Raw genomic sequence first — 278,061 nt, 5'->3', positions numbered from 1 at the left:
ATAAGTCAAATTCCAAAAACTGGTTATTAAACATATAAAAAGCCAATAAACACATTGCTGCAAAAAGCATCACGTTCATGCCCAACTCTCTCTCTCACCTGTCAAAAATGCACCATTTTGTTATTTTTTTTTACCTTGTTGCTATGGTGCTCATTTCACAAACAGGCCTTCAACTGTAACTCGCCTTTTATTAACACAAATGTGGTGAGATACAGGAAGGCAGTAAAACGGCACATTACCTCAAAGACAGGCATTCAATCTAGCCAAAAAACGTATTTACACAATGCTCATGAAGCCAGAATCATACATGCTAAATGAACGCCATCATTTACCACAACTCAACAGGTCTTCGAACACACACGTCATCAACAGAAGCAGCAAGACAACCAACGGTTCTCAAAGAAAATGTGATTGTTGACTATTGCAGAGTTAAAAACTAAGAGGCAAGATTAGCGCTAGCTTGCTAAACAAGCTAACGTGAGCACAAGGAACCACACAACCCAGGGAAGAATATCAAAAATGTCTACATTCAAAAACACAAGCTTTTCACCTTTTAAAATGTTGTGAAGTTTAGTATTTTGAAACTGTCTTTTAAATGTTTGTACATCTGTGTGTCACCACTGTTATCTGATCTCATGGTGAGGCGCCAAAGCTTCCGTAGACCGTCCACCAGAGCCTCAATAAGTGGGGACTGTGAGCTCCAAAGTTTAGACAACTTTTGGACAGTCTAGCTTCTGCTATCAGGGAACTAAACTATGGAATGCGCTCCCCGCTGAACTTAAATTGGAGAAGAATAAAAGTGTCTTCAACTAAAAACTGAAACAGTGGCTGAAGTCGGGATGAAACTGCTCTCATTGAATGAGAGAGATTAGTTAGCGCTATTAGCTGTACAGGAGATTGATTTGTGATTTTAATGACTCTCATTTTAGGCTGCCCAAGGGACTACCAATGAAAATGAGCTTAGCTAACTTAGCTAACTAACTAACTGCATTGTCCCTTTCAAATAAATAAATTGAAAATCTTGCTTTTGCTGCTAATGTGATTTCATCCCCATGATCAACACAACACCCCAAACATATAACGATATCCCCATCAATAATCACAAGTCTGCTTCCAAAACAGATTTCGGCTGTACCAAGACTGACCCGTGACAGGCAGCATGATGCCACAAGGCAAAAGTCTAAGGTTGTGCAAGGAGACAATTTTAATATCACACTTGATGGGTGGGCAGGCACTCTAAAGACCTAATTATTTGAATATATATAGGAAAAAAATGGTCTGAACTATATTCCCTTTAAAAGCTCTAACATGAACAGACAGTTACAAAATTGGGGGGGGGGGGGGGATCAATATTTAACGGTAAGAGTTCTAAGGCTAACGAAGGGTGATGACCCACCATTGCACTGCTAAACGCATCAACATTCATTGAATGTATTAAAAATGAGAGCAGTTACAAAATAACAGTGAGGTTAAGCAGTTTGAATGTGAAATATATTTGTACTCAATTGAACATGTCGTGTCCCAACCTTTTAGTAATCAACGTGTTTATATGACATGTAATGCAATCTGCTTTCTTTTCACAACCTTCCCCAACAAGCTTTGTATTCAACCTCCATGGAGACGTCACTGTGCATCATGAACTAATAATTTAGGAATTGCTTAAAGGGAGCTTTAATTGGCAAATGTGAGGTTTAATCCGCTGCACCTGAATTCGGGTCACGACGCGGACAACGTGTTTTCCTTTGCTGTGCACCCTACCTCCTACGTACGACTATTTCAGCAAATATACAGTTCGTCGACACAAGGAAGTCATCATGAATCAATCCAAGTGACATCCATTCGATACACGTCCAAACATCACAACAGCGGCGCCAAACCGTCAACCGAGCAGGACTTTGAGCCAAACGAAGCCTCCGAGAACGGCGGAGCGCTACGATGACGTTAAACAGAAACTTTTGCAATCACGTTGAAAGTATCCAAACTCAGCAGTTGGAGTTTCTCCTGGTGAGCTTTCAATTCCAATGTTCTTTACATTTTCTAAACATTGAATGTTATTCCACTGGCAGAGGCTGTTGTATTCCCACATAGGCCTTTGGGCTTGCAAGAGGTCTGTGCACGTATGAAAGGCCCTCAGGCGTGATTCTTTTAATTCATGTATGTGCGAGAGGCCACATGTTGACGTCTCTTTTCATTATGTCGTCTCAGTCGTATTTGTCGTATTTCAGTGGAACGTGTTAAAGTCGGAATATTCATACAAGGAGACTGTAGATGTGGCGCAATATCATGCAACCCGAGAACAGACTTCATGAGAGATTTGGTCAGCCATAGGGGATGAACCACTAAAGACTTTTCGTAGACTATAATGTGAGGAAAATAGAGTTAATTACTCGATGACTTCACTAATATTTTTCACCAAAGTTGTTCCCAACCTTTTTTGTCCTATGGAACGATTTTACATACAGACATATTTAGACGAACGGCGCTGCTGTCCTTGTTCCTCGCTTCCAGTCCTGTTGTCCTGCTGGTGTGAAGATTTTAAGGCTAAGAGTGATCGGAATACATTTTCTAATAACCGATATTCTCGTCTACCATCAACTTATTTTCATACTCTCAAACCCACGCAGAAGCACGAAGACTGCCGAGTTGAAAGTCCTTTGTAAATTGTCGAATTGTGATTCGTGATTCGTCAACTACAAGCTTTAAACGTCAATGCGAAGTCGTAAAGTCGACACATCAACTAGTTGACTAGTCATTCAACTGAAATGTAGCCGCCAGAAATTGAATTTGAATCATATGTATTCAAATGTGAATCCATAAACTTAAACATTTTATTGAAGAACTGAATCTGAATTGTACAGGTTGAGTTTTTATTTATCAGTTTCATGATCTGTGTTTTTGTTGATTTTCGTTGTCATGTTTTCCTTGAGTCCCTTGTCAATGTCTGTATGCTTGTTAGCACGGCCCCTTGTGTCATCCAATCAATTTCCACAGCCACAAGTTTTGTCCAGGTGTCTCTCGTCTTGTCTGCATTTAGTTCCTTACTTCCACTCAATCCTCATCAGTTCATTGTCTTGATGTCATGTGTCTCGTTTGCTGTTTGTGTTCGTTTTCTGACTTGAGTGAAGTCCAACGAACGTAAAAAAAAAAAAAAATGGGTGGGTTGTATCAGGAAGGGCATCGGGTGTAAAAAATTGTGAACAACTATTCATGCAAGTGACTTGCATAATGTCACAACAGCATAATTTTTTCTCAATTGAGTTTGTTAGAAATTGCTAACTTGTAATCATTTCTGAAAACCATTTTAATCACTTTTAGAAGGTAAAGGATGTTACGACAAAAATGTTTGTCATTTCAAACAAATCCGAGGTCAGGAGGTGTTCCAATGAATGTTTTTGGGTGGTAGCACTCAGTCGTCTGAGATCTTGTTTATGTACACTTCCATTATGTCACAGAAGATTAGTTCTACTTGGTCGTCGTATGCTAATCCCGCTCTCTTTTCTCGGCACGGGGCCAATATTTAGCCAAGGCTCCTTTTTTTTTCTCCCAACTGTGTGGGCCAACTCTGTTTCGCTCTCTTTTCAGCGCTGTCACGTAGTTACCGAATAGCACGGCCCTCAAGTGTGAAAAGCTCAAAACAAAAAGCCTGCTTTGAGGCTTGTTGCAAGACGTCCAAGTCTCAGAAGTTGTAAAAGAAAGAGGAGGAGGAGGGTGTTTGTGGTGATGGTGGGGGGGGGGGGATGCAACAACTCCATAATAGGTCAGCGAATACAAACGCTTTTGTGTGCGATGTTACCAGGTCTTATTCACTTTGCAGAACATTGCATTCCTATTGGACGAGTCAAGGCAGGGCTTTTGAAATTAAATACATATTGCGGGATTATTTATTTGGCTCGTTGCCGGCCGCGCACATCCATCTATTCCGCTTGATTCATAAAGAGAACAGAGGCAGTTCTTTCAGTGGCGTTGAACAAAGGTACGCTGTTTCTCCCACACGACACACAAACACACACTCCAGCAGCCATTTCTGCAGATTAGCATTGCAATGAACCGTGTATCGCCGTTAGCCAAACACGAGCCACCCTATAGCGCACTGTGACTGAAACGCTACTCCTCAAAAGGAAGTCCAACAAATCAAACAGTGTCTTGTTGCGCTCATAAGTATTTTTGCACCATATATATATATATATATATATATATACACAATTAATTATATATAATTATAATTTTTTTATCGTAATTAATCGCATTACTTCAATAGTTACCTCACAATTAATCGCAAATTTTATATCTGTTCTAAATTTTCAAGTTTTCATACTTTGTTCAAATAAAAGTGTTCAACTAATAGAAATATGGCTGCATCTTTTAGTCATTGATACAGCAAATTCATAATAACTCATCAAATTAAGTTAAAATTAAAAAGATGTATTGTACTCGATCAAAACAAGTGTGATATTGATTTGTGTTGAGGTAATTTTTCTGCCACCAGATGGCACAATTGTAAGACATTGGTGACAGCTCAGTGCATTTTCCTTTTCATATTAACAGCTATCTAATCTGTAACATGAAGAAACTCATTTAGATATATATAAATTAAGGTTACAGTTATATATAGTGAAATACAATTATTTTATAGTAGTATAACTTTTATATGGTGATAACATTTTTCTAATTTAATGCACAGCCATTCATTCAAATCTGATTAAATATGTAATTTCATGAAAGTATTTCGATGAGGGTTACTTCCAAAGTACAACAATAGGATCACAAGTGGGTGCTAATCCAAATTAGGTTTGTTTAGCCTTGGCGGAGGTCTGTTTTTTCTTTCTTGACACTGATCGTAACCTGAATGATTTGGAACGCTGGTGTGACTCTCAGGTCATAAAGCAGAGCCAGACGTTCCCCGCAGATTACAACCACATGGACTCCATCCATTTACCATCTACTCTGAGTGTGATGAGATGGAATATATTGTCTGTGAGATTGATGAAAAATAACCGCAATGTTTTCCCCTCCTCCTCTTCCTCCCCTGCCACCATTAGGGAAAGCAATGTACCTTTAATGCTGTGGTTGGGTGAGAAATCTGACCTTGCTCGGGGCGGCGGCGTGTTTCTGCTTAGGCTCTGCTGAGTGGGACCAGGCGGGGGGACAACATGAAAGGCGCTCTGTGTCGGGCTGCAAAGATGTTCGGTGCGAGTCTAATCAAGACCAGAGAGAGTGCGGACTGACCTGAGAATGCGCTTGACACGTCATTCTGCGATGCATTATCGACAAAAAAGATTACTGCTCTGTTTTGTTCCTTTATGATGGACTAAACTATTATTATCTCTTGGATTGATATTAAGCTAGTTGTGAGTATTTCTTGCCTGTCTACCGCAATGCAAGAAAATGGAATGTAACACCACATTACACACAAAATAACGTGTATGTTTTGTTTTAATAAACAACTCCAGGATAACATAATCTAACATGACATAAGGTAACACAATTTTGATAAGAAAGAAGTCAATGTAATAATGTACGCACATAAGGATAAGCATGAGTTGTTTTATCTGTTTACAGATAAAACACATGAATGTAAAAAAAATCTGGAACTTTATACATCCCACCGCAGTTCACACACATAAAGATTTTCTTCCACTACTGATCTCGAATCAAGTCCTTAAAGACAAATCTTTCATGATCAAATGTGATCTAACAAAAAACGAAGAAGAACCAAACAAAAAATGGGGAACACAAGACGCAACATGGAAGAAGACACAATAGAGGAGGGAATGTAAAAATGAAAGAAATTTTCTTAATTTGCTACATTCCATTTTACCTTAAAATTAACGCAGTCATGATTTGCGAGTCGTCAGGGTTCCCCACTTGGATGAAGATTTGTACTGGATTTGTAAACATTGAACGCGTTAAAATTGTCCGCCCGACACATTTTGGATCAAATTGGGACAAATTCAAATCTTTACAGAACCGGAAAATATTATACTATCATCTTATTAGGGCTATGACCAGAGGTGGGAAGATTAGCCTAAAATTGTACTCAAGTAAGAGTAAAAAGTAGTCATAAAAAAATCACTCAAGTACAGGTAAAAAAGTATTCGCTGAAAAGAATACTCAAGTACTGAGCAACTGCTTGAACATAAAGTCTGATTATTTTTGTCATCAGACAAAAATATAAAATTATGTGCAAATTCAAGCATCTTCAAATCATAAAATAACATTTAAAAAAAAACTTTTGAGCTCGAACAGTGCAAGCAGACACGTTAGCCCAAGCATTCACAACCCATTCACAAATTGTGGCATAACTCGCTCGCGAAAGCACCACGACGTCATCTTTTAGTTGACTCTTTCGGATTCTCATCATGCCTGCCAGTCCTCAACCAGGGCCGCATTTCCTGTATTTAAGCAATGTGTCCACGAAAATGCTCCCACACAGTCAGTCAAGCGGAATGCTCATCGAAGTCGCACAGCAACATTTACAGATTTTGGAACTCGCTGCACACAAAAGGCGCATTTCGATTATTGCGAAAATTTAACACTTTTAAGTGTGTCTTATGGCTGTAAAAATATGGTAAATCGAATGTAAAAAAAAATATGGGGGTAACGACTCTTGTGTAGCCCAATATAGCGGAGTAAGAGTAGTGTTTCTTCTTCACACATCTACTCAAGTAAAAGTAAAAAGTATTGTGTGGTAAAACTACTTTCAAAAAGTTACTCAAGTAAATGTAACGGAGTAAATGTAACCCGTAACTACACACCTCTGGCTATCACTGATGAATCTTTTTTTTAGAATGGATTATCATTTGGATTGTTGCATCAAATACTCAGGTAATGTCAAAATGTAAGGTAAGTAACCTAATGCAATTTAACGTAACGTATAGCAAGGTTATAAAATGCAATTTAAGATGATGTAACAAAGTATAAAGCAACATAACGTAATGAGGTGCAATGCAACACAAGATCGTTTTTTTTTTTTTTTTTTTTGTTTCATAAAACAGCTTCTCGATACTCCAGCCTTAGAAGTTCCACTGTATCGCTGTTGCAGCTGAGAAGAAACACCTGGCTAATAAAGAACATTTGTAAGGCTGTCAAGCCCATGCCAATGTGCAGTAGCAGGTGTGCCCAACAGCTTATTACATGTGAGCCCAATAACAACAAAGGGGTTTCGAAGAAATTGGGTATTACACGTGTGGGCTGATGATACTGACGTGGCGTTAATCTTGAACGTCTCTCTTGAATACGAATATTAACTGGACAAAAAACGGATCCCCTAAAACACACTATTTCTTCTTCGTTTTTTCCAGTGGATAAAACTCCCAAACACTGGCAACAAATACACAGCACCCACTTTACGCAATCATTTTTCTATTGAATCGGACTGTGATGTAACCAAATGCAGTATTTTTTTCCAGCACAAGTGTTCTTTTCCAGAGACAGCTTGTAGGAGGTGTTGATTCTTGGCAGTCAAGATCATGTTGGACTGCGTTGCAGGAAAAGAGGTGTTTTTCTGTTACGTGGGAGGCAGAATATCACAACATCACGCTTCTCGTGTGCGGGAATTATACTGTTGGAAAGGTGATGGTCAATTGAAACAAAAATGCTCTTAAAATGGATGCAATTTTAATTATTTTGTTATACATCACCAGATGCACAGTCAAATAAGACCCGATTTAGGATTACATGATCAGTTTTGAGTTATAGTAATCTTGTATATGTCTCATGTAGCTGAGTAATAAACCTTTTGAACATATTTTAGTTTGAGTAGTACAAAGTTTATTAGTATACTCCTAATATTTTGACAATGTAGTGAAGATAGTGAATCAGAGTAAAAAATGAAGCCTTTCACAATGTGTGAATGATCACAAATATAAATTACTTTCCACTGACAAGCAGAAGGGTAAAATACAACATTAAATTGTTGAATGTTAATTATGTAATTTATAATAATCATTTAGGGATTAAAATGACAATTCAAAAAACCGCAGCCTTGAAAAAGTGTCCTATAAAAGCGGTTTCACAAATCTGTGGTGAAAGAGTCAACCGCACAATCCATCAACATGCAACGCGGGTTGGAATCCTGTGACCCGTGGGCCATGGAGCATTTCATCCAGCATGCCGTGCAATTTTAAAAAGCAATAAAACCTCAGAGAAAAGAATTCGGAGTAAAAGATGCTCATGATAATAAAAAAAAAAAATCGTTTGATCATATTTTTTCTCTAAATGCATTACGGCCCTCTGAGGACTTTACACAAACCGATAGACAAAAAGTTTCCTCACTTGTGGTTTAAGAGCTCAGGTCAAAGGTAAGCAAGAGGTCCGCCGTGTTTGTGTTTACAAAGAAAGCGACACAAGAGGAGCCGTTATCCAAATCCTTGATTCCAAAGCAAACATCCTCACCACAGGCGTACAAAGTGAGGTGATCCTCAAGGAGAATACCATCCATCTGCCTGATAAACGTTTATAATCCCCTCGGATTAGTGATAATCCACTTAATGGGCTTTTCCTGAGAAAAAACACACTCATGACCCATGTGACCTGCCCCTAATTAATGAAGTTTGGACTTTTGCAGCCATGTGCTTCTCATTCCTACTCCTTGTGCTGCATGAAGCGTTACTTATATATCCCATAATTCAGCAAGTGTAACGTCAAGCATGGCGTCATTCATAAATTCAACCACAACAAAGCTTCTCGCTAAGTAACTAAACATAGCCTCTAACTAGAGTAGCTAACTGAACTATAATACTAACTCGATAACTCACTCACTCTTGACTCACGTAACCTCTAGCCAATTTACTAACTAGCGAAGTAACTCATATTTACTTTAACACAAGTTACAAAATGTAGTCTCTAACTAACTTGGAACACAAGCATAGCATCTAATTCAGTGTTTCTCAAACTTTTGCCAACAAGTACCACCTAAACAATTACTTAGCTCTCCAAGTAGCGCCATAGACTTAAATGCGTTTTGAGCACCTGAATGAACATTACAAGTGATTTTGTCAAAATCTTCAAAATGAACGTGTGCATAATAAAATTCATGCTAGATTCATCTTCAGGATGCTAACTACGATGCTAACTAAACTAAATACAGCAAGATTTTTTCATGTTTAGGTTTGAGAGTCAATATTACTTTTTGACTTTTTTTTTAAGTGTAGTTTTTACTAATAAAACAACAACTTATGGGCTACTGTATTTTTCGGACTATATGGTCTCACAACTGAATCTCGTGCGACTAAACTGAGTTTGTAGAACTGACACCCAAAATCTCTGTTCCATAATACTTTTGGTGTATTACCGCCAGTGTCCACCTTGTTTGGCATGTAAAAGATAATGCACCAAAAGTATTTGCTAACCGACAAAAGAAAGTTGAAGGAATGGAAGAAGAAGTAGCTAGTCATAGAAACTAATGTGTGACGTATTGCTAGTTTAGCATGCGGCTTCCGTACGCCACAACAAGGATTTACAGAAATAAAAGGTGCAATAACCAACCAGGAGAACAGTTAAAGGAAGCCATTTTAAACTAAAAGAACAACATTTATTTCCATAGATCAAAGCGGAAATTTCGAATGCAACCGGAACAAAATTTCGAACGCAGCCTGTGCTTTAACTGTCTCATCTGTACTGCCTGACACATTTGAACACCACTCGAGCTTCGGAATGAAGACCGTATTTCCGAATGAAAATTTTGGTTACAGTGGCTTACATCAGTTTTTTGTCTTTCTTCATAATATATTTTTTGACTAAAATTATTGTCAGAAAAATACAATAAATGCAAATGTACACATTGTAAACATGAAATACAACCAGTGATTCCCGTCCCACTACAAGGACGCCTGCATACCACTAGAGGTACTCATACCACACTTTGAGAATAAGGCAAGACGTGATCTAAGGCAAGACAAAGTTCACAGTTCAACCTGCACAGCACGGGGGGTGGGGGGGGGGGGGGTGCAAGGGGCCAGCTCGAGGCCTTAGGGACGAGGGAAAGGTCAAGCGGTTGAGTTCACTTTGAATCCACGGTAAACATTTTCATCAGCAACATTTCCTGCCAGTTAAAGGGACAGTGTAGACATCTGCAAGTGTAAAAGTTCATAAAAAAGCACACACACACAAACACCTGCTATCCTAAGGGACTGTAAAAACAGCAAGTTATGACTATTTGATGCCGATTGCGTTTCAGTATCACGCCTTCTGGTGTCGCTCCTAAGAAACTTGCATGACAGTAAAAACAAAAATTCTCCGGAGGCCTGGTTAGAAGTTCACAGATAAAAGTCTTGCATACATTCGTTTGATCTCTACAACAGAACACAGTTGTCTCCATCTTGAAGTTTTTTTCTTTAAAGGTTCAAAGGCTCAAAAACTGCAATGGAGTTTTACACATTATATTCATTTGATGATGGAAAACATTTTGGCATTTGTTGTCTGGTCTTATTTACTATATTACAAAAATCTGGCATTTGAACAAGGTTGTGGGGACTTTTTATAGCCACTGTATATTGAAATAATGACACACAAATTGGCGTGACTTGTAGCCGAACACATATAAAAAATGCACACAGCCCGGAATTCACAATATACAATACATTGAGTTCTTAACTCATTCACTACCATTGACGGCAATAGACGTCAAAAATTCATTCGAACTATTGCTATTAGTTTCACATTTTCCACTTTTGTTAACAAGAGTATGAAAACCTAGAAATGTTTTTATTGTACATTTAGAACAGATATAACATTTGTGATTAATCGTGAGTTAACTATTAAAGTCATGCGATTGATTACAATTAAAAATTTTAATCGCCTGATGCCCCTAATTTAAAAAAAAAAGAAGAAAAGATTATTAAAAATGAGGGGCCTCAGGCAATTAAAAATTGTAATTAATCGCATGACTTCAATAGTTAACTCACGATTAATCACAAATTTTATATCTGTTCTAAATGTACAATTAAAAAAAAATCTAGGTTTTCATACACTTGTTAACAAAAGTGGAAAAAAAGGAGAAAATAATAGAAATAGTTCAAATTAATTTTTGACGTCAATGGCAGTGAATGAGTTAAGTTGTAATATTTAGGTGATCCTTTTCACTTTCATGAAAGGAGCAACGTTTTATAACCATGTCTTAGTATGATACACCACTACAAACTGCAAACCACAATAATAAATTGTGAAATTGAATACCTCTTAATAATATTGGCTTCATAAACCGGTATGTAATAGGATACAACTTGTATTCAGTTGTGCAGGGGTTCCTAATGTTGTGTCTGGTGAATAAATATTATATAATAATGCATGTGTGTGTGTGTGTGTGTGTGTGTGTGTGTGTGTGTGTGTGTATCGTAGAAGGCTAAGAGCTCATTTCCAGGCCTGATGATCACAGGCCCCATTGATTGTAACATTGACGAGCAGGCCCGTTCTGCCCGTGGCATTCAAAGGCGTCTGGACATGTTTAAAGCTAACTAACTTTCAAGTATTTTTTTTTTTTAATGCCGGTATGAAGATGAATGCTGATGCAGTGGGCATGTGGTTCTCATTAAAAACAAACATGATGTCAAATGCAGTGAGAGCGTGGACGTCTCTGGTGTTTGCCAGCGACAGCTCGCTGCACTCCATCATTTTTGAAGATTTCAGCAAAAAGAGTCCAAAATAAAAGTGCGTGAGTCATTCAACAGTTAAATTTCGCACACTTAACCCCCAAAACCATAAATAGTAACCTTTGCGGATTGAGAGTTCACCTCGTTTCATTTACACATTTGTGAGTCATTCCGCTTTAAACTTCTTACTCGCATCCAAAAATGGATGTGAACAAGTGATTGTAGTCCCCGCAAAGTGACTACATAGGATTTGGTTTCTTGTTAGTGCTGCGCTTTCCAATCTTTAAACATTATTCTAATTTGTCAAAGCAAAGGCCCGATTCATTTAGAATGATTCTGACAGTGTATATGTTTGAGCTGAGATCAAAGTACTATTTACAGAATGTGCCTTTACCAGTTTTAATTTTAACACTAACTAAAGCATCCAAGGACCATTGTGTATTTTAAAGCAAACATGTTGTTCATTTTAAAGAATTGGGTGACTGGATGGATAGATGCATGGTGGCTAAAGTAGCTGAGATCAAAAGGTTAAACGAGATGTGCTCCTACCACTAATTTTAAAACTAACATTCATCCAAATTTCAGTTGATCATTCCATATCAAAGTAAGAATTCTGTTTGTTTTAAAAAAATGGGATGGATGAATGGACGGATACTCGCGGCCAATGGCTGATCCATCCCTTTATTATATCGCTTACGCTCACGCGGGTCGCGTGTGAGCTGGAGTCTATCCAAGTTGGATTGATTTTAGGATTTTATTGGTTACTTTTAAAGCATGTTTGGACATAGCTAAGGGCTATATGACCAAATGTTTAACCTCATATGAGCTAGCCCGCAGCTATCCTCGGGTGGTTGCTGCAAAGTTGCTGTTTAAATCTAAAGGTGATAGAACATCCGTTTGCCCGAATTGGCAAGACACCAAGAGTATGTAAACCTAGGGAAAAAAAAAAAGATTGTACATTTAGAACAGATATAAAATTTGTGATTAGCTCGTGAAGTCAATTGAATTACAATTAAAAAAATTCTAATCGCCTAATGCCCCTAATAAAAAAAAAAAAAAGAGAAAATATTATAAAAAATTAGGGCCGTCAGACGATTACATTTCTTAAATTGTAATTAATTGATTAATCACAAATTTTATATCTGTTATAAATGCACAATAAAAAAATTCTAGGTTTTCATACTCTCAACAAAAATGGACAAAAATGTGAAATTAATATAGTTCAAATGGATTTTGATGCTGTCTTATTTATTCAAATAATTGTATTATCACTATATACATTATATACTTTCAAATGTATTTATTTTTGTATACACGTTTATTTAAAATCTATTGAAGTACTCACATATTTATTTTTACATTAGCTGGGTCTGTTGGGTTCTGGGTTCCTCATTTAGTTTATTTATTTGTCTTATTTTGTCTAATTTTCTGTAAGGATGGGTGAATACAGATACCAGGTATCGGTATTGGGCTGATACCTGACCTTATTTCAAGGTAATGGTACTCACGACAGCCTCTTGTGGCCATTTTATGACCAAAAACTAGAAATTAGACATTTTAAGGATAGAAAAATTGCCATTAATTTCATTTATTTTTAAATGGAAAAAAATGCTATATTTGGAGTTATAGGACTTTTTTTCTTCTTTTTTTTTTTTACATTATCTGTCATTGTTTTTTTGGGGAAATGTTATGTATTAAAGCAGAACAAAGCAGCATTTGGCTTTCGTTGATTATGGCGGCACCTTTGGACAAAAGCGGTATTGTTTCCCCTTGAATTTCCCTTGAAAGAACCACATTTCCCATGAGGTCAAGCGCATATCATTGTGAAAAGGCATCTGCAGTTGGACTGAATTACATTCTTTCCAGTGGCTATTTTCTACTTTTTTCTTTATACTGCACTGTAACAATTCTCAAGCATGTTAACGGCAGACGGTGGTTGTGATCTTACCTTCTTTATTGTACACTCAAATGACTGCGCTTCCACCATCCCTCCCTTCCCGCGATGCATTCATAAGCATTCGTAAAGAAGAAAGAACACAATTGCTACCACGCAATTTTCCAATAGCTAACATTAGCATAGTTTTTTTTTTTTTGAGCATGGAAAGCCAACCTTCTAAAAAAGAGCTCGCAAAGTCAGCGTCGTTTGGAAATCCCCCCGTCTTCCGTTGTAATGATACTTGGTATCAGTGATTACTGGAGCTATCGTTATTGGTCTGGAATAGAAGTGGTATTGAACATCCCTAATTATTATCATGAATGTACCGCTACTACTTGTGCGACTTAAAATCGCTTCTAAAGCCAAACAAATCAGAGGCCAAACTTCCATCAGATGTTCCACTGCACTTCTTCCCAAGGAGTCTTCAACCCGTTGTCCCTTAAAGGTGTTTTTAAGGTGTGGTTGCTGAAACTCATTAAAATGAACACTCTTTTGTCTAAAACCCCTAGGCCTTAAATCCAACTATTGCAAAACATTTTGTTTTATTTTCCAACTTCACAACTGTTTAAGACTCTCTATGTTTGATTTAGTGCATCAATATTGCGATAAGTTCATACTTATGAAGACATCTTGCGTTGAGGAGGGATAAATCTTGTAACTTGAAGTGAGCAGTGACGCTTCCCGGGACGACGAGGATACTTTTATGTTCCGTGAGGGAGTCTGAACACATGTAAAGGCATTTAGTGTTCCACCTGCACAGCATGAACACACAAACACAAAGCAGAGTGGGGGAAACATCCCATCATAAATTCTGTTGCACCATTGCAAGTGTGGCTTCTTTTTTTTTTTTTTATCCAGTTTTATAAACATAAACGGTTCCGTTTGCGCGGAGGTGTTGAGTGCTTCTGAGATTTAGGTGAGACGGGGGACGGCCCTGGCGATTCCCGGGGTCCCTGTGACCGCGCATGCCCCGTAATACCGTTTACGGCACTCAGGAGGTGCAAAAACATGTGGCGTGCGTGCAAAAAGTGGGGACGATCCTCTTCTTTTAGCCAACTTTGAGGGCCAGAGGCTGTTAAGCGCCACCCGGTCGTCGGGATGAACGACATTATCAGTTAATTATCTGATACTTTTGGAGGACGGTCTGCTTTTCATCATGTGTGACACAAACGTGGCTCATACTTTGAAGGCTCCTTGTTTCACTCAGTACCTTACAATGCACACATGAATCCAGTTACAGACATAGATCATAGTTAGGTTTGGCTATGTGCTACTGTTATGCATGTGAAGGCTATTATTTGAAATACATCGATTACGGATCTCGTAGCACTGCCTAATTGTCATGGGTTACATATAATAAAAACAGGTTATTTTCAGTCTATAGTGGGGGTCCACAAAGTTGAAGGCCACAAAAGTGGTACAATTTGCGTAAAAACCTCTGAAAAAGTCAAACAAAAGATTGTAAACCATCATCATGCATGACGTCAGCAAATGTGACAAGAATCAGTGTTGTGAAGTCCTAAATCAGGGAATAAACAAACTAACCTGCACGTACAACTTTAATGAGACTTTATTGATTTTTAGGGGCCAATCAGATTTCAGCTTCTGTGTCAAGGCCTTCAGGAGTGCGGCCCCATGACACACTATTTGCAACAGCTGTTTAAAAAAAAAATATATATGTATATTTTTTGTACTAATCAGATTTCCGATTCACCAAACAAGAACTGCAACATGGTTTAGTGTGTCATTATCATCATCATTATCATCATCATTTTCCCACCCTCTGATTGGTTGAGCTAAATAGTCTTGCGATGTGCACCAAAGGTCGATTTACAGAGGAGGACGAATGTCAGACATGATTAAAAATTCATTTTCAAGGAGGACTTGACAAGAAAAAGTTGACATTATGAGGTCAAGTCAGCCAACGCCATTTGTGGTTTCTCTTGTTTCAAAGAAGCACGAATGAGCGCTACAGCTAGCTTACAGGCAGGAGCAACGAAAAAAAGGAGGATTTCATCTCTAAATAATCTGCATGTCTGGTGAGTATTTTTTTAATCATTCAGATTTGGCAGAATTGTTAATAATACTCTGTAGTGTGTCACATTTAGAGCACATATTATTTGTTCTTTACAGGGTCCTTGGGTTCAAACTGATGAATGACGTCAGCAAACCTCCTGAGACCCTTAGCTCAATGAGCATTTAATGGGTTGACTTAACCGTTAGCCCCCCCCCCCCCCCCGCTTTTTTTTTGTGCTAAATAATTTCTCCCACAGGAATTCATTAATCAATTCCAGGGTCGAACAATGGCCATTCCGCAATGGCGTTGTTAGGCCGATTTTAGTTTTTTTTTTCCTTCCTAAGCCCTCGCCTATATAAATTGGTAGCTCAGTCACCATTTCCTTAACATTTCCAACAACCATAACCAAGAGCGCCAACGCTTTACTACGCCTGTAAGTAAAAAGTAGTGGGTGGAATATAGCTAAATGGAACAAGTAAAAGTAAAAAGTGAACTAAACTAACAACTCTGACAAGTACAATTTAACCAAAAAGTTACTTGAGTAAATGAAGCTCTTTACTACCCCGCCACTGCTGGCAGGAAGCCGGAGACTCAGACTTAGAAAACCCATGCAAGCAAGGAACGAATGGGTAAACTTTTGGTTTTCCAATCAAATAGTCTGGGTGTCATGATCAAAATGAAGTGTTGACATGCACTTAAAAAGTCTGGTTTTAATAGCTTGGATGTATTTTTCTCTGGTGTCGGTGTAGTTAAATGTACTGACTCTGACTGCACTACACAACTGTGTGTGTTTTTTTGGGGGGAGGGGGGGAGGGGGGTATTGATCGATGTTTGATGACTCCCCACAAGAGAATTTGAGAAAGTGCAATCATTTCTGCGAAACCACACCATTCCTTTCAGAAAGACGTAGCTCATCAAGGGGAAATGACTGCTTAATTAATTTAATTAGCGCTGAGCTACATGCGTTTCCTCTCTAATTATTTGACGTGCCAACTGCCCCCCCCCCTTCCCCTCCCCACAATGCATCCAAGCGTTGCGTTCACAGTAAATAAAGGGACGGTACAAAGACAATGAGATTCCGCGTAGATTGAAACCAGCCCTCATAGCGCGGGAAGAAGCTATCCCTCAGATTTATGTCATCTACTTTTTTTTTTTTTAAATAGATCACAGTAATTTGATTAAAAGGGATTGACGGCCTGGTGAGTTACTGTCAGCGTGCCAGAGGCCAAAGACTGGTTTTGATTTCTCCCGAGAAGAATCCTTCACCTCGCTGGCAGTTCTTTCAATATGAGGCCAGCGCCTTTCATCTGCGCCTCCGAGCGAGCCGGGGCGCCTTAATGCTTTGCAGATTCCTTTGCAGCTTCGACAATATTTTACCGTCATCGTTTTAGTGGCTCGCCGGATTGGCTTTCAAATGCTTTTACGTGGTGATTTATGCCTTTGGGAGACCGACTGCAAAAAAAGCCGTGTAAGAGAGAGAGCAACAGGACGACCCTGTGCATGGGAACACAAAGCCTCATTAATGCTAATGTTACACAAGGCTGCAGGTGCCTGAAGAAGCAGATCACAGTGTGCCAAGCAATGTTATTTATTGTGAGAAGGAGAAGAAAAAGTCAGGGAAGACAAAACAAAGCCTTATTTCAGGCAAAGGTGACAAACCACAAGTGCAGTCCAGACACTTAAGACGGCTCAATGGTCAGGACCCTCCATTTGCTGACAGACTGCCTTTGACTTGAAGTTCCTGACACAAAACTATTTGTAGATTTGCAGATCATTGCCCCAAAAATGTGGAATTCACTCACTTCGTTTGAGCTTAGCCTCTTATATTGAAAAGGCGTTTTAGGCATGCATTTCAGGAAGACTACATTGTTTTGATGTTTTGTTTTTTAAGTTTTAATTTGAGTTCATTTTAATCTTATTTTGATTTGTATTTTTGTTGTATTAACTGAAAAATGTTGTGATTTTGTATGACTGTATTCTATGTGAAGCACCTTTGAGTCCTCCCTGAAAAGTGCGATACAGATCAAATGTATTTACTTACACAGAGAGTCCTATGTATGCTCGCCCACCCTCTCTCTACAGTCAATGCAAACTAAGGCTGTGCAGATCGACCCAAGTATCGATAGAAACGATACTATTGTGTGTATCGATATCGGATCGATACCAGAACGCTAGTATCGATATTTTACATTCACTTATTTATTTTGGTTGCTCATGGGTCGCTCGCGCAATCCTTTTGTAGCACATAACGGTGGGCGGCACTGGCGGTAACAAATAATTATTTTTTACAGTAAATGATAATGAGTCATATTATACTTCGTTTGAGCTATTCCAACAAGAATATGAAGATTATTACTAAATTCCTAATTTAAATAACAGCCCAGGTATGTTTCCGTTAAGGATATTATATTATGGCTGTTTAAGAATCTGACAAGAAAGTCTAATTTGCACAAACAAATAGTTATTTAACAGGACAAATGATCTAAAATGCCATAATATTTTATTAACCTAAAAGTACTTGGTATCGGCATCGGTATCAGCGATATTGGCACCAGTATTTAGTTGGTATCGGTCGATACCAAAATCTCAAGTATCGCACAGCTCTAATGCAAACAATCACTAAACCAGTTCAATAAGTCAGATTGCAAATTCTGATGTGTGTGATGAACACCAAGTTTGTTCTCGCCTCGGTCATTGTGATTGTGACGTGAAACGGAACGATAGCCAATCAGGAAGTGGCATAAAGCTAACTAATAATGATAATCAACTAGTTGTGTTGAATATATAACATCTTTCACGTCATTCAACTAAATTAAATGAGAGTTTGCAATTACGAGGTAGTCTCCAGATATGCTAAGAGTTAGCTTAGCTTCTTCCATCTCTCCTCTACACATAGAAAGAATAAGCGTGCTTTTCATCATGTAGATGTTAAAACTTTAATGCTATTACATGTAAATCTTTGCTCAGAAGCTAGCTAGTTGTAAACTAATCTTAAGTATAGCCATTAATATAGAATATAGTGCAAGAGTACAGTTTTTTTTTTTAAATAACCTGACCTTCATTTTATTTTTTTTAAAGTTCTTATCAGTTCGTCATTTATGAGACGATTATAAACTTGTAAATTTAACAGAAATTCAGGGCTTTATTGCAGACAAGCATACGCTAAAGGAGTTGCGAGTGTATCAGTGTAAGCCAATTAAAATATTTCGTCTGACTTTTTCATTCAACAAAACACTACTTCCATTTGGAGATATTTGCTTTTCAATCTCGAGTGATATGTTAATTCCCCCTACACTCATGAAATAACATTTTATTTCGAATAATATCCATTGCCTTTTTACTTGATATTATTGCTCTCTCTTTTATTGCACTCATGCTCATCGTTCTCATAATTAATGCAGTAAAAAAGTTAAAGTAACATGAGGTAGTGAACAAAACACTTTTTGATCATTGCGCCAAGTTGTACATGAATTTTTGATCACTGTCAAATTAAGTGTCATCAGGAGGCGTATGACGCATTGAAACATAACAGATGTGCGGCATCATAAATGCATTTTTATAACTTTATGCAATAATTATACTTTACCACAGCTAAGAAACCACATTAACATTAATGTGCTTGGAGATAATTGATCGGCGGATTTGATTACGTAAGGCTCTCGTTGACAGGTTCTAGCTGATCTGTTTATCCACTTTTGGAACAGGCCTGATTCCAATCCGAGAATATCCGATTCTATGTGGGTTTATTTATTTTATTTTCCCCCCCACTTGCCGCTGCTGCCCCCCGATCTGAATTTGGCCACATGGGAGAAAACAAAGTTGGAATTCTAACAGTGTAAATCCAGCCTTAATGACTCAGAATCCCACAAAATAAAATGGGGAAACCACCAAATGTTCACATTAATCCAGATTATCATTGGTAAGACTCACCGAGTGTAGACATGTAGGCTAATTATTGTTATGAGTAAAGCACCTTTTGCATGTGAAATAACTATTGTCTGTCAACATATGAACAGGAATCTGTGGCCCATAATTCAAAAAGCAATCATTGCCGTGACTAAGAACTGCTGCTTGATTTGTTCTTCAGCGCTGACCTGCATGGACCGCCAAGAATAGCACTCGGATGTCTGATGCGTCTGGTTTGTGTTCGCGGCAGATAGGTCAGCGTCTAACACTTTCTCGCTCTCTGCCTCTTGATCCTGTGGTGGTGAAAAAAAAATGATTGTCCAAATAACGCACCTCAAAAGAGTTGAGGTTTACCGTTAGGGTTTTGGGTTAGGGACTAGGTTTAGGGGTTAAGGGTTAGGGTAAGATTAGAGTTTGGGTTTAGGGGCTAAATTGAAGGTGTATGGTGACAGATTAGGTTATGGGCTTCGTGTTTTGGGTTAGCAACAAATTTTAGGGGTTATGTCTTAGGGTGGGGGGGGGGGGATAATGTTATATTAGATTTGGGGTTTAAAATAAAATTGGGATGGATTCAGGGTCAGAATTAGTGGTTTGTTTTTAGCTTTTAAAAAGTATCCCTGTCACACACTCTGAAAGAGAGAGGCTCCAAATGTGGTCTGAAATATTGAATTAGAGTCTCATTCTTCAAAAAGGCAGCAGGATTTGATTTATTCACTAGGAATTGTGCGGTGTATTTATCATCTTTCTTTCATGTATTAATCACCTCATTGTCCATGTTGGAATATTCGCGCAGGGTGAACTTCTCAGAATGCTAGGTAAAACATCTCCACTAATTGAACAGGTAGGGGTGGTTGATTAATGGAGAGGAAGTTCCGTCCCTATTTACATATTCATGTTGCCTGCAGGGGTTGAGACGAGGAACTAGTGGAAAACAATGGCGGCTAAGAGTTCCTCCTGTCTGCTTCTCATTACAGTAAGTATGCTCTTGCAGCTACCATGCCTCCCTCGCATTCCAAGCTCCACCTCACACAGCGTGTTTGGCTTGTGAGGACAAGCTTACACGCACGGAATGAAAAGACACATTTCACATCAGATCACTCTTTTGGTAAATAAATACCTGACTGACAGCATGTGGAAGTATGACTTTATTTCCTATGGATTTTACCTCACCGCCGTGGAGAGAAAATCACGGTAATGCTACCTCATTTGAAACATGCAACCCATGTTGCGGTGTTGCCTTTGGCACCACGTCTCCTTGTCTTCGTTGAAATCCCACTTGAAAAGTGTCAATCACAGCAGGACTGTCAATTTCACAGCACAGCAAACCTTGAACAATAATGCATCATCCGTCCATTTTCTAGACCATTTATCCGTGCAAGGTCACTGCTATCCCAGCTCACTTTTGTGCAAAAGACGTGGTAATCCCTGGACTGTTCACCTTTCAATCACGGGACTAACACTACAGACGGACAACCATCCAAATTGGCACATTAGCGACACAACAGTACTTTTTGCTACAGGCCTGATTTCGATCTGAGGATATCCGATCCTGTTCCAGCCCTAATAACTCCAAATCCCACAAAATAAAAAGAAGAAACCAACACATTCTAACATGGATTCAGATCAGAGATGTAAAAATAGAGCCATCAGTTATTCGACTGGGCTTTTCAGACAGAACTCACCAAAATGTAAGTGCCAGTGTCTGGTCGGGGATATAAAATACTTGTACAGACTTGGACAACGACGATCACTTTCAGTCAAGGGGAGAGGAGAGATGAGATCAGCTGTTAAATTTCACAGTTAGGTCCAAATTTTCAGTAATCCCGTCACTCAGCTGCTGTCCCACTTCTGTTACACATCTGATACTACCTAAAAAGCTGGAAAAATACCAGTTGACTTAAATCCACCAATATGTATAGGTACCTCTAGGTAACTTTTCTGGCGTCCAAAGTTAGTGACAAGGGGGGAGGAGTGTCTGCTGGTTTTTGTTCTATAGCGCCGATTCAGTGGGAAGGAGCTGGAAAAGATGGTGTCCACGTGGGATGACTCCAAGAGAATTTTGCCTGTCCTCAAGAGTGGGTATGTGAATCAATGATCTTCTCGGCAGTCGTTGGATTTTGTCCTTATTTGTAGCAACACCACACCGAAAATGGCTATTTTTGCCAAAATAAAATGAAAGCCGAAAGAATATGACCGAAATATGATGTTGTGGTGACGCAAGCAAAAAACCGCTGCAAGCAAGCGTCTGTTTGAATTGAACAACGAACGCGGGGGTGTCCGCCTCGCTTCTCGCTGGCTTTTCACCGTGAGAGTTTGCACCGGTTGGTCGCATCAGCTCCCGGGGTCATTGCGCACACCGGAGGAGAGGAGCGTCGCTTGGTGTACAACATTTAAGCGAGTCGAAAAAAAGACAGAACTGCCGTGTACTGCAGTACAGGTGAGCCACTCTTTCTCTTGCAGCGCCTTCCCTTTTTTCTTTTTTTTTATAAGAGCCCCTCGAACGCTTCCACTTTTTCACCGGCATCCCGGTGGCCGTGCTAAATACTTTAGCTAATGCTAGCACTATTGCTATCAACAGTTTTAAACATGGAAACATTTAAAATTGTCCAAATTCTCAGATTTCTGCATATCAACAGTAATTGTTCACTGATTTCTGTAGTCCTTCATGAAAGAAGACTAATTATCTTCCGTGTTCAATCAAAATAAGACGTTTGCAAAAATCTGTTTTTACTTTGGAAAACAATGACCGAACCGGTAGTAACATAGTACAACATCAATCCCCCTTTGTTTTTTTAAATCTGTATAGAGAACCAGTATAGAGAACCAGTTCTCAAAAGAACCAGTTTTCGATTCTAATCCCAGAATGGGAATACAGTGAATAACCTGGGGGCACATAACATAAATAATTGTGCGTTCTGCTCACTAGAAAACCATTTGGATATAAAGGGTCCACCGTACTTCTAAACTGGTTTGCAATTGTGGTACTCTAACCTGACCTTAAACTCTGGTAGGAAATACTTGATGATTTATTTAGCATTTTAGTAGCTGGTATAAACCGGGTCACTGCCTAAATTGGCACTGGTAAGTGTGAATAAAACCCACTGGAGCCTCTTTGCAGGAAAGAAAAACTGCATTGTTGGACACCAAACCCACCCTCCTTTAACGCCAAACAACACCAACGCAATCTGGGTTGCGGCCCACGCTGGGAAAATAAAGGTCCATGAATTGTCTGCTAAAGTGAGTTTTCCTGCACGGGATATCTCATCTTTCTTTCCACAAACACTTACTGGATGATGGATCTCACTGAGCAAGTGTGTGAGTTTGTTCGAGGAGTCCTAGAGACGGCAGAACAATCAAATAAAACCTCTGGCATGTTCGTAGTCCCATCGTTGGACTTTTTTCTTTTTTTTTTTTTTTTTTTTACCGCTGCAAGTGATTTGTCATGTTTTAACTCATGAGGTCTGTAGCCATGAAGCCAGGGCATTCCTCCCCAAAGCTGACAGGAGAGGATCGTGGAAGGATCCCAAAAATAGAATGAAGATAAATGTTTTGCTGTGCTTGTTGCAACGCCTGTGTAAAATGTACAGACATTTGTTTCGATGCAATATGGTGATGTATACGTGCATTCAAACAGCGTGTGCTAAAACTGCTGCACACTCCGGTATCTCTTTGATTCATTATCTCTTATCCCTTAAAGACTGTGTAAAGTGACATCAGGGCTTTGTTTCTGTCGACATGAGTAGTTGTGGAAATACATCATTAAACTGTTTAGCGACATTTCCCTTGTGATGATTTTTTTGTGTGTGTAATTTGCCAGAGGATATTCATTGTTAAAACAGCTTGAAATTGTCACCTCTCATCCTTTAATCATTCTAAATATGCCTTTTAAGATTTCAATTTGAACTGCAGTGACTTTGAGTTTTCTAGTTTTGGAGTTGGCCCATTCAAAGCATGCAGGTAAATTTCACTCCTTTCCTACAGTTCTCTGCAAGGGTCCCTTGGCACTGAAATTTGAAGTGTGTTGCTATTGATGTTAAATACCGCTGTTTGCAAACTTAGCCATCCATCAATTTTCTTAACTGCTTATTCCTCACTAGGGTTGCGGTCGTTTGCTAATTTATGTGGGAGTTAATTCTTTCATTACGATTGACAGCTGTAGAGGTCAAATATCCATTTGAACTGAGGACGCTACAGAGATCAAAGCTATTTTATCTTAGTAATATTAGCACAGTTTCAATGGTTCTTGCTATTGTCAAAGCAAGAATTTTCCCACTAAATATCCGACGTCCAATTTGTAAATTTTTTGTTAATCCGATGGACACGTAGCAAAGCACACATATGGCTCTAAAACAATAAACCAATTTTAACAAACTGGATTAGTACGCTATATTTTTATTCCTTTATTGGACATTTTCATGCATGTTTTCACACCATTATTTTAGTCATTTTAAATGATGAATATAGGCCTACAAATTGGTCTATATAAAGCGCCAAAAGGTCGTCCGCGCGACTTGTTTTGAATCCGATTTCAACTTTGCACAGACATTTTATATATGTCACTAACCAACGTAGAAATTTTGTTGACGAAATTACGTAACATGTTATTGCAATCTGCACCCAAATGTGACGTCTTTTCCACTTCGTATGCCCATCATGTAGAAACGATGTTGTTTCTACGTCGGCTTGCTCAGTGGGTTGATTAATAAACTCTATGTTGATTGGGGAAACAGGTTATGGATCAAACCAGTGCATGTTGCCTCTTTGTAATCTAAGCCAATTTATTTTTCTTCGTCTACACAATCTTTTGCACTTTACCTAACCAAGAGTCAATTTAAAATTTTAAAATACTATACAACAAAAGACAATTGAGGTAGCAGAGTTTAAAGAGCCAAAATCCGATTTATTTTTTTTAGCACTCTGCCGGATAGGATTTTCCCAAAATGTTGTCATCATATCAGGAATGACTAAATGATTGTTATGCTGTCAAAGCCTGTTGATTTTGAGTGATATCAAAGATGGTCACTGCTGCTCAGGACAAAGATCCAGTCATTACATGCTTGTGGCTATTTTTATACCATTTCCCCCCTAATGTTTCTGAAATGATTTCTCCATGGACCAAGAACCCTGTGAAATGTCATGAGGCCAGAAAGCTGTTAGTTCCCATCCTCTTTGTGATTTTGATTAACTTCTCCTTGCTCTACTAAATACTTTTTTTTAAATATTCATGTGAGAATCTCTCTTCATGTTGAACTCCTGATTCCATGCCAAAGTCGTAATGATCAGAACAATGCTTCAGGTAGGAGTTGAGCAATGGCTAAGGTCTGCTTGGACGTAGCTTAATTGCCCAGCCGCTGATTTTACTTGACTTCTTTCGACAACAAACTAGTCAAGAAGGAATTAACAGTGCCTTTGAGAGTACAGCCAAGCAGTGCGTTCACACAATTCATCCACAATCCATTCCACACAAACGACTGAATTCTCAATGACCAATTAATGGATTACTACGCCCGTCCTTATAGTCAGAGCCAGAAACCAATTGATTTTGAATGGCATCCACTGAGAGATTTGTGGTCGTCGAGTCAAAAAGACAAACTGGTGCAACGTTTTCAAACTCAGTGATAACTGGAATGACTTAAATAGAAATTCATCGAGTCGTTGGACGTCTGTCAAGTTCCATGTATGGCTTTTTAAAAAAATGCTAATTTATTCTTACTCCCTGCAGCTGTACACATCATAAATGTCCATTGTTGTAATGTTGAATCTTTACCATACTTTATGAGCAGGTTGGATGCGGTACAACAGATACAGCACCAAGATAAGACTGAAATATTCATTGGTGACTGCCTTTGCGGCTTTCTTGAGCCATAGAACAAATCACTTGAGTCATGTGTCTGATTTTTAATGAAAACCTGCATCTTGGACCGTTTCTTTTTTTCCAGAGGATATGACCACAAAATAGAAAATAAAACTATTTCTTATGATTGACCTCATAAATCTTTTTTAAAATCCTTTCCCAAAAGCCCACGCTTCATACCGCTAATAATATCAGCGCAAAAATGTCCTGATTTATTAGATCCTCGACGTTTCACAATCCGAGGACAAATTGGCTTGCTGAAAAATGCACGAACGCAGCGAAAACGCTCCCATGTTGGACCAAAATGCATTCCTGATGATACATTCCTGATGTTGCTACATGCGGGAACGTGGGCATGCCCATCTCACCGCTATTTATGAGTGTGCGGGTGGGACCTGATACTAAATGGAGCGTTTTGGGGGTGCACCAGCAGGATGCTTCAAGCTGATGGAGATGGCTCACAACATTGAGAGAACTGTGAGACAGAGCAGTCATGCTTCTAAAAAAAAAAAATAGCATCTCCACATCTTGAGAAGTAATCATTCCCTTCTGGATGTATTTATGAGGGCGGACGAGCTGCGGCTGTGACGCCTGTGCAATATAAAGAGGAAGAAGACTCTTAAATACCAGCGTGACCGAAATGACACGGCGCCTTCGTCATTACATAAAAGACTTTTACTTTTGTTTGTTTGTTGTTGAATATCGGGAGAATCAACCCGAGTGGAATGTCTGCCTGTGACATCTTTTAAATTGCCGCATATCGCTATCTCTATTCTCAGATGTACCTTAGACGAAAATAAAAGTCAAGCAGTCATCCATCCATTTTCTAAAGCACTCCCCTTATTAGGGTTATGGGTAAGCTTGAACATATCCCGGTGGGGTATATTCACACATTCATTCACGCTCATAATCACAGTTTTGGACCAACAATGAAATTGGCATGCATGTTTTTTGAAAGTGAGGGAAAGTCGGAGGAAGGCCGGAACTGAAATTCAAACCCAGAATCTCAAAAGTGTGATGCTGAGGCGCTGACCATTATTCCACCAAGCTGCTATGCAGAAAAACCATGGAATTGAAATGCTTCAAATATAATATCATATGGAAATGTCAAGAATTGAGTGAGACATAAAAGCGAGGCATCTGTGCACCTCACTACAGCTTAATCCAGCTAACTTCAAAGGACTAACTTTTTCTTTGTTTTTTTTTGCAACTGATTTAGCACTAGCTAGCTCATTGTCAAATGGGCAGTTGCTTTAATGTACCAGTCAAAACGGTTCTTATATTTACACTTGGTAATTTATTTTTTAAACTTTTATGATTTGGTCATTTATTTTTAAATTTATATGACCCTGCATAATGTTAAACCTTTACTACTGTTAATGCGAGTCGTGCACTGGATAGCTGCGATGTCTCACTTAACATTGGCTACGTAGTATAATTTGTCTTGTACTGTACATGGTGCTACTTACCAAAAGTAGTGTTTTGTATTTGTGTGTGCGAGATTAACACATTTGTATGCTCGTATGACCGTTAAGAAAGTTACCACAAACATTGCCTGTACAATTAAAAGTTTGACGACAGTGAAGTTTGACCCTGGAAATGATTATTTCTCTTTCTATTGTTATTTATTTTAGGGGGTTGGGTTAAACCTTTAAACCCGACCTCCTCCTATTAAGCACGAAACTCATTCATAATTCAAATGCAAGGAGTAAAGGTGCGAGCCAGGCTGTCTGGACAACCCACACGCATGAAATCATCTCTAAAAGCGGCACTCAACACGTGCAAATCACCGTGCAGGGAAAGAAAAATAATCTACGGACATTTTAGGATTATAGGGAAGAATCTTTTTTAAAGGAGTTTACAAGACAGGTCATCTGAGAGGTAGACTGTTTACAAAGTCATCACAGGATTAGAATGGGCTTGGATTTATGTCCTATGCCGAGGGTTAAGTAATTCCATGTCCAAATGCTGGGAAATGGGTATTTTATGCACCGATTCCAAGTCTGTGGATCTGGTTTGAGCACATGACACGCTCTTTGATTTGTTATTCTCTTTCATGAAGGCTGAAGCATTGTCTCCGTCGGAGCTCTGCGAGCCTCCAAGGACGTCTGGGTAAGTCTGCCATGTGTTTGTTTGTCTGATGTACATTTATAATGGATCTGGATTTCCAAACAGAAACCAAAAACATCAAAGTGCCGATCGGCGATCGTTATGTCTTGGAAGTCCGGAATCACGTTACGTGTATGAAATGAGCTAGACAACATGAAAGGACGGCAGGATTTAGCAATAAAGCAGATGGATATGAATGAGCATGCATTCACAGGAAAACAAGTCTCACTAGGCTATTTATTTCATTTTATTGCATTCAGAGAGAGAGGAAAGTTGAAACAACCTTCGGATAAATTATTGTTGTGTCTCAGAATGCTTGTTAAAAAGATAAACACTCGAAATGAGAATGGGCTCCAGTGGAAGGGCCACAATCCAAATATTTTATGTATTATTGAACGTGTATCTTTTCCTCATGAGAAAATAAGAGTCTTTTTGCCACCAATTATTTTCCAACATACTGTAAATACAACAAGTTCAATCATGTCAGGAGTCGCGGACCACAAACCCGGCATCATTTAAATATGCATCTTTCGGCCGCAATTTTCATGTAAATTCACTTCTCATAATTGCACAAGCACACGGAGGAAACGGAACAGACATACAACAGGAAATAGAACTTATCATAACGTGGGAAAGAGGAAAACAGGTTGTTATCCTCTTTGATCAGTAAAATTAGTAAAAGAGGATGTGTATGTGTAAAGACTCACCTCCCAGTAATTGATCTGCACATTTCTTCCTATTTGCATCACTAACCATACTCAATGGAAAGTAAGCAATTGTTACTCTTTACAGCATTTGTCTTCTTTTACACTACAGTTAAGAATGTTCAAACAGGTTGACCATGTCATGGAATGGATTTTGTTCAACATGAAAGGTTCTACTCCATTTCTGACACAAAAACACAAAAATCTCCAAAAGAGCAATAACAAAACTAAAGTGAAGGTGATAAATAGCTTGCTAATGGCCGTAATACTGCGCATTCAAGAGCTGTTGAGAGACAACGTGTGTTCATATCCACAGAACACCATATCCCACTTGCTGATGCGTGAGGCGACACTCTGGGTTACAACCTATTTTTGCTTGGATTCACCTCGGCGAACGTCTCAAGGAGTTCCTGCCTTGACATTTACAAGGCCCGTGATGAATGCGGACGGCTGCTGCAGGTTTTATCTTCTCGCACGCCGGGTGCCGCGGAGGCCACAGTGTCAGCCCGTCCGGCGTCTTGCGCCCCGCCCCTCAAGCGTCAGCAACAAGAAAGACATCTGGACCTTGAGCTCGAGTGGCCTTGTAGCGCCACAGGACTATTTCCCCCTATCATTTTCCTCATTTATCAGTTACACTTCCAACACACACCATTGATGTGCACTGATCCTAAAGCCAAGGCCTCTCTTTTGATATGGAAACAACGCAATCCATCAGTCGCTCCCCTTGAGCTCAAAGCCGACAAAATGACATTGAATGTAATTGTTTGCCATGTGAGCGTGCTCCGTCCAGTTACTCCTGCTTTGAGTGTAATCCGACTTTAAAGTGGTGCTCAAAAAGAGAACAGAATGAGCAGGAGCATTTCACGTGGCCTATCTCTGGAAATCATTTGGCTCAGTGCATCCGGACCTCGCCGGGAGATAACGCAACAGACGGCACGCGGGAGATAGTGGTCGTGAGTAACGTAGTGGCGGTTAACTGAAAGTAGATCTATTACTCAAGCAACCTGTCCTGTTTCCGCCCCGCTACGAGCTCCGGTGAGAGCTTAACCCTGAGGGCGAGGCAGCGCTCGACATGTGCAAGTAATTTGTATAGAATAAATAACGGTATGATCTTATGATTGTCAGCTGCTCTGGGCTCGGCTGTTGGCTCTGAAGAGATGTCGAGGTAACCGTGCCAAGCTGTTAGGCATCAAATGTGAGGTCCACGAGCGGCACATTAGAAGTTCAGATTGTGCCTGGTTATATCTTAACTTAATCATTATTCGTCACTGATCATTAACACCTGCTAGCCATCAGGTGTAACAGTTATGACTCACTAAGTGATTGGAATAAAGTAGGAATTTAGTAGGGCAAGGAACAAACGAAACTGTAATGACTAGAAACCTGATATTTTTCCATGTGTTACATTTTAAAAATAATTGTTGTAGTACAATATGGCTAAAATAGACAAATCTGTGTTTAATGTGGACAAAATGAAAAAATATTTCGGATATCCTTCATTTCAATGACCATAGATTTTGTCTTGGCATAGACATAAGTGGTTTGGAAAATGAATAAAGTGCTTTAAAAAAAATATCTAATGATCTAATAATATAGTAAACAAAGTACCGGTTTATCTATCCATCCATTTTATTCTGTTAAGGGTTGCTAAAGCTGACTTGAAAGGCAGACTATACCCTGAACTAAATCAATTAATCTAGTAACTGCTCTCATATTTGTGTGATTACTCTAAGCCTTCTCTTACTAAGACTTTGGACAAAACTTAATCGTTTTAAACTGAGTAGAACGTCAAGACTTGGCAATAAACTGTGCGGTTATATATACACAAAACACAGTTGATTTCAGCCATTCACCTTCATCTTAACTTAATGTACACTGGTTTAGATTTAATAAATGGCTTGTTTGGGGTTAAAGCAAATGTCAGTCCAGAATAGACTGAGTTGCCTCAATGGAAAAGCATTATGACAATCTCAAAAGATTAATTCCAGAGCCTGTATATACTGCAACATGGAGGATGGCAAGCACCTTCAAAGTGCAGCCAAACAGATAAGACCTTGGCAATGCTACCTTGTGTCACCATGGAGACCTTAGAAGAAAGACAGAATAGGTCCTTTTGCAGAGAAGCCTGATACACAGCGACAAGGACGCGGAGGAATGAAAAGCGGGAGGAAGACAAAAAAGAGGTGCTCACATCTTGGAAGCACATGTGCTGGCGGGACCACAAGCAGAGTTAAAGTTAGGAAGATACATTTGTTATTGAAGGGAAAAAAAAAAAACAGGTCTGCTTTATTCCCAGAAAGCCTGCAGATGACAGTAAACGCGGCCTTGTTTTCATCAGAGGCACCTTACAAAGACCCAATGCGAGGACGCTAACAAGGCGAATGAAGACATGTCAAGCGGTGACGGGTGCAAAAAGCGTGTTAACAATCTAATCGCGGCAGAACAAAGACGAGGACTGAAGTCTTTGCAGCCGTCACAGACAGCACAGTTTAAACATGTCGAAAAAGATTCCCAACAAACAGAACACGGTATTGAAACGGTTTAATAATGAAGGTACTGCACTGTTGTTTGCTGCACAACTGAACAAATAAATGGCACACCTCAAAGAGAGACCTTTGTTCCCTTCAGGAAAAAAAAGGACAGGTGGTGGTGGCACGAGGAGCCTACGAGGCAATTACGTTTATGTGTTAACACCGATAGACATGAGCCCGAAACTAATGCAACATGTATGTCCTGTTCATTGTCACAGGTGATCTAGCATCCCGGGCGAGAGTCTTTGTACTTCCTGAACTGGTGGCCAGTCAACCACAAGGCAAATAGAGAAACCATTTACCAATTACCAGTCATTTAGAGCCTCAAATTAACCAACCATGCATGATTTTGAAAGCTGGAGTACTGCAATCAAGAAGTACAGGAAATGTTAATCAAGGGAAGCAACTTGAGTTCTGGTAAATAAAAACATCTGAATATACCGTGTCATATGTGTATGAATAGAATGAGATGTTGTGAAGCACTTAATGATGGATGAAAACATCTGGTTGGAGACAGGAATTGTTCGGGTCAAACTGAGACTTGGAGGTGAAACAAGGACAGATGCTACGAATGCATTGAGCTATATTGTCTGAAGTTTGAAAACAGACAGACACAATGTACCATTTGAGACAAGAATGCTCCTAGGGATGGACTCGGCCCATGTCCAGAGAATCATGAACAAATGAGTGAGCTGTTGTAATAAATTTCATTGGATAGTTTGACCCGATGAAGTGAGTCAATAACAGACTGTCAACTCCTGGCTAGCTACAAGAATTATTACGCTAACATAAACCCCTCATTGCCCTTTTATAATCTATCAATATCGGTAAGTCAGCAAATGAAAGCAGTTAGTTGTGAATGTCCAAGTAAAACAGAAGAGACAATCCATAAATAGAACAGTAGGTCTATATTTGATGAAAGAACTAACTTCTCGTATGGACATGCACCTTTGCACTGTCAGCATTCCATTTGTTATTATTACCAGGCTTGGGGAGTAACGGAATACATGTACTACCGTTACGTAATCAGATTACAATTTTTTATTTTTTTGTATTTCATTACAGTTACAGGAAAAAAACATGTAATCAGATTACAGGTACATTTATTAAAAATGGGGATTACTTTGAGGGATTACAATTTCTATGATGAGAGAGAGTGGGAAAGAGGGTGAGAGAGAAAGAGAGAGAGAGAGACCGTTGCTACATGTCGGGTAGGTGGGGACGAAAGATCTATCTATCTATCTATCTATTAAACTGTGAGAACGGAATACATGTACTACCGTTACGTAATCAGATTACAATTTTTTATTTTTTTGTATTTCATTACAGTTACAGGAAAAAAACATGTAATCAGATTACAGGTACATTTATTAAAAATGGGGATTACTTTGAGGGATTACAATTTCTACGATGAGAGAGAGTGGGAAAGAGGGTGAGAGAGAGAGAGAAAGAGAGAGAGAGAGAGACCGTTGCTACATGTCGGGTAGGTGGGGACGAAAGATCTATCTATCTATCTATCTATTAAACTGTGAGGTGTGGTTGCTTTCAATGACAGTTCGAAAACAGCATATGGCCTTCAATCAATCAATCAATCAATCAATCAATCAATCAATCAATCAATCAATCAATCAATCAATCAATCAATCAATCAATCAGTAGCCTACATGCTTTTTAATTACACAAGGATTTTTACTATTTGTAGGCTGCCCGGGTCCTTATCACCCGCAAATAGCAGGGGAACATTGTATAGAATATATATTGTGGTGATATTTATTTTTATTTTGTCTTCATTAGCATACTCAATATTGGAGTAATCCCAAAGTAATCCAGTTACATTACTTTAATATTATGGTACTTGGATTACCTTACTAACTACATTTTTTAGCAGGTAACTTGTAACTGTAACGGATTACATTTGAAAAGTAACCCTCCCAACCCTGATTATTTCATTCATGTCTTGTTTTAGTACAACTGCTAACAAGTAATGAAATGCTTTGATTGATGATGTGTGATGGCGGTTGCCTTGATTGTTGCAGTCACAATGATGGCAGTTTTAGTGCTTCACACAATAGTTTCACACAATGGCTTGGAGTCAGTTTGACCAGAAAAATAAGGCAAAGTATTATTTTGCAAAACACTTTTACTCATGCAACTTTTCAACTTCCTGAAAGCCACAGATTTAGTCAAGTTTTTCTTTGGTGTTTGTTCCAAATTCTCGGTATTGGTTCGCTATCGTTGCAAGCAACCATTGTGGTTCACACTTGGGTTATGCGGCGCAGAAATCTCGCATTCAAAAATCTGCAGTTTCACACGCAAGCAACTGTGCGTCATTCCCGAGAGTCGTTCAAACTTCTTTTTGTGTTACCTTCTTCGATTTGCTACGGTCCACGTTCAATTTGCATGTGTTGAAAACGTTGGTGGCTCACAGCCCGGCTAATATGAGCCACAAACGCGTATCGTTTGCATATCAGGAGCTAAGCCTGATCGCTGCCATGTGCCTCTGAAACGGCTGCCTAAAAGTTGTTATTGAGTCTTCCCGTGAGTTCAAAACCCTCCGGCAAGTCTTCGAGTTTCCATATTGATGAAGAAAGAGCAACATATGACCTCATTTCTATCTCCTAGCTTGTACTACATGTAATTTATCATCACTCTTACAGCCGTCATGAAACTCGATTACCTCGCGCCATTATTGAACTATACCATGTCCTTAAAGTGTCCGCTACCCAACCCCTTAAAACCACACGCCAATGGGTCACACTTTCATGCATGCATCATCGGAATATGGAAAATGATTTTCAGCACTGACCATGCCCATCTTTCAACACAGCAGGCATCATAAATGTTGCATTTTCTTTGCACCGTTTTATGATGGAAGAAGCAAGCTTCTCCAGCTCTTTAGAGAAGACTTTGTTCTTTGGTGTGACAGCTAACAAATTGACAAAGATGCTAGCAAGTGCCTTGATAATACACACACACAGAAAAAAATTGTTGAACATAAGGAATTATTTATGTTGAATTTTAGTTTGAGAAGTGTTCTTTAAGACAAAGGGAACTGCAGCCTAATCCCAGTTAACTTTGGATGAAAGGAAGATTACACCCTCGACTGATCGCCGGTCAATTACAGGGCAACCCTGAGGACAAAGACTGAATTCATCGAGATCCAGTATCAGGCATGAAAACGGGTCAGGGGTGAAAAAGGTGAAAAGCTCTTAGACCAAAATTTTGCCCGTTAACCTGTTCACTGCCATTGACGGCTATAGGCGTCAAAAATTCATTTGAACTATTTCTATTAGTTTAACATATTTTCCACTTTTGTTAACAAGAGTATGAAAACCTAGAATTTGTTTTTATTGTACATTTAGAACAGATATTACATTTGTGATTAATCGTGAGTTAACTATTAAATTAAACATTTTAAAATTACAAAAAAAATTAGGGGTGTCAGGCGATTACAATTTTTAATCGTAATCAATCGCATGACTTCACTAGTTAACTCATGATTAATCACAAATTTTATATCTGTTCTAAATGTACAATATTTGTTTTTAGGTTTTCATACTCTTGTTAACAAAAGTGGAGAAAATGTTAAACTAATAGAAATAGTTAAAATTATTTTTTATGTCTAAAGCCGTCAATGGCAGTGAATGAGTTAATATTCGTCGGGCACTCGTCAAACAGGTTGGGGGCACGCAGTGGATGAAGGGATGGCGAATTTAAATGTTTTTGAAATTTTTTACGGCTTCAAGAAAACGGCCGTGGCTGAGGGTGTAGAGAGGGTCGTTCGGTAACCAAAAGGTCGGATGTTCCATCCCCACTTTCCCCATTTCATGTGTCGTTGTGTCCTTGGGCAAGGCACTTCACACGCATTGCCTCCAGTGCTACTCACACTGGTGTATGGAAGGTGCGAATGTTTGGCGGTGGTCGGAGGGGCTGTAGGCGCACACTGGCAGCCACGCTTCCGTCAGCCTGCCACAGGGCAGCTGTGGCTACTTAAGTAGCTTACCGCCACCACAGTGCGAATGTGTGAGTGCATGAATAATGTACCCATTCCATTGTAAAGCGTCTTTGAGTATCTAGAAAAGCGCATGATGCATTATTATGATAAAAACAGTTTGCGAATGTGAACATCTTTGCTACATTTATTGGACCATGGATGGATGTTGAAAAAACAGCATTCGCTGCGTTCAAGTAGGGATGGGTACCTTTTGTATTTGAACCGGTTCGGGGTATTGATACAAATACTGAACAGTAACAATTTTCGGTACTTTAGTTCTGCTGTTAGTGGTTATAAATGTTAATTTATTTATAAATAATAATTTTATAAAAGAACATTCACTTTAACAGTTATATTCCTTAAATAAAACCTGACAAATTGTCTCCTTAAATTATGTTTTGTTGTTGTTGTTTTTGTTTCGTTTGCTATTATAAAAGGGCATACTCACATTACATGTCGTACCCCCCCCCCCCCCCATACACACACACACCTTCATGCTTTTTGAGAATTCTTGAAACCCTGTTAATAGATATTCCTTCCAACTTCAGCGTTGTTTTTTTTAACCCACAGTGGATATAAGTCATTAAACCCCCAGACAAAGATGAGTGCATGAAGATACATTACATAATGTTGGCAAAGCAAAGTAAACAAGGCATTTAATGCAACAACAACCTATGTGGGTGGCTGAAAACCAAGCCAGACAACTTGCTAATGTCTGAAAAAGTTATAAATCTAAAAAAAAGTAATTAAAAATAACGGGTGGAGTTGTTTGTAGAAGATTTTGGAGGAAGCAAATAAGTGCAGACAAGAAGTTTCTAATTTTGGAAAAGAAGGTTCCTGAAATGGTGTTGAAGTGGATCACGAAGGTTCGGGGCTGGTTGTCATAACAGCCACACTGTTAAACAGGGCTTCCAATTCACACACAATCACATGTGAAGGGCGGGGAGCTATTTGGGGAAAAGTGCGAGCGACGTCTCGTAAACTTTAGTGTCTCTCAAAGCCCCCCCCCCCCCCCACACACACTCACACACACATTTTTACGATCCTCGATGATTCATAAAATTGTGGGTGTGTGTGTAATAAAAGCACCGGCTGATATCCTTTCACCCCCAAAACTCCACTCAACCACACGCATAAAGCTGCTGAACGAAAGACTGATCAATCGTGTCACCATGACAGTGCAGGTAAAGATTAGTAATAGGCTCACTTCCTTTTATGTGAACCAAAGAGCAGATGGATTGCACATTAGGTGACTTCAGGTCTGATCATGGCAACATCTTTTCCAAAAAGTGAGAGCGATTCAAAATATGCTTGATTTCCCAAAGGTGGCAAGAGGCCAGATGGAGACTTGACTTTTGATTCCTGCAAATGGATTCATGCTATTTTAGATAATGAGGGCTTTTTACGCTAAAAGCTCTATACAGCTGAAGGTTAAAATGCTCACTTCCTGGCACAGCTAAGGCAGATCAGCTTGTTGAGCAATGTAGTTATCAGGAAAAACACCATCCGTTGGTGCTTGTGGATAAAAGTAGAACAGTTACTACAGTGTATATCGCCTCACTGCATCACCATAGGCCTCAATACTTTTGATTAAGGCATGACCTATTAATTAGCCGGCTGTTATATCGGCTGGTATTAGGCCTTTTCTGGATTTGTGTCGACTAATCACATTCAAGGCTGACAGAACATGTAGTTTACATCCTTCTCCATCCTCTAATATGCCCATTAAACTGCAATATCTGTAAGTCCAAATCCTGAAGGACAAAGTATTGCAAAACTAAAATATTACTATTATTATTACTATAATTATTACTATTATTATTACTATTATTATTACTATTATTATTACTATTATTATTATTTAATAATAATAATAAATAATAATAATTATTATAATAATATAATCATAAAATAAAATAATTAAAAATAAAAATAGAGAAAGTAAAGTAAAAAATAAAATGTTCTGCTTGTAATTCACATTTTTTGTTGTTGTAAGCATTATGGGACCAGCAAAATAAGCTGTTTTATTAATAATAATTAGGTGATTAATTAGTTATCGGAATTAATTTTGACCAATAAAAAATATATATAATCCATCTTGCCCTAATTTTAATTACCTGCACTGTAGATATGTCCACCAAGCAGTACAGTTTAGTATATTGCACCCTGATTTGGGTGAATTGGACGGCCACGTCAGCGCAACATTTTTTTATTTGAGTGGTGAGTTTGAGTTTTAATATTTTTTTTTGTACTGTTGTGCAACCGGTCTTCAAGTAGGGGCCCCCATTAGGAGATTTCTGTCTCACGACTTGTCATTGCAGTATCTGGTTCCATTTGTGTCCATGATATGGTCCTATCATTGGTTACTCTCTGCAGTTGAGTAAATGCTCTATGCTAAGTGAATATTTGAGCAAATATACGGTAGGTTCTCTGTGAGACCTCATTCTGCCTTGGCAATTGGACAGAGTCCAATGGCTGATGTAGTAAAGAGATTAACAACCTTGGTCACACAGTACATTCACACTAGATGGATGACAGCATTTTCTCAGAACATCTGTTCAGCCCGCAGTCGGACAGTTGGAACTGCGCTCCGTTTGCGCGACCAAATAAAGCCATGAACTGTTTCTAACACTGCACAGTGACTGTCATCCAAAAATACCACATAAAACAAAATCATTCTAATAAAGCTCTGCTGTCCCCAAGGCTTGTGTTTGGGCTTCAGCTCTTATAAAGGGAATACTTAAAAAGCCCTTTAAGACACCCGTGGCCTTCGGGTTAGGGTGACAGCTAATTGTTCCGTGTGAGTCCTAGATAAAGTCACGGTGATCTCATGAATCAAGCATGTAACCTGTGCATCCAGCCTCATTTTCTTCATGCAGCACGTGCACTATGATTTATGGCTGGACACTGGCCTGAAAAAGGTGGTGTTGGATTCAATCAAATACATGGAAGAACATCTGGAAAGCCTATTAGTTACAAATCCCAGCGTGGACTAGTTTGATAGCAACGGCTGACTCAAACCCACGTTCGGGCGCGCTCACAATCTGATGTTTGAAGCTGTGTTTTGTGCATTTTGAATAGATCAATACTAACGATCCTCCCTTAAAGTGCTAGGTGAGCAAGCAAAAGCCTTAAAACAAATCTCCCAGTGTCCTAATGTTTCCCAGATGTAGGCTACGTTTGGGTGCGAGAGTAACTCCTAATTAGGAAAATGAAAAAAACGCCTCGATGAGACCAAACATCTATTCCTAACCTGTGTGATGCCGCTGATGTGACACAAGTCATTCCCATCCAAGATAATTGGGGGTGAGGGAGCATCGGCGGGTTGCGTCTGAACAAGGTACCGGCGACGCTACTTTTCGGCGGCGTAATAAGAACACGGGAAGGCGCGTTGAAATATAACCCTGTCACTATTCATACTCAACCCGTTGATGCAACAATGACTGGCGCGCGGTCTGCTTTTCATTTAATGGAATTACCTTCGGGACACGGCAGACATCTCCCGAGTCGCTCTGTGTGTGTTCCCCCTCATCCCCGCAGAGCTGTCTCATTAACATGGAGTCCAGCGGCCTTGCGAAGACATAGCCACATCTCCGTCCGGGCTGAAGGATTCAGCTTCCTGCAAGGGAGGTGAAACTAATGACTCACCGTGCACAACCCAGAGTTGCTGCACCTCAGGTTAATGCAGAAACAGAACCTCTCTAATCCATTTACGACAAAGAGCCAGAGAACAAGCAACAAGGTAGTGGAGTGTTAAGTGAAACAAGAAGCACTGGTCTAATTTATGACTTTCACAAGAGAGCTTGTTAAAAGATTTGTTTTTGATATGACACAAAATGCTCTTTTTTTTTTCCTTTTTTTTTTACACTATAACATTCCCGTAATTATTCACTCATCGGTAGGGTGGCTACTTCTTTAAGCACACTTCTGAGTTCAGGCATCATCCCACCAGGGTGTGGCTCATAATATCATTTACATTTCATTTCATCCCCCAAGGAGTTTCTGTGATGCAAGCTCATGGGTGTGGTTTTTCGGGGGAGGGGGGGGGGGGCAGTAGATGTGTCACCCATCAGGAGCTGTCAGGAGCTGTCAGAAGACAGGATCCAGACCCTCGGCCAGGGGAGGCCGGGCCAGCCAGCTGTCACCTCTCTGACACATGGCTGAGACCATCCATCTGGCTGAGAGAGGCCCACCAAGGGTGAGAAAGCTAGATCCTAAAGTACATGCAGACACAAATGTTCTGGCCCGCACGTAGACTTTGCAATGTAAATATTCAAGCGTGTATAACATCGGTGGCCCAATCTGCATCGCTGTTAACGTGAATCCCTTCCTCGCCACCAGAGAGTGGAAACAGAAAGGACAACGCTGTCAATCTGAGCAGACGTAAACCATTTGGGGGTGGTAACGCGATACCAATTTTCAACTGAAAACCAATTAAAACAATGTTTTTGAAGCAGGGCGATGCTTACAATTCAAAACTAAGTCTGCCCACGTTATTAATGCTTCTAATTTGACAAAACCAGCCAAGTGAGCAGATATCATAAGGGTAACACAAACCACAACTGCTCATTCTTGAGTTGAGCATGTTGTCCCATCATTTTAACGTTTGAGCAGACGCTGCGAGATTTGCTGACTGACAAGCAATTGGAGTGGCTTTTCAAAGTGGCATCGCCACCTACTGGCGTAGTATGCATATTACAGTGTTTCTGTCTCTGCAGGTGCATGTGAAGGGGGAAGGTCTTGACAACAGTCGTCCATACGATCGTCTGACCGTTTTTGTTGTTGTCAATCTCTCACAGAAGAACTCTTAACAGCAGGAGTGCTTTCCTCATTCATAATAAGCATTCTAAGTATAATACATCAACAAGTCTTATATTTGGCAGTAGCCCCAAAGTCTTCCAAGATGCTCATCTCTCTTCGTTTCGGTTTCACAAGTGGCCTTCCTGTTGTGATACTCTAAATAAAACGCTCTATCTAGCCCAGCCTGTTGAAAGAAAAGGGGTCAGGGTATATGCCAGACATATGGAGAGCATTTGGTGGTTCTAACTGCACCACCCACACAACAGAGTACATCTTGTTTTGGTAAAATTTCACTTTTAATGTAATTGGTGTATATTGGGTTTTGGCAACATTGGAATGCAATGAAAATCCTAAGCAGCTGCATCTGCGAACTGACATTAGGGATCTTTTTTTTGTTTTTGTGGAAAGTATCTTCATTAACTTGTTGGCTGAAGACCCTGTTTAATGTTTGTACATGTGCTCTTCGACATGATTAGGAATTAAAATATCCTTTAAGACAAGTTCCTAATAGTTTCATTCCATTTGGTTCCACAACATGGCAGTTTCAACTTAAGATATCGTACTATTGCTGCTATCTCGTTAACTTGACGAATAGCCAGCTAGGAGGAGAATGAACATACTCTCCATCAAGAAAAGTCTTAAGTGTTACTACCCACCTCTACATAATAATCTGTTTTTCACTGAATACTTACTCTGCCTCAAGTAATTATTTGGAGGGAATATAGTACTTTATTTTTTATTTTTATTCAAAACCCTCTTAAAGTTAGCCATAGATGTAATCACTGATTATATAATTGCTATCTATGGTCAAAGAATACCCTCTTGGGGCCCCAATGAATGTGACTTACATTCTTGCTTGGATTGGCTTTCATCTTCTTATCAGGCATTGCGAGGCAGGTGATATCTTCCATTTCGCCACAAGAGAATAGTGCATGTCAGAGAGACATGTTGACAGGCAGCTCGTTTGAAAAAAAGAACTGACAAGCCTCTAAAGTGTGCAGGTCGACTTCTGAGAGAGGCATGCAGAGACACAAGAACAGAAATAAGAAAACAAACAGAATCCCACTGCTTCTCAGAAACGGTCTGCCCATGGTGCTGAACTTCTGCAGAAAATACCAAATCGTTTGTTTTTATATAAACTATCCAAAGGGGAAACAATATTATACATGTAGTCTTGTCACAAATACTTTCCCCCCCTTTCAAAGCATGAGCTATATTTGCTCTTGAAAAACTTTGTATGGTTCAGTGAGGTGTTCAAAGTTCAAATTTCAGCTAAAGTTGGGAAAACTTTCTTCAAACACAAATCAGGAAACAGCATACCATCTTACAGAAATCCACACATCCAGCCATTTACTATAATACTTCATTAGACTCTTGGGTGAGCTAGAGTCGAACCACCAGCTGACTGTCGACAGTCAAGACAAATCATTCAAACTCACATAAAACTCTGCATTTACTTTCTTGAATTAAATCTGAAAGTCTCAATTCTAATTCATTATGCCCTGTTTAATATTTCTTGTCCATACAGTATAAACAAGGATAGTGCAAGCCTAAACACATGATTCAAATGGAACAAACAACTCTGTTTTTAAACAGAAAGTAGACTCCACTACATCAATTAAATATAACAACAAAAAAGACTTACACGCAAGAGAGTCAAGAAAACTCCGACAGACGTCAAGATTGCATACAAAATGCCAACACAAGGAGCCAATAGAAGAGCAGATTAAAAAAAAAAGCTATGTAAATAAAGTAACAACAATGGGTAGATGCCACGGACTTTTGACTTCCGGGTTTCGCACATCAGGGGCGTTTCCGGCTACTGTTGAGGGGCACAAAAGGGGAAGCACAAGTACTGGTCACGTGGCCCACACGACACAAACCGGAAATGGAAAGAAAGCTGATGTGTGAAAACACGGAAGTTGGAAGTCCCGCCTCCTCCGTGGCATCTGCCCCATTGGTGTTACTTTATTTACATATAATAGAAGGCATAAAGTCCTTCTTGCTAGCCATGTGAGGCAGAGCTTCAAGATTAAGAATTTAAGTGTAATGCTAGTATTTCTCAAAGAGCTAACATAGCTAAATGCTAACATAGCTTCATGTTCGCCTACTGCAACGCTAGCTAGCTAATGCTACAGCAAAAATCGTTGCTTCCCACGACACAAAGTATTAATTTTACTTCTATAATATTGGTTTCCCAAAATACTATATATAATGTATATTATTAATGTCTGTTTTTTTGGCATTTGTCCATAGATTAGCTTTTTGTTTTTAAACTATATACTCATATTCACACGTAAGGACCATTTCGAGTCTTCAATTAGCCTAAAAAGTAGGTTTTTTTTAAGTGGGGGTGGAGCATTCAAGTTTCATACAGGAAGCCGAACGCCCAACCTTCGAACCGTGAGGTGGATGCACTAACCACTAGGCTACCATAGCGTCCTAAAATGTAAGTAATGTTTATTTAAAAAAATAAAACAATAATCAATTGTCTAAATTTTATTTTGGATGAATAATTATAATCAGTGAACCAATTATTCAATAAAATAAATGTGTATGTAACACTGTCGATGGGAACTATTAACACAATTGATCTGATATAACATTTCATTTTTTCCTCAACATTGTATTTGTTTCATTGCTTTTTAAATTGTCTTCTTAAGAGATACTAACCTGGGTTTTTCAATACTTTTGCGTCTATATGTAAATAAGTAAGTAAGTGAACTATGACCTGAGGTGTAATTTTCTGTAAATCTCAACAAAACTAAACAAAAATACAGAATTTTAATTAACCAATTTTAGGAAAAAAATGGCTAAACTAATGCAACAAACATTACAAGCATCGCATTGGCTGTTGTTCATCTTACTCAGTTTCAGTCAAACCATTTTACCTCCTACTGGCCATTATATTCACCCTGCCGTCTCCACTTCAGTGCATATGGGCAGTGCATGAATGTAATTCGTCTGATGACCCGGTATAAGAGGAAACTGTACACAATGAGCTGGGTCATAAAAAGTCAACAGCCAGGAGGGTAATGCAGTTTTATAATGATGAAAATGACAAACATTGGTCTGCAATTACTCCTGCAGCCCGGAGACATAATGTGTTTTAACAGAGGACCTTTATTGACACAGAAAGGGATATATTATTCTGTTATATAGTTTCTCCACCACACTAGTTCGTCAACATAATTACAGTGGGCGCCTTGCGTGCCGTGTCGCACGTTAGTGGGGCCTCGCGGAAGAACAGTATTTGGTTGTTATTCATTGATTTGTCCCGACTAACGCAGGTCTGGCCTCCCGAGGCTTCCTCGGTGGAGCAGTGCCAAGGCTCTGCCCGAACGCCGCATAAAAATAAATGAGAAGTTAGGCCGAGCATATTGTCGATTTCACGTTAGCACCCCTGGGGAGGCAATTTAAACAAGCCAGGATGCTAATCAAAATGGTATAAAATAGGTATGGGGGGTGGCCCATTTTTCTTCATTTCCTTCCTCTACATTTGTGCAACAAGGCCATTAAAGATCTCAACTATCAGAGGGGGAAACTTGTAATTGGACCCACAACATGAAGACTTATTACACTATACTGCTATTATATAGCCATGTGACGATGAGAGGCTAATAACCCTACTTATATTAACTATAGCCTATGTCTTTGATCAATTGTATGTCAGTACAGTAGTTGAGTTCTGGCTGTGTTGTTTTAATGGCCTTTTTGAAAGTAGTCATTTTGATTTGTAAACCAGTGAGTAGATGACAAAGATAAACAAACACGCTTATGTTAGGTTACTGATGCGTTGCCTTAGCATTAGCTCTTCAATTCCTATTTGTTTTGGTCTTAAAGGTGCATTGTGCCGTTTAAAAAGGTAAGAGTACGCTTTTTCTACATCATGCATGCTCCACCAATGCCCAGAATAGTACGAAGGCACCTGACTGTTTTACTCTGACTGCACCAATCAGCTTTTATCTTCCCTTTATAGTAGAGTGCGCGGACCCTCACACTCCACAATTTCTTTGGGGAGGGTAGGGGTGACGTGGTGGAGGGTGACGTAATGCGCGTCCCCGCGGAGTAGCGGACATGTGGCGTGCACTTAAGATCGTGCACGTACTCGCACGCGCACCATGAACGAGCCTGACACAGATGCTGCAGTTACGCTTTGGGCCAGAGGTGGCAGTGGCGAGAAAAAAAAGTGACAAACTGCACAAAGATCCTTTCAATTCCTGTGTAATTTGTCCTGTTTTCCTCGCGGAGAGGTGGAAAGCCGACAGCTTGTTTTGCGCATGCGCAATGAGAAATCAAGTTTTGTTAGTTCCGAGAGGTTGTTTATGTAGGTGCGCCTTTTAAATGCAAAAAAAGCTGTCAGTAAAGCAGCATTGACAACGCGCATTCGCATAATTGGCTTATTATCCGGTAAACAGTCAGTGGTTGAGAAGAGGGCCGGCAAACGCCGGATTTGTGAAAATCCTTGGTGTCCTGGAGGTCTTTGGGCGGCCGTATCTCAAACCCTACGTCCTATAGGGGACATACGGGCACCCCAGGATTCGTCTCGACGAGACCTTTCCAACAGTGTATACTTGCGTCCCGGAGATAGAGGGCCGGCAAATGCCAGATTTTATGCCCAAGGAGGCTCCAGCGTTCTCGGCCATGCTTCGTGGGACCACGGCCCGCTCCGCGGTTCTAAGGCCATTCCAAGGAATGCTCCAGCGAGAATATAATTTCAAGTGGTGATCCTACTGAAGTAACCTAATCATCACAAAAACGGGGAAGAATTTCGTCCGTCGCTTTCAAGCAAGGACGTGTGAGAAACATAAATGGCTGGCTGGCTGTCCACAGGTTAGCAAACCTTATTTTTATTTGAAACCTCTTGCAGCTCTGCAAGGTCATTTTTTTCCTCTCCCGGGTTGAGCCCACTTCATGGGCATGAGCCAGTTCCGAATACTGTAAATTCCAATGTATGGGCAAATTTGTGGGCATGTGATTTTGTCAAAATGCTGCAAACTGCAAACTGCAAAAATACTACTAGCATAAATAAGATCTCAACATTGGCAAATTTTGTTTTGAGGACCTTGTTAAGTACCGGTACTCACACACCCCAAAATAAATAAATAAATAAATAAATAAATAAGTCTATCTATCTATCTATCTATCTATCTATCTATCTATCTATCTATCTATCTATCTATCTATCTATCTATCTATCTATCTATCTATCTATCTATCTATCTATCTATCTATCTATCTATCTTTTTTTTATAATTAACTTGAAATTTGAAAAGGTCTTCTCTGCTTGAGCCAGTGACAGAAAGAGTGAGGGCATTTTTAAGGGCAGTACAAAAGGCCACCACCACAAGAGGGCGCAAATTCCCCATATAATTGTATTTTGGAGTTGTTAATTTAAATATGTACATCCTATATGGCCACATATATTGCTTATGCCAGAAACTGGCATGGCCTATGGCCAGGCTAACTCTACTCATTAGCCAACACACTGATCCTTAATTATGGTACAACACTGAAGTAAATCAAATTGCAATGAAAATCCTAACCACTTATTTTTTGGAACGCTTTTACTTAAAGTTCTAATACAGTAGTTTTGATAGCTAAGTACAGCAAATGACAGATTCTAAAAGGCTTTTTAAGGTAACTTTAACTACTCAAATATCACTTTTGTCTTCTTTTTTTTTTTACTCTAGACAATATAGTGTGGTAATGTGTTTTCTGTTTTGCGAAATGAACACTGGGTGGCAGCACTAACCTGCAGTGTCACAGGGGGGCACGTATTGTACAGCGGAGAAGGGTGGCTCATAATCCGAGTGCATGGACAAAAGCAATAAGTGTCCAGTGTCGCTGATTTACGTGGTGTATTTCTAATACTTACAGGTTCATCTATATATCTGCCAGCGGGCACCAAACCGGGACCCGCTACAAAAACAGGGTTCTGCTGAGCGGCCTTCCTGTTAGGTCTCAGCGGAACCACATTGCGACCCTCAATTGAAGAGCCGCAAATAATTCAACCCTCGAATATCCCCTTGGTATTTGTTATGACCACCGAAACATGATAATATTCATTCCGCGCTCCTGCCTTGAACCCTCAGGTCAGGTGGTAGCAGATCACAGACTCGGTGACTCAAAGGTTAAGCTAATCATGCGTGACTTTTCCACACGGGGTGGGCTTGTCCTCCAGAATCTGCAGCGGCCTGTGAGAAGCAGTGTGTGCAACCCAACTGCTTCTTTATTTACAGATCAAGGCGTTACGTTGTTGATCTGACTTGCACTTACAGTTGAGAAGTGCCGGTAAACTCAACTCCCTTTTAATTAGGGCATGATGAAACATGCCATGTCATGTCAGTGGCACCAGCATCTGTGAGCCTGGTTGCTCTGTATCACTGCTGACTAGATATCACACTTTCAAGGCCACTTGAATAAGAGACATTCATTAAAAAAAAAAAAAAAAATCCAATAGTGTTCTTTAACCAACACTTGTTCATAACTAAAATTTGACAAAAGACTGCCATCTAACGACCAAAGAATGTTATTACAGTTTGCTGGCCCTATGGACTATATGCCACTGAGGAGGCGGGACTTCCGACTTCCGGGGTTTTACCCATCAACTTTGTTTCCGTTTCCGGTTTGCGATGTGTGGGCCGCTTCCCAGTACTTGCGCTTCCGCCTTTGTGCCCCTCGGTTGCGTGTTCCCGTCGACGGGTGCGAGGCTGCGAGTGTGCAGTGTCTGTCCAGTGTCCGAAGCATTTCAGATAGCCGAGACGCTCTCCCGCCGTAAAATGTTAATGATTAAGCCCCATTTTGTGAGTAAATGGGGCTTAATCATTAACATATTGTTTATATTGTTTTTAAAAAATCAAGATAATCTGATTTCATTCCCTCAGATGTGAACATGTTTTGATGTTCATAGTCCTCTGTGAAGAAAGTCAAAATTAAAAGAGACCAGTTCCCAATTTAAATCTGAAAATCCTTACATACGCCTCGGGTCAATAATTCCCAATGATATAGTTTTAATTGCCACAATGTAAGTGTCTGTAAAATTTAAGTAAATTAATAATAAGTCCTATTCACTCTTTAATGTAAACTTTTTAGACATCAACATATATAATAATTAACCTATTGAAACAGTATGAACAAGAATATATGAGCATTAAAACACACTTACCACACACACACATGTAAAAACATGAATTTTATGTATTGCAATTTGAAATCAATCACAACTTTATGATTCCTAGATAAGAAAAACATAAGTGCTCTTAATGTTGAAGTATGTAAGTTTAGAAGGAACATGCATAAACTAAGGCAATAAAATGCAAGCACGCTAACATAGTTGGTCAGTCGGTAACAATACTGTGCTATATAAGTCTTAGCTTCAGGGCTTTGATTCACACTAAGCGGGGGGGGGGGGGGGGGCAAGCATAGCAGCCTTGCAGATTGCTATTTATTTTATGACACATTTTGTGTATTATAATTTTTTATCTGTAAGTGCTGTGGGTAATAATAATTAAAAACGGACCTACTTTACGTCCAATTATTTGTATGCATGTAGCTACTCTACTTAAGGAAGAATACTCCTTATTGTTGATTTGATTAAAAAAATCAGTGGTTGTTGTTTTTAGTTTTTTTATTATTTAGATTTTGTCTTGTTACACTACAACGGTATACTGCATATTAACACTATATTTGATTTTCATATTCATATTCATTTCATTCAAGTTTGCAGTATCCGATGCATCAGGTCCTGGCTGGCCAATGACAAGACATTACACGAGACAGAAATAATTTCCATTTAGTCCACTTGCCAGATATTTTGTAGAAAAATAAGTATTTACAATGTAAGAGCAGTGTCTGCATTAATAAGAATATTAAAGTGTTATGTATTTCTTATATATATTATATAACATTAGCATTATTTTTTGTGTGGTCAATTGCAACATTAATATTATACATTCATTTAATTTATAAAATAACTTTCTTTTGTTTTTCTTTGTTATTTTACAAATACAAACTTTAAAAAAAAAAAATGGTTATGAGCCCTGAGTTTGAGTTGTACTTGTGTTCATGTGGTTTGGTGTGTCAGTCAGAGAATGTCGGGGTTCAGTCTCACTCTGTTCGTCATCTGTGATGGCCTCATCATCTTCACTATTTGACTGCGATTCACCCTCAGAGGCCGACGTGCTCGTTTCCCGATGGTCTTCACCTCCAGTTGCCGATGCTCCTTGTGCAATGTCTGAAAGTGGCTCCTGCCCAACTACTCCTTCTTCTTCTTCTTTTGGATCTTTCTCCTCCGTAGAGGTAGGGGACGGCTTATCAATTTCAGGTGAATCAACTTCATTCGCAAGTTCCCCAGAAGCGTCTCCAGAGACCTTCTGAGACTTGTTATCCTCGTGTTCAGTTGTAGTGTTCAGGTCTGAAGAGGTCAAAGGGGAATTAGGTGGATTGCAGGAAGAGGTGAGGCCAGTGGCTGCATCAGACTCTACTCCCTCATCCCCTGTCGTCTCCTTGTTAGACCCTAAAAAATAAAATAAAAATCAGTTTAAAACAGGAACACAAGCCAGATCGTAAAGCACAACAAGGTCGACTTTACCATCTAATGCGTCATGCTTATCTTCGTTGCTGTAAACAGGATCAATCCAATCGCTTAGAAGCAAAGGGCGCAGCCTCTGATTGGACGGAAGTGTAGGGAATAAGGTCAGGATGTATGTGGCCTCGTCCCCCTGACTGGACCCTGAAACTTGGAAGCACAACATCAACTTAAATGGAGCCCAACAGGAAGACATCTAAAGTGGGGTACATACGCACCAACAATCGGGACAAATGTAAACATTTTCCACCTTTAAGAATCAAAAAAGGCAAGAACCGGATTCTCTGATTTCAAATAAATATTATTCTGAGTGGCAATCCTGTGGTGTGGGGTGTTAAAGGAGACGTGAACCTTAAACAATAATATGTTATATATGACCTTACTAGTCTAAGACATTCTAATTAATATTACATTTGTGGAATATGAGTTATGAAGCAAAATCAAATCATTTTTATCCCTCTCAGTGGGCAGCCATTTTGCTACTTGCTGTCGACTGAAGATGACATCACAGTTGCTCGGGGCTTAGGCAATGGCCAATCACAGCTCACCTGTTTTCTGAAGCTGAGATGTGATTGGTTGTTACCTGAGAGCCGACCAACTCTGATGTCATCTTCAGTCGATAGCAAGTAGCAAAATGGCCGCCTTCTGATATTGATAAAAACTGCTGGATTTTGCTGCTTAACTCATTTTCGACTTCTACGCAAAATGGTTTCCTACTTCTCAGTAGTCTCGATTGCAGCAATTATGTCACTCCAAACCAAACGAATCAACCGAATATGAAGTCAATGCATGCATCTCAGTGATGATGAATCATACCTTCTGATGTACTCCGTCGTCTTTTAAAAATCCTTTTCTTTGTATTTTCAAAACATGCTGCAAGAACATAAGAGAAAATGACCTATTTTTGTCACAAAAACAGGAACAACAGCAAAGTGTGTGTCAAGTTATGCACACAACAACTCACAAAAAAAACTTTGAATATAAAACGAGTTCTCATGGGATAAAAATTTCAAGCACTTTCAACATTTTGTGTTTTCTTTCTACCTGTACCTCGAAGTTTCCTGCGGAACACACAGCCCAACATGACGAGTAAAATGAAGGCAACAGCAAAAATGACAGGAAGGATGATGCCAAGTAGAGCAACAGATTTTTTGTCTGCACACAAATACAACCCTCATACAAACATCTCATTTTTGCAATCGTCAAAATAGCACTCAAATTTGTGAATATTTCAGTTGGATAATTGGTTAGAATTACCTAGGAAGCAGCCCTTGGCGGTAAACGTAGCCGTTTCTTTGGTCAGCGGGTTGCTCACGTCACAACGGTAAACTCGATCATCATGTTCATCCGTGAGGGTTATTGTTAAATTGGGACCCGGATGCCTCTTTCCACCTGAGCTCCACTTGAACTTTACTAAGCGAGGATGTTTGGAATCTGTTGAGCACACAAGCGTCGCCTGGTTTGCGTCGGCCATTTCGCAGGATATGCTGGGTTTGGATACTTTGTCTGGAAACAAAATGCACACAACGTAAAGTGAATGAATACAAAGTAAGACGCAGGAGGAGTCAGAAGTTAAACAAATGTGCTGCATCCTATTATTAGGGATGTAAAATATGACGTGTCGTTGAATAGATTTTTAGAATCGCGTATTCTACTGACTATCCCATTGGATGAAAAGCTATAAGCTACTTATTCACCAAGATCAAATCAAAACGTGTAGTGCTAATCGTCCATCCATCCATCCATTTTCTGTACCGCTTGTCCTCACAAGGGTCGCGGGGTTGCTGGAGCCTATCCCAGCTGGCTTCGGGCAGTAGGCGGGGTACACCCTGTACTGGTTGCCAGCCAATCGTAGGGCAAAGTGCTAATCGTTTGTGTTAAAATGCACATGTGTATTGAACTGACCTATAACCTCCCATTTATACTTTGAACGATGCACCTCCTTGTATACGTCAACTTCCAGTTCATAGTCTCCACTGTCTTCATATTTGGCGTCTTTGATTACGAGTTCTGCTGAGGCCCAGTCCAGAGTGAGCCTGTTCTCGTATGGAGGGAACACAAACTCCTCCATGCCGTTAAACAAAACCACTTTCTTGCTGTCGTGTGTCCAGAGAATTTCATCAGGTTGCCCAAAAATGGACGGCACCAAGTGTATCTCTTGATCTTTGAGTGCATAATTTAGATCCTGTGCACAAACTGTGAAAAGACCCGGATGTTTAATTGGGCAAGTATGCACATAAAAAAATCTTTTCACTTTATTACACACGTTTACTCCTGATATCTTTTGCTTCCAGACTTTCTTCTTTGCTTCCCTCAGTTGCTTTTTATTGTTGAATCCTTCAAACATAAATTGCTAAAAACCTTCTTTTCTGCCTTCGAGCGTTCGTTTTTACACTCCCTCAATCACTTATCTATTTCCATCCTTCTCCCAATTTAATTTCATACACTTATATATCCTTTACCTGAAAGTACTTTTCTCCATCACACCTGTTTTTGTTCATGTATCCTTACATCCCATCGCTTAAAACTTAAAAAATATTTGTTTGCCTCCTTTAAGCATTCTGTTATCAAATATCTGCTTATTTTTTCATTCCTCCCTTAACCATATCTGGCACCCATTTTATATGTTGCCTTATTTTGCTTAAAACAGCTGTTCTACCTTCCTTCCTATGGTACCTGTCCAACGCTGCTTTAGATTCCACTTTCTTTGTTCTTGACCGAAATTATTTGCCATTAATCACAATACTCCCTCCTGTCCCCCTGCTAAAATAATGGGCCGAGTCTTCTCCCCCCCCCCCCCCCCAGAAAATATAAAGATGAAAAAAAAAAGAAGAAGAACCAATTACCCTCTCTATTACATGCATGAATAATTTCATTTCAGGGGTAGGATGATAAGAAAGAAGAAGAAAAAAGTCAAACTATGACTTAGTCCATGATAATAAGAGGGTGACGAATCCGATGTTAGTTATAAGTGTATACAAAACCCACTTTGGAGCACTATTTAAAACGGAATGGACAATCTTGAGCATGCAGTGAAGCCTTGATATTCGGTCATAAACAGTGGCGGTGAACAAGTGTCCTATTACTTTGGACCCCTTACGTATTACAGATTAATGGAGAGAGTCACCATTTTGCAAACACTGAACAGTTAAAACACTTCACTTGTTTTGCTGTTTGCACTCAAAAAAAGTTCAGCACACTACATAATTAAAAATATCGTGTTAATTTTCCAAATCGAATCACGGCACGGCAGAACTTACCTAAACTGTAAGTACTCAATAAATACACCAGGAGACTTTGGTGGGCCATGACGCGATGAACTTTAACCGTTCTAGTTCATTGTAATTCGTTGTTTACTTTTCTTTATTGACACGAACTAATCCATTAAGTTTGAGTTCAAAACAGAAAAGGTGTAAAATGTTGTATTTAAAAAAAAAAGAAAGAAAGTCCAACCCAGGTAATGCGACACCTGAATTTCAGGCGCAGTCAATTTTCACTATAAGAGCAACAATCGGAGCGTTAAAGACTAAAAAAACAAGCCAAATATAGTGCACAGGTGAGATAAACATTTTTGCATAAAAATGATGGCTAACGCATACTTAGTTCACCCCACTCCAGTTGTTTGTGTTTTAGCGTTTAGAGATCTAGATATTAATTTGAAGATTCAGTAAGGAAGTGACGTCATAGTGCATGCCAGGTAGTACAGTATGGTACATTTCACTCTTTTGTGTGTGCTTGTTTGAGTGAGTGAGTGAGTGAGTGAGAGTATTTGCAGGGTATTCTCTGGCACCTATCAATGGCAAAACGCGGATCAACACTGCTCCCTACTGACAAAAGAATATCATAGCAGTTTGGTCCTTCAAGGGGATTTTGTCAAACGGAAAATTGTGTTGATTTTATTCTTTTATTATACTCAATTACAAATGTAATAGTAATTTAGGTGTGTTAAGTTAAAGTCACTTCAGTTAAAACAAAAACAAAAAATACTCATCATTTGAAAGCAACAGGCAGATATTTTGTTCAAAACATTTGAAATGCCTTTTTCCTGATAGGTCAGTTGAAAAATTGTGTCGTGGTTCTAATGTAGTCAAGGTTGTGTACACCAGCATTTGGATTAATTTTATGAACAATGTTCCCTAGAATAATATTCTAATAATTGTAAAAAAATTAATGTAATGTATTAAACTACTGTACAATAATGAATCACTACTACAATACTATGTACACTGTACAGAACAGCAGTGTACTACTACGTACACTATAAAAAAAGAAAAAGATAAACTAGGTCTAGATTATCAATAAGCATGATCAAAAAATAAATTTAGGAAATGTTTGAAGTATTGCAAAAGCAACATGATTAATGGATGACACATTTCATGTTCACAGCTTGAGCTTCTCCAACTCACCGGAACAATAACTGCTGAAGGTTCTTCCCAGTACAAAAATACATTTGTATCGTCATCAAAAACCACATAAGTCACAATACTGGAAACATCACATATGCCATTTATATATTATATACAAACTGCTTATATTATATAAATTGATGAAACACACACACATGCAATAAACAATCAGGTTTTGATTTTGTGCACGTTTATTTTCTAATCTATTTGGGAAAATCTACTTGGAACTTAAACGAAGCAAATAACTACTGTGATAGGAAATAAAACAAGAACTAAAATGATAAAATAATCAAAGAAAACCAAAAAATAGGAAAGGAGGAACGGTCTTCATTGCGATGGTTACTGTTTGCAAAATTGCACTTACAGATGGTCTGGTGTTGGTCCGAGACGCGGAGAGCCTGGATTGGAGGGTCGCCAAGCCGTTGTTTGAAGAAGAAGATGAAGAGAGAGCGAGAGAGAGAGAGAGAGAGAGAGAGAGAGAGAGAGAGAGAGAGAGAGAGAGAGAGAGAGAGAGAGAGAGAGAGAGAGAGAGAGAGAGAGAGAGAGAGAGAGAGAGAGAGAGAGAGAGACGTTCCTCAAGGTGTTGCTCGTTACCTGTGTGTTTGTGTGTCTGCCAGATGAAAATTCTAGCGTTTGATGTTTTGTCTGCAAAAAAAACGTTGAACTCACATCTCAGTGCAGAGCCGTGTCAAAATTGTTTTCCAATTATGTGCAACAACATCACCTTAAATATTACAATTGCAGTGTTGAAATAAACCGCAGGTTTACATTAATTGCAAAGTTTAATGGACTACGGAGGAGGCGGGACTTCCGACTTTCGGGTTTTTACCCATCCACTTTGTTTCCGTTTCCCTGAGAGCGGCATGTAAACTTTAATAAATGAGAACAATTTGCATTCTGTTGAGCAGTTCTTTTGTTGACATTATTCTCAAAATAAGAGTTGCTTCAAGCTGCTATTTTTTCACTCTGTTTACAGTAAAACCGGCATGTTTAAATGTTGTACTGAACTCCCGTTTCCACGCATGCTGGTGTGAAGACAAGCACAAATTCCACAATCACAATTCAACAGATTTTTTTTAAACTGGTGATTCTGCCCATCCCAGTTCTCGATGTTTTCTATTTAAAATGCTCCACACAGGACTGATACATATTCCCCATGACACACGGGATTATAAACAAAAAATATAGTGAAAAATATCGCCAGGCACCCCATTCCCACATCTGGACAGAGCTAGGGAAGCCTCACCATCTCACCACCTCATGCACCATCAAAAAAGTCAAAACAAAAGCACATGAGAAAATCATATTTTATTATGCAATTATGATCAAAACAGGTGACAAAATAATGCAAATATGCACTCACAACTGTGAGTAAAATATACATTTGTATTCCAAACAATTCAGTGAGTAAAGCTTTCATTGGCAGACAACATTATGCGTCTGGGACATTGCACATTATGTTCAGTTAAAAATAAATGGAGACAATTCAACAAAGTGCAAAAGGGCAAAATAGCAGTCATCTGATTTGGCTTACCTGTGAATCATTGACCAATATTTACGGTTTCTGAGTTCAAAGCGGCGTTCCCGTGCATATACTTCCTGGTATAAAGTTGGAAAAGTCTAACTTCCCACCTTCCTCGAATGCAGCATTAGGCAACACGACCTTGTCATGTACTCAAACACATCCATGATTCCTGATAGGCCATAAATTGGACCAACACCATGACTAACATATCATGGCGCTTCATATTGTACCGTGGCTTCATTTCAGTAGTTGGGGATCGTCTACAATTTGAATAGCAGGTCACCACTCTTAAGAGATTGTAAAATTTTGTATTGTTGTGCCTTCCATCTCTCTTTTTTGATCATGCTTCTTGCCAGGTTCCTTTTTTTCTGATTTCTTCTGCTTGGTGAAGGACATTCCTCGAAAACGAAAAAAAACACCTTTGCCTTCATTTTTTCCAGACATTAGAGCTTCTTCAAAACCTTGCTGAGCGAAGTCATCCCCACATTTGGCAATGTCCGTAGCTGTGGATTAAGCACATCAGGAAGCAGTGAGGGTTATGGATTCATCCGTTTCGAGCCTCTCATCACCCTTTAACTTCTTGCTACATCCCACAGACAGGCACACAATCAGAAATTAGAATTTAAATTACCTGAGAAAAGCTTTTGCTTTTCTGTCAGTGTCTGATCAGAGGCGACTGTTGAGAGTTGATTGCTGGCATCTGAAACTTAAACCCGCAACACAAGAAACTTAAAGAAGAATACAATAAGAATACTTGGGTGCAACAAAAGTCTGGAGTCCATTGAGATCCCCAAGTTGTGATTTGCCCTCCCGAGAGATGGCGCTATGCCAGGGCCTTCACTGCAGCCACAAAATCATGTCGTACTGGCAAATGATGTGGCAATTAAAAAAAAATCTAAGTCTTTAAAAAAATATATATATATATTACTCTTTTAAAAAAATGGCTTCAGTTGGAAGATATTACAATTACATATGTTGGACTGAATTATTGTTTAATATTAGATTACTAATACAATTTTGTACTAATAATCAACAATTACCGTTTGGTTAACTGGATCTATGAAAAATAAAATGTCATTTTAAAAACAGTGTTGATGACTCATACCTTCTGCAAGAGTTATTTGTCGTCTACTAGAAATCCTTTTCTTTATTTCTTGCAAACATACTGCAAAAGTGGGAGAAAATGTTCACACAATTTAGAAGAAAAAAACTGCTTAATTTCAAGCATGCTCATCATCATGGCTTATTATCGGTGTGTGTGTGTGTTTTTTTTACCTGAACATCGATATTTTTTGCTGGACATGTACCCGGAAATGAAGCTTATCAAGCCCAGGGCAGCAAATAACAAAAATAATATTATGTGAGGCCAGATAGAAATTCTAGCAACGGATGTTTTGTCTGCAAACAAAAGTTGAACTCATCTCAGTGCAAAATCGTGTTAAAATTGCAATTCCAATTATATGCAAGCACAGCTTTAATGTTACAATATTGCATTAAGTCGATTAATCTTACCAGGGAAGCAGTCCTTCGCACTGAATGTGGCTGTTTCGTTGCTGAGAGGGTTGCTCACATCACATTGATAAACTTGATCGTTATTGTCATTGCTGAGAGTTATGTTTAAGTTTGGGCCAGTTCGCTCCTTTCCCTGTGAGCGCCACTTAAACTTTAATAAATGCGGACATTTGCACTCTGTTGTGCACACAAGCATCGCCTGGCTTATGTTGATCATCTCACAGGATATGATGGGTTTGGTTACTTTGTCTGCAAATAAACAGAAAAATGGCAAAACCTGACTGAATACACGACACACATACGTTAGAAAACGCAGCGTTCAAAGGTCACATTTCAAGTCACCAAAGTACATTACAAGTCGTTTTTGGATGAGATGCTAGTCGACTACTGGTGACCTGCCATTGAGCAAGGCAATAAAAGTAAATCTTTCTATTCATTCATGAACTCAGATGAAACAAAAGCAATATTTCACAGTATTAATAAAACAAGTATGGCTGATAAGATAAACTTACCTATAACCTCAATCGTATACTTCAAACGATCATACTTGTCGCCTGTCTTCAATTTTAAGTCATAGTTTCCACTGTCTTCATATTTGGCATTTTTGATAGTCAGTTCTGCAGTGTTCTGATCCAGAAAAGTTCTTTTCTCATATGTTGGGTACACATACAGACGTTCCTCCATGACATTAAACGATACCACGTTTCTTCCTTCATGTACCCAGATAATCGAGTCTGGTTTTTTTGAGAGGTCTGGCACCAACGTAATGTCCTGACCCTTGAGTGCATATATCAGAACCTGCGCAGAAACTGGGAAGGAGATAGATGAGGGAGATGGGGAGAGAGTTGTGTGAAAATTAATCACTCAAATATGTCCGTGAGTTTGTTAATGTTGTGTTGTATGCATTTATCATGACATAGCAATTGTAAAAGCTCAATTCAACTTGTGAGTTGTCGAATGTGAGGTTGTGAATCGGCAGGCATTTTTGTTTGCAAAACTCTTTATTTGAACAATGTAGTCCAATATGCAAAAATGCCAACGATCAAACTATCAGTTTTCAACACAAATCAACATAACTGTTACGGGAACAGTAGTCAACCTATAAATATAAATTCAAACTTAAAAAAATACACATATAATTGTTAATTAAACAAAACATATTAAAATAACATGACAGGGGAAAAAAGGCAGGACATATTCAACTCAATGAAAGGGGAAATTCCTTCCGGATGTTAGATAAGGTTTGTACTTTTGGTCTTTTAATCAAATTAAATAACCTAAAGTACATACCGAATTTGTTTATAACATTTCGAAAAAAGGGGTTAGATTTTTGAGACTTTGAAGAATTTTATTAAAAATTTCCATACATTAAATGACACTTATAGAAGGTTTGTCATTCTTTTTTTGAAGGACAAATCCATATGTTTAATGATCTCTTGATTAAGAGTCTGGAAACAAAGCGATCAAAGGAGTGATCCAAAGATGCACATCCTTCCAGAATAATTGAAAAAAGGACCTTGTGTGAGTAAATATCTTGAAACTACGGAAGAGGATTAGGCCGGTGAAGAGAAAAAAAACAAGTTTGGCAAGATTCTCACTTTATTCTCATAATTCTGACTTTAAAGTCAGAATTCTACCTTTAATCTCAGAATTCTGACTTTAAAGCGAGAATTCTCACTAATATCAGAATTATGACTTTAAAGTCAGAATTCTGAGAATAAAGTGAGAATCCTGCCAAACGTGTTTTTTTTCTTCTCTTTACTGGGCCTAATCCTCTTCCGTATGAAACTTTTTGAAAATTAGCTGATAAATGCATACACAGGATAAACAAACACATGAAAATCGTGGATATATTTGTGAATCTGAAAAACATGAACAATGCGAAAATGTGCGTGCCTCTGAAAAACACATAAAACTGACAAATATGTTTGTGTGAACAATTTCGAGACAAAGCTACATGCTATGAAACATATAAACATGACAGTCTATAAGTGTTAAGGTAATAATCTTCATGGTTTTCATCCAACGCATAAAGACTTTTTAAACTTACCGATCCCGGCAGTAAGTATGAAATAGACCAGGCCAAGTTGGCAGACCATCATCAAAAATTCACAAAAGTAAATCGCCAGTACTCTAAAGCGATGAGCTTCTTCGCTGAATACATTAGATGAGCTAGGGTGCGGCCAAGCAGGTAGAAATTCTTTCACTTTCAACTTCACCCCCGCACCGCCGCTCCTTTTACTGTATTCAGTGACGACGCTCTTCGTTTGTATCACATCCTTCAAAGTACAACATAAGAGTTGATCAGCCATTCACTTTTGAATATTTGACATCTTGGAGTTCCGAGGGGGTCTGCATGAGACCTCATGTGAGAAGAAGCAGAACTGAGATCAGTGCGAGCTCCTGTTAAAGTTACTTACCTGTGACTTACTTGACAATGTCAAGTTACTTATAGTCGGACCCACAAAATTATGACTTTTGGCTACTTTTAACTATGTTGGCTGGCTGCTTCATAAATGAGAAAAAAAACAGCATATAAAATCATAATGTATTTTTCATTTGCACTTGCACCGTTAATCTTCAATGTGTCCACAATTACCACTGCTTCCAATGAATGCATTATGTTGGAGCATTAAGTAAATGGCTGAATATAAAAAAGGCAAGAACCAGGACTTGGAAAAACGCATACAGGGGGGAAAAAAACATTCAAAATACAGGCAGGAAATAAAGAACATGCAGAGCAGTGAAGGCAGCAGAGGTGGCGGAGTCAAACCTGAAACAAAAGGCACGGATGGGCATGGCAGCTGGTAGAGCAGGTTTGGGATACTTCCAGAGGGAGGTCAGCAAACTGGAAAAATGAGTCACATAAGGTTCTCTAGGTCTTTGTCGTTATTATTATTATTATTATTATTATTATTACTGTTATTGTTGTTGTTGTTGTTGTTGTTGTTGTTGTTGTTGTTGTTACGACCAGTTACTTGACTGGGTGATTTGTGTTCTGTGACACGAATATTAACTCATTCACTGCCATAAATTCATTTGGACTATTTCTATTAGTTTAAAATGTTTTCCCACTTTTGTTAACAAGATGAAATGAAAACCTAGAAAAAAATTGTATTGTACATTTAGAACAAATTTGTGATTAATCGTGAGTTAACTAGTGAAGTCATGCGATTAATTACGATTACAAAATTTAATTGCTTGATGCCCCTAATTTTTAACAATCTTTTTTTTAAATCACGTCAGGCGATTAAAATTGTAATTAATCGCATGACTTCACTAGTTAACTCACAAATTTTATATCTGTTCTAAATGTACAATAAAAAAATTATAGGTTTTCATACTCTTGTAAAAAAAAAATTTAAACTGAGAGAAATAGTTCAAAAGAATTTTTAACATCTATAACCGTCAATGGCAGTGAATGAGTTAACATCACCCGATTGACATCTAGTGAATAATACATCAATACATTCACCCATGGCAAACCGGTTCTAGGTGAGGAGCCAGACAAAGCACAGCTCAAAGACACAACAGCAGTGTACTACTACGTACACTATAAAAAAAAAAAAGAAAGAAGACAAACTAGGTCTAGATTATCAATAAGCATCATCAAAAAATAAACTTAGGAAATGTTTGAAGTATTGCAAAAGCAACATGATAGTATAAATAAGTAGTAGTAAATAAGAGTTGCTTCAAACTGCTATTTTTTCACTCTGTTTACAGTAAAACCGGCATGTTTAAATGTTGTACTGAACTCCCGTTTCCACGCATGCTGGTGTGAAGACCGAATAATGCTGAGGCCTGTTTGGACTTTGCATCTCATGGCTAACATCATGTTGTTCTACTGTACCTGTAGACAGCAAAGCAGTTGAGCTAAGTAGTGCAAGCACAAATTCCACAATCACAATTCCACAGATTTTTTTAAACTGGTGATTCTGCCCATCCCAGTTCTTGATGGTTTTTATTTAAAATGCTCCACATAGGACGGATACATATTCCCCATGACACACGGGATTATAAACAAAAAATATAGTGAAAAATATCGCCAGGCACCCCATTCCCACATCTGGACAGAGCTAGGGAAGCCTCACAAAATATTGTTGTTGTTTTTTCAAAATGCAAATATGCACACACATCTGTGAGTAAAATATACATTTGTATTCCAAACAATTCAGTGAGTAAAGCTTTCATTGGCAGACAATATTATGCGTCTGGGACATTGCACATTATGTTCAGTTAAAAATAAATGAAGACAATTCAACAAAGTGCAAAAGGGCAAAATAGCAAAATACCTGTGAATCATTGACCAATATTTACAGTTTCTGAGTTCAAAGCGGCGTTCCCGTGCATATACTTCCTGGTATAAAGTTGGAAAAGTCTAACTTCCCACCTTCCTCGAATGCAGCATTAGGCAACACGACCTTGTCATGTACTCAAACACATCCATGATCCCTGGTAGGCCATAAATTGGACCAACACCATGACTAACATATCATGGCGCTTCATATTGTACCGTGGCTTCATTTCAGTAGTTGGGGATCGTCTACAATTTGAATAGCAGGTCACCACTCTTAAGAGATTGTAAAATTTTGTATTGTTGTGCCTTCCATCTCTCTTATTTGATAGTGCTTCTTGCCAGGTACCTTTTTTTCTGATTTCTTCTGCTTGGGGAAGGACGTTCCTCGATCAAACAAAAAAAACCCACCTTTGCCTTCATTTTTTCCAGACATTAGAGCTTCTTCAAAACCTTGCTGAGCGAAGTCATCCCCACATTTGGCAATGTCCGTAGCTGTGGATTAAGCACATCAGGAAGCAGTGAGGGTTATGGATCCATCCGTTTCGAGCCTCTCATCACCCATTAACTTCTTGCTACATCCCACAGACAGGCACACAATCAGAAATTAGAATTTAAATTACCTGAGCTAAGCTTTTGCTTTTCTGGCAGTGTCTGATCAGAGGCGACTGTTGAGAGTTGATTGCTGGCATCTGAAACTTAAACCCGGAACACAAGAAACTTAAAGAAGAATACAATAAGAATACTTGGGTGCAACAAAAGTCTGGAGTCCATTGAGATCCTTAAGTTGTGATTTGCCCTCCCTAGAGATGGCGCTATGCCAGGGCCTTCACTGCAGCCACAAAATCATGTCGTACTGGCAAATGATGTGGCAATTAAAAAAAATCTAATTCTTTAAAAAAATATATATATATATTTTTTTTTATATTACATTTTTTAGCCCTGAAAAAGCAGTTACTCTTTTAAAAAATGGCTTCAGTTGGAAGATATTACAATTACATATGTTGGACTGAATTATAGTTTAATATTAGATTACTAATACAATTTTGTACTAATAATCAACAACTAGAACAATTTCCGCGGAAATTTTGAATGGGCCTGCTGACTCACGTGGAAACACGCAATAAAAATAAAATTTAAACCGATGAAATCGGTCAAGAAATGTGGAAGTTAACCATAATCAACATCAACTAAAAGTATCTCACTGTCCCTTTAAGAAACATGCACATTCACGCACACACATTTGATTTTAAGTTGTTAGGAGACGTCACGCACCAACATTCCATTGATTTTGTATAGGATTACGCTCACCTCAAACAAAAGCCTGTCACGACTTAACGGTTGAAGATGCAGATTCCAGAAATGGCTCGTTAGAACGGCAAGGGTTTGGGGAACGCGAGCATGTTCTCAGTTTTTTAATCGGATGAAAAATGACCAAATGAGAGCAGGTTGAAAACTTATGATTGATCGAAAATGAAGAGGGAAAAACGGCGAAATTAACATGGAGGAGATAGGCGCGAAAGTCTGACTTCTCCTCGCCTAAAGTGAAAATAAAGGTACTAAATGACACCTTAGCCAAATAAAACTTAGTTTTTCAGAAAGCAGACCCTTGTCACTACAAAATGTGTGAATTTGATGTCTAGTGAGCAAAGATTGTGGCCATGGTGACGAGTTGAAGTGAAACTTTTGGAAATAGATTTTTTGGTTCCCATCACTGAAGCCTTAATTAGTCACGCTCTAAAAAGGCTACTTTCACCCCTTCGCTCACTGTCTTTGAACCCGCACAGGGGGGAGAGCTTTCATTCCTTAATTTTTTTTTGGACACTGAGCTAAAGATGGGAACAATTCCAACAAAATGAGCTAAAATTCATAGTTTCGGTCGGTTAACGTATGCGCGTGCAGCGTGTCTTGGAAAAAGGTGCTTGTTTGGTGTTGATCTCTTTCGGTTTCCCATTCATTCCTATGGGACTTTTTTTGGGAGTTTTTTGGGAATAGCGTCGCCATGGTAACTGGGAATTCCTAGAAAAATAATGCCGCACCGAGTCAGATCGAGCCGCATCGTTTGATACTTCATTTGTCCCGGTGCGATGTACGGTATGGGCTGCATTCTTAAGTAAAAATCGGTGGAAGATTAAAAAATAACTAGAAAAATTCCCGCGGAAATTTTGAATGGGCCTGCTAACTCTTTTCAATGAGCTGAACAGTTTAAACTTTCAACCATTGAAATCGGTCAAGAAATGTGGAAGTTAACCATAATCAAGATCAAATAAAGTATCTTACTGTCCCTTTAAGAAATATGCACATTCACGCACACACATTTGATTTTAACCAACATTTCAATGAGCTGAACAGTTTAAAATTTAAACCATTGAAATCGCTCAAGAAATGTAAAAGTTAACCATAATCAACAGTATGTTACTGCCCCTTTAAGAAACATGCACATTCACGCACACACATTTGATTTTAAGTAACATTTCAATGAGCTGAACAGTTTAAAATTCAAACCATTGAAATCGGTCAAGAAATGTAAAAGTTAACCATAATCAACAGTATGTTACTTCCCCTTTAAGAAACATGCACATTCACGCACACACATTTGATTTTAACCAACATTTCAATGAGCTGAACAGTTTAAAATTTAAACCATTGAAATCGCTCAAGAAATGTAAAAGTTAACCATAATCAACAGTATGTTACTGCCCCTTTAAGAAACATGCACATTCACGCACACACATTTGATTTTAAGTAACATTTCAATGAGCAGAACAGTTTAAAATTTAAACCATTGAAATCGCTCAAGAAATGTGGAAGTTCACCATAATCAACAGTATCTTACTGCCCCTTTACAAAACATGCACATTCACGCACACACATTTGATTTTAAGTTGTGAGGAGACGTCACGCACCAACATCCCATTGATTTGTATAGGATTACGCTCACCTCAAACAAAAGCCTCTCGCGACTTAACGGTTGAAGATGCAGATTCCAGAAATGGCTCGTTAGAACGGCAAGGGTTTGGGGAACGCGAGCATGTTCTCAGTTTTTTAATCAGATGAAAAATGACCAAATGAGAGCAGGTTGAAAATTATGATTGATCGAAAATGAAGAGGGAAAAACGGCGAAAATTACATTGAAAAGAGATCAAAAAAGTGCGACTTCTCCTCGTTTAAAGTGAAAATAAAGGTACTAAATGACACCGTAGCCAAATAAAACTTAGTTCTTCAGAAAGCAGAGGCTTGTGGCTACAAAATGTGTGAATTTGATGTCTAGTGAGCAAAGATTGTGGCCATGGTGACGAGTTGAAGTGAAACTTGAAATCAATTTTTTCTCTGTCTACACTCTGATTATGGGCCTGCTAAGCGGAGCAAGCAGCAGCGAAGCTGCTGCTTGCGGAGCAAGCAGGCACATATTACTATCCACCCTAGAAAAGGGTTTATTATTTTTTTTTTTATATTATCTTCCACCGACTTTTCCGCAAAAATGCGGCCCGAACCGTAGATCGCACCGGGACAAAAGAGGTATCAAACGATGCGGCTCGATCTGACTCGCTGCGCTATTATTTTTATAAGAATTCCCAGTTACCATGGCGACGCTATTCCCCAAAATGTCCCCCAAAAAGTCCCATAGGAATGAATGGGAATCCGAAAATGATCACATCAAATCAAGCACCTTTTTCAAAGACACGCTGCGCGCGCATACGTTAACCGACCGATATGAATTTTAGCTCATTTTGTTGGAATTTTTGTCATCTTTAGCTCAGTGTCAAAAAAAAAATTAAGGAATGAAAGCTCTCCCCCCTGTGCGGGTTCAAAGACAGTGAGCAAAGGGGTGAAAGTCGCCTTTCTTGCATCAGTTAGAGCGTGACTAATTAAGGTCTGAGTGGTGGGAACCAAAAAATATATTTCCAAAAGTTTCACTTCAACTCGTCACCATGGCCACAATCTTTGCTCACTAGACATCAAATTCGCACATTTTGTAGCCACAAGCCTCTGCTTTCTGAAGAACTAAGTTTTATTTGGCTACGGTGTCATTTAGTACCTTTATTTTCACTTTAAACGAGGAGAAGTCGCACTATTTTGATCTCTTTTCAATGTAATTTTCGCCGTTTTTCCCTCTTCATTTTCGATCAATCATAAGTTTTCAACCTGCTCTCATTTGGTCATTTTTCATCCGATTAAAAAACTGAGAACATGCTCGCGTTCCCCAAACCCTTGCCGTTCTAACAAGCCATTTCTGGAATCTGCATCTTCAACCGTTAAGTCGCGAGAGGCTTTTGTTTGAGGTGAGCGTAATCCTATACAAATCAATGGAGTGTTGGTGCGTGACGTCTCCTCACAACTTAAAATCAAATGTGTGTGCGTGAATGTGCATGTTTTGTAAAGGGGCAGTGAGATACTGTTAATTATGGTAGATTCCACATTTCTTGACCGATTTCAATGGTTTGAATTTTAAACTGTTCAGCTCATTGAAATGTTACTTAAAATCAAATGTGTGTGCGTGAATGTGCATGTTTCTTAAAGGGGCAGTAACATACTGTTGATTTTGGTTAACTTCCACATTTCTTGACCGATTTCAATGGTTTAAATTTTAAACTGTTCAGCTCATTGAAATGTTGGTTAAAATCAAATGTGTGTGCGTGAATGTGCATGTTTCTTAAAGGGGCAGTAACATACTGTTGATTATGGTAGATTCCACATTTCTTGACCGATTTCAATGGTTTAAATTTTAAACTGTTCAGCTCATTGAAATGTTACTTAAAATCAAATGTGTGTGCGTGAATGTGCATGTTTTGTAAAGGGGCAGTAAGATACTTTTAGTTGATGTTGATTATGGTGAACCTCCACATTTCTTGACTGATTTCAATGGTTTAAATTTTAAACTGTTCAGCTCATTGAAATGTTAGTTAAAATCAAATGTGTGTGCGTGAATGTGCATGTTTCTTAAAGGGGCAGTAATACTTTTAGTAGATTATGGTTAACTTCCACATTTCTTGAGCGATTTCAATGGTTGAAAGTTTAAACTGTTCAGCTCATTGAAAAGAGTTAGCAGGCCCATTCAAAATTTCCGCGGGAATTTTTCTAGTTTTTCTTTTTCTTTTTTATTCTTCCACCGACTTTTCCGCAAAAATGCGGCCCGAACCGTAGATCGCACCGGGACAAATGAGGTATCAAACGATGCGGCTCGCTCTGACTCGCTGCGCTATTATTTTTATAAGAATTCCCAGTTACCATGGCGACGCTATTCCCAAAAAACCACCCAAAATTCAAGGAAGGAAAAACCCATAGGAATGAATGGGATATCAACTCCAAACGAGCACCTTTTTCCAAGACACGCTGCGCGCGCATACGTTCACCGATTGATATGAATTTTAGCTCATTTTGTTGGAATTTTTCCCATCTTTAGCTCAGTGTCAAAAAAAATATTAAGGAATGAAAGCTCTTCCCCCTGTGCGGGTTCAAAGACAGTGAGTGTAATCGCCACTCTGATATGCAATTAAGGCTTCAGTGACGGGAACCAAAAAATCTATTTCCAAAAGTTTCACTTCAACTCGTCACCATGGCCACAATCTTTGCTCACTAGACATCAAATTCACACATTTTGTAGCCACAAGCCTCTGCTTTCTGAAAAACTAAGTTTTATTTGGCTAAGGTGTCATTTAGTACCTTTATTTTCACTTTAAGCGAGGAGAAGTCGGACTTTCTCGCCTATCTCCTCCATGTTAATTTCGCCGTTTTTTCCCTCTTCATTTTCGATCAATCATAAGTTTTCAACCTGCTCTCATTTGGTCATTTTTCATCCGATTAAAAATCTGAGAACATGCTCGCGTTCCCCAAACCCTTGCCGTTCTAACAAGCCATTTCTGGAATCTGCATCTTCAACCGTTAAGTCGCGAGAGGCTTTTGTTTGAGGTGAGCGTAATCCTATACAAATCAATGGAGTGTTGGTGCGTGACGTCTCCTCACAACTTAAAATCAAATGTGTGTGCGTGAATGTGCATGTTTTGTAAAGGGGCAGTAAGATACTTGATTGTGTTGAACTTCCACATTTCTTGACCGATTTCAATGGTTTAAATTTTAAACTGTTCAGCTCATTGAAATGTTACTTAAAATCAAATGTGTGTGCGTGAATGTGCATGTTTCTTAAAGGGGCAGTAACATACTGTTGATTATTGTTAACTTCCACATTTCTTGACCGATTTCAATGGTTGAAAGTTTAAACTGTTCAGCTCATTGAAAAGAGTTAGCAGGCCCATTCAAAATTTCCGCGGGAATTTTTCTAGTTCTTAATTGGTCCGCTCTAGCTCATGCAATACACACACATGGGATAAAGGATATTTCACTCACTGTCTTTGAACCCGCACAGGGGGGAGAGCTTTCATTCCTTAATTTTTTTTTTGACACTGAGCTAAAGATGACAAAAATTCCAACAAAATGAGCTAATTTTTACATCGGTCGGTTAACGTATGCGCGCGCAGCGTGTCTTGGAAAAAGGTGCTTGATGTGATGTGATCATTTTCGGTTTCCCATTCATTCCTATGGGACTTTTATTGGCAGTTTTTTGGGAAGAGCGTCGCCATGGTAACTGGGAATTCTTATAAAAATAATAGCGCAGCGAGTCAGATCGAGCCGCATCGTTTGATACCTCATTTGTCCCGGTGCGATCTACGGTTCGGGCCGCATTTTTGCGGAAAAATCCGTGGAATAATAAAAAATAAAAAAAACTAGAAAAATTCCCGCGGAAATTTTGAATGGGCCTGCTAACTCTTGCAACTCTTTTCAATGAGCTGAACAGTTTAAAATTTCAACCGTTGAAATCGCTCAAGAAATGTGCAAGTTAACCATAATCTACTAAAAGTATTACTGCCCCTTTAAGAAACATGCACATTCACGCGCATACATTTGATTTTAACTAACATTTCAATGAGCTGAACAGTTTAAAAATTCAACCATTGAAATCGCTCAAGAAATGTGCAAATTAACCATAATCAAGATCAAATAAAGTATCTTACTGTCCCTTTAAGAAATATGCACATTCACGCACACACAATTTATTTTAACCAACATTTCAATGAGCTGAACAGTTTAAAATTTCAACCATTGAAATCGCTCAAGAAATGTAAAAGTTAACCATAATCAACAGTATGTTACTGCCCCTTTAAGAAACATGCACATTCACGCACACACATTTGATTTTAAGTAACATTTCAATGAGGTGAACAGTTTAAAATTCAAACCATTGAAATCGGTCAAGAAATGTGGAATCTACCATAATTAACAGTATCTCACTGCCCCTTTACAAAACATGCACATTCACGCACACACATTTGATTTTAAGTTGTGAGGAGACGTCACGCACCAACACTCCATTGATTTGTATAGGATTACGCTCACCTCAAACAAAAGCCTCTCGCGACTTAACGGTTGAAGATGCAGATTCCAGAAATGGCTCGTTAGAACGGCAAGGGTTTGGGGAACGCGAGCATGTTCTCAGTTTTTTAATCGGATGAAAAATGACCAAATGAGAGCAGGTTGAAAACTTATGATTGATCGAAAATGAAGAGGCAAAAACGGCGAAAATTACATTGAAAAGAGATCAAAAATGTGCGACTTCTCCTCGCTTAAAGTGAAAATAAAGGTACTAAATGACACCTTAGCCAAATAAAACTTAGTTCTTCAGAAAGCAGAGGCTTGTGGCTACAAAATGTGCGAATTTGATGTCTAGTGAGCAAAGATTGTGGCCATGGTGACGAGTTGAAGTGAAACTTTTGGAAATAGATTTTTTGGTTCCCGTCACTGAAGCCTTAATTAGTCACACTCTAAATAGGCGACTTTTCCCCTTTGCTCACTGTCTTTGAACCCTCACAGGGGGGAGAGCTTTCATTCCTTAAAATTTTTTTTGACACTGAGCTAAAGATGACAAAAATTCCAACAAAATGAGCTAATTTTCATATCGGTCGGTTAATGTATGCGCGCGCAGCGTGTCTTTGAAAAAGGTGCTTGATTGGAGTTGATCTCTTTCGGATTCCCATTCATTCCTATGGGACTTTATTTGGGAGTTTTTTGGGAATAGCGTCGCCATGGTAACTGGGAATTCTTATAAAAATAATAGCGCACCGAGTCAGATCGAGCCGCATCGTTTGATACCTCATTTGTCCCGGTGCGATCTACGGTACGGGCCGCATTTTAGCAGAAAAAAACGCGGAAGATTAAAAAATAAGAAAAACTAGAAAAATTCCCGCGGAAATTTTGAATGGGCCTGCTAACTCGCGTGGAAACACGCAATAAAAATAACATTTAAACCATTGAAATCGGTCAAGAAATGTGCAAGTTAACCATAATCTACTAAAAGTATTACTGCCCCTTTAAGAAACATGCACATTCACGCACACACATTTGATTTTAACTAACATTTCAATGAGATGAACAGTTTAAAATTTCAACCATTGAAATCGCTCAAGAAATGTAAAAGTTAACCATAATCAAGATCAAATAAAGTATCTTACTGCCCCTTTAAGAAACATGCACATTCACGCACACACATTTGATTTTAACCAACATTTCAATGAGCTGAACAGTTTAAAATTTCAACCATTGAAATCGGTCAAGAAATGTGGAAGTTAACCAAAATCAACAGTATGTTACTGCCCCTTTAAGAAACATGCACATTCACGCACACACATTTGATTTTAACTAACATTTCAATGAGCTGAACAGTTTAAAATTCAAACCATTGAAATCGGTCAAGAAATGTGGAATCTACCATAATTAACAGTATCTCACTGCCCCTTTACAAAACATGCACATTCACGCACACACATTTGATTTTAAGTTGTGAGGAGACGTCACGCACCAACACTCCATTGATTTGTATAGGATTACGCTCACCTCAAACAAAAGCCTCTCGCGACTTAACGGTTGAAGATGCAGATTCCAGAAATGGCTCGTTAGAACGGCAAGGGTTTGGGGAACGCGAGCATGTTCTCAGTTTTTTAATCGGATGAAAAATGACCAAATGAGAGCAGGTTGAAAACTTATGATTGATCGAAAATGAAGAGGGAAAAAACGGCGAAATTAACATGGAGGAGATAGGCGTCAAAGTCCGACTTCTCCTCGCTTAAAGTGAAAATAAAGGTACTAAATGACACCGTAGCCAAATAAAACTTAGTTCTTCAGAAAGCAGAGGCTTGTGGCTACAAAATGTGCGAATTTGATGTCTAGTGAGCAAAGATTGTGGCCATGGTGACGAGTTGAAGTGAAACTTTTGGAAATAGATTTTTTGGTTCCCGTCACTGAAGCCTTAATTAGTCACACTCTAAATAGGCGACTTTTCCCCTTTGCTCACTGTCTTTGAACCCTCACAGGGGGGAGAGCTTTCATTCCTTAAATTTTTTTTGACACTGAGCTAAAGATGACAAAAATTCCAACAAAATGAGCTAATTTTCATATCGGTCGGTTAATGTATGCGCGCGCAGCGTGTCTTTGAAAAAGGTGCTTGATTGGAGTTGATCTCTTTCGGATTCCCATTCATTCCTATGGGACTTTATTTGGGAGTTTTTTGGGAATAGCGTCGCCATGGTAACTGGGAATTCTTATAAAAATAATAGCGCAGCGAGTCAGATCGAGCCGCATCGTTTGATACCTTATTTGTCGCGGTGCGATCTACGGTTCGGGCCCTATTTTTGCGGAAAAGTCGGTGGAAGATAATATAAAAAAAAAAACTAGAAAAATTCCCGCGGAAATTTTGAATGGGCCTGCTAACTCTTTTCAATGAGCTGAACAGTTTAAACTTTCAACCATTGAAATCGCTCAAGAAATGTGGAAGTTAACCATAATCTACTAAAAGTATTACTGCCCCTTTAAGAAACATGCACATTCACGCACATACATTTGATTTTAACCAACATTTCAATGAGCTGAACAGTTTAAAATTTAAACCATTGAAATCGCTCAAGAAATGTAAAAGTTAACCATAATCAACAGTATGTTACTGCCCCTTTAAGAAACATGCACATTCACGCACACACATTTGATTTTAAGTAACATTTCAATGAGCTGAACAGTTTAAACTTTCAACCATTGAAATCGGTCAAGAAATGTGGAAGTTAACCATAATCAAGATCAAATAAAGTATCTTACTGCCCCTTTAAGAAACATGCACATTCACGCACACACATTTGATTTTAAGTAACATTTCAATGAGCTGAACAGTTTAAAATTCAAACCATTGAAATCGGTCAAGAAATGTGGAATCTACCATAATTAACAGTATCTCACTGCCCCTTTACAAAACATGCACATTCACGCACACACATTTGATTTTAAGTTGTGAGGAGACGTCACGCACCAACACTCCATTGATTTGTATAGGATTACGCTCACCTCAAACAAAAGCCTCTCGCGACTTAACGGTTGAAGATGCAGATTCCAGAAATGGCTCGTTAGAACGGCAAGGGTTTGGGGAACGCGAGCATGTTCTCAGTTTTTTAATCGGATGAAAAATGACCAAATGAGAGCAGGTTGAAAACTTATGATTGATCGAAAATGAAGAGGGAAAAAGGGCGAAAATTACATTGAAAAGAGATCAAAAATGTGCGACTTCTCCTCGCTTAAAGTGAAAATAAAGGTACTAAATGACACCTTAGCCAAATAAAACTTAGTTCTTCAGAAAGCAGAGGCTTGTGGCTACAAAATGTGCGAATTTGATGTCTAGTGAGCAAAGATTGTGGCCATGGTGACGAGTTGAAGTGAAACTTTTGGAAATATATTTTTTGGTTCCCAGCACTCAGACCTTAATTGGGTATCAGAGTGGCGATTACACTCACTGTCTTTGAACCCGCACAGGGGGAAGAGCTTTCATTCCTTAATTTTTTTTTTGACACTGAGCTAAAGATGGGAAAAATTCCAACAAAATGAGCTAAAATTCATATCAATCGGTTAACGTATGCGCGCGCAGCGTCTCTTTGAAAAAGGTGCTTGATGTGTGATTTTGTCTTTCCTTTTCCCATTCATTCCTATGGGACTTTTATTTGGGAGTTTTTTGGGAATAGCGTCGCCATGGTAACTGGGAATTCTTATAAAAATAATAGCGCACCGAGTCAGATCGAGCCGCATCGTTTGATACCTCATTTGTCCCGGTGCGATCTACGGTACGGGCCGCATTTTAGCAGAAAAAACGCGGAAGATTAAAAAATAAGAAAAAAAAAATAAACCCTTTTTCTAGGATAGTAATATGTGCCTGCTTGCTCCGCAAGCAGCAGCGTGCCTGCTGCTTGCTCCGCTTAGCAGGCCCATAATAAACCCTTGTAGGATAGTAATATGTGCCTGCTTGCTCCGCAAGCAGCAGCTTCGCATAAACGCAACAATAAACCCTTTTTCTAGGATAGTAATATGTGTCTGCTTGCTTCGCTCAGCAGGCCCATAACTAGAAAAATTTCCGCGTGAATTGTGAATGGGCCTGCTGACTCTTGCAAGGTGGAAAGACGCAATACTTGTAGTAATAGTAGTCGTAGTATAGTAGTAGGACTTTTAGTAGTAGCTAGTAGTAGTATTAGTAGTACTTGTAGTAGTACTTGTAGTTGTAGTAATTTTAGTAGTAGTCAAATGGCCAAGATGGGCGCCGACCCAGGTGGGCGAGGGGGAGAGAGTCCTTGGCGTACCTAATAAATTGGCCAAGATGGCCGCCGCCCTGGGCGAGCGGAGTAGCGAGAATTCTAGGCGTACCTAATCAATTGGACAAGATGGCCGCCGCCCTGGGCGAGCGGAGTGGCGAGAATCCTGGGCGTACCTAATAAATTGATGGCCACCGACCCGGGTGGGTGAGGGGGAGAGAATCCTTGACGTACCTAATCAATTAGCCAAGGTGGCCGCCGCCCTGGGCGAGCGGAGTAGCAAGAATCCTGGGCGTACCTAATAAATTGGCCAAGATGGCCACCGACCCGGGTGGGTGAGGGGGAGAGAATCCTTGACGTGCTTAATCAATTGGCCAAGATGGCCGCCGCCCTGGGTGGGCGGAGTGGCGAGAATCCTGGGCGTACCTAATAAATCGGCCAAGATGGCCGCCGCCCTGGGTGGGTGAGGGGGAGAGAATCCTTGACGTACCTAATCAATTGGCCAAGATGGCCGCCGCCCTGGGTGGGCGGAGTGGCAAGAATCCAGGGTGTACCTAATTAATTGGCCAAGATGGCCGCCGCCCTGGGCAAGCGGAGTGGCGGGAATCCTGGGCGTACCTAATTAATTGGCCAAGATGGCCGCCGCCCTGGGTGGGCGGAGGGGAGAGAATCCTTGGTGTACCTAATCAATTGGCCAAGATGGCCGCCGCCCTGGGTGGGCGGAGTGGCAAGAATCCAGGGTGTACCTAATCAATTGGCCAAGATGGCCGCCGCCCTGGGTGGGTGAGGGGGAGAGAATCCTTGGCGTACCTAATAAATTGGCCAAGATGGCCACCGATCCCTGTCAAAACTAGCTTGCACCCCACAACCCATACTGCACATGCTGCACTCCAACTCCAAAAGTTTTGCCAACATAAATATGATTTATTATGATTAATTCTGTTTGGTCCAAAAGGAACTTGCATAATTATAGTGTTTAAAATAATCTTAATTGTCTTAATATTTTCAAATGTTTAAACATTTTCTTGTTTTGAGTGAAAACTTGAGACTCCATTATGTGCAATGTGAGGCTAATACATTCGTATTTTATGCATGGTCCATGTGTAAAATAACAAGGTATTATAATGGCTTAAAGTTGTGTTCCTAAAATCTAGACGGCTATGTTTGACATTTTGAGTTGAATGTTATTTTTTTCTTTGTTTGTTTGTTTAATGGGCAAAAGATTAGGGGGGGTCACAATCATTTTGGTGGGTGGGTATGGCCCCCTAATATGGCACAACCGTGGGGACGTGTGTGCCTGTATGCCGTTTTTTGATGGTATCCCAAGTGTGTAAACTGTCTTTTTGTTTGTAGCCCCGCAGAGAGAACTTATGATGGAAAGGTCCGGGTGACTGTGGAAGTCGTTGGAAAGGGCAAGTTCAAAGGAGTTGGACGCAGCTACCGTATTGCCAAGTCAGCAGCAGCCCGACGAGCTCTGCGCAGCCTCAAAGCCAATCAACCTCAGGTCCAAAACAACTGAGCTCCTCTCAGCACAAAGCACCTATGTGTTGATGCTTCTGAAGAATAAGCAGTATTTGCTATCCAACACAACACAATGCTAGGTATGCCCTGTATGTTACACAAAGTGATGAACATCTGAGGCAGCCACGGAACACTGTGTGGAGATGCAACAGAAGAAGCAGACTTTTTTGCAACAGAAGAAGCAGACTTTTTTGCAACAGATTTCACATTTGATCTTTTTGCGCAAACACAATCTTTATTTGCTCTCTCAGCTTTTGTGTATTTAGGAGTGCTTTATTAACATTAAGCAAAGTGTTCAAATGGTCAGATTGCAATGTATATTGCTACTTCCTCATCAGTAATTAGGATGAGGCACATGCCTGTTATGTTGTCACTTTGTACATAGCTCAATAAAAGTGTAAATCAATGTACGTAGCTAGGAGAAATACAAAAGAAAATGTTTTAACTCCTCAGCATGTACATTAATGCCAGTAAGTTTTAAAGGGTTAAAGAAATGTTAGCAGCAGACGTAGCTACTAGATTCCACTGGAGAGAAACACGCACGAGTTGTCTTGCTGTCGAACAATTAACTTAAAATTTTATTTGTAATCACTTAGTCGTTTGGGGTCTGTATTATATCAATTGTGTGGTCACATTGACACCAAAATTATATAGAGATAGCAAAGTGTGTATAAAAATCTCAAATTATGTTTTTGGACACAGGGGCTCAATGCCCGCCCGTATATTCCGCAAAATAGGAATGTCAGCATTCCCAGTTACTGTAATTTAAACTAGATTTAAACTGCAATTGGGTTGCATGTTCCTATTTAAAACTGTATGAAGTGGATTTCTTCTGTAAGTGTTTTAATTCTTTTGTATATGATAGTGAGATTAAATGTGGTATTACTTTGATTATTAGGTTTAAATACATGTTTGTACTAAAATAGATCAACTATTCATTCTTGTGCTCTAATGGCTTTCAACAAATAGAAAAAAAATCTGTTTTGACACAAAAGAAAGACATACTGTATCAATTGTACAATATGCTGCAGACTTTTTACATTGGAAATTCATGTTTGAACTCATGTTTTCAATGGTTTTCATGGAAAAAAGGCCAATTTATTACAACAGTTAACTGTTTACTTACATCCTATAGAAATCCTCGAAGCAGCTTTGACACTATGGAGTTAATGTTAATTATAGGAAATAAGGACATTAGCCCTTTTTTTTTTGTTTCTCTTCATAGATTGTGCATGTTATTGTCGTTTGTGTTGTCGTCATTATTTTCTTCATCAATATGCTCATTTCCACTTCAGTACCTCAATTAATTGCATGTTGTTTTTGTGTGTGCTTTTTTCCCTTTTGTTTGGTGCTATTTTTTGTATGAAGCTTGAATTTCTCATCTTTTTTTGCACTGTAACTGTAATACCTCTTAATTTGATTCATATTGTTTAATGGGATTCTGTTTTATTTAGATGTCTTTTTTGTCATTGGTCAAGCTGTGGAGGTGTGCTACATTGTTCTGTCTTCCCTTCCACAGTTGAGTTTGAGGCTAGAAAATTGGGGAGGGGCTGAATTATTTTGATGGGGTGAGACTTCATTGTGTACCTTTCTGATAAAAACAAAAAGTGTAATTAGATGGGGTTTTAAATTTATGGAGGTAATCTGATTGCACTCGTGTTCAAGAGGGACTGACTGTAAATAGATAATTCTTCTGTTCTTATTAAGACAATTTACTATGTGGGTTCAAAATTTGGTTTTGCTATCTCAAAATGTAGTCATCCAAACACATGTGCTTCTACCTCTTAGAAGGGTGCACTCAGTGCTTTATTGAATTGATGTTAGTTGCTACCTAATTCAGCTTGTTTTGAAAGTGAGTTTTAATTAGTGCTGTCCAAGCTAAAGCTTTAATTGATTAATTAATCACAAAAAATTATCGCATTAATCATGAATTAATGCAGATTAATCGCACTATTAATTTTAACCATAGATTATTCTTTAGCGTGGCAACGGATGGCTACGTTTAAGGTAGCACAGGTTGTGTTTGAGCAATAAACATAATTTCATGCATTAAAGTAAAGCATTTAATGAATGTTTGCGTATCACATTTAGAATATTTGTTTACGTCAAAATATCGCGGTCATCTTTTTTCCATTTTAAATTATGCAAGTAATTAACTGATTAGAAAAGGGGCGGGTTAGCATGTGCAGTGGATCAAAAAATGTTGACGTCCTCATAACATTAAATGTCAAAGGAATTAACCCATAACCGGTGCTCTTCAAATTTGGTGGGAAAAAAAAATGTAGATAAAGCATTTTATTAAGCAATTAATCGTGATTAATCAAAATTCTAAAATGTGATTAATCTGATTAATAAATGTAATCGTTTGACAGCTCTAGTTTTAATGTTACTCTCTGGCCTAATCAGGATGCAACACATAACTAATGTATCAGTTTAACCTGTCTTGTTTACATTGTCAAATACAAAACTTGTAACTAGGGGATGGGGGCGGCGTGTCTCAGTGGTAGAGTGGCCGTAACCCAGGGATTGTGGGTTTGATCCCATGTCATTGTGACCACGTCGAAGTATCCTTGAGCAAGATACTGAACCCCCAGTTGCTTCTGATGCTGCGTCATCAGTAGGTGAATGTGTAGTCAAATGTGCTTTGAGGGCCTTGGAAGGTGGAAAAGGACTATATAAATGAAATACCATTTAACGTGAGAAGCACAAATTCTGTCCCGCGTCAATTCACCAGCCTTGCTAAATTGGAGGTCTGACTTGTGGAAGAAGAGTGATTAAAATTCCAACTTGAATACATCATCAATAGTTGTAGCTAGTGGTGCAACGAATCACAAGTCACAGTTCGGATCGATCAATGATTTGAGTCTCGGAATTGATCAGGGATTTGAGTCACGGATTGTATCGTTTTTGGATTAGCAAAAAAAAATGATGAAATAATACTTTGTCTTCATTTATTTTGTAAAACAAAAAAAACTAACATATAAAATAAATAAATTCAAAATGTCTAAAAAGCCCTTTAGGAGTTAGGAACACAACTTTAACTCATTCACTCCCAACCATTTTTACTGAAGCAATCCCCTTCGTTCCTGGCTGGATTTTGACAGATTTTGCAATGCCCACAGAATATTGTGTTCTATTGCTATAAAAACATGAAAGTTTAGAGTCTCTTCTTTCATCAGAAAAAAACCCACATATATTTATATCAGTTTTTGTTTTGCAGTGATAAGCATTAGAATATAGCTTAAGTTTTTCATAATTATTCACAAATCTGTTTAGCACTGTGGGTAAATCAGCTTGTTTGCAACATGGCCCTGGATGATCTCTTATACTCTGCTGTCACCTGCTGCCCGTTTTTGTAATAACTACCATTGCTTCAACCGTTCTGTGCAGTTGAGAGGCTGCATCAAAGCCTTCTGTATGCTCTAGCATAATTTTTTTTATAAATATGTCTTTGGGACACTTAAAACATTTAAAATAGAACATATTTATACGTTTTTGGGAGCAAGTGACCCTAACCCAAGTGCAATATGAGGCAGAAACATTCTTATTTTATACATGGTCCATGTGTAAAATAAAGTATTAATGGATTAAAGTTGTGTTTTAAAATCTAAATGGCTATGTTTGAAATTTTGAGTTGAATGATGTTTTTTAATGGGCAAAAGTGTTTTATGAAATAAGTGAAGAAATTGCAATTTAAGGTACATTCCCTTGAAGGCACATTCCCTTGCTTTAAACATGGAGTAGCCTTGGTCCAGAGTATTGATTTTTTTTTTAAAGTAAGCCAGATACCAGCCAGGCACTCGTAGGTAATGCTAACAGCTAGCTGCTACCAACTTAAGTCGGAGACTTCTACCGTATCATACAATGATGGCGTAATTAATTAGTGGTTTCTTAGCATCATAAATTAGCGATTGAATATGAATTTGGGAGTGTTGTGTTGATGTTGGTCGCAACTTTGTCAAAACTACAAACGTCTAAAACGGAAATTAAGCTAGCCATCACTCCACGACGTGGGCCACTTTCAAAGTAAATGTCTAAGGCTATTTGCATTGCCGTCAATGTATTTTTTTCCTTACCCTGAACGTAAGCGATGTGTTGCGTTGAGTTGGCTGAATGGTGTCTACTGTAAATGTGCACGTTGTTGTTCCGCAGATCGTCCGCGAGCCGAACCGTCCGTGGGGCCTGATCCGAACCGACCATGGATCAAATCAACACTGATCCATTGCACCACTAATCAATAGTTGTAGCACAACGTATGCTATGCAGGCTTATTGCCCCCTTTTTATTTCTCTGACTGTCTGAAATTGGTGAACCCCCTCATTTGAAATCACATTGCTTAAGATATTCTCCATCAGTAGCTTGTTTTACACAGAGATCCTGCAAATTTTTAACAAGAATGTAACAGAAGATGTAGCAGTCGTCTGCATTTGCCTTTTACGCAGAACTCAGGGAAACAGTGTATTGTGACCGTGTGTGCTTCATGGCTTATAGCAATCAAGAAAGTAGATGCACAATCATGTCAGCACCAACCTCTGGTATGAATAATGACAGCAATTGTTGCTTTCAACACAACAGGCCTAAATTGTGGCATCTCTGTACACAAATAGTCTCACTTATCTCCAACAGGAAACTTTGTACCTAACTTTTTTAAGGTCATGTTGAGTGCAATCTGCCATTATTTCCTAAGCAGGTGACTTGCCCAGTGCTCTACCAATATATGGCCACATTCAATCTTGCGCCTGAAATATGTGTATGGTTGCCACTCATGATAGCATCATAAACGTTAATGGGCTTCATTGGTTTCAAGCATTTTTATTTTGGAAAGGTAAGGGGCGATGCCAAAAACGTAGGTTGTAATGTGTCTTGACTTTCCTCCCTGTTATAAATGTAGCACAATTGAGCATTGCACTTGGACATCATCATGTGATCAGATTCTTATCATTATATTAATAAGTATAATAAAAATCTTATAATTATTTATCCGAGCGTGCACGAGAGTAAAAGATGGAAGGCAAAATAATCTTATTTTTGATTTTGTCATTTCGTATTACGGCCACGTATAAATGTATATATATATATTTAGAGCGTTGGGGCAATATTCCAAGAAAAAAATCTCACAAATTTGCCACGAAAAAGAAGCCTCGATTTGCAAAGGTCCACAGCTTGAGGATCATGCATTTAAATTAATTTGTTAAAATGTATATTTACTTGTACATTTATACTATTTATATAGTAGCTAAGTTGATGTGTCGAATCTGCTGCTCTCCGTCTTGCATTTACCTTAAGTATGCTAGCTTCTGATTGGTTAGTGTTAGTCAGCTGATCGGGGATCCGGAAGTGTTGTCGCTCTAGTTGCAGTGTGTGACAAGTATAGTTTAAATTAAGAATTAATCTGTCTCCATCCTGCCTTTTCATATTATAAATAGTGTCCCATTAACCATCAACGCATCCTCACATTAGGCTATAGCTACGCTACGTGTATTTCTCTTTGCCACTTTATAAACTTACAAATTTACAAAACTTTTCTTGCATAATAGCCACTTTATAGTTTGCGACTTTATAAAGTGGCAAATTTGTGAGTTCTCGGAATATTGCCCCGCCCACTTAAAAAAAAAAAATTTCCTGGCCCTAATATATAATTGTGTAAAAGAGGACTACCGTGATTTATTTTGTTTTTGTTTTTTGAATTGTTATTAACAAATTCAATTGAACAGCAGTCTTGGCAGACAGAACTTAACCTTTTAGGGGGGTTATTTAAATATACACTGTCAAAATAATTACTCTACACTTTGGTCATCCAGTATACTATGTACACCATGTTTGGAAACAAATTATGTAAAAGTCCATCTACGTCTGCATTGATAAGTGACATGAATGCTGAATTAGTTGCTTTGTTTCATACTTTAACACTGAACAATGATTCTGGTGTCTTGTACCTCTGGTGCTTCAGACTAAAAGACCTTAACTTCAAGTAGACATACACTATTGCGATTTTTTTTCTTGAAAATTTATTACCTTTCTGAAGTGTCGTAATAACATGTATGTGACATGCTTTTGTTAACAATATCCCATAAATCAAGAATTATATGGCATTTTTTACACCCTATTTCCTTTTTTTGAAAAAAATCAAGATCGTCTCATGCAAGTGAGCCAGCCATCATCCCGCCCTACATCCTACAGAGCAAATGGCAAGCATTTTTTTGGGGACTGACGAGCTGTATCTTTTGCGCTGTCTCCGGCGCCTCTTCCGCCACACTTGGCGACTTGCCTCCGGTGGAGCGGGCTGCTTGCTTCTACAAGCAGAAGCAAAGTGGGGGAGAAAAACTGCCTTTAGCTTAAACACAACAAAAATGTTTTAGTTGACAGAGGCAAAAATTAACTCTTTGAGTATGTACCGCATGGGCACATCGCCAAACACAGACACACCGATACACAGACTTCTTTACCGATCTATCAAAGTTTCATTTATGAGAAGCTAACACTGTTGTAATGCTAATCAGCATTCATCAACTCTCATTGTATCCCCCAAACCAAAGTGCCAAATTACACAGGTCAATGTTGCAGTGTGCTGCATGAATAATGATTTATTGCTGGTAACATTTGCATCTGTTTTCGTTTTGCAGCAATTAGCATTAGAATATAGCTGAGTTGTTATCATTATTCACAAACCTGTTGAAAACACTGGGAAAAAGAGCTTGTTGCAACATGGCCCTGTCTGATCTCTTATACTCTGCTGCCACCTGCTGGCCGTTTTTGTAATAACTACCATTGCTGTTCAACAAATGGAAGAATGAGCCCTTTTACTGGACTAATAAGACACTACATCAGTGACATGTATTTGACCGTGATTGTACGGCCACGGGCGATAAACACACAGACGATCAGTTGCGTCATTAAGCAAAGAAGGAGCCACTTACAAAACTTAAAACATTAATTGATTACTGACAAAGATCTAACCAGTTTTTACTGGCGTCTACAAAGACCTGCCGCTACTAGAAACAATACCGGATATCCGCAAAACGTGTCCGTCCCCAAAAAGGATCCGGCTAGAAATGATAAAAAACTGCTCAAGGCATAACAGTCAACATGGCGTTGTGAATTGAAACTTTTTTTTTTTACATTGATGCACGTTTTAAGCCGTTTAAATCAATTTCCGATGTACCGTTACATCCCTAGTCGCAATTAATATGTATTGTGAACGATTACACAAACGAATTACGTCATAGTGAGTAAACAACACACATGTTTTCTAACTTGATTGATCCTCTTTAATGTGCAAAGTGTTAAAAAAAGAAAGAAAGAAAGAAAGAAAAGGGAGAGGAGTGGGGGAGGGGGTGTTAGTACCAGTACAGACAAATTGAGCTGCTCAGCTAGAAAGACCTAAAACTAATAGAAATGTCACCAAACATGAAGGACATTACTGATCATTTAGGAAGTATTCAACAGGAATGGTTGATTCCATGTAAGTCATTTAAAAAGGGAAACTAATCTAAATTGAATGAATACTCTTAGATATAATAGACTGATCGTTTGCATTTGTAAACTGAATGTTCACATTCAATTTGTAAATCGTGAAATTTGTACTATTTGAGATAAGAGAGCTAATGTCCAAAGTTTTGTGGCTGTATTAAATTCAGTAATGCCCTGGGCGAGGGGAGTGGCGAGAATTCTGGGTGTTCTTAATCAATTGGCCAAGGTGGCCGCCGCCTTGGGCGAGCGGAGTGGCGAGAATCCTTGACGTACCTAATCAATTGGCCAAGTTGGGCGCCGCCCTGGGTGGGCGGAGTGGCGAGAATTCTGGGCGTACCTAATCAATTGGCCAAGATGGCCACCGCCCTGCGCGAGCGGAGGGGAGAGAATCCTTGGTGTACCTAATCAATTGGCCAAGATGGCTGCCGCCCTGGATGGGCAGAGTGGCAAGAATCCAGGGTGTACCTAATTAATTGACCAGAATCCTGGGTGCACCTAATAAATTGGCCAAGATGGCCGCCGCCCTGGGTGGGTGAGGGGGAGAGAATCCTTGACGTACCGAATCAATTGGCCAAGATGGCCGCCGCCCTGGGCAAGCGGAGTGGCGAGAATCCTGGGCGTACCTAATAAATTGGCCAAGATGGCCGCCGACTCGGGTGGGCGAGGGGGAGAGAATCCTTGGCGTACCTAATTAATTGGCCAAGATGGCCGCCACCCTGGGCGAGCGGAGTGGCAAGAATCCTGGGCGTACCTAATCAATTGGCCAAGATGGCCGCCCGTACATAGGCCAAGCCTTGAGTACACCAAGAAAAAAAGGGGGTGAGTTGAGCTCAACAGTAAGAGAGATGATTGGCTGAGGCAGTTGCTATGCAAGTGAGAGACCAGGCAGTATAGCTAAAAAAAAAACACTATTTAAATAGCAGTCCATTCCATTGCCTTTAAAAAAATTTTTTATAATAATGTTCATTCATTTTGTTTAAATGTTTTTTTAAAAAAAAACATTTAAATGAGCTGAACAGTTTAAAATTTAAACGTTTGAAATCGGTCAAGAAATGTGGAAGTTAACCATAATCAACATAAACTAAAAGTATCTTACTGCCCCTTTAAGAAACATGCACATTCACGCACACACATTTGATTTTAACTTGTTGGACACATTTGACTTGGAGACATCACGCACACACATTCAACTGAAATGTATGAGATACGCACACCTCGAACAAAAGCCTCTCACGACTTAAAGGTTGAAGATGCAGATTCCAGAAATGGCTCGTTAGAACGGCAAGGGTTTGGGGAACGCCAAATGAGAGCAGGTTGAAAACTTATGATTTATCGAAAATGAAGAGAGAAAGGCGGCGAAATTAACATGGAAAAGATAGGCGTCCAAGTCCGACTTCTCCTCGCTTAAAGTGAAAATAAAGGTACTAAATGACACCTTAGCCAAATAAAAGTGGGTTTGTCAGAAAGCAGACACTTGTGACTACAAAATGTGAGAATTTGATGTCTAGTGAGCAAAGATTGTGGCCATGGTGACGAGTTGAAGTGAAAGTTTTGGAAATAGATTTTTTGGTTCCCGTCACTCAAAGGCTAATTGCTCCATTCAAGCCGACGCAATACACACCAATGTTAAAAGGCTATTTCCCTCACTGTCTTTGAACCCGCACAGGGGGGAGAGCTTTCATTCCTTAATTTTTTTTGACACTGAGCTAAAGATGGGAAAAATTGCAACAAAATAAGCTAAAATTCATATCGGTCGGTTAACGTATGCGCGCGCAGCGTGTCTTGGAAAAAGGTGCTTGATGTGTGATTTTGTCTTTCCTTTTCCCATTCATTTCAATGGGACTTTCTTTTGGGAGTTTTTTGGGAATAGCGTCGCCATGGTAACTCCGAATTCTTAGAAAAATAATGCCGCAGCGAGTCAGATCGAGCCGCATCGTTTGATACCTCATTTCTGCCGGTGCGATCTACGGTACGGGCCGCATTTTTGCGGAAAATAAACCCTTTTTCCCTTTTTCTAGGATAATAATATGTGCCTTCTGCTTCGCAGCAGGCCCATAACTAGAAAAATTCCCGCGGAAATTTTGAATGGGCCTGCTGACTCTTTTCAATGAGCTGAACAGTTTAAAATTTCAACCATTGAAATCGCTCAAGAAATGTGCAAGTTAACCATAATCAAGATCAAATAAAGTATCTTACTGTCCCTTTAAGAAATATGCACATTCACGCACACACATTTGATTTTAACCAACATTTCAATGAGCTGAACAGTTTAAAATTTAAACCATTGAAATCGCTCAAGAAATGTAAAAGTTAACCATCATCAACATCAACTAAAAGTATCTTACTGTCCCTTTAAGAAACATGCACATTCACGCACACACATTTGATTTTAACCAACATTTAAATGAGCTGAACAGTTTAAAATTCAAACCGTTGAAATCGGTCAAGAAATGTGGAAGTTATAATCAACTAAAAGTATTACTGCCCCTTTAAGAAACATGCACATTCACGCACCAACAGACGTCACGCAGCAACATTCCATTGATTTTGTATAGGATTACGCTCACCTCAAACAAAAGCCTGTCACGACTTAACGGTTGAAGATGCAGATTCCAGAAATGGCTCGTTAGAACGGCAAGGGTTTGGGGAATGCGAGCATGTTCTCAGTTTTTTAATCGGATGAAAAATGACCAAATGAGAGCAGGTTGAAAACTTATGATTGATCGAAAATGAAGAGGGGAAAACGGCGAAATTAACATGGAGGAGATAGGCGCGAAAGTCCGACTTCTCCTCGCTTAAAGTGAAAATAAAGGTACTAAATGACACCTTAGCCAAATAAAACTTAGTTTGGTATGGTAACTGGGAATTCTTAGAAAAATAATGCCGCACCGAGTCAGATCGAGCCGCATCGTTTGATACCTCATTTGTCCCGGTGCGATCTACGGTACGGGCCGCATTTTAGCAGAAAAAAACGCGGAAGATTAAAAAATAATATAATATTAAACCACTTTTTCTAGGATAGTAATATGTGCCTTCTGCGAATGTGCCTTCTGCTTCGCAGCAGGCCCATAATAATATTAAACCCTTTTTTCTAGGATAGTAATATGTGCCTGATTGCTCCGCAAGCAGCAGCGAAGGCTCCGCTCAGCAGGCCCATAATTACCATTTGGTTAACTGGATCTATGAAAAATACAATGTCATTTTAAAAACAGTGTTGATGACTCATACCTTCTGCAAGAGTTATTTGTCGTCTACAAGAAATCCTTTTCTTTATTTCTTGCAAACATACTGCAAAAGTGGGAGAAAATGTTCACACAATTTAGAAGAAAAAAACTGGTTAATTTCAAGCATGCTCATCATCATGGCTTATTATCGGTGTGTGTGTGTGTGTGTGTGTGTTTTTTTTTTTTTTACCTGAACATCGATATTTGCTGCGGAACATGTACCCGGAAATGAAGCTTATCAAGACCAGGGCAGCAATTAACAAAACTAATATTATGTAAAACCAGATAGGAATTCTAGCAACGGATGTTTTGTCTGCAAACAAAAGTTAAACTCATCTCAGTGCAAAATCGTGTTAAAATTGCAATTCCAATTATATGCAAGCACAGCTTGAATGTTACAATATTGCATGATTGTCGATTAAACTTACCAGGGAAACAGTCCTTCGCACTGAATGTGGCTGATTCGTTGCTGAGAGGGTTGCTCACATCACATTGATAAACTTGATCGTTATTGTCATTGCTGAGAGTTATTTTTAAGTTTGGGCCAGTTCGCTCCTTTTCCTTTGAGCGCCACTTAAACTTTAATAAATGCGGACATTTGCACTCTGTTGTGCACACAAGCATCGCCTGGCTTATGTTGATCATCTCACAGGATATGATGGGTTTGGTTACTTTGTCTGCAAATAAACAGAAAAATTGCAAAACCTGACTGAATACACGACACACATACGTTAGAAAACGCAACGTTCAGCAAACACTCGAACGTTGATCCGTGAAAGATTTGTGACCAAAAGGTCACATTTCAAGTCACCAAAGTACATTACAAGTCGTTTTTGGATGAGATGCTAGTCGACTACTGGTGACCTGCCATTGAGCAAGGCAATAAAAGTAAATCTTTCTATTCATTCATGAACTCAGATGAAACAAAAGCAATATTTCACAGTATTAATAAAACAAGTATGGCTGATAAGATAAACTTACCTATAACCTCAATCGTATACTTCAAACCATCATACTTGTCGCCTGTCTTCAATTTTAAGTCATAGTTTCCACTGTCTTCATATTTGGCATTTTTGATAGTCAGTTCTGCAGTGTTCTGATCCAGAAAAATTATTTTCTCATATGTTGGGTACACATACGGACGTTCCTCCATGACATTAAACTCTACCAAGTAGCTTCCATCATGTGCCCAGATAATCGAGTCTGGTTTTTTTGAGAGGTCTGGCACCAACGTAATATCCTGACCCTTGAGTGCATATTTCCGAACCTGTGCAGAAACTGGAAGGAGATCGATGAGGGAGATGGGGAGAGAGTTGTGTGAAATTTTATTTTAATTTCATTTAAAATTTCCATACATAAAATGACACTTATAGAATGTTTGTCATTCTTTTTTTGAAGGACGAATCCATATGTTTAATGATCTCTTGATTAAGAGGCTGGAAACAAAGCGATCAAAGGAGTGATCCAAAGATGCACATCCTTCCAGAATAATTGTCATTTTTGACACGAAAAATACACGTGCTCAGTGGTTCCAATATTGTTCATCGCCTCCTCCTGGAGGGAGGAAGAACGTGCCTTTACACACGTGAATTAGAGGGTGCCACCGGAGTGGATTTTCACTCCCGTCTCATCCCACTCCCACAGGAAAAAATCTTGTCCCTTCCCACAACATAGCAAAAAAATCAATCTTAGCCCCGGACATTCTGCTTCCGTTCAGAATGACTTCCACTCCCGTACCGCTCCTATTTTAGAGGGGAGCTACATTTAAAAAACACACACACATCAGTCAGAGGTTCTTTCCCTCTCCGTATGCTCCCATTAACTTTTAACCCAGTCCCGTCCCGATCCCATCATTAAATGCAAATTTGACTCCCATTTTGTGGGAATCCCGCAACACCCCCGAAAAAATTTCAGCCTCATTGTGACTACCTGAGGACCTTGTGTGTGTAAATTTCTTGAAACTACGGAAGAGGATTAGGGCCGGTGAAGAGAAAAAAACAAGTTTGGCAAGATTCTCACTTTATTCTCATAATTCTGACTTAATTCTGAGAATAAAGTGAGAATCCTGCCAAACGTGTTTTTTTTTCTCTTTACTGGGCCTAATCCTCTTCCGTATGAAACTTTTTGAAAATTAGCTGATAAATGCATACACAGGATAAACAAACACATGAAAATCGTGCATATATCTGTGAATCTGAAAAACATGAACAATGCGAAAATGTGCGTGCCTCTGAAAAACACATAAAACTGACAAATATGTTTGTGTGAACAATTTCGAGACAAAGCTACATGCTATGAAACATATAAACATGACAGTCTATAAGTGTTAAGGTAATAATCTTCATGGTTTTCATCCAACGCATAAAGACTTTTTAAACTTACCGATCCCGGCAGTAAGTATGAAATAGACCAGGCCAAGTTGGCAGACCATCATCAAAAATTCACAAAAGTAAATCGCCAGTACTCTAAAGCGATGAGCTTCTTCGCTGAATACAGTAGAGGAGCTAAAGTGCAACCAAGCAGGTAGGAATTCTTTCACTTTCACTTTTACCCCCGCACCGCCGCTCCTTTTACTGTATTCAGTGACGACGCTCTTTGTTTGTATCACATCCTTCAAAGTAAAACATAAGAGTTGATCAGCCATTCACTTTTGAATATTTGACATCTTGGAGTTCCGAGGGGGTCTGCATGAGACCTCATGTGCGAAGAAGCAGAACTGAGATCAGTGCGAGCTCCTGTTAAAGTTACTTACCTGTGACTTACTTGATAATGTCAAGTTACTTATAGTCGGACCCACAAGATTATGACTTTTGGCTACTTTTAACTATGTTGGCTGGCTGCTTCATAAATGAGAAAAAAAACAGCATATAAAATCATAATGTATTTTTCATTTGCACTTGCACCGTTAATCTTCAATGTGTCCACAATTACCACTGCTTCCAATGAATGCATTATGTTGGAGCATTAAGTAAATGGCTGAATATAAAAAAGGCAAGAACCAGGACTTGGAAAAACGCATACAGGGGGGAAAAAAACATTCAAAATACAGGCAGGAAATAAAGAACATGCAGAGCAGTGAAGGCAGCAGAGGTGGCGGAGTCAAACCTGAAACAAAAGGCACGGATGGGCATGACAGCTGGTAGAGCAGGTTTGGGATACTTCCAGAGGGAGGTCAGCAAACTGGAAAAATGAGTCACATAAGGTTCTCTAGGTCTTTGTCGTTATTATTATTATTATTATTATTATTATTACTGTTATTGTTGTTGTTGTTGTTGTTGTTGTTGTTGTTGTTGTTACGACCAGTTACTTGACTGGGTGATTTGTGTCCTGTGACACGAATATTAACTCATTCACTGCCATAAATTCATTTGGACTATTTCTATTAGTTTAAAATGTTTTCCCACTTTTGTTAACAAGATGAAATGAAAATCTAGAAAAAATTTGTATTGTACATTTAGAACAAATTTGTGATTAATCGTGAGTTAACTAGTGAAGTCATGCGATTAATTACGATTACAAAATTTAATTGCTTGATGCCCCTAATTTTTAACAATCTTTTTTTTAAATCACGTCAGGCGATTAAAATTGTAATTAATCGCATGACTTCACTAGTTAACTCACAAATTTTATATCTGTTCTAAATGTACAATAAAAAAATTATAGGTTTTCATACTCTTGTAAAAAAAAAATTTAAACTGAGAGAAATAGTTCAAAAGAATTTTTAACATCTATAACCGTCAATGGCAGTGAATGAGTTAACATCACCCGATTGACATCTAGTGAATAATACATCAATACATTCACCCATGGCAAACCGGTTCTAGGTGAGGAGCCAGACAAAGCACAGCTCAAAGACACAACAGCAGTGTACTACTACGTACACTATAAAAAAGAAAAGAAAGAAGATAAACTAGGTCTAGACTATCAATAAGCATCATCAAAAAATAAACTTAGGAAATGTTTGAAGTATTGCAAAAGCAACATGATAGTATAAATAAGTAGTAGTAAATAAGAGTTGCTTCAAGCTGCTATTTTTTCACTCTGTTTACAGTAAAACCGGCATGTTTAAATGTTGTACTGAACTCCCGTTTCCACGCATGCTGGTGTGAAGACCGAATAATGCTGAGGCCTGTTTGGACTTTGCATCTCATGGCTAACATCATGTTGTTCTACTGTACCTGTAGACAGCAAAGCAGTTGAGCTAAGTAGTGCAAGCACAAATTCCACAATCACAATTCCACAGATTTTTTTAAACTGGTGATTCTGCCCATCCCAGTTCTCGATGTTTTTTATTTAAAATGCTCCACATAGGACTGATACATATTCCCCATGACACACGGGATTATAAACAAAAAATATAGTGAAAAATATCGCCAGGCTCCCCATTCCCACATCTGGACAGAGCTAGGGAAGCCTCACCATCTCACCACCTCATGCACCATCAAAAAAGTCAAAACAAAAGCACATGAGAAAATCATATTTTGTTATGTAATCATGATCAAAACAGGTGACAAAATAAAAATCAAATATGCACACGCTTCTGTGAGTAAAATATACATTTGTATTCCAAACAATTCAGATAGTAAAGCTTTCATTGGCAGACAACATTATGCGTCTGGGACATTGCACATTATGTTCAGTTAAAAATAAATGAAGACAATTCAACAAAGTGCAAAAGGGCAAAATAGCAGTCATCTGATTTGGCTTACCTGTGAATCATTGACCAATATTTACAGTTTCTGAGTTCAAAGCGGCGTTCCCGTGCATATACTTCCTGGTATAAAGTTGGAAAAGTCTAACTTCCCACCTTCCTCGAATGCAGCATTAGGCAACATGGCCTTGTCATGTACTCAAACACATCCATGATCCCTGGTAGGCCATAAATTGGACCAACACCATGACTAACTTATCATGGCGCTTCATATTGTACCGTGGCTTCATTTCAGTAGTTGGGGATCGTCTACAATCTGAATAGCAGGTCACTAATAAGAGATTTTCTACTTTTGTATTGTTGTGCCTTCCATCTCTCTTATTTGATCATGCTTCTTGCCAGGTTTCTTTTTTTCTGATTTTTTTTGCTTGGTGAAGGACGTGCCTTGGAAACAAAGAAACCACCTTTGCCTTCATTTTTTCCAGACATTAGAGCTTCTTCACAACCTTGCTGAGCGAAGTCATCCCCACATTTGGCAATGTCCGTAGCTGTGGATTAAGCACATCAGGAAGCAGTGAGCGTCATTTTTTAGTTACTCTTTTAAAAAATGGCTTCAGTTGGAAGATATTACAATTACATATGTTGGAATGGAATTTTAGTTTAATATTAGATTACTAATACAATTTTGTACTAATAATCAACAATTACCGTTTGGTTAACTGGATCTATGAAAAATAAAATGTCATTTTAAAAACAGTGTTGATGACTCATACCTTCTGCAAGAGTTCTTTGTCGTCTACAAGAAATCCTTTTCTTTATTTCTTGCAAACATACTGCAAAAGTGGGAGAAAATGTTCACACAATTTAGAAGAAAAAACTGGTTAATTTTAAGCATGCTCATCATCATGGCTTATTATCGGTGTGTGTGTGTGTGTGTGTGTGTGTGTGTGTGTGTGTGTGTGTGTGTGTGTGTGTGTGTGTGTGTGTGTGGTTTTTTTACCTGAACATCGATATTTTCTGCGGACCATGTACCCGGAAATAAAGCCGGGAATCAAGCCCAGGGCAGCACTTGTCAAAAATTACATTATGTCAGGACAGATGAAAATTCTAGCAACGGATGTTTTGTCTGCAAACAAAAGTTGAACTCATCTCAGTGCAAAATCGTGTTAAAATTGCAATTCCAATTTTATGCAAGCACAGCTTGAATGTTACAATATTGCATGATTGTCGATTAAACTTACCAGGGAAGCAGTCCTTCGCACTGAATGTGGCTGTTTCGTTGCTGAGAGGGTTGCTCACATCACATTGATAAACTTGATCGTTATTGTCATTGCTGAGAGTTATGTTTAAGTTTGGGCCAATTCGCTCCTTTCCCTGTGAGCGCCACTTAAACTTTAATAAATGCGGACATTTGCACTCTGTTGTGCACACAAGCATCGCATGGCTTATGTTGATCATCTCACAGGATATGATGGGTTTGGTTACTTTGTCTGCAAATAAACAGAAAAATTGCAAAACCTGACTGAATACACGACACACATACGTTAGAAAACTCAACGTTCAGCAAACACTCGAACGTTCATCCGTGAAAGATTTGTGACCAAAAGGTCACATTTCAAGTCACCAAAGTACATTACAAGTCGTTTTTGGATGAGATGCTCGTCGACTACTGGTGACCTGCCATTGAGCAAGGCAATAAAAGTAAATCTTTCTATTCATTCATGAACTCAGATGAAACAAAAGCAATATTTCACAGTATTAATAAAACAAGTATGGCTGATAAGATAAACTTACCTATAACCTCAATCGTATACTTCAAACGATCATACTTGTCGCCTGTCATCAATTTTAAGTCATAGTTTCCACTGTCTTCATATTTGGCATTTTTGATAGTCAGTTCTGCAGTGTTCTGATCCAGAAAAGTTCTATTCTCATATGTTGGGTACACATACGTCCGTATGACATTAAACGATACCACGTTTCTTCCTTCATGTACCCAGATAATCGAGTCTGGTTTTTCTGAGAGGTCTGGCACCCACGTAATATCCTGACCCTTGAGTGCATATTTCCGAACCTGTGCAGAAACTGGAAGGAGATAGATGAGGGAGATGGGGAGAGAGTTGTGTGAAAATTAATCACACAAATATGTCCGTGAGTTTGTTAATGTTGTGTTGTATGCATTTATCATGACATAGTAATTGTAAAAGCTCAATTCAACTTGTGAGTTGTTGAATGTGAGGTTGTGAATCGGCAGGCATTTTTGTTTGCAAAACTCTTTATTTGAACAATGTAGTCCAATATGCAAAAATGCCAACGATCAAACAATCAGTTTTCAACACAAATCAACATAACTGTTACGGGAACAGTAGTCAACCTATAAATATAAAATCAAACGTAAAAAAATACACATATAATTGTTAATTAAACAAAACATATTAAAATAACATGACAGGGGAAAAAAAGCAGGACATATTCAACTCAATGAAAGGGGAAATTCCTTCCGGATGTTAGATAAGGTTTGTACTTTTGGTCTTTTAATCAAATTAAATAACCTAATGTACATACCGAATTTGTTTATAACATTTCGAAAAAAGGGGTTAGATTTTTGAGACTTTGAAAATTTTTATTAAACATTTCCATATGACACTTATAGAAGGTTTGTCATTCTTTTTTTGAAGGAGGAATCCATATGTTTAATGATCTCTTGATTAAGAGGCTGGAAACAAAGCGATCAAAGGAGTGATCCAAAGATGCACATCCTTCCAGAATAATTGAAAAAAGGACCTTGTGTGAGTAAATATCTTGAAACTACGGAAGAGGATTAGGCCGGTGAAGAGAAAAAAACAAGTTTGGCAAGATTCTCACTTTATTCTCATAATTCTGCCTTTAATCTAAGAATTCTCACTTTAAAGCGAGAATTCTCACTAATCTCAGAATTATGACTGTAAAGTCAGAATTCTGAGAATAAAGTGAGAATCCATCCAAACGTGTGTTTTTTTCTCTTTACTGGGCCTAATCTTCTTCCGTATGAAACTTTTTGAAAATTAGCTGATAAATGCATACACAAGATAAACAAACACATGAAAATCGTGGATATATTTGTGAATCTGAAAAACATGAACAATGCGAAAATGTGCGTGCCTCTGAAAAACACATAAAACTGACAAATATGTTTGTGTGAACAATTTCGAGACAAAGCTACATGCTATGAAACGTATAAACATGACAGTCTATAAGTGTTAAGGTAATAATCTTCATGGTTTTCATCCAACACATAAAGACTTTTTAAACTTACCGATCCCGGCAGTAAGTATGAAATAGACCAGGCCAAGTTGGCAGACCATCATCAAAAATTCACAAAAGTAAATCGCCAGTACTCTAAAGCGATGAGCTTCTTCGCTGAATACAGTAGATGAGCTAGGGTGCAACTAAGCAGGTAGAAATTCTTTCACTTTTAACTTCACCACCACACCCTCGCACCTTTTTCTGTATTCAGTGAAGACGCTCTTCGTTTGTATCACACATTCAAAGTAAAACATAAGAGTTGATCAGCCATTCACTTTTGAATATTTGACATCTTGGGGTTCCGAGGGGGTCTGCATGAGACCTCATATGCGAAGAAGCAGAACTGAGATCAGTGCGAGCTCCTGTTAAAGTTACTTACCTGTGACTTACTTGATAATGTCAAGTTACTTATAGTCGGACCCACAAAATTATGACTTTTGGCTACTTTTAACTATGTTGGCTGGCTGCTTCATAAATGAGAAAAAAAAAAACGCATATAAAATCATAATGTATTTGCCATTTGCACTTGCACCGTTAATCTTCAATGTGTCCACAATTACCACTGCTTCCAATGAATGCATTATGTTGGAGCATTAAGTAAATGGCTGAATATAAAAAAGGCAATAACCAGGACTTGGAAAAACGCATACAGGGGGGAAAAAACCATTCAAAATACAGGCAGGAAATAAAGAACATGCAGAGCAGTGAAGGCAGCAGAGGTGGCGGAGTCAAACCTGAAACAAAAGGCACGGATGGGCATGACAGCTGGTAGAGCAGGTTTGGTATACTTCCAGAGGGAGGTCAGCAAACTGGAAAAATGAGTCACATAAGGTTCTCTAGGTCTTTGTCGTTATTGTTGTTGTTGTTGTTGTTGTTGTTGTCGTTATTATTGTTGTTGTTGTTGTTGTTGTTGTTGTTGTTGTTGTTGTTGTTGGTGTTGTTGTTGTTGTTGTTGTTGTTGTTGTTGTTGTTGTTGTTGTTGTTGTTGTTGTTGTTACGACCAGTTACTTGACTGGGTGATTTGTGTTCTGTGACACGAATATTAACTCATTCACTGCCATAAATTCATTTGGACTATTTCTATTAGTTTAAAATGTTTTCCCACTTTTGTTAACAAGATGAAATGAAAACCTAGAAAAAAATTGTATTGTACATTTAGAACAAATTTGTGATTAATCGTGAGTTAACTAGTGAAGTCATGCGATTAATTTCGATTACAAAATGTAATTGCTTGATGCCCCTAATTTTTAACAATCTTTTTTTTAAATCACGTCAGGCGATTAAAATTGTAATTAATCGCATGACTTCACTAGTTAACTCACAAATTGTATATCCGTTCTAAATGTACAATAAAAAAATTCTAGGTTTTCATACTCTTGTAAAAAAAACAATTAAACTGAGAGAAATAGTTCAAAATAATTTTTGACATCTGTAACCGTCAATGGCAGTGAATGAGTTAACATATCACCCGATTGACATCTAGTGAATAATACATCAATACATTCTACTAAAAGGCTAGAAGGAAAGCCACATACAATGTTGTCATTGTCCATGCAATTTCTAGATGTTTAATATTTATTGAAAACTGATGAAGCAGACCAAAGTTAAAGAAAGAATCAAAATAGACATCGCATACTGCACCTCTACATAAACAGAGAGAGAATGAGACCCAAATGAGTCTTTTGCAGTCTTTACATTTTAATAAAAAGTCTGTCCCGAAACTGGTTTCCAATCATTGCCCAAAATAAATGTTAATCATGTTTGTCCATTCATTTAACATGCCTTTAGATCATTGGGGTTCCGCGGGAAATGGATTCACTTAATCTGTCCGCATAATATGTATCAGTGAGATGACAGGCAGAGCAATGAAAACCTCTTCCGCTAGATGGCAGAAGAGTCAACATGTATGTCCACCTGTGACTTTTCATACAACAGTCATAGCTTTGTGTTCAGTTAAAAGGCATACACTTCACACTAAGTAAATCTGCGAGTAAATTAATACAAGCGCTTCGGGATGTCAGCATATTTACACTCGAACTTTTTGTAAAAGGTAACTTACATAACTAAAATCAAAATGCACCACTTGAAAGTGCCAGGCAGTTATTTTGTATAATAAGTGAGTTGGTAAGGACCCGAACACTAGCTTATGGGATTGATTTTATGCACACTGTACCTTTGCAACAACACAAAAAATATATATATTTTGCAGGCATTGAATAAACGGAATAATCCTTCTGCAAGATTTCAAGACAGCAAATCCGTCCCAGTCCTGCTGGCTCCACCTTTTGTGCAGGCTGTGTATTGTAAGTGGAAGAATTTATTGTTGGCAACCCTTTCAAGAACTGTAAAGTGCATAATAAATATATAATATATGAGAAGATAAAATATCTACATACATCAAGAAACAAAAAATCATTAAACAATTAATGGATGAAACCTTTCATATTCAAATGATTCCTTGATGAAGTACAGTATGAAGTTTTTTTTTAAAGTCTGTAGTATGTTGAGATTATGCTGATGAAAAGTGATTTATAAATAAAATCTATTATTATTATTATTATATTATTATTATTATTATTATATAATTTCCAAGAGGCTAAATTTATTTGAACAGATAAAAGCTTTGTCTTGTTATGATATATGTTTTTGTGTTCCAATTTCTGATGTTTGTTGCATAATAATGATAATAATAATAATAATAATAATAATAATAATAATAATGCATCAGATTTATATTGTGCTTTTCATGTTTTCCTTCTCTTCCTGTGCTGTCCCAGTTCTGTTGTCACTGCCTACAACCGGTCTCATCTGCTGTAAAAAAATATGTCAGCATCTCATTTTTCTTTTTTCTTTTTCTTACTCTAAAGCTGCTTCTTCATCCACTGGATCATTCTAGCCATGTTCAGTCCTAATGAGCCGGCAACGCTTGTAAACTGGTTCATTACTACGGTAGTGATACACAACTTTACAGCTTTACAGCTCGTCTGCAGTGAGTTCCAGAGTCTTAAAAGCTCATTCAGGTTTTTCTAAATGGTGCATTTTTCTTTTCATATTAAGAACTATCATATTTAACATGAAATAACTTGTAAAATTCTGCACATTTTTAAAGGGACAGCAATGTGAAAAATCAACTTTTTGGAGCTTTTAGCCATGTTCAAATGCGATTTCCTCACCAAAAACATCACCAAAGTGGTATTTTCCTCTATTCGCCCCTATAAGAGAAATTCTAGGTCATTCTGCTCTCCAAGAACCAGCCCCTCCCAACCTGAGAAAAACGAGCTGTTGTCACTGCCTGTGTCCAAATTATTTTAAATGAACTCTTTTCAACTCTCTAAAGTCACCAGCCAAAAGGAATTTCCACCAGCTATTTTTTTAACACATGAAACATTAACACATACAAAGAGAATATTCAACAATTGTCTTAAAATGTTAGTCTATATAACTCAGTATACAGTAAAGTGTGAATATCAGCCTTTCAACAGTCAACAGAAGACACTTCAAAACTCATTTGCTCCCAAAGACGTAGCTATACGTTTTAATGGGTTTTTATTTATTTATGCTAGAGAATACAGAAGGCTTTGATGCAGCCTCTCAACTGCACAGAATGGTTGAAGAAATGGTAAAAAAATAAAATAAAACGTCAAACAGGTGGCAGCAGAGCAAAAGAGATCAACCAGGGCCATGTTGAAACAGTGTTGCTGTTTCCCCCACAATTTGAAATAGATTTGTGAATAATGATGAAACTTAGCTATATTCTAATGCTAATTGCTGCAAAACGGAAACAGATACTTTTGTTTTCCTGATGAAAGAAGAGACTCTAATCTTTCTTTTGGTAGGTTCCATGTTTTTATAGCAGTAGAACACAATATTCTGTCTATTCAAAATCCAGTAAAATAGTGAAGGGGATTGCGATATTGAAGATGGCTGGGAGTGAATGAGCATTTGTTTCAAATTCTTTGGCAGTCAGACAATGGTTCTTCTACTCTGTGCGAGTGTGTGTATGACTTCAACAATGTTACACTGCCATGGTGCGACACGCCCATAGGTAAGGCGCATTCTTCTGTCAACGTGTTTTTGTCAACATCCCAGCACATGACTGTGGAGATAACGTGGTTCTTGTTATTGCGGCCTCCTGTGATGAAGATTTTGTTGTTGCAGGCAGCGATTGCGCAGCTCGCCCTTTCTCCCAGAGTGGTCACAACGGACCAGGAGTCTGACTGAGGGCTGTAGCAATACATGGTGTGCATAGCGCCACCTGTGGCGACAAAGAGGATTAGATTAGACACCCTGATCTACAGGTACAATGTAATTTTTATTTTATTTTTTAATCGTCTATCCCAGCTCCAATTGGACCTACAATAGAGACAAACAGCCCTTCATGCTCACATTGACTCCTTTGGACAATTTAATGGTAAGGAATCCAACTTGTATGTTTTTGAATGCTGAAAAAAGTCAGGGTCCTGTTTGTTGTTTTTTTGTGCCCTTTCTGAAATGCCCTGTTTAACAGAAAAGTAGTGCTTTGGCGCTGTCCTGTGGCATCTTGATGCCAAGGAAGTATGTTAACGTGACGGGAGGGGCTTCTATGAGACAGACCAAAACCTTGTCTAAAAGATAAGTAGTGCATTGGTGCCACCTTGTGAGGCAATTATAAACCTTTTGGAGTGGGTGTCAATTACACACCCACGGACGCTACTGTTTGAACCCCTGCCTATTTGAGGCTCGGTATGCACAACTTCACCTATTACCCTTTTATGTGGATCTTCTGCTACGTCCTGAAATAACTCACCTATTGGCCTAAAATGCCACAACTTAGTGCCAAAGTCCTGGCATTAACGACCACTGGGTATTTTTACAGGTGAGAAGGCAACATATTCAAATAGACTGGAAGCCATTTATTTTTAAGGGCGACTTAAGAAGAGTTGGAAATGAAATTATTTTTTTTATTATACATTTTATCGTAATTTTGGGGATTTCTTTTGTGTTTCGACACTTTTTTTAGGCTTTTTTAAAAATAACATTTCAGATGTTTTTGGCATGTACATTTTATGGTAATTTTATAAATTTTATAGTTACTTTTTGAACGAATTCTTTTCTGTGTTTTATTTAATACATTTTCTGACTTTTTTGGGGGAGCAATTTCAAAAGCCCGTTATGGTAATTTTCTGACTTTCTTCTTTTGTTTTTAGACATGTAATGGTTACTTTTTGACCTTTTTCTTTTCTGCTTTTTTTCTTTAATTAAATTCTCTGACATTTTTGGCTCTTTCATGTACATTTTATGGTAATTTTCTGCTTTTCCTCTTCCTTTTTGGATATTTTGATTTCATTTTGAAAACGTTTTCATCTACCTGTCTTTACAGGATTACAGTGGTTTATCGTTCACATATTGGATCAAAACTTGCCAACTACATAGATGCATTTCTTGAAGCTGACAGCATTGGTGCACTTGGTTTCGATGGGAATTGGTGCCCGCAGCTCCCAAATGTCCGTTCCGGGTTCCCAGCATTGAACCAAATCGGTCGCCAGCTTTCCGTTGGGCCCGCCGCCAATCACGTAGATCCATCTGTCGAAGCTCGCGGCAGCAAACGAGCTCACGCCCACTGCGAGTGGCGCCACCTGCACCAATGAAATAGGGCGGCGGAGTCATGTGATGTAGCATAACGGCAAAAACAAATGTGACATTGTTCCATCAAAAGCATGTACAAGCCCTCGCTGTGCAACATTTTTGGTTTTATAACAATTTTCACAAAAAATCTATGTAGCTGATAATGGTGCGATTTATTGATATTTTTGTTAGGGAACTATGAGAGTAAAATTGGATGAATGTTTACCTGCGTCCAGCGGTTGTGAAAAGGGTCGTAGGCCTCTACGGAATCCAGCCTGCGCACACCATCGAACCCGCCCAGTACATACACTCTCCCTCCGTGGACGGCCATCTTGTGCCGCCATCGGCCTATCATCAGAGGCTCGATCGGCATCCACTTGTCCAGGGCTCCGTTGTATTTCCAAACATTCGTCTGGGTCTCCTTACCTCCTAGAGTAGGATTCGACAAACATTTTTCTTTTGCTCACACTTTTTCCTCCTGTAATACGCTGCTAATGAGACAGTTAAGACAGACACAGAGCTGTGTCGCCGGCCCAGAATTTTAGCTCACTGGTAGCGCTCTGCGCTCCCACACCGGAGACATGGTCGCTAAAATGGTTTAAAAGATATTTTAAAAATCCAAGTCTCACCAGATATATAAAGTTTATTGCGGAAGGTGGCACAAGCAAATTCCACCCATTTCTTGTTCTGGGCCTCCTCCTCCATGCCTGTGCCTGGTAGCCTAGCAACCTCGAGCCTGCTGCGTCTGAGAGGGTCCAAACATGTGACTGTGGAAATGAAGCGGTCGTCTTTGGTGCAGCCCCCAATGATTAGGAACACCTCTGATAGAAAGTGGTGCATCCGTGGTTTGGTTCGTTCAGAAACCACCTACAACAAACATATTACAAAGCTCAAGGTCAAATATTAGAATTAAGACTTCCCTCTCCCCAGCCACCTCAACCAGCTCCTTCAGTGAGATCCTAAGGCGTTCCCAGGCCAGCCGAGAGACACAGTCTCTCCAGCATGTCCTGGGTCGTCCCCGGGGCCTCCCGCTGGTGGGACATGCCCAGAACACCTCTCCAGAGAGGCGTCCAGGGGGCATCCGAACCAGATGACCGAGCCACCTCAACTGGCTTCTCGCAACGTGGAGGAGCAGCGGCTCTACTCTGAGTCCCTCTCAGATGGCCGAGCTTCTTGCCCTCCGAGGAGCTATGTTGTCTGGGGCTTTATGCCCCTGGCAGGGTCACCCATGGCAAACAGGTTCTAGGCGAGGGGCCAGACTAAGCACAGCTCAAAGACCCCTAATGATGAAAACAGTAAATGGTCTTACGTTTCCCTTGCCCAGATGTGGGTCACCGGGGTCCCCTTCTGGAGCCAGGCCCGTAGGTGGGGCTCGTAGGCTCCTGCACCCATGGGGCCCGGCCGGGCACAGCCCGAAGAGGCAACGTGGGTCCCCCTTCCCATGGACTCACCACCGGTGGAAGGGGCCAAAGGGGTCGGGTGCTTAGTGGGCTGGGCGGCAGCCAAGGGCAAGGACCTTGGCGGTCTGATCCCCGGCTACAGAAGCTAGCTCACAGTGTGACCTATGTAACATAATTAACAATTACTAGACCTACGATTATATATATATATATATATATATATATATATATATATATATATATATATATAAATGCGCGTTGATGTGATAGAACATATCTTTGAAATTAATAATACTAGGTTTTTAAAATGACTAGATGGCGCTAAATTTTACACACAAAAACTAAATGTCAAAATAACCAAATGTCAAACAAATATCAAAATAATCAGTCACTTTTTTAGTTTATGATTACCAATTGAAAATGGAAACAATGACTGATGGACGGATTGATTCATCATAATGTGTTTAATGTTTTTGTCAGAACTGTGTGTTCTTGCACACAAGGCAATGCGGGAAAAGACAAGATAGAGTTCAGTGTCATTCTTCACCCTTCACTTCCTCATTTTACATGACGCAAACATGATTAGGTAAGACTCACATTTAAATGGCATTTTTTTGGTTTTGGTTCTGAATGTGGAAATTTGTTCCTGCTGCTGTTCAATACAGGAGCAGACCTAGTTGTATTCTAGTGGGATTAGGCCTCACCCTTTATAATATGTAAAAACACCTCACATCTTTACCTACACAGATGGATTCGTTTTAGCATGTTAAATAAATCAAAGATGAAAGTCAAAGTGACCCTCGTATCCTTTCGTTTTTTCTGTATAGAGATTTGGAAGAAAAAGTTTGGACACCCCTGCTTGAGCCCATGTGCGGATACTGACCTCCCTTCCGGAGAGGTGAAAGGTGCGAGCCTCCTGCAGCAGATGAAAGGTCTCGCTGCAGCTGCGGATCAGTTCGTCACCCTCCACTTTGTCCACAAAGTACGCCGGCTCCAACAACGGCAGCCGCACGTACGAAAGCAACCTGGCCAGTAAGCGGCGCCGGCCGTCCTGCTCGGCTCTCACCCAGCGCATGAGGCCCTCGAAGACACACTGCTCGTACCTCACGTCCAGATCGTCCCGCTGCAAAATGTTCCCCAGGGACTCTGCCGCCATTTCCACAAAGTCCTCCTGATGGACCATCTGGGAGAAGTGGGAGGCGATGTAGTCCTGAGCCTTGGTCTTCAGAAGGGAAAGCACGTAGCGATCCGCCAGGTTCAGGATGCCAATGCAAGTTTCCGGTTGCAGGGATTTGCTCAGGTAGCCAACACATGCATCCACCACACGCACAAACTACAAGAAACAACACACGTGACTTCATTATAGCAATTTTAGGAAGGTTAAAGGATTTTGTACAAATTTTGTACTTTGTGACAAAATTGTAGGTGTTTTAAATACACACACATAAACAATCGTACTCCATTTTGCGTTTATATTTGTGTGTTAATGTTTATTTATTTCATCAACGCCCTGTTTATTACTTTCTCCTGGGCTGGGACAGGGCAAGTTAATAGTACTGTACATATTGGTATTTATAATGTTAATGTGCCATGAAGATGATGGGAGGGTCACTTAAAAAATGCATCCCAATAAAGTTACTAGTCACGAAAATTTAGCTAATAGTATACTGTATTCCAAGTGCAATATAAAACAAAAATAAAGATGTGGCAGGTTTTATCCACTGCGGCACCACAAGAGCTGTCTATGAACAGAGCTCATTTTGCAGAATGAATATACCTTAGGCACAAGTTAAAGTAGTAAGGTATGCTACCTTACAATGATTTCGAGTCAACACACGCCATTGCCTGTCACTGCAGTCTACAAATACAAGTCTAATTCTATTTTCACTTTTTGGTCTTGTTGAGTCCCCCCCCCCTTTTTTTTTATTTTTATTTTTATTTTTCTTTAAATCTGGGACTTGACAGATTATTTTTATGATTCGCCATGTCTAATGATAACTTTGGATAGGATCATAGCATATGGATATGGATATGGATACTTTTTACAATGAGTCCACTCACATAAAAAAGTGAATTAAGTCATCCAACTGTTTCTCTCATAGACCTTTTAATTATTATACAGGCAAAGTTTTCATCAACATTTTACCATAACTGTCACAGGTATAAAGAAGTTAATTACTGTATTTCAAAATACAACTAAAATATTGTTTAACTACTTGCCCTTTGAAGTTTCCATACCTCAGTGACACGCAGCGTGAACGTGAACAAGTTTGCATAGCCATACTGACGTTTAGTGGCGTTTTTGGGTATTGCTAGGGTTTGGGGTTTTCATTTACTGTACATGTATATATTCACACGTTTTATTTCTGACGGTAGATAGCATAAACAAGCCTTTTGGGCTTTGTAATTGCACTGTCTATGTCTTATAAAATAATTAAATAGCAGGTAAAGTACAGTGTTTTTTTTCATCATCATTTCATCTCCTTCAAGTTTATGCCTTGGCCACCAGGAGGCAGTATAATACTGATATATCGACAAATCAGAGCGCTGCAGTTGAAGGCCAAAATATATATACACTGTATATGCCTGTGACTGTGAGTATTGTTATAAAGTCTGTCCTAATTTGTTGCCCCACTGTTTGTGTTTAAATATCTGATGTATAGAGTTATACTTGTAACTGTGCAACACTACTTGTTTACTCACCTGTCGCGTGTTAGCATTACGCTAAGCAGATTTTTGAAGCCAAACCTATGTGATTGTTTTAAATTCACAATGTTTAATTCTCTTCCATTTATGCTTAGCTTGACAGTTAACTTAAACTTTTGGCACACCTGTATCGTGTTTTGACTTTTGAGGTAGACAATTTCAGGATTACTACTTTTTGGGGACAGTTAGCTCCTGTCGTGGCTCTCAAAAGATCGTGTGAATGTCCCTAATAAAGTAGCCAGTTAAAGTGTCCATTTGGTGTATTATTTTTAGGAAATGCTTACCTGGAACTGACTGGCTGCTTCCAGTACATTCTGCACATTTGACTGAGTGAGGAGGGCCTGGCTGGTGTAAGTATATTGCAGCAGAGTCTGCATTGTCTCGCTGTCCAGTCCTTTCATTTCCACCCTTTTCTCATGACTCTCCCTTAAACCACTGCAGAACATGGCCCTGAGCAAAGAAAAAGCCAGAAAGTTGTTCTCATTAAGGCCTGAGCATGTGTTTTATTGTGCTCAACCAAATTAATTGCCTTTTTTTTTTTAGGGCTTTCCGATAATCAAAAACTCATCAGTTTGCAGTCATGTCCAATTGTCCATCCATGAACCTTTAAAAAATGGCCCTAGAAATGGCCTAAAATTGCACTTATCAACATGAGGTTTAGTAGGCAGGCCTATCATGATTATTCTCAAAAGTGATACCCTAAAAGACACAAATTCTAAAATTTTTGGTTTGAAGCAACCATTTTTAGGATCGTTTTGACCATTACAAAGGGTCCATACAAAATAATTTGCCCTCAAGATATGGACCGGCTGTTACCAAATTGGTACCTTGTCTTCTTAAACTGAATAATTTCAGTTTTTGTAATTTCGTGTGGATGTAGTTTGAAACTATGATCCCTTAATCCATTCTTCCCCGACAACACAAAATTTGGTAGGTATATAATACAGCAAAAAAGCCTAAAGATATCATGCTCAAAAAAGACCCTTCAATCTGTCATTTTAATTTTTTGATTTTGTCCGATTGCTACCAAATTTTAACCACACATACTATTCAGGTGGACAATGCTAATTTACAAGATTGTATTTTTATTGCCATTGTGCGAAATTTGATGACTCATCATGAAACAGGAAACTCTAATGACTCATATTCACAAGGTCAGATCTTGACCAAACGTTTTGGCGTGTGATGAAGGTCCTGTGGTGAAGATCTTCATTAATATGTTCCACCTACTGACAGAACTGGACACTTCGTCTGGGAATGGAGAGGCCCGTAGCTTTAATCTTCCTCGGGTCTGACTATCAGATAGTGGAATCATAGTTTACTATTAATTTGTCATATAACTTTCTTCTTGCAGGGTGGTCTGGAAAGTAAAACAAAATTAACCCAAGACACCAGTTGAACGGGTTGACACAAAATTAATTGTCAGCCATTTTAGTTTGAAGCAGCCATTTTGAGCGCTTGTATGAACTCCTACTAGAAAATTTGCCCAAATGAGCCCAAGCAGGTATCTTAGATAGATGGAGGACACTAACTTTGATGACACTACTCCATCTAATGTGGGTGGAGCATAGCATAACGTTCTATTGAAACCTATTAAAAAAATGTATATATATATATTGCGATCAGTTTTTCCAATGGACACGAAACTGATGAATATGTCTTAACAGGATGAATGCCTGATATTTAACAGGAAGTTTTGGTTTGGGAAAATTCCAAGGCTTTACCTTTTAGATTTTGCCCAAATGAGGCCCAATCAGCATCATGTCTATAATGTGGGTGGAGAACGCAGCCAAAGTTTAACAATCTGAAAACAGAAGTTGCGAGGGCTTGCCTATCGCCACTTGCAGCGTTTATTCCCTTTCTCTTTTTTCTTCTTCTTTCTTTTACCTGAAGTATTGACTGGCCGCAGCAAGGATGGCTCTGTGGCAAGGAAAGTCATGTCCTTGCACGCACACGACCACGTCAGTCAGCTCGAGGTTAACTCGCAAGTCCTCCATGCCTCTCTGCAGCGCCACGGGCAGACCTCCATCTTCCCAGCGGTATTCTGTGACGCTCTCTCTCCCTGGGTCCGGGTCGTCCCCGGCGAGAGACAATGGGCACTCTGTCGTCCTCTCTAGTGAGTCGCTCATCTTCACATGCTCTTCTGAAACTCCCACACAAAACTTGTCTGTGTGTGCACCTGCACTGCACAAAAAATACCCCTGTGGTTTTCTTGCAAGTGTGTGCTGCTGCTGCTTCTTAGCTGCTTTGCAAAGTTCCTATTTCTGTTCTGTCACCAACTTACGTATGTAGCAACATTTGTTTTTAGACACTTCCTCTACTGAGGTTGAGCAAAACCCCCCTGCTTTGTTCAACACAAACTTGATTTAAAACCATAGCGAATGTGTATTTTTATTATTATTATTATTATTATTTAAGTGTAAGAGTTTTGCAAGTTACTTTTGAAATATCTTCATAATAAGTGCAAATATGTAACAATTGTATTAAATACTAATATATTAAATAATAAGATTAATAAAAGTAAACCAAATACTAGATACTGCAGTAATCTGCAAACTATAGAGTAAAATCACAAAAGCAGACGATTACTTTATTTAAGCAGTAATATTCAGTGCCAATAGGTGGCAGTATTTCGTTGAAATAGCTCATAATTACTTAACGTGGCATAATGTCTTTTAGTCTGCATTTAACTATTGTATATGAATGATTGTGATGTTGCTGAATAAATATATATATATATATATAAATATATATATATATATATAAAAAAAAATATATATATATATATACAAATATATATATATATATATATATATATATATATATATATATATGTGTGTGTGTGTGTGTGTATGTCAATGTTTTTCAAAATTATTACAAATGACATAATTGGGCATTACAATTTTTGGGGGGCACAGTATTTGTATTAATAGCCTCAAATACCCCGCTTATAATAAAACAGGCACATTTAATTGTGAGTGACAATCAGACTTGTGGTCCATATGTTGTGCGCAGGATATATTTCACACTTCCTCTAGGCTGCCGACAGGAAGCACAAGCCACTTTTAATTCATGTGAAAACATATTTTGACACAGTCAACAAGCTGATTCAGGATGCTGCGCTTTCTTTTGTACTTACGGACTCCTCGTTTACTCCTGTGCATGGCAACACTTTTGCACTTTGGTATGTGTTACATTGAATTCCTGCTGTTTAAAAGGACTCTGCTGAGGGATCGTGCAGATAAATCTATTATAGATTATTATCATCGTATTCGAGATTATATAAAAGATTAGCAAAATATAACTTATTGGATTTTTTAAAGGATTCATATAGATCCTTTTTGTATTTTAAAAATAGGCACGCAAAATTATTTTATTTTTTTATTGGGTATTTTGTATTTGACTCCAAACACGGAATTTTCTGCTAATTGATTGTTTACGATAACAATTTTATTAACTACAGATTTTAAATATTCTTAACAGCTACTTTGTAAATGTTAAAATAATTTGAGGTTTGATGAAAATGTTTAGCATTATGTAAATTCTGGAACTAAATGAATGAATAAATAAATAAATAAAAAAGAATGCCTACCTCTAAATGACCACTATAGTTAAAAAAAAAAAACACAATTATCTACCTTCTGGTGGATCATCTAATTTTATACCCGCAACAAATCAAATATAATACATGTCCCCATTCATTATTTAAATTTGTATTTTGTCATATTACAGAAAAAAAGAAGAAGAAAAGATTATTTGGGGCGTCAGGTGATTACAATTTTTTAATTGTAATTATTTGCATGACTTTACTAGTTAACTCACGATTAATCACAAATTGTATATCTGTTCTAAATGTACAATAAAAAAATTCTAGCTTGTCATACTATTGTTAGCAAAAGAGGGAAAAAAATGTTAAACTAATAGAAATAGTTAAAATGTATTTTTGACGTTTTTAGCCGTCAATGACAGTGAATGAATTAATATAATTTCAATGTCATCTTACATAAAAATAACTTAAAAATGACAGATGATTTGTTATTTAAGAAAAAAAATACACAAAAAATGCTAGCAAATAGCAAAGACTCAGGTGGAGAAGACTTTCACATGAATAAATAGAGATACAATATTTTTGGGGCTTTTAAAAAATGTCTGTCCTCCACTCAGGAAATGCCTCCGTGCTGACCGAGATCCAGGCCGGGCCTCTGTACCGTCTGACGGGCTCTCGGCTCTCCATCTCCTGCAACGTGAGCGGATTCGCCAACGTGAACTCCAGGAAGGAATTTGAATTCCGCGTCACCAAGCCTGCAAATCCAATGGTCCTGAACATCATTAGCACCGAAGACCCGCGCTTTAGTTACGCCGTGTACCTCATGCGAGGCAGCGACATCGCTTTGACGCATGTGTCGTCCAACTCTGTCCTCTTTGAGATCAAAAGTCTTCAGAAAGAAGATGAGGGGGAATACGACTGTGCTGTAATCAACCCGGAATATATTTATGATGGAATCTACAGCGTAACAACAACAGTTAAAGGTAGTCAGTTGCCTTTCATTCAAGACTAACATTGTTGGTATCATGGTGCTTCAGTCAATTCTTGTCTCCACAGTGATTGACGACTCCCTGAGTGTTTCATCAGCCGCCACCAGCTCACTTCGCTATAACCAAGGTGAAGCGCTCACTTTAACGTGCCAAGCGTCCAGCAACACCGTCCAGCACACCCATCTGTCTGTAGCCTGGTATATCCGCAAGGAGGGCACAGACGATGATGCACTCATCATCTCCCTGGACCGAGACTTCACTATAAGGCCCGGCATGGAATTTCAAGGGCGCTACCAAGTTGGCCTCATAAGACTGGATAAAGTCGGAGAGGCCACATACAGGCTGACGATGGATCAGTTGGAGCCGTCGGATGCGGGCTGGATCTACTGCCAGGCTCAAGAGTGGATTGAGGATCCTGACTTGTCCTGGTACCCGCTCACGCAGAAGACTGCAGAGGAGACCAAGCTGGATGTCAAAAGAAGAGGTCATTTTTATTTTCTTAAGCACTAGAGATAGACCGATGTTTTTTTCAGGACCGATACCGATGCCAATTATTAGTAGTCAAGGACGCAGATAACCGATATTTGAAGCCGATAAAAAACAAAAAAGAGACATTGGTGTAATGTCTTAAAAGCATGTTTATTGAACTAATTTTCAGACTTCAAAATGTAAACTTAAACTTAAACTTTTTTTAATCTTCCTTTTAAATGTATTACAAAATGTTCAGAGAGCTTCCAAGGTTATCAGTAAGTCTTAAAAATTGGAATGACAATTACTAACAAATAGGGGTGTTAGAAAAAAACGATTCGGCAATATATGGCGATATTACAGCGCACAATTTTCGAATCGATTCGATATGCGGCCGAATCCATTTTTAAACATCTATTTTTTATGCGAATATTCAACAAAACGTCTTACTTAGGGTTAGGATTCACACATTAAGCATGGAATAATGTTATATTAATGGAACATTAAGCCTTAATATTTTATTTCAGTGCTGTTCAAACATGAAACAGACGTTTGTTAAATGCAGTGGCTCAGTTATAAGCCTGAATTTTCAGATAAATACATTTTTATACAAAATCTTACAGTGTACATGTACAAGTTTACTGATTTGTATTTTCTAAATTTGAGTTTAAAAATAATCAATTTATAGATTTGTATCGGGATTAATCGATATCGAAACGAATCGTGACCTATGAATCGTGATACGAATCGAATCGTCAGGTACTAGGCAATTCACACCCCTACTAAAAAAATATATATGATATTAGTATGTAACACAAAATTATGCTGTTGAATTCATCAGTTTTGTAATTTTGTAAAATTGTTATGTTGAAAATGTCGTGAGTGTTGTCATTCATTTTGTGTTGTGTTACTTCTTTCTGTCCCCGTTTCATTTATTTTTTAGAGTGAAATAAATAAATAAAACTTAAACAAGTAAATACTACAGCTCTCTATAGGTTTCAAGTAATTTTTTCCCCCAAAATTTAAAAATACCTGAAATCGTAAACTTTCACATTTCTTTGTTTTAATGTCGAACAAAAACAAAAGGTTCACAAGGTTCCCAGGGTCAGCAGCATCTCTTATAAAGATAACTGCACATTTAGATAAATGGTTCCCTGAGATCAAAATGGTATTAGCGGCCGTTAGATTTTTTTTTTTTAAAAGCCGATATCGATGTTCGTCAAAATGTCCAATATCGGTGGCCGATTATCGGTCTATCCCTATTTAGCGCTTCTCCTCATTACGGTCCCAGCTGACTTTGAGCACAATGGTTACACATTGAAATGGTCGCCAGTCAGTCACAGGACACACAATCATTCACACTCACATTGCTTGACTTAACTGGTCAAATATTTGCGGAGAACATTTGTTTCAAGCCACTTTGGAATCATAAAAACTCTTGGTTGGGCATTATCAAAAGCAGGCTGAAGCTTTAATACATAAAAAATGTAAACTGGTACAGGAGGTAAAACATGTTGATTTATTTAGTTGGTGAATAGGAATGGAGCCGGTACTGATCCCTGAGGCACACCTGTAGTCTCTGTAAGTGGGCTATCGGTGAGGCCTTCTGCTTAAGCACACCATCTGTTCAACGTTTTTGCCCTTCCTCTTCTACAGTGGCTTCTTGACAGGATGTGCGGTGTGTTGCTTATCTCATCATGGCTCTTTTTTTTGTTTGACTTTTTTCCTTCTTTTTTTTTTGTGGCTGAACAGAGCCGGCGCCAGACAAGTTCTCTGTGGGGGTGAGACTGTCGGCGCAGCAGACATCTCTGCAGGAGGGGCAGGAGCTGCTGCTTACATGCAGTGTTGACACGCAGAATCTGGAGGAAAAGTTTTTCACTGTAGCTTGGCTGCGGGCAGGTGTCGAGCTCGCCCGAATCGGCCCCACGGGCGTTCTGTCTGTGAGCCCTGAGAACGGTCGACGAGAAAAGCAAGGAGAACTTAGGGCCAGCAGGATCGGGGACAGAGATTATCGTCTTGTTTTGCAGCATGTCAGCACTGAAGACCAGGGAGGGTACGTGTGCAGAGTGTGGCCCCAAGAAAGAGGACAGCATGGCAACTTTGTCCAAGGCCTTGCCCAAGACTCCAGCGCATTGCTTGTTAGCATCTCAGCTACAGGTCACGTTTTTATTTTCTGTCCAAATTTATACCACCCGCGGTTTTCACTGGTTGTCAGTCACATGCCAAAGAAACAAGCTATAACCCTAAACTTTTATGTCATTGTAGTCAATCAGTAGCAATTGCAGAAAACACGGTGATAACTGTAAATCAAGTAAAAGGGTAATCAGATAGCGCCTTGATTTACAATTGTTCCTGTGCCTTTTATGTATACGTTTGGAGTGATGTGAAGTGGAGGTGCTCATAATCCATCCATTTTATAGGGCTTGGCTTCATTAGTGACTGTATATGTCAACATAAAAACATAAAAAAACACCATTCACAGTCACTCACATTCACCTATAGATAATTTAGACTTAAATAAAAAGCATACTTGACTCAATAAGCCATTTTCAGCAGTAAGAAGCAGTGACAATGACATGTTCCATGCAGCCCCACTAGTCTAAATGTGGTATTTTGGTTAATATTGCATTAGTGGAATAACAGCAAAATCCAGTATCAGAAGGCGGCCATTTTGTCATTTGCTTTTGACTGAAAATGACATCAGATTTGCTCAGATCTCAGGTAACAACCAATCACAGCTCGGCTTCAGAAAACAGCTGAGCTGTGATTGGTCGTTGCCTGAGCCCTGAGCAACTGTGATGTCATCTTCAGCAAGACAGCAAGTGGCAAAATGGCCGCGCCCTGAGATGGATAAAAATGGCTGGATTTTGCTGCATAACTCATATTTAACGAATGTAATGTTAATCAGAATGTTATGTTTAGACTAGTGAGGTCACATATAACATATTGTCAAGAAATGTTTAAGGTTGACGTCTCCAAATTCATTTGATAGTTACATTATTTTTAATGTACAATTAATACATTTAAAAACACATTTTGCCATTTTTGTCGACTGAAAATGACATCACAGGTGCGCAGAGCTCAGGTAGCCTAATGACCAATCATGGCTCACCTGCTTATTGGTCATGTGACATTCACAAACTGAGTCATGATTGGTTGTTACCTGAGCCCTGAGCACACGTGATGTCATTTTTAATCGACAGCAAGTAGCAAAATGTGTTTTTAAAGATGTTAATTGTACATGGAAAAGAATGAAGTTATCCAATTAATTCTATACAAAATGCTCACTTTATTGCTGAAAATGGCAAAATTTGCGTTTTGGAATACAACAGCATAGAAGGAGAAAATCTGCACAAGTTCCAGGAGAACATGCAAACCCCTTACAGGAAGTTCGGAGCCTGAAATTTTGAAAAAAGCTTTTCATCAACCTTAACAACAAATTGTCGAAATTCACACCTTATCTCTTCTCATTACAGCCAGTGGACTCTCAGTGGAAATGCAAAATACCGTACTGGTCAACGAAGGTGGCACGTTGACACTAACTTGCAAAGTACACGGCTTCAAGGGCCAGCTGTCCGTCAGCTGGCAGCGCAAATTAGCGCAGATGTCCACGTTCACCAACGTCATCGGTTTAAGTCAGGAGGGTGTGGTGGACACGCCCGCTGCCGACGTCTCAAACCGAGTCGCAGCTACGCGTCCCACCAAGGACACTTTCGTGCTGGAGCTTCATGAGATCACCCCGGCCGATTCGGGCGCGTACCAGTGTGTGGTGTCGGAACGGAACGAACAGACCAACAGCCAATCAGAGACGACCACGTTGACGGTGGCACCTATGGGTTCGTTTTCGGTTTTCACCATGACCGTGTCTCTCCATCCTTACCAGCGCCGACATTTTGTGTTGCAGATTCCTTTGTGAGCGTGAAACTGATAGTCCGCAATAGCGTTGTGACCGTAGGAGATGATGTGGAATTGATGTGCCGCGTCAAAGGGCCACCTCTCGCCATGACGCTCACCTGGAGCCTGCGGCGCGGCGGCTCCACCTTAGACAACATCTTGACGATGTACTATGACGGCGCCGTCAGCTGGTCCGGAGAGCGCCAACGTTACCGCCTTCGGGTTGCCAACAGTCCCAGCGAGAGGATATACTACCTTCTCATTAATGGCGCCAGCCATAGGGAGGCAGGGAGCTACCAGTGTCAGGTGTCCGTTTTCCAGATGAACGTGTACAAGAAGCTGTCGCCATCCAACCTGCTAATGATCAAGGTGCAGAACCCAGGTGAGAGACCCAGTGAAATCGACTGATTTGTGAACACAAAAGAGCTTTTTCGTTGTGGGCCTGTTTTGGGGCGTTTTTTTATTTGCATAGCTCATCTCAGATACGAGGCGTTCTACGTCAAATGGATCAATTGAGCTCTTCGAAACGTGGGAAACGTCAGCAGGGAATAAAATGTTTCTTGAGGTAAAGTGCTTCCAAGAGAGAAAGAACCTTGGCCATAATTCACGTTGTTGATTCAAAGCAGACATTGTGGAAACTCAGACATGGTTAACATGATCATTGAGAGACTGTCTAAATAATGTATTTATTTCTTTGTTGCTCAGATAGATTAATGGCACAGACATGCTCTTTTTGACAGTGAAATGAATAGCGCGCTATCATCTACAAGCAGGCTAGCATATGATAAATGACTCAAAAGCATCCCAACATTGTCATTGTATCGACTGAGGGTGGTTTAGTTGGTTTTGGGTATGGGCTGGTGAATGGGTCCCATCTGGGCTGCCCAGCTGGATCCCAGCGAAAGGTTGATTTGATTTGTTTGTTTGTGAGCAGATCAAACAAATATGGCATGTTCCAAAAAGCCAAACATAGCAATACATTATAACAAAACAAACAATAAAGCAAAACATTGCCATGACAGGGATTTGAACCAGGGGACTGGGAAACCTAAGTTAGACAATCTAACCACTGAGCTGTACAGCCACATGACAAATTTGATGCTGCAAATACATTCCACGTGATATGGGCCTATCAGTGATTTAAGATCAAAATTTTAACAGTTACATTTTTGGGGAAGTCTCTTCTATAAGTGAACATTTCTTACAGTACCCAAATTCAATTTGTTCGAATGTCAGTGTTTCCCGTGACAAGCGAGGAAAAGGAAAATGGTGCCAACTCATCTCAAAGGGAGAAATGTTTTCCAACATTTCCAGCAAATATCGATGACCTAAAAGATCAAATAACAGCTGAAATCAACAATACGGTGGACTGCGACATCCTGAGGTTTGGGATGAATTCTCATATCGGCTTGATGTTGTCTGTGCTGCCGCTGGTGGCCACATTGAGCATTTGTAAAACATGAAATACAAACTTGAAGGTACCGTATGTGCAACACGTGTGTCCAAGCTAGAGTTTTTATTTTTGAAATATTGTGTAATAATTTGGGTGTATTCTTTGTGAATCACCCTGTACTTTGAACCAGTTTTTGCTGTGCAGATGGGCTCAAGTTGTGCCTCATATGGGCCCTGGCTAAAACCCACAAGGGCAACCCAGTTATCTCCCAAGCTTTAATAACAAGGAGACCAATAATACGATCAATTACCTTTTTATTATTATTGAACGCCAAAGAACAACAAATGGTCAGTGTTCCATCACTGTCAAACAGAATTGTTCATTTTTCAACTCAAATGAACCTGGAGCCTGAAGTACTTGTTGAGGTGGCAAAATGTTGCTAGCGAGCAGACTTCCTTTAATTGACTCGAAGTGGAAGGAGTTTTCTCATATCTTTTTGGAATGCTGCGCAGCGCTTTCTTCTAGGTTTGAATATTAATTTTATGCTATCAAACTTGATTAATGGCCCATTAATAGTCCAAATAATACATATCGTCACCCTATTAAAATAATTGCCTAAGTCATTCTTTTTTGCAAATTAAAAAAAAAATGTATATAAATCATCTCCTTTTGATGTTAATTTTTTTGTTTGCTGAAAAATCTGAAAAAGAGGACTATTTTAAGAAGGTGTCAATATACATTTTTTGCGTGCATTTTTTCCAAAAGAAAATCTTACTTAATTGTAAAGAAATATAGGCCAGGTAGTAAGCTCTGTCGCGCATGCTGTTACTATACACATTTTTTATATTTTGGAGTGAAGCCCAGCCAGAGCCCACTTATTGCCCATACTTACTTTCACCCATCTACTGCCCACTCTTAAGCCCATGCCCAGCCGAAGCCCAACTAGACCAAGTGGTGCCCATATGGGCCCCAACTGTGCGTGTTCGCTGGGTAGTTTGTTTTGCAACTTTCTGCCATTTGTTTAGTCAGTCATGAACAAAGCAATCCAACTTGACTGCAAACTCACTCAAACATGGTCGCACAGTTCAGCTGTGGTGAAACAAGTGACAGTTGACTAAATCAAACTTGCAAAACCGAGCCTTCGTTCAAAGGATGTTCTCACGTCAGTCAGTTTAAGGTGAACTGAGATCGGTTCTTTTAGGTGTGAAGAAAGTAACCAAACTCGGGCGCAGTCCAAATCATCTGGTTCCAATTTCCAAATGAACTTCATCTGTGGGGGGAAAAGTTAATTGACTCTAATCTGCTTCATCTGTCCCAATCGGGTTTGAGAACAAAAAAATGGAAAATGGTGTCAAGTAGTAAACAAGTGATATTGTTACTTTAGTGTTCACATCAGCTTGTATAGAGCAGCAGTTGCACAGATTGGTCGACTAGTCAATTTGTCGACTTTATTACTTCCACAATGGTTTTTAGAGAGTGTGACATCGATTAGTCACTAATCGTTTATTGTTGTGTTAAAAAAGAGGCAGATTGATAAGTGTCATCTTAATTGACTAAAAGTGTCTTCTTGTATTGAATGTTCAGCTTTAGAAAGAAAAGAGCAGGAATAGGGAAAACACAGGCTCCATTTTTCTATCAAAATAGAAGAAGAGTTCAAATGATTGCTTCACACACAAAGAGGTCTGTGATTATTTTCAAGCAGCACAAATTCCCACCATGCCTAACCATTTGGCGGGCCTACAATGAGGACAGGTTTCCCTGTTTGGCCAGGTTACCTGGCTGTCCCAGCGGCAAGCTCAATGAGCAAAAGGATTATTTTTTTCCCCCCAGCTTTCACCCAGCCCACATCGATGCTGTTGTGTCCGATGTGTAAATTTGTCGAATGATCTTTTCGTTCTCTGCGAATATAAACTATCGCAAAGCAGTCGCACATCCAGTGATTTTTTTTTTTCGTGTACTGAAAAAACAACAATGATGTCATCAGCGACTAGTTGATGTCACCTTGACTTTCATCGTATTCCTTTTTTTTCGAGAGAGAGAGCGAGAGAGCTCAGTATTGTTAATTCGGTAATTTTACCGATTCGACATGTCCTCATCATTGCTCTCTCTCTTTTTTTAATTGTATTAAAAAAAAAATATTCATTGTGCGTGTGTATGTGTGCGTGCGTGTGTACTCATTAATTCACCTAAAACCTATTCAAAATCCCATACCGTTCACCTAAACCGAATACTTCAGAATCCAGCTAGAGTCGTGAGGTTGTCAGGAGACCCGAGGAAGGATCAAAGAAAAGAAAGGAAAGTGAAATCCAGCACCGACCAGACATGACCTACTACCCACCGGGTTGACTTTCATCGTATTAAATCATTCACACCTATTTACACATTGACCATTAAGAGCAATAACCCTAACCTGCGTGATGTAACGTGGTTTGTTGTGATGTCTTTTGGTTTCTTTGGATTGATTTTTTTACTGTCAGAAAAGAAACCTAAACCTAATAGAAATTGTGTTTAATAGTACCAGAATTAGGTATGGACATGCACTCAATAAGTTTGTGGAGGTGGTCAGAGGGTGTTGAAACTGACAACTTAAAATGATTGAAAAGGAACAAAATCAGAACAACAGATTCCACAAGGCTGTATACAACCAAAACCCCAAAACCTGTTGCCTGTCTCCCCATCTCTTAGAGAGCGACCTCATTCTGACTCCCACTCCTGCCCTGACCACAAATATCAACAGTGACGTCACCATCAAATGCTTAATTACTTCATCTCGCTTTGGATCTTCTCGTTACGCCGTTTCCTGGATTCGACAGCAACGGACCCAAAATGCGACCGTTTTAAGCTCGGATCGAGACTCCTTGGTCACATCGACTGCGGATCACAAGCAACGGATCAGCATGCGGCACACAAAGGGTCCCGGTTTTGAGTTGACCATTCGGACCACTCAGATTTCAGATCAAGGTTTTTACGTGTGTGAGGTGGAGGAGTGGCTACAAGATCCTCGTGGCGAATGGTATCATCTCCCCCCAGTTTGTGGAACCATTCAACTGACACTCATTGAGCCTGGTGAGATTTTTTTTTTTTTAAATGCACCCAAACTATTTTGTTTCTGGATTAACTCGGATTTCTCTTTTGTCCAAGCCAATGATCTTCTTTTGGATGCCAAAGAGCAGCAGGTCCTTGCGAAAGAAGGAGACAACGCGCAACTCAAGTGCGAGTTGATCTCAGGTGCATCCGGCGAGCCCTGTTTCCATAAAGTCACCTGGTTTTACACCAGACTCGGATCTACTGCTGTTCCGCTATTGGAGCTCGATCATACGGGCCTACTGAAGTATCCGGAGAGCAAGAATCTTCGCGACCTGCAGGGGAGGCTTCGTTTCTCCAGACCCAACCGGAGCAGTTTCGGTCTTGAAATTCAGAGGATCCACGACAGGGATAGCGGGACGTACCAGTGTCGCGTGGAGCAGTACCAGCTTGCGCAAGAAGGCCAATGGGAGCAAAAGGCGTCAGTCGACGGCGGTCCCATCTCTTTGTCTGTAAAAGTTACAGGTATGATTAGGATATTATGCTTTTTATCTTACTTATTTTTTTTACGTATGTTTTTTTTTTTTAACTGATACCAGTTCCGAGTATTCACTCTTTGAGTAATCACCGGTACCTTTGATATATAAAATTTCATTGTGAGCAAAAAATGATGATTCGCCGATGTGTCAAACTACGGCAGAGGAGGATTTATTCAATGTCAGATCTTGTTTGCCTTATGTATCGGTGGCTGTTATCGGCAGCCTCCACAAGTACTGATACCTTAAAATAAGGTTGTTTTCGGCACCGATACCGATACCTGGTGTATGGTACTCGCCCATCCTTAGTCACATGGCACATTTACTGTCATGCTTACTTTTTTCATTGTATTGTTTTATATGGCCTAAAAGTGTTTTTCGTACAAATATTTGCTATCGTTATTTCTTAAGTTTCTGTTAGCTTACGGTGCTTTCTGACTTCGGTACAGTTTTTTGGTTACGTCGCAGGACCCCCTCCACATTCAAACAATATTAATTAAGTACTTGGCTTGGTATGACCAATCATTACTGCAAAGGGAACAAATGTGCAAAATTGAAATAAACCAGGCTAAATAGATAGGACATAGAATCAAAATAAAATTAAAATAAAAACATTGATAAATGCAATAGAAGCAAAATTATAATGTGCATTCTATAATAAAATGCATATTTAGACTATGATTATAGTTTTTCAGGGATTGGCAAGTACAGAGTACAGCATCAGTATTGGGCCAATACCTTATATTTTATTTCAATGTATCGGCACTCTAGTATCTGCCGACCTCTTGTGGCCGCTTTACGATCAGGACGGTAGAACAATATACAATTTTATTTTATTTCATGAAATTTTAAGAGAAGATGCTATATTGGGATGTATAGGTCTTTCTTTAAAACTGTCATTGTTTTCATTTTTTAGGAAATTTTATGTATCAAAAGTACTAGTGGTATCGGTACTCTGTATCGCTGACTACTAAGAGTATCGGTCTGAAAAAAAGTTGAATCGAACATCCCTATAGGTTTTATGAATGATGAATTTGACTTAAGTAGGTAAAAGCGGGGAGTAAAAAAACCTTGTATAGTGTACATGGGAAGAAGTCATGTGACTCTTTACCGTCTGTGCAGGAGAGAATGAAGCCCGCTCCAGATGTCATTCGGGCATGTGGATCGGCCTTCCTGTGGCTGTTGTGCTCTGCTCATTGTTGATCATACTTGTGCTGGTGCTCAAGCTCCGTCGGGCCAAGACGTCCGAAAAGAAGCCAGATCAGTCGTTGTGGACGGAGCAGCATCAACTGAAAACGAAACTCAGTGCAGAGGACTGAAGAAATATAACGTCAAGTCTTCTTCAGTTTTCATTTTAGGTTTGCAAGCTTTTTTTCTCTCTCCCCACTGCAGCTCCACCTGCTGGATAGAGCGGATTAGTGTGTTACTTGGCCCAGTGCAAGTGCGGAAAATAACAATCTCCACTCACAGTACGTCACCCAAATGTAGTCGTGGTCAATGTCTCAAATCTGTATTAATAAATTGAAATGAGTGTATAGAATGGAATGTGACTAAAATTGTCTACTTTCTACTCGTATCAAATGCAAAAAAAATGTGCAAAAAAATATAAGGTATTTTACAGTAATTTGAAAGAAAAACATAATATATATATATATTTTTTTTTTATGGCAAGTGACAAAATCTCAATGTGTTCTCTTGTCCAATTCTCCAAAAAGTCAGATGCATATTGATGTGCATGAACCATAAAGCAGACACCTTGTTCATCTGCCGGGTGTGAAGACGCAACTGCGGTCCAAATGAAATATTGCTCTGCATGACGACGTGCCAGACGTGCAAGGATGTGTGCTGACTGGTCTGGCGCTCTTCAGTAACGTGCGTCTGTCTTGCGTGCGCGTCTGCGCGAGTGCGACTCATATTTGGCCAGACGGTGTTTCGACACCACGTCACATGACCTCCTAAAGAGGTTAACCACACACGTCGGAAGAGGAGAGCAGAGTTTTCTCTGCGTTTTAACTCTGTAAAACTATAGTTGGACTTTGTGAAATTTGTGCGCGCGTGAGTGCTTTCCAAGTCAAATGTATTTCCCTGCTATGGCTGTCTGCAGCACTCTTCATCAGAAATGAAAGAAGAAGTGTGAGATTAAATGCCTGCCTGAAGGATTTCCACTTGGGTAAACAATCTTAGCCCACTTTTATTTGGCATCCTCAAACTGTCGAATGATTCAGGAGGTTATTTTCTTCAAACGAGCCACAGGAAGATGGAAGGGCAGAGGGATGTTTCTGGACATTGCCTGCATCCTTTTGATCCTTTATTAGCTGTGCAGACAATGAGTAACAGGGAAAACATTCATAATCCCAAAAAAACATTGGATTCAATGCACTATTAAAAAAAACTTGACAAATTGTATTCAAAACGGAGCCACTGCAGCAAAATGGAGACTGTGGAGTCTACACCATTGAAGAAGGGCACTAAAAGGGCACCCGTGTTTGCATGCGTGTTTATTTTTTATTTTATTGGAGAAGAGAATGAGGACTGACTGCTGTAGCAAAAGTGGAGACTGTGGCACGTCCAGCGCTACAGTAAGGCATAGCTATAAGGGTAAGCCAATGTCAGTTGTGTGTTTATTTTTCTCTTATCGAACTATATTTAGGAATCTGAATAATTTCGGTTAGTCAATCAAAGATCAATCAAGCAATCATTATTTAGTTAGCCATATTGTGCTGAGCAGCCTGGGGATTTATTATTAAAAGAAATACGCCAAATGATAGTTTTTAAGAAAATGTATGAAATATATTAATGAATGGGGAAAATGTACCAAGACACAGCAATAATAATGATAAATAGCGGCATTAATAAAATGTTGCAAAATATATTTAAATGTATATTTTAAAGAAAATTACCAAGTACTAGCAAAAACATGCAACAATGGCCTTTTTTTTTAGTGTGTGCAAATTGTTATTGAAAGAAATGTAGCAAATAAATAAATAAAATAAGACAACCATAAAAATGCCCCCCCCCCCCAAAAAAAAAGAAAAAACAATAACATATGTATATTCCACTATAATGCCACCACACATGCTCATTTAGTGTTGTCATACCAGACGTTCACATTTTATAGAGTTGGATGAGTCAAAGAAAAATATAGTGGTCCCCCCCCCCCCTTGCATCAGCTTTATCAAAGTTTAATGCCCCATCTGTGTGCGAGACTAGAATAGACGCTATTTATTTCTTTTGAGGAAACGGGCCAAGCCTTGAAATGACTTTCTTACAGAAAACAGCTCTGCTCTGATGACTGCGAATTATTCACCTCAAGGTACCAAAAAGAAAAAAAAGAAATACGGAGAAAACTCATCTTATTTCTGAAATATATCTGTGAGAAGGGAGTCAGACAGTAGAGACGATTCTGGTGTTAATCATCTCAGCTTTTCGAGTAGCTCCCTCTCAGTCAGCCTCATTTCTTAGTTGACCAGAGAAATTGTTGCCATGGCGATGCCTGTCAGAGCAAACTAAGAAATGTCACTTTTCTGAGGCAAAATGAACATGTATGGCTTTCCGCCAATGATCACATGCGACAGCTAAATAAATACTGGATGTCTGGTAATAATAATAATATACTGAATATATATATATTTTTTTTATTTAAATTAAATAATGCAGCTTTTACAAAAATATGATGGCTGTGTAGCCAAAAGGAATGCACTTGAATTAGTAGGAAACTGATATTACTGTTTCCAACAAAAAAAAGTGTGTTTTGGGTGCTAATTTTGGCATTCCCAATGTAAAATGTATGATTTAATTGATAAAATACACAAAAAAAATGCCCGGGTCCCTATTACCCGCAAATAGCAGGGGCACATTGTATAGAATATATATTGTGGTGATATTTATTTTTATTTTGTCTTCATGAGCATACTCAATATTGGAGTAATCCAAAAGTAATCCAGTTACATTACTTTAATATTATGGTACATGGATTAGGTTACTAACTACATTTTTTAGCAGGTAACTTGTAACTGTAACGGATTACATTTTAAAAGTAACTCTCCCAACCCTGTGTGTAAGCTACCAAAGTGGCTGGTGAGCCTCCCATGCATGTATTCCAAAACGCACCCGCGCTTAGAGTTACAGCATTTGAGACAAATACAAGCCAAAACTCATCGAGGGGGATTGCCTCGTCCCCATATTTCCACTCACACTGCATGCAACTCTCTAAACGGGTTAGAACAGTCTGTCTTCTCTTGTCCAGACTACATTATTGTTATTCTCCCCAGAGACACCCCAGAAGCTGCTGGATGAAGCTGGGGGAGTACAAAATAAAAACAACTTAAATGGCGCAATATAAAGTAATAGCCTGCTCTGCTTCTTGTCAAGTGAGCTCTCAACAAACTTACATTTATTTTTCCCACCCCTCCTCTCCAGAAATGTATGGTTGTAGACAAAGTATACCACCGTCCTACTAATTGCATGCGAAATGTGCTCTTCTTCTTCTTCTTTGGGGGGGGGGGGGGGGGGGGCTGTTGTTTGTCAGATATAGTAATAGGTAAGAGTAATATTTTGGATACGTTATTTCAGTAAGAACATCAAAACATATTTAACATTTAATATACAATTTAATGATTTCATGATCTATATCTATCTACTAATGATATGATAATACATTAATGACTTTTTTTTGTAGTGTAGGACTTCATTCAATTGTTCATTCAATTGTTCATTTCTTTTCATTGCTCCAACTAATTATATGCACACAAACTATATAACAAATTATATACAAATTATAACAAAACAATTATGTCATACTAATGTCAATATTATTAATATTTTAATAATACTGTAAATATCATTTGATGTCTATCTTTAAAGCACCGATCTAGAAAAGTGCTTTGTTAACCAAAGTACAAGTATTAGTTGTTGTTTTTTTGTTAAAATCTTTTTGGGGCTGAGCAGTCAAATGTCCATTTTTCTCAATTGCAGAACAATGTAATCCAAATGCTCACGCCCGAACCAAGAACAAATGGTACACAGTGCCCCCTGGGGACCACCTTCAGCAGTGTTCCGGAACAGCATTTGTCCACTTATCCATATCCCTGTCACCGCTCAGTTTAGAATCCCTCACGCATGTCGTAACACCAGTGTGACTTTCTGGCCGTCCTGTCGCGGTGGATGTGAATTGTCCTGGCTGAAAGAATGGCCCGATAACAGTAAGCCGCTTCCGGCCTGTCCTGTCCCCCGTGAAAAATGCATGTTATCTCCATTTTGATAGTGACAGCAAGAGCAGATGTCTTTCTTGTGACAGAACACTACACTGTTATCGCCTAATACATACAGTACCACTATAGACTGTATATAGAATAGGCTATATTAGCATTCTGTGTTTCTATTTCTTTCCGACATCATTTCCATATTGCAATTTTTTTCCACTGTTTGTGTATTGGTCTTTCTGCCCTTTGTCTTTCTTGTATTGCTAGTTTTGCTCTCAATGGGCCTCTATGGGAAAAATTCCTGTTTTCCATTATTGTTTTTTTTTTAATATATATATATATAAATTTGAGTAGTTTCAAACCGTGCATCTTTGCTATAAGATGTGTGTGTGTGTTTTTTTTTTAAAGTGATCAATGTCATCATAGTCCGAGGTGGTTCTGAATTTGTTCGCAGATTAAGAACAAAATCAAATAAGGCCATATTGACCAATCATAAATGTGTGTGTTAGTACGCATAATTTATGCACAAATTTGTGTGTACGCACTGTTTGTGAATGAGACCCATCTTCCCAGTATCTGTCTTTTTTTTGCTATGTCTTCCTTCTATTGTTTTTTTTCTCAGTGTTTGTCATGTATACAACGGCGTTTTAGGGCCACGTATAAATATATATATTTTTTTTAGAGGACAGGGGCAATATTCAGAGAAAAAACTCGCAAATTTGCCACTTTATAAAGTGGCAGATTTGCAAGAAAAAAAACCTCAGAAACTTACGAGAAATACACGTAGCGTAGCTATAGTCTAATCATGTGAGGATTCGTTGGTGGTTTAATGGGACACTGTTTATAAAATGAAAAGGCAGGATGGAGACAGATTCATTCTTAAATTAAAACTTTACTCGTCATTCGCCGCAGCCACAGCGACAACACTTCCTGATCCCCTATCAGCTGACCAACACTATCCAATCAGATGCTAGCATACCATAGGTAAATGAAAGTGAATGACGGAGAGCAGCAGATTCGACACATCAATTTAGACACTTGTACAAAAAAAATACCAAAATGTATGAATGTGTAAATAATAATTCTGGAAACATAAATGTACAAGTGAATATACATTTTAACTAATTAACTTAAATACTTGATCGTCCGGGTGTGGACCTTCGCAAAGCGAGGCGTCTTTGTCACTGGCCAGTGGCCGTACACAACGGTTCAAAGAGAGAATGCTTAACATGAGTTTACGCTACGTGTATTTCTCGTAAGTTTTTGATTTTTTATCAGTTTATAAAGCGGCAAATTTGTTTTTTTTCTGAGAATATTGCCCCCGTCCTCTAAAAAAATACATTTGTACGTGGCCCTAATACGCCGTCGTACTTTCTTACCAAAATGCCTCTAATGTGTTGTTCTTCAACCTGTTGTTTTCTTTGTTTTGTTATTTCCCTCTTAATGTCTTGACTATATTGGTATCCCTCCCAATTTCATCTCTGCATTGGTCTTTACTCCCCAATGTCATCCCTGCGTTGGTCTGAATGATTGTTTTCATTAGGCTTTCATTCTCTATGTATTCCTGATATTGTTCTTTTCTCCAGTGCCTTCCCTGTGTTGGTTATTCCCGCTAATATTTTCCCTCCATGAGCGTATTGGTCTCACCTCATATCTTTGCTGTATTGATCTGTCTCTTTTCCCCTGATGCCATCCATGTATCAGAGCAGAATTTCTTTCCCTAGCACCCTAAATCATGGATGACCTGGAGGTTCGACACACTGTGCCTTGCAGCGCGGTGATAAAGATGCCGTAGGTCTTCTTCAACCTGCTGTTTGAGCATTTCATTCTACCTAGTCTTTTTTTTTTTTTTTTTTTCATACCTACCCAACCACAATAACTACTGTATGGGTGATTTTTCTTCTTTGTGTTGCAGGTCCCCCACTTTCCCCATTTCCTGTTGCCTTCAAGTTGTCATGGCAACATCATCAGAAGTGGAAAAGAAATCAACTTTCAAATACCTGCCACTCAGCTCCAGCCGTTGGGGGATTGCTTATGTTTGCCTGCCAAGTCTAAAATTGCGCGAGCACACAGTAGGAAAGACCAAGTCAAATCAAATAGATCCATGCAGCAAACATAGACAGTTTGATAGTGTTTACGGGCTGCTTTAGTGTACATCTGTACATTTGACGAGTTCTACGCTTCCGCCAGGATGCCGTATGAAGGTGATAGACTGTTGACAGTTTTTTTTTTTGTGTGTGTGATATCCACACAGGCATGTGTTAGCGTGACGAATGACTTGATTCCACTTTTTGTGGATGCCTTGCTTAGTATTAACGTAGAGATGTCTTCATCGCATGTGGTTTCGGTGCTCCTCTTCCTCCATATTACCAGCCACAAGGCTCCTGTGAGCCCATCAAGTTCCGCCAGTGTGTGTTTGTGTGTCTCACAGATGCTGTACCACTGATGCATATCGCTAATTAGCTGACAAACACCGCACACTTTCAATCCATGACGGTATATTTACAGCATTTGTTTTACAAACACGATTGTTCTCCGCACGTGAAGAGTTATGCATACCAAATCTTATATTTTGTCATATTACTATTTATTAATGGTGATTATTTCAGATTGTATGTTGGGAAAAAATCAAGGTGAACGACACTAACAACCAATCGGCATTAATTGGCAGTGAAACACCATGTGAGCTGGAGCTTATCCCAATTAAATGGGCAAGAGGCAGGATGCATCCAGGACTGCTCGCCAGCCAATCGCAGGGCACGTCCAAACAAGTCAAAATCAAAACTCTCATTTTTAGCTTATAGGCCACGCCTCCAAACTGGCATATACTGTAATAAAATTTAATTTTCCCGTTTCCGGTTCTGTTAAACTAGTATGATTTTCCTTCCAGACACTTTAATTTGCCTTCTTAAGGTTAGACATGCGCCGCTTTAACGCGGTTCCAGTCAGACTTCTGTGAAAAGTGCACTCTATCACGTAAGCCCTTAATTCTGGTCTTAAATGATGACGTGCCAGTTTTAGGTGAGCTTAGCAATTAGCATTCATTCTCCGTTTTTCCTTAGGCCAACAGTTGTTTTCGTGAGAACGATTTTTGTCAGAAGTTTATCTTATTCACCACCATGGAGGCGATGATTACTGACCAAATAGTGTTTAGCCGCACTAGCTAGCTTTGTGGGACTGTTTTTGCCGTTCAGTGATCGGAAAATGTAAAAAAAATCTCTGGTTCTCTGTTTTGAAATGAATGTGTTTTGATGAGGCGCAAAATGCTAATTTTTGCTCGCAAACTGAGATGCGAGACAGCTTATTTTGAATAGGGCCGATACCGATTTTTGGCAGAAAAAAATACTGATAACCTATTAATCGGCCGATTATTAAAAAAAAAAAAGTAATAAAAGTGGCCTCTTGGGGGCAGTGTAGTGCCGTACATCCATGGTGTACACACTTAAAGTGAGTACAGAAGAAAGTTATGATTGAATTCTATTAAAATAAAACGTTTTTTACACATTGGGAAGAATTTGTGCCTTTGCGTAGTGTTATCGTACCTGTGGTTATGTGTTCGCACAGCATTTGTGTGTGAATATTCGTTAGTTACTCCCGAAGTCGATGCTAACTTCCCGTTAGCATTTGAATGGGATCCTCCCTTCGCTTTTAGCATTAGTGCTAGGCTAGCAATGTTTTAAAAACGAAGCATGTTTTGTATTTAAATATACAGTGGATGTTATTCTTATTGTTGTGTGTTACGTTTTACAGTTAACTCCAACTGGGAAGTCATTAAACAGCTGAAAGGATGCTTTGGGAACAACAGAATAACATACGCTACACATTTGCTAGTTGCTAATGTTACGTTCAGGGTACTTCAGTTTTTTATAATCAGTGGCTGATTAATCGGTCGGGCCCTAATTTTGAACGTTGCTGATAGTATGCTAACACTTTTTAGAATAAAGAATGCAGTTTCATATATGCAAAGAAGTGTTCTAGTGCACCACTTGCTTTTCTTCGTCTTCTGGCTTTGTGAGCTGCTGGCTGATGTGACAGTGAGGCAGACTGGCGTGACGCACACCATCGGGCTCCTCCAGTGTGAGATGGTCAGGTCCACTCGGACTTACAGTCAAAGTGAAGGAAAGGAGAGATGCGCTCCATTTTCTTTTAATCATGAGGTGGCAAGCTCAGCTTAATTGCATATAGCACAGCATGCAACCGCCACTGATGTTGCTTTTTCCTCCAATATATGTTTTTTTGCACAGGTTCAAATGGTCAGAAGAAGCATTTCCAGTGTCATGAAAGTTGGCAGTAATTTGCAATGTGAGGACTGGTGTTGGACCGTATGTTTGCTTTTTTTTATTATACATTTTTAAATTTATGGGATGAAACTGAATGCAGACATCCTAAAACATTATTTATTTATTTTTTAATGGACATAAGTGTTTTTCACAGGACAGTGATGATATTCTCTCTCTCTCTCTCTCTCTCTCTCTCTCTCTCTCTCTCTCTCTCTCTCTCTCTATCTATATATATATATATATACTGCAATATATATATATAAATAAATAAAACTAATACTAGAACAAATTTTTAAAAACTGCATTAAAATGAAGCATTTCTGGAGGGGGGGAATAATAAAAACTAACAAACCTACTCTTAAAGTTAATTTAAAAAATAACAATAATGAAAAATCCAAAGGTAAAATAACCCTGTTAATCAGGCACTAGAAATAGTGGTAGTAATGGTAGCATCTACCAAATAGTCAGTTGCATTGAGCTGAGTAGGTAAAGAAGGAAAAGAGGCAACTTAATCACTGGCCATGCAAACCACTTCACTCTTCGTTAGCCGATGAAGAACCCCTGCTCTTGTAGCACACGTAGCAATAAGCCTCCAACAGCTAAAGAAAAAAAAGAAGCAACAGCAACAACTAAAACGCTTCCCGCACGTCTTGATCATGACGATGACCTTTGCGCAGATAAAAGCAGGTCATTCCCTTAGCATTTCTCTAAAATGCTTTGAGTCATCAAAATTGGTGTTTGAGTTTTCTCGGAACGGCAAAGAAGACGGTTGCCCGTCTTTGATGTGCTAATAGGCAGTTTTGGATTTGTGTATGTAAAGCATGTTTTAATGCCGAACGGCGTTCCCAACAGCGACGGCATCAATTAAAGCATCTTTTTTCTTCTTTCTTTTTTTTTGCTAGGAGGCCTGCCTGGTTTTCTCTCACAAGCATCTGAAGACCAAGCAGAGCGGAGACAGGAGTCAGGGCAAGTTGTGATTAAGGAAACTGTGAGGATGTGTTTACTTTTCTACGCTCACGGCATGAATAGAGTGAGGCTCGGGGGCATACAATATGGGTCAATAACATGCTCACGTGTTTATTTGCAGTGTTGTAAGTTAATTGCGTTATGTATTTAATGACAAATTATTGTATTTTTCTCACCCCCAAAAACTATTTTTTTATTATTTAATTGAAATTATGTTATTGGTACAGATAAAATCAACTAGTATGATAAAAATTTAATTTCTTATTTCTATCTCGTGAAAAAAATACACATATAGTCAATTTAATTTGAGATTCGTGATTAGCGTGAGGAAATCTTTACGTTTATCAAAGTACTAAAATTTATGTAAATCATTCATGAGTCTTAAATGAAATGAGAATCTCGAAGCAAAAAAGTGCTTTCTGTTTCCTCGACCTCACAGACATTGTTGGTTGCTCTTTCTCCAAACTTGGACTTTGATCGATAGCATCTAAGAACAGCATTTCTGTAGCAAAAAACACAACAAAAAACATCTGGAACAAAGACAATGAAAGACTGGTGTCACATGTAATTTGAAAACCAGTTGCTTGGAAATCACTGGCAATATGTTCAGATGAGGTTTACACTTGCGACACAACTCTTACTTTATTACTGACTTGCGCCCATAGAAAAAGCCCAAGCTATCATGGGGAGAACATTCAAACCACTGGACTGCGAGGCAAATGTGCTGGTGTCATTTGTTACAGTTTTTCTCCATAGGTTTGGCACATTTCTTGAAACTGAGAAGACGTTTTCAAAACCGCAAGCTCATTTAGCCAATCAGACTTACGTTCATGCACAACAATCAGTTCATTAGCAAAAGCACATATTTATGCCAAATCTGGTCACACATGCTTCACTCCAAGTTCCTTTCCCAAACAAACAGTCGGTACTGTCACAACTGCAAAGATCTTTCTCAATTGCTTTGGTTCATCTGCATTCACTTAGTGCTTTTTGCGTAACTTGATGATTTTGCACAACACCATGGATCATCTGAAAAAGCTCATATCTCTCCCAGAACAGCTTACCTATGTGTCAAAATCAAATTTCTATGTCATGCAAGTAGTCAGTGCCCCCAAAATGTATCGTCCCATTGGCATTCTGTGAGCACTGCAAGTTAAAATAATTGATGGATGGATGGACGGACGGACAATGAAGTACTGTATGAAGATTAATCTGATTTAGTATAGTTTTATAGTACTTATCCCTACTGTAGAGTATGGACATTGGAATGGCAAGGTCAATTCCTTTGTTTTTTGTTGTATACTGAAGACATTTGCGTTTCAGATCAAAAGATTAATATGAGCCAAAAATTCAGAATTCCATCTTTTATTTCATGTTATTCACATCTAGATGTTGTTAACTCAGGACAGAGCACCATTTGTACATATATGATGTGTAAATCCTCATAAAAAAATATTTCTTTAATTATATTAAATTATGGTTTTATATTTATATTTTACAATACATTGCTACTTTTCTTTATGGAAACATGCCCAAAAAAAAGTAGAAGGCAGGTCTAAGACATCGTGACGAGCACACTCTTCAAGTGCAAGTGGGCAAAAGAAGCACTCAGTCTGATTGAAATATGAGACAGCATGACAAAGGAAGACAGTGAAGAAGTCCATCAAAAGGTGAGAAATGGAAAAGAAAAAGGCACACTAAGTGATAAAAGAAGTGCTTGATGGTCATTTCAATATTAATATTCTGCATTAGGAGCCCGTATGATGAATAATTCATTCGATAGAGAAAAAAATGCATGCTAATGCATTGTGAGACACGGTCCAGCCTAAGTAACTTTGTTGTGTGCAGCAGGTTGAAGCTTTGATTGTGTCGGCTTCTCTTAAAATAACCACACGGCGAGCATCTCCTTGCATGACAGCCAAATTACATCTTTGACGCCGGCGGCCTCAGATGTACACAAACACAGGTTAGTGCCGATTGGGTGTAATCTGCTGTGCTGATGTGAAGTGCGCCACCAGTAATTGGACTGTTTCACTGTGCTGGTGACTCAAATTACTTTAAATCCCACAATGAGGATCGGACAGCTTCTTGGTGGAATGTTAACTCCTGCACATTGTCCAAAGCACCACACCCATACCGATTTTAAAAAATCATTTTAGCTGATTTGTATCTCTACTAATTACCACGAGTCTCTTCCACCAAACTAGTGTCTGTTGTAGTACCAAGATTGACCTGTAAGAGGCAGCATGGCTCCACAGGGCATCCATACTACAGCAAAATACAAAAGAACAAGCAGTAGTAAAAAAAAAAAATGGGGGGGGGGAAGAGAAGCTAGGCTAATTTTTAGCTTATCTGGTTACTAATGACTTCACAGTTACTAACTCTTTATTTGCAAAACTTTTTATTTGCAGATTTGAACAGTACAGTAGTTGTAAAAAAAAAAAAAAAAAAAAGAAGAAGAAAAAGGACCCTAGGCTAATCATAATTACAAACTCAAAACATTTTACTTTGTTTAAATGCTTTTAATAATGAATGCTTATTAACCAAATTTTCAGATTTACAACATGTTGAAGTTTTTTTCAACTTTAGAAAATGGACATCTTTGTTTAAAAATTCAAATAAAACGTGCAGGGAGCTTGCAGCATAACGTAAGCAACAACATTAAAACAAAATGTCAACAAATAAATACATCTCTAATTTGTTTTACAAAATCTCAATGCAATTAAAAATGTAATCTTTCACTCATCAATCATTATTATCATCATTACTTAAAGATCAAAAACAAAAAGTGCTGGTCAGAATGTCATCAATTTGATTATTTAATTAAGTCATTAATTAATTATCTTCTTTTTTTTCAATTGATTATTTTTCACGTGTTAAGAGTTTTTTTTTTTAAGTTCCAAAATGCTATAATCCTCCCAGTCGATATTAATAATTTCTGCTTTTTGTCTTTCCTCTACTTTTACCATCTGTCTTCTTCTCTTGTAAGCGAGAGAAAAGTTTTTTCCCCCCTCGTGCTTGTTTATACATTTCTTACTGACAATTCACATCACCTTTGCAGCCTACCTGACATTTCTGCATGTCAATGTCATACATGATTAAAATTCTCCCATTCTTTCATTCCAAGCTGACCTCCCTCTGCCTGCCTGCGTTGCATTGAGCCCATCGACTCAACAAATAGTGATGTAGGCCACTGAAATATTCATATTTTCAAAGAAATTAAATGGTCTGCACACGTTTCACGGAGTAACAGGACCCTGGTATGAAGCGCAGGCTCCTCTGTTTCCATGGAGACGTCATAGGATCCCCCCTACTGCAACCATTCGCAAAAAAAAAAAATCTGAATATGTTTCCCCTGTGAGAAAACATATTTGAGGTTACTTTCTGAGTTTTGGCTGCATAGTCAAAGGTGATCTGATCGCGATAACGACGTTGGCTCCGAGCTGGCTGGCCGCATGTGCAAAATGTGCCATCACCAGCCGTGCAATGAGGAGTCTGTGGAGAGTGCGGCTAAATTTAGGTGCAGCAATATGTAGACCAGGTGTAATGAGCCTAGCCAGCTGGATTCAACAATATTGGCTCTGGATGGATCTCTGAAGAACCAGTAACAAAGGTCTGCATACATTGTTGGTTTTGTACATTTCTTTTGCCAAAAGGAGAGGGGAAAAGATCTTTCACCACCTTTTTGGACCACCAGTGAAACCGATAACGTGCCCACAAACCTTTCTGGAAAATTGCTCTTCTAAAATTGCATTGATGCCAGCACAGAAGAGCAAAGTGAAAAAGTTTGATGACACTGAATTGTACTCATGGTACACGTAAGGTGTACTCACTGATCAGTACAATATGGTTAATAAAGCAGCAATCAAAACAACACTAAAGAATGGAATGTACACTGCTGCTGTTTTATTTTAAAATACACAAATTAAGGAACATTTACTTTGCCATGACTTAATTGTATGCAAATACAGCGGTGCCTTGAGTTACAAGTGAACTTACTTCAAAGTTTTTCATGATAGGAGATGCCATTTGGGTGAATATTTGCTTTGCCAAGCAAGCGCAAACTAGAGATACGAGCGATGTATGGTGGAAGTGAACTCAATTAATCCCACTTCACAATAAGATGGAAAATAGTCAACATGAAAAATACCTGACATGCTAACAGTTAGCATCAAACATTGTGGTTGTAGTAATATTAACAAGCATATATGTTCTTTATCCATTGTTCAAAATTACTAATACAGCAACAACTCTTACTGAATAGTAGAAGTAAGCGACATATATTTATTTATTTGATTGTTCGGGGAAGTTGTGGACATGGTGTGATGGGCTGTTTGCTACATACACACAATAGGCCAGTGTGCCTATGTGCTCCATGAGTTAAGAAGCTTTTTTTTTGTCTTTATGGGTGCTCACTTTTGGGGCCCTGCTCCCTTAGGCTAATCCCTTTGTCCCATCCACTGTTGTTATGGTAACGAAATTCATATTTGTCATTGGCCTAGCAGGATATGGGACAAACACTTGCTTACTAGCAAATGGGCTAACTTCAGTAATAACAAGAAATTAGGGCTGAACAATTTAGAAAAATATTCTAATTGCAATTCTCTAACCCCCATGATTGCAATTTAACATGTGGTTATTTTTTCAAGGTCATCTTCCCATGTATGTTTTAATAAACAAAAGCAACAAATTAAGCTATCTTATATTGCGGAGAATGACACATTATTGATTTACTTCGCTAAGACTTGATAACTTACTAAACACTTTTACTTGTGGTCTTTTAAGTCTTTACTACAACAACTTCACAAGTTCAATAAATCATTAATCTGATTCCAACAGTAGTGCAAAAAATGTAGACGTCGCTTCATCTCGTCAACTTTTCATGTTTCATAAAACGATAATATGCAACTATATGGACTGCACTTAAACACTGAACTTACCGAGGCAATAAATAAATAAATATACATATATTTAAAAATGCATTTTATTACTTTGCGACATCAATTTGTATGAGATAAATTTTTCAGCCATATAAGTAAATGGTGTGTAAAGTGTCCTATAATTCTGAATCATTGTGGCATTTTTATGAAAGCATGTCACTTATGTTATTAAGACCCCTGGGACTGTTTTGATTTGCAAAAATAATACATAATTTGTCTCCTTTGATAGGAGAGACTCACCTCCATAGTCAACTTAAATTTACATTTTTATGACGTGCAGGAATGTTAAAAAGTTACTTAAAGCATTACTTGTACACTTAATAACATATTTTTTAAATGATGGGCACAGATGACTTGGGAATAAATAATATCTTTTCCCTCTATTTATTACAAGAGAAATGTATTGTTAAATCAACCCAATATGGATTGTGTTCAAGCGGAATGGTTCCATTGTACAAGGCAGAGCTCATTAAATCACTGTATTGGCCTCTCAGAACAATTTGACTGGTTGTTAAGGAAGTTTGAATTGAAGTCCACAAAGCAAAACAAACAGACTTTTTGGTTCCAATAAAACAACAAGAAGAAGAAAAAAGATATTCATGTCGCACTCAAGCACAGTTTGAAACTTGCAATTCCCTGTTGAATGATTGAGTAGCAGATGGATCCATGGCATGTCACTTGTTTGTATGCACACGTGAAGGCCTGCTCGTTTATTTATACAACACAGTAGGGGAGTGTTGTGTCGGCCTTCACTTTCTACTTTTTGGGTTTTTTTTGGGGGAGATGCAGCGATCTGTTTGGATCCATTTTCCCTTTCCCAGCATACATTCACTCACTCTGTTTTAATTTGAGATCATCCTGAACAATGCTGCAGATTTGTGAAAATCAATAAGCACATGATTATGAGCTTGGACAGGTTTCTCTGAACCTTTTTTTTTGTTGAAGACCCAAATTAGAAGCATGGATCAGCTCTGGGATTCAAACATATTTACGATACTTGATGTAGATGTAAATTGATGGTTTTAAATCTCACTGATGCAGGTACAAACACTCTTGTAGTTCTGTGAGTCTTGTTGTGGACTGCATGTTAATTTGTGTTCCTTTTTGTGTGTTCCTGTTCATTGTGCAGCAATGTGCATAAGGCTACCACTAGCTTTGTTGTTTAAATTACCTTTCTACAGATGAATATGAAGGGAAATAATACCAATTTTCTAATTAAATATATTATTCACCGCTGCCATGTAAGTCAACAAATTGGATTATCTGAGGAAAAAAAACTAACAAACTACTAAGCTGATTTCCACGAAACTTTGTTGAGCATGATGCACAGGCCAAGAAAATAATTAACTCAGAGAATCTGGGTAAATTGACAAAGATGTCAAACAAAGTTTTTGACTTGCAATTCTGAAGACACAAATGAGATTTATTAAATGAATTTCATGCTTGATGAATTTGTGACTTGTCAAAGAAGCCCAGCCGGTCCAAACACTGTACAGAATATAAAAAGTTGAGTTCAAAGCACTTCAGCTTTAGGAACTCATTTGGTCTCTTTCCCTGCCAACACACCCATGTTGGGCCCATGTGGGTTGGATGTGGGCTAGTGAATGGGTCCCATCTGGGCTGCCCAGCTGGGTCCCAGCTAATTTGGGCTAGCGATTTCATGGTGGCCCCATGTGGGCAAGCCCAGATGGGCGCAAGGTGGGACACATTTGGGCCCTAGCTAAAACCTACATTGGTTTAAATGTGGGCCTCATATGGGCCCTAGCTAAAACCCACATGGGTTTGCAATGGGATGGTGAATGGGCCTACACGTGCTGTACCTTCAAGTTTTTATTTCATGTTTTACAAGTGGCCACTGGGCTGATATTATGGTGTTCCTGATTGCACTGCCAACGATTCAGGGTATCCAAAGATTATGCCAAATAATTCATTTAATAATAAATGTATTTCAATCGGAGTCTCTAAATGTTGAAATATATTTAAGTACATATTAAGCATACAGCACATAATGTGCTGTTTTTTAACAATGTATAAAAATATTCAAAGTTTATGAAATAATTAACATCAGTGTTAAACATGAATGAAATTTTAACGCATACACTTGTTTAGATTAATTCGTTTAAGGAACAGGTCACATTTTGTCCCCTTATGGACTACATGCCACGGAGGAGGCGGGACTTCCAACTTCCGGATTTTCACCCATCAACTTTGTTTCTGTTTCAGGTTATGACATAATTGGCTGCGTCCCAATACTCGCACAAATAGTTTTATGTAGCCTTTTATACTGCAATGACATTTGTGCTGATTGGCGGATAAAATTACTGTAGACGCGTTTGTTACGCTGCGCGATGATGTGCATGCAGTATTTGTCCACATTAGTTGTCATTAATATGATTTATTGCACGAGGGAGGTGGAAAACCAGTATTGGGACGTGGCCAACAGTAACTGGAAACATTATTGCTGTGTGTTTTACGGAAGTCGGAAGTCTGTGGCATCTAGTCAATTTAGTTTTCCACACACCCTATGAATTTTTTTCCCCCTTCATACTACTACTTTATTTACAGCCACATAATGTTATTAATGTTATTAAATCCCCCAATTCTGGACTAAAAACGTTAGGGCATATATATACTATAAGTGTTAAGTATTCTTCAAACAGTTTTGTGTGTGATGTTTAAATGGCTTATTTTGAAATCTATGCTTTTAATTTGGAAGGCCGCTCCGTAGTTCTGTTTCCTGTTTCACGTCTCCGTTCGTCATTCAGCTCATGCATTTATATTTAGCTTTTGCAAAACAACGTTAACTTATTGATGTCCGTCCAAAACAATCTATCTGAACATACTGTAAAAGTTATTTTAAACAGTCACTCACGGGCTCCAGACTCTTAGTGAGGTGGATTTGAACATTTTGTGGTAAATAGCGCTAGCTACTTTGCAGGAGGGGCATAACAATTAGTAGGCGCCGGTGCCGTGATATGTCAATCATTTGGCGCCTGCGGGGTCCAATCACATTTGAGCAGGGGCACGTGGCCACCTACTGCCCAAGTGGGGCCAAACAACGAAGCCCATGCCCAGCCAAAGCCCAACTAGACCAAGTGGTGCCCGCATGGGCCCCAACTGTACATGTTCGCTGGGTTGATCTCTTTATGACAGGGGGCCTATCCCTACATTGCATCATCAATTATTTCACTTGTTTTGTTAGTGTTGACTGTCTTGGTCAAACTTGCCCCCGCTGTGTGCTTCTGGCCTACATTTGCTACTCACGCATGCAAATCATGACCTCTCCCACAGTGGGTGGGTGTCTGTTGGTGTCCCACACGGCTGAAGAGGGGGAGGGTCCCGGTCCAACATGCTGATAAGTTTTCAAAGAGTTTTCTTTGTTCAACTGGGGAACTAACGAGGCGGACTGTTTTAGTTTTTAAATAGAATTAAAGTCTTATTACTCGTTGGGTGCCATAAGAAGTAGTCAAGGTGTGTTTATATTAATAATTTATTTCTTGATTAATTAGATGCATTGTTCCCCAGCACAAAACCGTGCCTGCTTCCTCCACAGTGCCCGCCCATTTGGGGTGCTACGTGGGCTGATAGTGGGAGATTGATTACGTCTCCTGGATTTGCCGTGGAGAGAGCACAGGGGCTGAGATTTGCTCTCTTATCAGCGGCACAAACAAACAAAAAAACGTGTGTGCGGGGGGGAAGAACCAACTAACACGAACTTAATTCAGCTTATTTTTTATTTTTTTATTTTGGGGATATTCCACGCCCCGGTGTAGTGCGCTGTATCTCAAAAAGAGTCGCGCGGGACTTGGAAGTGTTGAGTGAGCCGGAGCTCCTCCGCAGTCCGTGGATGTGTGCCGGTAGTACGCCGGGGAGTGGGTTGGGTCGCCCGGGTGCCTGGTACGCGTCCTCGGCGATAAGGTGAGCGGAAGAAAGGAGTCCCCGCTTCTTCTTTTTTTTTAAGGTGCTGGTTTGTGCTGGACGTTGTGGGAAGCGTGGGAGCACCTTGCGTGGATTTGTCTCACCCACGAGCAGCTAGGATTCACCTTCCACTCTTTTTCCGGGTCCGGAGGAGACGCCGCTCGTTTTGTTCATCCAGAAGGGGCGACATCGTGGGGGTGGCTGAGCCGGCCAAGGCACGATGGCAACCGGTGTGCTCCTCGTCGCCTTCGCGCTACTCGGTAAGTCAACCATGGAGACATATTTAAGTCTCCTTGTACTGATTTCCCCCCCATTCATATCTGCTATCCACTGTGGGTCAGTCTTTTCCGAATGTACTGTACGAATTGTCAGTTTAACGTCAGGTGGAGATTACGGTGCATCAGTTAGTACTACAGCTGTTAAAGTCTATAATTATGTCCCTCAAGGAACACCGTTTGTACTACAAACCCTGTCATTAAAAAAAACTACCCAAAAATATTTACATACGTTGACAAAACTACATTATACACATTTCTTTAAAACAATTTTCATCATATATTTAAAAAAGGGAGCACATATTGGTCACCAAGGCAACTGAAATCTTTCCAGGCCTTCAAAGAACACAGGTTGGTTACTAAGCCGTTAAAGGAAAGTGTCAAGGGTACAAAAGACAGTGCGACTGCATTGACAAGCCACTTTAGAAATGCCTAATGATTTTCTCTCTCCCCTTTATGGATTTATATTCCGTTGCAATGTGACCCTTTCTGGTCCATCAAAGTAGAGAAGGCACAGATGGACCCTACAGGGCTAATTACGCTTATTCAAGGCTACTCTTTGTACATGCAAAGACAACATTCATGTCCCCAAACTGTAAAAATCAAAGGTACCAAATCTATTGAGGGAAATCACTTCAACGACAAGCCAAAGGTGCTTTGATACTCCAGTGATACAATTTTTTTACTGCAAGTCACTGCAATAATAACATGTGAGCAGATGTGCATGTGTGTGCATTGAACTAGGTTAATGTCATATTTAGACCTTAGTCACAGATTAACCCTATAGATGCTCGCAGTTCGGTGTGGATTGCCTGCTATTGTTAAGAATGAACACACACACACACACATGCACATCTCTGACACACACCTGGATGATACATTACCTCAGGATATGACATCACTCACCTTTGTCATACACGCAGACGTCTTTTTACAAGTTTGTGGTTTACATTTGTCACCCAAGTTCCACTGTATTGGGTGTCTCACACAAGCTATGACACAGTATGACTGGTCGAAGCAAACATTCATAGTCACAAGCTCACTGGCACCAACGCATGCCCCCAAACAAACACCAGATGGCTTTTGCGCCTTCTTGAATATAGGAGGCCCGTCATCAACCGGGTGGGGGTTGAATGCCGGCGGGAGGAGGGGGGCTTCTACGGGCCCACCACACGGCCAAGAGGATTACCATTTGCGCCTGACTGCGTCTTGCCATCCCATTTCAGGCACTTTCACTAGGACACGAGTGGTTTTCCAATTGATAAACGCAACAGATTTTATCTACAGTAAAGGCCGGGAAAGTGCTGCTTCTGCTATTACATAATACAATGAATCATACGGAGAAATTGGAATCTGTTTGTGCGGGTGGTTGGTGTAGGTGTGTGTCGGTGTATGCGCATCATGGTTCAGGGGGCTTGACGATATTCTTGCAAGGTGATATGTTGCTTGCATTGTGGTGGATATTGATTCTGCAATAAGCGACATGATGCGGAAGTCATTGGCTTGTTTTTTTTTTTATTGTCAGTCGAGGGGAAACAAGGTAATGGCCACTAATGCATTGCTTAGTGTTATGGTAATTCCAAATATGTACAGCACAACCACTAAAAGTTGAGTGGCCCAATTTGTGTCCAATTCAGGATTTTACAGTTTTTTGAAGAAAAAAAATGATGCAAAACTTGAGAATTCAAACAAAAGTGAAATAAGGTTTTGCCATGCCTTTGACTATTTGCGATGGGGTAGGGACGAGCCTTGCTGCAAATAGGGAAAATCAGGGATGTTCGATACCACTTTTTTTTTTAGACTGATACCAGTACCACTACTCAACTTTTGAGTAGTCACCAACACAAAGTACAGATAGCACCAGAATTTGCCCCAAAACAATAACAGATCAGTTTAAAGAAACTTGCATGAAATTAATGGCAATTTTCTGTTTCAAATTTTCTTGATCATAAAACAGCCACCAGTATCGGCTGTCGCCGCGAATACCGAGACCATGAAATAGTCACGTCATCTTTCAAACAGCCGCAGTTGTCACAAAGTGGTTACAGAGCACAAAGTATAAAACATTAACAATAATACAATTCATAGCAATTCAACAAATCATTTTCCATTCCTACATATCGTCGCTGCTATGCGAAAGAGGGAGAGATACCCGACGCCTATATTTGGCATCGGTAATCTCCTGTCCCTAGTAAAAATAAATGAGTAATTGACACGCCCACCCCTGAAAAAGTTTGATTGCCTATGGATGCCACAAGATGATGAGAAGGTAATTTTTTGTCCTTTTTACTTTTATAGGTGTGTTTTTACATGTTAGAGCACCCTCATCAAAATAAATGGGTTAACTTTGACATTTGCATGACAGCTAATAATGTTAAAATGTGTGGACAGGTAATTACAGGAAGGTGACAGGTTGACCCTGCAAAGTTTTTTTTTCTCCATTATTTCCTGTGGGCAAAAGCTGTCTTAAATTGGAGGTCAACCAACATCCCGACAGGATTGTATCTGACCTTCCTATAATTTGGAGCTGTCCATCTTCCTTCTCTCCCAACTGGATAAGCCAAAAACAAGCAACTGCCAAGTTGAGCTCCCGGCAAAACAATTGCAATACGTTTTTCCACACAAAAAAGAAGAAGCCGATCTAGCCACAGGAGCTATCCACGGCATTCGTGTTACTTCACTTTACATCTTGCATCAGGCCTCTTTTTTTTTTTTGCTGAGTTTGCAACCAGATGTGTGTTTATGTGTGAGATTATTTGTATGATGTAAACCCGACCAAGAACGGCGCCCCAAGGCTTGCATGCTTGTTAGCTTTTCAAACATGGAGTGAGAGGCTCCAGCATGTTTGTGTGTGTGTGTGTGTGTGTGTTGTAATCTGAAAGGTGTGTGGCTGCCTGAACTATACCATTTTGAAAAAAAAAGTACTAACCTATAAATTATGTTCAACTCATATGAATTACGTGAGTGACACTAATCAAAAAATTTTTAGCTCTTAATTTGAAACTTGGATGTGTGTCATGGCAGCAAAAAAACCAGAAAAACAGAGAAAAAAAACCTCACTTGAAAATACTCAGATAAATTAGGCCATTTAAATGTGGATACAAATCTGGCACCCTTCTATACTCAGCAAAAGATTAAACATGTTTATAATGCTACTTGTGAAGTGTGTCAATAATTTATACGAAAAATAAGTGGTGACATGGAGGGTTACCCTCTTTTAAATTAAAGTGAGGAATCGTCAGCCCAGGCCAACTAAATGATTTGTAATGTTAAAATGTGTGTATATTATTGTTTACATCCATTTTGTTGTTGCCTGGAGTTGATCTTTTACATTTAAAAAAAAAGAAGTATTTATTTATTTAATTGCAGTAAAAAAGATAAGCCTGGTGGGCCACCAGGCTAATAAAGCACTGGAGGAAAAGATCACAAATCTGTAGCATAATCATTTGTACGTGTTGACTGCTTTTTAATTGGACATGACACACACTACAATAAAAGCTTGGAAAATAGCTAAATATTTTAATAGAATGAAAAACAATTGCTGTCTTTTGTATAATGTTTTTTTAAGGCTCTGATGTTTTGATCAGTTTCTTCAATCCAAGAACTGGTGACAATAATCTTATCCCATTTAATTGTTCATGTTTTTAAAAAAGAGAAACGTTTAAATTAGTACTTAAACTGATTAAATTCAGTGGCTATAAAGCATCATCTCAATTTTGGGTCAATCAACCAGCATGAAAACATTTGTGTAACCAATATTTTTGGATCGTGTCTACAGCCATTACGCGTTGATTAGCTTTTCCATGTGGTGCTAAAACTCAAACACTCCATATTCAATAATTCATACATTTGAGTGTTTCAAAGAGCTTTGTGGCGCTGTTAGTGCGCATTTTTAGTCCTAAGAGGAGAATCTGTAAACAATTTAAACAATGTATGCCCCCCATGTTGAGGGCGACACTGAGGCATTTCAAACTGTCTGAGGATTCAAAGTTTGCAATGCCACTCCCTGATGCCCAACCTTGTTCCTAATGAGACGCAACAGCTGATGCCTAATATGCTGTATGGTAGGGATTTTAAAGTGTGTGTTTGTGTGGTCACACCGTGAGTATCATGAGTCAGCTGTTGCTACACTTGGAATGTCGTCCATGTGTCAGCTGACACAGTGGTGTAGTGGTCCCTGGATAAGTGGGTATACTCAAAAACTTTTTTTTTGCTTCGAGAAAAACGCCCTGTTTTAAAAACAGTGACATGTAAGGAAATGCCGTAAATTTGTAATTTCGCACAATGATACGATTATCGTGAACGACTTAGGAGCAGTTTGTACTGTAATTTTTTTTTATTATGAGGCAAACATGAATAATATGTTATCTACTATAAAAAAATACTTCATGTAAGTTAGGGCTAAGTACTAACTGTACTGTAATACTTGAAGTCACTGTTTACAGTAGGCTATTCAATAACTTTGCTAAACTTATTTAGACCTAAAAATAAGGGGGGAAAGCTTCATAAACACTGAGATAATCTCTGATCTGTGCATTTATTACGGTCTCATTCATCAAACAATCTAGCATAAAAGTCTTTGCAAACTGTGTTAATTATACAATTACGCATGTTCCCTACATGATCCTAATCGAGATAGTTTAGATCTAATTAGATAACTTAAGTTGCTCACGTTAGGATAACATTACATTTCATAACGTTAGTCTAGCCTAAACGCACATTTTAACTACAATGTATTGGCGACAAAATCCTCCTCTGTACAGTACAGTCAGTCATATTGCTGCCAGTACGGTAGTTTAAAACTATGACTTTAAAACGTACCTGTGAATGATGTTGTCGTAGTATGTGCAGCATGTTGTTTGGATACATGCCGCCACTCACTGGAAAGACGTTTATTTATTCCCGCCTCACTCACATTTACTATCATTGCGCAGGAGACGGAGTGACCTGTAAATCAACTGGAGTGGCATTGGCACCTCACGTATTAGCAATAAAGTCTTCGGCATAACCCGCCCAACACATTCTCTGATTGGCGCCTCAGTCTTCATGTCTTTAATTAACCAATAAGGCAGGAAGTGCAGGCCAGCCAGTTTGATGCAGCGAAGGGTGGGTCATGACCACTGATCTATATATTACTGGATAGCCGATAGCAGAGCCGATCCAGTAATATATACATATCAGTCGTCATGGCTGAATAGTGCGCAAAAACTGCGCATCCAGGAGGATTCTGAAGTGGGTAGACACAAAATTTAGCATTTAGAAGCGGGTAGATGCAAACCTGACTAAAAAAAGAAGTGGGTATACACCGTGTACCCACATAGTCCTTGCACTACATCACTGAGCTTACACAAGTGCAAGCGCTGTTGGGATTACAGGAACAATTCCATAACTCTCTGTCTTGTGTAGCTCTCCACAAATACACAACTTTTGCAATGTTCCCCCCCCCCCCCCCCCCCCCCCACCATGAAACGTGCCTGTCTTCAGGAGGGGACATGTTCAGTCGTGCACCAGCCTGAGTTTTAGCTCCCTTTTGCCACCCCTCTTGTTATTCTTCCGCGCCTGCTTTATCCCGTAGTCGCGTGCGTCCTTGTTTGCGTCGTAAGCGCATCTGTGTGTGCACCCATGACAGCACGCCTTTTGTTCAGTTTTTTGCGTGGCATCAAAACAACATCGACTCAAGTGGCATGAAAAAAAAAAAAACCCAGTAGAACAGGCGGAAGACAATCAGCTTGTCAGTCACCTCTGTGATGGTTTCCTGTAAATAACGATGAAAGCTCAGGTGTGTGTTGAAAACCTGCGTTCATTTGCTGCGGGCTGAGATGTGTCTTTGTCGACGATCAATTGCGCTTGCGAAGGCACGTTGTCTAATGTTTGTCTTGGCTTTCGGATCAGATAAGGCCCACGCAAGAGCTACAGCAAGTTGGTTAATCGTGCTTTCTACCTATATGGCAATCTCCTGACATGTAATACAGACTTCACAGCCTCCTCTGGAAGCTCACACCAAACCACCATGTTTTACTTCCATGGGATTCTCAGGCAAACATTTTTGTGCTTCCCCTGTTGACAAAGCTCTACTCCCTATTGACAAATTTCTGTTGGCAAAATCAGCTACTGCGTGTAGCACCTCGTCAGCCACGGCTGTACGTGGGCAGATACCATGTGGGTGACCACATACTGCTCATTCTTTGTCTCTCATTTTAACCTTGGAGCTCACATTCACAAGCTCATATTATAACGTTGTGCTCTTGATACTCAACAGTATCCACTTTGCTGCTGAGCTCTCAGTGCTGAGTTGTCAGGCCCAGCAAGGCCTTATTTACTGGCCTAATCACGTGCAGTGCTAATAATTGTGCTAAGATATTATATTTATTCCCAGCAGTCTATTCTTTTCATTTCCAGTATGTGGATACTAGATTATTTTTCTCCACCAAAGCAGATTTCAGTCTCTGTGACTATGTTTCCATGCAGTCAATAACCCTTTCAAAACCCTTTTGAAAGGCCATGTAATAAATGTGCAAAAACTCAAATATGCTCGCTCCTCTTCTGGTTTTCAAAAACCAGAATAAGACCCCTGCAATACTCTTTTTTTCTTACCGGAATATTTGGTCATATATGCGTGACTCCTTTGAATGGAACTCTGGTTTCTGTATTGCAAATGCTCTATTCAAAAGGAATCTTGGTCTTTCGAATATAGAAATGACTTGTATGTGCGGCGGTCATTTTATGTTGCCACTCGCTAAACCTAACTTTGAATGAATTTATTTCTCCACGTCGGAAATACACAAGCAGAGGTAAACAAACATGGCAAAACATGGCGACGTAGCACAGAACCACACTTTTAGAGCAAAGAAGAAACCTTGATAGTGTGGTGAGTGACGTGACTATAATGACGCAAAATTGAGATGTATACTGGAGTAACTCTGTCCGCTCACACATGTAAATGGTTATCCCAAATGTTTCAGAAACTGGAATATTGACTGCATGTAGTCGTAGTCAATGTTGCCATGTCACTGACTGTAGTATGCCCAGGGCCTTCAGAATCAGCAGTGCTGATTTACGCTTTACAGGGGCCAGCTAGCTGGGTCGCAATGATGTCAGCATTTTCCCATCCTCTGATGGGTAGGTCAGAGCAAGCCTAATAAAACACATAAGTATGGCTAATAAAACACATAAGTATGTTTAATAATCAGCATCTCTGGTGGATATGATAGATTTATGTCATTGTCATACTGCATTCAGCTGTTTTGTAGTTTCCCATGACTCGTTTCAAAAAGGCAAACAGCATAAAGGCTAAACTGAAGTTAGTTATGGGTAACCCTACAGATAATCGTTCTCACGCAGTGTTGTGAAGAGACACGCACCACAAACCTGAGACCCTGATATGATACGTCTCTCCACTTCATATACAAAGATAAGGGAGCATGTGAAATGAATCAAGGTCTTGAGGGAGGCTTCCTGTCTGCTGCAGTGATTCAGTAGAAAATGGCTGAAGGTAAAGCACCAGCGCAAGATAACTGACAGGACTCCTCCACATCTCAACTTCCTGCCAGGTTTTTTGCATGGCCTTTCCTTCTGAATTGTATCTCATGTTTTGGCAAAGCGACCTAAAAAAACCACCCCCTTAGTGCTTCTGTTGGAACACTTCACTGTGTTCTTCTCAGCTGAATGAGTGGCCCTCCAGCTGCTTCCAGCTCCTCCTCCTCATCCTCATACTCCTCCAGTGAGTAGCCCCTGACCTCCTCCCCCACTCCAATTGCAAACAGTGCACTGCCCAGCCTAGCTCCTCTTCAAAGAAATCCAATTAGAAACTTCCCCCACCCGAAGGAGGATCCAAAAGAGATTTCCAACTCCCTTAAGGCCACACATTTTCTTTTCTATAAATGATATTTTATAACAAAACCAACTCTACCTAGAGGGTTTTTGTAACCACATTTTTTAGAAATCATCTATATCCTCACTCTCTTGACTGTAAACCACGTCTCATGACCAATTAACGATTCTGGCGAGTGTGTTAACTCCACACATACCTGACAACGACACCGGACAATTGCTTCCTCCTGCACGTGTAGGTGGGAGCAAGGTAATAAAAGGCAGAGTGTAACTACACTAAAGCTGTCATCATCGACAACAAGGTTAGCGATGCCGGCAATTCATTATCCCTGTTGGTACATGTCCATGTTGGCTTGTTTATCTCTGGAAATATGTTGTCTGAGAGTAACGTGCTGAATCTGGGAATTCGTGAGGTAGAGTGCTGCTCATAAGAGGGCAGACCTCCGAGGCCAAACAATCATTTATTGGATGAAATTTAGTATATCCATGTACCTATGTAGAGACCTAACATTTATGCACAAGGAAAATGTTGAAAAATATCCACTCTTGCAATCCAAGAAAAGGGCTCTTTCTTAAACCCTGCTGATAAACGTAACCTCCGTCCATTAACTACCGCTTATCCAAGGTTGGGTCGCGTAGGCAGCAGCTTCAGCAAGGAAGCCCAGACATTCCTCTCCCTAACCATTTCATCCAGCTCCTCTGAAGGGATCCCAAGGTGATCTCAGGCCATCCGAGAGACATAGTCACTCCAGTGTGTCCTGGAGTGTAACCCGAGCGTAACCTCCTGCCCTGAAAATGAAGATGATTATCCCGGACACCATTTGGGCTAAAAATGCATGATAACGGCATTGTTCGGGACAACCTTTTTTTTTTTTTTTTTTTACGACAACTGCATTCTGGAGCATGAAACTGCAAATATTTTGAAAGCAAGACATTTTCTGTAGAGACCCTGAAAGCACTCAATCTGAAAGTTAGAGGACATGTTAAGTATTACATAACAACTATGTGCGAGAATGGAACGTTTAGTCGTTTCAACCACGGCCTCCAACGAGCAAATTCCAAACCCAAATATCGTCGCTTGCTATGTGAAAAACATTTGTTAATTTTTCCCCTCATTTTTTTTTAGCTATTTGAAATGTCTGCATTCTGTTTCATTTTTAGTTTTTTTGGGATATCTGCATTCAGTTTCATTCGAAAAACATAAATAGAAAAAACTGGAAAAAAAAGGACAAAAGATTTTTTCACATAGCAATGCACGAGTATAGGGTATTTAAAATAATAGTCCCTCACATAATAACACCGAAAGGGACACATTTCTTGTGGTAGTGCCTCTTGACATGATATCGGCAGTTATTGGCCCGGCATGCAGTTATCCAGTCTTTGTTGAAGATCTATGTGAATTGTTTTTGTCAAATGTACGCAAAACCTTTCAAAAACAGTTTTTGCTAGAACGCTGTCGTGTAAGTGTACCCTGAATCAGCCTGGATATGCACTAAAGGTCCTAATTCGCATATGTACCGACAGTCCGACACCCAAATTGCACATAAATTGTCAAACGTACCATGCAATGACAACACGAAAGTAAAAAAATAACACATAAAAGATACCAATATTAAATATTTTACATGGTTAAGTTGGCCTGGTCATGGGCAATCAGTGCGTTTACGCTGCAGCCTCATTGGCAGATATCCGATACATATTGGCTTTTTAACCACATTTCAAAGAGACCTGATTCCGAAATGAAGTTGTCCAATTCTATCCATTTTTCGCTGCCAAGATGGACAATGTATCTAAACTGTGCCACCTGAGAACAAAAACATTGAATTGTCACTTGCAACCTTGCAATGTAGATTGAGCCTTAGGATATTTTTAGACATTTATTCCCTTTTCTGGTGTTGGCGTCTCACTTTTAGCACGTATTGGCATCATGACAGGGAATTGATTAGAGGGCGAATCTCCCTGTATGTAACAGCTGAAGCAACCTTGGACTGTTTACAGCACCTTCACTGCTTTGCCGAACAGACCAGCTAAGACCCATCCCCCCCTTTGGGATTTTTGTCTGTTCCGCCCCTCTCGCTGTCAGGCTTTGAAAGTGATAATGAAGGGCCAGCCAGAGGCTTCCGCTTTACTTTTTCACACACACATGCACACACAAAGATCACACTTCACAAGATGCTGCTATCGTTCATTGTAGTCTTGCTCCCCAGTCCCCACCTTCTTGTAACTATGGCGACCACTCCCCACCTGCAATGAGATGATCCATATTCAGCAACTCACACTCCCGATGTGCGCGACTAATTGTCTGCATGCGTTTTTTTTTTATGATTTATTATTCTAAAAGTACACTTTTGTTCCTACAAAGAGCATTCCGCTCAGGCTGGCATTATGCTCCGTTAATGTGCGTTCTCCCTACTTTTACAGCAAGAACCAAAGCGTTGAGTGTGTGTTTGTGTGTCTAATTGCTTATGCATAAATGCATGAATTCACAAGCACATGTCTTTTGCTGCCTCAAAGGCAAAATGACTGACAATGGCGTAAAAGTCTGTTTGAAGCGCACTAATTAATAGTTAATTAGTTTTTTTCCCCGATCTGCGGCTTAATCCGCAAACCTGCGAACTGATAGCGAGCTGCCAGTCACACAAAATCTCGCCAGTCTCCATCAAGTAGACACAGCTGTCACGTCGCAATCGTGCATGAGCACAAGATGGATAATTAGAGACGACAGTGCAGTTTTTTGGGGAGTGTACGATTTCACTAATTAACACCAACGCTTAAAGTGATTGCGCTTGAACATGACACTATATTAGCAGTTTTTTGGGTGGATGTGTGTTTGTTCATAATTTATAGTTAAGTATTTGACTTGTTTAAGAGTGAAGTCTTTGTCGGATAAATAAGGCACGGGTGGGGGATGTGATGACTGGATGAGTGGGGGAGCAGGTGTTCAAATGGAGTTAATGGTAGTGGCAGTAGCGTCTCTGTTAATGTAGGTGTGGTGGTGGGGGCGGGGGCGGGGGCGGGGGCGGGGGCGGGGGCGGGGGGTGATCAGTGTAAACCAGTTTTACAACTTACCTTTAACACCATTTCTTTTGCCCCCACAGTTAGAAACCAAACCAGAAGGCTTAACGGCCACATCAAAGCATAACCGCCCGCCGTGTTTAAACACTAACTGGTGCACTGTCATGTGACCACTCACAGCTATCTATAATGTGCCTCTCCGTAGCTTCAATGTATTTTGTGACACAGTTTAAACTCAAATTTGTTTGGGCTTTGAAACATTTTTCATTTAGGATATGGAGAATGAAACCAGAAATGTCGTCAACGTCAACAGATATTAACTGCACAGTCAAGATCCACACAGTGTTGGTTTTAAAATATAACACCTAGTTTGGATGTTAATAACAAAGTCACAATGAATTATCTCGTGTATGTCATCTTAACATTTGTATTTGTGTGTGTGTAGTGTAAAAAGTGTGTTGTCGTGTAAAAGGGTGAAATTCCGAATTCTTCGACCTTGGAATCGATTGCTTAGTGGCCTATCAGGAAGTAGCATGACTGCTGTGACCACTCTGAAATCACTCCGCCAGCCCCGCTCCTATTGGATGCGCCAAGTGACATCACAGCTACGCTGCTCCCGAGTTGAACATTTTTCAAATTTATGCGTGGTGCGCTTGCACCACATACACAATGAATAAATGGGTTAGCCGATGCCGCTAAATGTAGTGTGATAAAAGGCCTTAAGCATTTCAATCAAAAGTGAGCATTATTGTCTTTTTAAATGCCAATACAATTATTTTCTTGGCTCTTGTTTGATTTTGCGAGTAATCCCAATGTCATGGTCTGTGTGTGTAGATCACTGAGATGATCACAAGCACAAATTTGTTGTACCTTTTGTGATCAGAGACGGGAGAAGCACTCATGACACACAACTGCAGCTTGAATTATTTATTCCGAATAAGGTTAGTAGAGAACAATCTTCAAACAAACCCAATTTTACTTGCACGTCAAAATGTTGACACCGCTGTGCCATATGTGACTCTGATGCGGTTTTATCCGTTTTGGCACAGCCTGCGACTGAGATGTGCAAGCTGCATATCTACAGTTTAAAATTAATGTTGCATCTAGAGTATTTGTTTGATAGTGCGTAACACGGCAATAAAAGGTGTACAACATTTGGTGGCCTCTGGTGGGTTGAATCGATGGCCCTTGAGCGCTGTTTTATGAGCAGAATAATTGATTAATCGGTCATTGCAAATTCTGTAGATTGTGGGGAATAAAAATAATAACATGACATAAGCTATGGTAAGTTTCGCTACAACCATGTTATGGCTCGACTCATGGGCTCCATTATTCTGCTCATAACAACTCTGGCATGGAAGCAGGAGTCCACAACGTTCAATCTCTAGAGGTGGGGGACTTAAATCAGATTTAAGGGACTTGCTTGGTTAAAACTTATGAAAGACTTGACCTCAAATTTGAAAATAGTGTTGTTTGTTTTGTTTTTGAAAGAAAGTTATTTTTGGTGTAGTGCGCCCAAAACTGGCAACCCAACAGTATCCTGTGATGTTGGTAGTGCAGAGGGCACCTTTTGAAGCATGTATCATAAAGAGGGAGCTCCAACGTTTATTACATTTGGATTCATGCTTTTTATAAAATCAGGGGGGGAAAAAAAGACAATGACAGCATGCAAACTTTGCATCACTATAAACCCCACAAAGACAGGTAAGCTTGAACAGTTTAGCGAACCGATAGCTGGTTAAACATGAAATTTGCTTCATGCAGGTGATGCATTAAATTGAGAAAACAAGATAATATAGACAATAAAAGGCTGGTTTTGTAACCACCACTCACAAACAAATGTACAAATACAGAGTGCAAATTAGCTCAAGTGCAAATACAGCTCGCCACTGAGCAAGATTGTACATGTTCTGCCTTGCTTGAAATTCAGTAGGGACTGGACATGAAAATAGTTTTAACAGTTTATTGATTCTTTGATCATGCTCAGCCCTTGTTTTCAAAAGCCTTGTGCTGACCTTGAGTCAACTCAGTTAGGATGACTACAATCTACATAGCGGAGGAGCCAGACAGACATAATACGATTTGAGTAACAGTGGCTTCTCTGCATGAGCAGACACAAAACCGAATTGGGTGCCACTAATGAAATATTAAACAGGAAATCTTTGAAAATATCATTTAAAGAGTTCTAAAGACTCGCTGAATGCTGATTATCCATTTCAAACAACGCTAAAAAAAGGATCACTTCCACATCACGGTCCAACTAAGGCAAATCAGCTGTGGGAGTGGGCGGAAGAAAGGAGTCTCTTCAGCAGAGAGCAATGGAATGTTCGTCTTTCAGCAATCACTACGATCGCTTGCAAAATGCTTAGCCCGTAGATTGAAATTTACGTTTGGAATGTGTTGAAACACAAGTGTTGTTTGAGTCGCGTTACCTTCCAGCCATTTATTGTCCACAGAACTTGTCCACGGTGTCATGGGTGAACCTATCTCAGCTGGCTTTGGGCAAGAAGCAGAGTAAACCTTGGAGTGGTTGCCACTCAATCACAGGGCAAATATAGACAATCATTTGCACCTCTTGTCTGGACACTTTCACGTCTTCAATGAATCTAACATACAAGTTTTTGGGATGTGGGAGTAATTTGCAGGACACAGAGAACCCTTACAAGCCAACATGTGCATAATATCATCTTTTACATACGGTCAAATTACTGTATTTGCAGTACTATTCTGATTCTGATGCAAAGCTGTATTCCACAATGCCCTATTACATTTAGCAATTGAAAACATGCTGTTTATCTCAAAACTGTGAGGTAGCCAAGCAAACAACTAGGCCAGTCTACTGCCTTTGTTATAAAATATTTTGCTAATACCATCAACAGAGGTGGGCAATTAACAAAATGTTACTGGTCCGTCATCAGGCACCCTTTCGTCATCGTCAGTCCGCCGTCATTTTTTCAAACTGTAATTGTCAGTCAAGTCAGTCATTTTCTTTTAAATACCCTTCCGTCTTAACCAATTTAGGACAGACAAAGAGGTGGGCATTCCATCAGTCTGTCATTCGTCAACAAAACAGGCGTCTGAACACCCATTTCCATCACTGCTTAGGCCATAATTTTTTGTTTCTCGTCATTCATCAGCAAAATGGTTGTCAACCAACAGCCCGCCTCTGGCGATAAGAATTCATTCTGTTTTAGTTAGTTGATTGTTAATTTTCCTAGTGGTTACTAAGTCAAATGTGACTCATGACCCTAGGTCTTCAATGGGGCTCCGTAACAAACAGGAGAATGATGTTGAGCGGCCACATGTGCGGCCAGCTTGCTAATGCCCCTCCAGTGCGTCACGTGTACACACTCCCTCAGTGCACAGGAGCAACACATGACTTAGGAGTTGGAATCAGGCGTGAAAATCTCCCCGCTGCTCCCGTCCCGCTCTCACCAGCTGTTATGTGCAGCCACACAGGTGGGGTCATGGCGTCTGTAGCCCAGGGGAGCTATAATTTAAGAATAGTTAGTTTAGCACAGGAGGCGGATGGATGACATGAAGCGCGTGTAACCAAAAGCAGGGTTCCGATTTCAGGCTTTTGATATGCTGTTAGAATGGCCCCACATGATGACCTCTAAACTTTTTTTCCTTAGAGTTTTCTGCGTGTAAACATGAGGTAGCATTCTGTTGGCTACCTTTAGCACTTGTGCGCATGTACCTAATGTTATGGCAGGTTAGAATGCATTCTGTTGAAGACTTAACATGATTTGTTTATATATTTGGCATTTTCAGAAGTGATTTAATGTATTTTCAGGACAAGGTAATTGGGGCCAATACATGCAGCATATCAGCAAGTAACAACTGGCATTGTACTGCCTCTGCCAAGAAAGCTTGGTGTATAAATGGAGCATGGACCATGAAGCAGCCCGTTCAATTATTTTTACATTGCAAAAAGTGTCTTTACATTAACTTTGGCACTCTGAGCTTCCCTAATCTAATAGTCTGCCACATTATGGTTGCACTGTATCACTGTGCTGATGTCCTTTAAAACATAACAGTAGTGAATAAATTACGATTAAACGATCTATAGTGGTTGCTGTCACATTCATTAATGCTGCAAACAAAGTACCACCCATTGGGTAAATATTGCTCGAGAGCTTCACAAAGAAATCAGTGTGTGCCGCTGTGCATTCACATCGTTCCACAGAATAAGTTGCGGTCTCGCCACCACCTGTTTGTTCATTTGGATCCTGCAGAGTAGAAAAATCCTTCATTGGGTCTTTTATCTCTGAATTGGCTGACATTGTCATTCAAGTGGTATTGTGTCTCTAAAGATGACATATTCAGACCATCCATTCATCTATTTTCTGCACTTGTCCTCCTTAGACTGGTATTTAACCAATCACAGGATGTTTGTAGATCTATTGATGGACAATTTATTTTAGAGTCTTTAATTAACCAATTTTTGGAGAATGAAGGGGAGGGGGGGGGGGCTTGCTTTGAAAAATTCCACGCATGTTCAGGTAGCTAAAGTCTAGATACAAATCCCAAACCTCAGAAATGCTAACTGAGACAGAGTCCAATATACCCATTTCCTAAATCCCGCATTTTCTATTCCATAGACGCTTTAAAATTGTATTTTGAATAACTTTCTACAGCCAAGGTCTGCCCCATATAGGACCAACATACACTCTAAAAACAGTTGTCAAAAACAACCCAACTGCTTACACAGCCCTCTGACCCAGTGGTCAAATCCAGAAGTCAAATTTCATGTACATGACAAAAAAAGAGGAACTTCATCTTCTTCTTCGTTTGGGGTGAAAAACTGACTGATCCACTACTTGAGTCAATTTAATCCAACTTTCTTGTTTGTTTTGCACAAACCAAACCAAAAATGTAGTCGTTTTGTACAAAACGGCACAAAAAAAATAGTTTTTGTAAAAACAACCCAGAAAGTTTGGTTCAAATTGACCCTTTTGACCCAACTGTTTTTTTGTTTTTTTTTTAGAGTGCAACAGTTCCAGGAAACTGATCAAACTCAACTTAGTTGAGTTGATTATTATTATCTAAATAATAATTTCCAGCATCACAATATTGCCTTTTAAGTAACTTTCTGTAATAAAAAAAAGGTGACCCTGGTTAATATTTTAACAATATCAATCCCTTTGGTCTGATGAGCTTGCTAAAAAAACAATATTTTTCAAACTACGTAAGATAACGTCAGGCTGTCAGGAAGGTACAACAACGTCAATAATATTGAAACCTTCGAATCCTGTTCTTGCTCAGGTTACAATAGCTTACTTTGTTTGTGCGAGTTCCATTATTAAACTTGATTGTTGTAGAAATGAATAATAGAATAGCATCATATTGACCAGGATGTTTTTTGTAGACAGCACTACTTCTCTATACGGACACAAACAAAACAAACAGCGCATCTGTCAATTGTTGGGTTGCTTTGAAAAAGTGTATCTTGCCAAAACTGAACAGGGATTGTTTCATCAAACCGCTCGGTTATAAAGTCCCCTCTATAAATGATTTCCGCAGCATGTAAATCTTGTAATCCCCGCACCATGCACACCACCTGGCTGCCTCTTTTTACTTGAAATTCCATGCAACCAGGAAATGCCGACCTATAATGGAATCCACTTCATCTTCCCATTGTAGGCAATGTCATCCTCTCTGCCCCGATTGATGCCGTAATGGCCAGTTACTTTAAGTGTTTGTCAGCTGCTGACTGGCCCGTCTAATGGAAGCTGAAGGCTTGGCCTCTCTTCCTCGATTTGTTTCTCCATGTCGTGAGCACCTGTCTCGCGGCTTGCAGGCATCTACAAGCTTCGATATTTCCATTCACCACTGGGAAATCGAGCTGTACGTTTTCCACAAAAAAACACACACGATATCCCTCATCTGTCTCTTAAAACCAGTACAGATAATAAAACAGTCAATAAATATGGGGATTTGTGAAACATTTTAACTCTTAAGTTGGTCAATAGTTGGTTAAGACAGCGCTGCGACACTGATTTATACAATTTATTGCTGTGGGTGATTATCACCGCAGGAAGGACATGCCGTCGTAACTGGGAGGACACAGCCTGAATTGTAATATGAGATGCTGCAGGGAGCTCATCAATCAAAGGTTCTAGAATGTGAGATTGCAGGCGAGCAAATATCACAGGAAAAAAAAAACATTTTTTTCTCTGTGATGTGGGTTACCTTCTTCTCGTATAAGCCCCTTGTCCCTGCATATCAAGCAATTTAGTAGGATTGCAAAGTAGTACTACTATGATTTGACACTATTTGGGGAATCAATCCTTCAGCTCATAGGTCATATACCTCTTACTTAACCATGAGAAATGGATTTGGTGACAAGGTAATGCCTTAAACCCTGCTTGAACTGCTTTGAAATGTCACAACATAACAGTGACTTTTAAAATGAAACGTTTCCATTCCATGTACCTGTCAAAAACAGGCATTAACGTTACAGTAGTATCTGGCTGTGGCATCGGGACTGATCTTGCTATATATTGACACCAACAGAATTTTGTCAGGCATGGATGACTCTTTTATAGTTTAATGAGGGCAATTTGGATGCTTGCTTGCAATGCATTTATGAAACTCTCTGATGTTTGACTTTACAAGAATGGCCATTTTTAATCGCTTAAGGTTGACCGTTACCATCTATGAAACTTTTTCCTCTCTTCCCTTTCCACATTTTTGGAATTGGTCTTGCTTTCTTTTGCTCCCTGGCAATAATGCTAACAGGCTTTAATGCTTTTAGAGCACTGCAGGGAGAAGAAGTGCTTCTGAAAATGCCATGTTCCTGATCTTTCCCTTTGTGTCTCACACATGTACTGCACATGAGGCAGTTGTACGCTTCAAGATTCTCTTAGTTCTGCACATTTCTGTAGTGTTCAGCACCCTGGAGGCGGATGTCGTTCTCTCTGGCTTTCACCCTCTCCTTACTTTCTTCTTCTCCCGACACCATAACTTATTTTCCTCTTCCATCGCTACCTCGCTGTCTGAGAAGCTTCATAGGGTCTTAGATCTTGAGGATGATTTTGAACCTCTCTCAGGAGGAGGGGGGACATTGACTGCGTCCACGTTCATCATGTTAATAATTAATTCAAACATCGCTGGTTGGAGTTTATTCTGCTCCATGTCACTGCCATTTGCCCCTTAAAGTTTTCATTGTAAGAGTTAATGGGTGTAGGGGAGAGAGAAATATGGGAGCATATGTTCATTCACACAATAGTGGGCAGGCTCAACTGCCATTATTAGCTTCAGAAACATAATAACAACCCCATCATTCTAGTACTGTTTAGTGTGACAGTGTTATTTTTGTAACAAAGGCATTCAGCAAGCCAGATTTGAGATTACTTTCCTTTATTATTAATAATTAATGGCTGACAAAATAACACTTGAAGCTTATTACTGGTAAGTATAGATCTGAATCATCTTGAACGTGGGACCACACCACAGTATGGCTAATTATTCTCTTGCGGTGTGATTACCCGCAGATAAGTAATAGGTTTTGTGGTGATAAACATGCTATCCATGAAAATGTGCAGATTAATTATGTAATGCTGTTGTCATGTTGCTTTGGTCTATGAACAATGACAGGCCATGGCAGGGCAAGCACTGACCACCAAGTTATCCAGTTCAGTTCACTATACAAGAAGTGACGAAAAATGAAATTCAGATCTGATTCCTGGTCTGCATACCCTTTCGAGGTCTCACTTTTTGCTGCCAAATCGAAAAGAGAAATTGTTTCTACAAGCAATTAAACCAATCTATAAAATGCTTTGTAAGGTTAACTTTTTTTATTCCATTTCTTGGGTTTTGGAGCCCAACACTTCAAAATGCACTTTGTCCTCGTCACCAGGGCTGTGTGTGCATGAGTTTAACAAGAATCAAGAGTGCCTTTGCAATTACTCAAACGCACGCATCATATGCATCACACTGTGTGCGTGTCGACTGAAATAACGAGGCAACAGCAGCCGAGTCAGACCGTGACAGTGCAGCCTTGTTTGGTGGAGACGGTTCCTCGTGACGTGGAGGAGGATGTCACTGTCAATAATCAAAATTTAAATTTGCTTAAGTAGAAATTTGTCTTATGGTGCCAGTCACCTCGGAGCCGTCATGCCATGCTGGTCTTGCTATTTGTACAGTTTGGTTGTCAGGACGGAGCTCTAAAATTTCATATCATTGCATTTACTCTCTCGTGCTCTTGTTGCCCTCTATATCACTTACACCCTGCAGCGATTTTATTATACACCTTCTTAGGTGTGTAATTATCACATGTCGTGGAAGAGTGATGCGAGTAGGCTTGAGTGCTAGTAGCCCTGAAACCCACTGAGAATAAGACAGTGGCCACAAATGATTGGATTACTGCGTCCCCCCCCCCTTTTTGAGAATCCTCTTTTGTTGCATTCTGACTGTGTGTGGATGTATGTGTGTGTTTTGGAGTCATCTGCCTCTGTCTCCTGGCAGCTCATGTACAGTGAGGTCGTGTGCAGGGTTCGTCCGTTGAGATTGAACAGCATCCTGCGCAAAACACATGCTTGATGCGTAGTGTGGGATGCAGTTATGACACACTGGAGGCAGTGAAGAGAGAGCGACGAAGATGCGTGTTAATAATAGACAAATCTGAGACCTTATCAAGCAAATATGGGCACTCCGGGATTGACTCAAGCGTTGCCAGAGGTGAAGAAGAGCTGTGAATGCGCTGATTGTAAAGGAGGTAGAGTTGGATTATTGTGGTTGGGAGGTAGCGGAATGCAGTGATCAGTTGAAGGTCTGCAGGGTTTGGTATGTCATTGTCAGCTTCTCTAAACAGCCCACAGAGCGACAGGCACTTTGAAGTCTGGTAGAGCTGTTTAAATCCTGCCTGAAAAGACACAGAAGCGTAAGGCAATGAGAGGAGACGTAAGAGGAGGCTTGAAGGGCTGAGATGTAGAAGAAGGGATTGAAGGCGGTTGAAACGCGGAGGAAGGGGGGGTTAAAATATAATCAGGAGTGAGAAAGCAACTTTTCCTCAGCAGATGCCGCGCGGTATTTTGGATGCACGGGTAATGCTATATGTTTTGAGATGAGTCTCTGCAACATGAGAAGCGGTGATGCAGCAGTGTCAAAGCGAGTGTCGCCAGATTAGTGTTCTGACATCACTGCGATGTAAAACGGGAATCGGGTCTGAGTCAGAATAGACGGCGGATCCTTTTACCCGATGCATCCCGTAATGCTGTGCCGCATTTATATTTACATCGTCTCAGAGGCAAACTGAACTTTGAGACATACTTAGAAATTCTTAAGCATACACTCTCGGATAAAAAGCACTGTATTGTGCCTTTTATGGCGAACATGGCTCATCATTAGTGTGGTATCCAGAAATGCGTGTTTTCAATATTTTCTCTTGTGCTCTTGTGCCTCATGCAGGCCCTGAAGAACTTAAATCAAGATCTTAAAGGTTGTGGATCCTCGTGTAGACACAGATAACCATCGCTCCTTTCTGGTGTAGAATATGACCACTACAATTTACTTCTTTAGAGGTCCACTGGCTTCTCTGCTGCACTCAGGCCTCTCCATTGTGATATCTGGTCTGGGACAGGTCTTGGTGAACTTAAACTGATATCATAAAGGCAAATGGAAGTCATGGGACCTTGAATAGTTCCAGATGGTCCTTGTTTCCATAGCAAGATCTTTCAATTGGTGCAATTTCTGACCTCTGCCAAGTTTCTCATCCATATCCTCATACCATGACACGTTTTAGATCTGCTCTTAGGATGTCATGTCCAATTAATTTGCTCTTTGGCTATGTTGCTTAGTTCATACCCCAGTCTTGTGAATATTTTTTTCATTAGTTATGCAAAGGCATACGGCCATACTACCCTGAGAACGCCCGATCTCGTCCGATCTTGGAAGCTAAGCAGGGTCGGGCCTGGTTAGTATTTGGATGGGAGACCACCTGGGAATACCAGGTGCTGTAAACTGCGACTGCCTGGCAACCAGTTCAGGGTGTACCACGCCTACTGCCCGAAGCCAGCTGGGATAGGCTCCAGTGCCCCCCAAGACCCTTGTGCGGACGAGCGGTTAAGAAAATGGATGGATGGTTATGCAAATTGTGCAACTTTGTTAAAGTTCAAAGCACAAGTTCCTTATGAGCAAAAAATATTATAAAAAAAAAAGAAGTATTTTCACCAATTGCATCCTTCAGCCATACTCATGTTCATTCTCATATTTTGATATGATTTATTTTGTCATGTACACAAAATTTGAGTTCTGCATTCGACCCATCACAGTAAACACACACAGTTAGTGGCTCCCACTGGAGCAGGGGGCAGCTTTAAGCGCCCGAGGAGCAGTTTGAGACATCGATGTCTTGCTGAAGGACACCGCAGCCATGTGTCCTGGAATGGTCTTGAACCAGGGTCCCTACAGTGGCAGCCGGCAGGTAATGTCCTGAACTGAATGGCCATGGCTGACCATGGCCCCTGTCTCCTAAGTATATAATTATCACTATTGGGATAAGTATACTTTTTACTGGGATTGTATCTTCAATCTTTTATAGCCTGGTAACGGTGTATGAACATGAAACAAGTACATAAGGGCAATTGGCCCTTTCATCGTGCCAGATAGTCTTAATTCTCATACCACAGTATTTTAGTTGCTGCAATCTCTGATTCCTGGCTAACACATCCAATGCATTGGTTTTCTTATCGATTTGGAAATACTTTTAATGCTTTATATAACCACAGTAAACCAAATGCTTTCTTTTTGACATCAGAACTTATTGTCAAGGTTTTACAGCTGTATAACAAGGTCGACTAAATAAAACTCTTCAGAATTCTGACTGAAAGAGTCATTTTCACTTTGTTGACAATTGTTGCAGCGTTTTCCTTGTTGAAAACGTCTTTAGCAATGACTATGCTCTTTTGTACCCTTGACTCTTGACTTTTACAGTTTGACAATAATAACTGTGCCTTTTTATTCTTGGAAACATAACTCTTACTTTGGAGTACCTATGGTTAGCCATATGGGGTCAAATAATGCACTGATTCCCAACCAGGGTATTCCCAACCATTAGAGATAATCAGCAGTGCTGTGGAAAATCAGTCAATTGCACCTAAATAAATTTATTTTTTTAATTAATTACAAAAATTATTTTATTTCTTCTTACTATGGCAGTGAAATTTAATGACAGGAATACCAATTCAGTGCTCCTCCATTAGATGGCAGAAGGTATAATAAACCTATGTATTTGCCTGTTGTCAAAAGATTGGAAAACACTGTATTAATGTATATTGTACTGTATAACTGCAAAAAAAAAAGTTTAACTCCTTACATAGTTACAAAGTTGCATGCTTGTGAATAAAGGAAATTCACATATTGTGTATTGTTATAAATTGATGCTCAGTACATTTGTGCTTGAAGAGATACATTTTGCAACTGAGCCGCAATGTACAAATGAGCAGTGCTAATAATGAACAGTATATAATTACAAAGCACTTAGCTTATTATCTATCCTTTAACAATATCCCTTCATGTATTCCCCGGAGTTTTATCTATGAACGTACCTTGGTGAGTGGGAGTTTTTAGCCCTCTTCTATTTTTGAAAGCAATATCCAGCGTTAATGTAATTTTAAGATATTGCTTGAATGGAGCTGATGTGCAGATTATTGTATCCTTTGGCCAAATTAAGCTTTTTCACTTCTAAATTTGAAATATTCACTTTTTCCAAGATGATAACAGTTTTTGAGTTCATAGCCGATAATTTCACTGGGGGTCCTTTGGAGAAACCTAACAATACATCATGATTTGTTTTGTTTTTTTGCTTTGAGTCACCATGGCAGCTCAATTTAAATCCTATTTGAGGGCTCTTAAAGGAAATACAAGATTTGAGTGGATTTAAGCTGCACAGGAGTGTAATGGGCCTCATTTGCAGTTGACAGAAGACCTGACGCTTTAAGTACAGAAAGGAAATGATGAATGTGGCTGCCCGGAAAATTTGCATGACACACACCTCACACATATACAGTATATGTAAAAGTAGGCATGCACACACAGCAAAAAAAACCTCCCATTTCCTCCGATTTGTGCTCACTGAATCGGAAAATGTGCAATGGTGTCGTCCCTTTTCAGAGCGATATGCCAGTATTGAAGCAAGAGGCTGCTAACAAACACAATCCATGATCTCACACACTCACACACACTCACACTAATGACACTGAATAAAAAACAGAGCTTTGTAAGTGTAAGGGAAAGTTACTATGAGCCGATGGGAGGCTGTAGAAGATAAAAAGCTGTCTGGTGAATTATTAATGCCCAAGCATTGTGTCCACTGCCTCTTTAAAGACTCACTCACACACGCATACATACACACACAGCTGCAAATCCCAGTTGTTTGCGCAGACCGGAAACGACATACTTGTCGCTCTGTCTGGATTTTGGGCATGTGTAACTGCTCTGTTGTGTCCAGACCCAAAAGAGGAGGGGGTGTTTGTAGCTGTTGGCTGAATGGAGAATGTTGTGTGTGAGTGTGTCGGGGGGTAAGTGGGTGCATGTGCAGATGAAGCAACATTCACACACTGTCTGCCAACAAACAGTACAACAATCTACCGAAAAGTCATAAACAGCTTTCATTTATGCAGCATTCAGTTTGCTATAATAATTGCTGCATGTTGTAATCATTCATGATTAAATGAAAACATGATTTATTTATGCTCGAGCATAAATGTGTAAATGTGTCTTTAAAAAAAGCCGTTTATCGGCAAAATGCATATTTATTACGTTCCAGTCACAGTTTACCCCCTTTCGCTATGATGCATCCTTTAGCTGTAAACCAAATAGTAGGATTGGATGGCAGCTGTTGAAAAGACTAAGTGAATAATTCAAGCATTGAAAAACAGTGTGTACGTGCACACCTCAAGCTCACTCCCGAGGATGTGTACCTGCAGATGTTCCTTTATTTCCTGTGAGAGGTGCAGTGCGCAAACACGGCCAATGCTAAATATTTCAAAGTGCAGTTTTGTAACCCATGTTCTTGCTTTCCTTTCAATCTCTTCCTTTCCTCCCGTAGCAGGCGCTGCTGAGGCCCAGAGAGTGGTGATGGTGCAGAGCGGGCCGCTGATTCGGACTGAGGGCTCCCACGTGACCATCTGGTGCAACGTGACGGGCTACAAGGAAGGAGTAGAGCAGGACTTCGAGTGGTCCATGTACCTGCCGTCCGTACTGGACCGGGAGATCCGTATTGTGAGCACGGCCCAGTCCAACTACGCCTACGCCGTCTACGCCCAGAGGGTGAACAGCAAGGACATCTACGTGGAGAGGCTGAGCCGCGACTCGGCCATGCTGCACATCACCAAAGTGCAGGCCAACGACCAGGGCCTGTTTGAGTGTTACACACCCAACACTGATGGCCGCTACCTTGGCTCCTACAGCGCACGCACCAACCTCACTGGTGAGTCTCACTGGAAAACAAGCGCACATCCACTGAAACACACAAACACAGACACTGGAATATTACCATACATCCTCACACATTTCATTTCAGGGACCCTTGGGTCATGACGCTCCTGACAGGTCAAGGTTATAAATGGCACAAGAAAGCAGCCTCAGTTAGGATTTGATTACACTGTAGGGATGTAATGATATCCAAACATCGCAATGCAATATTATCATAATTTTGTGGGGATATAAAAAAAAGATAGTGTAGAAAACTTGCATCATAAAAGAAGGTCATGTTGTTGAGAAAAAAAAAAGCACAATATTGTGTGTGTGTTTTTATTTTTATATGGGTCGGATAATTTTGTCCGGTGATGCCCATTTTATGAATTATCATGCGGTGCGACCAAAAAGAAAGAACCAATTTGGGACTTTTAGTTTGAAATACATTCAAAGACAGGAGTTGGTATCATCCACAAGATAGTTAAGAACCCTGGAAGCAGCTATCAGTTAACTATGTGAAAAAGTTGCCCTATTAGCATCTCGTATGTAGTGGTCATATTTGGACATCATGTGGTATGATCGGAAAAAAATAAAATTTATATAATTTTTTTGCAACAGACTTATTTTCATTATAATTTTGTTTGTGTGGCTAGCTAGCTTCTTTTGTTTAGATGGCTCATTGGTAGCCTCCTAACTTTGATTTAAGTTGAAAATGTTATGTGGTGCGAACAAAAAACAGCATCAAACAAAATAAAATTTAGGAACCCATGATCCCAATTGTGACTGCACAAACAAGTTGCCACAGAGCAGAAGATACATCCAGTCGTAATCCGCTCCTACAGCTAATCTTTGGAATTTTGCTTATCTGGAGGGTAAACTGTGGAGAGAAAACAATTGGCATGCTAGAAAAAAAACCCCTGTAATTTTGGAATCAGCATGCCAATTGTATTTTAATCATCATAAAAATCTAACTCAACAGATTTTTTCCCCATAATCTGTCATCTTGAGCTGTTGCGACACAGTGGGGTGAACTACTGGTGATTCAGTCTAAAAACCAGCAAGATGAGGAAACATGCTGCCTCACCTCCTCCAGGCAGTGTGATTCAGCTCGATGTCAATGGTGTCGAAACAGAAGTAGAGTTCATTCAGAGACCCATCCCCACCCCCCCCGCCCCATCTAAAATAATGAATCTAGTAATAGGCAGTTAAGTTTTCCCATAATTAATCAAGTAAAGTTCGTCAAATGCAAGATCTCACAAGGATTTTACCATTCCGATCTACTATGATGAACTGAACTGAACTGCATCTTAAATGTCAACCTGAAAAGGAACTAACTAGAAAAGAAAGCGACAATGCCAAAAATGGCAATGCAGCTATTACTTCTGATCTTCTTAGTTGTTTTTGGAACCTTGAAACTCTGAAAATTAAAGTTGTATCTCAGATACAGGCACTTGAATTCACCCCAAAAAAGCCCTCAAAGCGTTTCTACTAGTACAGATGCTCAAAGGTGCAGGATGTCCTATAATGGTTCCCACTTTGGGAAACCACTTAATTCCTTTAGGTGTTTTTCATGGGATTACAGTAACGCCACTAGCATTGAGACACATTTAGATGATTGGGCCCCATTTGTGGTATACTGTTGTGCAGCCACATAAGGATACACACTGTGTGTTTAAGTCCCGTCAAGCATTTGGCTGACACTCAAACAAATGCAAGATGCAGAGTGTGTTAGGAGGATTGGAATCTCATCAACTTTAATAACTTTGCTCAACTTGTCTTAACTGCGGTGACTGGACATGTTGCACTGCAGGGTGTCACCTGTTCACTAGCCTACAACAACACACACACACACACACACACGCACACGCACACGCACACTGCGTGTCTGCCCAACATGCCCACACAAGTGAGGACAGCTGCCATGGTTGGAAACTCCCTCCCATTCATGGTGTCATAATGAATGGCCTTCGTCTCAGGGTCAAAGAGCAAATTAAGCAGCAAAATTGTCTTCGTAGTCATCACAAAACTGTGAAAACCATGACACATTGAACGCATCAGTCACTAATTAGACATGCAAACAAGCATCCAGGAGGAGGCCAAGGCTCTTCCGCTTTTTGGTTCAAAGATTATTGTCGTTACTGTTGTTTGTCTCCGAACTTTATCAGTGTGTTTTGTGAATGTGGGCCGACTGTGCTGATAGCGCACGGTATTTATAGACGCGCACGAGAGAGAATGAGAGGAGCAGTTGTGGGACTTTATCCCCCCCCATCTGTAACCTCTTAACCTGCTTTTGGAAGTCAGGGCCACGGGGCTCTGACGTTCCTTTGTGAATCCAAGAACAGCTGCACGCCATCTTCAAGCTCTGTGGACAAATGAGACCTTGACAGTTGACACCCCCGCCCCTTCGTGCTCAGCTCCCCACTGTGGTGGCTGCTGCGTTCATCAGTCCTTGACTCTTCCTCTAATGTGCTTAGGTTCTTTTGATATTGCGGCGCTTTTATAAAAGGAATGTATTACAAAGACCACCATGCCCTGTGAAACAAGTAGTGGCGCCTCTAAAGCCGTACGTCTCTGAAGTCATATTTTTTTTTTAAACCCCAATTATCAGTGTAACAGAGCCCTTTTTTATGGTCAATCATGGTTCAATTTTCATTTCTGCTTTGAGAAAGTAAGAAAGCAAGATGTGGATATGTGACAGTACTGCTGGTAACGTCTTGTTTTTCTCCAAGCATGAACATAAATATAAGTGAATAATAAATGTTTTATGAATGTGACAGTTTCCCGGGAGACGATTTATATTTGTATTGTATTTATGGGAAAAGCAGTGTAAAAAGCCACCCATTCATCTATTTTCTATAGCGCTTGTCCTCATTAAGTTTATGGTGAGCTACAGCCTATCTCAGCTGATTTCAGGCTAGCGTACTCGACTGGTTTCCAGCCAGTTTCAAAATAAGTACAGGAAGCAGCAGGAAATGTCTTTACAATGCAGTGGTTCAAGGTTTTGGTGTCCCTATAGTTTCCATGGTTTTGTTTGCAAAGCTAATTACCTGCATCGTGTGTTCTAAAGTGAGCGCTGTATCGGTAGCTATCCGTGTGTCTAAACTTAGATCAATCAAATAAAAATGGAACTGCAGAGGCCCTGTGCATGCTGCCTTGGGCGGTGCAGTGGTAATATGCATGAGAATGTAGTAATTGACTATCACGGCACAAATACACGATTATTTCCACTGAATCGGGAACATCACCTTTCCGTGATGCTGGAAAAGGTTACTTTTCACTTTTCATTTTGGGTTTTGCCCCTGAAAATGTTACCTTAATGTCCCCGTTGAAAACATTTATTCATTGGTGACTTTTGGAATGCATTATATACATTCATTGATTTGATTAAAGATGACAGATTGATGAGTTTGAAGGCATGCGCCAGAGTTGTGCGACTCCCAGGCCACAACATAATGTACACTACACAAATACAAGGGCTGTACCAGAAAGTAATTGACACCATGTTTTAGTATTCTGGTTGTATGTATCTAATTATGACCAAAATATTAGAAACACCTCTCCGTGTTGTGTAGGTTTGTTTATCGTCTGCATGTAGTTAGCATGACACATTTGTTCATGGATTTGTTTTGTCGTAATAGGCAATAAAAGTCAATGCAGCATTACGTTTGTCTTATATACTGCAGGCCTGACATCATAGATGTATAATGCCTCAATAGAGCACGCTATCTCTGTAAAGCACGATATGGATAGCGGCCCTAATGAAGTGATGCAATACATGACTTGAATACTGTTAATTTAATTTTTGGGATCTGATAAAATTATGGAAACATTTATTTTTTACACGTTTTTTTTGTATTTTGGCTTTTGGCTCATGTTTGATTGTTGTATGTGGGTTAGGACTACAATAAAGCAATTACCGGTAAGTTCCACTCCACGAGAGATAGACGGATTTGACCAGGCTAATTATTGCTAGTCACCATTTTGACAAATATCAGCATTGATCTTTTTTTTTTCAAGTCAGACAGTTGATAATAGATCATTTAAAACTGTGTTAAGGGAAGTATTTAAATTTTCAGCTAATTTTATAAGAGATGTTCCTGACCCTGGGAACTCTCAACACTGTGTGTGTGTGTGTGTGTGTGTGTGTTTTTAATTAAAACAAAGATATGTAAACATTTAATATTTCAGAAATTGTGAAATTTTGGAAAACTTTGTACTTGTTTAAGTTTTCTTTTTACTAGTTTGAGCTTTCATTTCACTTTTTATGTCATGCTGAGCTCCCTGAACGTTTTCTTTTTTATCTTAATACAAAGATGTCTATCGTCTGATAAAAAAGGAAAAAAAAGGGGGAAAAATTGCAAATCTGAAAAGTTGTCAACAAACATGCCCAAAAACATTTCCACAAATTTAAGAGTTGGAGTTTGTATTATTATTATTTTTATTTTTATTTTTTGCCACCAATATTTTCGCTTGTAGTGAAAGTGAATATCTGATCCAAATATACTGGTAGGTTATTAGATTCCTTGACTACTCATAATCTGGACTGGTCCTGAACCCCCCCCCCCCACACACACATATGGGATATATATATATATATTATATCGCTACACTCCACTCACTAAAGCGGACATACTAGTTGGCCTGGACCATGTCTTTGGAAGTCAAAATCTGACTTGAATTTTTTTGTTTAATTGAACACAATCTGTTCTGGGACACTGGTTGCATTGAGGTTTGTTTTAATTTTTTAATCAATGGCTTCACATTAAAAAAAAAAAACACGCTACCTTAACTACGACAGACAACAAATTGTCACTCTCATACAATGCTTGTTGGATGTACAGGCGATGTTTCAAATATAACTAAATCTGTAACGGTCACCATACAAGTGAGTCAGGTTGCAGAAAAATAGAAGTTATCCACTGTTAATAATAAACCTCTATCTTGGCTTACTGCTTTGAATGAAAGTCCACTCAAGTCTATTTTACCCTGAAAATGTTTTTATTACAAATGTTACTGCATTAATATCATTGGTTCCACTGGATGTAGGTACAGCACTTCTCAGTTTAAATGCATTACAGCTCATACTGTGTTTTCGTGTGTGTCTGTTCTCTGTCTTTGGTGAAATGTGTGAAATCGAATAAGTTCAGCAAGTCGAGAGGTCGCTTGTACTTCTATGTACACACCTCCGTTTTTCAGATCTTGCGAGCGTTTGTGTCCCCCACAAGATTGACTAAGCGCCATCTGTTCCATTCGTTTGTGCTTAAGTCTGTTGGACTTCCTCCTACACGTTAGATCGGTGGAGAAAAGGACAACAGGCCGACATGGCCGTCATGGCTGTCCTTATCCTACGCACCAGCCTGTGTGCGAGCAAGTCCAACAAGCAGCGGGACGACCGACTAGCACACCGCTACTGCTCTCAGAAGCCTCATTTCATCGTTGCCGTCGTAAAATGCACCGTAGGTGTCACCAACAGAATGGATTCCCTGTGTTACTGCAAACAGTCCTCCTATACCAGTATTGGGAAAAACAAGCTTTCCCCTTAATCATTAATGTTTAATTGGACAGAGACAGTGTCCATCTTCTGAACATGTGAGTATTTGGGGAAATAAAGGAAGTGACATGCAGAATAAATGCTGAATTGGGGAGACAGAAGTAACGCTAGTGGTTAGTGGGCCAATGCTGAGTCGCGTGTGACCAATAAATGATGAGCTCTTCAACTCAAGTGCTGTGTGATTGGTTACACTTCCCTCAGGCATTTTCCGCCATACAACCGGCGCCATATGGGCGCATTTTAAATAGTCTCTGCCTGATGTGATTGCTAACGTGGTGACTTTCTCCCCCCTCGTACGGTTTCCAATTGCAATTAGCCCGCACAAATTGAGAAGAAGACTTAAGGTAGATGGAAAGGTTGGGATTTTCAATGGAGGCGCACCAAAGCTTGTGGGCAAATGTTTTTTTGTTTTTTTTTTACCTGGCTGCAAGGCTTCCTGCAAAATGCCACATTTCTCGAGTCACACAATTGATTTTCTTCAAATTTATGGTCGGCGCCCCCCCACACACATTCTCACTGGAGGATATTAAGCCATTCTCATGCAGAAATGCGACCCTGTTATAAGCAAAGCAATGCATTCCCAAGATTAGTGTCTGCTTTTAGCTCGTTCTCCTCTGTGTGGTTCCGTTCCTTACGCTGTTTTTATTTCCGAGCTCATCAATTGTAAATAATATCTGATATTAGGGGTGTAACAAAAAACGATTTGAACCGGAAATCCGGTTTTGAGTTTAACGATGCGAGTGCGCCGGCACACGGACTAATGAATCGGTCTAAAAATAGCTTGATGGCCCAGTCAAGACGTTATAAATCGGCTGCTCAAAACTGCTTTATAAAACAACCAAAACAGTCCAGTTGCGATCGATTCTATGCCATGAGAATGAAATTTGCTGGATAAATGAGAATATTAAGGGAGCTGTTGAAACTGCATTTGCTTCTAAGTCGGGAGACTGTGTTTGTTTGTGCGTGGGTGGGGGAAAAAAAAGTCACACGGCACTTGTCGCAGTAATGTGACGTCAGCGCGGAGTTTGGCAGGGAGGAAAGTTGAATGAAGACGCGGACAAGATTCACAACATGCTCCGGCAAGTTTAATGTCCAAAGTATGGAGATGTTTATTTGATATGCTACATCGAATCGTAATCCTACTGAGTCGAACCGAACAGAATCGTTCCATTTTAAAATCGAACCGTCCTTGTATCGGATCGCACCCCACATATCGAGATGTGTATCGAATCGTCTTGATTGGAGAGATTTACACCCCTATCTGATATGTATCCTTCAGCTTTTCTGGTATAGGCGTAAGATCAGATAATCAATTTGTCAATTGGATAATAAATAATTATTCTATAACAGGCTACAGCTTCATAGCATCATGCAATTGTGACAAATTGAGTCAACTCAAAAAGTTGGGTCAGTCCATTTGACACCCAATTCAATTGGGTTATTCAGTTAACCCAAAAAGTTGGGTGAAATTAATAACTAACAAAACAACTAAGGAAATTAATTGAGCAAAATACCAAAAGAAAGGAAACTCTACCCCTGCACTTTGGGCTAGACTTGCGCTGGGCACTAAAATTTAGCCTTTTAGTGTTGGTATTGTTATATAAATTTGCCCCACTGTTGTGTAACAGTGGAGTGGAAGTGCAGAATGTCTTCCAGACAGACACATTTTCAGAAAATTGTCTCATGTAAGATTTTCATACATGATCGATTGGTAGACACTCTATAGCAGGGGTGGGCAAACTCGGTCCTTGAGGGCCGGAGTCCTGCAGATTTTGGATGTTTCCCCTCTCCAACACAGCTGATATAAGATCAGATCTTTAGTCAGCTCTGCATAAGCCTAATAACTATCCTGTTGATAGGAATCAGCTGCGTTGGAGCAGGGGAACATCCAAAACCTGCAGGACTCCGGCCCTCGAGGACCGAGTTTGGCCACCACTGCTCTATAGAGATCCACCTATTCGTATGACATTGATAAAATGTAATTTTCCTTGACAGGTATTCTTTTTTTAATTTTTTTTATTATTATTTTTTAAATATTTTTTTTAAAAGAGCTCAGTATTGTTCATTCGGTAATGTCATCATCATTGCTCCTTTTATTTTTTATTTTTTTATTTTTTGTATGTGTATGTGTATGTGCGTGCGAGTGTGTGTGTATTCGTTAGCTCACCAAAAACCTATTAGAAAAAAATCAGGTATTCTTTAAGTTTTTCATATAGTATGGCCGCCTACTAAATTCACCCTTAATAAGCGAGACCTAAGCTGGTCACTGACAATGCAACCTTATCTCCCAATTTCCCAGATGTGCCCCTGCATCTGACTCCTGGTCTCAACATCAATCCAAATCTCCAGAGTCAATTTAGCTCGGCCCATGCCTTAGCCTTAAGCCGGTGCTGGCCAGGTCCGCGCGCAAGTTTGTCAATACAACTGATTGAAGCACCTGACAGTGCAGGGTGATGGAGGGAACTAGTGATTGAATAGACACCTTGGTGGAAGAATAGTTTTGGGGGAGAAAATACCGATAAGCATCTTCGGAGAGACACGTGGGAAACCTTATGTTGACCAGTGGAGAAAAAGTGGGATTGAAAAAAAACAGAAAGGTGGATTGAGGATGGAATGTAGAGATGAATAGACAAGGGAAGTTGTATTTCTGAGTCTGCTGCTATTGATTGGGACTTGAGGCCCATGTGACACCGGAGCATTTTATCTCTCGTCTCTCCTTGGTGGGACACTGCCAGCTTCCCTCTCTGGCCTCACCCTCACCTCACGGTTTCATTTCCCCGCTCGGCCTCTTGTGGAGACACTAAGCTGCACGCTAGGCAGGAGTCCAGATGGAAAGAGATTCTTATCGTGGTGCCTGGCTCGACTTTGCCTCTCACATCCCATTTACTTTAGCGGCCAAGGCGCTGCGACATGACTGTCACTGTGTCCTCATACATGGGACGCACGCACGTTCCTCATTGTCACACTGCGGCTAGCTGTCAGTCAGCGGACAGCTGTCACCCCTACAACTGAGTCTGAGACTGTGCAGTAGTGTTGCCTTTGGATCTCTGCTATGGTGTCTACTGAAGAGGGCCATAGCAACCTCGCGGATGTTAGACAGTACAAGTGCTGAATACTTTTGGAACAATATAACAAATCAGACGCCTCCATAAATTCTAGTTTCAACACGATCAGCCGTGCTTTTTACGCTTGTCATTAAAGAATATATTTGTAAGGAAATTTAAATTAGTATGCTAATACATCAGTCCCCACGAAGCTTGCTCAGAAGAAAATCACATGCTATATACTGTATCTCATTAGAAAATGCTAATTTACATCTGGTTCAGGTGATGCTGAGATAGCTTGCATATATTGCCAAGTTCTCATCCCTTCACACCTTGATATATATTATCATATATATATATTACGACACAAAAGCAGGCAAGAAACGGATGTTGAAAAACAGAATATCTTTCTAGCAAAAATAAATAAATATACAACGTAATAAAAGAGCGCAGGGCTGCGTGCAGATGGCCTTGAAGAAGACATTTGACGGAGAAACCTTGACTAATTAATTTTGAGCTGGCTGGATGCAGAGAAAACCTCCGCTAAGAGATGCACCATTCTATATAACAGAATAAAGGCCTATATGATAAGAGTGACTAGACAAATTAAGAGTGACAACTGACCACATTATCATCATAAGGGTCATACATTGTATGACACAATCCAAAAACCGTGTCTTGGGTTGGGTCAGCCAGCTACAAGATTTGTTGGTCAAGGTTTCTCTGTCAAGTGTTTTCTTTGAGGTCATCTGCATCCAGACCTAATTCCTGATATAACTTTGTATTTTTGTCTATAAAGACTGTTTCCCAACATCCGTGTCTTGCCTGTGTTTGAATACTAACGCCGCACCTCACGTGACAATCAATTGATTCATCAGTTATTATGCTTTTTGGCTAGTATCACTCGACATTTTAAAATTCAGCAATTTTGAAGCTGGATTGATTTGCAATGGAATCATAGTCTTGCTTCGTGGGTCCAATATGAATTCCTAGTAGGTACCCATACTGCATTACCCTACTTTCTGCTCCAAATATTGCTGCAGTGAAGCAATCAAAGTGTAATACTAGCATATTCTGACTCTCAATTTTTTTTCCGATGATGGCCTGATCTCATTGCGCTTTGTCCAACGCCCACTCGACTGAGGATGGGCCTTGAGACGATGAGAGAGGATTTCATGTTTTTATATATGTTAGTGTGTGTTCTTCATACTCTATATGTTTATTAATGTTTATATAATGGGCTAAAGATGCAGCGCTGTTCCTCCAGTTGATTAGATTAGTTAAGCTAAGCACCAACCCTCCAGGGCCCGCTGCCTCTTCTTTGTGAGATTACCAGAGCACAGCCACAGTTTGAATATGAATACAACATGAATATGGATGTGAATGGATGTGCTAACGACTATTTGTGTTCACGCCTTTAAAATGTGCACCAGGAAAGTGTGGAACTTGCTCTATAATTGCCTCCAGGAAACGCACGGTTGGTAGTCTCGTTGAGTTGGGCTGCTCGCGTATTCTGTGACTCTTTGAAGCCTTATCTGAGCATGGCGGGGTCAGCGAGGTTTTCTCAGTTTGTGTTCGACAATGTATCTGCAAAAGACGCACGCACGCACGCACACACACACATATTTGGCATTCACAAAGTCGGTGTGATACAAACACTTGACACGTTTCGTATCCCGCCAGACAATATCTTCAGGGATGGTCAAAATGTGTGCGGAGTGAGAGGACTGGATTTGCTGAAGAGTGACCTTTTGCCTCGATAAAACTTCAGTGTCAACGACTCAACTAGTGGTTGGCATTTTATGCTTTGGCGTGAAGTACGAGTAAGTCAACAGGTGCCATGATATGGATTCACTGCCTTGTATTGTAAAAGCAGCATTATTATGTAGCAGCTGGAATCTTGAATATTGCAATGTAAGAGATGGTTAGCTTACCACATCATGCAAGTGTATCGCGTTGAATTGTATTTTGCTTTTGGCTATACCATAAGGAGAGACACCAATTTTATTCCGGAGGAGACTGACGGCAGCAAGAAAATAACACTGCAGCGTCCAGAGCTAAGACACAATAACGTAGCATAAGCATGTGAGTTTAATTTTGTCCTTTATAATTGCATATCCTCCAATGCGATGACAAAATCTTGACCAATGAGGAACCAGCTGCAGTTGATGTCACTGATATGGTATCAGCTTGACACACAAAAGCATCTTAGAAAGAAGAGTACCGCGGAAAAGGTCGTGAGAGCCCGCACACTGGACGTAAAAGACTATGTAGTGTAACAGTTCCCCTTCCACCATCTTCTCTTCCCATTTTTGGGGGTTTAGGTCCCTCAGGACCGCTTATATCGGTTTATAGATTAGCAAAGTAGACACCTCATTAACAGTCTCATCTAGTCACAATCTCATTGTTTGCAGAGAGAAACCGGTCGTGTCAGAGAGTCTGATGGTGCACAGGCTTTTTTTTGTGTGTGTGCAGCTTAGGCTGTTCTCCCCTGCCGCTGGTTTGGTTTAACTCCCCAAAATGAAGCTCTGTAAAATGTACGGATGACACTCTTTCCCACCATTATTAATCAACACAGGTTTTCATTAAAAAATAATCCAAATCTGCTGTTGCTGTACTGTACCTCGATTTAAGAGTGTCACAATTTATGAGTTTTTCAATATGGGCTGTCGCTTGGTTTGGTTGCGCTTTGTGTTGCAACCAAAGTTACAGTTACAAGAAAGCTTCAAAATACACCAAGCTTAAATTAACCCTTTAAATACTATTATCATAGCAGTTTTTATTTTTATTTTTTTTCTATCTACGTAAAGCTCCACTCCACTTTCAGAATACGTTGCGAGCGTAAATGGTTACGGTGATTTCCCCCTCCTCCACACATGAAAATCTGCCGCAATGTATAAAATAGCTACCGTAACGTATTTGGTATCATTGCAAAGCTCCGCTCTCAAAAAACGTTGTAATTACATTGCTACCACAAACGGTTCTGGAGTTACGGTGATTTGAATTCACTTCCCTCTATGACGCACGACTCCTCCACACGTCTGCCAGCTACCGTAATGTATCTGGTATGAACGTAAAGCTGCAGTGATTTGAAAAGCATGCGTATTTTCCTGTTAGGGACGACACGTTCAGAATTAAAAAGCTTGAACCTCACTAATGCAATTTGTTGTTATTGAACTAGACAAGCAGTGAAACACAAATAAAAAAATCACAAGAACAGACACTAACACTAACACTAATCTTATCCACATGGTAAATGGCCAAGTAGAGCTGGAGTCCAAGGTCCTGTTTACTAGACGATGAACCTTAAAGGCAAACAAATACAGAGTGTAGGTCGTCGACTTCAGCTTAATATCCACTTGATAAAACAGGTTTATTTCTTTACCTTCTCATTATGTTGGTATTTTTACAGTTCAGTGCTATTTTTCTCCATTAAGATCATGTAACAAGATTTTGTTTTTGGGAGGACTGGAACGGAATAGGAATATTTATTTGATATATCAATGACTACATACATTGAGGTACGAGCTTAGTCATGGAGCAGATTCAACTTGTAAGTCAAGGTACCGCTGCAGAGCTCCACTAAGGCAAGAAACACAAATCCATATCCATCTACCTTATTGATTATAAACAGGTTGATTTCTTCCACTTCGGTACCAGCTTGACCCGATGCAAGTTCATGGTAATGGCAAAAGGTGACAATAATTTTCTGAATATTCATCAAATGCACCTGTCCACACAGTTAAATGGTGGAAATTATGGCGGTGTTCCTTACGTTTTTTTTTTTTTTACATAAGCCGAAAAAATGTTTACCGAGTACTCATTACAAAACATCACTTTTATTTAAAAATAAAAAAATCTTACAAAATACTTAAACAAGAATTCTCTCTACTTACAGTCAAACAAGATTTGAAAAACACAATAAAAATAAAAATGATGTTTGATATTACCGAGAATAAAAAAAATACTGTAAATAAAAATAAACCTTGCACACATAACTAGTTCCATTTTGTGTTGATGGTAGACAGATTGGTGTGTTTTACAAGTGAGGGTGGAGTGAAGATCTGTTTATACCTCCCAAAAAAGACTGGCAGCGCAGACTGGCAATGGCTCATTTGCCTCACCTGCTGCTTTGCTGGATGGCAGCCGGGTGACTGACTGAGCAGTGAACCTTTCCCTTCAACTGAGTTGTTTTCCTCCGCTCTATTATCTCCCCTTCAATCACAATTTCATCTCATGTAGCAAAGATTGCATGTTTAGTAAATGTGGATCTTTTAGTTGAACCGAATCAGTGAATTTGGTGAAGGGCACGATCCAAATGGAAAACCAACAATTTTTGTACTCTTTAACAGTTAAAAAAACATATATTGACTTCAAAAGAAATTGACACTTTTTGATCTTCCCCGGGGTACAAAGAAGCTTCTCCAGCTTCCTCCTGGGACCAGGGGAGGGAAAAACAGTCCTCATATTTGAAACCCTTCATGAACTCCATGAATAAAAATGACCAGTGTTACACAAAAAGGTCACCAGCAACCCTTGCTCTGTGGTACACCTCTTCAACTGTGTTTATCGCCATGGTTACAAAGAAAAAACATGTCATGGTTAGGGAATGGTCACACCCTTACTATTTCTATCTACCTTTTCCACCAAACAGTGCAGTTCTGTGTGGTTTGCGTAGGTACTGGTCACTAGCTGCAGCTCTGATTATTTTCTATTGTTTCTTTCCAGCTGTGGACTGAAAAGCCTAACAGATATCTGCATGGCCTCCATGAATACTATGACAACTTAAGAAATCAGCATTTGTTGTGTTATGCCCTTGTCGTCTTTGTGTACAATAGAGGTGGCAGGCATGACAGTTTAGCTCGTATGCTACCTTTCCCTTTATCTAGGGGGAAGGATTGTGGAATTGGCTGCATGACAAGGCTCTGTACACTGATTAAAACACAGCGGTATGATTTATAGGGTTTATTAACTCACACAGACGCGCACACATGCATATGCACACAAAAACGGTCAGATGGCCGTGACTATAACTGGTTCTGTCCTCCGGGAAGTCTTTAATTGGTCACAGTTCTTTACCATCTGGGGTTGGTGTGACGTACGGAGGGAGGGATGTAGAGATGCGGGATCCCGGCAAAAAAATAGAGGAGAGGAAAGGCAGCACAGCACAGTGATGAAACCTATTTGGGTTTTAATACTGGCACCCCGTCTGCAGTGGGAATCATGATATGCTTGATCAATGCTGTTTATAGTGTCACAGCGTACCACTGCACATGGAGAACCCGTGCGCATCGGTGCAAGCCTTTGGCTAGATTAGATAATTGCTGTTGTGGTATTTGTCTGTTTTTTTATGTGTGTATGCATGCCGGGGTGAGGTTTCATGTGAATGCTGGTACTCTTCGCCAAATCCCACGTGTCCCTACAACCTCGGGGACTGCAGGGACGTGGAAGACAAACAGTCAGTGCTGGCTGTCTGATGGAGAAAGTTGCAGCTGGTAAAGATGGCAGGGAGGGAGATGCTGAATGGAGGGGTATTTCGTGCATGTTTTAGGCATAGGGGATAAATCTTTGATGTTATGAAGGATTTTAGTCAACGATAGCTTTGCGCACAGCTCTTCTCAAACACTCTTAGGAAGATTTGTCTTTCATACTCCCACCTCTCTTCAGACTACCCCTCCTTACGCCTTGCCATTTAATCTCCCACTTACTCTCCATCTCACCAACACACTCTCAGCCTCATTTCCTGGCTGGGCCTCAGTAAGAGGTAATGTCATAATTGTTTATATACCTGTGTGTGTGCTTGCGCGTGCATGTGTGCGTGTGCACGCATTTTGTTAAATCCTCCTCTTGTGCCTTTGTATAAACAGTGTCTCATATTTGAGTCTTCTCACCGCGAATCCCTGTCTTATCGCAGCACTCAGCTTTATAAATCCACGTCACCATTCTCCCTCTACAATAACAAAAGCCTACCGCTTCTTTATTTGCCCAGTGCGCACTTCAGTCCTCTCCCACTTTCTGCCATTGTTACGCTGCTGGATCGTGCTGTTCAATTAGGGAGTGGACATATGCAAGACTCTAGACATGAAAAACTGAAAAGTGCAGCACCTAAAGCCCGGCATATAGCCAAGTGTTTGCTTGACTTTTTGTAAAATCTCCTATTAAACCATACTAAAAAGCAGAGGTGGGCAATTTATAAAAATGTCCTGCTCCGTCATTCGTCAGAGTAAGGGCACCTTTCAATCATCATCAATCCATCGTTTTATTTTAACCATGTTTTTCCGTTATCACTTCGTCACAACTATTTTAGGACCGACAGATAAAGGTGGGCATTCCATCAGTACTGGCAGACGGTCCGTCATTAATCAACAAATGGGCGTCCATCAGTGACGGACGGAGAGGTCCATTAGTACTTGACCCGGTTAGGGACGATTACACTGACGGATGTAAACTCAGTTCTTAGTCCATCATTTTTTTTTTATAAGCTTCTCATCATTTGTTAGGAAGTGATGGACGCACGGGTTTCTGCCCACCACTGCTAAAACTTTACTATGTACATAAATACATTTTGCAGTCTATGAACAAAGTCCAAATACTTTCACACAACCCCAACTGGCATCCTCACACGGCTACAACAGTTAAAACTACCATCAGGTATTATATCTCTGTGGGATTACCTGGCACAATACAAAGCCGGTGTGGCAGTTGAAGTCTTCATCAAGCGCTTAGTGGGCTTACCACCAGGCCACCTATGGAATCAATCTGTATTACATTAATGAGGAAAAGATAAGCCCCTTGTGTATATATATACACAAACCATTTATAATTGCAGTCACAACACTGTTCTAGATAAACTGCATGTATGTAGAGTAGTGCTTGGGGATATTACACTGGCCTTGTTAAGTACTATGTCAACAAGCATAGCAACATAATTGTGGAATGATTTTACTTCTTAGTGAAAAAGGCTGCTGATATACTCCCACTTGATGTGGTTTGAAGCATATAAATGAAGTAAAAAAATAGTGAAGGTGAAATGAAGACTGCCAGAAACCTCAAATACCTGAGCTATTATCTAGGATCTAACAATAGACATTCAAAAACATATTTATTATGACATATTTCTACCCTTGTTCAGTTCATCTTAACACAATATGAATTAGTGGTGAATCCTGATCTTCCAGCATGAGTTGTGTAGGCGGGATGGTGATAGCTGCATCAACTACACAAAAAGTATGACGACATATCAGCGCAATGCAAACCAACCCGCCGATGAATTTGACTAAAAAGGAACGTGACACTGTAAACAATGGATAAGAATGGAGGATATCCGGCGTTTTGTCTTCTAATTCTTTGCGTGTCACTATTTATGTGAAGAGGAAGACAAGCTATATTTGAGAAGAGGCGCTTTATGTCAGCTCAAATTATTCAGATTGTCGCATGGAGGAAAGATTCTGTCAACAAGTCAAAGGGCCGAGGATCATTTGGCTGCTCGTTTTAGGTACAGTGACTGAGCCATAGCGTAGCACTTTTTGGCAGCTTTCATTAAGAGTAGCAACTGTCTTTTTGTACATCTCATAACTTTGGAAACTGGACTGGACTTCTGGGCTTTAAGGGGGACCCAATGCGGGTGTGGCACTTTACCTTGGACATCAATGTGAAGGACAGGTTTCACTTTCAAACATTGCTTACTAGTGTGAAGCCAACAGCCCCCCCCCCCCCCCAAAAAAAAAAGTCTTACTGACGAGAACAGGAAGGACGGCAAATAAGCTGTGATCAGAGCAGTCCAATAAAGGGCATTTGATTGCTGGAGGCAGGCATCCACCACACCAGAGAAGAGCCAAGATGCAAGCTGTGCCCACAGTCAAGTGCTTGATTACTGAGTGGAAAGTGCTAACAAGGAGATCTAATACATGTTTTTAATGAATACTGACTTGTGGGTGAGCCCAGATAGGAGAAAACATCAAGGTTAGGCTAGAGGTTGAGCTAAGACCCTGTAAGATTTCAGTTCAACTGGACCAACTACTAATTAATGACTTAGCAGTTTTATTGTTATACCAGACATTATCTTGATCTTGGATCAGGTGAAATCGGTGTAAAGTTTAACCTCTTGGGTTGAAAACAGTCATTTGTATTGTCAATTTGTATTGCTGTCACAAAAATGTGGGGTCATGTGCGGGTTTAAGTAGATGCTTGATGATGTTGCTCATAGCCTAAGGCCAAAGGGAAAGGGATTTATTATAAATAGTAAAAATACAAATAAGCAATTAGCTCAATCTTCCACCATCATAGACTCTTTAAAAGACATGGAGGCATTGTTTAAAGTATCATCTGAACTTTTTGTAATATTATATCATACACCTACCTTTATCATGGTGTAATGTAAATGAGAGTTGTATTTTCCATTCCGACACTTAGCGTTATTAAAAGTACGTAGCTTAAAACAATAAAAGCAGTAAAACACATTCAGGTGTAAATTCTTCTTTACAGAACGCTCCGTTTTGAGGCTGGGCCTTTTTTTCTTTTCTTTTTATTAGTATCTTGAAAAACCAAGATGTTCATGCGCAGTTAATCCTTGCCTTTTCCTGGAGCCTCTTTTTTTTTTTAGGTGGCGTCACTTGACATCAAGCATAATGAGTTTTTGCTACATGAGAGGTGTATTTTTCCAAGAATTCCACTTTAATGCAACTTTAGGACAAAAGAAGAGGGAAACTAGTGAAACTCAAAGTGATGTCTCTATCCACCTCCTGGTTTTCTGTTATATTCAATTGACTTTCACCTAAAAGACACTTTCAAATGATTCCTTGTTTTTCTTTTGAAATCTTTCTGTAGTAAATATTATTGTATTCGAGTCATCACCATCTAAAAGTGTGCACTTTATGGTTCAACCTATGCTCTTTAAGCATACGTTATGCCGTGGTAATTGGTTTGACCTTCAATGTGCTCTTTCGAAAAAGGAGGCAAGTTGTAAGTACTTATTCCGTTGACCTGTAGCAGTGGAGTCACACGTCTTCGAAGCATCAGTTAGGTGAATCAAAGAGCAACTGCGTCAGTCATTTATACAACTCGGTGGGTTGCTGACTTCTTTTTAAACTTAAAATCATTGTGTGTTTGGAGGGTCCCCTGCTAGGAGGGGACAAGCTGACCGGTCATGACGCACCTCTCCCGCTGTATAATGAGCTGTAATAACCACAGGGGTTAGCTCTGTGTATCCTTCTCTGCACACATACCTGCCTCGGATGCTGCTGTTTTTACTTATGTCTTATGACTCACCACCCAAACTAAAAAAGAATCAGGGAGTCTTTAAACGATTAGTTAGTGAGTGCCTCAGAATAAAAGAAAAATGTTCATGCTGTGTTCTAAGAAAGTCTTTTAAGACGACACGCTGATGGAGGAAGTAGACAAAGAAATATGTGATAATTGGGTGCAGAAGAGCTAGTAGGCGAGGAAGGGAAGGGAAGGGTGCAGGGACAAGGCGGCGTGGGTGCGGAGACAGACAAAAAAAAGCTCCAGTGACGAGTAAATGGGACAGAGCCTAAAGAGGGATGACTGTTTGGTGACACCAGAAAGAAAGCTTCCGAGACCCCTTTTTATTAAATGAAAGGCTCTTCCTTTTCGTCATCGACCTCTGAGCTGTTGTGGGAGACGCCGCCAACATCCGCTTCCCCCCTCCACAGAGGGCAATGTTCCATTAGTGAAGGACCTCCCACCTCCAAACTAAAAATCTCATAACGGCTTCTGTAAGATCGCTCATATCCTACCACTTTTGGGGATTTCATCTGGCTTCACATTTTCCAAATATTGGATATGTGCTGAAACATCATTAATCAGACTTTGTATCATGCCTACGCAACTTTCAGCTCATAGCGCCTCATTTGTTAAGCATAGTCGTGAATCCATTTGTTTTCATTTGGACTTCAGTTTGCCTCATAAAACCTCCAAATTGGCCAAGTTTGCATTATGAAATTTTTTTCCTCAGCATCTGATCCTTATAGGTAAACTGTTATTGCAATATTTTACAAAAAAAGCCTTTAATTTCCATTTTCTGAGCTGAGACGTCACAGCAACTTATAAGAAGCACACTTACTAAAGTTATTAGGAAATAATGGACTATATTTAAATATATTTACCGTAGCTTGTTTTCTACTCCCTTTGTATATACTGGTCTGCATCAAAAAGCAAACAAAAATGACACACGTAGTTCTAATGTATGGCATCGTTGAGTACATTTTGTGTATCATTTAAGTATCGCCGGGCCGAGTGTCCTCTTTTTTGGAAATCAAAATATGGTCTCCTTACCCGAAAGAATCCGAGACTTTCTGAGGTTTTACGGCATATTTTAGTGTGCAAGCATTTTTGGTTTGAAATACGGGGATGTGAAAAATTGTTCAGCTATGTTTTCACAAAATAACGATCGGGTATTATATTACTATTACTGTATTATACTTTTTTTGTAACGTTAAATTACCCCCCCAAAAAAGAGAGAAAAAACTGGAGCATTTGAAAAGCATTTGAAAAAAAGGGTTTAGGTACTCAATGTGGATAACGAGGTCCACGGTTTACTATGTTTTGTTCTGTCTATGTTATGTTTGTTTGTTTTGTCTGAAACGATGCCGTGTTAATGACGCTACCTTTATCACCATATTGATATTTTATTTCCAACCTAGTTAACATCATATCGACCAGAAAACTAAAATGTTAACTACTGCACATGCCTATGTACTGGATCCTGTTGTTATCAATACCTGATGCAGTTATATTAATGCTGTACTGTGACAGATAACGCTACGTAATATACGGTACCTGGATCTCAATATCAACACTTCATCGCCCTCATATAAAAAAGTCAAACCCGCCATGCACACATACTGACTGCAGATAGTGACTATCAGTATCTGATGCGGTTGTAGCGAGCGGTAACGTGTTGCAATATCTACATTTTGTGATGCTAATGTAACATTTACTCTGCTGAAATGCTTTCAGCAATATGAAGCTCTTTACTGCCTCAAAAGAAATCGGCAATGTCAACATTGAATATTTGACATCTTGCACAGTGTTTGTGCACATCCGTGGGCAAACTAATAAATCCCCTGTTGTGGTTCCATACGCATTCACTGTTGACCCAATTATACACAAGGGTTATTAATGGGCTCATTATTGTTTTCTCCCCCTACACTGATTTTCTTTTTCACTAAAATCATGATATGAATTATGAACATTAGAAAGCAATTAAGTTGCTTGTTTGGAAAAGACTAAACCAATTTGTTGAAGAACAGCTGACAGATTTAGATTTGTGTAACATACTAAGTATGTCATTTAAACTCAAATTAGTGTGAAAATGTAAACAAATACTAAAAGGCCTGCTGAGTGAAACCAAAGTTGATTTACAGTAGAATAGTGTAACTTCTCTTTTCTGGACCAGTAGCTTTGATGGATGCTGGCATTTTGCCGTAAAGAGAGCATCATAAATTCACAAGAGAATATCACACGCAGCATTTTGGCACCAGAGCCTACCAATCATACGCTGTACATAATATGGCTGGACTGGATTGTATTAAATTATTACATCGGCCTGTGCTTTTGAGGCCATGTGTGATAATTGCGTGACATAAGACTTGAGAAGAAGCTTTAAAAGCAGCGAAGCCGATGAAGCGGTGCACTTCATCTAGGTTCCACTAAGTTGCCCGGCTCCTCTGATCATGCTCGTGTGTTGTATTATGGATGCAACCCCTGCTGAGGACCGAGCTTGCACACTGCAGCCTTCAACTTTTTGACACCAAACCCCGTGACCCAACCCATCGCCCCCCTTTTCCTGCTGCTGATGTCTCCTTTGGCACGGCGCCTTATTAGGTTTACAACTCCCGAGGAGAGTTTAACATGTCGAAGATGTCGTTAGTTTGATGACGTGTTTGATTTGCCAGCTTCCCATTAGGCTTCAAAGAGAATACAGTAAACCCCCCCTCCTTTGTGGGGATTACATCCTCATAATATGTGAAATCCACAAAATACAAATAACCTATTTAAATGCAATATAGGCATGTTTTTATAGCATTTACAACATTGGATTTTTTAAAGGTATTTAAATAAAGACTGTTAAAATAATGTAAACAGGTAATGATTTGATTTGATTTGTGTTTACAGTAAACAAATGCCGTTTTACAAACTTATCACCTCACAATATATATCAATAATCCTACCCATTACAAAATGAATATGGAGGACCAAAAGTGCCCAAATTAAATAAATGAATACGCCATTCATTTATTAATTAAATATGGAATTAAATAAACCAATAAATAAATAAATGTCATTAATTAAATTACCTACATATATAAATATATATCTAATTATTTCTGTCTTTATTTATTTCATGTTCCTGTGTTGCAGCGTTTCATGAATTTATTTTATCTGTCAAACATGCCCTTCCAAGACGTTAAAAACATGGCAGCTACGGTGATGGATTTTGTTTGCTGATATAGAGTGATTGAGTATTGTTATTGTGCAAAACCAACATAAAAATAAAAGCAATATTTCGACTATTTCGCTAAAGTACAGTTCTGACTTGTAGGTGTTTCTATTGAAGAGTGATTTGCTTCTGAGGCGTAGTTCTCGTAATGTCCCGCCTCGACTCTCGCGAGATCTCGCAGTTCTTGTAGGCGGTTACGTCGCGCTAACGGCTCCTCATGTAAAATAATATGCATGTATGGAGCCGCGGAAGCCTTGGCTCAATAAGACTTGTTGTCCCCTCAGGAAGCAATTCCGACACAAAAGCGAGTGGCCCTGTACTTCCACCTTCCTTTTCTTCCTTTTACCGGGCGGGGTCACATGACTAATGGAAATGCGAAAAAAGTGACTTCCATTTTAACACGTCTCAAAAAGCACCTCATGAGAGCGTAAATCTGAGTCTAATGATCAAATTGTGTTTACTAGCTACTCACTCTGCATCAATTCAATTAATTATATTAATTATAGGTAATTAATTAATGACACATTTAATAACACATTGATTGATTTAATTCCATATTTAATTAATAAATGAAACATTTAACTAATTATTTAGTGGTGTATTCATTTATTTCATGTTGACACTTTTGGCCCTCCATAAATGAAGCCATTACTTTCTCTAATCTTAAAAAACTGGATAACATTCTGTCATTTTCAACAAAAACCATAGCTGCGCTGAAAATGCAGTACTTCCCGTTTTGTTGTTCTTTCAAATTTATACCGCTTCAAAGTAAACAGGCATGCCGTCGTGTAGCTAATGGTCGAAAGTGTAATTGCTAGGGGTGGGAATCTTTGACTGTCTCACGATTCGATTTTTGGGGTCTGCGATTCTATTCAGAATTGATTTTCTCTAAAAACAAAATGTACATGTATAAAAGTAAAAGTTGAATTGGTGCATACAAAAAAATATGTTTACAACCAAATTATATATATGAACAACATAAAGTGAAGCACTAATAACTTTAAGAAATGCAAACTACATCTGCACAACATTAGAGCTGTTTTTATCTGTAAGGGCTAAGGCTACTTGATTAGGGATGCTGAAGAGGACTGCAGCAAGGCTTGTATCCTACATTTAAGATGCATAAGGGATACATTGAGGGCATTATTTAGAGGATAATCTAAAGTCACTACACATTTGAATAGCACTACAAAATGGCAAATTCACTATATAGTGGTGCGGGAATGATTCCGATACAGCCAATGAACGTTGCTGTTGGCCACAGCTATCGCTGACACTCGCACACAATTGTACTTAGGTCACATGCCTTGCTAAGGACCGTTCAATATTTTCCAGTATTTTATTTTTTAATGATTCATCGACAACTAATCAATTATCAAATTTACCGATAATTATTTTTGAAAATCATTTCATGTTCAATTTAAAATAGTCCAAGATCATGGAAAGTCAGCCTCTCAACAATAAATAGTCTCAGATTTGTGTGGTCCTCTATAAAAGCGGGTGGTTCTGGAATGTATTCCCCACAATAATCCCGACATTGTTTTGTGCGTCGGGTAGCTCAAGGCGTGTAAAACAAGACTTTCTTTGTTCCATATCTTTGTACTCCGTTTTAAACCCAAATTATGCTATCTCCCCATTGTACCTCCTCATCAGCCAATCGAGAGCCTCAACAGCAACCTCAAGAGGTGGAGGACTTTGTAGCATGATGATGGATAACGAGGATGTCGGTGACAGGTGTAGGCGAGGCTGGTGGCGTATTTATCCCTAATTGTGTTGCGTCCTGACCCGGTACACCTGCTTGAGTTGCGGCCGTCCTGCCTCGGCGATGAGGCTTACGATTTTGAGCGGAGGTTCGCCCCCGCGCTCGGTCGTCCTCTCAGCACTTTTCTCCGTTTCACCAAGTAATTAACATTAATTGCCCTGCTGGCTTCGCCAAATGGCCGTTTGAGTTGCACCAACACGCCGACACTTAACACGCCGCCGCGCTACGTAAATTGGTACCTACTTCAGCTGTGTCTGAACATCTGCTGCACTCGCCCCCTGTGAATGCTTCTCTTGCCAAAATGTACTCATTAGTCAATTTCATTGATATTTTAGATGAGATAAAACATTTAAACATCGAAATTTGCTCTATTCACCATGTTTAAGGCCACGTACAGTTGGAACATTGTCCGCTCCGGGGCGTTGGTCAACTTTGTCAGGAGTTAGAATACATTTTGCCCATAGGATATAATGTAAATTGAATTGATTCATTACAAGAGCCAAATGTTGCCTTCATAAAATGTTTTTGAGTGTTTAAAGTAGCATTTTAAAAGTATTTTAAATCCAAGGTTCTTAAACCAAGGTTCTTAGTTCTGTTTACCTTCAGCGAGGCCTTTTCTTAACGGTACGCACAAATTTGGTTGGATTTGTACCTTGGTTTAAAGGTCTCGGACCAAGCCAGATTGTACCCTGCTTCTTGTCCGAGGTCAGCTTGGACGTTAATGTTAGGCGTATATATTAGGAGGGTCAATCTTGGCTTATAACGCAATATAGGAGGGAGAAAAATGTCAACATGCTGAAAGTCAAGGCATCTCACATTGGAACAGTGTAGTATGGTATAAACAGTGTGTGTCGCGGTTATAAGAAAAGAAGACACAGTTAGTGAAGTGAATGGTGAACAGCATGTAAAAATGCGACTGATTTGGACCCGTGCGGTGAGTCAGTGTCGCTCACGGCATGTTTATTTGTTATCTGTAAATAAATTATTATTAGTAATATGATTTTGCCATTTTCAGTTTTGTTTTTGTTTTAAAATTGAGGTTTCACAAATAAAATAAAAATAAAAAAAGGGTCAAAGTCACTGACAGTTATTTTCACTAAAAGCTTTTTATCCTGTTTTTTTGGTCAGAAACATGTTTTTGGGTGAAACCAACCCACACTCTCTTGGTAAGTATTAATCAACAGAAAAAGCAACCAAAACAGTCTTTTTATAGTGTAATAAGATGCTTTTGTTGTCACAGAACACAATATTCTGTGGGTCTTGAACGATCAGTCAGAATGCTCTAAAACGGCTGGTGATGTGGGGAACTCTGCTTTAATCCTATAAAGCCAAATGTATCATAATAAATACAAGACATTTAGAGCACTCTATTTCATGAGTATATATATTGTTTTTCTCCCATTAAAACCCTGACTTAAATGATCTGACACATGCATTGCATTGCACAAATAATCCATTAGAGGGCAGTATCACCCAGCTGATGGCTTTTCCAGCGACCTTGCATGATCGCCACAATTGAGAAAGGAGCGACACCTATACTTATTACTTGTAATAGTGGGACATGTTCTTTCTGATTTTTGGAAATACTAATATGTTTGATATGTCTATTACAATAATTTTGACAGTTATAAATGTACGAATTTAAAGCATTGTGACCGGATGTATCAAATATGACACAAATTAAAAGTCATATGTCTATTTACAAAAAATCCAAATTTTCTCTCACATATTTCATGGTTCAAGCTTTATAATGTTAAAAACAGTTGGCAGTGATTTGGTTATTGTGCTAACTTAGCCGAGGTCTCGCTGATTTTCTGAAATCTTGTGAGGCATTCAAATTACAGAGAAAACAATGAGGAAAAAATACATTCTGATAATGGTTGACTTGCACCTTTGGATGCCACCCTGTAGTACATTTTGGCTGTGCAGTTTAGCCTGTTGGTTGTGCATGGCGGCCACCATTTCCTAATGAGACACCCACTATGCTGCTTGTTGACATCAATATGTTATGTACACCAGTGGAGCGGACAATAAATAAATGTTTACATGTCAGACAAAACCAAAAAACGAGTACATGCGATGCCTCGTCATCAAGCTTGACATGCAACACACACACAAGCTCACACTGAAATCCTTTGTTGTTTGTTTCTTCCAACCGTAACTTTATAATGCATTGAACAAAGTGCAAGGAAAGAAGTTTGGATGCATGGAAATATACAGGTCACATTGGATAAATCATCTATTTTCACCCCGTCTCATCTTTGCAAAAGTCTGTTTTTGTGTCTTTCTCCAACCTACTTGCACATCCTGATGCGTGGACTTAAAAGGGCAGCTTGAGCAATGACGAGCGTCGCTCACTTCAGAGGTTTGACGTGAGGAGAAGATCGGCTAGGAGGGAAGATTAAAGCAAAAATAAAAAAAAATGTAGATGAGGTAGACCAGGAGGGAAGATTTATGGTGGTCTGACAGCCTCTGTGCCCGTCAAAAAGACAAAATAATAAACGGAATGTTTATATTTTTTCCTTCACGCTCAAGCACAACAAACCCAAAATGTGAAGGATGATCAATAAAATTCAATATTAAAAGAGGAATCCCGGCAGAAAAATATGTGATTTAAGGATCTCAATCTAAATAAGATGTTAGCCGAGTAGTGAGTAGGGCTGGATACAACATCACGATACAATGCGCATCACGATCCAGCGGTCACGATGCAAATACGTATCCCGATATATCCCGATACATGGCCTTCAAAAGGCAATATGTATCCCAATAGTTTATGCAAACTGTCATATGTACAGTACAAATAATATTTGTATTATGCTGGATGGCAAAAATGTTTTCTTCTTGTAATGTAAGCAGCACTTCCGGTTTCAGCTGGGATAGGCTCCAGCATCTTAAGCACAGATCTGAGGAGAGAAAAAAAAATGTCTTTCTTACTTGATTACTAACTAAGAGGAATGTTTCAAGAGTTTTTACATTTTTATGACATAATCAATGTGCAAGCCATTTATTCATTGTTGAAATAATACCTACCTAAAACTAAAACAAAAATAAATCCAGACTCTTACATAAAATAAACTGCTGCCAGAATAAATGAATGCATAACCCAAACCAGTAAAAGAAAAAGAAAAAAGGAACCGTCTTGGAAGAAATATTTCAGAGTCATTTATAGGACAAGAACACCACATTTGGCTTTAATTTAAGTGCAAAGGGACACCACATAGATCTGAATTCAATAGAAGAATGTAATTTCTTTGAGCAAAGAAAGATAATTATATCGGAAAAGTAAAAAAAAAAAGTTTTATATTTAGGAGGAAAATAATTAGGGTGCCCTATGACGCGTTAATAACCTTAATGAATACCTTATTCAACGTGGATTAGCCATATAGAACCACATTTGCCCCAACAATCACTTAGGATTTGGTACACAATCAAGCGTCAGGTTGACGTACAGTATGTATGACATATAGCAGCAATAGTTGAGGGATTTTAAGTCACTCGCTATGTTGTCTCAAGTGACAGGATAAAGTGTGTGTGGTTGTGCCCAGGAATGCCATCTCATTCTGCTCCTAATCCACTCCCAGATTGAGGTCAGTGGGGCCATTGCAAGATCTCCACAACCGCACTCTGCCCCTCTCAGAAATGCTGAGATTTGGTGAGGTGCTCTGATTGGTCTGCTATCCCTGACTGATCTGTCTCTAAATCTGGTTGGTCCAGGGGTCTGAGGACTAGTGCCAATGTTAAATGTCTCTATAAGAAGTGTGGCCATGGGCTGTGAAGCATCAACTTGCGGAATTATTTCAGTCCAAGGAGATTTAGAGAGGGGTTCAAATAGATATTGGAGGGACGCAGGGGCACACTGTTGTCCCAGTGACGCGCTTGCCGTTCAAAGAGGCCCTGAGCATCATGTGGGAGGGTTGCTATGGCAATGGTAGGTTGTAGCGTAGGTGTGTTGTTGTGGTAACAGTCTCGTGCGGCTGCCGTTCAGGTTCTGATTGCTGAGCATTCAGTCTTTTGATGCGTGTAACAATTTAGGTATTATCCGCTGTAATAACACAGTAATACATGTTTTATAACACCCTAGAAACTACAATGGCTCTGTTGTGTGCAGACCGCTGCCAAGGCATATGAAATCATTTTGGTCATGATTTATGCAAATATCAAATGATTGGGCGAAGGGATGAACGGTATCTCATCTCGCCTCAGGGTGTAGAGATATGGTCGTCCAGTAACGGGAAGGTTGGCTGTTCGATCCCCGCTCTCTCCAAGTCATGTGACGTTGTGTCCTTGGGCAAGACACTTGACGCACATTGCCTCCAGTGCCACTCACACTGGTGTCTGAAAGGTGCGAATGTTTGGTGGTGGTCGGAAGGGCGGTAAGTAGTTTACTGCCACCAGAGTGTGAATGTGTGAGCGCACGAATAATGCAACCACTGTGAAGCGTCTTTGAGTGTCCCAAAAAGCGCCATATAAATCTAGTTTTTTTTGTTTTAGGTTTTTAATTTTGATATCGATATTTTTGTTTTGATTCAAACAAAATAACACAATTATTAGAATGAATAATACATTTAGCCAAATTACTGTAAATATGTCAACATTTTAGTTTTTCCGGTGTATCTTACTTCTTGTCGATTTAATAAAGTGTACTGACAATCAAAATTTACCATTTATGTTCTAATCTAGCTAACTAACCAAAAAAAAAACGTGATTACGAACCTAATCCTATCTCACTCACTTATTTTCAGATTTGTGGGACCCTTTATTGCTCGGGGTCCCTAATTTGGAAGACACTAATTTGTGGAACAACAACAGGATTATATCATGCCGATATGGTTCCACTGAAATCCGCTTGCCCAGCGGTAAGACCCATTAAGAGAGTGAGGTTGCCCAGCCAGAAGCCATTATAAACAGAGCCTCTCACTATAAACACTGGCACCGGCCTACTTAGAGTCCCATATTAGTAATTGTATCATACAAGCAACAAAGGCATATATCAGCAGAAAAAGTTTATTGCACCCATGCCTAACATTGCCATAATAACTCACTTGAGGTGAGCGAGAAGTGGATGTGAAGATAAAGTATTTAGTCAAAGAAGTGCAGCAAATTGCTCTTTCATGTGTGGCTCTACAGTAGGGGTAGAATGTAGCACCTCATTAGAGGCCTGCTGACTTTGACCCTCCCTTATTGGCCACTCTGTTTTCCCGCTACGTTTATTCTAACAGCATTTCTCACTTGAGCTGCATTAACCACGTTATTGTCTTCTCTCGCCCCTCGTGTCGATCTGTCTGACGTTGGCCTAGTTTGACTGCGCCGCTCTTTCTGGCTGGTCCCGCTCTCGGTGTAGCTCCTGTTTTTGCACACGATCCACATGAACACCTTTCCCGCTTATGTGTATTAATGGCTGCTGTTTTGCATCTATCTGACTTGAAATATTTTGAAAAATAGTATCGCTGGCGTCATTAAAGAAATGGTATGGAATATAACATGTTCTCAGGGTGGCCTCCGCTCCTGTAAATACAAATATTTATGACCCAATTAATCACTCGGTGTGTCGCCAACTTGACTAAAGAAAAATGTAAAGAAAATGAAGAAAATTAAATAAAAAAGTGATGTCCAAGGTTTTTCCTGTATTTTCCCACCCAAATCATATGTACGGTAATACTAAAATACAAAACACAAATATAGATAATAGATTACGTCTGTTTTCAGCATATTTACTACGATTCAGCCTAATGTACGTTTATCATGAAATGCTAAACGACAGTGAAGGTTGCCACCCCATGTAAATTTCTGGCCTCTGACTAGAAACGGTGAATGCAGCTCAAAGTTCTGAGTTGTGCATGTGTACTCTCTGCAGTTAGGTAAATCAACACAGGAAGCAGATTTGAGGTTTTTGGCTCTTTGTAGCTTTCAAAGGGAACCCATCAGATATCATGTCTCCAGATTGCTGTCTGTTTTACAGAAGTGATGTGGGGTTGCCATGCCAATAACAAACACACGTCTTTCACCTTATTGCAAGCGAATGAGCCATCACAGTGACGCGGAAGGTGTTATTTTAAGCACAAATTACAACATACTGTTTCTTTATCTCTGGTAAGATTCATCACACGCAATTATGCTTCGACTTGCATCGTTTGCTCAATTAACTTGATGTCAGCTTGTGTGCATTGAGCATATTTCTAGGCTCCGTGCCTGCATACAATATGTGCATATTACAGTAGTAGCTTTCTCCTCACAATTGAGGAGGATTCACTCCATAGATTTAAAATAGACGGTCCGTTTTCTACATGCTTCAGTTTACTGATTTTTTTATTTTTTAATGACCTTTATATACAGTATCGCTGGCGTCATTAAAGAAATGGTATGGAATATATAAATAAGTGTGCTTATTTATATATTCATGCTATTCTCTGGAGGCCAGTGCTGCGGTGAGATGTCAGCACACTGTAGCATGTTAAAGTTGAACATGAAACAGGAGGATATGGGTGGCGCTCGTGTCAGAGGGAGAAAAAATATTTTCTTCCTCCACTTGGTTGCAAATCAGATCTTGAGGCACTTTTATCGTATATCTGTATGTCTATTTATTTTCACTACGAGTAGACATAAACCCCAAATTGTCTGCTGTAGTCAAGCCAGTCCTGCACATTTAGCAGCAACATGCTGTTTCTTTATGGACTGGGACAGAACACTTAAAATAATGGATCATTTTAACCTGAAACAGCCTCTCCAGCACATTCATTTTGATGTTAAGCACTTCCTACCTGTGCATTCCCTAAATAGATTTGCACATTGTATATGCTGTAACCCTTTGTTGCGCTCGGAACCATATTTGGTAGTCAAATTGGAAGCCGCATGCCTCACTATAAAGAAGTAGAAACGTGATTTCCCTCTGCTAAACAGAAAACAGGAACACAGGTTATGAAAAAATAAATACCAATACAATGACATAGAAGTATTTTTTTTATAGGGCTGCGGCAGTTGAATATATTTAGAACTGAGTATTCTGTTGATTACTTCATCTATTAATAGATGAAGTGGATAAAAAAAAAAAGAACAAACCCAACACCAATATGCATTTAATGTAGAGGTAGGGCTGGGCGATATGACAAAAAATTGAATCTCTTTTTTTCCCCAGTTATTCAGAACAATTACGTTTTTAATTGATTATAATCTATTAAACCCAACCAACATTTATTTAAAGGTTTCATTTTTTCAAAAATAATTCCTGTGCAAAATGTTGAGACGACAACAATGTTTACATATTCAAAATCAGTTTTAGCATTAACTTAACATTTATAGTTTGTGCTTAAATGCAACAATTAGGAAGTTAGTAGCTATTGCAAATGTGTCTTGTAAACCACCCATCCAGCATTCTGTCACTTGTGCAAAACAACTTACAAAAATATTTGGATGCAACAGAACATAAGAACAGCTTTTAACTCATCAAACCCAAAAGCGTATAAATACGTTTTTAATACTTTGCCCTTCACTCCCCAAAACGTGTTTATACGTCTTTTATGTGTGTGTGTTTTTTTCCTATGCTTGAGCATTGATACAGCTTCTGACATGAAGAGGTGGTTTAAAGCTATGGTAGTTATTACAAAAAACGGCCAGCAGGTGGTAGCATAGTATAAGAGATCATCCAGGGCCATGTTGCAACAAGCTCTTTTTGCCAGTGTTTTCAACAGGTTTATGAATAATTATGAAATTTAGCTATATTCTAATGCTAATTGCTGCAAAACGGAAACAGATACAAATATACTTTTTTTTCCTAATGAAAGAAGAGACTCTTATCTTTCTTTTGGTAGGTTTCGTGTTTTTTATAGCAATAGAACAGAATATTCTGTGGACCTTGCAAAATCAGTCCAAATCCAGTAAAACAGCCGGGAGCGAAGGGAGTTGCTTCAGGGAAAATCGCTGCGAGTGAACAATCCAGAAGACAAAACTCGATTTAGCAAATTTTCAACGATTCAATTTTTAAAATGACGATGTATCAAATTTATTCAATTTATTGGCTAGCCCTATGTGGAGGTATTATTGTTATCCACTTGGGGTTACCATCTTCACATTCTGCACTGTACTAGCTGCGACTTTTGAGTGTGTGAGTCAGCGAGTGTGAGTAGAATTGGCTGTTGTTAGATCAGGTTAGTTCTTGTCCTGTGCAGTGTGGACCAGTGAATGAAAGTGCACCGGCACCTGTCTATCCTTTGCGGAGGCAGTGCAATACATTATAACTAGTGGTGCTAGGCTATGTTAAATTAGCTAATGATGTTTGTTTGCGCTCGTTTTGCTTTGTAGTAGATCTGCTTTGTAGTGGCTCTAACATTAGGACAAATTAGAGTCTAAATTGTCCATATGTGTGAGTCTTAATGGTTGTTTGTCTATATGTGCCCTGACTGGTAACCAATCCAGGGTGTACCCTACCTCTTGCTCACTCAGCCAGGATGTGTCAGTCAGTCTAAGTAGTCTGATGGAAGTCCTATCTATTGAAGCCTATTGTAGTTTAGGATTGCACTGTTTTCTTTCATGCTTGTTCATCCCTCTCTTTACACCATCATCCTATTGAGCCCTAGTCTTAGTTTGTGTCAGCTCCGTTATTTAGTTCTCTCATATATTGTGAATCTTATCCATATGGCCCATTCATTTTCCCCAACTCTGATTAAATTGTTTTTATTTTCTTGCAGTTATCGCCGACTCGCTGGCAGTATCAGCTCCAGCCCAGACTCTGTCCAAGGTGGAAGGCGATACACTACAGATGACCTGTGAAGTTACCCGGACCACAATGCAACACACTCACCTGTCAGTGGGCTGGTACCTCAAAGCGCCCGATGACGTATCCGCCCCGCCTCAGGAGCTGCTCACCCTGTCGAAGGACTTTGTCCTGCGCTCCGGGGGTCCGTACCGCCAGAGGATGGCAGCGGGGGACCTGCGACTGGACAAAACCAGCGCCACATCCTACCGGCTGACCATCCACAAGCTACAGCCGGTGGACCAGGGCCTGCTCTACTGCCAGGCTGCGGAGTGGATCCAGGATGCCGACGGTTCTTGGTTTGCCATGACCCGCAAACAAAGCGACAAGACCCCGCTCCGCATTCAGCCCACCGGTGAGTGAAGTAAAGGATGCAGCTTTGATTGCAAAGAGTCAAGAAGCAGATGTACATCGCACATGCGGGCCGGCTTCCTCTGATTGCTGATCAGTCTCTCACACTCAGCTCATTAACTCACAAAAAAGGGCTTATTCAACCTCCACAGACCTCCCACTGATGCATTTGTGTCGCTTTGGTGAGCAACATTAAACGCATAGTCAATGATAGTGTAAATGGCTGTAAACGGTGCGAGTGTGCACAGCAGGTGTCTACAGTGTATACGGTCTCCCCACTGTCAGAAGTAGCGGTGGGAGCCCTTTTGTGTACCTTAAGGTACAATCTGAAAGGCACTAAGGGCTAATTAATGTCAGAAAAGTTATAGTACTGGTATCAAAAATGTATTTCAAACCCAAACTATTGAGTTTTCCTCTTCAATATGGACCAGACAATCAACTATCAAAATGTTTGCTTCATTCAGAGAAGAAGTGTATCACACGATACAATGTTGTAACAAAAAAATTGTTCTAATCTAGTGAAACAAGAATGTCTACTCTTTCTTTTGTGGGAACCTAGACCAGTTGAGATAATCACTCCAACTTACTTCTTTAGCTAGGAAATCTTTAGCTAGGCAGCATCTTGTAGCAACACATAAAATATTTTAAAGGGGAAGTTAACCCAATAATATGTTCTATGCAGCCCCACTAGTCTAAATACGGTATTTTGTTTAATATTACATTAGTGGAATATGAGTTAAGCAGCAAAATCCAGCAGTTTTTATTAATATCATTAATATACCATTTTGCCACTTTCTGACGAGTGATCACAGCTCAGCTTCAGGGTCGTTGCCTGATCCTGAACAACTGTGATGTCATCTTAAGTCGACAGCAATGGGCAAAATAGCTGCCCCCTGAGATGGATAAAAACGGCTGGATTTTGCTGCATAACTCATATTCCACAAATGTAATATTAATCACAATGTCATGTTTAAACCAGTGAGGTCACATACAACGTATTCTTGTCAAGAAATATTTAAAGTTGGCTTCCCCTTTAAGTGGTGCATTTGTGAACAGCAAGCCACAACTAGGCAGGGGTTGCTTCCAGTTCGGGAAACCATTGCAAAACTCTTGCTTGCGGGCACACCAGTCATTGTTCTTCTTGAGTGCATTAGCGTGAGGAACTGTGCCGGCCGTCGGCAACTCTGAGTCCGGTTGGTCGATTGTCTAATGGAGATGACAAAGAGGGGGGTGGAGGAGGAGGCAGAAAGGAAGGAGGTAGGACATCAGGTCAAGTAACATGATGGCGTGGCTGTCTGCTAAATATGCCTCACGATAATTATCTCATAAGAAGTCAACCCCCGTGCTTGATGGATCAGACACAAAGACAGCTTTATGGCTCGTGACCGCACTTCCCACCCGACTCGACCTCCTCACCCTATCACTCGAGCTGTGCCGTCACCCACTCGGAAGAAGTCATTCTTTGTGCGCCTATTGGAAAGGCCCTTACGTCTGGCTGGTAAACAGCGATGACATTAGCGCCATTATCCAGCCTGAACACGGACTTGGGTGTCTCTATAAGTGAGTCCCTTCAAATTAGACTCATTTTTGGCCTTTTCCAATAAAGTATCACATCCGCTGTGGAGCTATATAAGTTGATGGCGCCCCAGATAGCGTTGGCTGGTGGAGACGGGAGAGCGGGAACAGAGATGTAGAGCACATTTGGCAGATGACTCCCTGCTACTTCAGGGAGGAGACAAAAGGCACAAAGAGTTCCCCTCTCTCAACCCTTTGTCACTCTTCGTCTTCCCTGTAATCTATAATAGATGGAGGTGTTGTTGCATGACGGCAAACACAGCAGAGGTGTGCTAATGTTCACACTCAAACTTGATGTGTGTGATTTTTGGATTTCTTTGTGTTTGCTTACCGCCAGGCAAGGGTGAAGCTTGCATAACTTTTTCGGGGGCAAACTCGTATCGTTGGTACGTGTGCATATTTGACAGCTGGAGAGGGAGGATGTTACTGAGAGTAGGGCACAGCACCTCCATTAAGCTCCCATCATAAAAGATGGAGTGGCAGACAGTCCCATCACTAACTAATCAGCCACAGCCAGCATCAAAGAGGCCACCAGCCTTGGACAGAATCTTGTTTTAACTCCCTGTTTTTAAGAACTTTTCTTTTTACCCCCACTATTATTTTTTAAATCAACTTTCTCATACTTTCTTCTTTGGTCCACTTTAGACTTTTAAACTTCTTTCTTTTAGGTTTCCTGTTTGTCTTGGTTTTGACGTTAGCGCATCTGCCTCACAGTTGAGAGGTTCTGGGTTCGAATTTCAGTTTGAACCATTCAGTGTAAAGTTAACATTTTCTCCCAGGACTCCAGCTTCCGCCCACATTCCAAAAAGCTGCATGTTTGTTCAACTGAGCACTCCAAATTATCAATGGGTGTGATTGCTAGTGCCAATGCTTGTTTTTCTATAGGTACCCTGTGATTGACCGTTGACTAGTCCAGGGTATTCCCAGCCTCTCACGCAATAGTCAGCTGGGATCCACTCCATTTTATCTGCAACCTTAATGAGGAGAAGGGCTATAGAGAATGGATAGACAAATTTGCTGTTTGTGTCTTGGGCAGCACAGTGGTGTAGCATTTAGCGTATTCTGACACTTTTCCATTATAAGTTCCAGAGTGGCCTGGCCTCGCTCTACCTTTCCATTACAACAGGCCCAATCGAAAGTGGGAGGGCGATTTAAAGTGTGGACTCGCTATCTGAGGCTCCCGATACAAAATGTTGCACTGCATCAGTTTTTTAAAGCCATGAAAGCGAGTGTCATTCAAGGAAGACAGAGGTTGCTACAGAAAGAGGATGTGGGTGAAAATAAAGAGGGAAGTCTGAATGTATTGTATAATAAATGGAAGTGTGCAGTGGAGTTCTGCCGCATCGCTTATAGAAAGTGAAATAAATTCCTACATCTGTTGGCCTATCAAATGAGAAGTTTAGTTAGTGCAGTCAAGCCAGTCTTGCATTAGAACACTATCAAGCATGGACAAAATGGCACAAAGAATATTTTTAATTTCTTACTATTTGACATGAACACATTCTATCTATGTTTTCGATCTTTTTTGTTCCCAAGATGTTAGAATTTGTATCATTTGACAGGAGAGGGATGTTTGCATGTAAATATTACAGATTATAGTGGGAATGTCATCAATTAGCTGATATTTATCTTAAATAAATAGAGGGAATTGCAGCCAAGGTGCTCTTGAGCAAGGCACTGTTCCCCATATGCAGAAAACATGGATGTTAAATTATCCATCGGTGAGAAAGGTTGCTTGTCTATCCAGCATGTGCCATGGGATTGACTGGTGGTCAGTCGAGGGTGTAGATGGCCTCTCAACTCTTAAGTGCTACATAAAAAATGGATGGATAGATGGATTGCTGTTTGTGCTTTTGGCCCCAACGTAGCTTAGAGCAAGATGCAACCCCCCCTCCACGGATGGGGACATTTGAAAGGGCTTTTCCGCTGGCAAAAGCCGGTTTCCAGGTACTATTTCAATGTGTGTTCCAAGCATGTCGAGCCAATACCCTTCATGTGAAAGCTCGATGAATTTTTTATTAGCTGCCGCTGTCCATTCATTGATCGATTGTATTCGGTAAAGCCGCATCACTGTAACATTTGTGGACGCATGGCTGAAAATGGGAAAACATAAACCCTGTCGCTGTTGTTGGCTTTCCTCCATAGTCATTATAACAAATGTAAAGGAAATTCTGAAAGTATGAAGTACCACAATCTGCCCCCCCCCCCCACCCCAAACTTGGCCATTGCCACCCGCCTCCACAACACATTACATCTCAAAAAATGTCCTTTGCGTGTTTTGCTGGTTATAAACTTGGCATTTTGCTTCAGATTTTTTTCTTACACCATATTTTCGAATGCAGTACGTACAGCGAAAGAGCATTGAATTATATTTTCTTACATTTGTTGACTTGATCTAAACTATGGGGGATTTGAAATGTCACTTCTATTAGATTTTATTAATGACATAAATCCAAACTTGATTGTTCTCATCAGGAAGGCAGAACACAAAGTGCCAAGATGAATAGTGAGCCGTCATCATTCCTTAGTTGTCGTATCAGTATACATCATCCCCTCTTGATTAGTGTCTACACAAAAGATTTGGGTCCGATGAGAGGGGCTCTGACATCGTAATATATGCAGATGATTACTGTTATTTATTCACGTTCAACAATCAATCTGCAAGTGACGTGATTTCATGGCGGCTCAGTTTGCAGCACATCACACGTTAGATTTGTTATATCACTTATTGCATAAGAACAGTATTCTTACTAGGGATATGACTAATGATATATTTATTGAACTTTAAGAATTACAATTACATGAGTTTTCTGCATTGTCTCTGGCTTCCTCTCACATTCAAAAAGCAGGCATATTAGTTTAAATGAACACAGTTGGGTCAAAAATAACCCAAATTGGGTCTGAGTTTTGAGTTATTACAATTATTACCTGCAAAGCCACACCATTATATGATTCATTTTGTGACTTATTTATTAGACCCAACTTTTGGGGTTAATTGAATAACCTGATTCAATTGGGTCAAAAGTTAACCGACCCAACTTTTTATTTAACCCCAAACGTTTGGGTCAAATTAAATTACTAACCCACAAAGTAACCCATTTTTGGGGTTGTCTTATGGGTAATTCATTTGACCTAACATCTTTAATTAATTTGACTTAACCCAACTGAATCTATTTAACCCAAAAAGTTGAGTTATTTAACCCAAGAAGTTGGGTCAAATCAAATGAATAAACCACAAAGTAGCCCTATTTTTTGGGTTATTCATCTGACCCAACATTTCAGCTTAACTGAATAAACCAAGAAAAGTTGGGTTGGTCCCTTTTTTGACACAATTTGACTCAACTGTTTTTAGAGTGAAGACTCAAATTTGTCCATAGGTGGGAATGTAAGAGTAAATGGTGTTTGCCTATGAATGACCAGTCAAGGGTGTAACCTGCCCTTTCGGCCAAAGTCAGCAGGGGTAGATTTCAGCTCACCCATAGCCCTAATGAGGTTATAGCATTATCGAAAATGTTTGGCCTCACACTGGTGAGCGTTACCCATCTTAATCAATTAAAAAAAATAAAAATTAAAGAGCCGTCTTTAGTCTTAGTTATCACTTAACAGTGATAAACCCTACATTATGAGAAATAAGAACTTACTTTTTAGGATAAAAAAAAATGTCTGAAGAAAATCCTGGCAGGAAACCCTGAAATGCCCTTGCACAGATGCAGCCTGTAAGTAATATCTTGGCTGACAAAGAACAACCACATTTTTGCCTTGGTTCGAGATAGTGAAGTTATAGATGAGTACAAATAATGATGTTATTTATTTATATGTCATTACATTTTAAGTATTTGTGTGAAAAAACACTTCTATTTCATAATTAAAAAACAACCAAATGAAAAAGCAGCAAGTATGGCAGTAACTTATGTCAATGTGCAAACTAGTATTTCGGACCGTTTGTTGCCATCGTAAACCGAGTACCCCGGTAATCAATTACTTGTTCTTTTTCCCTTAGTATATCAAAGAAACCTAGTCAAATGCCTAGCCCTAGTATGACAATACAATGGATGGACATTAATTAAGAAGGACTCAAAAGTCCACCCATGAGGGCTTTGTCCATATTCCCAAAAACTGTTCAAAGCCTCTAGCTAAAGAATGGAGACTCAATATTGTCAAACACTGGAAGACTGTGCTCTCCACAGTTTTGGGTGCAGAGGCTGAATACTAAAGTGAGGAGGATAGAATATTAAGGGGATTCTTGGGGCACAAGATGACACTAAAATTGTGTCAGTTGCAACCACAGAGAAGATGCCGAGAGAATAGAAAAGAGGAAAGGTTGAGGTCACGCTGTGCGGCGTTGGGATAAAAAAAACACACAAAAAACGCTGATTTGTCAGAGTGCTCCGCTCGCCCTCCCCTCCTTTTCGCTTTCACCTCAGCAATAAAAAATAAACCTAATTAGAATTCTCGCTTGCAGTGTGACAGGGAGTCAAGCGCTCTCTTCCTCCTCCTCTTCTTCCTTCTGCTCACACACAGCAAAGTTGGTGGTGCTCACTCCGCTTCCACTTACCCAAATTACGCTTCACTTTCTCTGCGTGTGATTGTGGGAGTGTGTGTGGGGGCAAGGGTTTATTTGCTGTATTAATTTGCAGATGATGAGCGCGCTAGGCTACGTGTCGGAAACGGCTGCTTTGCCTCTCAGTGTTGGCGGTAGCCTCGAGCTGTAATTACGACGACGAACGGCGAACGCGGTTCCTGACAAACACTCTGGTGTGGAAATGTTCGAAGCCTTCCTGTCGGTATGCTGTTGCGATGCAGGGGAGCACACAGACGAGAGGCAGGGGGGTTAATAGCGACATGTAGCAAGCCATTATGTATTGCATATAATACTATATGGAGCAGAGTATTGGGACATACTTCAAAATAATAATAGGTAGAACTAATTGCCATGACAAGACATTTGGTGTAGGGAAGAAGAGCACAAAACAAGGTCAATAAAAGCGTGCTTGGATGAGTTAAGTGTAAAATCACTGGGCTGGAAACACTTTGGATATTGTTTTAATGCTTAGTGCATAATAGAGTGAAAGGTGCATTGATAAAATGAGCAAAACAAATGTGCCATAAATAGCATATAATCACATAAATACAAACATACGAAAAAATGTAGTTTTTTTTTTTAAATGTCCGACGTTTGTCCTCTCTTAATCCAATTCACGTAATTATAAATCAGATTATTTTGAGCAGCTCCCATCAACCAATCAGAAAAATGCCAATGTCACTCTGAGCCTATCAACGTGCTTAGTGTTCAATCTAAAATCTGATTGGTTAAAAATAAAGAAACCTTCATTAATACGATGTGTGTGTGTGTGTGTGTGATGAGTCACCACAGGGAATTCTGAAGACCATTGGCAAATTATTATGACGAGTACAAACTTCACAGCCCAGACACATACTTTGAAATAAAAAAAATAGACAGTTAGAATTAAATAAATACAGTTCATCTAAGTTGTAAATATAGGTCAGTGCTTCTTATCGTGTTGGGCCAGCAGACTGCATGGCATTGATATACTGGGATAAAACACACAAGACAACCCAGCAGTAAGAAACTTGTTAAGCATCAACACTGGACAACACAAAAGCAAACAGCATGAATAATACAAATATTAAATGTTACATACCATTCACTTGCGTGGGCGATCATTTGAATGCATTACTCCACTGCGTGGTTGACAGACACCACCTCTAGTGTAGCACATTTAGGATTTAATGGTCTCTGCTTTTGCTGTAGTTTAGATTCACAGCGGGTGTTTTTAATGTGTTTATTTATGTTGCTTGGGCAGACGTGGGGTGTGTATAGGTCACCAATTGGTGAATTTAAATCATGTCAAGCTTACATTGACTTGCATCAGATCAGCATCGGCAAATTTCCGGGAGGGATAGACCACAAATCTGAAGGCCGATAAAGCTCGCATTTCACTGAGCGGTGAATGCTTGCAAACGTAGCGAAATTTAGGATTTTCATCTGGAAATATAAGATGTTCAGTTTTTACTTGTCGCAAAGAAATGTCGAACATATTCAGACATTTTTTTTACTGTCTGCGAAGATCTTTTGAAACCTTTATGAACCATGACAAAATCCCCAAATTACCAACATTCGCATACATTTGTCGCTCAGTGAGATACAGGAAACTTTTCATTTATGGATTTATTTAAATTTCCAATTAATTAAAAAATATATATATGCTGTCACTGGGAACTCCCTGCACTTCTTATTAAAATAAAATAACAGGAAATTGTGTTGAAATGTTTGAAAACTTTATTTGCAGTTGAAAACTTTAGGGAACAATTTACTTGCTTAGTTTTTAATTTAGCTTAACACATGCTGATGACTCAGAATTTTTAAACAAAACTGTCAATTCTTTATAAGTGTAAAATTATAATAATAATATAGAATAATATTCTCTTTTTTACTGCAAATGAATATCGGCTTGAAATATCAGTTATTGGTCTCCTTGACTACTAATAATCGTTATCGATTATTATCGATTGAAAAAAATATATTGGTCTATCACTAATTTCCAGTGCGTATTTTATTTTATTTTTTTTAAGCTATTTGTAGTCCATCTCGGTCCCTATCCCTCGCTTTATGGCTAACATCGATTTTCTGTTTCTTCTTCAGATCGTGACTTCAGCATCCAGGTGAGCACGGAGCGACGGTCCTTCACGGCCGGTGAGCCGCTGGAGCTCCGCTGCACCATTGAGGCGCAGAACGTCCCCGAGCGATTTTTCTCGGTGTCGTGGGTCTTCAGCAGCTCACCGGTGGCCGTGGTGGGCCCCGGCGCCGTGCCCGTCCTGGGCCAGGACTACGTGGCCCGCGAAGCTGCCGGCCACATGACGGTGCGCAAAGAGAGCCCCAACGTGCACCTGCTCAAGCTGCAGCGCCTACGCCCCGACGACGCCGGCAAATACATCTGCCGCGTGACGGAGCGGGAAAAGACACCCACGGGAGACTTCATCGACCGCAGCAAGCGCTCCCGCAACGTTCAGATCACAGTGCAGCCACTCCGTGAGTAATAATCCGGTCGCGAGGCCACTGGCTTAGTTGTTCTGTCCTTACTTGTCAATTACACTAAGAATCATGAGCTATTCATAAGAGCAGTTTTAGTGGTATTGAATGTCCCCACCTCTCTCCTTGTGCCATGACAGATAGCCTCTATTGTTATCTGTGAGTAAGTAGAGATCAGATAATGCTCCTCTTATTCCTAATGTATTTTCCCTTTGAGTGGATTGCTAAAGAATTGTAATGTAGAATTATGGGTCCTTCCCATAAAGAGTGGTGGGGGAGGGGGGGGGGGGATACACCAGGATAATGGAGAGCTGCAGAGTCTAGACTTACAGAGGTTGAACTAACAGCCATGAAATAAGACTACAAAGAAATAAAAGACCCAAAGAAAGACGCATCACTTCTGTGCCCGCCGAGAGGTTCCCCAGGCCGGATGATGAGCTGTCCTTTTCGGATGCATGACTGGGTCAGTCAGGCTTACAGCTGATCAATGCAAATTTACTTTCTGCCATACACACAGGCAGGCGGGTCATCTGCTTCATCCTCCCTGTCTGTTTTGACATCGGAGTCTCTCTGGGCTGTGGCAGCGTGTGTAGCCAGCTGCTACCGGCACTTAAATTGTTTTTGTTTTTTTAAATCTGCACCACAAAGTCTCCTCTCAAGCGGCTAACACCAGGCAGCCTAACCTGACCTTTAAACGGGCCTCCTGCTAAATGAGCACAAAAAAATGGCCCCAAGCCAGCGGAAGTCTCCAGGGAAACTCCTTTTATAGTTGAATTTGTTTTTCCGACAAAGACCTTAATGCCTTATAAAGGATGTTTATTTGGTTTGCACAAGTCAAGGAAAACCTGGATGGAGCAAGGCAAGCAGTTAAGGCTGAGGCAGCAGTTTTTATGCTCCAGCTCCCATCTCATGTTCACACACTCGTTTGAAATGGTACTGCACGACTCTAAATCGGCCAACTGGGTGAAAGATGTGATGGGGTCACATTAAGTCAATGCAAAAGCCATGTTTCTAACAAGGTTCAGCTTTCCACGGTTTGTATCATGAAAACACTGCAGGCTAAGCATGGATGATGCTCCATGTGGTATACCATACCAGCACATTTTGCTATTAAATCGAAGAACATAACTAAGCGGTACTGAAAAGTGGGACTGATTGCTCAGATATTTTGTGAATGTTATAAAATGCATAACAAAATTAAACCACACTGTACCTGCAAATGAAGCTAAAGAAAGAAAGGGGAGCTCAAGTTTGAAGATCCACTTGTACAGGAAGCAAGACTTCTAACAGAAGTACAGAGTTCTAGAAAACAACTGAAAATTCCATGTTCATCTCCATGTGCTCTACTGCCACAGTCCATGTGTTTTTGTAGAGTCATCTCAGGTATCAAAGTGTTATAGTGAATATGAAAAAGGATGAACATTTTTTAATAGGTTTGAGTGTGTGATAGAAGAAGCTAAGAGGCTAACGCAATCCATATTCATACATGGTTCTTGTTTATTAGGGAGGAAGAACAGAGTTTGGCTCGAGGGGAAAAAAAACCTTCGGCGACATCACTTTAGTTTTTGGGTTAACTGGAGCTTTGTGATGTTTTTGAAGTGATGAGGTTGTCGTAAAGCGGGAAAAGCAAGCAAGAGAGCCTGGAAGGACGTCTTACCCTCCTCTTCATCTGCCTCTTGTGAGCCAATCCTTCTTAGCTCAGTGAATAAACTACTGCGGGTTCCGAAAAAAATCTAACATCCCCATCCCATACGCAAACCCAGACCCGCTAGGGCTTGCTTGTTTAGCTGTCGCTGTGATGCGCCTCGGGCCAGAAGCGAACCCGCAATGTCAACCTCTCACGTACACAGGCAAACACTTTGCACAGGATGGTCTTATACTCCAGGGAACAGGCGCTGTAATTTGTTTCATTGCCCCTGGGCTCATGTTCTCTTGGATGTGTTAATACTGAATGTGTGATTCCTGTTGTCTTTTGTGGGAAAGGATTTTTAAAAATGAAGGACTTCATTTCATCACTTACTGACCTTTCTAGTGTTTTCTGCTTTGTTTACAGAGAGCAATATCACCGTCTCTTTGTCTAGCAACTCCTCTGAGGTTCTGGAGGGCAACGTGATGCAGTTGACCTGCTTGGTGCAGTCCAGCACAGGCCCTCTGTCTGTTGTCTGGCAGTGGACGGACAAGCAGGGCAACGAAGAAGCCCAGAGGTTGGCCTCTTTGGACAGAGACGGCACCGTTCGGCACAGCGATGCCTACAGGGATCGCTCCAGCTACGGCGAGATACGAGTGGAGAGGTCGCGGGCTGACACCTTCTTGCTCTCCATCTATAATGTCTTGCCCGAGGATGAGGGCCAGTACAGCTGCACTGCAACCGAGTGGTTTCAAAGCGGCACTGAACCGGAACTCAGCTGGGAGCAGATTGGAGAGAAGTCAGACACGAAGACTGTCACCGTCAAGACTGTCGGTGAGTTGTAAGTGTGAACTGCTGGAAGAGGCATGTGGTTGTGCATTGCTGCACAACTGAGGAATGGCAAAGCTTTCCACCAAGTTCAGTTCGAATTTGTGTTTATTTCAAGTATCAAAAGTTGTGAAGAATGCCAAAATAGTTGACTTGTTCCACTCCACTACATGGCAACAAATGTCTATTGATTGGTTCACAGAGACCTGTCAATCATTAACTTTTATGCTTCAAATGCAGTCTTGTCCACGCTAATAAACCTAACGGGCTAGAGCTAGAAAAATCAAGTAAGCAGTGTCAACAGCAGCTTTTATGGAGGCCCATGCAATTTGGTAGACTTTTGTTATTTTATCAGTAGTAGTGTTATTGGAAAGAACAGCTACAGCTGGGTCTACTACAGCCTGTTTAATGCTCAAAGATATGTCATCAAACTGTACCACTTTTTGGCGAACTTCCTGCATATTCAGTTTCAATCATTGTGTTTTTGGTACCTACAAATGTGGAACTAGATACACTGGCTAACAGAGCATATTCGCCCCCTGGGCTGGAATCCTAGGTCAGCTCCAAATTGAAAAAAAAAATGTGTGGCCCAGTTTTCCCCGCTGCTCACAAAAGCTCAGCACTAAGCTAACTTGCCCCAAAAGTAACTGCAATCCTTGCCACTGTGTAAGATAAACTTCTAACAGTAGCACTATAACTAAAGGCAGACGTGGGATAGCGAAGCATGCAACATACCAAGCAAGTAGAGGAAACATCAGAAGATAAAGATGCTAATGCTAATCGCTAAACTAAAGTAAAATGCAGAGTCGCATAAAATGGGATGACTGGCTGGAATCACATTAGGGCAGAGAGCAACCAGCTACGAAAAGCAAATTAGCTTCACAATTAAAAGGTATCTAGCGATAAAATAATACTCTACGCAAGCACACACTTGAAAAACAGAAATTAATCAGTTACAGCTGACATCAGCCATGACGAGGAGCTTATAAGCCAAAAGTATATTAAATATTTATCATATCAGCCATGTTATTTGTGTTTGTTTGCACTATTTTGCACCATAGAGGAGTTTGGGGATTGCTAAGTCTCAAAATGACTCTTGCTATTTACCGGTGTGTATATATTTTTACTCAATTTAGCTTGCTAATAAGGGACTACAGTATAGTTGTATTTGCTAAATGGATTTCATTACATTCTGTAAAAGAAAAATCTGACAAGTTTACATGAAAACGTAGAATTGGAATGAAAAGAAGCCGAGAGAAGAATACATTTATTTTAACAGGAAAATTCTAAATAACCCATTCAAAAGTACTGCCATTATGATTTTATGATTATGAAGAATTTCAATTGAATATGATTTTCAGGCCATATTCCTAAGACCTCAGTTTCTGTTTGAAGCAGTTAAGTCTGACAAAAAATACAGAAAACAATATTTACATATGTTATATTTTTGTATAAAGAAAACGTCAGTTTTCCATATACAATATACTATATGTACTATATATTCTAAATGTAAAAAAAAAATTGCTAAAAATATTTTTACATACACTACAGTATTACAGATAAATTGCATATTTACACAGCTATGACCCCGCGGCCTCGTTAGTCTCTGTACATTACTGGACTAATTCTAATTATGTCACATTTGTAAATGGCACTGTACATAGTGAATAATTGCACTGAAGCTTGATTTTAAGAAAATTATGAATTAAATTACAATTGCAATATCTGTCAGACAATCGCAATTCATTACTTTCCTAAAATTATTTATTATTTTTGTGTGTTTCTGGTCCAGGTTACATTATTCAAGCTGCTATCATAATCCTGGCTATGCGTAGATCAGGGTCCAAATCATGGTGAACCACATGCACGTTTACAAGACTTGATTTGTTGATCAGTAACTCAATCAGAGGTCGCACCGAGTAAGTTCTCAGCGTACAAAGGTTGGTCTGTCAAAACATGCTTGGATGAGTTTGGTCAGCCCAGCGTAAAAACCTCAACCTCATCAAATATCTTGAACGAGAAGAGAGATTGTGAGCTGGGGGTTTTAAAGCCTTATGGACACACTCCAAAGTCTTGTAGAAAGTCTTCCCAGAAGAGTGCAACCTGTTCCAGTAGCTCATTTTCCTCAGTTTTCATTTACTGTATGCGTAATGGTCACGTGTCCCATTACTTATGTCCATAGCCAGTCGAAGAATACTCCATGGTTTATTCATGTTTTGCCTGGGGGTAAAGAACTATTAGGACACATTCTCACACCACCTGCCACACGTCAAGTGTTACGTGCTGCGGTGACAATCATTATGCTCGCGCGCGCGCACACACGCACGCACACACACACACCCACACACAGATTAGCTGGATTTATTAGAATAGAAATTCAGCACCGATGTGTTTCACAGTGTATGGGTCTGCCCTCAGTCAGTGCAGAGTTAAGCAGAACATTTTGAGTACGGGCTGAGAAGATCACTGGAGCGAAACAGTGAGGAGCTGGCAGGTCAAGAGCAGAGGGGCTCAATGCGCGCGCACACACACACACACACACACACACACACACACACAGATTAACTTGCTACAAAGAGGAGATGTCCATTTTTAAGTGGTTATTTGTTAGCTTCAGGCAGAGACGTTAATTTGAGGAACAAGAGGTGTGTTATGCAGATTGGAGCAAACAAGTCAAAAGGTTCCTGTCTCTCTCGGTTTTTCTTGTCTGTGTTTGTAGATGAAAGTTGTGTGTTGTTGTGCAGCGGTCATTTTGTGTTGAACTTTATCTTCTATTTGTTTTGGTCAGAGGGCTTCTCACTCAAAAGTATTATTGAATCCTATCCCTTATGTATAGACCTGTTATTTTTTTTCTGTTTTATTATAAGGCTTGCTGGTTTTGTACACACACACACACACACACAAAAGTAATTTTCTCTGGCGGCGTACTGGGCACAGAATGGGTTCTACTGTGACCTGCCCTTTGAATCGATTGGCAGCCTAATGCTCCAGATATTATATATGGTCACTGTAAGCTAATTGAATTCATAGCCTCCTAATGGACTCCTGCTGCCTGCTAACAAAACCCTGGAGGGCATCCGAGAACGACGTCCTCTGGGAAACATACTCTTTTCATTTGTTTGTCACAGTCAAGACTAGGCTGCATGGCACAGTAGCTCACGTTCTTCTTTCTGATTGGTTTAAAATGTAAGACTGTATTTTTCATAGGAAATGACCTGACTCAAGTTACGTATTTAATTTAGTTTTTCCTTTAAGCTATTTCAAATGTAGTGTATGGTCCATACTCTTCTCAATGTATCATATTTCTTAACCGCTAGACTGTTAACATTACCGTTGATATACAGTTTAGTGCATTCTTAATAAATGATCAATAATGTGATGTACACGTTTACTGTAGCTTTTCATTCTAATGTTACATGAGGAAAATCACCCATTCGAATTTCGCTAACACTAATCGACAAGCAGTTCAGCCCAAATGAGTCCATGGTTCAGAACTTGGTGAAACTTGTTGAATAAATAGCTTTTAGTTTGAAACCAAATAAAGTAAGACATTAATTCAAAAAACATCGCCGGCCTTGGGCAGAATCTTCACATCTAAAAAATTTGCACTTTTTTGGAAAACAAACAAACCGCATGTTTGTTAAACATTTAATATTGCATCGCCAAAAAGATTGGTCAATGATCTGTAGAAATAACAAACATGTTGGGACTGAACAATATAAACGTATAGATTTGTGACAAAAGTAGAAATTTGAAGTAGAAAGAAAACATCTTGTACCTCCAAAAACACCACTTTTGAGGAGACCCCAAAAACAGCATCTTTGCTCAACTATTAACATTATATCATCAAAGAGCGCAAGCTATTTTCAACAATTTCTTATACATTTTCATTGAAATGGTGTCATCCAATATCATTGATACTTTTTTTACAGGCGTATTCAACAATTCAAAATTTCTAATTGATGACATTTCGTAATTTTGAATCGTAAATGTTTATAATATACTTAAATGTCTGTTAAATGTCTTGTAAATTTTATATTCCACAGAAAGAGTGTTAAGAACCCTGCCAAATTTGAATAGTTAAATTACCATGTATATAAAATGAGGCTTCCAAATCAATTGTAAAATGGTGAAATGCAGTTTTACGCTGTATATCAACACAATTGAGTATTTCTTAGTTCTTAGTCTTTGCAAGTTTTTCAGCCATGATCTTCGAATATTTATCATTTATTTAGAAGTAAATCTTGAATCCACTTTACAGGGCCTTTAATTCAAAGTCAAAATTGCTTGATAAATGTGCTGGTTCTTTAACAAAATAAAAATGCTCACATACTCCTATGGTATCCCTGCAATATCATTATGGCAAATGGGCTTTCACTTGTGTCACACTCTCCTCATTCACCTGCTGTTGATGCAGCTTCAGGAGCAGCTGAGTGTTGAGTATTGTGCTTAAAGACACTTCAGCATGATCACAGGGGCTCAGAATAGAACCTTACAACCAGTAGGACACAAGCAGTCTACCGCCTGAGCCATTTCGTGTTGTAGTATTAACCTTTGTAACACAGTATTACAATGTTAAAATAGCAATTTTTTCACTTTGTCAGGCAAGTGTACAAGTAAAACAAAATAAAATAAGACATGACGTTAATAACCAGTAACAATTGGAAGTTAAGTGCTAGTGGCTAATGTCAATGACAGACTGGCGTATTTTTCAACAAAACAAAACACATGGACTAGCCACATTTTATGCTGTGAAATATTTCCCTTTCAGTGAAAAGAGCAGCCCAGGTTTTTGTCAGTGAGAAAATGAAGACCCGCAGGCAGCCTCTGCCGCGGTGGTTAAGTGGACCGAACTGAAGCAAGCCATTGATTACACTCCCCTGAAGGACAATGGAAGGATGGCTGTCAGAGAAAGAGATGCGGGACTGGAGAAAAGCAAGACGAGGGAGAAATCTTAAAATAGTCATATTTCCTCAAAATGTTTAGTTTTTTACTTGGCGCTTCATCATTGACGTTTCACAAACATCACGGCAGACCGTTTGAGGATCTATATCCCACGCCTCCCGCAGGTGTATTTTGACCACAATGTATTGTGATGATAGAACGTTTCTGCCTAATGAGGACAGTTTCCACTTGGCGGCGAGATGGGCGGAGATTGAACACCGGTGCTTAAAAGAAATCTCTCCCTTGTGTTTTCTTTGCATTGCTCTTAATTTTGAGGCACGCTCTCGCTGTGAAAGAATCATACACACACAGATACTGACACGCATGCGGAAATGACGTCTTCTCGTAGATCCGGTGCATGCTGCACTTACCACACTGCTAGAGAAAATGTTGATGGTAGATGAAGTAGTGCTTAAGTCTGTATGAACCCAGTGCACTTATGAAAGACCCTCAAGGAACCCTTTAATCTTGGCTCATGAGTTTCTCCATGTTTGTGTGGATTTTTTCCAGGTGGATTTTCTCCAGGTACCTAGCTAACACCCATAATCCAAAAACACACTAAGTGTGAATGCTAATGAATGTCCATATTTGCCCTGTAATTGGCTTATGACCATTTCAGGGCGTATCCCGCATCTCGCTCAAAGTCAGCTGAGATCAGGAAAAGTGCAATAGGAATGGTTTGGGTGGGTGTGATTTATATTTCCATCGCTATTCTCTTTTATAGATTCTTCTTTGATTCTTAACTAATCGACAACTAATCGATTATCAGTTTAATAAATTATATTTGATAATTAAGCCTGCATGGTGGATGACTGGTGGTTAGCATGTTTGCCTCCCAGTGCAGAGGACGTGAGATCGAGTCTGGGCTTCAGCCTTCCTGGGTGTTGTTCTCCCCGTGCCTGCGTGGGTTTTTCCAAGTACTCCGGTAATTCCTCCCACATTCCAAAGACATGCATGGCAGATTAATTGAACACTCTAAATTGTCCATAGGTATGATTATGGGTGTGAATGGTTGTTTGTCTGTGTATGCCCTGGATTGGCTGGCAACCAGTTCAGGGTGTACCCCACTTACTGCCCGAATCCAGCTGGGATTGGCTCCAGCACCCCGCGACCCTTGTGAGGAATAAGCGGTGAAGAAGATGGATGGATGGATGGATGGATGGATAATTGAATAATCATTTATAGACCTAAAATTCCCAGAATTTCAGCCTCTCAATAGTGACTATTCTCAGATTTCTTTCGTCATCTATGAAAGCAGACCAATTATCGTCATCTTGAATAGACATTTACAAATAACTATAAATAAAATTAATTAAAAAAAACAACTACTAATAATATTTTATCCTATTTTCTTACATTTTAACTAAGTCTGTTGACAACAAAATGTTCTGTTTTTTAATAAAGGTAATTTTGTATTTTAAAACATGTCCTGAACATGTCCTTATTTTAGGGGATTGGTGATTGACTGATCCCTTAAAATACAACCGATTTTGTTCACCAATCTCAACTCCCGGCTCAGAGGTCTGAAAAAATCTGCCACTGTCCTCTTCTGCTGTGAGAAGACTTATAGGCAGGTTTTATTTGAGGAACTACTTCATTGACAGTTTATTGTTTCATAAGTATTGTTCAGACTTTTTAAACATGGGCATGTGGCTAAAAAGTGAAGTGTGGCGAGTCTGTGTTGCTGACATATATGACTAGTCAATGAATGGGGAAATCATTGCCAACAGCCTCTCAATTATCTACGCCCCTTTCCAGTATATGCATATTAGAATATACTTACAACAGTCAGGGCAATCCACTTCTTTGACCATCACATTCATCGTGGTGTTTATGGTTCAAGTATGTGTGATTGTGTTTGTAATCATCATTCTATCTTCTGTTCTCTCACCACTAGAATCCTCCTTCATGGTCTCTGCTTCATCACGGACACCATCTGTAACCTACGGCGAATCCTTTGACCTCCTGTGCTTGGTCAAGCCCCGCCACAACCCTCGCGTCCCCACCTCGGTCACCTGGCGCTTCATGCCGGCTGGCACTGAGGCCTCCGATAAAGGCGAGGGCGAGTTCAAGGAATTGGTGACTTTCACCCGGGAGGGCACGCTGCAGTGGGGAGAGCAGCTGCTCGGTCTGGGCACCCGCACCACCGTGGACCGCTCGCACTCCAACACCAACTTCCGTCTGTCCGTCACGCGGGCGGGGCGCCACGAAGCCGGCAAGTACCAGTGCACTGCTGTTCTCTGGAGGAAAAACTTCGACAACAGCTGGAGCCGAGTGGCCAACCGCACTTCCAACCTGCTGGGAATCAGCGTCTTCCAACCAGGTAAAATGCTGCATAGATTCCTGTCACCCTGATTGGAGAACACATCACAACAGAGAGCGAGCTGCAGAGCTGAGAGGATGTCCGCTTTCTCTATTCTCTAATTGCTCTTGGTCTCTAGCTTAGCAACTAATTGGAGTGTGTGTGTGCAGACGCGTGCATTTTCTGCTCGCGTCAGGGTGGGGTCTCCTAATGGAGCTCGGCGAATGGATCGCTAAAGATCCCACAGGAAGAAAGAACAAAGTGGAAAGAAGGCAGGAAGACGGGAAGCGAGGAACCGAGACGGTCGGGTCAGAGTGGGAAAGTGTGATAAAGAGAGCGAGCCTTCTCTCCTTGAACTTGTGTTTTTCTCAGCGGAGACATTAAACTGTCCACGCTACCTGCACTGGACCTCTGTGCCAAACACACACACTCCCAATTAGTGGCTTAAAGTCAAACAACAAATTGGCACATAGATACACACCGGCCCAATTTAACACAGGCTTGTATGGCTCAACAGCACAATACATAATTCATAATGCGGGTAAGGGAAAAAGGCCCTGTGGTACCTGAAGACCCAATTTGGTGGGAGAATGAATGAGTCATGTGTGTCAGTCTTGCTGTATGTATTATGATCAGTAATCATCTGCAAGGCAAATTGGTGGCAGGTATTGCAATGTGTTCTTGCCAGAAAATGGAAACGTGAATGAAATTGCACCAAAAAAAAGCCACTCTATTTTGTTGAAGATTATCCAGCATGTCCTGTCACAAGATCAGCTCACATAAAACACTACATTTTGCCACAATCACAAAGCAATTGAGACAATCGAAGTGCATAACAACCCGTCCATTTTCAGGCAGAAGTGGTACCCAACCAACAAGCCATTTAGTATCAGGCCGCACGGATATATATTTGTAATTAGTATAAATATTATAAATAAACATAATTTAAATCGACCGAGAGAGATTTTTTTTATCTCAAAAAAACTCCAAAGGGCGGTCACTTGTATCTCAAGATGGCACTCTAGCATTTTCAAGTAGAGGCACTAACAGGTAAAAAAAATAATAATAATAATAAAAAAAAAGGCAATTATTGTTACATTTAGTACGAAACTCTACTAAGGCAAGCTAAACTCCCATAGCGACAGGATATAAATATTGGGTCAAGTATAATTTCAATTTCAGTAATTTGTATGATTAAGACATGTTATTTTTAACACTCATACTAGAATAGTAATGCCTCCCTCTCAAGCACATGCACAAAATTTCGTACGGTGTTCGTTAAGCCCAAAACAGTATTACACGCATGAAACCAATTCACAATTGAAGAAAACCAAATGGAAACAATTGGATTGGAACAAATTAACAACTTTATTACATTTACATTTTCAGGACACAAATGAACAAAGGTAAACTATTTCCAACTGACCCAACATATAAGGTCGTATCTGACTGCGCAGCGAAGGCTTGCAAGGGTGTGTGCACGTAGCGCGTAGTGTTTTTCCAGCAGGATTCGTTTAAGGTCGCAAACCGTCACAGACGTTCGCCAGACATTCGTCAACAGTTTATTGGCTGTAAACAGTTGTTAAAATTTTTGGGGTGACAACATAAACCATTAAAACTGTTGGTGAGTGTCTTTGTGACGGTTTGTGACATTGAATGAGCGCTCACGAACAAAACATTCTCTGTTTGCACACCTCGCAAGTCTTCGCCACTCAAGTGAGATACGGACTTTAGTTCCCAACTTTTCGAGTTGTTGTTCATGAAGAACATGGTGATGTTTCGTCCATTAACACTTCTCAAAATGTCGTGCTCGTATTAACATATTCTGTCAAGCCACACTTTCATGTTTGTATTGCCTTTTGTGAATTTGTTTTCTGAAATGTAAATTCGTTTGATGAAATGGTAAAGTGTTTCTGAGTTTGTGACTTTGTTTTGCCACAACACTCTAAACAAACATGGTGTGCTTGCTGCGACAAGCTAAGTAAGCTAAGTCAACATGCAGCTTTGCCGGACTCCCAGTGCGATATTTTCAGGATTTTTGGTGTTAGTGCAAAATATTTGCATACCACTTATGACAAAGTGTCGCACCACTTCACAGTAATTGGTTGTGCTTATAGTTATGGGTGATATACTAAAAAGTATGGCACTAGCTTAAACATACCGGTACCTAATATGGAGCCTAATGACACCCAATAATTGTAAGTTGTTTATAAACTCTTACTGTTCAAAAAAAAATAACTACATACAAGCATTCGCATCATTTTCACTTACTTGTACAACATTTATAAATATTTTTTAAGTTGATAGATTCTTTAGGTGCTGAAAAGTCTAGAGTGCATCCTCTGTCCCGTCTTTTGAGGTGACAAACATCATGCAAAGAACTAGTGAGAATACGCCATCACGCAACACAAGTAGGCACACTCTTACCACTATGGACTAAAATGTTACATACCTACATATATTTACTGTATTTATGACTTTACTAATGCGTTAGTCGGTGAGCAAATTTGGGTTACAGCACTGCCATGAGGAGCCCCTTCACATTCCATCTTGTGGTTTTAAAGTTAGACAATGAGCATGCACGAATGTGTAATGTTATGATTTGCTTGTGTCCTTTAGCGTGCCTGCAGGCAACATTTGTACTAACAAAGAAAGACTTGCTGATCAATAAGTCTTTCACAGTGAGACGGGGAAATGTAGTCACATGAACAGACTTGACCGTCTCTCATTGCGCAGTATCGATCCTCATACACAAACACAGAAATAAGGAGGCGCGCACACTCACATGCCGGAGCACGACATTGTGAGATAGTACTGTGTCTGTGTTGTGACCTTCGCCATTCACACAGACGACATCGCGTCCAGCGGCCCTTCAGGAGCTATTTGAAAATCGCCTCATCATCCTGAAAGCTCATTTGCTTTCCCCAGTAGGCACTTTACTTTTGCTTTAACCCACATTGTCTGCAGGGGAACGCGTTCAAGGTCCTCTTCTGACTTCTTTTTTCTTTTTAGCTAAAGTGGTCAACCGCCGCGCTGCTATTCCATCCGTGACAATGATCATGTGATAAGTTGTCAAGTGGCAGTCGGCAGCAACTGTGACAAAGCAATCATTGTGTACTTGGTGCTGCAAATTCCTTCATAGTACGAGAAAAGAGGCGACACTCAGTCCTTGCCACGCCGCATCCTTCACGTCCGGGGGCCTTCATTCATACAGATGATTTGTTTCCACTTCCTCTGTATTTTCCCCGAGTGCTAGCCAATCAGGCCTGAGTCTTGCGCCCCTCACAAAGGCTGTGAGTGAAATAAGGTGTGAGCATACACAGCAACTGACCAGATACATAATTGAGCGACTCTAAATCACGCTTCCCTCGGTACCCACTCAATATGCATGAGCCGCCTGGCCCGCGCGGAGCACGCGTCGACATGTGCTCGTATACATCGGCGCTCTCGCATGAACGGCCAGGCTCACGCGTCTTCCTCGCCATGTGCCTCTGAGAGCTTTTCCTCTGCTTGCTTTGCATTTTCGCAGCAAACCCGCTTCACCCCTGATTCCCAGTTGACGCAGGGGTGGAATTCTTTGTGCCAGCTTCCCGGTGCTTCATTCTGCTAATGTCTTCGATTTAAAGGAGACTTTTTAATATTAATTAAATTGTACTTTTTCATATCTTGTCAACAAATAGTTCAGCTTTGATTACGTATTCATTTCGGAAAATGTGTGTACAGTAGGCATAAAAATGCACAATGATTGCTACACGATGATGCCTCTTCACCAGCCTGACACATTTTGGGGGTAAGAGCCATGTCAGTCATGTGGAGATGCTTAATGGAAAACAGGTGGCAACAATGTCTACGTTAACATTCAGTCAATTATGGCCATGTAATCGTGCACAAAAACCAGAATATCCTTTTATTTGTTTTTTGTTTTTTAAACTTTGCTGTCGTTCTGTCTTGCTACATTTTAATTGTATTACTTGTGGTATGCTCAAGAAGCAATCATGTATTTCTCTTTACTTTATAAAAACCATGGCATCTATATACCTACTTCTCAGTTTTTCTTCGTCTCTTATTCATGTAGTCCTTTACAGCGTATTCTCTAGTGTTCAGGCTGAGACGCCACAAAATGAAATGCATGGGGTTACAGGCTATCCAGGGGTCGGCAACCTGTGGCTCTGGAGCCACATCTGATTCTTTAGTCCTCCCTGTGAATTTCTTAAAAAAATAGTTTTAGAAAAAAAATGTTTTTTTAACATGTTTTTATTGTTTAGACAAAATATTCTACAAATGAATGAACAAATGAATGATTTAGATAAAACAAAATGAATAATAAAACTTTTTTTTTTTAAATGTCAGAGTCCAAATTTGTAAGTTGTCAGAAAAAAAGAGGCAAAATAAAACAAATAAAATAAAAAATCTCCCAAAACTAACCATAAAATGTTTAGAAGGAAGAGGAAATGCAGAAAATGACCAAAACATGTTTTGGAATTGCCAAAAATAGCAGAGAATTGAATAAAAAGGCTGAATTTTTTCTTCTTCCAAAAAGTAGCCATAAAACATTCAAAACCAAAAGAAGGAAAGCAGAAAATCACATAAAATGTCTTTGAAATTGGCAACAACAAAAAAGTCATAAAATTTATTATTTATTTATTTTAGGGCAGAAAAGAAGATGTTCAAAAAGAAACAAAGTGTCCAAAAGAAGAAATCACAAAAATTACTATAAAATATTCATAAAATTGCAAAAAATGTCAGTAAATTGCTTTACAAAAAACTATTTTGTACAAAATCATCCTAGATGAGTAGAAATATGCAAAATGAACAGGCTAACATGAACTGTTTTCATTTTCTGTGGGGATCATCTGCAGGTCTTCCAATATTTTTGTCTTCATGTGCATGTGATTGCCCCAAATAATGAAATGCCAGTAGCCTTGGGTCTACTTGATGTCTGCAAATCGAAACAGTCCCATGGCCCATAAGAGTTGACCATACATCCTGCGTCTGCACTCATCTACCGGTACTTCATTTCTATTTAGCTTGAATTATCCAGCACAGGCTGCAAACAGTGGGTGGTCTATTGCTTAGCACCATCAATCTAATGTTTGCACGCAACATGCAAACATGGCAGGGAGGGGGGCTGACCTCCCACGGCCCATGTTTAATTTTCTTAGAGGATCTCCCCCAATGTAATCCCCCCAAAAAGACATTAGAACATGTGATCCACTTCTGCATACACTGGCTGTATTATTACATCTCACCTGATTGGGTTTTCTCTATTGTGCCTTGCTGCGGCACAATAATGGCAAACACGTGTTCAGAATGGAGGCTCACCGGGGAAGCCTCCGTCTCCGTGACACAATCTAATATCATCATAACACAAACTGCAAACACACTAATATACACACACTCATGTGGAAAACACACACAAATAATTATGCTGAATTTTCCCTAATGGAAGTGGAGTTTAGATTAATGATGGTTTGGGGAGTTCAATAAATTTTTCTCATCATTTTAGCCGGCACGTGTCTAGCATGAAGAGTAGGACATTAAGAGGTTATTGGCCAGGCCAGAAGGATGACTGGGATGTAGCCTAGGGGAGGATAGAGGGGGAGCAGGAAGGAGCTGTCCCACTTAAGCCCGCACTACAGATGAACTTAGGACTACATTTTCTTGGTCCACCATGAGGAAAATTAACAATCAGTTCATTGGTTTGTTGACATTTTTAGGACACATTAGTTGCCTCCATATGATTTTGATATGCAGTGGATATGCAAATGCCAGGGTTTTGTAATATACCAACATGCGAACAAGATAAATCATTTCAAAACGTTCACCCTACTGACAGCCTGCCTCATCAGTTTTCTTTGAGTATTTTCATCAATTTTGGAGGGACTTCGCAGTTATTGGTAATGTCACTATTGTGCTATATTTTCTCCTTTTGATAATGACTGTCTTAACTGTTTCCATGCTTGAACATTATTCTGTACCCTTCTCCTGTCTGATGCTGTCCCTTTGAACAGTGAGATCTCCCTGATGCTGTGGAAGCTCTGTTGATTGCTCTCTCTTGATTGGGCTGTAAGATGTGACATTTAAAATGTCAAGAAAAGCCTACTGGAACAGCTGGACTTTTCTGGGCACTTTTAATGGTGGTAGCTGTGTGCAGACTACATGAGTTTGTTTGCGATCGGTTGGTCAATGCCACATCCCCATTCATGCTACCACAATATCTTTGTTTTTTTTATTTTGACATCTTCTCACTTTTTAAATGAGGTGTCGAGGTTATAGATCACATTAATGGTGGGAAAAGTTTTAAAATTAATTACCGGTACTTTTATTCACAAAAGCCTGGCATTTAAACATTGCTGGGCAGACTTTTTATGTCCACTTTTCTGTGTAGAGCTTAATTATTAGATGCCTATTATCTTTAATATCTACCTTTAAAAAAATAAAAATGCTTTTCCTCATTAAGGCTGTAGATGTGCTGGAGTTTTAACTTTGACTTTAGGTGAGAGGTAGGGGTACAGCCTGGACCGGACGGCAATCACAGACCACAAACATTGGTTAGAGCATGAGGTGTAGAGGTTATAGATCACATTAATGGTGGGAAAAGTTTTGAAATTAATTACCGGTACTTTTATTCACAAAAGCCTGGCTTTTTAAACATTGCTGTGCAGACTTTTTATGTCCATTTTTCTATGTAGAGCTTAATTATTAGATGCCTATTTCTTTAATATCTACCTTCTTTTTTTTTTTTTTTTTTTGTATAATGCTTCTCCTCATTAAGGCTGTAGGTGTGCTGGAGTTTTAACTTTGACTTTAGGTGAGAGGAAGGGGTACAGCCTGAAACGGACACCAATCACAGACCACAAACTTTGGTTAGAGCGCCAATAAATTAAATAAAGAGAGTTATTTAATGTGGAAGCCTCCTTGAATTTCAGTGAATGAACTCTTGACATTTTACTTTTTTTGTGGAGAAATGTACCTTTTCATACCCAGATTTGATCACTTGGCTTGTCTGGACAAATCAGAAATTAATCAAATATGGCATTCAACTTCTAACACTCTGTTTTCTCTTCAGGGAGTGGAGTGAATATGTGTAATTTGACAACTTAAGTAATAAAGGGCTTCATCTGAAAATTCATGCTTTTCTTAATTCAAATATCCTCGACTGGTCACCCGCCAGTCACAGGGACCACACTGACAAATAACCATTCACACCTATAACAAATTGTTGTCACCAATGAGCCTAACATGCATGCTTTTGGACCTTGGGAGGAAGAGATTCAAACCTACAACCTACCAACTGTGACGTTGGCATGCTATCCATTGTACCATCTTGCTGCCCTAAATTTAAATTGCAGCCTAAAAAAGGTTCCTTGGTAACCTTTAGGGATGGGTACCTTTCACATTTGAACCGGTACTTTTCCAATACTAGGTACCTGGGAATCGATACCGGTAATCAACGGTACTTTAAAAAAAATAATAATGTTAAAAGAAAATTGATGGATGGATGGAAATTGTATTTATTAATTTTGTTGGTAGTAAATGTATTTAATAGTAAAATCTTTTTTTAAATAAATGTCAAGGATCTTTGTGCAATTTGTCACTTTTTTACTTGTGACTGCCACCTTTGGCCCAAAGCGTAACTGCAACATCTGTGTCAGGCTCGTTCATGGTGCGCGTGCGAGTAAATCTTAAAGTGACAGCCACAGTTGACAAACAAAGACATAACTTCAAATTAAGTAAGAAAAACTCAGATGTGTATCAAGAAGCCTGCTGCGCTATGAGCTCAAAGTTTGAACCCAGGTTGGACTCGAACATAAAAAAAAGGACAGTTGGAGGACATGACATTAACAAAGAGAATAATTGGGTTCAAATGAATAATTTGAATGTACCCGATGTGGTCTGTAATGCTCGCTACATTTTGGCCACAATATTTTGCTAATTTAACCAGTAGTATATCCAAATTACAATGTCTATATACCTTAACGATGGTGAAGCCGTGTGCCTTCCAGCATGATTCGATCGGTGGGGGAAGATGTGCGCGGGCTGCTCCTACAGCAAGGTTGCCGCCGACACCTCCCTCTCAGGCATGCATTGTCAGCCTACACCCGACATACTTCAGAAACTGTATTTCTTTGGCTCGGTGCCACAAAAATTTTGCTCGTTTTCAAAACCCGGAAATGTGCTTCAGCGCGTGAAGTCCTGCGTGAGTGGGTAACGTCAGTACGCTGGTGCACATATAATGTTGCGTTCAAGTCCGCCATGGAAAATCGTTAACTCTTCCCGCACAGTCACAACTTTGAAAGACGTGCTTCAGAACCGAAACATTGCACCGTTTGATTTTATGTGAATCGGTGCTCGGATGTACCAACTCAAATCGGTCCACACCACACAAAGTACGGTTTTCGGTACCCATCCCTAGTAACCTTACACTCTTGACTTCTCATCAGTAGGTGTGTTTCCATTGTCCCCAGTTTTGCGCAAAAGACAAGTTGCGCAAAAGCAAGCTGGTAATGGAAACACATGATTTTCGGGGGGGAAATAGAATTATTTAGCAAAAGTGTAATGGAAACACTTTTTGCGCATTCCCTGTAGTAATGTGACCTTCGCCCTGTCACGGAGGAGAGGAAGTAGGAAGTACTGGGGATGCGCTTTCGTGTCGGAGCTGTCTCCTGAGGGCATAACAAGTCTTTTTAAAGACAAAGCGGTTTAGCTCGAGAGTCAATATGCCAACGTTCAATGCACGTTCCATATCGTTGCATGAGAAATGGCCGTTACCCCAGGGAACGAGCAATCAAGCGACATACGCCGCACGTCCTCGTTGAAATCCATCCGTCCGCAAGTTGTAAGCGCGCACACACAACACCAACACCAAATGCCTGAACACGCTCGATGAGGGGAGAGAGATGTTTAATAAAGTAATCTTAACAACTCCGGCTGTCCGTCTTCCGTAAACATCATGAGCACCTCCTACAGAACTGCGAGATCTCGCGAGACGGTACATTACAAAAATTGCGCCTCAGAAGTGAAACGCTAGTCAATGGAAACACAGACAAGTCAAAATTGCACTTTATCAAAATAGTACTATATCGCTTTTATTTTTGCAAAAAAACTGTAATGGAAAATGCAGCTAATGTTTTGATCACATAGTTTTCTTCTGAGCCTGACAACAGCGCCTCTGCTGTTTTCTGTCAAGTGGCGCTTTGTAAAAACAGTTGGGTCAAAAAAGTCGTCACTTGGGTCGATTTGGCCAAACTTTTTGGGTTATTCATTTAACCAAAAACCTTGCATCAAATGAATAACCCATATAACAACTACAAAAAAAATAGGGTTGTTTCGTACAAAATTGGGTTGTTTTTGGTTGTTTTGTGGGTTATTTGACCCAACTTTTTGGGTTAAATTGACCCAACTGGCGTTGTTCTCTTTTAGACCCATTATGAGGTTATTTTTTTACCCACATTTTCCTCAACAATTAATTCTACAAGGCATGTCAGAATTGTCAACACTCAATTAATCCATAACAAATGTGTTATTCCGCCCATCCCTACTCCTCACACCTTTCCACTCGCTTGGCTACCGTTCATTCTTCTCCTCATTATTTCTTATCTGGCTCTCCTGTTGTGTTATCTTGTCGCCACGCTACGAGTTTGAGGATTTATGTCGTCGACTCCCCGCAACTTTATCGCACCCTGTTCCCTCTCTCTAATAGTTCTCCAGGGTTATCCTCCCTTTTTTTTTTTTATATGGGCTGGCACGAGCAGATGCCACATGTGCTCCCGTCTTTCCATCGCGGTGAAGTACTTGCCACCGAGCTGTTATTGATAGCAACTGCAGCGATCGGAGGTTCTCGCTTATCGGGCCATGAATAGAAGCTGTCCGTCTTCATTACGGCCCGCCCTCTCATCGGCCTCTCCATCTCTGTCTTCCTGCGTTTTTCTTCTCGCTCTGCTCATAAGTCTCTTTTAATGTCTTCCTGGTCCCCGCGCTTTCACTTAGCGGCATGTTTTCCTCGGTGTGCGCCCCCCTCAGCTTCTTTCACACGCTTGTGATTTTTCAATATTTTATAATTCCCTGATTCCCTCCTCCTCCTCGTAATTCTCTCCATTATGTTTACATTTTTCTTCAAGCAGCTTCCTCGTCGGTGTTTCATGAATAATAAGGGTACGGTGTTGTGCTTGCCGTTATAGCAGGGTTATTGCCTCTGACATGGCGGTAAATCTCATTCTTTGTTTTTCGGCTGCAATACTTTGCTTTGCCCGCAAGCTCACCGGAGGCGGCACTCTGCGCGCAGGCTGCCTGCATGCCACTCTCAGTGTTTTCTACCGCCTGTTTACCAACACGCAATCCGCTGACGCACAGAGTCGTAACGGGTGGCGAGCGACGAGTCTTCCGGGCGTGCACTGAAACAGAAAATAATTTTATGAGAGCCTTTTAATTCGTCACGCTCGTTTCCAGACGCTCGAGGTCAAGCTTGTTGTTGACGTCCTCTCAAACGCGAACCTGTGTAGTGACTAAGAAACGCAAACGGCTGCGTTTTATTTCTGTCAAATCCCATCCTATCTATTTTTTTAATTCCGTGGTATCTTTCCATCTTTCTTAAGCATGTTTCTTTGTGTGCCCTGCTGCCGCAGCTGTAATTAAAGTCGTAAGTTAGTGCTAGCTACAGTGATGCACAGCAGCTGAGCAGAACGGGTCGAGCCTTGGCCAGCTCGGATGACTGCTTTTCTCTTAATGAGCGCAGGTTTTATGCTTATCGGAAGAACCCTTTCCTACGCAAACACACCCGCGGTTCCGTTTGATGAGTCTTTTTGCTCTCTGCATCTTGTGGCCCATTCATCTCTTGTGCATCGGCTTCCCATCAGGCCAAATCACATTTCAGCAGTCGCTCTGGTGTTGGTGAATCTCTGAGGCCATGAACAAAAAGTGGACAAAAGATACGAGAGTCTGGCGTAAATGATTTATTGCAAAGGAGAATTGTAGTTTCTTTCGTTTCTTTCCAACTCGAGTGGTATTTTTTTCACGCCAAAGCAGAATGATAGATGAGAGGGTCCAACTGCATATGGGGGTCCTCGGTCTACCACGCTACTGACGTACGATATTTCGAAGTTACGAACCGTGCACGGCCATGCAGCACCAGAAGGCTGTACTATTGCTTCTAATATGATTGTTTTATATTTATAGCCCAGTAGCTGCCTACAAATATTTACTGTATTTATGACCTTACTACTGTGTCAGCATAGGTGAGCAGTAGACTAATGATTCATATACAAATTCAGGTTAGCCGTTGTAGGAATGGAACTTTCGTAAAACCAATTACTAACTATAACAAACCTAAAACAAATGCTAATGTTGTGAAGAGTGGTTTCTAAATTCATAAAAATGTCTGTTTTTCATTGTTTTTCACGGGCATAATTAGCATGTGTTGCTGTTGACTGACGCGTTGCACAAAATAGGAGACAAAGTGCACTGTTTATTACCACGACTGATACACCGCGGCACAGACTGCTCCCTAGATGATCATGAGGGGAGTAGGTAAAAACAAGGAAGGTTTTGTGTGTATGTTGTTATATATTCAAGTATTTCATTTTCTTTTAAAGGAAAAAGTAGGTCAGCTTTTTACATACCTCAATTCCTGAGAGTTCCAATAAGGTGCTGAGCTGTGTCGGCGCCGCCTACAATTTTAGCTCACCTGTAGCACTTTGTGCTCCCAAACCGGAGAAGTGGTCGGCGCACGGGTTTAATTTGCACCAAAATAAATAAATAAAAGAAGGTTGGTCTTATAACATTGTCAATATTTATTCATTAAGTGAGACTTCAAAAGATAGTTATATTTTTTGTTTCATTTTCTACCCATACCAAGGAGGCATACATACGTTAAGTATGCTTGATAATTCTTGCCAAGCAAATTTTGCTTATCCCATTGGCAGAATGTTTTTGCTTAAAATAAGAAATGCTGTCTAAATTTGAGGACATTTGTGTGTATTTTTACCCCGCTTTGTTTGCAGTGTTTGGTGTATATGTGTAGATCCTTGTAATTAGCCTGTCTTTGAGATTTCTTAAAATAAGAAAATTCGTCTGAATTTGAGGACAATTTTGCTTATTTTTTAGCATGGCTTTTTTTTTTTTTTGCAGTGTTTGGTGTATATGTGTAGATCCTTGTGATTATCCTGTCTTTGAGATGTTGGGGCGCTGAGAAGTTCAATCCCTCTGACACAATGGGATCATCGATGTATTGTTGTCATTAGCATAGAAATTAGTCTCCCAATTAATCAGGGAGTTTGAGCGCGGCTGTTGAACATCACTCATTTCATTTCCCCCCTCACGGTGGTGTGGGGTGGCGAGTTTAGTGCCTTTGGGATGAGGTGGCTTTGACGAGGGGCAGCCGGCCAAAGTAAGATGTTGCGCAGGGGATCAAGTCATGTCTAAGGCTTCAGTCCTGCCATGCTCAGGGGGGGTCCCGGCCACGGATTAACCCCAGCCTGTGCTAATGCTAAAGCTAAAGGCAGAGCAGGCTGCCTTTAAGACTCCGTAAGTCCTCTGGAGCGGAGCTGTAGAGGCAGTCTGCTTCTTTCCAAAATCCATCCCCCTCCCCTCCCCCACGCACCCCCACCCGGCCATGTTATCGCCTTCTCTCTTTTACATCTCTCTCATCTTCTCCACCTTCCTAATGTGAAAGCTACTTCACTGTGGTGAAGGAGAGGAATCGGCATGATGGGACTGAACCATTTTAAGTCAACAAACTGATCAAAACTGTACAGCGGAACCTTCAAATTCAAAAGCACTGAAGCTAGTAAAATTGATCAAAATGTAAAGGAAAAATATGCCTTAAATGTACACGGACTCAAGAGCTTCTATCCAGTTGTGAGTCAGTCTTGCTTTAGGCTCCAGAATCTGGAGTCCAGACTGATATGCTCTGGTACTTGAGGGCTGAAGTCAGGGATTCCTGCATTTCAGGGCGGACTTATTTTTCTCTATGGATTCTGTGGATCTGTGTAAGTGCAATGTGCACACACCACACACCAGCTACACTTGCGATACGATCAAATCAGCCAGCGGCGGCTTTGCACAAGCACAATCGACGTTGAAAAAGTTATCACTGTTATCAGTAAACCCTTCCATCCTTATACACCATGCTATTTTTTTCCCAGGTACAAGTACTGTACATTCCTCTATAAGTTATTCTTCTTTGCATAGGTTTACATTTGCAAGGAAACTGTGGAGTGAGTTTCTTAAATGCATCCCTGACGATAACTGAGCGGGAAACTCCTAACAGATTTAAAGTTGGCCTTGAACTTTACTTTGACAAGCTGCCATACATTTCATAGACTGCTGCGGTTTCCAGGGCAACCTCGGTGAACATCGCGGCATGGCCAAGATAACTTAAATAGGACCACAGGGATTTGATCTTCCACTGAGAAAGCACGGCAACGATTAAGCAAAATTTAATTAAAAGTGTGATTGTTGCTCTGCGAATTGTATTAAAATGTGTCATAGGGCCAAAATGGAGATCTAATGATATGGACCGTATCCCATTTGTGCCTCCTGCGGTACAACAGCTCCACTACCTCAGCACTTTTCCTGGGCACGTACTGTCATTACAGTGTACACAGGCGCACACAAATCCACGCATTACAGCATCTAATTGGCTCATTGAACCCTCATTTCAACCCTGTCCCATGTGTGACCAATTTGTCTACTTTAATGGCAGCTAAAATCCTCTCCCTCCCACTTATATTTTTGTGTTTTTTGCACTAACGCACCAGCTTGCTTTTGATAAGGTAGCAGGATAGCAAATTGAACCCCCAAACCTCAAAAGCAGCACTACACAACTCTTGTTTTTGAGGCTGCACAACAACAGTGGGGAGTCCGCGGGGAGTGGATGAGGATAACTATCACTCATGAAAAATGTTCGCCTAACTTCAAAGAAGCAGCGAAACTGGAAGGGGCAAGTGTTGAGAAGTAGAGGATACAGCCTGACTCTTTAAACGAGGACGGACTAGAACTCGTTTCCAATCCCTGTCTTCGCTCCATGTGGAGTCTTTTAATACCTGATAGGCTTATCTCCCATTTTCCCTTTCGTCAAAACACTTTTGACCAGCCATCACCTTCACTCTCCCGGCTGTTACTATGATTTATGGGTCTCCTGATCAAGTTCTGTCTAATCACCTGACAGCAGCTTCATGAATATTCCACAAGCCTCACCTGTGCTCATGAATATGGATATCCCCTAAAGTACTCTTCCAGAGGTGCCGGTAGGTCTCCCTTGAACATTTCGGCTCTTATTTAGATATACTTGCCTAATATGTACTTAATGACCGCTGAGCTGCACAACTTTCCAGTGAGCCGCTGAAGCAAATGAGAGGGCGAAGTGGGTGAACATTTATTTTTTGCATTGCACCGGATGAGAGGAAAGCAGAGGTGTTAGTAATCACTTCTGCGACAGACTGATGCGTTCCTCAAATAAATCTGTGATTTAGTAGAGGCGCGAACAATGAACCATGATACAGCCGTGGAATGCTGTTACTGGGATTTACCAAAGCTGACATGAGCGTGTGTTTATTTTTGTCATTAGGCACATATCCTCGAATGCTACAGTGACACAGTTATGACGAATGGTGACCAAAGGTGGGCTACGTCACACAGATGTCACTCAACGTGACGGCATAGTAGAAATAGTACATGATTTTTCCTATGGTCAAGTCTTATTTGAGAATAAAGAGATAGCAAATAACTATCGGGCAGTGAAAAAGAGCTTTAAACTCTAATTGTGTTTTTTTTTCTCATCGATATTGCAACTGCGATTATTTTTCGAAGGTCCTCTTCCCATGTATTTTTTAAAATAAATATAAGCAAAAAATGTATCTATGTTAAAATATTAAACACTATATTTATTATATATTGTTATGATCATATTGCAGGGTTTCCCCTAGTGCTTCATAGGACTGGCGGACCACCAGGCTTTTCCTGCCACCAAGCGTCAAGATAGTTTATGTACTTTACTTAAATTACAGTTGTTAACTTACTAAACAATCCGACTCTTTTAAAGCCTGTATCAGTGTTTGTTCAAGATGGTTCAAAATTTCCTTGCAACAAGAAAAAAAAACATTAAATCTATATGCAAATAACTGCCGAACGTTGCGAACTTGAAAGAATCCTGATGAGAAATCAACATTTGCTATCTTTGCAAATATACGCCCCCTCAGTGGGATATGGGCTTAAGCATTCACTGCGACATCTTCATAAAATTTTACCAAACACCTGTGGAATAAACACAACTCAAGTTCTAACTTAAGTTCTAAACCATCCATCCATCCATTACCTGAACCACAAGACACTATACAAGTGGTATATACAGTATATAAAATATAAAGCCTACCGACTTGAAATTGCAACCTTTGCAATGTGAAAATTGCATTTAAATTCGATTAGTTGTTCAGCCCTGCCCGCACCTTAATAACAAGAAACCACATAGAAAATGGTTCCATGTTAGCTTACACTGCTGCTATGCCTTAACTCATGGTGCTATCATATAAATAATCGACAGTTCCACTTCGCTTGGATGCTCTTTTCATAGTTAATGTTGTCTTCTTGTGATGGCCAGGAGTCAAAGCAGGAGATGCTCATTCTCCACATTGTTAGCATTTCGTGTTCCATGGTGTCCTGTTTTTCCAGATTGAGCACTGTGAAGTGTAAAAGCAGCAAACGTTTTGTGGGAAAGTATCTTTTTGTGTGTAATCCCGCTAACTAAACGACAAACCATCCTGGATGAGAACACAAGCCCCTTGGCGTCGGTAATAAAACAGGTGAACGCAAGAACGGGCACTTGAAGTTTGAATGCCGACTTAAAGCAGAAGAGAGGAAATGTTGACAATCCCATTTTGATGCCATCCCCTGGAGGCTCATTAAGGGAACGCCGCCGATGCGAACTCCACTCTCTGCTGAGGGGGGAGACATGTAGACGACGAGCCTGCCTTGTTACTTAGTGATTGAACTGGCTCCCTACTCTCTATCCACCCCCTTCTCCACCACTATGTAGCGGTCCTAATCAATGGCGCATTCACCACTACTTACTGTACTTGGGTTCATATGGATAGCCTTAGTGTGTTTTCTCGTGCAACATTAAGCGCGATGCAGAAGGAAGGCAGAAGCTCTCTGTGGGAATGGACACGTGAGGACGTGACTGGCTGCTCTGTGAAGTCGCTGCTCGCTTAATGTGGCATTTCACTGCCAGACTATTCTGGTGGGAGACGTGAAGGTTGTTTTGCAATTGAAGAGGGCACATTTTTGCTTTATTGCGCCTCTCGCTCACCCGCCTTGTTTGTGGCTCCTCTGTCCCGCCTCTGCTTGAGCGAATGCTTAATTATAACAACTTGTAATAGCCGGCCATGCTTCTTAATAGGGCTTGAATAATTAGCATATTTTATCTTTGAAAAATACATTTCTGTAAACACTGATGCACAGCTCACGCCTTTCAATCCCTTTTTTTTTTCCTGGCCACGGATTCAAACTTGAAATGAGAGCATTTTTTTTCCTTCCCCCTCCTGTGCCAACCCAATCTTACATGGCTCTCCTTTTGAAGGTTCGGAGGTAATTCTTCTCCAAAAGAAATGATTGCCAGGATTCTTCAGGGTCATTTTTGTAGAGATGAGACTTCCTATCTGGGACACGTGGATGCAATGGCATAATGCAGGATCTCATCCATTTCCTTAATTAGCACTTATTGTTACATGTCTTGTTAATGTACTGAATAAGTTGCTAAACCCATTCACTGCCTTGTATTTGTCAACTGGAATCCTGAAGACGAGTATATTTCTCAAGCAAGCAAGGAAAGTAGGGCTGGGTTTAAAAAAAAAAAATCGATATCGAACCCGCTTTTCCTTTTCGAGCCTGATATAGATTTATAAAACCATGAATCATTTATTATAATATCTTTTCCGTATAAATTCGTAAGAAAATATAATTTTATTTTAAAGGCCGTTTTTTTTCTGTTTTACTGTTTTCTTGAAATTTACTGTTCACATGAATTTAAAGGTATTTTCTTACATTTATGAAATAACTGACTTATTGCACTTTCAGAATCTTATTAATATTTACAATTATGAATGTGAGGCTTCAATTGTAAAGCTCTTCGAGCACCATATGGTGTAGTTAAAGCACTATATAAAAAACTGTCAATTTACCATTTACCAAGATGAAGATTATGGAGTAAACCTCATCTTACCAAATAATAAGGAAGAGAGAGTGTCACATTGGAAGTAAATTGAGCAGATTAAGGTATAAAACAGAGTATGTGTCACAATGGTGATACAATTAATGGAGTGAATAGCAAGTGCCATGTGAAAAAGACACACTGGAGCCAGCAAAAGCCTTTACTCAGGCTTGGTTTTGTATTTTATAGTTTGAGGTGTCCCAAAAAAATATTAGCGTCAATGTTCTGTTTCTTTTCACTAAAAGTTGTACTGCTAAACTCAGAATATTGTGTTCTTATGCAACAGAAGCAAGTTCTGTTGCATAAGAACACAATATTCTGAGTCTGAGTTATATTTTATATGACATGGCTAAACTAAATGTTTCACTATCATAGTGTCATGCAAGGCTATAATGAAGTTATGCTTGTTAATATTGACATAAAAAAAAGAAGACCCGTCTCATACAAAGGTGATTCAAGTTGCACGTTTCACCACTTTTTTTGTATTCTTGATTATATGTGTATTGTTTAAAAGAAGTTATCCACTGCACTGCAACATGTAAAAACAAAGCGCCCAGATAAAAGCGATGAGATGTAAGCTACTGTATGGTGAAATCTGAGTGCCACAAACGGCGACACTAAGCAAAAAGACTGCCATAGTTGATCCTTAAAAGCTTACTGAACTGAGGTTTTATGGGGTATGCGTTTTGTACAGAATTAGAGGCGTATTTTCCCAAAGTCTTAATAAAATGAATTTTTCTACACACATCAAAAAAATCAACCTTTACAAGGATAGTGATGTTCAATTGTGCCGTCAGAGGTTTGGATTGAACATGGGTTTTATTATTGTGGTTGTAATTTGCATTGCGCTGCCGAACCGAGTTGTGTGAAGCTAAATCGGGTAACAACAATATTAGTGCCTCCAACGGTAGTAATTATGCTTATTAAAGTCGTTAGTCTCAGCTGTGATGATTGGCTAATTGGGTCAACAACTTCACATACTACCAGGACGTTATTATCTTTGCATTAATGCAAGATAGAAATATGCAGTGGGAGATAAAGTAGGTATACAGTTGTAAGAGTTGTACAGAGTAGGCTTACTTTTTTTTTTTTTTTTTCAAATAACCATGGCAGTTAATTCAACCAACCAACCAACCAAATTTGTTAGTCAAACAATACGGGTAAACAGAACGCTGGAAAGGTTTGACTGAAAAGGGCAGAAATTGATTGCGTAATCTTTAAATTGGTAGACTATTCAATAGTTTATCCAATTTTCCCGCAATTTCGTGCCAAACCTTTTAAGCATTCTCTGTCTTCCAGTAGTTTGAGTGGCCACTTCCAATGATTGAAATTACTTGCCATGGTTATCTGAAAGAAACATGAAAAAAATTATGGATAAAAAAGACCAATAATAAAGAACTCAAAGGAATAATAATATAAATAATAATCATTTCCTCTTACTATTCTCCACTGAATTCAATATATGAGAAATGTCTCCAGGTAGCGAGAATTCTGTCCATGTGCTCAGTTGTCAGTGGTCCAGATGATGGCTGTTGCCAGCAGCAGGGTTGTTTTGTGCCCCCTAATGGAGAAAAACTGCACCAGCAGCTTTGCACACACGCATATACACACACAAACACACACATCATTGATCAATATGTCTACTCAGAGGCTCGATAATATTGGCCAATCATTTGGAGCGTGCTCTAACAAGTATTTAACTTTAATATCCTATTGATGCACATAGCACAATGTTGATTTTTCTTGTACTTTATGTTCATTTTTTTTTCACAATGTTGGCTCCATCTGCACATTGTAATCAGATCTTTGACTGACACACACTGCCAGAGGTGTTAATTTGAACAATATGCATCACACGGTACCTGGAGCACATTCCATCCCGCTACTGACATGGCCTCGTGAAGGTCGGCCATTTTGACAGACAGCCCGGCCTCCCTCCTTGTCTAATAACGCTAGCGTCCCGTCCCGTTACAAAACCTTCACCCCCTTTGCACCCGTGTGCCTTTTGTCACACGCTTTCTTTCCACCTTGATTTCAGCAGCCCCGGCAACTTGGAGGTGTCTCCCGTGTTCGCTCCCTCGTATCGTCGGCGTGCCACCTCTCCGCCACCATGAATGTATAATAACTTACAGCAAAGGAGGCTATTCTTTTCAGCGTTGTTTGTTAGTGGCCAAGATAAAAGATGACTTTGTGGAGGCGTAAGAAGCTGTTAAACGTTGGTGTTGATCAAGGATTTTTGTTGCAGGATGGCATTTTGACATATTCCTCAATTTGTTTACAGTCTAAAAAAAATAAAATTCTGGCATATGCAGGAGGTGGTAGTTATGGTGACCGACTATGCGGGATTGAGGGGAGCTATCCATTGACTTTGGGGAAGAGGTGTGGGGTTCAAAGAGATTTCGAACCTATTCAGACATTGTCTTTACTGTCTGCGAAGATCTTTTGAAACCTTTTACAAACCCTGATGAAAACTCCAAATTAGCTACATTCGCATGCATTTGTCCTTCGGTGAGATACAGGGAACTTTTCATTTATAGATATATTTAAATTTCCACTTTAAAAAAAAAATGATGCTGACACTGGGAACTCCCTACCTTTTTTTTTTAATCAACAAATTATTTTGGAAAACTTTATTTACATTATAAAACTTTAGGGAACTATTTACTTGTTTGGTTTTTAATTGAGCTTTCAAGCTTATGACCCTGGAAGCGCCATGGCAATTTGTATTAGAAATTTTTTAAACAAAGCTTTTAATTCTTTATATGTTCAAAATTAATTTTATTAAAATTTGCTCCCAAAAACATTTAAATACACTTTATTTTAGATATTATCATGCTCCCAAAGTCATGTTTGTTTTTTTAATGCTAGAGTATATAGAAGGCTTTGATGCAGCCTCCTAACTGACGCTAATGGTTGAAGCAATGGTAGTTATTACAAAAGCGGCCAGCAGGTGGCAGCAGAGTGTAAGAGATCAACCAGAGCCATGTTGCACAAAGTTCTTTCCTCCACTGTTTTAAACAGATTTGTGAATAATGATGAAACTTTGCTATATTCTAATGCTAATTGCTGCAAATTGTAAACAGATAGAAATGTACTTTTTCTCCTGATGAAAAAAAGAGACTCTAATCTTTCTTTTGGTTGTTTCCTTGTTTTTATAGCAATAGAACACAATATTCTGTCAAATCAGTCAATATCCAGTAAAACAGCCAGGAGCGAAGGAGGTTGCTTCAGTGAAAATGTCTGGGAGTCAATAAATTAAAAGAAAAAGTTTTGTTGTTGTTTTTTCAATGTTGACACTTAATATATTCTCTTTTAATGCAAATCGGCTTGAAATATCAGTTATCGGTCTCCTTGACTTACTAAGTCAACCTTTCCTACTCACATTCACATTAATCTAACTTATTCTAACTTATTACTAAATTCAATCTCTTGTGTTTTTTTCCCCCCACAGAGAGTAAGCTGCGAGTGCAAAAGAACAACCAGTCTCTCGTCAACCTGGAGGACAGTCGAGTCCGGCTCAATTGTTCCATCACCTCGCAGACCAGCCCGGACTCGCAGTACGCCGTGCTGTGGTACGTGAGACGCGCCGCCGTGGGCTCGGAGGCCGACGAGCTCCTGCTGCGGATCGAGCAGTCGGGGGCCCTGAAGTATGGCACGTACGCCGACGAGGAGAGGCTGCGGCGGCGCGTGCAGGCCGAGAGGTTTTCCCCCCACCTCTACGCGCTGACCCTGAACAGGGCGGAGAGCGCCGACTCGGGAACGTACTACTGCCTGGTGGAGGAGTGGCTGAGTGACCCAGATGGAGTGGGGTACCGCCTCTCGCGGGACTCGTCCGGGTTCGCGGAGGTTCTGGTTAGACAGCCAGGTCAGTGTCTTCTTGAACAAGGTGCTTCTCTTAGTTACTCCCAATGCAAGTACGAACCAGTTGTCATGTTGGCCTCCTTTTTAGACTTCTTCTTATTAGATTATTTCCCATTCCTTGGGGATATGTCTGATTCAAAGTCATCCAGCCTCTACAGATATTTTTGTGCACAGAACACAAGTCATAGTTTTCTTTGGTTCAAGTTTATTGAATTATACTGATTATTGGGTGCATTTCTACAATACTCAAGAGGCAACAAAAGTGCATTATGATTACTTTTTACTTTTTACAGATTCACTGCAATGCATTTTTTAATTAATTGGACTACAATTTTTTGTTATCATTGTTAGTACTAGGAGTAAGGATATTAGATCAGACCAAAGTATTCAACTCTTGAATAGTCACTATACTGATGTCACCCCCCCCCCAAAAAAAAAACAATGAATAGTGACTGATAATTTTAAAGAAAAATCTGTATATCCCAATACAGCATTTTTCTTTAAAATTGGATGAAATTAATGGTGATTATTTTTTTCTTTTCTTCTTTTGAATTCTTTTCATTTCTTATTCCTGACCGTAAACATCACGAGTACCAATACCTTGAAATAAGGCCTCATATCGGCCTGATACCGATACCTACTCGCTGATCCTTAATTATCATGAGTAGTAGTAGTAATATGTACAATCTTGCGATGTCAACGAATGTGAAAGGAGTCCCTTATTCAATAATAATAATAAAAAAAAAACTAAAGCTAAAAGCAGTGATTATGGGCCTTCGCACCCCTTTTTCATTGTGAGTCCTTGAAATGATCATCAAACACCATGCAACATAAGACCCCCAGAAAAAAACAAAAAAAACAATTGTATCTATCTAGCTATATTTTTTGCAATTTGCTAGCAGGAATTTGTCCGTGTCATCTATGGAATGCACCCATTTCCACTTCCTGTTCACATCCATACACCCAATATTGTTTCCACCAGTAAAACGCTTGACACCTCCCCTTCCAACCCCCAAATTTCCAGGGGGCACTATTGAGTGAGTATTGTGGGGCCATGTTGTGAATGTGGACCCCTAAAATATCTTATATTTTCACCAGGATACTCACATTTCTGAAAATTGGTGAGTTTCCAAGCATGCCAGGCCCCAAAAAGGCAATTATTTGGTCTCGATAATAATAATAAACCCAGCAATTCCAAGAGGGCCTTCTCACCACCTGGTGCTCTCAGGCCCTATTAATAATAAAATAACATTGTTGTTGTTTTTGCAGAGGTGAAGAACATCATTACAAAAGATGACCGTAATAGTAGACGGCTCTCAGTATAATGCAGTGGAGTTCACCACTGCAAAATACAAGAATATTAATACTGTTGGTCAAGCAGGTCTGCATGCTGGGTCAATTAGGGACCTGCTAGAGGCTTTGAGAGGCCAATATCCATTTGGTTTTATCCCTAAAATTGGAAGATCTACTTTAACTTTACATGTTGTCTAGACAGCATCCAATTTTTAGTTTTTTACTGTTGTGTTGCTTTGTTGTGTCGTGCGTACACTGCGAGGTAGGAGGTGCAAAACCGTCTTTTTGCCGACCCCTGCTGCCGACCCGACCCGCCTTTCAGTCCAATTTGGACCTCCTTGCCATGCACAGTATAAAAACCCATTTCATTTCCTGCCCTTGCCTGGGCGCTAATAGCCGCCAGCCAGTAGCGCTGATAACAAGCAGCTCAATATCCTGACAGCAGTCAAATCCGCGGAAGAGATCAGCTGGCACCAAATGGTTTGAAGCCACGACAGCTGTCAGGCACCACACGGAAGCTTTCTCATCAGGTCACTTCTTCCCAAGAAGCATCCAAAAGCACTCAAAGGCATCATGTATTCATGCCTCGCCAACCCCAAAGTAAGATGACGTCCCTCAGGACAATCCATTCAAATAAAATAAAAACTTTACTGGCACCTTTCTTTGCCTTATTACCAACAAAAACCTCAAAATAACCTCGTCTTTAAATAAATAAGTTGTCCAAACAACCCATTTTCTTGTATGAATAAATTCCAAAGATTTTTATTTGGCTTCAAAGAACTTTTATTTCTAGGTGTCCTGTTTATAACGTGGAGTGCAATCATCAATACAGCATTAGTTCAAGAAAGTGACAATAGCGAGGGGGAAGGGAAAAAAAAAACATGATTTATGTGAAGTCGACACTGCTACAACTAATTGGGTTCTCATAGCTACACAGATCTAACCCTATGGGAACACATTACTGTATATGCAACCTTATATTTGGTGAATATGTGTTTGCTTTCATTATGAGGATGTCATTTTGCCTGTCAGTCAATAGTTGGTAAGTAAGTAAACATGTAATCAGAAATGCACAACGTAGACACGCATGTAGACGGTCACATATACATAATGCAACGCCATAGATATTTAACATCACATGAAGTCAAACATGGGTCATCAACATCATTTATATTAATTTGTCTAAGCAGCTTTGATCTCATGGCATTATAATTACTATTTTTGCTGGTTGGTTTATCACTAACTAATGAGTAGATTTAATAAAATATATAGCATATACTTTATTCATCATTGGAGGGAAAATTTCTCTGAGCATTTTTAGCTGTTTTTCCCCCCCAAAGGAAAATGGATGTGATGAATTTGCATATGTTGAGCTACAGCTACTTCGCAATAAGTTCCTTGTTCCTGTTCTATGGTGTTGTAATTGCTGGCAGCCTTGTTGTGGTCTTTGTGGGGTTTTTATATATATATTTTTTACTTCTTCTTTCTTTCAAAATAGTCTGTTTCCAAATTCTGCGACACTACAGTTAACGGTTGCATGTTCCTTACCTTGTAAAGTGTCGATTTGTTTCTAAAGTCATTGTATAATTGGTTATATAAAAAAAGAAAGAAAACGTGCCATGACATAGAGCTAGTAAAGTGTTTGTAGGGGATCCCCCCACCCTTTCAGTTCTCGTGATATATATTTTTTACTTACTAATTTTTTTTTGTGTGTGTGGCTAAAACAAATTCCAGCCACAGTTTGCATCAGTGGTTATCTGGTGGTGCCGTCTTGAGTTACTTAGCCCCATTTCCAACACTAAAGCATGCAGCTTGCTAGCTAGCCAGCTAGCCTACTTTCCAAAAATGTGTTTTCTCTGGTATCCACAATTTATATATCAGCTCGGTGTCTTTATTGAAATTAATTTTATTAATTATTAATATTATTGTTAATTTTATTAACCCTAACCCCAGAAATGTGTTAGCATTCGAGCTAGTTGGTGGCTAGCGCCTCTTGTCACAGAGTGTACAGCACAATGACGCCCTAGTTAGTGGGTTATCTTCCAGCCACCTGAAGCTTTTTAGTGGCTATATTTTTACTGTCCAAACATGATGAAGTAGCATCCACTTTTTAACAGGACAATTGTGACTGGAGACCAACGATTGATGATTTTGAAGCCCCATTTTATGTACCTGGCAATTTTGTTTTAATCTTTCACATTCGGCAGGATTTGTACACAAGTACATTTTCTGTAATATTATGTATGTCCCCTTTAAAACTACTGTAATCAAGGCTCAAACACAATTGTTGCAAGTACAGCAACTGCACAATATTCAAACAAGTCGCCAAGTTGACAACTGATCATTTGTATCACTACAGAGGCCCGACTACAGGTAGAGGAGACGGAGTCAAACGTGACCGTACCAGAGTCCGGCTCAATCCGCCTGGGCTGCAGCATCCCCTCCCAGTCGTCCCGAGACTCGCGTTTCTCCGTGTCCTGGTACGTGGAGCGCCCCGAGGACGACGATGACGACGACCTGCTGCCGGCTGGAGAAGAGCGGGAGTGCGTGTTCTCCATCGGGCACGACGCCATCTTCGGGAACGGCAACTGCAGTCCCAGAGAGGAGGCGGGGCCCAACTCCCGCTTGCAGTTCGAGAGGAGCGCCTCGGACCAGTACAGCCTGACCATTCAGGGAGCCCGGCCGACGGACAGGGGGCGCTACTACTGCCACGTGGAAGAGTGGCTGCTCAACCCTCGCAACGCTTGGTACCGCCTGGCCACCAACAACTCGGGCTTCATTACTGTCAACGTACTGCAACGAGGTGAGCGCTTACTGTCTTGTATAAGTGTGTATGCTGCACATTTTTGCACTACTACTGTATCTTAGAAATAGAAATTAATTAGGAAATGAATGTGAGTATAGCTCACACTGCCTCCCTCCGCACACGAGGATGATGAAAATTCCACTTAACTGTTAAAACCTTTTTTTTCAGTTTAAAATGGCTTACCTTAATCAGAATCCCGTGCTGTAATGTAGCCAAAAGTACAATCTTGGTGGGTTAGTGCACCCAAGGTTATTTTAGTTAACTAAAACTTAACAAAATAATTAAAACTAAAATTAAAAAAAAACGTTTTCATTAACAAAATAAAATCTAAACGAAAAACGGTTAAAAAAAAAAAAAAGAAAACTAACTGCAACTACATTTTACAAAACTAACAAAAATTAACTATAACTATAGTGAAAGTGTCCTTAGTTTTCATCCTTGGTAATGAATTAAAAATAATAAAATATCAAATAAAATACATGAGTCTTTGGAGTTTATTTTAAATGTGATTTAAGTATACTGTATTTATTTCTATACTAACCAGAATAAGGACGTTTGAAAGTGAGTCGCACAGAAGTGACATCATCTAGCAGCAGCCAATAGAAAAGCACTTTCTGTTGACGTCGCTCCTCTGCGACAATTTTGCATGTCCAATGGCTCGCCTTGCCTGTTTTTTTATCAAATTCAGCCGAAACGCAATGCTAGGTAAAAAGTCCATTACTTTTCTTTTTTTTAATCATGGTATTTATTAGAAATCTTGCACACAAGTAATACACATTTTTTTAAACGAAAACTAATACTAAAACTAAACTAAAACTAAGCTTTTTTTTAAACAACTAAAACTAATAAAAACTAACAGAGCTGCCCTGAAAAGTAATTAAAACTAACTAAATTTAAAAAAAACTAAAACAAAATAATAACTAACTATAATAAAAAATCCAAAACTATAATAACCCTAAGTGCACCTTTTAGCATAGTAAATCCTTGTTATGGAACCCAAACCTGGATTTGGGCCCAGATCTCTTGGGTCGAAAAGTGCCTAAGACACCTAAGAGGCAGGCTTGTTGATGGCAACTGTGATGGGAGGCGCTTTCTGTTACGGACGGCCTCGCAGATCGGCATCCTCCTTCAGACACCATTTGTCACGAAACTCAGAGGAGTCATTTTAAGAAGAAGAAGCCTAACACGTGTACACTTGACCATGACATTTTGGCGTGGTCGCCAGATCACGACATCCCCTTTCCCAAATGTAGCCGCCCCACTCCAATCTTCCTCGTCACCCTCGTCTGGGGTATTTTGCAAAATGACTCGAGCATCCTTCAAACTGGTTACACCATTTCTCACGCAGAGTCCCAGATTGAAAATCCTTGACCTCGAGACTCAAGAGAGATTTACCTCGATTCTCCCTCATCACAGTGGCACCGTCGCGTTTCAGATAATAGTTCCAATTAGGCCATACAGTACTACTACTGTAAAGAGCCACATTTGTGTTGCATGTAAGAAGGAAGATGCTGCATTCGCCGTGCTCATCCCGCTTTGCCGGCATCAAACGTTATATGGAGCTTGCGTTAATCCACTTCCCTTTTCATCTGCTCGATTTATGCTCGACATGTATAGCTTGACTTCTAAGCTTGGATGTACACTTCGTGGTTCATTTGACAAAATTCTGTTTTTTATTACAGTATGTATAGAAAGACATGAAATTGGACATCCTTTGATGTGGTTCTGACCTTTTTCCGCCATCCGATAGGCACTCAAAAGTTGGCGTCATTGTTTTATGAAACAATGTATATGGTGCATGTGGGCCTGGGAGCATTGGATATATCCAATTACGCTGGATATAAAATGTTTACACACCCGTGTTCAAACATCAAATATAATAATATATTTAGTCATTTTTCACCATTAATGTGACCTATACCTCTGGTGCCACACCACCGGGCCGCGGGCCGCTTTGGACCGGGCCCCGGCGGGCCCGCACGGTTGAAAGAAAGAAAAAAAAACGTACTGTACTTCCGGTTAATTGATTATCCTAGACTTAAAAATATTTTATTTTGAAACGTGACCGGATTCTCTCTGTTTATGACGGACTCTTGACGCATGTCAAGATGCTAATTATCTCAGTCGCGTAGCGCTAATGCTAATCGACAAGTTAGCAAAATGAGTAAAAAAACTGAGATATTTGGAAAGTTTCTTTGCAACGAAGAAAAGGCCAAGTGATGACTCAACACAGGAGCCTATGACCAAGAAGAAAAAGAAAGGTGCATGGACTTACAGCTACAGGTGATTCCCACGCATGATGGCCCGCTCTGCGGCGAGCGGCTCTTAATTTAGCGTTTTGGTGAGTGAATTACTCATGGACTTTAGGTTTGTTCTGTGATGCCTTGTTGTGTTTGCGGCGCCCTCCTTAAATCTATCTATCTCTTAAATGTGCCAATAATAAAATAAATGTGAAAAATATTGATAATAAAATATTGATTGTTGAAGGTACGAAATGACCTCATGTGTGTGTGTCCGTCGGCAGAGTCCAGCGTCAAGTCGGTGGTGTGCTCCAACGAGGCGCTCTTCTACTTCGTCTTCTTCTACCCGTTCCCCATCTTCGGCATGCTCCTCATCGCCCTGCTGCTGGTGCGCTTCAAGAGCCGCAACAACAGCAAGAGCCAGGAGGGCAAAAACGGCGCCCCCCTCCTGTGGATCAAGGAACCGCACCTCAGCTACTCGCCCACCTGTCTGGACCCGCCCGCGCTCAGCCTGCACCCCGGCTCCGTCGACTAGAGCCGGGCCAGGACTCCGCTTCGGGGATTCCCCCGTCCGTCGCTCACTGCTGTCCTGAACCATCAGTCGCTCGGCTGCCTGATTATTCTGTGTGTGCGTGAGTGTCATTTTTGTGTGTCTCCGTGTGAAATTTTCAGCAAACTTTTGAAGAGAAGGAACTCTCAGCATTGATTGGATCCCCCCCCCCCCCCTTTTGAGAAAAAAAACAAAAAGCTCGACAGTCCTGATCCAAGAGCAGCCTGGCCTACTAAGTTGGTTGCCATGGCGATGCGCCGAGCCCACTGACTCCATAGCTGGCGACTTGGCAGCCTCGCCAAGGGACAAAGGAAAGGTCCACCTGGCCCTGCGAAGAATTTGGCCCACTGAAGCAAGTCCTGGAGCACCATTTTCACACTGCGGGGAAACAAACAAAACTAACATTGACTACTCCACATCCTGCCGAGGATCTTCTCCATCACTTGCCAAGACGTCCTAATTCCCCGAGCTGATTGGTCCAAAAGCGGCTCGGCTCGTAAAGGCGTCCGCTTACCTCCTGCTGTGGACGTTTTTACTCTCAATTGAAAATTACACGGCGGGAATTAAAACCTAGCGCATTTCCTTTGAATTTGTTCCGTGCTATTGTGTTCAAAAGATATGTGAAAAATGACTTTTTACTCTGAATGGAAGTAGTGTGTACATACTGTAAGACACACACACACACACACAGATGCGTGGGTGGTGCAAAATGTGTTTGTTTTAAAGAGTTTTCTATTTATTGTTTTATACTTGTTTGCATAGCTGTTTGTTTGTTTTTTTTGCTTTGAAATTCTCCGCTGCTTGCGTTACCTGGCAACTGCACTGAGCAGACGATGCCAGCCGGCTGCGTGATGGCGAGCGCCCGCTTGGAGATTCTTCATTTCCGGCCAAATGAATTGAGGGCGAGTCCGACTTGTGGCTTTACGTGTGCGACATTCAGAAAAGACAAACAAAACAAAAAAAAGCCTCTTGCTCACTTTCAAGTTTATTTTGTGACGCTTTGCCTCAGAAGGATTTTTTTTTTTTGCGTATTTTTTTTGTTTTTTTTCTTCAAAAGGTGGCTCACTCAACATGCCTCCTAAAACGAGGCAGAAGGGAAAAATTGCATCGCCTTCCCGAGAATGCAAGAGACAGAAAAGACTGACACTTGAACCCTTTCACTGCCAGACTGGACCTAAAATGAGAGGAGGGGGGGGATAGAAATAGAAATGAAACCCCGCCCCCAACAAGCCCCTCCCCCTCCTCCAACTTTGTCGTCTCAGTCGTGTCAACATGTATATTGCATGACAAAACCGCAGGAGACATTTTAGATGTTTTGTAAACTTGGAACTCTCCTGAGCGTCGTGTTTGTGTGACAGAGCGCCGCCCCGAACCCCCGCTGGACTTCCTGAGCCTCGTTAGTTACCCCCTCCCCCACAACACCACACACAAATGAACATGTAATGTTTGCTAATACAGGGGGGGTCCTTTGTGTATGAGTTAGCGTAAGAAAATCTGATCCAGGTTTTATATTTATGGTCTAGAAGTTTTTTTTCATACAAATATTGACTGTAATGAAGACTTTACTACTGTGCTATAGCTTACAGTAGTTTTTTTTTTTTTTTTGATAGAGCTATGGCATAAACTGAGGACCCCCTAAACACTATATTGATGCTGTCCAATGAAAATTGTGTATGGTAAAATATCCAAGTGTGATTTGTATGAAGTAGACTATATGGCGATACGGCTCACAATCTTATACAATGTTGTCTCAAGAATTTAGTAGGAAGTGGTACGAAAAGTTGGCACTGTGCAATTCGATCAACTTATACCACAAGCTGAAGGAGTACAACCTGAACTATTGGGAAAAAATTTAAGTTGCTGACCCCTGCGAAGTATTCGAGCAACCATATATTGTGAGGCTTCACTAACGCAAACTGTATATTTTTTGGGTGGAACTACAAAATCATGGTGCGATTGTCAAGCAGAAAAGCAAACGGAAAAGGATATTTTGGAAGCAATGAACGATCACGCCACATACGCCATGCATTTTTGCAACAGAGGCTCTCCACGCTTTGCTTTTTAGACATGGGTACATATTAAATATGTATAGTTGTATATACAATACTGTACTGGTAATATTTTCTACAATTTCCAAGTGACTCTTTGTGAGCTGCAACAGTGCATTGCATTCGTACCAAATCCTACTAAATTGTGACTTCGTGGTTTTTTGTTTTTGTTTTTGTTTTTTGGGGGTGATTTTTTAACAGAAATAACGATGTGGACATCATTTGAATGCCGCGTTCATACAAAATGGACACTAAGTAGTACAAAATCATCCAATCTACCTTGAGAGTGTGTTTCTAACATGGTCACGCAAGCCTCCACAATGGCAGCTTCACATCCAATTAGAAAAAAAACAATTAGCAAATCACAACTATTCCACAGTGGCCTCCATGTGGGATTCGTTCATGCAACCAAAGCACATTTTTCCGACACGCACACATACAGTATGTCGAGTGTTATTGTTCTACAAGACGAGAACACACAGCTATTAACGAGTAGTTGATTTCCCTTTGTGTGCATGTAAGCTGCCGCGTGAAGGTTTGCAAGGTGCTTAGGAACGTCGCCTCCTTAAATTTCAATGAAATGTGATTGTGTTCGTCCTCCCCAAGCAGCTGCATTTCATGCAGCTTGGAATCCCCCCGTGGCCAGGAAGCGAAGGACCGCCACCATTGCCGGAGCTGTACAGACGCGCGATCTGACTGGTGGTTTCTGTAGTAATAGTCCTACTATTAAATTAACAAGGATGACGAGTAGCATCCCTAGCTGCCTCCGAGGGTCCCTTTGAGACGGTGTCGTAGCTGCCTTTGTGAGGGCTGCATGTGTCCACTGTTTGCTGGCTCCACCCACCATTTAGCTGTCCAAAATAGTTTGTGGTGATCTTTTCAGTTCAGCCAGTGATGTATTTTTTTTTTTTTTTTATATCACTATGGTTTGTTGGTTTTTTATTTAATTTTATTTTGTTCTTCTGTCCAATAGTTGCCATTGTGACCATTAAAAAGGCACTTTGCTATTGTCGGTTTATTGCAATAAAAATACTTACTGAGACGATTGATTTCTTTCAAGCACAAAACAATGATCCACTTTTTCCACATGTACTATGTATGCTGTGTATAGATGGTTATATTTAAAGTTAATTAAACAATAAATAAAAAAAGGTGAATTAACAAAATATACACAGCAATATTTCATACAGTAAAATTACAGAGGTAGTGAATTCTATTTATGGTATACATCTTAATTAAAAGTAACAAATCCACAAAATAATGCATATAATCTATTTTAATTTTTGGGTCATAATACAAATTGTTACAATTAAGTGCAAATTATGCAGGTAGATATAATTATTTTTTTAAATAGCATGAATAATAAATAAGCGAGGTAAAATTACATTAAGTTAATAAAATAGATTTTTACAAAAAGTTATTTCATATTACTATGAATGAGAGTCAAATGCCAAATTAACCACAATAAATAAAAGATTAATTTTCTGTTCATCACAGAGCCATTTTAAAAAAAAATGCATTTTACTATTTTGTGAGTTTGTATTATTTGTGATGTGCTTTATATGCATATCAAGTTATTTTATCTTTAAAATAAATATATATATATATATATATATATATATATATATATATATATATATACTAAAAAACTTTATAACCCACAAACAAAATCTGAAGAAATGGCTTTCCTAAAAAAAAAAAATGTTTTTAATGAAAACTAATATTCTTAAAACAGTCAAATAAATAACAGAACCCTTACACTGTATGATTCCTAAAGCTGTGTAAATTGACATTAAATAATGTGAAATAATAAAATTTCATTTTAATGTCAGAGGGATTAAAAGCTCTGCAGGCTTTAGCGTGTTGCTGTCCCACCTGGGTGGCATGTGACCTTTGAACTAAACACTAAACATCAGAGTTGGTGGGGGTTTCGGGGTGGGGGGTGTCTGGGGGATTGGGGACTTGGGGGCGGCTGGGGCTGGGTTGGGGTGGATGGCAGGGGTGGATGGGGGGCGGGGGGTCGTGGGGGGTGCGGGGGTTGGGGGCCGGTGGGGTACCTGGCGGGCCTGCGGTGCCCCGTCCTGCTGCGTTGGGTCGGGGGCGCGGGCCGTGTTGGGGTGGGGGGCGCTCCTGCTCCTGGGTTTGCTCTCCGGCCGGTGGCCCTGGCGGGGCCCGGGGGTCGTCCTTTGGCGCTGCCGCGGCCTGGGGGGCCCTGAGGTGTTGCACTTGCTCTGTCCTGGCGGGGGTCGACGGCTCCCCTCTTTGGTGGAGATTTTCATGCATGCCAGATCCACCACACCAGCATCTACCGAAACTCAGACACAATCTGCTTCCTCCTCAGGTCATTGAATCGGTGGAGGCTGGTGTCTGTGGATCTCACTCGGCTTCGTCTGTCCTTCCTTCCTTCCCTCAGTCTCTCCTTCGGTCTCTTGAGGTCTCCCTGATTATTTTTTTTTGGGGGGGATTTGTTGGAATTTAGATGTTTCTTGGGTTGGGGAAGAATTCTGGTGGGTGGCCCGGTGGGTGGTGTCTGGTCGGTGCTGGATTTCACCTTCCTTGGTTTTCTTTGGTCCCCTCGGGTCCCCTCGGGTCTCTTGACGGCGGTGTTCGGTTTAGGTGAACGGTATGGGATTTTTTCTAATAGGTTTTTGGTGAGCTAACAAATACACGCACGCACGCACGCACACACGCACGCACGCACATACACGTACTCACCCACATACAAAAAATAATAATAATATGTATATATATATATATTTAAAATAAATAATAATTAAAAAATAAAAAATAAAGAGCAATGATGATGAAATTTCCGAATGAACAATACTGAGCTCTTTATATAAGAAAAAAAAATAAAATAAACATCAGAGTTAAGGAGTTGCACATGGGGAGAAAGAAAATGACAATATATATATATATTGTATACTGTATGTATTTCTTTCCTGATGGCTCCCACTGAAGCCAAGAGCAAACGCACACCACCTGTTCATACATCACAGTGCCAGGACAGGAAAATAGCAAGCACCGGAACATCAATCATCCGTACTGTACATACTTGTATAAAACATGGCGTGGTTGTTCCGGTTGTAGATTTGAGGCCCTGCTGGAGATTTGGAGCAGCTCCTGACAAAAATCTCTCGAGATTGAAAGGAAGACTCACATTTAAATCTAGCAGTCATTTAAATGCTTGTGTTACTGTGAGCCCGAGCCAACTCGCAACTTCAGGATGGAGGAAAAAACAACAGAATTGTCCCTTTCAGTGCTTTCAGTCTTTTTGTCCCACTTTTCTCCGGTTGTCTTGAGCAAACACAAGAGGAGAGAGCTTCAGTTAGCAATCGTGACAACACTCACTTCTGCTCAACTAATAGATATTAGATAAATGCCTCCCCTCAAATAAATGCCCTCAGAGTATATTTGGCATTTATGTAAGTGAGCAACAACCTCCCATCTATGCCAATGTGATAGAAGCAGTGCCAATTAAGTGCTTATCCTTAAGCAAATAAACACCTTACCTCAAATAAGCACATACATAATACTGATACTTTTTAACTCATTGACGGCTATTGACGTCAAAAATTCATTTGAACTATTTCTATTAGTTTAACATTTCTTCCACTTTTGTTAACAAGAGTATGACTAGAAATGTTTTATTGTACATTTAGAACAGATATAAAATTTATGATTAATCGTGAGTTAACTATTGAAGTCATGCGATTAATTACAATTGAACATTTTACTCGCCTGACGGGATTAAATAAAATAAAAGATTATTAAAAATTAAGAGCGTCAGGCGATTAAAAATTTTCATCGTCATGAATTGACTTCACGAGTTAACTCACGATTAATCACAAGTTTTATATCTGTTCTAAATATACAATAAAAAATTCTAGGTTTTCATACTCTTCTTAACAAAAATGGGGGGGGGGGTTTAAACTAATAGAAATAGTTCAAATTAATATTTGACAACTATAACCGTCAATGGCAGTGAATGAGTTAATAATACTGTACTAGTTTACATACTACTTCACATTATAGCAACCAACAATCCCATATCTTCTCCACTATTATCAAGCCATGCCTCTGCTAATCGCCTCGTACCTCAAATGAAAGCGCATCTCAAGTAAGTACCAGCAGTTTATGTCAGTAACTTATTTAAGAAACCGACATCATCCATTCTGCTCCACTATAATTGATGCCATTCTTTATTGAAGGACCTTGTATTATACCAAATAATGCCTCACCTCAAATAAATTCCTAAAATATATTCTGAAATACCCAGATACCCTTACCTCACCGCCCCGAAACAAATAAATGCCTCACCGCAAATAATAATAATAATAATCCTCATGTATATGGCAAATAATTGGCTCATCTCAAATAAATTCCCAAGTGGATCTACTGTTCATTTAAGCTACCAACACTCTCACTTTGTGCCACTATAATAAATGTTGTGCTGGTACTTGAAAGAATAGACACCTGACCTCAAATAAATGCCTGCAGAGCTCCACTTTTCATTGATGTGATCAACACCCTTCCTCCTCTTCCATAATAATTGACTTACCTAAATAATTTGCCACGTACCTGAGCAAATAAATACCACACCTCAATAAAAACCCACAACGCTCTACTTTGCATTCAAGTGACCAACACTTTCTCTTCTTCCACTATATTAAATGCTGCGCCTCAGTTGATCACCTTGTACTTAAAATGGATGCCTCGCCTCAAATCAGGGCTCCACTTTGCATTGAAAATAACAATATATATTGTAATATATACCTTAATCACCTTATACTTGTACAAATAAGTGCCTCGCCTAAAATAAATACCTGCCAAGGCTCACTTTGCATCAAAGTAACCAAAACATTCCCATCATTTACTGACGGGAACAGATTACGGAAAGCCGGCAAGCGATGTGTTGCGGATGATGCGGGCTTGACGCCCTGTTAGACTTTTGTAAGAAAGCAAGGCGCTTTGTGAACTGTGAGTCACATCGTGATGCAAGCGTGAGTCAATACGAGGGAGAAATTCTGCTCAGTCCAAGTTGAGCATTCACGAGAGCGTCAGAGCGGCGCTTTTCCAAACGAGGCGTTCAAAAGAGGCAGAAGGAGAAACGCGATATTGACGCAACATCGCCGTCCGGCGAGCTCGCCGGCGCCCGAGAGAGAATAATGGAATCACAAGGGGAAAAGTTTGCCCGTCATCGTGCTGGAAACAGAAAGTAGATGTATGTAACGATTTGCACTAAACACAAACACGGCTGACTCTCACTTGCTTTTCTCATTTTTCTAAGACGGCCTGCCAGTTGTTGACGAAGCCATCTGCTGGAAGAGAACACAGAAAATTGATTGGAAAAGGCAAGAATAAACTCGCAAGGTAGTCAACAAATATTCTCTCTCTGTATCTTGTGGCTCTGAAAAAAATCTATTGTCAAATCCCAAACAGCTTTGAAATGAGGTCTTATTGTATAATAGAAAAGTACAAAGACGAATATGGCCACAAAGAAAAGAAAAGTAGATAAAAAATAATATTCACCCTTTTCTCATAATATTTATTTTTTTATTCTTTTTTTTTATTTGGACATAATTGTAGTATAATTAAAACAAAAAAATCATTACACAACTTAAATATTACAAATATATTCTCATAAAATTGTATTTATGGATTCCTGTTCATAATATTATTCATTCTTTTAAAAGAAAAATAATTGTAATGTTAACACTTGTTTCTGGTAAAATTATTATATTCATTCTTGACTTTCATTTTTGTAATGTCAAGACTTTATTGTAGTATTATTTAATATTTTTATTTAAGAATAAAATCTCATAAAATGATGCACTTATTTGCATAAAGTTCTAAACTGTACCTCGTAAATGGACTTTTTTCTTTTAAATTGTGACAAATTCTCTTAATGTGGCAATTTTATGTATTTTTCATCAAACATCAAATTTTTTCTCCTATTATTTATCGTTGTCAAAAAACTAAAAAATTCTTGCAATATTAGGATTTATTCTAGTAGAATTAAGTGACTTTTTGCCGTAATATTTTATTTCAATGCATTCATTCTTGTTCTATAAAGACTTTATTTTATTTTTTTTAATTACAACTTTTTTATTGACTTTAATAAAGGTATGCTAGTTGCTGAAACATGTTGACTTTAAATCCCACCTTTTTCTCATATTATTTATTGTTTATAAAAATTTGGGCTTGGTTAAAATGAGACCCCATCCCACCTCCCTGACTGTATCAGAAATTGAGCTGATTGAGAACGTCAGCATTGATTTGGCAAATGTTTTACATTAAGTTAGCTAGCGTGCTAGCTATGCCTTCACCCCAAAAATGCATCTTCCTTTTGGATAGTTTACTGACATGGCTGTGATTCAGAAAAAGGCAAAAGTGCAACAATTGTCCCCGACTCCCAGCATGGCCACTTTAGAGTGCCTCATTGTCAGCTGTGAGTGTACGTAATGGAGAAAATGCAGAAAGAGCGGCGGAAAAAACTAAAAAGTCCAAAAGACACAAAAAACACTTTTCTTCAAATGCAAAAACTTTGTTCTCTTTTTGAACTTGTATTTTTTTGTGTGCTCCAACCAAGGCTATTTAGTTTAGTTAACTAACGATAAAACTAAAATTAAAAAAACATTTTTTCCGTTTTAGTCTTTGGGTAATTAATTTAATGCTGCGCCTTTGGGAAAGATTTTAAATGTGATTTCAAGTAGATTTATTTTGATATTAACCGGAATAAGGACGTTTGAAAGTGTGTCACACAAAAGTGACTTCATCTAGCAGCATTAGCCAATAGAAAAGCACCTTCATGGTGTTTTGTAAATATTGTAATACACTTTCTTTCTTTTTTACTAAAACTAATACTAAAACTAAACATTTCTGAAATAACTAAAACTAATGAAAACTAAATTTTATGTTTGCAAAACTAACTAAAACTAACTACAATTATAGCAAAAATGTCGTTCGTAATAGTCTTTGGGTAATTAATTTAATGCATGCGCCTTTGGGGGTGATTTTAAATGTGATTTCAAGTAATTTATTTTAAAATTAACCGAAATAAGGACGTTTGAAAATGTGTCACACAAAAGTGACTTAATCTAGCAGCAGCAGCCAATAGAAAAGCACCTTCATGGTGTTTCGTAAAATTTGTAATACACTTCTTTTTTTTTTAACTAAAACTAATACTGAAACTAACTCAAACTAAACTAAAACTAAACATTTAAAACTAATAAAAACTAACAGAACTACCGTGAAAACTAATTATAAAACTAAATTTAAAAAAACAAAACTCAAAACAAAATAAAAACCAACTAAAATGAAAAATTCCAAAACTATAATATCCCTGGCTCCAACATAAAAGCAGCCTCTTTGCATTTCCCGATCATCCGTGTGAGATTGCATTTTTAAAGCGGCCAAAGATGTTCACTTTCAGTCGGATCTGTCGTGACCCACCGTTGAGCTCGCGAACCGGAGCCTTGCTTTCAACTGCGGCGGACATTCAAACAAACAAGAATGGTCCCGCAAGCATGTATAATGCATTCCAAACACGCACAAACATTTACCAACAAACTGAAATACCCTCTTCCACATTCATAATTGATACGACTAAATATGTTTGTGTGTGCGTCAGAGCGGGATTAACCTGCGAAGGTTGTGACATTTACTCCCGCCGCTTGTTCCCCAAAGTCTCACGATTGAACTGGAGAGTTAATTACCTTCCAGGCTTTCATTGTTCTTTTTGCTCTGAGAACACACACGGGTCCATGCCAGCTAACAGGTGGAATTACCTCGGAGAGAGGTGCCTAATTTATTTAGACGAGACCTTCGTTTTTGTTTTTTTTATCTTTACCCTTGAAGTTGTCACATGATAAACAAGCAGAGAAGAAGAATCTGAAGGAGAATGTTGCATGTTAGTGTTGGCAATCCCGTTGGATTCATTTGATTGCTACAGAAATGTTTTACTGGTACAGTCCACTTGCATCAAGGCCATGTGGGCCATCTGGCAACCAGTCGCGGTGCAACGTCGGACCGCATATCTAAGAAGATGCTGCTGTTTTGGTTAGCAAATGAAAAAATTAAATATTGTGTAGTTAATGGCACCAAGGTTAACAAAATTAGCAAAAGTGGCAATTTCAAAAACAGACACTATTTGAGGAAATGCGGCAGATGGCGATTATTTACGAGCTTCGATAAGTTGACTTTTTTTAATTTGAAGTTAACATCTAATGTGTGCACTTTTCACTTCTGCCGTCTATTTGTCTTGAGATGTTGATGCATCTATAACTAATTGAGGGTTAGGCATCTCTTCGAGAGATGGTCGCTTTCAATTAGCAAAGGAAAAGTGAACTCATCCTTGTCGTCCATGTGTGTGCATGATGGCTTGTGTGAACAGAGTTACAATAATGACACTTATATGCTGTTTTGGACCTCAAAAAGGAAATTAATTATTTATTTGAGGGAGGTGTTTATTATTAATTCGAACACATCACGACATAGGACAAACATAATGAAAATTAATTAGTTGACCAGTCGATTTAATTGGCCAGTATTAGCTAAGTTGCAAAAATTCAGTTTTGCCTTCTTTTTTTTTTTGACATTTTCAAACATAATGAAAATGATAATGACTCAAAGCCCCCCCCCCCCCCCCCCCCCGGAAAAAAATCAACCAATTTGTCTAACTAGTTAGGTTTCCATCCGCCCATTTGTATTCGAATTGTGAAAATAAAAATGAATGGAAACACTAGAAAATCAAATAAGGGCCCAAAATTTGCACACCAAAAAAGTTTTTACGCCTCGATTTTAAAACGTATCGAAAAAAAGGAAAATGCGAATTCTGGCTATGGAAAAAGGTTTTTGCGAATAAACACAGCCACGACCGGATACACGTCGCACGTTTTAACCAGATATTACGTCACACGCACGCTTGTTGTCACAAAGCAATGGCGGACGACAAAGTAAAGGTATGTTTGGGGGAAGGACGAAACTTTTGGGGATTAATTAAAGAAGCGAATGTTAATGCAATTTTAGATGGGAAACAGCAAATAAACGCTACGGTTTTATCCAGAGTTACAAACGCAAACTCATAGACGTCATCGCATGGCGCAGTTGCTTCCTGGTCTTCGTCTTCTTCTTCTTTTAAATTACTGGTGGATCACATCTCTTTGGTGTATACCGCCATCTACAGCGGCGGAGTCCCATCTCAATATTCGCATAAGAGCAGAATAGATGGGAAATGGGCATAAGTCGCATGTCTGTTTTGCGCATTTTCAGTAAATACACTTAAAAAATTCGAAAATTCTGTTAAATAAAAAACACAACTGATGTAAGCTTTAGAGACCAGAAAATATTTGATTTTATTCATTATAATTAACTCATTCACTGCCATAAATTCTTCTTTTTTTTTTTTTAAAGATTATTAAAAATTAGGATCAATAGGCGATTATTTTTTTAATTGTAATTAATCACATGACTTCACTAGTTAGCTCACAATTAATCACAAATTCTATATGTTCTAAATGTACAATTAAAAAAATTCTAGGTTTTCATACTCCTGTTAACTTAAGTGGAAAAAAAATGTTAAACTATTTTTTTACTCATTGACTAAGTGATGTTTATAGCCTTTAACGGCAGTGAATGAATTAAAAAAAGAAAGAAAGAAAATATTATTAAAAATTCGGGGCGTATTTAAAGTTTTTAATCGTAATTACTCGCATGACTTCACTAGTTAACTCACAGTTAATCACAAATTTTATGTACAAAACTAAATGCACAATAAAAAAATCTAGATTTTCAACAAAAGTGGATTTTTTTTAAACTAATAGAAATACTTCAAATTAATTTTTGACGTTTATAGCCGTCAATGGCAGTAAATGAGTTAATTAGCTGATTAATCGGCTATCAGAATTTTCTCCAGCCAAACATCGGAATCTGCCCCACCCCCCCTCCCAAATATCCAAACATATCAGGCAGGCCTAGTATACACAAATTATTTAGTATAAGTTTGCTCCTGTTCCCGACTGTCGTTGAGAAGCTTTTGTGTACACAATCCATGACGAGTTCCATCCATTTTGCACAGCTGCTTATGTGTACCTGGACATCAGCGTCATCGTTCCCATCATTCACAACAGCACTTGGCCGCGGGGCAAGACCGCGAGTCTTTTGTTATGAATTTTGCACACGTCGTATTTTGATTGTTAATACGCTCACGCGCGCTCAATCACAAGCGAGGGCGGCGACAACAGCGGCGGCGGCAGCGAGTTCATCATCTCCTCTGGGATGCCGAGTAATTATGACGGAGAAAGCGAAGGCAAAGATCCGCCTAATATTCCTTTAGTGCTGAAGAACAGAGGAGGGAGGCACGCGGAGAGATATTTAATATAATGCTGGAATGGAATGAAGAAGGGTGAAAGGGAATGAATGCAGGGGGGAATAGATGCAAAAAGTGGCAGAGAGAGGAAAGAAGACGATGCAGTAAGTCTTGCCTCCTGGGAGCCAGCGCGACTTCAAACAGCCTCTTTTCATTAGTTCGCTGCATATTTGACGACTTCTCATACTTCCCACAGCCCTCGTGCGAATATGGTGAAACTCACTGTCGAGTTTCGGAGCGCGGGTCAACTGCGCACATGTTGGTTTAACTTCGATTTTTTGGGTTTTTTTGGGGGGGGGTTCACATGAGGAGATTTCCCCTCCAAGTGATTTATTATTGATATACATGACGTAAGTAAGAGTCCACAATCCACTGTTATTTCATAGAACATCACATCCTGAGGGACGGGATGAAATACGAGTGACGTCATGTATTGTTTGGCACAAAATAAGAAAAGCTATTCAACAATTGAGATAAAAGAAAAACATTGGGAAATAAATGTTGGCACAAAGTGGCGTACTATATTTTAAAAGTGCCTTTAACTCATTCGCTGCCATTGAATTCAAATTAATTTGAACTATTTCTTTCGGTTTCACTTTTTTTTCCCACTTTTGTTAACAAGAGTATGAAAACCTAAAAAAAGAAAAAAAAAGGGAATTGTACATTTAGAACAGATATAAAATTCGTGATTAATCTTGAGTTAGTCATGTGATTAATTACAATAAAATAATAATAATCGCCTGATGCTGCTAATTAAAAAGAAGAAGAAAAGATTAGTAAAAATTAGGGGCGTGAGACGATTTTTTTTTTAAATTGTAATTAATCGCATGACTTCAATAGTTAACTCACAAATGTTATATCTGTTGTAAATGTACAATAAAAAAAATTCTAGGTTTTCATACTCTTGCTAACAAAAGTGGAAAAAAAAAGTGAAACTAATAGAAATAGTTCAAATGAATTTTTGACGTTTATAGCCATTAATGGCAGTGAATGAGTTAACATGCTTGTCTATAATTTTATTTCTAATCTCCTGAGACAGCTATCTCTTTCACTTCCTCTGGTCCATGTTTAATGTGGCACACAACATGTTACCAACACACACAAAAAACACTTGTCACCCTTTAAATTGGCTGAGAAAACAACAAATTTGAGTATATGTATAAATTAGGGGTGTCAGACGAATACAATTTTGAATCGTAATTAATCGCATGACTTCAATAGTTAACTCACGATTAATCACAAATGTTATATCTGTTCTAAATGCACAATAAAATGTACAATTATTTGTTTTCATACTCTTGTTAACATAATGGAGGGGGGGGGGGGCGTTATTGGGAAAAATGTTAAACTGAAAGAAATATGCAGTATTTTTTTGTAATTTTATAATAATTCTTAAAATTAAAGTTAAAATTTAAAAGATTACTTAAAAACAAGTGTGATATTGATTTGAGGTAATATTTCTGCCACTAGATGGCATAATTGCATATCTAATGTTTAACATGAAGTAACTTGTGAAATTCAGCACATTTTTAAAATGACCCCAGTCTCCACAAATATATGCATTATTATTCAACTTATTACTGCTCAATTTTGACGTGTCTGCTGATTTGCAACTAGAACTCCCCCAGTACAGGCTTTCCAAGTAGGGGCGGTCATTAACTCATTCACTGCCATTGACGACTATAGACGTAAAAAAATCATGTGAACTATTTCTATTAGTTTAACATTTTTTCATTTAATGTAATTTTTTTTATGAAAACCTAGAATTTTTTTATTGTACATTTATACCAGATATAAAATGAGCATGCGATTAATTATGATTAAATGGCCCTTATTTTTAATATATTTTTTTAATTAGGCCCATCAGGCGAATTTTAATTGTAATTATTCACATGACTTTACTAGTTAACTAGCGATTAATCAACAATTTTATATCTGTTCTAAATTTACAAAAAAAAATTCTAGGTTTTTCATACTGTTGTTAGTATATGTGGATTTTTTTTAAACTAATCGAAATAGTTCAAATTAATTTTTGACGTCTATAGCCGTTAATGGCAGTGAATGAGAATGAAAGAAATAGTGGTGTTAAAGGAACTTCAAATTAACGCACTCATTTTGACACCCCTAATATAAATACATACAATAAACAACAAAATATGAATTATAAAGATTTCTTTTTTTTTTTAAGTTATGAAAGTGAATGTGGTTTTATGACTCATCAAATCAATACTTATGTCTCCGGCTTGAGGCACATTTCTTTCCAGTAAGGGCACTCTGACTAAGAGTCATTCAAGTAATAGCATACATAATATAATGGCGTTAAGCAGAGGGCGTCATTAGCAAACTTTTAGAGCGTGTCTCTCGTCAAATTTGGTGTGGCAGCTCTTTGTGTGTGCGGGATTTCGAAGAGAGATTCTTTGAGGTGAAACTCACCACTCAGGGACTCCATTAAGTGACACGCACTGAGACGTGGCACCAAATCCGTCCGTCCCGTCTTCCGCATGTGACGGAAGAAGGCATCTACTTAAAAGTGAGTTCTTTGTGGGAGAGGAACAGAGACGTTTTTGAGGTGACCTCCGCCAAGGCTTATACTGTGTCGTATTTGTTTATGCTAGCCGCTACGTCCTGGTTGACAGTTCTCATACATTCCCGGTTGTGCTTTATTGAGATCCACAATAAAATCCAATATGTATTGTTTTAAATTCCCTGATAAGTATTTCTTTTGGCTTTATTCTTGTAAAGTTAGAACTTTTTCTTCCTGGAAAATCACAACTTGTTCTTGTGAAATTCTGATTTCATTCTTGTAAAATTTTGACTATCCTCATAATATGGTGGCTTTATTCATAAAAAAAAGTGACCATTATGATAAATCACAATTGCCTTCTCTGAAAATTATGTCTTCAGTCTTGTAAAATTATACCCATATTTTATTTTTTATAAAACAATAACTTTATTTTCATGAAATTCATATTTTTTTAATACCATTATTCTTTTATTCTCATAAAATTCTGTTTATTCACATTATATTATGGCTTCATTCTCAGAAAGGCAATTTATTTTCAGAAATGATGGTAATATTCCTTTTATTTTGTTTATATTTATATTATATTGTTGTTGTGAAATTAAGATTTTATTATTGTCAAATTTGGACTTTATTCTCAAGAATTATGATACAATTCTTGTCAAATGTATTTTTGATTTATACCCCCCCAAAAAAACAATTTTATTCTTGAAATATTAGAATTCTTGAAAAAGTCTGACTTTATTTCCATATTACAGCTATGTATATTTTTATTTAAAAAATACTTTATTTTTGTAAATTAGAATTGAATATAAAATTAAATTTTTATTGCTGTAAAATTTTGATTTTACTTCAGTATAATTCTTGCTTAACATGAAGCAAGGACTTTAATCTTGTGAAATTCTGACTTTATTCTTGTAAAATTCTCGTAAAAATTCTGACTTTACTCCCATATTATAGCTACATATATTTTCATTAAAAAAAAAAACCTAATTCTTATCAATTAGAATTGTATGCTTGTAAAACTAATATTTTCGTAAGATTCTTGTACAATTTTGATGAAAGAAGGAGGTTTTTTTGGGGGGGGGGGTGAAATTATGGTTTTATTCTTGTAAAATTATTATTTTAATTCTTGTAAAATACTATTATAGCTTCATTCTGGTCAAATTAAGACCTGATTCTGATTTTAAAGCTTTATTCTCATAAAATGTTTATCTTTTCACCTAATGATTATTTTTATTCCTATATTATTTTTATTTTATTTTTCATGTGCAAAATAAAAAAATTAATGATGATGATGATCATTAGGGCTTTTTTGTTAACATTCCTAGTTTATTTTCACAATATTATTTTATACTCTCTGATATAACAACTTTCCTGTTAAAAAAAACTAATATCTCATAACATTTCATCTTCTTTTTTTTTCGTCACAATGTTACAACTTTGGCAATAGTACACCCTTATTTGTGTGAAGCCCTTTCCCTTGAAGTTGCATCAGTTTTCTTGTCATTTATTTGAGTAAGCGGACATTTTTCTTCTGTTTTTCTCACTCTAGTCTCATAATATGACTTCTTTCTGGAAGAATGATGACTTTGTTGCGCAATATTGAGCTATGAGGGAAAATAAAAGTGCAGATTATGTGTGCAAATGACAGCACCTGAGGATGCGGTTGCCATGGCAGCAGGAAGTTTCTCTCTCTCTCTCTCTCTCTCTCTCTCTCTCTCTCTCTCTCTCTCTCTCTCTCTCTCTCTCTCTCTCTCTCTCTCTCTCTCTCTCTCTCTCTCTCGCTCTCTCTCTCTCTCTCTCTCTCTCCTGTGACTCCAAGGTACAAGTCGGTTGCATGTACCTGCGACTCGCTTCGGCTTCTGACATTTGCACGCGTGCCACTGGCAATCAGCTGCACAGAGGAAGAAATGGAGCAGTAACAGGAGACATACAGGATTGTACGTATGCATGTAAATGATGGAAAGAGTTGGTGTTAGGCACTGACAGCTTCTTTCCTGCCAGTGACACATCGAGTCTGCTTGCAGAACATGAGTCGCCATACATTAGCCCCGCAATCGCTCGCATGGGGATTCCACTTTAAATATTCACCGATGTAACATACAAATATGTAATGACGAGAGACCGCTTTCAGCCGATGGCATGTGACGTTTAAAAAAAAAAAAAAAAAAACAGATTGAAGCATCAATAATTGAACGGCGCCTCACAGACGCGTGGCTGCATTATTGAGCGCGAGTTTGAAGCGTGTCGCCAGTGATTCTCATCGACAGCGGGGGCCCGTCCTCGGCGTAAGACGCGGGGACTCTTACCGTCAGGCTTCTTGGCCCACATTCCAGGCAGGTGCGAGATTACGTATCGATCGCGGGCGACCTTCAATCAACTTCTGCAAACAAGCAAAATGGTGAGTGATGAGCTCGACGCGGCCGTACAAGTATGTCGTTGCTTGACCCTTGGCAAATTTGAAATTATGTTCATGCGACACTGGCTTAAGGAGAAGGATGGCATCACTTGGGCGCTTCACTGTTTTCATATATAGCGACCATCTCTATATCTGCAGAGTGATGAGGGGACGATTACTAGTTTGACCTTACCGTGTTTTTGAGAAGTTTCAATAACCGCTAATACTGGCTGTCACCAATAATGAGCTGCTCTTTATTTATTTTTTTAAGGGACTTCTAAGCAGTGCACAAAGTGATTGGCCGCTAGCAAAGTTACATAAACGAGCTGCATCTTTGAAGTTAATCACCTCCAATGTACTCCCCCCCTCCCTTTTCTTCTCAGTGATCAGAGGGGGAACGAAGGCCGGTTAGATGAAAGAGACACGGTTATAGTTAAACAGATGCCTTCTGATTAATGTGCATTTTCCTTTAAAAAAGAAAAGAAAAAATGGTGCCCGTGTGTACTAGTTAGCCCCAAGGTAAACATGAGTAGCCAATGGGTCAGATCTAAAAAATAACTTCACGGAAGAATGTTAACATTATTTATTTGACTTTTCATGGCACAAGTTTCTTAATGTATCAAATAATACTCTATACTTAAAAATATATATTCTGTAATTTTTTTTAGTTTTTCATCAACAGTCAGCTAGTCCTCTTATTAGCTGACATTATTTTGGTTAAATTACAACTTCATTTTGACAAATGCATACTTTTCCTGAAAATATTAAAACGTTACTTCCTGCAAAATTCCCTCATAAAAATGAGTGAATATATGACATTATTCATTCAAAATTAATAAGTCTTTTTCTCTAAATATTCCAACTTTATTCTGGTAAATTTACATTTTTCTTGTATAATAAATTGCAGTTATTTTATTCCAACTTACAGTAATATTTTTTGTGTGTGTGTAAAATTGCAACATTTTTCTTGTAGTAAATTATACTTTGCTCTCGGGTACCACCAACATTAAAGAAAAGTAGTGCAATAGCCATCAAACGATAATTTTCTTTTCTAAAAAGCATATTTAATATAATTTTAAGACAGTCAGTCACGCTATACAATTTGAACATTAACACTGCATTTAAATACTAGCAAAAAATACTTAATGATCTAATTGTAAGATTCCTTATAGATTACATGCAAATGTGTTCTTAAAAACAACTGAACGCAGGCTTCTTCCTTTTCTGTCTGGCTTATAAAATGTGCACTTTTAAAGTCTTTATTTGTATCTCTGCCCATTTTCTTGTCACTATTGTGTTCAATTGCATATCCTGTTTTAAATGTGTTATTTTGTGCTCATCTTTTAATTTGGCGATTCTTCCACGCACCACAAGTGAATCACTGTTTTAGAAAATAACATAACTGCCAGTGACTGCATTCATGCAGCAGGTACAATTTTTTCTTTGGAACCCCCTAATTTGCCATCACTTGTATGAAAATGAAAATGTATTTTTGTTTGAATGGCTTGTTTGTGGATTTAATACACCGCTGTCAAATTCCACCAGAAAAAAAACCCCTCCACACTTGAAAATTACATTGAAGGCTTTTTTAATTAACAAAAACAACTCCCACAGATGATTGCCAGAAATGTGTGTATATACACAGTATATAGAAAAGGCTTTTTTATTTTTTTACTTGCACTTCCGAGTAGGTAAAAAACTATTTTCAGGAATGTTTTACGGTCCGGGCTTCTTTCACATAATTGTGATGGTCGGTCCACCAGAGGTCATCAAAAGACCCTCTCAGCGGTCAAGAGAGCGTTTCTGGATGGCTTCCGCCACGACGGTGCGTAGGAGGCTGATGACGGAGCGAGGGTCGTCGCTGCCAATCACGGCGCTGCCCGATACGATCATGTTGGCGCCGGCCTACGAGAGACAGGAAGGAGATTTGGTAAGATTTGGGCAACAGTGGATGAGATTCTCGGCGTGCTGTGTGTCACTGCTCACCTCCGCACACTTGTAAATGGAGTCGGGGCCCACGCCGCCGTCAACCTCAATGTCCAGCGAGGGGAAATCGCGCCTCAGTGTTCTCACCTGTACACACACACACAGGATTTTTTTTTTTAACATGTTATACAATAACTGCATGTCTATTTTTCAGGAAAATTGTCGTCTTAAATTTTATTCCCCTCATAATATAAAAATCTTATTACATTTTTTTTTCTTCTAATATGATTTTGTTCTGGTAAACAACTTTGTTCATTTAAATGTATGCCTTTTTTTGAACGTAAAATTGTGACACCATACAATAATTTTGGTGTAAAAAAACCCAAACATGTTTATTCTCATAATATAGGGCCTTTTCTCCATTAGTACAACTTTTGAAATCAAAATAAAAAAATTTGCACCTATTTATTCTGAATATTCACACCTTTTTCTTATATCTTGATTTTACTCTGGCAGTATCATTGATTTAGTCTAATAAAATTGTGCAAATTTTCTCCTAAAAGTCTCATAATTTTAACTATTTCACACATAATAAAAACATTTTGGTAGAATGTTCTTTTTTCTTCTTCTTTTTTTTGTTGAGAGAGAGTGATGTTTTTTTCTTATAACGTTGCAACCTAATTCATGAAACCATTTCCTCGTAATATTACAACTTCATTCAGCTTTACAGTACTCATGTGAAATGTAATGTAATTTTCTCAGAATATTACACCTGTAGTTTTGGGGGAAAAACAAAACAACAAAATTATATGTAAATAAATAAATAAATAAATAAATAAATAAATATATATATATATATATATATATATATATATATATATATATATATATATATATATATATATATATATATATATATATATACACACACATGTATGCATTTTTTAATAAAAGAAGAAATTAGAGTAAATATTTTCCCCTCCACTGAATATTACAAATTCATTCAGCTTTACAGTACTCATGTAAAATGTAATGTATTTTCTCAGAATATTACACCTGTAGTTTTGGGGGGAAAACAAAACAACAAAATTATATAAGTATGCATTTTTTCATAAAAGAAGAAATTAGAGTAAATATTTTCCCCTCCACTGAATATTACAGCTTCATTCTAGTAAAATTACCAAGTTTTGCTTCCTTCATAATATTACAACTTTATTGTAGTTAAATTGACAGCCTTTCTTTCTCTGAATATTACAACCTGCAGTTGTGCTATGTGATATACTGTATCACAATACAATATAAAAATGCCAATTGTACAACATAACCCTCTCATTTATATCATTATTTTTTTATGTGTTATTTAGATACATTCCTACACCCATGTAGCAATCAAGGTGTGTGTGTGGGGGGGGGGGGGGTGTCTCCCCTAAAGTCACTCTTTGGCTGGCAAAAATTCCCGCACTTTTCCCATCTTCTCTTGGAGCGCACACTGACTCCATTTATTGAACTCAGCTAAACCACAACAATCACCTATTTATTCTGTCTCGAGAGCCATCTTGTGTTGCTGACAGTACCTTAGGCATCATGTCCTCCATGAACTTCTGTCCTCCGAAGCCAGGCTCAACAGTCATGACCAGAGCCATGTCAATCTGGTTGGCCCATGGTGCCAGCATTTCAACGGTAGTGCCGGGCTTGATGGCCAAACCCACCTGCACACAGTCACCACGAGAGATCAGTTAAATCTGTGATAAATTGCATTTCGTCATGATTAATTAATTTTTACTACAAAACCATTTTTTTGTGTGAAAAATAACAATCTGACATTTTATTGCACAGCCCATTTAACGTATTGTTGCGTCTCACCTTCATGCCACTCTCACGGATTTCTTTGATGAGGTTCCCTGGGTTGCTGGTGGCCTCCAGATGGAACGTATACTGGTTAGCTCCTGCTGCAGCCATGGGCTTCACCCACTGCTCCGGCCTCGACACCATCATATGCATGTCTGCAACAGCCACACAATCATGATCATTCACTTGCAAGTTTTGATTGACATCGTTAACATAGGGAGCTTTAATTTATATTCTCACCAAAGAAAGGGTCTTTGCCTACTGACTTTCGCAGGCACTCCACCATGGTGTGCCCAAAGGTGATATTGGGGACAAAATGGCTACAAAAAAGAAGGAAATTAATTTGCAGCATCAGGTAGGGAGGGAGAGAGAGAGCGAGAACTATTCAAAATAAGTGACGAGCAAGAACAACAAAAAATAAACATGAGAATAATTTGAAATTAAAATGTCTTAAACCAACATTAATTTCCTGAGTTTTGTTAAAAAAAAGAAGAAAAAATAAGTCTAGTTTACTTTTTAGCATAGACTGTTGCCCTCGAGCACGAGACTTCAGGCTAGCTGTTAGCATGCTAGCTAAACTAGCTGTAAAGAAGTAACAAAGCTGACCCGTCCATGACGTCGAGGTGCAAATAGTCTGCCCCACACTCCATCATCCGCACGCACTCACTGCTCAGACATGACAAGTCACTGCTCAGGATGGACGGGCCAATTTTAGCACTGTACGGCATGATGACAATTTTGACTGCTCACAGGCACCGAAGTAAGCGAGGTAATGTTTACAAGCAGACAGCCAACAGCAACTTCCGGTACAGATCGGCAAAACGCACCCTTTGTAGATATTTTTTTTAAATAAGCCCTTTTATTTCCTCTATATTGTTATAAATAGACAATTTAATTAATATTACTAGTGTATTATTATTTTTATTTAATTAGTAGGAAAATAAAACAGTTTAAAAGTGCAACAGATTGAGTTTTGTTCTTCTTTTACCTTAAAGGGGAGCAGGAAATGCAGCTTAGTGTCAGCGGATAACTTGAGAAATGTGAACTCAAATGGGCAAGCGCTTTACTTCCGCCTTTAAAAAAAGAAGAAGCTAGTAACCGTTCCTCGGCGCTTGATGGCGCACTTCTCCGTTATTCCAGAGGAAATAAGAAATCATTTATTGACACTCTCACTCAGTATAGTAGCCTTCTAATCTTTTATTTATTTATTTATTTAACAAGCCATATGATGACCCCCATTAGAAAAAAAGGGAAAAGGTAATTCCAGCAAGACAATATATATATATATATATATATATATATATATATATATATATATATATATATATATATATATATATATATATATATATATATATATATATATATATATATATATATATATATATATATATGTGTACATATTGTTTATACTTGCATTGACATAAGGACACATTACCAAACACTCCTCCTCCAGCTCCTCAGAAACAAATTGTTAGAAAATTCTAATCTGCAGGTCTGCTTACTTTTTGGCTTTATCACGTGGGCTTGTGGGTGTTTCTCCATGATAATGCCTCTTGCATAATAGTAGCCTATATCAGACAGAAAACCAAGTCCATGAAAACCAAGTCTTTGTATACAAAGCCAAATATTCCATAATATGATCTCTTTAAATCTTTTCTGTGAGGTCTAAAAAAGAAAAAAAGAAAAGGGATGTTGTTTAAAAAAAAATCTGTTTTGTTGCTTAATTAATGTTTGTCAGACAGCGGTGTATTGACTTATTTTCATTCTAGAGAAAGCTTCCACTAGAGCTTTATTCTCACCCCATTTTGAAGCCATTTGAACACATCCACAAAACACATGTTGTCTGTTTTGATTCAAGCAAAAGGCTGCTGAGCCTTTTTTGTTTTTTGTTTTATAAAAAGCCTTCGTGCGCCTTCCCACGCTGAGTAAACACAATCTGACATTTATGAGTTTTGCCCGCCTTTTGCATTACCGCTGCAGTGATGGAAACACATGGTGGCATGCGAGAGATGATCTTTGAAATTCGGAGACTGCAGAATTGGAATAGGTTGGTGACAAATACAAGACGGGCCTCGAGAGGCTGCAGGTCGTAAATGCGATGCATGCAGACTCGAAGAGAGCCTTTGAAGAACAGGACAAACAAGGAAAGTAGATAAAAACAGCCCCCACTCTTCTGGGAAGACTTTATATAAGATGTTGGAGATATGGAACCTTTTCTCCATTGGTGAAGTCAGAGGTCACTAATGTTGGATTTGGCTCACCATCTCCGCGCCGGCTCATCTCCTAGGTGTCTCTCGTTCAGTGCCTCTCACCAGGTGCATCCAAGCAATGTACACGTTATAAATGATGAACTCTGTAGGTACTTGTCATTGTGAACTATGCTCCACTACTTCAATGCATTTTGCCTGAAATTAGCCATTCTTCATTTTCCCCCAAGCTGCTGCGCCTCCGTGGCCCAATACTTTTGTCCATTTTCTGCAACTCTTATCCTGTTCACGGTCACACTGAAAAGTACACCAAATTCACAACAAAATTAGAAAATAATTTTCCTTTCCTTGAAAAAAACCCTCATCCCCATAATATAATTTTATTCTTGTAATTTTATGAAATTTTATCTCAAAATAACACAGTATTATTTACAATAGCGTAAAAGAATATAACTTTTTTCTCAATATCACAATTAAAAAATATGGATGTCCCGATTTATTGTATTATTTTAAATTATTTTATTATTATTTTTATCATTATTATTTGTTTATGTATTTATTTTTACAAGATTGCAACTTCTTTTTAGCATGGGCCAGCCAAATAGTTTCTATGGAACTGAGTACTGTTCCTAATATTTTGGCTTTACCATATGAATGCACAATGTGCTACTAGTAACATCTCATAAAGTATTCTCCAATCTCAAGCATGCATTATGTTGTTTTATGGTAGACACCTGTTATTTCTTATCAAGTCCATGTTTTCATTTGAAAGTCTGCACACTCCACATGCCTCCCTGTGGGGGGGTGAGAAGTGTGGGTGTGTGTGTGGGGGGGGGGGGTGCTAGAAAACAAAGAAACCCCTGAGCTGAGTAGTCCAAAAATGTACTGGATTGCATGCAAAGGTGACGCATTGCAAGCCTTTTATCTTATCTGAACACACTCCTCACCTTTTCTAGTAAACATCTGCAATCTTATTCACACTCTTTCCAATGCCTTTAATCTCCATACCAGATCTCTTTATTATTTTTTTCCTCTCCAACTATTATTATGATGATTTATTTTTATTTTTTTATCATCATAAGGAAGGAGGTTAGAGCAGGACATGGAGTGCAGCTTGCAGGATGCTCACAGCCTTTTCTTTATTGCTCATTGTTGCTGTTTTCCTGAGGAGACTGATATGAACATTTGTTTAAAAAACACACACACAAAAAATGTGATTGAAAGTTTAAACACATGTAATAAACCTTAAAATGAACGATGTGCAATTCAAGTCGCTAAAGGTGTGATTTACAAGTGAAGAGTTGGGAAATGAGATGTAAAGTTTGTAATAAAAAACAGGAGATTAAAGAGGTCAGGCGGGCCCGGCACAGATGTACGATGTGGATTTATTTGCTTCATTAAGGTGCGCAGGAGTTTCAATGTTGGGTGTAAATTCTCCCTTTCACGTTTCTGAATGATACTAATGAGCCGGCGGATGAAAGTTTCATCGTTAAACGTGTTCCTACTCGGTCCACAGTCATCTGTAAAGGTAATTTATTTTAGTATTTTTAATCAATTCCAATTTTACAATAGCTTGTGAGTATTCTTTTTCTTTTTTCCTTTTTCAAATATTCGGATGAAGTAAGACATATTATGAAATTAAACACTTGCATACTATAAAGTCTTAGGACCAAACTAAAAACTAAAAAATCAACAACAACACACACACAGTGGGGTACAGCAAGTTAAAAGTGACCCAGCGTGCTGTTTTTTGGGGGGGTACAGCTGTTGCTTGGATTATTATTTTGTCTTGAGTTGAGAGCAAAAATTTGAGTTACAAACGTTAGCAATTGTGGCAGTAACTTTCACAAAGAAGCAGTTTGGCACATTGTGAAAAAAATATCTTAAATAAAGATGCCAAGTGCTTCCTTTAAGCTGTTTATTGGCACTCCTAGTTGAAGTTAACTTTAAAACTACACAAAAAAAATTGAATAAACATTGCGTATTTAATTAAAGACCACAAAAGTGTGTTTTACAAAAGTTTGATAGCTTGATGCTAACACACAATGCAAAATGCCTTTGATGGGTAACAACTATGGAGGACCAAAAGTGTCAAAAGTCAATAATAATAATAATTTATTATAAATAATTGACTAAATACGTAAATAAATAAATTACTAAAAGTGAAAATAAAAACGGATATAAAAATGTAATTAAAAAATTTGATAAAAATAAATAAATATAAGTGGGATGAAAAACAATATATATATATATATATATATATAAACATTTGTATTTAATTTTTGAATTATATTTTTCTATCCGTTTGTATTTTCACTTTCATTTATTTATTTAAAATTTTGGCAGTTTTGGTCCATACTGCCAGGGCGAAATGTTATTCAAATGAGAGGGCGGTCCTAAGCGTGTCTTGGGTTGGACTCTGTCGTTGCAAACTGCCTTTCATTGGTCGAGTGAGCGCGAACAAGGAAGTCTCACCGACTTGCATGGAGAGCTCCATCAATGGACAATCTGGTCCACTGTCACCTCGAATTGTCGAGCAACTCAAGTCGCAAGGTGTGGTAATAATAATAATAATAATAATAATAATAATAATAATAATAATAATAATAATAATAATAATAATAATAATTTGTTGTTTTTATTTCCATTAATATTATTTTTTAAATGTAATTTCCGAAGGATATTTTTTTATATCCGTTTTTATTTTTTTTGTCTTTTAGTCATTTATTTATTTAGTAATTTATTTATTTTGAATTTGGGCAGTTTTAGCCACACTAGCCCTAGCAACACATGCAGACAGAGCATATGACAGTTCTCACAGACATATATTCTTAATATCTTTGCAGTTTACTTTAGATGTTTATTTTTTTCTGTTTCATCATCAAATCTGTGTATTATTTCTGTATGTATTATGCTGATTCCTGGTGGCCATGACGCACACAATAGAGGATCAGAACAATGTTCATTAAATTATCATGATGCACAAACTTTCTTAATAATTAATTAATTTGAATCTATTCAATTATGTTATTAGTATTGTGTTTTTATAAAGTGCAATAGTGTAGAGCGCTATTTTTCTTAGTTAAAATTACACCACAACATTTTCTGAGAAAGGACAGTAAGAGCAAGGATAGTTTCCCTGATATGTGGCCCCTACATTTTTTCCATATGGAGCTGTTCCCTCTATAGAAATAAGCGTGTGGTAAATCGATGGCAAGCTCAGTTCTGTCTACAAAAAGCTCAACAATCCATTGTGGAATTCGTGGCTGTGTTGATTCCATGGAGGAAAGAATTCCTTTGTACGGTATGCTTGTGCATGTTTCTCAAGAAGTGGACTCTGGATTGGTTTATCTGACCTATCACCTTTGCAGTAGAAGGACAGGAACCGGTACAAGAGACACTGTTGTTTTCTTTTTCCTGCAGCAGCTGATTATTGAGAACGCGGTGCAGCTTCAACTTGGGCTGCATTATCTTGACTGAGCGCTTCCACCTGCTTTCCTGCCAGCAGTTGATTGCAGCCTCCCTTCAGGCCAAATAGCAGGTTTGGCTTGTGATGCTCGCAAGGAGAGTGTTTTGGAACGCGTGTCCTTGCAGCTTGGCTCTTCCTGGCCCTTAGATGTCACATTCTTGAAAGGAAAAACAAGAAAGAGGTGTGTGTATGGTGTATCCCTTTAATGTGTAGACTCCATTGGGATGTATTTAATAACGGAAAATGTTCAATCCAGACAATCACATTTGAAAAATGACGGGTGGGAGTAAGAAATATAAATAATGAATATGGATCATTGTCCATCACCATTGCATGATTCTCTGACTTTGAGCAAAACAGTCTGCCTCAAGTTGCCATGGAAACGACACATTGACTATGACTTGCAAATGCTGCCATGCAAAAATAATTTGATAAAAATATCCGACTAAATCTGTTAATGTGCTTAAAGAATGCATTGTGTGACCACTCGTAACTAGCATTCGTACCTCAAATCGTCTTTCCCGATTGAAACGAAGAGGAATGCCATTCATTTGTTCCAGCTTTTCCAAAAATTAAAACAAAAAAACATATTTGTGATATTTAATATACTGATAATAAGGAAAAGTAAAACTCTATGTGGTAATTAATTTAAAATAATATTAATATATATATGCATACAGTAATTACAGTACATTAATTAAATAGAATGTAGAGAATGAGACTTCGCTTCAACTCTGTGGTCATTATACTGCTCCATACATAATATCATCAGACATACGAATATACATGGAGAAAAATCAGCGAATGAGTCATTCTTTGCAGAGGATAAAGAATAGATGCCTGCAAGTATTGTTATGTTTCTGTCTACATGTTTTGTTCCAGCATTAGTTCACCAGCGTGACACTGATGCTATTCTTTAGCCTGCCTACGGTGTTTGCTATTACGAGTTAGCATTAGCATTAAGCTAATCATTTAAAGGCGAAGTTTAAATACATGTAAACATGTAATTCTCTTTGTTTATTGTTTAGTTTGACTGTAAACCTCAAATGGCATTGCAACAAACGAGAAGTCTCTTTTTTTGTGTGTGTGAAAAATTGCTCACTATCTGCCAAACTGTTGCGTGTTGTAAAGTGAGTTGAGTTCACTGTCACCATGCAGTTTGCACTCACAAGTAAAATACAAAAAAATAAAAGAAAATTTTGGACAAATGATGTATTTGTATCCCGAAAAACTCACAGTAGTGTAAAAATTCTTTATTATAGGGGAACATATTATGTGTACAAAAATACAAGGTGTCACTTGATAGTTGACCTAATTTAAATAATATTGCCCACCCATGACTTGGCAGCTACACAGGTGAAGATCCATCATTATCAAACTATGGCCGCACTCCATGGACCCACTATTATAGTCCAAGTCATAGGAGAAAATGCAGTGTTATTGAGGACCTGAGTCGAGATTCAAACTCAGGACTTTTTGACTGTGAGGCAGGCCCAATGAAAGCATGTGACTACCGTTTACACAGAGAATAAAAAAGAAAGAAAGGCTGCATCACCCCTATGCACCACAAATATGGAAATTAAATCGGGGACTTGAACAAGGCACTGATTCACCAAATGCTTGATATGCGACAGTTTCATCGGTCACAACATTATGACTTGGAAAATTTTAATCAGCTTAGCTTCATGAAATGAGCGAAGGTTGAAACAACTCTGATTATAAAGCAGTGCAGCCACATAATCCTGTGAACTCAATCACTCTCTACAATAATAAGCATATTGTTTAAACAATACCTCTCTGATGATCAGTATCAATCCACCTGAGTATTATAATCTTTGTAAAGACAGGATTCCTGAAACCGGTCTTGCATTGGATCTCAATTGATTGTGCTCATTTTGTGGCTGGCTGGTGTACTGTTTAACATACAAATTGTGTTATGCATCATCCCTTGGTGGAATCCATATTTCTTTTTGGAATCCTTTTTCTTGCCCCTCACGCTTGCACTTTTCTCTGTCATGACAGTGACCGCAGCACACTTCAGAGGCCACCAAACAACAACCATTTCCTGCATAGGACCTCGAGGGGACAATTGCAGCCTTTCAGAGGTCATAATTTAGCAGGAGGAGGACACTTCACTCACTTGAGAGGGCCGAGCCATGAGAGCAAAGGCACCAGTGACATTTCCAATGAGCCGTTAACAGTCGAGAGATACACGCTGTCCACCATTTTAGGTGAGTTCATTCCTGAGCAAAGCTTCATTTCTTGACTTCATAAAAATTCAAATCCACCAGATTAGACTTTTAATAATTCGTTGATGCAAAGGAGATTGTCGGATCAAAAGAAAAACCGAGGCGGATTTAATATTTTTCTCACAACATGCACATTCTCATAGACTGCAGGGGCTTGCTTTTATGAAAACAGCTAGCTCAGCTCTATGAAATTATTATTACAGGTCAGATGGAGACATGTTTTCATCTACTTTATTTATATGTTATAATTATGTATTTACACCATGTGGGTCACGGTGCCTCTGCTTGTTTTTGTGTATTTTATAACCTACGAAGCCATTGCACAAGCTATTATTAAAAAAGATAATGTTTTCTTCTTTTTTTTTGGGGTATATTTTAGGTGGAAAAGAAACAAAAAAAGTGGCAAAGGATTGTCATTGAAAGAAAGAAACTGTTTAGTGCAGAGATCTTGGGTTCAATTCCGGGCTCTGGAATTGACTTTGAATGCTAAAAATGTAATTGAATGATAATAATAATAATAATAATAATAATAATAATAATAATAATAATAATAATAATAATAATACTAAAAAAAAAAAATAATAATAATAATTGAATTAGATAATAATACCCTTTGTAAAAGTACAAAACAATACGGAAAATAAATTGGACTGGTTGGAGAATTTGTGGCCATCGGATAGACAAAAAAAAAAAAAAAAAAAAAAAAGCATCACGCATCCATTAATTGCAATACCATACGGATTAAGTTTATTGTATGAATCCAGATGCATAAAGCCCTTGATGACGTCATCATCTATATTGCTCATCCTTATACAGGCAGCTAACAGCTCCTCTGAAGTCATTCCTATGCCTGCGCTCATAAAAAAGATGACTTCATCCCTATAATATTACGACTCCAGTCTGAAAATATGCAATGTTGTATCTCGGAAATGTCAAAAACATTTATTAGTCAAAAATCTATATTCTCACAATATTGCATTTCATTTAAAAAATACACCAACACACAACTTTTTTTCCAAAAATTATGTCACTTTACTCTAAAAAATATACGTTAATCTACAATTTATACAATTTACAAAATATATACTATTGTTTTTTTTCTTCACCATATATGTCTTTTTTCTTTTTCAATTATGACTTTAAATTTAAAAATAAATAACTTTAGCTGAAAATTATACAACCTTTTATCTTGGAAATATACAACTTTATTCTCTCAATATTAATCACTTGTTAAATTAAAAACTATAGTAACAGACTTTTTTTCTCTCGAAAATGTGAATTAGCCTATTACTTTTTCTCAGAAATATGCATTTTTATCCTCGTCACATACAATTTTTATTGCAAAAAAGAGAGTCGTTTTTCCATTCAAAGTTAGAAATTCTCAAATAAATGACTTTAATCTAAAATATATATGACATGTTCTGAAAGATTACCCCATCGTAAAGAAGCTCATTTTTAAACATTCAAACTTAAACAAATAATGTCAGGTGAGCATGCGACTGTTGGCCCACTGTGTACTGCATGAGCGCATTAGCGTTCTTCAGGTGTGGTGCAGAAAATGACCCAATTTAATTGAAGTGATGCCACAAATAGGGATTTACTGTAAATAATGCATTCTTTTTCAACCCTCTATACCAGCGACATATAGTGACTTTCCGAACTATTCAATGCTCTTTCGCAAGATGGCAGGAAGGAGATAATTAACCTATCCACTTTTTATGACATTGGTTGTCATGATATAAAAATAAAAATATAGAGTAAAATATGTATGTACCTTGGCTCAATAAAGGTTGAAAAATGCTGTGTTAGATTTGTATTCCATTGGAAATCAGGTTATGTGAATACTAGAGAGAGCACTTTTAATCAAATGTGCCGGACACCGAATGATTCAAACTGAATGGTGAAGTTTGGGGAACAATTTATCATGCGTGCTAAGGCATTTTTCATGTGAAATCTATTAGGCAGTAAAAGAAATAAAGAGGGAATCATATATTTCAACCAAGCATGTGGTCCAAGTTTGTCTCCTTCTGACCCTGTCTGGTGATTCCAACAGCTGTCGGACCCACTGTGGAGAGCGCTAAAGTGCAGAGGAGGATCAACGAATTCCCTCAACTCTTCGTCGGCAGTGAAGAGCAGTTAGTGATTTCGCTTGCTGCACATTATTAAAATGAATAGTGTGATTAATGCAATATATTTTTTTGTGATTAATCAATGAGATAACGCTTTAACTTCTATAAATAATAAAATAAAATGAAAAAATAACATTTGCACATCCAAAAATTGGAATCGACTCTCATGCAGAAAAACATTCATGTCATCTCCAAGCTGGAAGAGACCGACACAGTAACTCTTGTTGACATTTTGTCTTCATACGTCCGTGAGGTTAAACGCCCTCTTGATGAGAGTTGACAATAACACTTCTCCAGGAAGGAAGGGAGGACGCGAACCCGTACTGCCGTGGCAGTGAATGATGTAAATGCTGATTTGATCTGGCATTGGAGAGGCTTGTCAGAGCATTGATGAACAGCAATGAAAATTATTTATGCGCGTAAGTGTACCAATCTGTTAGAAAAATCTGAATCAATCACGTCTTGGCTTCCACTTGGTGTTCCGAGTCATTAGAAAAACGGCATGTCGAAAGGCTCGGTCGGATATTCAAATAAACATTTTACTGTTAGCAGCGGAGTAAGAATATAGCGGTTATTAGCTGAAACCTATGATAGAATTCAAACGATTTATGCATAAATATAATTAAATGAAATAGAGCTGTCAAACTATAATTTTTTTGTCAGATTAATCACATTTGAGAATTTTGATCAATCACGATTAATCACTTCATTAAAAAGGCATTTTATCAACATTTTGAAGAGCACCTGTTATGTGTCTTCAACATGTTTTCATCCACTGCACATTCTCATCCTCCTCTTTTTCAATCAATTAATTACTTGCATCATTCAAAATGGGGGAAAAAATGACCCTAATATTCTGACATGAACAAATATTCTGAATGTCATACAACAACATTTATTAAATGTTTTACTTTAATGCATTTAGTTATGTTTATTGCTCAAACACAACCTGTGCTACCTTTAACGTCGCATCCGCTGTCAAGCTAAAGGATCATCTGCGGTCAAAATGAATAGTGTGATTAATGCAATATATTTTTTTGTGATTAATCAATGAGATAACGCTTTAACTTCTATAAATAATAAAATAAAATAAAAAAATAAAATTAAAAATATTATAATAACACTCGTAAACTTTTTCTTTTTCTTTTTTTACAAAAGGCAAAAACGATTTAATGGATGGATGAAAACGTGTGAATTTTGCTACTTAATTCATATTCCACAAACACACTATAAATCAGAATCCCATGTTCAGACTAGTGAGGGTGCCCAGAACAAATAAGACACATTTTCACTTTACTTCCCCCACTTGGTTGTACTTAAATCATCAACTATAACTTTTGACAGTGACTTGCTGTTATCAGGGGAAAATGTCGAGTACATCCAATGCTCAAGCGACATTTTTTGGAAGACGCACATCCTGACCTTGGGTCGCTCTACTAGCAATTAACCTCCCACAGAGAATGGGCGGAAGTCAGAGCGGTGGAGTGATGGGTTACAGCCCTCTTGAGAGGAGAGGACCTAGCAGACAGCACTCCCAGGTTTTATTGCGGGGCACTGGACTTTAAGTGTTTTCGTTTAGACTTTAGTATCCCTTTGAGGCTTTCCCCAACTCTTTTATTCCTTCTTTTCTGCCGGTTGGCAGTGTAAAAGGCTAATATTGACTTTGCAGATGCTTTTTTTGTTTAACACTTGAGGCTTTAGTGGACGTTGGCCTCTTTTGAGTGGCCCAGCAGTGGCTCCTGGCACAGAGCCCAGTGTGTGTCAATGGACATAGAGCTCATCACGTGGACGGGAGTGGAAAAGGTCGTCTATCCTACAGAGAGAGACAAAGCGAGGGAGACGCTGTCTATTTCTGGGTCAAAGTGCATGCAGAACCCAATACGGTGAAGTTATGATGTCATTCATCACGCTATCTGTGAAAGGCAAATAAAAGAGATCGCGGGGATTAATTTGGTTTCTCGCTTGGCCTCTTCCAGCAGCCTGAGGAAAGTACAAAAAGAAAATATAGGATGATGGTGCTGGGAGGAGAAAAATATGGATCACAATTGAAAATCCTCACCAACACCCAACTAATCTCTTTCAGGCAATACACGAGCGCTGTTTCCCAGGCTGGGTGTTCCCTCACTGAGGTCAGCACTAGAGGTTGGAGGTGGTTCATCAGGGTGTGTCGTTTTTCTGATCGCGCGCATTCATGACTCAAAAGAGATACAATGAACGTGCGACGCAGAAAATCTTGATTTATAGCTCTCGTTCGCCTGCCAAGTGTGAAACGGATGGACCGACAACTGATCAAATTCTCATCCGTCTGCTCGACGTGAGATCAGCTTGGCCAAAAATGCTGCAAAAGAGGCGGAAGTGAGTGACCCCGCAGTGTCTGAAGGTGAAACCATTTGCCAACTGGAACAAGCAAAGCTCGTTAATTAGCAGATTATAGCTGGCCTGTTTAATCTGTACAAAAACACCGCAATTCACATACCAGACCATTTCTTGGACAGGAACAATGACTTCACTGTAGTTAATGCTGGTTGCCCAGCAACAGGTCTCATAGGCCAAGGAAGAATTCATAAATATTCGCCTTTTTATTATTATTATTATTTTAATAAGTGAACCTTTCCCATGAGTTTTTTTTTCTAACAAATAACAATAATATATGTGGTCACAACTCTTGCACGAGATTAACACATTAACACTTTGCAGAATGTGTCTGAACTTTTGGATGTAATAATTGGTTAAGTAGGGTGACAATATTTTGATAAAAAGAAAAAAAGAGGACACTTGGCTTCGAGGCCTCCAGGTTTGAGATACGATGATGCTGACAATGAAGTTTACTCAAAAATGCCATACATTTTAAATATAATGTGACGTATGAAAATAAAACAAAAAACATAACTTCCTTTTGAAGTCTTACTTAACAAATGAATAAATAATGACAATGTCCAAAGCCAAACCTTCATTTGCTCCCAGAATCGACTTTATTCTCTTTTTTTTTTAGTTGGACAGGCGGGAATGGAACACGCAGCGCGACCACGTCTCAGGGTTGCGAGCGCAGAGCACTACCAGTGAGTTAAAATCCTGGGCCGCAGACATAACCTAAGACCTTTGAACTCTCAGTAAGGTATGTGGGAAAAAAAGACCTAGTTTTTTTCTTTTAAAAATATAAAATTATTTTAAAATAACTAATAAAAAGATGCACTCATAAAACCCCCCTTTACACCTCGCAGTCGACTTAGAAGCAGTCCGCAGCCTTCTAGTCAGTGCACTCTGCCTCTCATTTGGCCCACAATGAAAATAGGACAATTTCATGAATTTCCAACCCACCTGGACAGGAAGCAAAGAAAGTGGACATCCGGGCAAAAGAGGACATCTGGTCACTCGAGCTTGTGCCAGTTTTGCAGCAATAACCTCACCCGAACATTTTCTATATTTGCAGATCTGACATGCACAAAAACAAAAACTGTTTCAATTCAGCAATATTCTCTGGCTGCCTGTAGTGAATTGCTCTTTTGAGGTCAAGTCACACTATGGCTGAGGTAAGGATTTGTCCTTTTGCATTCCCCATCTTCTGTTCTGTTTACTTCAACTGGCAGGCAGATGGTCTCCTGCAAAATGTCCCGATAAACATTTTCCATTCCATGACAGAGATGCATCCAGGCTCTGAGGTGACCAAGTAGTCCCAAGTAGTACTTCACAGTTGGGATGAAGTTTTGATGGTAGCCTACTGTGCCCCCCCCCCCCCCCCCCCCCCCACATAGCATTGTGATCCTTCAAAACAACTCAACTTTGGTTTCATATGTCCACCCAATAGTTTGTACACTGTGTCACATCCAGGAATTATTTTGCAAGCTTCAAGGATGTAGCAATGCTTTTTGTAAAGATGGGATTAATAAAGTACAGCTCTAAATGAAGATAAGTAAGATACCAAGGAAGCTATTTATGTTGCTGTGAGGTCAATAAAGTGCCGTTTTAAATGAAGCTAATATGCAGTAGCTACCTAGCTAGCTGCATGATTAATGAAGCACATCTGTATAAAAAGCTTTAAAAGAAGACAGGCTAGCTATGTGATTATAAGAAGATACAACAGCTACCTAGCTAGCTACATTATCATTCAATAAATCAAATGTATTTATAAAACACTTTGAAAACGACAGCTGGGGAACAAAATGTTGCACAAGATGAATTAAATGTGATTACATAAAACATTAGGAACCAAATCAGCCATAAAAAAAGTGAAATTTTATTGAGGGAGAATGGTATTAATAATGAACATCTATATCTACATATGTATCTATCAATCATGCAAACAAAGATAAGTTAGCCAAAACGTTCATAAAGACAGATTGCTTTTTAAGTCGTATATTTCCAAAAGCATCTGCTTCTGGCCTGTTGAGTAACACGTGTCATGCAACATTGGCAGAACATGGCTATCCTCTGTCTCTGCTGTGTCTGCACCTCACCCATAACAAGCCCATAATCAAGAGCACAACACAATCTGGCATGACACGTGCGGATTTATGGAGCTAAAGTCTTTTGACAGTCACTAAATTGTACTTGTGCATTCCTGCACTATTGAGACACCCATGGATCCCTGGCAGGAATTCCCCTTCACTCACTGTCTGTTTTCTTGGGGAGGTGAGGATGAGGTCAACCTCGCCATTGAGAATTCCATTCACTATTTCATTAGGGTAATTATTTAATAACACGGGATTAACAATTTACCTTGTGGAATGTGTCAAAACAGTTTTTAAGGCGGTAGCTTTGCACTCTTTGTTAATATAATAAATACCAGATGGAAAAAGGAATGCATTTGCCATTCAGGCTAAGTTATCGTTTTGTCTTTGCTTCCAGGTGGATTTACAGATATGGCATTTTTATTAGAAAAATGAATAACAGTGTGGCACCTACCACATACCAGGGAAAGTATAGTGCCGCCTTTCTTGGCCTCAATCTCTTTTAAAATGGAATTATACAAACGTGCACACAAAATGCTATTCATGTCTAATTAATTAAAAAAATTTACCACAACTACATTGACACAATTGTTTATGCTCCATCATTTTTTGTTTTTTAATAAATAGGGTTTGGTTGGTTACTTGATTGTGTAATTTCACACTTGATGGTTGAGCAGGTGTGCAAGGGACCCCATTATTTGATTAACAAGCATTTAAAAAGACAAACTTCTATAATAGAATTTTGTTCCAAATAATAGCTGTTTGTTGTCGTTGGGATTTTGGGCTTTCATGGGTTGCCCCAACGAGTCACTGGCATGATTTGTTTCGCACCGTTTTTACGCTGGATGCTTGTCATGATGACATTTATTTATTTTTTTGCCAAGGTCAAAATCCCTACACAATAGTTTTTAATTCAATGAACTGTGAACACTGCACATCATTTTCTAACTTAAAACATGAAGAAAAATGCACTCATTTTAAATATTATTTTACAGAAAATGAAAAAAAAAATTGGGCTGTTGAAAAAATAGCTCCCCGTGTTTTCTTTATAAATTCAAATATTTACTGTATTAACTGAAAAATCGTACCGATTTAGCATTCCTGTTAATCCCCAAACTAATATTCATTGAATTCAGTAATATTGGACTGGTGTTATTTAAAACACAATAGTGTCCCCTTTAAATGTAAAATAAAAGACAACAAATGTATCTTTTCTCACCGCAGCATCATCTGTTGAATCAGTTGAAGCACTACCCCTGATGCAGATACAGATTTGGGTGGAATCCAAAAAGTTAGTGATGTCAGGGGACTGCAGGTGTGGGGGTCACAGGGGTGTCCTTCCTGGTTTTCCTCATCAGTCATTCCTGAGGTGCACATCATGTCCAGATGTTCCTGCACGTAAGGGTGCATACCATGGTAGCTACCTTTCTTCTGCTGCATGCGAATGTGACTCCTCGAGAATGCCGAGAGTAGAGAGTTCACCGTCGGTTAGTTCGAAGTCAACACACCATTCAGATTTATAAATATACAGTCGTCGGCAAGGCCGTCATGTCAGCCAGCGATGTTATGACTCTCCGTCTGAAAAGTCAGCCTTGACCTCCACGCCAGACTCGAGTTATTCGAGCACTTCTAACTTTTGTCTTAAAAGTCATCCCCTGCAGTTTCAGCACGACAAGAAAAATCAAGTCACGTGACCCTGATGCCGGAGGGAGAGAAAGGCAAGTTTACTTATGTAGAACTGCTATTTTACTTGGCGAGTCCTAATTGTCAAATCTGAGTTAGCAGTTATGACAACAAAAACTAAATCCCGAAACCCAAAGTGATATCCTTCTTATTTATTAGCCATTATCCATCCATCTATTTGCGGTAGTGCTCACAATTCAGCATATGGTCATTTATGCTCCAAGTTTGTGGAAATATTTCACCAAAAATGAAATGGGTAGCACGCTATGCTATGCTAGGCTACGCAACACAAGATGAGATCAGCCAGGGAATTTTTACAGTAAATTCCAAATGTTATGTCTTCAAAGGTATTCAGTTTTACAGGTTTCACCGTACTGTACAGTACCGTAGTTTTCTTTGTTTTTTTGTATGCCACCATCTTTTTCATATAAAACGACCACAGGTTGAGGGAACTGGCATTTATGAGAATATAAAAAGAATAAGAATTTACAGTGATGTTCACACTGTTACTCACGCTGTATATCATGAGCCACTTTACTTTTTGGCTCTTTTACAAATCAGCCAAAGGGGCTGCGCGGAAACACTGAAGCTGATTAATTATTCAGGTAAAACAAGGCCACCTGATGATTTTACAGCGCGGTGTGAGAAGATCTAAAACGGACTTGTCACCCGCTGGCATCACATGCACGGCACTTGCACGCATTGCCCCGTCACGCGCGATGTGCAGGCGGCACATTTTACTGCACGGAAAAACTAGCGTACACCATCTGCGCAACACAAGTCCTGAATCACGGGTGAAGAATTTGCAAGAAAATCTTTGGGTGAGATCTGCTTTTCCATTTACGAGGCCACCTACTCAGCACTATTTATACCAATATAATCCCCATTGTGGGAAGAGCCTAGGAGCAAAGTAGGAGATTTTTATTAAGAAGGTGGATTAAAAGTGGAAAATCATTAAACAGTTTGCAGACTATGCAAAAAGGGCACCTGTTTTTTCTTCTGAGTGACTTTAATACTGCCATTCATGTGTGTAAGTTTCCACCAGTGGTGGAAAGTAAAGTACAAATATTTTGTAACCTTACTAAAGCATATTCTTTAACGGGGAAGTCACCCACCCCCAATTTTTTTTGACAATATATGATAACATGCTCTATGCAGCCCCAAATACGTTATTTTGGTTAATATTGTATTAGTGGAATATAAGTTAACCAGCAAAATCCAGCAGTTGTTATCATTATCAGGATGCGGCCATTTTGCTGTTTGCTGTCGAGTGAAAATGACATCATTGTTGCTCAAGTCTCTGGTAACAACCAATCACAGCTCAGCTTCAGAAAACAGGTGAGCTGTGATTGTTCGTTGCCTGAGCCCTGAGTAACATTGATGTCATCTTAAGTCGACAGCAAGTGACAAAATGGCCGCCCCTGAGATGGATAAAAACGGCTGAATTTTGCTGCTTAACTCATACTCCACAAATGTAATATTAATCAAAATGACATGTTTAGACTAGCTTCACCTATTTCATGGTGTAAATAAAAGTTTGACCCTCGTTCTATATTGCCGAGATACCCTCGTCGGTGTGACAAAAATCACCACCACACATTAACAGAAGCCCAGAGGTGTTGATTCAGACAGATTTTATGTGTATACATCCAGACTTTATCTCGTGTGTATTTCTGAGTGAAAAACTTTGGACTATCCCTTTAAGTATTTGCACTGTTGGATGTTGCTCATTATAAGAATGATGGGTGGCAAATTTGTTGTCGTGCCAGCCGAACAACCACAAGCTCTTCTCAAACGAATCTGAAAAACCACATATAGGTGAGTTTTGCAGTTAGTTATCACGAGCTATTTTAGGATTTGTTGTTAATAGTCATCAATAGTAGCACACTGTTTTGATTGCATAAAGTGTGATGCTAACATTAGCTAGCTGTTTTTTTTTTTGCTTCTCAGTCAAAGCGTTATGACAGTTAATGAAAGAGTGATTAAGCGTGCAGTTTTTTGTTTTGTGCCAAGTTATCAAAATGTGTTTTGTCGGTAAACATGTACTTTTACTTTCAACTTTTGTACTTGAGTTAGGCCTGCATTTCAGAATAAAACGACCGTGTGTGTTTTTAACATACTTAGCCAATAAAGATGATTGTGATTCTGAAAAGGAACTGAATAAGCTCTTTCTACTTTTAACTTTTTTTCTCTATTTTTAGTTTGTTCTACCTTTATTTGTTTATTTATTTATTTATTTATTTAATGTATTTATTTACACAATTAGGCCTACTAATACATGTACTTCTTCTTAGCTACGGAGTGTGGCTACTTCTTCCACCGCTAGTTTCCACCCTCTCAAATCTCATTGTGCCCAGTTTTGTGGCCTGGTGTGGATCAGGCTCGCTGCATGTGTGTATCCCAGATAAAGACCCCCGTACCCCCTTGGTGGGCCCAGGTGATGGATGACGAGTGGAAGCCGCGAAGCTGTAGTTTACTCTGTTGGAGCAGCTACCACACTGTTACTGATGATGGATGTTTCAGAGTGCGTGTGTGCAGATAATGTCTAGAGAGAATGAGTGACGGCTTACCTGTGTGTGCGTGTTTACGCATGTGTCGCGTTCCAGATGTTAATATGGCATTATTGATTACAAGGTGACTAGCTAGTGAGGGGAAGCTATTTAACATTGTAGCAAAAAAGGGGTGAAACACACACCGACACACCTCCTACCTTAAATGTGTGTTTGTTTGACCCCCTCACCGCTCGTCTAGAATTACAGGAGCATGCACCAAGTCTAAGGTCAGGATGGAGAGCCTAGTTTAAGTTGCAGACTTTCGCTATCCCGCTGCGACCTCAATGAAAATAATCATCCATCAGTCTGCAGGTAAGAGAAAGAGATTGAACAAAAAGCTGATTCAGGACAAAACCAGGACTGTATTTTATGATTATTCATGGGTGAGGCAGTTCATATTTCAGATGAAAAGCCACTTCACAGTTTGAAGTCGGGGATTTAAAATGATCCTCTCAGTGCCCTTGTGAGGGTTCGCCTCAGCATTCACTTCACTGTGCGAGAGGAGCAATTTTAAGAGTCTAAGAAGAAGTGACACTAAAATGAATTACCTTTCAAAGTCATGTTTTCTGGTCTGCTGTCAATATGGGCAAATGTGAATAAAAAGACCAATATGTAATTAGCCCAATAGTTAAATGGAATTTAGAGATTCGTCTGGAAAGATTCCATCTGACCATATTCATACCTGTAGCCTACATCCCTGGGCAGAATGATGACCTAGCGGTTAGCATGTACCCTTAAGTCAAATTGATAATTGGGATTCACTCAAGGGAGTTCTTCACATTATCAATCTGGAACTTCACTCGGCAGATTCGTTCGGGAAAGGAGGGACATTCTCTACAATACTTCAGGCTGATTGGACGATGCGGCATCTTGTGCACGTTTGTTTTGACCAATCACGGCAACGAATGAAAATGTCATCTTCGGTCCCGTCTTAGGTAAAAAAAAAAAAGCGCAAACATATTTACCAGATAAAAATGCACAAAGCGCCTCTCGCTGTTCAACATTCAACAAGGAAACGGAGAGTAATTCTGCAAGAACAGAATTAATTGTAGCGTCCATTCATCTGTTAGGTTTGTT

The 278,061-nt window shown here is 39.4% G+C and overlaps 7 protein-coding genes, 3 long non-coding RNA genes and 1 other non-coding gene across 16 annotated transcripts in view; 6 read left to right on the top strand and 5 right to left on the bottom strand.

Annotated features, from left to right (window-relative positions):
* Positions 1-23,260: 23,260 nt before the first annotated feature.
* Positions 23,261-31,057, top strand: LOC147164577 (uncharacterized). Its single transcript, XR_015096762.1, has 3 exons — positions 23,261-23,404; positions 27,364-27,413; positions 30,864-31,057. It is a non-coding gene; the product is annotated as an uncharacterized LOC147164577 (long non-coding RNA).
* Positions 31,058-46,621: 15,564 nt separating this feature from the next.
* On the bottom strand, positions 46,622-51,486 carry LOC147164576 (SLAM family member 5-like). 4 transcript variants are annotated; one of them, XM_086090844.1, is made up of 7 exons: positions 51,290-51,486; positions 49,935-50,225; positions 49,287-49,535; positions 49,074-49,184; positions 48,846-48,902; positions 48,033-48,179; positions 46,622-47,957 (listed from the first exon to the last, which is right to left on the bottom strand). In XM_086090844.1, the coding sequence occupies exons 1-7, from the start codon at positions 51,336-51,338 to the stop codon at positions 47,473-47,475; spliced, it is 1,389 nt and encodes a 462-aa protein (XP_085946970.1). In that variant the 5' UTR covers positions 51,339-51,486; the 3' UTR covers positions 46,622-47,472. The 4 variants fall into 4 exon arrangements, with proteins under 4 accessions (XP_085946970.1, XP_085946972.1, XP_085946971.1 ...); XM_086090846.1 differs by having other exon boundaries at positions 48,033-48,173; XM_086090845.1 differs by having other exon boundaries at positions 49,080-49,184.
* A 2,238-nt stretch (positions 51,487-53,724) lies between these two features.
* LOC147164575 (CD48 antigen-like) lies at positions 53,725-57,691 on the bottom strand. Its single transcript, XM_086090849.1, has 7 exons — positions 57,523-57,691; positions 55,985-56,281; positions 55,473-55,721; positions 55,236-55,358; positions 55,066-55,125; positions 54,592-54,666; positions 53,725-54,463 (listed from the first exon to the last, which is right to left on the bottom strand). Exons 1-7 carry the CDS (start codon positions 57,572-57,574, stop codon positions 54,249-54,251), a joined length of 1,071 nt encoding a protein of 356 aa, XP_085946975.1. The 5' UTR covers positions 57,575-57,691; the 3' UTR covers positions 53,725-54,248.
* A 1,830-nt stretch (positions 57,692-59,521) lies between these two features.
* LOC147164573 (uncharacterized) lies at positions 59,522-91,684 on the bottom strand. Its single transcript, XM_086090850.1, has 9 exons — positions 91,537-91,684; positions 90,036-90,326; positions 89,483-89,731; positions 84,572-84,868; positions 84,019-84,267; positions 83,781-83,903; positions 83,595-83,654; positions 60,390-60,464; positions 59,522-60,261 (listed from the first exon to the last, which is right to left on the bottom strand). The coding sequence occupies exons 1-9, from the start codon at positions 91,586-91,588 to the stop codon at positions 60,044-60,046; spliced, it is 1,614 nt and encodes a 537-aa protein (XP_085946976.1). The 5' UTR covers positions 91,589-91,684; the 3' UTR covers positions 59,522-60,043.
* LOC147164574 (uncharacterized) lies at positions 88,490-88,998 on the top strand. The gene is made up of 2 exons (XR_015096651.1): positions 88,490-88,568; positions 88,727-88,998. It is a non-coding gene; the product is annotated as an uncharacterized LOC147164574 (long non-coding RNA).
* Positions 91,685-95,029: 3,345 nt separating the features above from the next.
* On the bottom strand, positions 95,030-103,488 carry klhl6 (kelch-like family member 6). The gene is made up of 7 exons (XM_086091908.1): positions 103,124-103,488; positions 101,521-101,686; positions 99,414-99,863; positions 97,760-97,997; positions 97,357-97,559; positions 96,928-97,141; positions 95,030-95,781 (listed from the first exon to the last, which is right to left on the bottom strand). Exons 1-7 carry the CDS (start codon positions 103,363-103,365, stop codon positions 95,474-95,476), a joined length of 1,821 nt encoding a protein of 606 aa, XP_085948034.1. The 5' UTR covers positions 103,366-103,488; the 3' UTR covers positions 95,030-95,473.
* LOC147164571 (immunoglobulin superfamily member 3-like) lies at positions 99,771-116,632 on the top strand. Of its 3 annotated transcripts, none has more exons than XM_086091907.1 (11): positions 99,771-99,830; positions 101,510-101,586; positions 103,246-103,352; positions 105,401-105,766; positions 105,840-106,256; positions 107,993-108,397; positions 109,717-110,076; positions 110,145-110,516; positions 114,213-114,593; positions 114,669-115,076; positions 116,210-116,632. In XM_086091907.1, exons 4-11 carry the CDS (start codon positions 105,550-105,552, stop codon positions 116,404-116,406), a joined length of 2,757 nt encoding a protein of 918 aa, XP_085948033.1. In that variant the 5' UTR covers positions 99,771-99,830; positions 101,510-101,586; positions 103,246-103,352; positions 105,401-105,549; the 3' UTR covers positions 116,407-116,632. The 3 variants fall into 3 exon arrangements, with proteins under 3 accessions (XP_085948033.1, XP_085948032.1, XP_085948030.1); XM_086091906.1 differs by lacking the exon at positions 99,771-99,830 and adding an exon at positions 101,053-101,124; XM_086091904.1 differs by lacking the exons at positions 99,771-99,830; positions 101,510-101,586; positions 103,246-103,352 and adding an exon at positions 104,298-104,420.
* Positions 116,633-134,053: 17,421 nt separating this feature from the next.
* igsf3 (immunoglobulin superfamily, member 3) lies at positions 134,054-240,221 on the top strand. The gene is made up of 9 exons (XM_086091731.1): positions 134,054-134,652; positions 158,567-158,947; positions 190,436-190,855; positions 199,091-199,477; positions 201,531-201,938; positions 208,774-209,199; positions 229,833-230,246; positions 233,895-234,338; positions 236,866-240,221. The coding sequence occupies exons 1-9, from the start codon at positions 134,613-134,615 to the stop codon at positions 237,114-237,116; spliced, it is 3,171 nt and encodes a 1,056-aa protein (XP_085947857.1). The 5' UTR covers positions 134,054-134,612; the 3' UTR covers positions 237,117-240,221.
* On the top strand, positions 155,362-155,480 carry LOC147164570 (5S ribosomal RNA). The gene has a single exon (XR_015096771.1). It is a non-coding gene; the product is annotated as a 5S ribosomal RNA (ribosomal RNA).
* A 15,822-nt stretch (positions 240,222-256,043) lies between the features above and the next one.
* Positions 256,044-259,031, bottom strand: rpe (ribulose-5-phosphate-3-epimerase). Its single transcript, XM_086091537.1, has 6 exons — positions 258,851-259,031; positions 258,485-258,564; positions 258,260-258,399; positions 257,971-258,105; positions 256,457-256,543; positions 256,044-256,375 (listed from the first exon to the last, which is right to left on the bottom strand). Exons 1-6 carry the CDS (start codon positions 258,970-258,972, stop codon positions 256,253-256,255), a joined length of 687 nt encoding a protein of 228 aa, XP_085947663.1. The 5' UTR covers positions 258,973-259,031; the 3' UTR covers positions 256,044-256,252.
* A 17,126-nt stretch (positions 259,032-276,157) lies between these two features.
* LOC147164567 (uncharacterized) overlaps positions 276,158-278,061 on the top strand; it is a 3,032-nt gene continuing 1,128 nt past the window's right edge. Inside the window, exon 1 of the long non-coding RNA XR_015096636.1 lies at positions 276,158-276,250. This is a non-coding gene — a long non-coding RNA (uncharacterized LOC147164567). The remainder of the gene's footprint in view (positions 276,251-278,061) is intronic.

Source organism: Leptonotus elevatus, chromosome 12 (genome assembly GCF_054856555.1).
Source record: "Leptonotus elevatus isolate MCC_2025b chromosome 12, RoL_Lele_1.0, whole genome shotgun sequence".
NCBI classification, from domain to species: Eukaryota; Metazoa; Chordata; class Actinopteri; order Syngnathiformes; family Syngnathidae; genus Leptonotus; species Leptonotus elevatus.
This window is presented reverse-complemented; position numbering and strand designations above follow the sequence as displayed.

Coding starts and splice junctions, on each gene's coding strand:
- klhl6 (XM_086091908.1), bottom strand. CDS start 103,365: ATGAGCGACTCACTAGAGAGGACGACAGAGTGCCCATTGTCTCTCGCC. Junction 97,998..99,413: donor TTCACCTCTCCGGAAGGGAG/GTCAGTATCCGC, acceptor TGTTTGTTGTAG/GTGGTTTCTGAACGAACCAA. Junction 97,560..97,759: donor CAATAAACTTTATATATCTG/GTGAGACTTGGA, acceptor ATCCTACTCTAG/GAGGTAAGGAGACCCAGACG.
- LOC147164576 (XM_086090844.1), bottom strand. CDS start 51,338: ATGGCCCACCAAAGTCTCCTGGTGTATTTATTGAGTACTTACAGTTTA. Junction 49,185..49,286: donor CGCCAAGGGCTGCTTCCTAG/GTAATTCTAACC, acceptor ATTTGTGTGCAG/ACAAAAAATCTGTTGCTCTA. Junction 48,180..48,845: donor ACGACGGAGTACATCAGAAG/GTATGATTCATC, acceptor TGTGCTTCCAAG/TTTCAGGGTCCAGTCAGGGG.
- igsf3 (XM_086091731.1), top strand. CDS start 134,613: ATGGCAACCGGTGTGCTCCTCGTCGCCTTCGCGCTACTCG. Junction 134,653..158,566: donor CGTCGCCTTCGCGCTACTCG/GTAAGTCAACCA, acceptor TTCCTCCCGTAG/CAGGCGCTGCTGAGGCCCAG. Junction 234,339..236,865: donor TGTCAACGTACTGCAACGAG/GTGAGCGCTTAC, acceptor GTCCGTCGGCAG/AGTCCAGCGTCAAGTCGGTG.
- LOC147164575 (XM_086090849.1), bottom strand. CDS start 57,574: ATGATGGTCTGCCAACTTGGCCTGGTCTATTTCATACTTACTGCCGGG. Junction 55,722..55,984: donor GTATACGATTGAGGTTATAG/GTAAGTTTATCT, acceptor GTTTATTTGCAG/ACAAAGTAACCAAACCCATC. Junction 54,667..55,065: donor ACAAATAACTCTTGCAGAAG/GTATGAGTCATC, acceptor TGCGGGTTTAAG/TTTCAGATGCCAGCAATCAA.
- rpe (XM_086091537.1), bottom strand. CDS start 258,972: ATGCCGTACAGTGCTAAAATTGGCCCGTCCATCCTGAGCAGTGACTTG. Junction 258,106..258,259: donor TCCGTGAGAGTGGCATGAAG/GTGAGACGCAAC, acceptor GACTGTGTGCAG/GTGGGTTTGGCCATCAAGCC. Junction 256,376..256,456: donor CCATTTACAAGTGTGCGGAG/GTGAGCAGTGAC, acceptor TGTCTCTCGTAG/GCCGGCGCCAACATGATCGT.
- LOC147164571 (XM_086091904.1), top strand. CDS start 104,351: ATGCTGCGCTTTCTTTTGTACTTACGGACTCCTCGTTTACTCCTGTGC. Junction 104,421..105,400: donor GGCAACACTTTTGCACTTTG/GTATGTGTTACA, acceptor TCCTCCACTCAG/GAAATGCCTCCGTGCTGACC. Junction 105,767..105,839: donor CGTAACAACAACAGTTAAAG/GTAGTCAGTTGC, acceptor TTGTCTCCACAG/TGATTGACGACTCCCTGAGT.
- LOC147164573 (XM_086090850.1), bottom strand. CDS start 91,588: ATGATGGTCTGCCAACTTGGCCTGGTCTATTTCATACTTACTGCCGGG. Junction 89,732..90,035: donor GTATACGATTGAGGTTATAG/GTAAGTTTATCT, acceptor GTTTATTTGCAG/ACAAAGTAACCAAACCCATC. Junction 83,904..84,018: donor TGCGAAGGACTGTTTCCCTG/GTAAGTTTAATC, acceptor TTTTGTTTGCAG/ACAAAACATCCGTTGCTAGA.